We start from the raw sequence: 288358 nt of genomic DNA on the forward strand, positions 1-288358 counted from the left end.
AGTCATTGTACCTCAATTTCATTTCTCCATATGTTTTTCCATCTCGGTTTAAGCCTTACAAAATAAAACAAACTATCAACCTTAATGTTAAAACATTCAATTAATGCAACCATTCACTGCCTTTAGTGATAGGGAGTTCCAGATTTCCCCTGCTTTCTCCTGATTTCAGTCCATGCTAAGCTCCCTCTCTTAGCATCTTCCAAAAATGTAATCTCAACTATGTAGAAAACCAAAGCAAATGGCAGCACTGCAACCTGCAGGTTCTTCTCCCATCCTGACCTGGAACTATATTGCTGTTTCTTCACTGTCTCTGGGTCAATCCTAACCACATTATTGGTTGACTTAAATCACATGGACTGCTGCAATTTCTGAAGGTGTTCACTTTCTCAATGGGATTAGAGACGATTGCATATTCTGGCTTTCCTATGAATGAGTGAAAAAAAAAATTATGTCCCATTGTGTTGGATTCCCCAATCAGATGAATTTCTTTCTATACTGTTTAATCTCTTCAGTAATTTTAAATACTTTCAAAACAAAAGGTCGTCCATCCAATCTTCGAAACTTAAGTAAACTCATTCAACCTGCCCCCAAAATACAACTACTTTAACCCTGAAATACTTTGAGTGAAACTGTGCTGATAGGAAAACACAAAGAGAATTCCTTGACCATTGTCCAATAACCTTGTTCAGAAATGCATGTACATTAATGATAGACAAGCCTAGGATCCACTTGGAATACATTGTTTTCTGCACATTTAAATAGCTTGACAAGGTTAATTGCTCTAGTTCACAAAATGAGAATGTAGCTTGGATGAAGAATTGAAGTACAGCCAGTGTCTATATAACCATAATGTTGAAGGAGACAGGAGATTCAAAAGCTAAAGGGATTAACCTAACCAATGGAAGGAAGCTATGGAACAGAGAAATGTAATTGGAATTCTATGCTGCTTGAAATGCATTTATCTTCAAAATTAATTAAATAAATAACAACACTTGTTGGTAGATCTCCACTGCTGGAAGAGTGTCTCAGTACATTTGGATATTTTACCCAAGACTCTACAGTTCACAGTCAGAATAACTAAGTACCACATCAGACAGTGCATTAAGCCTGTTAATCCATCAGAGAAACATATACCAATAGAGCGGTGCTCCTTGCTATGCAGAAACTGTTCTTCTGTACTGCTTAACCTGGATCAATCCCACTAAGCTCATTGGCAAAATGGTGAGCTCCAACCTCTCATTACAACTTGCACTTGGTGGCAATACAACAGTTACAAAGTTCAGTGTAAAATTCAATGCAGTGTCTCACCTTTCTGTCAGCAAGCTACAAGCCTATGATCCAAGCATTTGGGATTAACAGCTTTAGACTTTAACTGTCACTGCCAAGTTTTTCTATTCATGTTCTATTATGGCCCTTTTTACTCTCAAACTATTTAACTCACATGTTGCCTCACTGTCATCTGATATTGTACAGCACTCTTCACCTTGTTACATTTAGAAAATCATTGTAAGAGTATCAAATCGAATAGTTTTTAGTATATTTTACTGACAATCTTTATGCATCGCTGATCTTCTCCTCTCATGGTTTCTATTCCTACAATGCAGATTTAAACATTTTTCAGGAGGCTGTAGGTCATTGGCAAGGTTGGCATTTATTATATTCTTAGTTGTCTCAAGTAGTGGTAGTGGGCTGTATCATTGAACAGCTGAAGCCCATGTGGTGAAGGTATTACCACAAAACAGTGAGACATGGCTTTAATCCGGTGATGACATTATCCTTTGTGGTGCTTTGTAAAACTGAATTGGATTAGAATCACACATAGGGCAGCTCAGAAAATGAAAGCATGTTCCCTGCCTTCACTGTGGTGCTATGCTCCCACATCTGAGCTGCTATTTAGCTATTTGCCTATGAATTTGATCCTCAGGGTGAGACCAGTGGATTTGCAATCCAAAGGTTTGAATTTGGAATCCAGAAGAATGTATGTTTAAGCCTCAACTTGATGAAAAATTAAATTTAAGAAAACTGGAAATAAAAGCAAAAGCGATTATGAAGCCCATCAGATTGGTGTAAAAAACATTTGATTGTTCAGTAAAGACTGAAAAGAAAACTTGTCATCCTTATTTGATCTGGCTCATGTGAATGATTGACTTTTAACCTTTTCTTGAATGAATTTAGCAAGTCACTCAATTGTGTCATAGCAATGACAGTTGGGGAGTGAATACCAGGCTTGCCAGAAATCTCCACATTAGGAAAACAAATTTGTGAACAGGTAAATGCAGCTTCAATTCTCATGCCAGATTAGAATCCACATTTCTTAAACTACTCAACCAGGTGGCTGTATTCAAACCCAGTAATACTACCACTATGTTGATCTAACTTTCACTTAACGTAATCTTGGCCTGTTGACCTTAGATATAGAGTTTAAGTGTGATCTTATCCCTGTTTCAAAAAGGCGAAAATTAGGAGATGCGGAAAAGGCATTAACTCTGGTGGCAGAATTGAGAGTGATGGATATGATCTTAAAATTAGAACTGAGAATATTTAGGAGGGTTTAAAATTAAGCTCAGATAAGATTTGAAACCTCAAGTAGGTTAGCACTGGGAGGGCAGTTTCATAGAGCCAAATGACCTACTATTGTTCATTCGTCCTTCGCTTTAAGAGTATTATAAATCTGGAACACTCACCTCCAAAATGCTATGGGTGAGTGGGACAATACTGCAGCAATAGCCTTTTGTTAGCGAAGGATATTGAATGAAATGTAGCCAAGATCAGGAAATGGGTTGAGGGATAAATCAATTGAATGGGACAGAGCAGAGTGATCTCTTTTTGTTGCATTTTGCTTTATGCTCACCAGTTCCTTTTCCTTTCTCTTTCTTTTACTCCCTCTTTGCAGCAGTTTCGCGTCCTCCTGCCCCAACCCCACCCCAACTTTCAACTTCTTAAACTACCCGATACCACCTGGAGAATGGAGGTGAGATGAAGAGAAATGGGTCATGGCTGGAGCCTGGAGCCTGGGCGGGAGCAGAGTGAGACAAGGCTGGAGCCTGGGTGGGAGCTGAGAGAAACACAGCCAGAGTCTGGGCGGGAGCAGAGTGAGATAAGGCCATAGCCTAGGTGGGAGCAGAGCGAGACAAGGCCGGAGCCTGGGTGGGAGCAGAGCTAGACAAGGCCGAAGCCTGTGTGGGAGCTGAGCGAGACAAGGCTGGAGCCTGGGTGGGGGCAGAGCAAGGCAAGGCCAGAGCCTGGAGCCTGAGCAGGAACAGAATGAGTCACGGCTGGAGCCTGGACGAGCAGAGCAAGACAAGGCTGGAGCCTGGGCTGGAGAAGAGTGAGACAAGGCTGGAGACTGGGCGGGAGCAGAGCGAGTCACTGCCGGAGTCTGGGTGGGAGCTGAGCGAAACACGGCCAGAGTCTGGGCGGGAGCAGAGCAAGACAAGGCCATAGCCTGGGTGGGAACAGAGCGAGACAAGGCAGGAGCCTGGGTGGGAACCGAGTGAGACAAGGCCGGAGCCTGGCGTGCGCAGAACGGGTCACACCCGGAGCCTGGGCAGGAGCAGGGCCAGACAATTTCAGAGCCTGGGTGGGAGCAGAGAGTTTCACGGCCTGATCCTTGGCAGGAGCAGAGCGAGACAATAGACAATAGACAAGGTCAGAGTCTGGGTGGGAGGAGAGAGTTTTACGGCCTGATCCTGGGTGGGAGCAGAGGGAGACATGGCCGGCGCCTGGACCCTGGACGGGAGCAGAGCGAGACATGTCCAGAGCCTGGGCAGGAGCAGAGTGCGACACGGCCAGAGCCTGCGCAAGAGCAGAGGGAGACAAGGCCAGAGGTTGGGCAGGAGCAGAACGAGTCACACCCAGAGCCCGGGTGGGAGCCAAGTGTGACATGGCCAGTGCCTGGAGCCTGTGCGGGAGCAGAGCGAGTCACACCCGGAGCCTGGGTGGGAGCAGAGCGAGACAAGGCCGGAGCCTGGGTGGGAGCAGAGCGAGACAAGGCCGGAGCCTGGGTGGGGGCAGAGCGAGACAAGGCCGGAGCCTGGGTGGGGGCAGAGCGAGACAAGGCCGGAGCCTGGGTGGGGGCAGAGCGAGACAAGGCCGGAGCCTGGGTGGGGGCAGAGCGAGACAAGGCCGGAGCCTGGGCTGGAGCAAAGTGAGACGAGGCCGGAGCCTGGGCTGGAGCAAAGTGAGACAAGCCCGGAGCCTGGGAGTGGAGCAGAGTTTGACATGGCCAGGGCCTGTGTGGGAGCAGAGCGAGTCACACCCAGAGCCTGGGTGGGAGCAGAGCGAGACAAGGCCGGAGCCTGGGTGGGAGCAGAGCGAGACAAAGCCGGAGCCTGGGTGGGAACAGAGCGAGACATGGGCCAAGTCCTGGATATAGGTTGCAGCCAGAGCCTGCAGCAGCAGCAGAGTGAGCACAGGCTGAGTCGTGGGCCGAATCCTGGAGCGACAACAGAGCGAGTCCTGAATAGAGACCAGCACGTGGAGGCATCGTGGCTTTGTGTTCTGAAGTCCAGTTGGCACAGACTCCTGTCGGGGAAGGACTATAACTTGAGGACTTTAAAGACACTTTTTATTATTGTTCTGGACTTTTTACTTCTGTCTTCCCATTCTAGTCTATTTTCTTTTTAACCATTTCAATTGTGTGAGAACACTTAAAGTACCTGGGTACTTGTACCGAAGATAGCCCTGAGAGGTGGCCTTACAAACATTTAACTGCACTCATTCAAGTGCATGTGACAATAAAGGCTATTCATTTTGTTTCAAATGAGGGTATCCTTCATTAACACTAACCTATTTTCTTTTTTCTACAATGTGCTGTTGGACCTTTTCTATACCTTTTCTGTATTTATTTGGTGACAGTCATATGGTTGGGGTCCCTTTGTTACAGATTAATAGTTTAACACCTGTTGTAACAACCTTTTTGCTGCTATGTAACAGCTTACCTCAGCCATCTGTTTTTCTCCTGACACCATCTCTCTCCAAGAACGACATAGTTTTTTTAAACATTAAACTTGCTCTTCCCTCCCCTAATTTTAGAACTTACTCAGTGTTTAATAGGTCACTAAGCATTTTATGTTATGCCTGCTGCAGGAGCAGTTAGATGTAACAACAGAAAGCCCTCAGAAACAGATGAGAGAGCTAATTCGACAGAAACAAATCATTCTGTGGATCATCAGCTTACAAAATTCCTTTACTGACCTCCTACAACAAATTAAGAATACCACAGTACAATTTGAACTCGTAATCCAAAACATCTCCTCATTTTTTAACTCGAGAAAGAATACCTAAATTCTTGCATTATGAAATTTTATACGATTCATATATAGATTTTACACATATATTTTCATCAAAAATATATATATCTATCTCTTGAGAGATACTTTATTCATGATAGCACGTAATTAGGCAAAGTCAAAGTCACACAACAAACAAATAACTTACATGAATCATATCATTCAAACACAATTGGACTGAATAATTTGATGTCAACTGTCAATAGAACTGCAGGAAGCAGTTTTCAAATTAAAAAAAAATCTGTGGCTGGTAATTTCCACCACCTTAACTCCTTTGAAAGTAGGGTAGAAACTCTGCCTTCATGGACAAATGGACTTTTTGACGAATGCCCAGTGTAGGGTAAGAATGGCTGCAAGAATTTCTTGGTCTTTGATTTCCTACAGAGTAGTAGCTTTGTGTAATTAGACCCCGAGCGTAAAAATAAAACAGTTGAGGCTTTGTTACTAGTTCCTCAGAATGGAGCTCCATGAGCAGCTTATTGGGAGTCTTACATGTGGTCCTAAAGTTAAGCAGAGACCAAGGTGATGAAATTCTCCATGGGATGCAGCAACTTTTGATTTAGAAGGACAAAATTGCACATTTGGCTAATTTGAAAGGTGAAAATATGTGGGCAGGTAATGGATATTGTGAAATTGCCCATAGACAATTAGGAAATTGCCTCGGTAGAGTAATTAGGTGAGTTAACTAGCACCGCTAATGCATGGATCGTGCTCGGATGAAGGCACTACCTTGGGATGCAAATGATTCTTCTACAATTGATAAGTGGACAAGTTCAGAAGTTGTCAAGTTTACCCAACTCCAACACCTTGAGGAAGTCTGCTAAAATCTGTCCTTTTAATTTCTCAATTTTTTTGGTTGACTGTTTAAGCTTGTATGATTTATTGCTTGTTATGACGTGGGGTAAACTCTCCTGCTTAATTTAAAACCAGGAGCATAGAAAAGATTTATCCTGTGCAGTAATCTGTGAAAATTCAAGGGGCTAAGAACTATTTAAAGTAAAAAATTAACTCCTTTATTTCTTGAAGTATAACAGAGAATAATTAATTAACAATTATTTATAATTCCTTCCTCTAACCTATGTTTTACCTTCTCTTTTATAATACTAGTCTGATAAAACTCCCAACTAAGATTTACAAAACAACACTTCTGATCTCCAAACCAGGCAGCTTTAGTTTCTCCTCTGTATTTCGATTTTTCTTCTTTGGGATTCCGCTTCACAGATAACTGATCAATAAAGGTACCTTTAAGAGACCTATTTTTCAGGCAGCCTTTTTAACATACTGCTAGCTGGGCAGTTCTCCTCTCGACTGTTCAATTTTCCCTGGTACTTATACTCTCAAAGCATTGGATTGTGTCAATACCTTTTAAGATTGTCAATATACTTAATTCAAACTGGATTGGAATTCGGTATTTTTCAGGGAATAATTTAAACTGATTAGCCTAATCTGAATTTGTTTTGTTGTTTCCAGGCAACCAGATAATTTAGCTTTCAACTAAGTGTTACATTGTTACCTTATTGAGAACACTTGGTGCTGTCAGGTAGCTCTACTAGCTCTTAACTCTCTAAGATACAGTACACCCACAGCTTCATAATAGTGCTTGTAAATCCAACGTGTTACCTCCTTATTATACACCTTGCATCAGCATTAATCTCTTTCTGGTTAGGTGTACAATGGAATTGGAATCTATCTCCAAATTATAGCTAAATTACAAAATCACAAGAAGAACTAAATCTAGTAAATTGTACTGTTTGTACAGTAGACAGCAATAACCAAGATTACTAGTTTATTTCAAATTCCAAAATATTTTCCATTCCAATCAGTGGAATTTGGTGTGCATTGTAAATATTACTTTACAAATAACTCTTTTAGCTGACAGGAAAGGCTTTTGACTCATCCTTCTGGATTGGAGTCACACGTTACGAGCGTGTTGACCAAATGTGCTACAGACCCCATTTCTGATAAGCTATTCTACAAACTTAGGTCACATCTCTGAAATAGTCATGATTTCTGCATTGAATAAAAACTGCTATGACCCCAAGTATAGTTTTAGTCTTAAAGTAGTATTTTAGCAAGTTGATAAACTCCATAACCTTCTGCTAGTCATTTACTCTCATCACCACCTCACCAAAACACCCCATTTTCAAAAGTAGAAATTTGATTGAAAACCAGTGTGATACAAGGCCATTTGGGCTTCATATAACATATAGGAAGCTGTCTGTTTTAGACAGTTCAGTACTCATTCATACTTTTCTAGCCAGTGTCAAGCAAGGATTATACTTTGTCAGTCATCATAATACATAACCATATGCTTCAAGCTCTGAACAAATTCACCTACCTGAATATCATTAATATTGCATCATGCAGAATTGCTTAGTTCTGTGAGCACCTCTGGACCAAGAGTGGCATCAGCTCGCAGACCAAATTCAAAGTATACGGTGTTGCTGTTCTGATGATTCTGTTTTATGCTTGGGCAACCTATTCATGATACACTAAGGAACTGAATTACTTTCTTATGAGCTACCTGAGATGAATACTGACAATCGGTTGGCAAAACAAACTACTTTGACACCAAAGACCTTCAAAAAGCTGACACGCTGACTGTAGATGTCCTGTTAATGTGATCTGAATGTTTGATGAATGAATTCTGAAGCAGATCTTTTATGGCGCATTGTCAATTGGGATTCCTGATGAAGACGTTATGCTCGGAACATCGACTCTCCTGCTCCTCGGATACTGCCTGATTGGCTGTGCTTTGCCAGCACCACACTTTTTGATGGTGGGGAAAAGAATTCAAGCTGGTCAGAAAAAGAAATATTAAGACCGTTGCAAAACCATTGACTGAGTTCCAAGTCCCGAATGACATTTTCCACTTCAAATGGGCTAAGGTTTTATGACCATGGGTTAGCAGTTCTGGGTGTGGAGAAGACTGGGAAATAATGGGGAGTCACACTGGAAAGGATTGGTGACACATTCCCACCCCAAGTAGATAGAAAAGCTGCCTGGCCCATGGAGATGGGTGGCCAATTTAAACAACCAGGTTTCTGATTAGAGATGACAGGCAGGAACTGCTGGCACATTTCAGGCAGTGGACTATGGTGGCAGACGCAGGAACGTGTAACCTCAGGATATTGATTTTTTTTGACATGGTAAAGCTGTGTTTCTATGTAAACATTTGACTGAAGCTGTGCAAAATAGATATAAATGGGACAATATGCTCAAGAGAAGAAAGCATGACAAACGACCAAGCATCTAGACTCTGACCTATTCCTGATGGTGAATGTTAGTGCAAGATGGTGAAGTATTAGGTTGAAAAATCAAAATTCCCAACCTGTTCTATCAAGGAGCCACTGTTCAAACTGTGAGGATTCTTTCTAAGTAAAAATAGATTCTATCAACCATTATGGAACACACTGCAAAAAGTGAAATGATATTATGGATGTCTTCTTTAACAGCAAAAGACAATCACCACAAAGGAATACTTTTAGAACAAGAGAATAATTTTAAAAGTGGCTTGAGGGACTAAGTAACCTGCTCCTGCTCCCATGTTTCCATATAAACCTGACCTCACAGGTCACAGTGGCTCCAGAGGAAGCATGGAAACATTAAATTCCAGTCCTTAATATACTGCATTTGACTTTTAGCAGTTTAACAGCTGAAGTTATCAAGGTATTCCATTATCTCAGACAGGGAATATTCATGCCTGGATAGATTATGTCATTCCACAAAGCTGTGATAAGGTTGGAATCTATAATTACATATATATCATCCTTCTACATTAACACTTTACTTTCTGTGGTAGATTATGAGTTCAAACACTTGTATTTTGCACTCCACCATCTCTTAAACTGATTACTTCTGAAATAATGAATTAAATTTGTGTGGATAGTTTTTAAATCTAGATATGCTACAGTAGGTAACCTAAGATATTGCATGTGGCACAGTGGTACAATCCCTATCTCTGATACAAGAGGCCTAGATTCCAGTCCCACCAATTCCAGAGGGGTGTCACAGCATTCATGAAGAGGCAGATTAGAAAATATCTACAAGAACTAACCAGTAAGCTACATGGGAAGCAAATCAGGTGGAAAACCATGAAGAGGAATGGAGATAGATGCAGAGGAAAAACACAATAAAATCTATAGTGCTGTGCTTAAATACAAAATATACAGCACAAGGAATGATCATGGAATAGAACCCCTTTAACAACTCAATTGGTATAACTATTATCATTGTTCATGTATAATTAAACTATCCGAATAAGGAAAATCCCAAGTCCAAATTTTGATCTGTTGCTGAGCTAGCTAATTGTTGTTAGTTCTCTGATTAGGGTACCACAATTGGCCTTAAAATCATTTTGATGAATAAAAGCTGCTATGTTTCTGATCACTATTTGAAAAATCATGCTAGAAAGTGCTCATATGTAACTAAACAAGATTGGGTTGAGCTCTGGTGCTACTAATATCTAAATAGCCATTAATATCTAGAACATGTTCTGACAGGAGAAGAATGATCACTTATATTACTTCAGTTGGCTGGACAGCTGGCTTGCAATGCAGAGTGACACAATTCCCACACTGGCTGAGTGACATTTTCCTTTGCTCTCGCTGGAGATGTAGTGATCCTCAGGTTAAACTTTTACCAGTCATCTCTCTAATGAGAGTGCAGCCCTATGGCTTTCTGGGATTGTATCTTTATCTTCAAAACAACAGATGAATTGATAGTGCAAATTGATATAATTGGTACAGGATGACATTGATCTTGATCTTAATATTGAAGGGTATGTGACATCTAGGAAGGACAGGAAGCCATGGGGGTGGTTCCTTTGATTAAATATGATATTAACATAATATAGGGGAATGACCTAAGTTCAAGGGAACAGAATAGAGAAATGGTTTGGATGGAGATGAGAAATGATAAGGGCATAAAGTTACCTGTGAAAATGGTATTGAAGCTATCTAACAGTCACCACATGTTAGGACAGAGCATCAAAAAAGAAATCACAAGAATTTATCCAAAGGGCAAGGTGATCATCATTGACATTTTATTTGTGTTTAAGCTAAAATAAAATCAGATGTGCAAAGGTTGCCTAGGTGAGGAATTCATAGAATATGAATTCTACTTTAAGAAAGTAATGCATTCTTGCACCAGCCAGACAGCAGGCTTGATGATTCCCGGTATTCAGCAATGAGATATGATTTATTAACGAAGCCTTAGTGAAGCTGCCCCGAGGGAGCAGTGATCATAAGATTGAATTTTGCACGCAGCTTGAGGGAGGGAAGATTGGTCATAAACTAATGTTTTACATTTAAATAACTGGAATTATGAGAGTATAAAAGCAGAACTGGTGATAGTGAACTGACAATTTAGATCAAAGGATATGTCAAAAGCTTTACAGTGGCATATATTTAAGGGGATATTTCAGAATGCACAGTTTAGAAATGTTCCATTGAGAAAGAAAAAATCAAGGGGAGGACCCAAAACCCAAGGTTAATTAAAATTATTAAACATAATATTAAAGGTGAAGAAAAAAGTATATAATTATGTAGCGATAGGAGGCAGGTGACAAAGTTGGACAGAACACAGAAACTAGCAAATAAGGAGAGAAAATTTTGAGTATGAGAAAAGGCTAGCTAAACATTTAGAGGCAGAGAATAACAGTTTATGCAACTACTTAAAAATAAAAGAATTAATAAAGTGTATGATGATCCTTTTAAAAATAAGTTTAGGGAATTAATAATAAAAATAAGGAAATGGCACATGAATTGAACAGTATTTTGAGCCACTATGGAGGAAATCAGCAATACTCCAGGAAAAGATGTCAATTGGAAATTGAAAGGGAGGAGCTTCACAAAATTATATTAACTAAAGAAGTAGCACTTAGGAAATAGTTGGAACTGTGTGTCAATAAGTCCTCAGGTCCAGATGGTTTTCACGGTAAGTTCCTAAATGAGTTGGCTAATGAGACACTTTAATTTGGGAACAGTTCCATGAGATTGGAAGTAGGTTGATGTCACTCCTTTATTGAAAAAGGGAGGGAGATTAAAAGCAGGAAACTATATACCAATTACCTCCCATCTGTCACATGAGAAACATTTGACATTATTTTTTAAAGTCATCGTAACTGGGCACTTAGATAAATTCAAGTTAATCAGTTGGAGTCAACATAGTTTTGTGAAAGAGGACTGATATTAGAATCATAAAATCACAAAGGACAGGAAGGGCCTTCAGCCCATTGAGTCTCCTCCAACATCAAAATACAGTAAATCTACACTAGTTCCACTTTCCAGCAATTGGCCCACAGCTTTGAATGTTATGACATTTCAAGTGTTCATCCATATACTTTTTAAAGATTGTGAGGTTTCTGGCCTCAACCACCACCCCTGACAATGCATTCCAGATTCCCACCAACCTCTGGGAGAATAAAGGCTTCCTCAAATCCCCTCTAAACCTCCTAGCTTTCACGTTAATATTATGCTTCCTCAATATTAATCCTGCGACTAAAGAGAATAGTTGCTTTCTACCCATCCTGTCCATGCCCCTATTAATTTTTCACATTTCAATCAGGACCTCTCGCAGCCTGCTCTGCTTGAACGAAAACCAGCCCGAGCTTATCCAGCCTCTCTTCATAGCTAAAATGCTCCAGGCAACATTTTAGTGAATCTGCTCTATACCCCTTCCAGCGTGATCAGATCTGTCTTATAGTGCAGTGACCAGATCTCCACACAGTATTCCAGCTGCAGCCTAATTAAAATTTAATATAGTTCCAACATTACCTGCCTGCTCTTGTAATGTATGCCATCACTGTATTTAGATGTTCAGAGGGAGATTTGATAAGGTGCCACATCAAAGGTTACTGCAGGGAATAAACAATCATGGAGTCAGGAGTAATATATCAGCATGGATAAGAGATTGACTAACAGGAAACAGAGAGTAAAAGGTAAAGGAGCCATTTTCTGGCTGTTATGGACTTCAGATGAGTAAGAGGTGACTTGACTAAAACATACACAATCTGGAGGCTTTTGTTAGGGCGAATATGGAACGGATCTTTCCTCTGGCTGAAGAATCTAGAATTAAGTGCGTTACCTTTATCAGACAGAGGGAAGAAGAGATCGTTTCCTCACAGAAAGTTTGGAATTCTTCATCAAAGGCAGTACAGGGAGCATGTTTAAATACTCCCAAGGCAGAGGTACATAGTTTCTTGATAAGCAAAAGATTGACAGGTTGACAGGAATGTGATTAACATCAGATCAACCGTGATCCAATCGAAGGTCAGGTTCAAAGTGCCTAACTCATATGTTCATAAGATATTGCCAAACAATTCAATTTTTCACAAGATTATTTAGTTTAATATTCTTATTTCATAATTTCTTTGAGATCAAACCATTTGTATGAATCTTTTCTTTTTTCAAGGGTTAGTTTAGAGTCCTTTCACGTTCCATTTAAACATAAACAACATAATCATTTCAAATCAATGTAATTAAATATTTTTCTAAACTTTACAGAAAAACATATAACTTAGAAACATAGTAACCTCCATTGTGACTGTGATAAAGATAAACTGACAGACTTTTCTGCATCCTTTGTCAAGTTTGACCACCTGATCTTCATCCAATATCTTCTCACTGTTGTCCAGCTGGATGGGACTGTTCTCACCTGATCCCATTCTGGTCTAAGCAGAATCACCTGCAATAGTTTGTTTCCTCACTCCTGTATTGTCACCTCTTGTGTTCCAAAACAGGGTTCCTATGTCTCATCCACATGCTGACCTCAGCCGCATTACCTAAGAAGACAGGGTCAGTTTGCATGTGCACCCTGACAACACTGAGCTCTCCTTGTCACTACCTCTCACAATCCCTTCACTCTCTCTAGCTTGTCAGATTGTTTCTGCAACACCCAGTATTGGATAAGCAGAGGTTTCCTCCAATTAAATATTGAGAACACCAAAGTACAAAACTCATTGGGTTGGATTTTACAGTGGGAGGTGGGGAAGGGGGTTGGGAAGTTGAGAATTGCTTGACACCTCTTTCGTTAGAAACGTTAGCTGCCATCTGACTGACTAACAATGATGCCCCACCATGTGGTATCATTGCCTTTGTTGGTGGCCATAACCAGCAGAATGGGTCATTCACCTAAGAGCTCTTCCAGGCAGAACCTAGTATTGGGCACTCTCAGGACTGCAAGCAACTCCACAAAGAAAATATCATGCATTCTAGTCGCAGATAAACCTGGGATGTTTGGGCAGTGAGGAATTGGGCAGATGAGGGTTGAGGGTTGCGGGGGTGAGGGGATGGAGGCAGAGAAACAATAGGATTGTAAATGTCAGGCTGTCAGCCACAAAGGGGCAGGGAATACCATCTTGACAGGGTGCACCCAATGCCTGCAACCAGAGTTGGTGTAAAAGTGACCTGCCCACTCTTATTTGCCTTCCACTATAAAATATGTTATGGTGGCAGAGGTTGACATAGCCTCTTAAATGTACAGTTAAGGCCCTCAATGAGCCTAAGAATGGAGAAGCTAGCAGGTGCCTTACCCACCCATTGGTACTATTAAAAAATTGGTTAAAGGTAAGTTGGAAGGCAGTGGGCTAGCAACCTATCATACTTTATATAGCCCCCTACCATTGGCAGGAAGTCCATAAAATCCAGGTCATTGTCTTTGGTCCCCACTACAAACTCAGTTACCTAGTGATTGACCTCTTCCTTTCTGTAGCCATTATGTGAGACTGAAACAGTCTGTTCACACCCTTAGTATGACAGTTGACTTATAAGTTAGCCTCTGGATCACATATCCATGTCACCATTCTGTTCCTGCCTCAGCTTGTCTGTTGTTGAAACCTTCATTGGTGACTTTGTTGTCACTATCTGTAAACTTGTACTCATTCTAAAGTCAAAACGTCCACCAAGTCCCATAGACATTAGTGCTCTCGATTAAGTAATGGTCCAATTTTAAAACACCCATAACTTTGACCACTCCATCTTTGTAATCTGCTTTGTCTGCACAACTCTTTGAGATATCAGCTCTCCTCTAATTCTGGACTCTTGATCATCTCCAATTTTAATTGGTCGAGCATTGGTGGTCATGGTTTCAGTTGCACAGGCCCAAAGCACTGGATTTTTTTAATTTAAAGAATACTGCCTCTGAAACTTTCTTTACCTATTTTAGATGTTCCCATCAGACCAAAGTTCTGGTTATCTGCTCAGATACCTCCATATGTGATGTCAGATTTTGCTTCTTTGCAGGTGGCACGGTGGCACAGTGGTTAGCACTGCTGCCTCACAGCGCCAGGGATCTGGGTTCAATTCCTGCCTCAGGCGACTGTGTGGAGTTTGCACATTCTTCCTGTGTCTGTGTGGGGGTGCTCAGGTTTCCTCCCACAATCTAAAAAAAAATGTGCAGGTTAGGTGAATTGGCCATGCTAAATTGCCCACAGTGTTAGGTGAAGGGGTATGGGTAGGCGGTGGGTCGGTGTGGACTTTTGGGCCGAAGGGCCTGTTTCCACACTGTAAGTAATCTAATCTACGGCTGTGGGGCACCATAGGCATATTATTATAGCTGCATAAATAAATGTTCTTGTTGTACCTAGAGAACCCTCCCCCCAAAGCAATTATATCTTTCTAATAGATCATGGTTTGTCGATACCTCAACTTAATATATTCGCCTTTGCTCCTTATTCCTTGTTATCCTTACCAAATACAATTCTATGCCGCTAAAAGAGTTTGATGATTTGAATTCATCTAACTCTTTTCTCAGTGTTAAGAACAGCCTTTTAGTTCCCATGAAGTTCAAAAAGGACAAGTTGCCAATTATAAAATATTAACACAAATAGGACTGTGCTTCATGTGTTTTCGGTTCAAATTTCACCTCCAAGGGTCACTTGTGGCTTTTATCTATAACATGCAGACTCTAACTTCTTAAAAATTCAGCAAGACAACATTAAGTTGTATGGACATTTCAGTAAAATTGTTATAATCTGTTACAAATATATTTCATGGCTTATATTTCATCCATAAGGTTATGACTCCAATGCTCTGGGAAAAGATCAAAATCAGGAGCTATCAGAATAAAGTAGATACAAACAAATGGCTCAGCAGTTAACACTGCTGCCTCACCATGCTAGAGACCCGAGTTCAATTCCCGCCTTGGGCAATTGTCTGTGTGGAGTTTGCACATTCTCCCCGTGTCAGTTTCCTCTGGGTGCTCCGGTTTCCTCCACAGTTAAAGATGTGCAGGTTAGGTAAATTGGCCATGATAAATTACCCGTAGTGTTAGGTGAAGGGGTAAATGTAGGAGAGTGGGTCTGGTGTGGACTTGTTGGGCCGAAGGGCCTGTTTCCACACTGTAAGCAATCTAATCTAAACTTGCTACCACTAAGAGAGGTTGATGTGAATGAAAGGTCTGAGAGAGGGAATGGTGGATTATACTGATAGAAATGATTGACAAAGAATGGAAGGAGACTTGAACAAACAGCATCTGCACTAGTTAGATTAAATGGTCTATTTTTGTGCTTTATATTCTGTGTAATAGATTCATGACTGTAGGTAGTGAAGAAGAAATCTTTCTTTCTAAACATTCATTGTGTTTCCACAGCAGTCCATTAACTGCAGAGTTTTTCCAGCATGTGTGGAAAAAAGACGTGACTGTTCAAGGTCCATTGTGCAGAACATTGACCTTTCCCTATTTCTGGAAACAATGGGCAAGACAAACATTTTCAGAAACTGTCCTTTCAAATGCTCCTCTCCCCCACCACACAAATGTCCACCACCTCAAACCCCACCAGATTTGAATTATTGACATTCTGTCTTCCTCAGGCATTTGGTTAGCTGAACAGATTTGGCCTTTCTTTACTTGAGAAACCAAGGTGAAGGCTAATTGTGCCACACATTGAAAAAAACCAGGAACTTACATTTCTACAGCTCTTTGACACATTTTCAGGGTATGCCAAAACATTTCAGGTGCAATAACTTACTACTGAACTGTGGACCCTTTTGCGCAGACAAACCTCTTTGTACATTGCAAGATCCAACAAATGACTGACTTGTTTCTGCTGGGTTAATTGTAGGATTAATATTGGTCAGATAATAATGAGAAAACAATTAAAAGTAAAGAAAAGGAAATCCAAACCTTAGCTTTTTAATTTGCCGGTAGACTGGTGGAGAAAGGGAAGGCTGATTAAAAGCAGTCAATAGAAATCCTATGAAATAAAGTTAGAATTGGAAATAGTGTGACAAATTTAAACTAAAACACAATCTGGATGTAGGGTAAGATTGTTTGCAATTTAAAAAGTTGCACTCAGCTATTTAAATTAGCTCCAATTTCCATAAGGATCACTGAATATATAATGGGTTAAAGTGTGATGAAGCATGTTAATACTTAATCACGATCAAAGTGCACTCAGCGTTAACTCTTCCAACATTCACCTGCGCTTCATGAAAATTAGCTATAAATATAAGAGAATGCTGCCAAAATATCCTGATTGTTTTGATGTGAATATTGTTATGTTTGTTCACAATATATATGAAACAAGACACTTTTAACACTCCAGTGCTGCCTTAGACACTTCACCCCAAAAGGAAATGATGCTAACTGCAAACAAGAAACGATAGCTCACATAGCAAAACATTTAGGCAAGATGTAAATTGTCTTGATAAGAATCTCTTCAGTGGGGAATGGCTGTACGGCTGAGTGATGCTTTTATTTTTCTGTATCTAGTTAGCTGCCACTAGGAGGTAATCCCCTTGATGTGGTCTCTTCACTTATCTTCCACGTTGCTGGTAATCAAAGTTTGATAATCCTGGCTAGGCTTCAATATTAAGTATGCTGATTATGGATCAGTTCAGATGACCATCTCCATTTCAACAAAATGAATGTTCCAGGGCTGAAGATCTCATAATCATGTGTTTTGAGACATACAGAAATATCAACAGGTCAATTCCAAATATTCGATCTGTTGGATCAACTGATTATTAAACAACCATGGTCTATAATATTTCACTATTCAGCAAAATAAAACTCATTAAATAGGTTAGAAATTGTCTGCCTTCGTTTCTATTGTTTGAGTGAGATATGTTCTAGTTAGCACTGCGGAATAAACAGAGTGACTTCTTTCTTGATTCACAGAACCTAATGATCCATTCATTTTCAATTTACACGGATTCTGGACCAGTGATTTAACTTAAAATTGTTTTAGCTCCATAGATATCAGACAGAGTTCTGTTGTGTGTGTCACTGCTGGATACATTTGACAAATTAGATGTCCTTTCTACATATGAGGTTTACTACAGCGATAGACAGCACAGATAGACTTGGTTGTAAGGTGTGGGGCTTGGAACAGACCTTCATTCCATCAAAACTTCTTTCAAGTTAGGTTGATGTTTTGAACCTTGAAAGGTCTTCTTAGCGATATTGGAAGTCCCAACATTTGTTATTTTCTGACTTCTTATTTTACAGATTCCCATATGACAATTCAAAGCAGTTTTCCAGAAGGAAATTTGGTATTTGTACAAGAGATTGGGGATAGAAGATGAAAGCCTTGGAATAAGGCTCTGAAACAACTTTTATTCTTGCCTTGAAGTTGTGACATTCCCCCATGCCAAACTTTGACTGCAGACAAAAGTTAAGTGAGCTGCAAACAGCATCTCAGTTCCCCACATGATCGAGATTAATGCAGACTCACACTTCCTACTTTTCCATTTTGATGCTGGCTGTTTGAAGGAAAATTAAAGCTTGATCCACTCCTAGAGTACAGTTTCATTTTGTTGTGATGGGCCTTTCATCTTCGGCTTCTCCTGTTCACCGTTGCTTGTTTCAAATGTGCACAGCAATCCATAAACAAATTACTTCAATATTGAAGGAAAACATTGTGAAAAATTCAAAGAAACGAATGCTCAGTCTCCTGGAGTCAGACACCAGTTGTCTGTTTTATGCTGTGAAAACTAATTCTTGTGGGTGAGGTTGGTATTGACATAGCCCGGGCAACCCGAACTCGAAGGGTATGATTGTCTTGCCATCGATGCAATCTCTTCCTTGCAGCAGAACGTACCTGAAAACAATAGATAATTTCATTCATGTATTGGGCACCTCTGAACATTCCAGCAGTCAGATGTTTTGAGGAACTGTTACAATTTAATACTCAGGACTAAATATCAGATATTTGGGTGAATAGATCAACATACATGATCCACAGTCTATATGGTTTTTAGCATCTGCAAAATGTAACAGTTGGAAAAGTAAATTGCAAAATGTAATTTGTACAGTACATCCTTTTCTACTTCCAATTCTTTTCTGTGTGGTTTTGCATCCCTGCTACCGCCAACTTGTTTCAGTATGACCTCTTTCATGTTGAGTGAGTGGGTTTGGCACAGTCAATACAAACGTGGAAGTTGATGGTTATGTGACACATTCACCAGGTGGAATATGTCCACTATTTGATTTATAAATTACTTTGGAGGCATTACCAATTTTGACAATCAGACTTCCATTAAAATATTCTCAGAGAGCTGTTCATGCATGTTAACTTTTGACAGACAATTTGTGGCGTGGATGGGGGTGATGGGAAATTGGTGGCTCTTTTGGAGCATTAAACTAGCAATATTTAATTAAAGGGATCAAAGGCAGACGGTTTTGGCGGGGATAGCACTATGTGGAATTGGGAGGCACACAGAAGTCATATAACCACAGTGGCTATAATAGCAGGTCAGAGACTAGGAATACTGATACAAGTAACTCACCTCCTGACTCCCCAAAGCCTGTCCTCCATCTACATGGCACAAGTGAAGATTGTGATGGAATACTCCCTACTTGCCTGGAGGCGGGCAATTCCAACCACATTCAACAAGTTTGAAACCATCCAGGAAAAAGCAGCCCACATATTTGGCACTACATCCACAAACACTCAGTCACTTGATCACTGGAGTTCAGTAGAACAGCGAGATGCATTGCAGAAATTCATCAAAGATCCTTAGACAGCACCTTCCAAACCCATGACTGCAACCATATAGAATGGCAAGGGCAGCAGATACCCCCACCTGAAAGTTCCCCTCCAAGCCACTCACCATTCTGAGTTAGAAAAATATCACTGTTCCTTTAGTGTCAAAATCCTGGAATTCTGGAAAAGAATTGTGGGTCTATCCACAGCACATGGACTGCAGCAGTTCAAGAAGGCAGTTCACCATCACCTTCTGAACAGCAACTAAGGATGTGCCATAAATGTTAGCTCAGCCTGCTACACCCATGTCCCATATCCCATATCCCACAAGTCAGTTTTTTTTAAAAGTCCATGCTGTTCTCCAGTGCTGTTTGGAACTGCCCCTTCCCCCCCCCACCCCCCCCCCCCCCCCGTGAAGAAATGGATATATTTCTGATTCAGGATGATGTTTGTGGCTTGGAGAAAAATATCCAGATCATAGTATTCCAATGCATTTTCTGCTGTTGTCCATCTAGATGGTAGAAGGCTTGGAATGTTCTGTGAAAGGCAGATTAGTGAGATGCTTCAGTGTATTTTGCAGATGGCACACTGCAGTCACATTGTGTACCAGTGATAGAGGGAATGATGAGTTAATGTGGTGGTTGGGACTTTGATCAAGTGGACTGTTTTTGCCTCCTTCAAATACAATCAGCTGTGTTTCTCCAGTTACGCGCCAGGTTGCACCACTACTGGGATTGAGATTATTCATTAAGTCTCCTTGGTTTTTAAACTGTCCACCATTATTGTCCTCTAGATGTGACAGGATGCAGAACTATGATCTGGTTGTTTGGGTGTCAAAAGACTTAGCCTATATTGCACACTGCTTGAATTGAGCAGTGAATATGATCAAATGCTTGTCAATGCTAATCTTGCATTGTAGTTTCACCAGGTTGGCGCCTCATTTTTACATATACCTGGTGCTCTGTTGGACATGTTGTCCTGCAATCTTAATTAAACCAATGTTGGCTTGAAGGTAATCATACCATGGGGAATATACTGGATACTAAAGTCCCGGCGAATTGAATATCTAGGGCTGTAGACATGGCTGTAAACTAATCAGAGGGAGGAGAGTTTGAGAGAGGGGAAAAATAGGCTTAAAAAGTAATGCATTTAGCAACATTACAGGATAGCTATTTGGATGACACCTAAAGAGGGACAAGAAGGGACAATGTGTACAAAAATAGAAAAATAACAGTAAACAGGATCAATGGGTAAAAACTGGTTAAAAGATAGAATTAATGGCACTTTCCTTAGATGCACATTGTATTCAGAGAAAATAAATTAACAGCATAAATTTAGGGCATGATCTTATACTCATTATAGGCATGTGATTACAAGGAGATCAACACTGGGAACTAAATGTTCAGAGGTGTCTGACTTTTCAAAAGGACAGGCAGGAGGGAAAAAGGAGTGGGATGACATTGTTAGTGTGGACAGGATAAGCATGAAGACAAGACATGGTCTAGGACTGGAAGCTGGACAATTCATATGGGTGGAGGTAAGAATAAAAATAACAAAACACTGCTAGCAATAATCTTTAGACTCCCTAACAATAGTGATAATGAGGATGACACAAAGGGTCTGCAGAGGTTAATCAAATAGAAAAAAAAACCCTCAGCAGATGGAATAAAACATTGGGAATGTGAGGTTATGCACTTTTGTAAGACGCTTAGAGGAGCTGGAAATTATTTAAATGGAGAAAAACTGCAGAAAATTACAGAACAGAGAGATTTGGGAATCCTCATCCATGAATCACTAAAGGGTGGCACAGTGGCTCAGTGGTTAGCACTGCTCCCTCACAGTACCAGGGTCCCAGGTTCAATCCCAACCTCAGGTGACTGTCTTGTGTGAAGTTTGCACATTCTCCCTGTGTCTGCGTGGGTTTCTTCCCAGGTACAAAGATGTGCAGGTCAGGAGAACTGGCCATGTTAAATTGCCCATAGTGTTAGGTGCATTAGTCAGAGTGGTGTGGTTTGCTCTTCAGAGGGTTGGTGTGGACTTGTTGGGCTGAAGGGCCTGTTTCCACACTGTAGGGAATCTAATCATATAAAAGCTAAAATTTAAGCTCAGTGGATAAGAGGGAAGGCAAATGAATGCTGGCCTTTATTTCAAACAGAATGCATTATAAAAGTAGGAAGTTTTATGAAGAGAGGTTGACATATATGGCCTGTACTCTTTGGAGTTTGGAAGACTGAGCATAGATTTTAGATGTGGATATTTTAGATGAAGAAAAGTTGTTTCCTTTGTTGGAGAGTTTAGAACCCAGGACATAATTTCAGAGTTAGGAGTCATCCCCTTAAGATAGAGCTTAAGAGGAATTTCTTCTCTCACTGAGTAGTGAATCTGTGGAATTTGTTACAGCAAAGGCTTTAGAGACTAGGTCATTGAGTATATTCAAGGCTGAGGTAGTCAGATGTTTTATCATCAAAGAAATCCAAGTGTTATGAGGAAATTCTGACAAAGTGGAGTTGAGGATGATCAGATCACTATGATATCATTGAATAGCAGAGCAGAGTTGATGGGCTAACTGGTCTACTTCTGCTACAAATTCTGTGGTCTTATTGGTTGTACATTATGGATTAATACAATTCTGTTGAAAAGATATGTGAAATGATGTCATGGATGTTTCCACAATGTAGAGATTAGAACTGGATATAGGTTTGCTCACTGAGCTGGAAGGTTTGTTTTTAGACGTTTCATCACCATACTAAGTAACATCATCAGTGAGGAGAAAGTGAGGACTTCAGGTCTTCCTGAAGAAGGGCTTATGCCCGAAATGTCGATTCTCCTGCTCTTTGGATGCTGCCTGACCTGCTGCGCTTTTCCAGCAACACATTTTTCAACATCATCAGTGAGCCTCCAGTTGAAGCACTGGTGGCATGGCCCATTTTATGTGTTTAGGTTTCCTTGGGTTGGTGATGCCATTTCCTGTGGTGACATCATTTCCTGTGATGATGTCATTTCCTGCTGTTTTTCTTTGGGGGTAGTAAATGGGATCCAAGTCAATGTGTTTGTTGATAGAGTTCTGGTTGGAATGGTATGCCTCTAGGAATTCTCATGCGTGTCCCTGTTTGGCTTGTCCTAGGATGGATGTGTTGTCCCAGTTGAAGTGGTGTCCTTCCTCATCTGTATGTAAGGATACTAGTGAGAGAGGATCATGTGTTTTTGTGGCTAGTTGATGTTCATGTATCCTGGTGGATAGTTTTCTGCCTGTTTGTCCAATGTTGTGTTTGTTATAGTTCTTGCACAGTATTTTGTAAATGACATTAGTTTTGCTTGTTGTCTATATAGAGTCTTTCAAGTTCATTAGCTGCTGTTTTAGTGTGTTGCTGGGTTTGTGGGCTACCATGATGTGGGCATCAGTAAATTACATCACCACAGAAAATGACATCACCAACCCAACGAAATCTGAACACATAAATAGAAAGCGGGCCATGCTACCAGTGCTTCATCCGGAGGTTCACTGATGATGTTACCTAGTATAGTGACGCAACGTCTGAAAACGAATCTTCCAGCTCAGTGAGCAAACCGACATCCAGAATCTCAACCTGAGCTACAAATCTTCTGAAAACCCGCTAAATAATACAAATATACATTGGTCATTCAGTGCATTGTGCCTGTCAAACCTTTGTCACATTGACTGAATTAGCCCACTCATAGTCATAGAGTGATAGAGATATACTGTACGGAAACATACCCTTTGGTCCAACTCATCCATGCCAACTAGGTATCCTAACCTAATCTAGTCCCATTTTACAGCACTTGGCCCATATCCCTCTAAACCCTTCCTATTCATATACCTATCCAAATGCCTTTTAAATGCTGTAATTGTACCAGCCTCAACCATTTCCTCTGGCAGCTCATTCCAGACATGCACCACCCTCTGCATGAAAAAGTTGCCCCTTAGTCCCCTTTTACATTTTTCTCCTCTCACCCTGAAACCATGTCCTCTAATTCTAGACTTCCCCATCCCAGCGAAATGATCTTGTCTATTTATCGTATCCATGTCTCTCATGATTTTATAAACCTTTATAAAGTCATCTCTCATCCTCTGACCCTCCAGGGAAAACTGCCTCAGCCTATTCAGCCTCTTTGTATAGCTCAAACCCTCCAACTCTGGCAACATCCTTGTAAATCTTTTCTGAACCCTTTCAAGTTTTATAATATCCCTCCAATATTGTGGAGTCTAGAATTGCACGCAATATTCCAAAAGTGGCCTAAACAATGTCCCGAACAGCCGCAACATCATTTCTCAACTCCTATACTCAATGCTCTGACCAATAAAGGAAAGCATACCAAACACCTTCTCTACCACCCTACCTACCTGTCACTGTACTTTCAAGGAATTATGAACCTGCACTCCAAGGTATCTTTGATCAGCAACACTCCCTTGGACCTTATCACTAAGTGGATAAGTCCTGCTAAGATTTGCTTTCCCAAAATGCAGCACCTCACATTTATCTAAATTAAACTCCACCTGCCATTCTTCATCCCATTGGCCCATCTGGTCATGATCCTGTTGTAATCTGAGGTAACCTTCTTCATTGTCCACTACACCTCCAATTTTGGTGTCATCTGCAAACTTATTAACTATACCTTGTATGTTCACATCCAAATCATTTATATAAATGACGCAAAGCAGTGGACTCAGCACTGATCCTTGTGGCACAGCATTAGTCACAGGCCTCCAGTCTGAAAAGCAACACTTTGTCTTCTATCTTCTACCTTCAAGCCAGCTCTTAACCAAATGTTTAGTACTCCCTGTATTTCTTGAGTTCAAATCTTACTAACCAGTCTCCCATGAGGAACCTTGTCGAACGCCTTATTGAAATCCATATAGATCATGTCCACCACTCTGCGCTCATCAATCCTCTTTGTAAAGATCAAATTCTGTGTGAAACTTGATATTGAGTTTGCTTTCAACACCATTTCCAGCTTTTATTCCCTCCTCCCTGTCCAAGTCCTAAACATACCTGGTAAAGCAGAAGTTTCCTTGTATTTCTTTGAATCTTGTCCACTGTACTCACTGCTTATAATGTTGGAACCTTTACATTGATGAGACCACACGCTAACGAGATAACCATTTTGCAGAACACCTCTGCTCTATCTGCAAGAATGACAGCAATCTTCTGGTTGCTTATCATTTCAATAAACCATCTTGCTCCTATGCCAATATTTCAGTGCCAAATCTGTTGAGTATCCTAAACATGAGCTGTTGTCAGGATTGGAGGGTTTGTGCTATAGTGGGAGGTTGAATACACTGGGGCTGCCTTCCCTGGAGCATCGGACGCTGAGGGGTGACCTTATAGAGGTTTATAAAATCATGAGGGGCATGAAATGGATAAATAGACCTAAAGTGTCTTCCCTGGGGTGGGGGAGTTCAGAACTAGAGGGATAGGTTTAAGATGATGAGAGGGGAAAGATAGCAAAGGTGCCTGAGGGCAACTTTTTCACGCAGATGGTGGTGCATGTATGGAATGAGCTGCCAGAGGAAGTGGTGGAGGCTAATACAATTGCAATATTTAAAAGGCATCTGGATGGGTATATGAATAGGAAGGATTTTGAGAGATATGGATTGAGTGCTGGCAGGTGGGACTACATTGGTTTGGGATATCTGGTTGGCATGGATAGGTTGGACCGAAAGGTCTGTTTCAGTGCTGTACATCCCTATGACTCTATGACTTTATCAGGAATCAATACCCTACCTGGTTAGAGTTTTTTGATCAAGTTAACTCCTTCAGCCTAGTAAGTCAACCTAGTGAATCCTTTTGATCTGTCTTCACTGCCAGTATATATTTTCTTAAATACAGGAACCAAAATTGTCACAAAATTCCAAGTGCGGCCTCAACAACTTCCTGTACAGTTGTAACATGACTTCCTTATTTTTAAACTTCCATCCCTCAGCACAGATGCTACAAACTTGATAGTTTCTACATCATTTTCTGTTTTTATTTCAGATTTCTACTATCTGCAGTATTTAGCTTTAACACTTCATCTGGATTAGATGGCTTTTCTACTTTGAAGACGAGGTCCTTCCATTTAATCTAATTTTATCCTATATACGTCACTATTCCCACCTGATTTAATGTTATAATGGCAACATATCTATCTCAAGTGTGGACAACTCACAAAAGAGCAGAGGAAATCATCAAAAGGGAAACCAGATGGCTGCTCATTGCCCAGAAGTGAGAATGTACTGTTTACAGAAACAGAATAGAGTAGTCCATTTGGCCCCTTAAGCCTGCCCTATCATGTAATAGGATCATGGTTGATCCGACATTCCTTAAGCCTACTTTCCTACCCTTTCCCATAACCATTGATTACCCTACTGACCAAGAATCATTCTATCTCAGCCTTAAGTATACACAAGGACTCTGGCCCCACAGCTCTCTGTGGTAGAAAGTTCCACAACCCTTTGAGAGAAGAAATTCCTTCTTATCTCAGTCGCAGTATTCTGAGACATATACCCTCTAATCTTGGACTCTTACATGAGGGGAAACATCCTCTCAGCATTTGCTCTGACAAGTCTCTTAAGTATCCTATATGTTTCAATGAGATCACTTCTCATTCTTCTGAACTCCAATGAGTAGAGTCCCAATCACACAACACCAGGTTATATTCCAACAGGTTTATTTAGAAGTACAAGCTTTGGGAGCACTGCTCTACCTGATGAAGGAGCAGTGTTCTGAAAGCTTGTACTTCCAAATAAACCTGTTGGACTATAGCCTGGTGTTGTATGATTTTTAATATTGTCCGCCCCAGTCCAACACTGGCACCTCCACATTATTGCTCATTTAAGACAGAGATAAGGAGAATATTTTTCTCACATGAATCTTTGGCTCTCTCTTCCTTAAAAGGCAATGGAAGAAGAGTATTTGAAGGTTTTTAAAGCTGAGATTGACGAGTCTTGTTCAGCAAAGGGGTGGCAGGTTTCAAAATATGATTGCCAATGCGGTATTGAGACTTGAATGAGATATGGAGGCGTTTGGTGATGGGTGTACTGTGGCCTGAATTTGCATGGGGTTGTGCATGTTTATAGTTAGTATAGTGTATATGTGTGTTTTGACTACTAACCGAATTTTGAAGGGTTAAAATGAAATCATCTTTTGATGTTGATGGTTCATTTTTTTAAAAGGGGGGAGATGTCACAAAGTAGCCCCTTTTTTTCCTAAAAGCCATTCCTTGGCTCAAGGATACTCTGCCCTTGATTTTTCTCAGAGGGGCAATGAACCAGGCTGGGCTCTGATCAGTCTGGTTTGGTACAGAGATGAAAGGGATTTTGAAAGGCCTTTTGTTTATATGTAAACAAAGTGGTCTTGTTTTGGAAGTAACTTGTATAATGAAATGAGAGTGGTCAGCTCTCTAGCTGAGTTGAGCAGTTTTAGTTCAATCTGATCTGGTTGGAAGTTCAAAAGGGAGCTCTGTGGAAACTCTCTCTTTTTTCAGCCCTTCTACTTTAAACTGTAAGCATGTGTTCCATTTTTACTGGTTTTTAAAGGGGGTTTGCTTATTGGGACTGTTGTGTATATTTGGAACAGCATAATTAGATCAAGTTGGATTGGTTGAGTTCTGTTGGGGTTCTTTATTCTGTTCTCTGTGTTTCACTGTGTAATTTTGTGAATAAATTTTTGTCTGTTTTAAAATCCAGTTGTCAACCTTGCTAACTTAATCTGGATGATTTTCACTGTACACGTACTGAAACAAATTGCAAAGTTATGGTCTGAGGCTGCCTGTTTAAGAATATTTTGAGTGGTTCGGTTTAGTCTATAACATTGGTGATCTGTACTGTATATTGTGCAGTGAAAGAGCTCCTCTGTTGTACTAAATTCTGATCAAACATTTTCTGACATTGACCCTTCAACTGCATCACCCTTCAACAGACTGATAAAAGTTTATTTGATCAATACTGTCAGTGTCTCTTACTCCCCTTTATCTATTCCCATCTTTCTTGAATACCTTGTCACCAGGAATATTAAATTCCAATTCCTGCTTTTCCTTAGTCCAGTTTATTCCCATTATATCATATGATGATGTGATAACATGTGTTGCAGTTCACTAACCATTGTTGTTTGAAAACAGAACTCATCATCATAGGATTTTATAGTGAATCATTGCTAAAATATATGACATATGGATGGAAATCAGCCTTCAGAAATGAACATAAGTGATACGCAAGTCAATTCTCATTTTGCATTCTTATTTCCCATATTCCTGAATGATAACCAGCAAATTTAAGCCAACTTGGTCAATACCGATTGAGTAAGTTCAAGTTAGATTCATGTTTTGCACTGCACATAATTTTATGCCCCATTGAAGTCAATAGAGAATAAAATTGGAAAGGGTATAAAATGGGCATCTACTCTTTCCTCCCAGATGGATTAAGTTAAAATTCCCTGAAAATCTCTAAAAGTCTGTGAGCAGTCAATGGTGAAAATGATTCTTTGTATCAATTTCACACATCCAGAAGGAGTAAGCAGTAAATGTGACTAGAAATGAATGTTGACTCAATGTCAAGTCTCAGTGTTTCAATGTTAGAAATAGCCAGCTAAGTCTTTAGAGATTTGTTCTGTCATTATATTTATATTGCTTCTTGTAAATGTTCATTATGCAATTTTGCAAAATCACAACAGATACAGAGTGTTATGTATAATGATTATTTTTTCCTCATGTAAATAGAGTTCTTAAGTTTTCACTGACAATTTATTGACGTCCACAAAGTCTGCACAATTTCTAATTTGTTATTTCTCCTGAGTGCATATAAATTCCTGTAAGAATTGTTCATTCCTGATTGGCACAAAAGTGAAGCCGGAAAGATGACCCAACCACAACCAACAAGGGAAATTAGCAGTTGCATTAGACCCAAGGAAAGGAGATACAAATTTGTCCAAAAAAGCTGCAGCTATGAGGGCTGGGATTTCAACAAAGGAAGACAAAGAGATTGATTAAGAGGGGAAAATAGAGCACAAGAGTGAGCCTGAGATGAACATAAGTATTGTTTATAAAAGTTTCTAAAGGTATATATGAAGACTTTAATTAGTAAAGGTAAATATAGGTCTCTAATAGTAAAGATGAGGGATGAAAAGATAGCAGATCAATTGAATCATTGTTAAAAGTCATACAACACTAGTTTATAGTCCAACAGGTTTAATTGGAAGCACTAGCTTTCAGAGTGCTGCTCCTTCATCAGGACTCCACAACCACCTGATGAAGGAGCAGCGCTCCGAAAGCTAGTGCTTCCAATTAAACCTGTTGGACTATAACCTGGTGTTGTGTGATTTTTAACTTTGTATACCCCAGTCCAACACCGGCATTTCCAAATCAATTAAATCATACACTTGTTTTTTCGGTTTTCACCAAATGAAGACAGACTCAACATTCCAAAAATGTTGTAACACAAGGTCTATTGAGAGAGAGGAACTGAAGGAAATCGATATTAGTAGGGAAATGGTGTTGAGGAATTGATAGGATTAAAGGCAGATAAATCCCCAGGGCCAGAATGTGTAGATCTCAGAATAATTAAGGAAGTGGCTCTAGAAATAGTGGAAGCATTGGTGTAAGGTTCTACAGTCTCTAGAATAGTTCCTATGAATTGGAAGGTAGTGAATGTAATCCCACTACTTAAAAAATGGAGGTAGAGAGAAAACAAGTAATAATAGACCGGTTAGCCTGACATTGGTAGTGGAGAAAATACCACAGTCCATTCTAAAAGATTTAATAACTGAGTACTTGGAAAACTGAGTAATAGGATCTTACAGAGTCAGCATGAATTTACAAATAGGAAATCATGTTTGAGAAATCTACTGGAATCTTTTGAGGATACAAATAGTAGATTTGATTGGGGGAGCCAATGAATATGATTTATTTGGACTTTCAGATGATTTTTGACGAAGTCTCAGAAATGAGATTAGCTTGTAAATTACAGCTCATGGGATAGCAGGTATTTACATTGAGAGAAAACTGGGTGGCAGATGGGAAACAAAGAATAGGACAGGTCTTTTTCTGAGTGCATGCCAGTGACGAGTGGAGTACCGCAGGGATCAGTACTTGGACCCACCCCAGCTATCACATTTAGATGAGGGAACCAAATCTAATACCTGCAAGATTGCAGGCAGCACAAAGCTGGGTGTGTGGGTGAAGTGTGAGGAGAATGCAAAAATGCTTCAGTGGGATTTGGATAAGTTGATTGAGTGGGCAAGTGTATGAGTGGACAGATGAAGAATATTGTGGGATTAAAGTGAAGTTGTCCATTTTGCTGAAAAAAAAAACAAGAAGATCGATTATTGTTGAATAGTGACAGATTTGGAAAGTGGGGAGGTGCAACGAGATCTGGGTATCCTTGTACACCAGATACTGAAATCACTACATTCAGGTTTAGTAAGTGATGAAGGAGGCAAATGGTATGTTGGTCTTCATAGTGACAGGATTCAAGTACAAGAGCAGTAATATCTTCTTACAATTGTACTGAGTCTTGGTGAGACAACACATTAGTGTAGTCTTGAAGTCCTGATCTGAGGAAGACTTTATGTCTATGGACAGAGTACAACGAAGGTTTACCCGACTGATTCCTGGGACGGCAGGACTAACATACGAAGAGAGACTAGATCAGTTAGGACCATATTGTGAACTAGTTAGACATGCTGTGTGTGCGCTCTTGGGCTACTATTGTGAGTGGGCAAATGCAAAATATATCGGAGTGACATTCCTTCTTCCATATTGTTGTAGGCTTTAGCTTATTTATTGCAAATACGTAAAGCTCTCTGTCTTCAACAAGTTTTAAAATGTCAAAATTAAAAGCTGCTTTAAAATTATTTATGGCCTCCAGTGCTATCAGAATATTTTCGAAGAACTTATGTCTAACGTACCTCACCATTCAGGAAGCAGTAAAACACAGAGACAAAGAAACCCTGTTAAAAAACAAAAGGTCTGGGTCAGTTCGACAGAAAATTGTATCAGTAACCCCTTACAAAACATTTCAATCACAAAATACTCGAGGAAAACATTCGCCTATCATATTGCATTTGGCACATCGTTAATAAACCGTCAGTTCATCTTGCCAGATTACTCACCTGAAAGGATTGCAGAAATGAATTAAAGTAGATGAAAACAATTTGTGAGATGTCATCTTCGCCTGGGTTGACGAAGAACAACATGTAAGTGATGCCAAGAAGAGGTAACAGAACCAAAGTTGCCTTCACTGCTTTCCTGTAGTGCAGATGATGAAAGGATAATGAATATATTATTTATTAAGAAGCAAGGTAAGAGTCATCTATTAATAATTAAACGTATTTTTGGCCATGTGCCACCTTGGGATAGTTCACGTTGAGTTAGGCTATATTAGTTACAGACAAGAAAAAATTGCATTGAAGCTGCACTTACAGAGTAAATCACTATCTATGGTCATGGACTGACAAGAGAACTGCTTAAGTGAGTCTCCCTGGAGAAGATAATTTCATGAAAATTTACCAAAGAAAATAAATGATATACCCATGATCACATTGCTGTTTGTGGGAGTTTTCCATCTGTGATATGGTTTCTTTGTTGCTAGCATTACAATAATGACTAAACTGTAGAAATATTTAATTGGCCATAAAGTACTTTGAGATTTTAAATAGTTATGAAAATGAATACATAAATGGAATTGTTTCTTCTCCTTTCACTCCACAGTCAATTCAGACCTTGGTAGTGAATTTCTATCCCACATTGAATGGGTGAGAGTGTTTTGTCTCCATATGGAATCTGCTTTACTTCACTCTGTGATGTGAAAATTGCTAGATATTTAGAATATCAAATGAACCAGGCTGAAGAGTCAATATTCACCAGCCCCTACAAATGTGTCTATCTCAGCCATCATCACAGAAAATCTATTTCATTCTACCATCACAAGGACCAAATTACATAAGGAAATACTCAAACCACAGTGGAAAAACTGAATAGGTTTGGTCCCCATATTGAAGGAATGATATACCAGCATTGGAGACAGTCCAGAGAGGAGTCTAAAGGTTGGTTCTAGGTATGGGTGGGATTTTCTTGTGAGAGGTTGGATAGATTGGGCCTGTATTCATTGGATTCAGAAAAATGAGAGGAGACCATACTGAAACATATTGGATTCTTAGCAGGCTTTAAGTGTTGTTTCGTCGAATGGGAGAGCCCAGGATCTGAGGCATAATCTCAGAGTAAAGGGTTGGACCTCTAAGACAGAGATGAGAAAGGAATTCTTCTCCAAGAGATTGTGAATCTTTGGGGTTTTCTTCCACAGAGGGCTGTCGAGGCTGGGAATGCTAAAGTTACTCAAGGCTTAGCTAGATTTTTAATTAATAAGGGAATCAATGGTTATAGACTTAAGGAGGTAAGGTAGAGCTGAGAATGATCAGATCAGCCATAATCTCATTGCATGATGGAGCAAACTCAATAGGGCTGAAGGGCATACTTATACTCAAGAGTCTAATGGTCTTATGGCAATAAGGGAATCAATGGTTATAGACTTAAGGAGGTCAGGTGGAGTTGAGAATGATCAGATCAGCCATAATCTCACTGAATGATGGAGCAAACTTAATAGGGCTGAAGGGCCTACTTATACTCAAGTGCCTAATGGTCTTATGGCAATAATGCAGTAGTGGAAGAATACAGTCTTAGTGATTAAGGATATTGATGTGAGAACATTGTGGAACAAGGGAGGAAAAATTGGTCATTTAGCCCCTCGTGTATTCTGCTTTTCAATGGGATCATGGTTGATAATGTGATCCTACACCATTTAACATGTTACCCATGGGCACCAGCCATTTGCATCCATCATCCATGGAATTGACACCTTATACTTTTCAACCCCTCAAAACCATTATGGCACCTCTGAAATCCATTTGCAGGCCACTGAGAAACCTCAGGGTGCAGGGTGCTTTGGCAACAGGATGCTAAGGAGTCGCATCCTGGATCTGAGGCTTAGGGGTTGCACATCCAAAACAGAGATCAGTCATTTGAGGATATTTAAATGGAGGAAGCTCTCTTCATGATGGCTTAGCTATATTAGAGAAACATAGGAACATAGGATCAGAAGTCAATCATTCAGTCTGTTGACCCTGCCCAACCATTGAAAATTACCAAGATACTACATTATCAGCGTCTTTTTATCAATTTTATTCAAAATATCTTCAAAAACCACAATTTCCCATCCTCAAATTCAGGCTTTACATGACCAATCATTTCAATATTATTCAAGTGTTGCCTTTGGTAAATACCAGGCAGACAGATCCTGATTGATACCTGTTTCCCATAGATGGTTGCTGGGTGCAGAAGACCATTGTGGACTTCATGCCAACCTCTCTGGCTGTCTATCACCTCCGGTGATGACGTTGATATTCCTCTCTGCAATGCCATTCTATTACTGGCTGCCTTTGAGGTCCATGTGCACAATGAAGAAGGAAGCTAAACCTCTCATCATCCCCTTGTTTAAGAGTGAAACCTCACACTGCAGGAGGAGAAAACCAGGAGGACAGAGGATACACGTCAATAAAGTTGTCAAGTGCTGCCTGAAAAAATGCAATATCCCCATTGACTCACAGGAATCTCTAGCCCAAGAATGCTCAAAAAAAGCATTCATTGGAGGTGCCAATCATATCTGCCAGGCTCAGACGGATGCCAAGCGTGAACACTGGGAGTATGCAAAACCCCTTGAATTCTACACAGCCACTTCAGCAAACACCAGTGCCCTACCAGTGACATGATTTTCTGATCCAGTGTTGGACTATTCAGTCACCTCAGGACCCACCATGCTGGAGTGGGATAAAGTCATCCTTGATCCTGAGGGGCTACCTAAGAAGAAGAAGATCCACTTCTGCTCTTTAATTGTATCAACCCAGTTAGTTCATTGGCCGGTTGACGTGGGATCAAGCTTCCACTGAGACCTGTGACTCTGAATGAAAATTCAATGCCAGTTATTCAGCAGGTCAATCTCCATAGTTGCACCTTGTTTTCAATCTTCAGTCTAATTCTCATGAATTGCAGTGGAATTAAGTTTCCTGCTATCGCCGTTTTGTATTTCATTTATACCCAAAATCAGTAATTCAACCAAACCAGGAGAAAAGATTTCTTCTGTGCAATATAGGTAGAAGAACTTTGAAATGTAATTGCACCACACTGAGCGAAATTTTCCCCATTGCCAAGAGGCAGATCAAATATTTTCCATCCATGGATGGAGTTCCACCATTGTGAGCCACTCTGCCATTCTGCCTATTTGCTTTTCAAGAGTAAGCAACAGAAATTACCTCAAACATCATGGGACACTATCTACAAAAGTAAATCTCTTTACATAATGCGTACACATTCAGAGCAGCCTCCTGCTTAGATGGAACTAAATGTGTGGTACCCAGAGGTTGAATGGATTTGCAGCAATAACGGATTTCATTCTTTATAGTTCATATTAGTCTCTCAAAATAAACCTCATATCTTTGAATAGTTGATGCTTTTAATATTCTGCTGAGACCAGCTTCTTTGGACTTGAAGTGATTTACAAAGTACAGTGACATTTCCACAGTGGCATAAAAAAATAGAGAATCATCCAGAGTGATGACATGCTCAGTATGAATCTCATTCAACCTATGACTTTGCTCATCTGGCTGTACATGAGTATGTGTTAAATCTGCTTCCATTAACCTCATGAATATTTTTCATTAAATTTAATCTGCTGAGTACTGAGTGTGCATTGCAGTTCTGGCATCATAGGCATTTTCCTATAAAGTGGAAACCCGAATCTCTCAGATAGCTATTAGAACTAAAGGAAGAAGGTCAAAGTCAGGCTAATGAAGAAACATCAATTTCCTAAGCAAGGGATGACATTATATCTTCAAAAACAAACCCTAGATGCCAAGGGAACCAATTTCTACAGAAGGGATCTCTTATTTGAGACAGGGATGTTACAATTCCTTCTCTCAGAGAGTTAGCCTTTGGAATTCTCTGCCCCACAGTAAGCTGAGGGTGGGGACTGGGTCACTGAGTGTTTTCAAGGCCAAATTGGACAAAAGTTTCATTGGAAGGGTAGTGAAGAGTTACAGGGACAGACAAGAAAGTAGTGTTAAGTCCATATCAAATCAGCAATGGTCTTATTAACTAATGGAGTAAGCTTGAGGGGCTAAATGGCCTGATCCTGTTCATGTTCCTTATGGTCATGTGTTCTGTTCTTCTCATTGTCACCATGAGCAAAGTGGCTGTTCTTGCCTATCCCCTGGTTGCTCTGAGTACTGTGCTCATCCAATTTCAGGGCAGTCAGGAGTTAACTACATTGCTTTGTGTCTGGGCCTCAGTGAAGACAGAGAGAGAAACAGAAAGCTTTGGAAATCCTGAGCAGGTTTGGCAACTTCAGTAGGGAGAAAAGCAGAGTTATATTGTGCAAACACTGCTCCAGAGCGTTCTGAGCTTGGAGATGGGAAGCGCACTTAATTAGATAAGGTGGTGGCTTAACCAGAGCTTGTACCTGTGCATCCCCACCAGGATTAATTCCTGGGCAAGAAGGAATAAATTCAACCTTCACACCACGCTGACAATGAAGGCCCTTAACTGGCCAATTAAGGATCACATTAGGCCCTCAGTCTGTCGTGAGTGGGATTAACCAGGGGACGGGGGGCACTCAATCCAAGATACTTCAAGGCTGATCAAGAGACTGGATATTGAACAAGGGAGTACCCCCACTGCATTTTCTTCCATCATCCCAAACCTGAGAAAACCCCTTTCCCCACCTCCATACATCACTTACCTTTGTCTTGGGTTCTCCACAATCCTGGGCCTCCAGGGAGTGCTCTATCAAGTGCAGCCATGACCTACTCAATGGTGGAGCTAAGTGCAAGAACAGTGAGTCTCTGATTGGCTGGCAGCTCTCACTGGGCAGAGCTTTCATTCCCAGATCTTGATTCTGGATGAAAGCTCGCCACTGACTTCGCTAATGATAGGTGTGTGATTCTGCAGGGGAGAGAGTGTTGTGCAGTCATGGGGGCTATTATGGGATGGGAGGGAAGTGGGATGCCTGGGTGAGGATGTATGAGTCTCTCCCCAGTTGTCCATCTGACTGATGAGACTGCTGATGCCTCAACTAGATACCGCCTGACATTTTGGAGACATGATGAGTCAGTTCAACAAGCTTTGTGGAGATATTTTGCCACTATCCACTTTTTATGTCCAGATATGTTGAACAAAATACAAATGTTTAAGCTGCCTCATGCAGATCTTCTTGCGTTAACATTTAAAGAATAATGCAGTAACACATGCTCTCTGGTGCCTAGTTTGGATTTCACCAAAGTCTCACTGCTCCTGACCTCATTACAGCCTTGTCCAAACATGGACCAAAGAGCTGAACTCCAGAAGTGAGGTGAAAGTGGTTGTCCTTGACATCAAGTTGACTGACTATATCAAAACTGGAGTAAATGGAAATCAGGATATAAACTCTGTCTCGTTGTGATACTAACCACTGGTTACTTGTGGTTGGAATGGATTGAAGTCGCCTCTTTTCAAGGGTGAGTCTAAGAGCTTATTGAATTAGCAGTGGTGGAGAGCCCACTATTAATTCCTAAGGAGGAGAGAAACTTGTCTTACACAAGAGGTAGTTTATTACACAATAGCAATAGATACACACTACATTAACCAGTGTGGCATAATGTCAAAGACAATTAAGATAGAGAGATGACACATCTGATTCCATTGGTACTTTGTGCTAGACTGCATTTCTCCACCCAAAGATTATGCAACAACTTTGGATTCAACAGAGCCTGATGCAGCCTCTACATTAAACCTTCCATATCCATTACCTCATTCAACAGCCTCCACTGGTTGAAGTTATACAAACACAAAAGAGCATTAAAGATATTTCTGAAGTGTTGTAAATCGTATCTGATCCAAATGGCTTTCTGATCTAAGAAGTGTGTGTTTTGAGGCATGTGGGAAAACCTAATGGGGCTGGCAAAATAACAAGTATCACAAGCAAAGTGATGATTGATTGAAGTTTTATCCTGTATTCTTCTATGAGTGGCTATTCCTCACAGAACTAGTTCTGAGAATACATCTTTAATGCTTTTGATATATTCTCTGATGCTTTGCAGGACACTTCTGTTCCATCACTCCTGACTGTGAGCTGTCAGTTCCAGTTCTCAGTTTCTCAGCATGGAAAAACTCATGCAGCTCTGTCTCAGATTTCTCACACTGATCCAGAGGAACAGGGTATAAGTAACACAATCAGCAGAGGAACAACCTTCCCCTCAGCCACTCACCTCGAGTGTCTGATAATCACAACAACTCTCAAAAAGCTTGACACTACCCAGGATACCACCTGATTGGCATAACATCTACAAACATTCACTCCCTCCACTACTGACATTAGCAGAAGTGCATACTATCTATAAGATGCACTGCAGAAATTCATCAAGGCTCCTTAGATAGCATCTTCCAAGCCCATGACCACTTCTATTCAGAAGGACAACGGCAGCAGATACATGGGAATACAAATTGCAAGTTCCCCTCCAAGCCACTCACCATCCTGACTTGGAAATATGTAGCTGTTCCTTCACTGATAATGGGTCAACCTCCGGAACACCTTCCTGAATGGTATGGTGGGTCTAAATACATTAGATGGACTGCAGCAGCTCAAGAAGGCAGCTTAGCATTACCTTTTCGTTGACGAGGATGGGCAACGAATGCTGGCCTACATTCCAGGAAGTTGACAGAATTTGAGGATGAGTGTTGAGAGTATAGGGAGGAGCAGCAAGATGTGTTGGTATGAAGAATGTGCACAAGAATGCTTGGGAGGTCAGTCTCATGCAAGCTCTTGTGTTAAATCCTGGCTTGAGGGAGTGCCACTTTTTTCTGCTGACAGTGCCTACCATTGCCTGCTATATCTATGGAACCCAGTATTCCCCGTGGGCCTTCAGAGTCCACAAGGAAGATTCAGAGATTCAGAACGATAAGCTTTCCACAAGAGGCTTGCATTCTTGTGCTTGCTGTTGCCTTGGGAACAAATATCAAACATAACCTTAACAGCTCACGATGAAGCTCACTGCGAATAAAGCGAGATCTCCAAACTGTTGCTGGCATGCACCATCATCACAGCCAACAACCCCTCCCCACTCTCCCAGCCATCCCTTACAACCAGCAGGTCAGTAAAGCACAAAATCAATCTTTTAAGTGGATTTTCTATTCATAACTCTATTGCAATGAGGAATCCTTGCTACTTCTATTAAATAATAATGATCTGGGTGATGAAGTAACTAGCTTTGAGGAGAGCTGAACATAAAACATGCATTAACTCAGTATTTTTCACATGGATCAGTGCAAACAAATATATTTTCAAAAGACAAAAGTTGACTTCTGTACCCATGAGTGGTTCCAAAAATTGTCAAAAGTAAGAGAAATGGGCTTAACACTTGCATCATGGCCATCTGGGCTTTATTTACCTGTACTGCATTGTCTCTGATGTGGTCGATGCCCTCAGCTTAGTCATCAGGATCCTCACAATGTTGAAGAGAAAGACAAAGTTAACCTGTTCAGAAAAACAGAACATCATAACTGCATCTTTTAAAAAACAGCGATTTACAGTGTGAATAACAGCATATCCATTTGCCATTCTATGAAATTTTGTTGAAGTTGCATTTCTAACTAGAAGCATCTTACCCTATTCTCATCATTGACAAATGATGCAGTGTGTTTGGTTGGTGGAAAACACCAAAATCAATTTACACGCAGTAAAATCCTATAAGCTATGAAGAAGTTGGATTACCTTAGGCTTGATCTAACTAACCTGGTCAGAGCGGGAGAGCCGATCATGGCTGGTGAGAAAACTGTGGTGCTCGGAGGAGAATTCCTAATTCCTTCTAAAAAAATTTACTTTGTATTTGGTTATTTGGTCATTGTAATTGGTGAAGCCAATTACATTGATTCAGGGCAGCTGTTTGCTGCAGGGATCCTAAATAGAAAGCACAATGTCCCTCAATTACTTTCGTCAATGACCTAATGCCTTAAGATAGCCACATTCAAAGCCTAAGAAATAGACTGGCCAAACATTGGGTCAGACATCTCGCATGAGCACTGTACTTGGAATGCAAGTAGGCTCTTGCTGCGCATGTTTGGTACAGTCAAATTTATTGGTCTGAATGGTTAGCTTAACTGATTCTTTTCAGCCACAATGCATTAAACTTGGAGGCATGAGGTAACCCTAACGAGGAGATTTAGAGTGTAGAAGGTGTTTACAAATTCCAGGTTTTAAGCCAGCAAAGCCAACACAAAAATATGATACATTTTTCAAAAATCCTGTTGACATATTTGCATGTGGCACCTCAAGTGTGAAAGACATTTGCAAGATGTGAGTTTTTGTACACGGAGTGGTAACAGCCTAACTTGTCCGACAAAATAGGAGACAAAGGAACTTTGCAAAGAGAAATTAAGCATTTATATGTCAATACTGCTAGACAAAATTCCTTGTGTCGATTTAATTTAATTTATTTTCATCAATAGTGCCAGGAAGACTAGAGGATAGAAAATGCTCTTCCCTTGTTCAAGAAGGGGAGTAGAGACAACCCCTGGAAATTATAGACCAGTGAGCCTAATGTCAGTTGTGTGTAAAGTGTTGGACAAAGTTAGAAGAGATAAGATTTATAATCATCTAGAGAGGAATAAGTTGATTAGGGATAGTCAACATAGTTTTGTGAAGGGTTGATTGTGCCTCACAAACTCGTGCCTCAAGAGTTCTTTGAGATGGTGACGAAACAGGTAGATGAAGGTAAAGTGGTCGAGGTGGTCTATATTGATTTCAGTAAGGCATTTGATAAGGTTCCTCACAGTAGGCTTTTGCACAAAATACGGAGGCATGTGATTGCGGGTGATTTAGCGTTTTGGATTAGAAATTAGCTAGCTGAAAGAAGATAGAGGGTCATGGTTGATGGGAAATGTTCATCCTGGAGGTCAGTTACTCGTGGTGCACTGCAAGGAATGTTTTGGGGGCATTGCTGTTTGTTATTTTTAAAAAGGACCTAGATGAGGACATCGAAGGATGGGTTAGTAAATTTACAGATGACACAAAGGTTGGTGGAGTTGTGGATGGTGCTGAAGGATGTTGCAGGTCACAGAGGGACATAGATACACTGCAGAGCTGGGCTGAGAGATTGCAAATGGAGTTTAATGTGTAAACTGTGAGGTGATTTGCTTTGGAAAGAGCAACAGGAATGCAGAGTAGATATTTGGTAGTGTAGATGAGCAAAAAGATCTCGGTGTCCAGGTACACAGGTCCCTGAAAACTGCCATCCGAGTTCATTGCGTTGTTAAGAAGGCATTCAGCGTGTTAGCTTTTATTGGTAGAGGGATTTTAGAGTAGAGTTTTGGGCACACAAAGTCATGCTGCAGCTGTACAAAACTCTGGTGTGTACAGTTTTGATCACCACATTATAGGAAGGATATGGAAGCTTTGGAAATGGTTCAGAGGAGATTTGCTGGGCTGTTGCCTGGTATGGGAGTTGGTCTTCTGAGGAAAGGCTGAGGGACTTGAGGCTGTTTTCACAAGAGAGAAGAAGGTTGAGAGATGACTTATTTGAGATATACAAAATAATCAGAGTGTTAGATAAGATGGACAGTGAGAAGCCTTTTCCCTTGGATGGTGATGGCTAGCATGAGGGGACATAACTTTAAATTGAGGGTTGATAGATAAAGGACAGATATCAAAGGTAGTTTCTTTACTGAGAGAGTAGTAGAGGTGTGGATTGTGCTGCCTGCAACACCAGTAGACTTGTCAATGTTAAGGCCATTTAAATGGTCATTAAATAAATATATGGATGAAAATGGAATAGTGTAGGATAGATGGGCTTCAGATTGCTTTCACAGATCGATGCAACACTGAGGGCCGAATGGCCTGTACTGCGATGTAATGTTCTAAGTTCCGTGTTCTATAAATAGATATTTCCTGTTGGCAGCAGTGGACTTTCTCTTGCTCGGGATGTCCTAATCCTGCAAAGTAAATTGCGGCCAGGACTGATTTCAACTTTCCTGGGCGAGGAACAGTGAAATCTAAGCCCAGCAATAAAACTTTTAATTCAACCTTAATGACTTTTTAAAATTTGTTCCATTAAATTAGGCGGTACCTTTAAACAGCAACTCACAGGATTCAGGAAGAAAAGAAATATTGTGATCCATCTCACTGACTCCAAAGTTCTATATCTCTATATTAGATTCCATCCAGTATTCCATATTCTCAAAAATTAATTTTACTAAAATACCACCCAATTTTACATTTTTAATCTGATATTACTGACCTCCCCAAGCAGTCTGTTGCACACATTTGCCATACACTAAGGTATGTAGTAAAGCTTGTTTGTTCAGCTTCACTCTCCTGTGATTATGAGTTTGAACTGAATTACAGCTGCACTTTTAGTCATCTGTCTTTCAGATGGAATTTTAAAACAAAGGCCCCTACTGCCTTTTTTTATGGTGGACCTGCAGAAGATCCCATGGGATTATTTAATAAAAAGCAGGAGAATTCTCCCAGTTTCTTGTTTAACATATATCCCAAAGCAACATCACTAAACAACATTCTCATTTATGCTTGCAGGGTGCACAAATGAATCACTGTGTTTGTCTACATTCTAACAGTGACTATTATTCAAAAGTACCTCAGTGCCTGTAAAGCAATATACAACAGTCTGAAGTCATCAAATGCACCATATAAATATAACTCCTCTCTTGCCATCTCTTCCTCCTCTGTGTCACTTCTTAAAATTGATCTCTTTGACAAAACTTCGAGTTACCTGCCTTAATGTCTGTTGAAATGATTTGCCAAACTTAATCTGATAATGCTATCGTGCAACACCTTGGGTCATTCTAAGACACTGAAGTTGCTGCATAAGAAAGAAAACAGTTGTTTTTTGACTTTGGAAAGTTATTCTTTTGACTTTTGGAAAGTTATTCTTTTGACTTTGTTATGTTTGAAATTTATTCTAATATTAATGAGCACCAGAGAAAAATACAATAAAATTATCAGTGGTGTTAGCTTTTAGGTGAGTTCACGAATTCACAATTTCCGTAAATAATTTTTGCGATTGAATAGTTATAAGGCAAATACATTTTCTGCTAATGTGCACAGCCTTGTTTTCAGGCATTGCTATCATTATAAAAGCTTTTCAGTTCCAAAATGATTTAGTACCAATTAGTGTCTTTAATGTCAGTGCTGAGTAAATGCAGATGGAGGGAAGACTGGCTTAAGTTCATTTTGCAATCGTAACGATTTTATTCACCTTTTCTTGGGGTCGATGTGAATTTTTTGCCTTTAACAGTGATTAAGGGTTTAAAACTCAATGACTGAGCTTCGAGTGTTCCTTAGTTCTTCAAGAGCATTGCCTAAGCAGTGCAACATCGGGAGGGGAAATGTACAAAGTGATCAGTTATTGCACCCCAGCAAGGCCAAGAAATTGAAACCTATCATAATTAACTGGCTCAATGCTGTTCTTTCCCATATCAAGCCAAATCTTTCCAAATGACACAACTTTCGCCACTTTGTTCCATTCCACTAACTCAATGCTTTGTAACACTGACTGATTTACTGCTGTAATAATTCACATGGAAGAACCAGTCAATATCTTTCTCAAAGGCTCTTTCTCTAATATATGTGTAAGTACATTGCAATAAGAATTTGTAAACTAAAAGACAGGGGAGCTGAATGGTACAATGAATTAGAAATAGCCTTTAATATCTGAGACCATAATTTAAATACAATCGCTGTGTTCTGAAGCACTCCCTTGGCATTTGGAACACATAATCACAGGGGCAGGCTAAGTGCAGCAGCATATTTAAAAATGAACTAGAGGAACTTGAAGAAGCAAAATATTAAGAGGGAAGTATAAGAAAAAGTCATTGGAGTACATGGTTCATAAAACTTACACCAGCGCAGCAATGTGGCAAAGGAAAGTCCTAGGGAGTGAACAAAGGGAACAGGAGATAATACTGGGGAACACCTCTAATCGGCATAGAGAGTTATTAAAAGGGATGATCATAAAACAAAGAGCTGTGGATACTGAAGATCTGAAACAAAAACAGAAACTGCTAGAGAAATTCAGCAGATCTGGCAGTATTTGTGGAGAAAAAGCAGAATTAATGTTTAAGATCCAGTGAAGGGTCACTAAACTCAAAACATTAATTTTGCTTTCTCTCCACAGATGCTGCTGGACCTGCTGAGTTTCCTCAGAAATTTCTGTTTTTATTTCAGTAAAAGAGGATTCTACGTCATTACTGAAAATTGCTGGGCTGCATATTTGGTGTCAGACACTTCTGCTTTATTGGACTGCAACCTGGCAATGACTTGGACAATTTGGGGAAGTCACACTAGTTCGCACAAAGGGCGAGAGCAAGGTCTTTTGTCTTTGATGTCAGGATCCCAAAGCGAAGCCCAAAGCCCTGCTTGGGAAGTCTGAAATGAATATACTGTAAGGGAATAGGGACACATACTGCAGTTACAGAAATTCAACTGAAGTGAAATCCCACCTTGTAGACCCTATTGCTCCCTTCAGTTGCATATAGAGCATCTGATCTCCTGCCTTTATCCTGACATGCATTCCAGATTCCAAAGGATAGTGGCTTGATCCATAACATTGAAATTATGCAGGATGTAGTAAACAAGCTAAAAGCTGGAGAGCCCTTGGGCACATGCTGCAGGAACCTCCCCACTGAGTGATCCAAGCAGGGAGATCTCCAACTTGCCCAAAGGGGTTGCAGTTGGTCCATTAGTTCACACTGAAGGTGATCTGACCTTGTAGGTGGGCAGTCATCCAGAGACTGAGCCGAACGTTTTTCTTTTGTTCTTGGGATGTTGGCATCCCAAGATGAGCTAAATTGTCCATCCTTAGATGCATTTGACAGGCTGGTGGTGAGCTGCCTTTTTGAACTACAACTGTAAGCTGTTGGTAGACCCACAAAGCTGTTAGGGAGAAAATCCAGGATTTCGACCCAGAAACACCGAAGATATTTTTCTAAGTGATATTTCCAAGTCAAGCTGGTGAGTTGCTTGGAGGGGAACTTGCATGTGATGGTGTTCCATTGTATCTGCTGCACTTGTCTTTCTAGATGACCACTGAGGGTGCTATCTAAGGAGCCATGGTGAATTTCTGCAATGCCCCTTATAGATGGTATACACAGCTGCTGCTGTGCATCGGTGATGGAGAGAGTGAATGTGGATGTAATGCCAATCAAAGTGGGCTACATTGTCATGGATAGTGTCAAGTATCTTGAGTGTTGTTGGAGCTGCATCCATCCAGGCAAGTGTGGAGTATTCCATCATATTCCTGACTTGCACCTTGTAGGTGGTGGACAGACTTTGCAGAATCAGCAGGTGAATTTGTCACTGCAGGACTCCTTGCTTCTGATCCACTTTTGAAGCGACTGTATTTATATTGCTAGCTCAGTTCAGTTTCTGGTCAAGCATAACCCCCAAGATGTTGATAGTAGAGAATTCAGAGATGGTATTCATTGAATGCAAAGGACCAATAGTCAAATTTCCATCTTATTGGAGATGGTCATTGCTCAGCACTTGAGTGACACGAATGTTACTTGATGCTTGTCAGCCCAAGTCCGTATAATATCCTAAAGTTGTGTCTGGACTGCTTCAGTATCTGAGGAGTCGCAAATGATGCTGAACATTGTGCAATCATTGGTTCCCATTTCTGACCTTATGATGGAGAGAAAGTCATTGATGAAGCTACTGAAGATGTTGGGCTTTCTTGCAGTTGGAACTCCTGCAGTGATGCCCTGGAGCTGAGATGATTGATCTCCAATAAGCACACCCATCATCCTTTGCGCCAGGTAGGAATGACTCCAACCATCAGAGAGTTTTCCCTCTGATTCTCGTTGACTCCAATTTGCTAGGGCTCCTTGATGACGCACTTGGACGAATGCAGTCTTGATGTCAAACTCCATCACTCTCACTTCACCTCTGGAATTCAGCTCTTTTGTCTATGTTTAAAACTAAGGCTGTAATGATGCCAGGAGCTCACTTGTCCTGGCAGAATCCAAGCTGAGCATTATTGCTATGAAAATGTTCGTTGAAAGCACTGTTAGTGACAATTTCTGTCACTTCCCCATAACCGAGAGTAAACTGATGGAGAGTAATTGGTTGGGTTGGATTTTGCCTGCCTTTTGAGTACCACACATACCTGGACTGCTTTACACATTATCAGGTAGATGCTAATATTATAACTGTATCAGAATAACTAGGATAGGAGTTGGGCAAGTTCTGGAGCACAAGTTTTCAGTATTATTGCTGGAATGTTGTTAGGATCCTCAGCCTTTCTGGCACTCAATGGTTCCAATCATTTCTTTATATCTCAAGCAGTGTATCATAATGGTTGAAGACTGACATCTGTCTTCATCTCTGGCATTTCTGGGCAAGACTGAAATAGATCACCTATTGGGCACTTCCGGGTGAAGACTGCTGCAAATGCAATGATTTGCTGTGCTCCACTGTCATTCAGGATGAGGAGATTTGTGGATCCTCCTCCTCCAGCATTTTGGTTAATTAATCAGCATCTTTCACAGTTAGATGTGACAGAACAGCAGACCTTAGACTTGATCTGTTGGCTGTGGAATGGTTTAGCTCTGTCTAACACTTGCTTCTTAGCATGCAAATAGTCTTTTTTTTGTTTTGGCATATCAAGAGGGTGACTCTTTGACTTTAGCTGCTGCTGCTGCTCCTTGGCTGTCCTTCTGCACTCTTCATTAAATGCTCTGTGAATAGAATTATATAGGTCCAAATCCCTGCATTACAACTGGTGGAATCTGAATTAGGTAAATAAATCTGGAATATAAATCCAGTCTCATTATTAGCGACCACAAAACTATCATTGATTGTTGTAAAAACTGATTGTGTTTATTAAAATGTCCTATAGAGAAGGAAATCTACCACGCTTAACTACGTGTGAGTCCAGACCCAAAGCACTGTGGTGGCCTCTTAACTGAAAGACTCCAGCAAACCACTCAGTTCAAGGGAATTAGGGATCAGCAATAAATACTAGTCTTGCCAGTGATGCCCACAATTGGTGAAAGAATTAAGAAACCCATCTGTCACAGTAGGAATGAAAGGGGGCTGTGTAACCCTTGTCACTAAACACCCATCCTGCCACTAAACACCCATCTGTTTTGGAGTCCAGAAGATGGTGACATTTGCTAGTTCCCGTAAGAAAAAACAAAAACAAGGCATTGTCCGGACATTCACCATTCAATTAGATGAATTTCTCATTTTGTCACAGTAAGACTGAAAGCCCTTGTGGTGGATGAATCACTCCATGTTAATAAGGAGAACATACATGTCTGCCTTGAAGCATCAGGATGTCTGCAGTCCTGGAGAATCACTATGCCTTTTTATCTTGGTCTTCAATGCACACTGAAATGAAAATGAAGTGCTCCCTCCTCCTGTACTGTGTCTCTGTCAAGTCCTAGCTTTTCTGAGGGCAGTGGATTGTGATTTTGCTAATATCTCCTGGAAGCATCCAGTTCTGAAGAACAAAAAGGTGAGAGTGATCTTCATAACCAATAGGAAGGCAGTCCTTGCCCAGATTTCAGCTTCTTGTTTCTCAGAAAGGGATTGACAATTCTGTCACAACTTAATTAGTGAAACAAAGGCTTCTGGAGCACTGCTCCACATCAATCCCAAAGTAGGTTTCTGCTTCTGCTTCCTTGGGGTACAAACTTCTAAGGAGAGCCCGATTCCTATTTCTGCCACACAGTTGTTCTCACCTCTGCCTAGTCATCTATATGTCCTGCTTATATTGTAAAGTATGTGGCACTGCAACTACCTATGCTATGCAATGCAAATTTTCTGAATATGGATGGTCAATAGAAACTTATAAAAATTGAGACACTAAGGAATTTCTTGCCCCAGAGAGTACTGAATGTCTGGAATTTTCTAACTCAAAGAGTTGTGGAGAGTTGGGGAGACAGGCCGCCTACTTGCTGAATGTTTCAGAGAACACCTCTGGGACACCCGGACCAACCAACCCAACCACCCCGTGGCTCAACACTTTAACTCCCCCTCCCACTCCACCAAGGACATGCAGGTGCTTGGACTCCTCCATCGCCAGACCATAACAACACGACGGTTGGAGGAAGAGCGCCTCATCTTCCGCCTAGGAACCCTCCAACCACAAGGGATGAACTCAGATTTCTCCAGTTTCCTCATTTCCCCTCCCCCCACCTTGTCTCAGTCAAATCCCTCGAACTCAGCACCACCTTCCTAACCTGCAATCTTCTTCCTGACCTCTCCGCCCCCACCCCACTCTGGCCTATCACCCTCACCTTGAGCTCCTTCCACCTATTGCATCTCCAATGCCCCTCCCCCAAGTCCCTTCTCCCTACCTTTTATCTTAGCCTGCTGAACACACTTTCCTCATTCCTGAAGAAGGGCTTATGCCCGAAACGTCAATTCTCCTGTTCCTTGGATGCTGCCTGACCTGCTGCGCTTTTCCAGCAACACATTTTCAGCTCAGTTGTGGAGACTAGAGCACTAAAGAGGAGGTAGATAGATAGATTTTTTTGAAATATCAGGGAATTGAAGGCTATAAGGAACTGGCACTAAAAATGAGTTGCAGCCTGGAAAACACCAGCCATGATCTTGTTGAAAGATAGAGCAAGCTTGCAGGGTTGAAAGGTCTACTCCTGCTCCTATTTCATATCTTCAAACACTTCCACTACTTTGGAATTCCACACAGTGCTTCCACTAACTTTGCCTCAGCACATTAAAATCGGAAGTATCTCAGCTAGAGCTTGTTGAGTGGCCCTTTAAATAGCTCTGGTGCCAGTGGCTTCTTGAATCCTCATATCTGTTACTTCAGGAGTGAACAGGAAAATTTTGACAGTGAAGTAGGACATGGATGGGTCACGGTAACACTAGGCACATGGACACACAAGATGGCCGCCAGACCACAATATGGAGAGAGACACAGCAAACACAGATATTGCCTGGGGCTACTAGAATGCCAGGACAATGTACTCACAACCTAGTTGATTAGTTTAAGGCGAGTGGGGGAAGAGAATACACATGGGTAGCGTATACTGCCCACCGAAGTGTCTGGGTCCAGACAACACCATTGATTGAAATGCTAACTGTTTGATACAGACCCAATACGTAGTGCTAATAGCCAGGGCTGCAGTAATCATCCTTCTCAGGAAGAGCGATAAGCAACCATTACTACAGTAATGGACTTCTGCGCAGACACTGAAATTGACAATGTCTGTGCTAAAATTGACAATGATGTGGTGAAATTAACAAAGGCTGTGCTGGAACTGACAATGACTGCAATGAAACTATCAACAATTCTGCAATGGTTACAATACACAAACTATGTTACAAAGACATTACCTCATCACTGACCTATTTATCACAAAATGTATAAAAGTATCTTGACATGTGCTCCGCGTTGAGAGAAGAATGGCAGCTGACCACTATGCTGTTGGTGTCTTTCTCTCCCAAACTCCGGTATTTCCTTGTACAATGAACTTTGTCATTGAACCCTGACTCTGACTCAGAGGCTGGTGATTTTCCCCACAACAATTACACGTGAACTGCCCAATTTCGATCTCTTGACATTCTGACGACTTGATCATGCATGCCTTGTGACGTTGGGCACACCGAAACATAGAAATAGGAGGAGAAGCAGGCCATTTAGCCCTTCAAACCCATTCTGCTATTCAATATGATCATGGCTGATCATTCAACGCAACACCCTATTCCCGCTTTCTCCCACTACCCTTTGATCCCTTTAGCCCTAAGAACTCTATTTAACTCTTTCTTGAAAACATTCAATGCTTTGGCCTCAACCACCTTCTGTGACAAAGAATTCCACAGGCTCACCATTCTCTGCTGAAGAAATTTCTCATTGTCTCAGTCCTAACTGGCCTATTTCCTATCGTTAGATTGTGATGCCTGGTTCTGGACTGTCTAAATTGGGAATATCCTTCCTGTGTTTACCGTGACTAGACCTGTTAGAATTGTATAGGTCTCTGTGCGATCACCCCTCCTCAATCTTTTAAACTACAGTGGCTATAATCCTAACTGATCCAATCTCACTTCATACATGCTGGAGATTTGACACCATATTCTACCTGACTCAACTCAAGCTTTTTAAGTTGTGCAGGACGTACACTATGATACCTCTCACACTATAAGTGTGCAGGTTTTGTATTTAAATTGACACACTGTGTTGTGTCGATGAATTTTGTGTCTAATAGTTTTCTTTTAAATAGATTTCCTGTTTAGAATGTAATATGCAGTGCTTAGATCAATCTGTTTTTTCCCCAATAAACCGCTGTCCCTTCTACATAACAATTAAGGTTTTCCATTCAATCACCCTTCTGCTTGTGTGTGAACATCAGCACCAATCAAGAGATGTGAATGCTTCTTGCAAACTTACTGACAGCAGTAGGTTTAAAAACTGGGATGATAGATAGGTCATGCTGCATGAGACATACTCTGTGCCCAGCTGCCAGATTCTGTATCTGCAGAACAGGGTGATGAGGTTTTTCCTTGATAGGCAATTACTGGTTATGGAGACTACAAGCTAGATCGTGACAGCAGTTACAATGACATAGATATATATGAAGGCATGATTAACTGCTGCATGATAATAACGATATGCTCTGCTTCAAATGGTGCTGCATGAAAATGGCTTTGCCATGGTGACCAGCAATCAGAAAGACGTGTCACCGTTCATAACACAATACCATTACACCTGGTCACAGCTATGGGATGTACTTCACATTGTTTGGAGTGATCTTTACCTTCCACTGTTAACATATACCAAGCGTTGACACTAAATGCTTCCTTTTTGATCATTTTCTCTTCTGTTTAAGGCCTTGTCCCATTACGTCCTGTCAAAGGATTTTAGGTATAATAGGATCTTCCACCTTTTCATTCAGAATATCTGTCTCCTTGTAAACCCCTTTCACTGACCGATCCCCTTAACCAAAGTGACAACTTGCATTTACTTAGCACCTAATGCATAGTAAAATGTCCCAAAAGAAATATCAGTAAGACATTTAGAAAAAGAAGCTGTGAATAGGAGGGTAGTCAACAGCGTGGTCAAATAAATGGGTTTTAGAGTATTTTAATGGAGTGGCGAGGTACAAAGGAAGCATTTAAATTTACGACTTTGGGATAGGATACAGATAGCAGAGACTCAGAATCACAGATTGTTATGGCATAGAAGGAGACCAGTTGACCTTGGTGTCGAAATGAGCATAATTCTTCATGCCAATCTCTTGCTTTTCCCCCATTATTGCATGTCATTTTTATCCAAATAATCACCCAAAGCCCTTTTGAAGGCATCAATTGAACCTCCCTCCATCGCACTTCAGGGCAGTACTTTCCATTTCCTAAGAACCTGCTGAGTGAAAAAAGTTTTCCTCCTTTCACTCCTGCTTCTTCTGCAGGTCACTTCAAATCCATGCCCTCTTATTCTTGTTCCTTTTATGAGCAGGAACAGCTTCTCCATGTTTACTCTATCCAGCTACACGTGGATTCGAAAAACCCTATCAGATCTCCTCTTAGCCTCCTTCTCTCCAAAACTCTCCAATTTATCCTTGTAACTGAAGTTCCTCATCCCTGGAAACATTCTTGTAAGTCATTTCTGTACTCTCTCCAATGTATTCCCATCCTATTATGTGATGCCCAGTGGTGGGGTTGAACATGTCTACTTGAGCTAAGATATATAGAGCAGAGAGGGTGGGCATTTGATAAGGTGCGCAGTTGAATCTGGAGGTGACAAAGGCATGGATAAAATTTTTGTCCGCAAATGGTTTGATACAAGGATAGAGGCAGGAAATGGGTGAACGCACTCTTTGCGATATAGAAAAAAAGGTGAAAGCTCCAAACATCAATTAGGATGTTGAGATAGTGATCAGTTTGGTTGAGCTTGGACAGTAATGGGGACAATGATGGATCTGATGGAAAAGTTATGGCATGCCATTTTAGCTAGAAACTGAAATAAAGATCATTTCACTCTTTTCAACATTTGCCAGTTGCTTAGCTACTGCCTCAGGCTCAGAATCATGTGCTGAATTTGACCCTGAGCTGGGTTTATCTCCAGGACAATAACTGCAGGCTCTACCTTTGTTCTACCACCTATTTACAGAGGCTGGTTCATGGAAGAGTTTGTGTGTGTCCTGCATTCTAGGACTCCTGCTGTGTTCAGATCGGATTGCAGGGTCCTTGTGTTCAGTGGGAGGCAGGGGACCTGGGACAGGAGCAACATTGGGGCCCATGGTTTCTTCCCTGCCTCTGCTTATTTCTGCCTTTCCAATGATGCTGAATCATTTCTTAATGCCCGTGTCACTTTAAGTTGACAAATACAATACAAGCGCATACAAATCATCTATTAACTGAGCTCAACTAAAACTCTGCTGCCCATAACATAACCACTTACAACAACATTTTCTTCTCACATTTACTTCTTATCTTATTTGTCTTTTCCTTTTAAAAATATGCAGCTTATATGTACTTCGGGAATAGAGTCGTGGAGTCAGAATCAGAGATGTACAGCATGGAAACAGACCCTTCGGACCAACTCATCCATGCCGATCAGATATCCCAACCCAATCTAGTCCCACCTGCCAGCACCCGACCCATATCCCTCCAAGCCCTCCCAATTCATATACTCATCCAAATGCCTTTTAAATGTTGCAATTGTACCAGCCTCCTCCACTTCCTCTGGCAGCTCATTCCATACACGTACCACCCTCTGCGTGAAAATATTGCCCCTTAGGTCTCTTTTATATCTTTCCCCTCTTATCCTAAACCTAAGCCCTCTAGTTCTGGACTCCACGATCCCAGGGAAAAGACTTTGTCTATTTACCCTATCCATACCCCTCATAATTTTGTAAACTTCTATAAGGTCATCCCTCAGCCTCCAACGCTCCAGGGAAAAGAACCCCAGCTTGTTCAGCCTCACCTTATAGCTCAAATCTACCAACCCTGGCAATATCCTTGTAAATCTTTTCTGAACCCTTTCAAGTTTCACAACATCTTTCCGATAGGAAGGAGACCAGGATTGCCAGCAATATTCCAACAGTGGCCTAACCAATGTCCTGTACAGCCGCAACTTGACCTCCCACCTCCTGTATTCGATACTCTGACCAATAAAGGAAAAACATACCAAACACCTCCTTCACTATCCTATCTACCTGCAACTCCACTTTCAAGGAGCTATGAATCTGCACTCCAAGGTTTTTTTGTTCAGCAACACTCCCTAGGACCAATACGTCCTGCTAGGATTTGCTTTCCCAAAATGCAGCACCTCACATTTATCTGAATTAAACTCCATCTGCCACTTCTCAGCCCATTGGCCCACTGGTTCTCATCTACCACCCCACCAACCTCCATATACAGCGTATCATCCGCCGTCATTTCCGCCACCTCCAAACGGACCCCACCACCAGGGATATATTTCTCTCCCCTCCCCTATCAGCGTTCCAAAGACCACTCCCTCCGTGACTCCCTCGTCAGGTCCACACCCCCCACCAACCCAACCTCCACTCACAGCACCTTCCCCTGCAACCGCAAGAAATGCAAAACTTGCGCCCACACCTCCTCCCTTACTTCTCTCCAAGGCCCCAAGAGATCCTTCCAAACACGCCACAAATTCACCTGCACCTCCACACACATCATCTATTGCATCCGCTGCACCCGATGTGGCCTCCTCTATATTGGGGAGACAGGCCGCCTACTTGCAGAACGTTTCAGAGAACACCTCTGGGACACCCGTACCAATCAACCCAACCACCCTGTGGCTCAACACTTTAACTCCCCCTCCCACTCCACCAAGGACATGCAGGTCCTTGGACTCCTCCACCACCAGGCCATAACAACATGACAGTTGGAGGAAGAGCGCCTCATCTTCCGCCAAGGAACCCTCCAACCACAAGGGATGAACTCAGATTTCTCCAGTTTCCTCATTTCCCCTCCCTCCACCTTGTCTCAGTCAAATCCCTCGAACTCAGCACCGCCCTCCTAACCTGCAATCTTCTTCCTGACCTCTCCGCCCCCACCCCCACTCCGGCCTATCACCCTCACCTTGACCTCCTTCCACCTATTGCATTTCGAACGCCCCTTCCCTAAGTCCCTCCTCCCTACCTTTTATCTTAGCCTGCTGGACACACTTTCCTCATTCCTGAAGAAGGGCTTATGCCCGAAACGTCGAATCTCCTGTTCCTTGGATGCTGCCTGACCTGCTGCGCTTTTCCAGCAACACATTTTCAGCATTGGCCCGTCTGATCAAGATCCCATTGTAATCTGAGGTAACCTTCTTCGTTGTCCACTACACCTCCAATTTTGGTGTCATTAGGAAACTTACTAACTATACCTCTTATACTCACATCCAAATCATTACATAAATGATGAAAAGTAGTGGACCCAGCAACGGTCCTTGTGGCACTCCACTGGTCACAGGCCTCCAGTCTCAAAAACAACCCTCCACCACCACCCTGTCTTCTACCTTTGAGTCAGTTCTGTATCCAAATGGCTATAGATTTGCTTGATGAGTAATTACCAAATTCCATCTAGTTTACCTTCTATCATTTTGTGTGATACAATGATAATGGATTTCTTAACTGACTGTAGTAATCAATCTCCATCAGTTCTCTTACGGACCCAGACACAACAGGAAGAAAACTCCACTGTGGATAGCATTGGGAAACATGGGTCCAAAGTCAACTGGTCCTTTAAAACTTGCTACATTTTCCACACATCACATCTAAAATTTTTTTCCTGTCTGCAACTTGTTTTACGAATTATCTCAAGAGGCTGTACCACAGAATATAAGTAGGGTATATTTTCACTGGCTCACAATCTTTGAGGGATGTAATGCATTGATATGGAAAATGAGGTCCAGGTGTCAAAAGTGAAAGGGCTCTATTTCACGACAATAATTTTTGCATCTTGGTGAGCACAGAGTTGCAGAAAAGAAATCCAGAAAAGCACTATGACATGTTAATAATAAATGTAGTGAACAAGTAATCATAGGGCCAATTTTAGGAAATTGCAGCCCGACTGCGTCACAAATGTAAGTGGAGCAAAGGCACTACTTCCCCCGTGTCCATCAAGTGAGGCTCCTATACAGTAGCATAATTCCAGCATATCTGCACTAATGTATTTACACACTTACCAGCAGTACGAGTATCACTGGCCCCTGATAGACATAGTCCATATATTTCCCTGGTACTTTTCCAAACCAGCATCTGCAAACATCAAGATTCATATCAATTGCCACTGGCTTTGTTCCAATATAATCACTGCATTGGCAGTCTGATTTATTCAGCTGATTTACAAGTAGCAATTTTAAAATAAAATGACACAAAACTACAGACAATGACAAAGAATAAGGAGCGTTAATCATTTCCTGCACTATAACTTACATAACTACCTTAATGTCCTCACGTATTTTAATTTACTGAAGTGGGACTTTCTGGAAGTACTTTGTCAATGCAGTGAAAACACATCCAATATAACCCCTTTGTCTTGCAATCACAATAACTGGTTACAAAATGCAGATTTTAGACTTAATTGCAGTTAAACATATGCGGAGCTCGCTAGTAACATAATTGGTCAATGCATTCCCTGTTTTAGGGCTAAGTTAGCAGGTTCCCAGTCTCTGCGGTTAGATAATGCAAGAGTCTAGATTAGAGGGGTGCTGGAAAAGCACAGCAGGTCAGGCAGCATCTGAGGAGCAGGATGCTGCCTGACCTGCTGTGCTTTTCCAGCACCACTTGAATCTGGAAACTCTGATTTCCAGCATCTGTAGTCCTCACTTTTGCCTGTTAGATAATGCAAGGCAGGGCAGCAGTTAGGTTACAATGGCTGACTCAAGAGCATTTAGATTGAGTCCAGTAAAAGTCAGCAAGGAACCCTGCTCATAATTCCTGTTAGAAAGCCAATGTGATTTTCAGAAGGCTTTTGATAAACTCCCCCACGGGAGGCCGTTTAGAAAAAAAAGGTGTGGTTTGGGAGATAACATATTGGCATAGTTTAATGATTAGCTAACAGATAGAAAACAGAGTAGGAATAAAAGGACAATTCTTGTACTGGCAGAGAGTGACTAGTTGGCTCCTGCAAGGGATTAAGTGGCTGGGCCCCAGCTGTTCACATTAGATATCAATGATATGGAGGTGGGATCCAAAGGAATGTTTTTAAATTTGCAGATGATACAAGTTAAATGAGAACATGTATTGTGAAGAAGTTGTGACACAGCTTCAGGAGGTTTTGGACAGTCTTAGTAAATAGGCAAGAGCATGGTGGTTGGCACATAATGTGGAAAAATGAGGTTATTCACATTGATAGGTGGACAGATGTGTGAAATATTTCTTAAAAGGCAAAAGGTTGGAAAGTGTAGGTTTACAAAGCAAACCTGTTGTAGGTAACTGAGGATTGACATGCAGATGCAGCAAGTCATGGGAAAACTAATGGAAGTTTAGCCTTTATTGAAAGAGGATTGGAATACAGGAAAGGTGAAGTCTTTCTTCAGTTGTACCAGAGCTTGGTTAGAGTACACCTGGAGTAATGTGGACAGTTTTGGTCTCCTTAGCTCAGGGAACATTTTAATACCATAGAAGAGATCTAATGCAGATTTTTCAGACTGGTTCCTGGGATAGTAGTACTGTCTTATGAAGAGAAATTGAACAGACTAGGCCTGTGTTCTCTGGAGTTTTGAAGAATAGGAGATGATCGCAGTGAAGCTTATACAATGCTTAAAGGGGTAGACAAGCTAGATGCAGGCAAAATATTCCCACTGGCTAGAGAGTCTACAACTACGTGGTACACAATTTAAAACTAAGGAGAACGTCATTTAGGTCCAAGATAGGGAGAATTTATTTTTGCTCAGAGGGTTATGAACATTTGGAATTCTCTACCACAGAAGGCTGTGGAAAATGTAAGAAGTGTGTGATTATGTTTAAGGCAGAGATAGATAGATTTCTGAATATAGGGTTATGGGGATGGAGTGAGTATAGGCATTTAAGTGCAGTTATGTGCAATCAGCAATCATATTATTTGATGGGATAGGCTTGAGGGGCTGAATGGCATACTTCTATTCCTACGTTCCTATGTGTGCACAGTGGAGAGAGATAAGGAACAGGAATTGTAATGATGAATACCATTGTCATTTAAACTGAGATTATTGTCTAGATTCACACTCAAAGATTCAGAGGTTGTCTGTGACACTAGAATGACAGGTGCCAATTGCAAGGAAATTGTAAAAGAGAGAGGAAAGCTATTACTTCAAGATTATCCAGTTAGCAAATGAAGAGTTGCATTTAAGGAAATGCCTGTGTTGCAGAGAATGAGCCGATTGTTTATCTTGTAGATATTAAAATGTCAATATTCAAAGGCAGCAATAATTTATACTGCGTGAGAAAACATTGATGATTAGTTGACAAGTTGACTCTGTTTGGTAGAGACATTTGGTTTAATTATAGCATCTGGAACTATTTCCTTCTCCTGCAGAGGACATGTCCCTGCTGCATGTACATAAAAGATAAAAATCAAAGTCAGCATAGTCCTATTCTTTCATTAGAGAGATAACTGATGGTGGCTTAATGTGAGGGTCACCATGCCTCAGGCAAGGGGCAAGTTTGAGAAGGAGGAGCCTTCACGGTAACCTCAATCAGTTGGGAAATTGAACACGCAACTTTGGTATCACTGTCCTCTGTATTGCAAACCAACTGTCCAGCCAATTGAGCTAACTAACCCCGTGCCTGAATATATTCAGCTTTCAGCAAGTGTAAATGAGCCAAATTGCAAACCCAACAGATCATTTTAATTTGGTTCCTCATGTAATTCTTAGCACACGTAGCACTGACCAATGCCAATCACATCTGACATCAGGCATTATGTTGCTATCTTCCTATTACAAACTGTTGAAAAGACATAAGTGGAACAGTTCAATAACTGGAAGATCCTATCAAACACCTTGTCTATTCTGAAATGTGAAGGTGTATATGTGCAAATTTAAGTACAACTATACATGTAATGCAGGCTCGAAAGGCAGAATGGCCTACTCCTGCATTTATTGTCTATTGTAAGTAAATATGAGTGCTCATGTATGCCCCGGGTCAGTTTCCTGTTCAAAGAGAAATCATCTTGTCAAAAGGCAAACAGTGAGAAAATGAAAGAACATGTGGGTACCAGTGAAGCTGGAATTTCAACAGTTTAGCTGTTTTCAAAAGGTCAAAGGCACATTTTGCAAACAACACTGGCATGAACTGCCATGGTAGCAGAGGCAGCACTAAATTATAAGATCATGAAGAATTTAAGGTTGTGTTTGATGATCTCAGTCAACGTGCACAGCCTTATGACACTCAAGACACCAACCAGATCAACATGATGCTGTTCTTTGTGGGTGGAAGATTTTATGCACCAGCACAGATTTTGATTCTTCATTGTCTTCAGAATGCGATGAGACTAAATAATTTCAGTGTGAACAGCCAATACCAGACTGTGTAAGCTTTATTACATCCTAAGAGTAAAGCTTTCTACATAACAGATGGGATTTTCCATCTCAGTGCTCTTTGTATATAGTGGGAGTTCATGTCAGGGAAATGGATAGTGTCAACTCAATGATTTCCTCGTTATTGATTTTAATGGTCAGAATACTTACACACAGTGGGAAGCATCTTGTACATCTGAACACTCACCAATCAATATGCTTTAAATACTGACACTCAGAAACATCCTGTTGATAAGAACACACATCAAGAACATCCCATAAAGACTGACAAATAACAAGGAACATCCTGCAAATTCTGGCACTCCATCAGGAAGATCTTCAAAATTCTGGCAGTCACTGAGGGCCACTCTTTAAGCACCGACACTCACTCAGGAACATCCTGTAAATACTGACATTCACTCAGTAACTTCCTATAAACACTGCCATTCAGTCAGGAATATCCTGTAAATACTAACACTCAAACAAGGAATGATGTGTAAATACTGACATGTATTATACTGACTACAATAAGGGAATCTAAGATCTGTGTCCTCACTAACCCCACAGACTTATCACTACCTTCAGAGCAAAACATGCAGCAGCAATTAAAAAAAATACCTCACTGTCTCACTTTGTTCTGATTGAGAAACATTTCAAATTGTTTCTGACCCTTTGTTTCTTACTTCTGGATTTTTTTTCTACATTAAAGGAATCATATCAATAGATTTATGGTTGCTATTGCTGCCTATTTCTTTGGCTGCATGGTCACTTTCCTTCAGCCGTTGAGTACTCATTTTAAGGCACTGAATGAAATACATGCATTTTTTGAAAGGAAGGAAGTTTCTTTCTTTAATGCTTGTCTCACCTTAAAAGAAACTAAAAATATTAAACTCGCAAAGTCAAATGACATCTTAATGCTTTACTTACTGTTCATTTTCATAATATAATTTGCCTATGGCCCAGGCGACAATGATAGGACAGGGTATACCTGTGGAAGAACAAATACTTCTGTCAGTTTTAATCAATGAATACAATTTTTAAAAAAAGATCCTGGCTATAGATTGATACTATACGTCAATAATATGCAGAGCCCTGCAACAATCAGAAATTAGGCTGCTTTACACAAAGCTTGACATGAAAGTGTTACAGTGCTTAAGTGTGGGAAATACATTAAGTACGAATTCAACTACAAACATTTTCATGTCAGGTGGAGGGGGTGTTGGTGGGTGGTGGGTGGTGGTGGTGAGTATGTGTGAACTAATACTAGATGAACTGCTCCGAACTGTACTTCCTAGATACCAACTTCCTCCCTCTCCCTGGCAACAGACTGCTGCTGTTTCTGCTACCTAATTCTTTGACTGTGCTTTTGATCTCTTTCCTTCAGTCATTTAGCTGTTATTTCAAGATATTCGACCTCAAGGATGTATTCTACGAAACAATGGATTTTTCTTCTTTTATGCCTTTCTCACCTTAATGAATGCCCCAAGTACAGTGGAGAATATAAAACTCACATACTCACTTAATACCTTAATATTATGCATTTTTATAATATAATTCATCCAGGCGACAATGACAGGACAGAACATACTGGTGGAAGAACCACAGGACAGTTTTGTGTTGCTAAGTTGAAAAGTGGGCAAGTTATGTGGAAGGAAACCTTCTTCAGAAAACCCACGAGATCTTCTGGCAATCAGGCAATACCAAGTTCCACCCAGCAGAGTTTGCCATCACCATGGTGGGAGGCTGTGATTGCTGCTTGGATACCATTGCTTCAACCCTACTCCCAATTCACAGGTGGTGGATCAGAGGCAAGAATGGTGTATGTTGTTTGGAAATGGGGAGCGAGGGCAGGAAACCCCACTCCCTAAGGTTGAGCTCCTTGGTTGGGGAGAAATAGCACAGTTTGAGGATCTGTACCTCTTCCTTTTTAATTCATCCATAGGATGTGGGCATCTCAGACTGGGCGAACAATTATTAATTATTCCCAATCACCCAGAGAGTTGGTGAGATTTAACCACATTGTTGCGATTTTGTAGTCACATGTAGGCCAGACCAGGTAAGGATTAGTGAAACATTAGTGAACCAAATGAGTTTTTTCAATAATCAACAATTCGGTGTTCATCATTAGATTCTTAAGTCCAGACTTGTTATTGATATCAAATTCCATCAACTTTCATGGTGGAATTCAAACCCAGGTTCCCAGCACATTATTTAGGCCCTGGATGAATAGTCTAGAGATAACACCATTTGGTCATCACCTTCCCTTATTGCTCCCCACAAACTGACAGGCCACTGCACTGGTATCATTTGGGTAGCCAGCTCTCTCTTGTCCCAATTGGAGCTGAATTAATTGCCGCCCATTTGGAATGAGCCCTTAAGTGGTTGTTCACTGACCTCTAAAGGGCCTTAGTAGGCCAACGGGTGGGGAAGATCAACCAATAGCCTTCCTTCCCAGAACTACATTTCTCATATCGTGGGTACAGGACAGATGTCTCCCCAGTACCAACTGCCCACTTCTCAGGTCGAGAAAACTCTGCAAATAGTCTAATACTCGATCTTGTGATCAGCGTCCAACCATGTATTGGTACCTTCTTCAAAACTACCATTTTCCACCTCGGTAACATTGTCCTGGACATTCAGATAGGCAGATAGTCACTGGATCAGAATGGAATTGATTGTTAGGATCCCGTGGAATCCTGGATGCAGCTGACTCTTGGGGAAATTGAAGATTCTGATTGGAAATTGCCCTGTGACCAGAATGCTCTGAAATAATCCACTCATATCAGAGAATTCAGAGGCTTCAACTTCCATTAAATTAGTAGTTTCCCAGGAAATGTTAGACATTCAAACATCGGTGTAACTGTCACAACCCTCCATAATATTTGTGCTTTTCTAATCAGGCCTTTTCAATTACAAGGACTGCAGCAGTTCAAGAAGGTTGCTCTCTATCACATTCCCCTGGGTGATGAAGGTTGAACAATAAGCACTGGCATAGTCAATGATACCCACATCCCATGAGCTTTTTAATAATTAAAAAAAATAAGTTGCACCAGTCGAAGTGACCAGCTCTTTAACAAGGCTCCTGGCTATGAAATCCCCTTCTTATAACTCTTCACTTCTCTATTTCACTTCTCTCCTTTAAGATATATCTTTAGAAGCTACTTCTTTGATTATCTGACCCAACCTCTTCATACTGCCTTGATTGCATGCTTTGTTTCGTAATGTTCCTGCAAAGTTCTTTGGGACTTCTATTATTACACAATGTTAAAGCTGTTGGTGACTTAGCTGTTTTTCAGTGATGGTTACTTTAACACAAAAACAAAAAGGTCCTCACTTACACCATCCAATGAACAGGAATATCCATTTGCGCAGTTTGTCTGTAGAGTAGGTCATCACTATAGCTGTGTGGAGATAGCACCCTTCGACAAACATCCAGAAGAAATTAGTCACCACAAAATAGTTGAAGATAGTTGTGATAAGACGGCACCATGGCTGAAAAAGAAGATTAACTCTGCAGTTAAATGTGTTACGTTTACATTTAAAAGAGACTATTGATGGCAGGTATATGTTGCAAGGGTTTACTTTCATCAAGGAAGCCCACTTAGCTGAACTGAGAATTGAAGAGTCAGGATGGAGGTTGGCATACTCAGTTTGCTGATCTCCCAGCAATCCTGAAAGTTGAGTATTTAACTTCTCATCCTGTGCTCCAACTTGTACTCTTGTCATAAGAGGTGCATTTAGTACTAGTCACCACTGAGGCATTCTATAAGATATATCCCTTTCACTTTCTCTCCAGCCCTATTCCAAGCCTGAATATATTCTCGAGTCTGCTGCTGAAAGCTTTAGAACAGCTTCTTAACCTTTAGCTAGTCACCAGCTAGCTCGATGGAGTGTCCATTGACTATGGTGGTGGGGTGGTGGGGAGTGGAGGGCGTTCAGCCTAGACATTAGCTGGCCATTCTACCGTAGGTATTATTATGGCTGAACCCACACTACAAAACTAAGGATTGAGCCTAAGATCTCCTGGCCTACACGAATTATGCTTCACTAGGCAGTTCAATTATCTATTAAATTGTAAGAGAAGTTTTGGAATTTATTCCAAGGCAGTCTGCAGGGATATTTTTAGAAAAGGAAGGATGGTCTTTGGGAGTGGTCCAGGGATACTTTTGTAGGCAAGGTGCACTTTGAGAGCAGCAAGATGCCCTTTGGAAGACGCAAGGTGCCATTTGGAAGAGGTCAAGTGGCCTCCTTGTATTATTAAAAGTAGACATTTTTGTAGGTATAAGATAAATAATCTAACTGGAACTGTTGAGTTCATTAGAACTGTCACTGTCAATGGAACTGTAAAGCTATCTAAATCTCCCGCCTTATTACGAAAACAGGCGAATGTGATATGGTCAACTAAATTCCAAGCAGTTTTTGAGAAGCTGAGGACAATTCTAATAAGTAAAGTATTGGTCACCCCTGAGTTCACATTTGCAAATAATGCTAATAACTTGGCAAATACAGCCTTATTGCAAGGTGATGAATCGCAAAAAGAGAAGCCACTTTCCTAAGAAATTAAACTTGCGTAAGAAATCAGAGAAGCAACAGAACGGGAAAGATGGGATTATTATTAGCTGTCCAATAGTTTGATGTCTATATCCATCATGTTTACCAAGAAACACTAACATATACTGATCATAATCTGCTGGCTTTTGCGGCAAAACTAGGACTCAATATGTAAGATATTCTCTGGAACTTATCAATTCAACAATTCTTTACTTTTTTCTTCCATCAAAGCTTTTTCTTCTCTGACTTAAATCTACTTACCTTCTGCGGAGAGATCGAGCCAGTGCAGGGGACAGTGAGAGGGTCAGGGTGGGGGGGAAAGTGAGAGACCGAGCCCAGCATGGTTAAGCATTTAAGAAGGACTGCAATGTCGAACTTTTAACTAAATTTCTTTATTTTTCTACTAAGATTTTGTACCCAAGTACCTTTGTAATTAAGATGGTGCCAGGAATGGCAACATTTCACACTTTTCACTGTACACCTGTACCCATGTACTTGAGTACATGTCACAAGAAATTATAATTCAATGCAAAATTTGTCCATATTACTGGAAAAGGTAATGTAATAGCTGACTAATTATTAAAATTAACTTTGCACTGAAATAGTTTAACAATTGGGTGTTAAATAACAAGAAACTGCTTAAATACTGTATAAGGATTGGATGAGAGTGAACAACTATATATTTGTGTGGTATTTTATGTGTCATGTGAAATTGGTGATGAAACACATCTTAACAGGGTGTTTCATTTTTGTTAAGGGTGGAGGCATGTAAGGGACTATGCATTCTTTTTTAGACTACAAACTGAAGTGAAGTTGAGCTGCTGCGATTGGAAAAATAGGAAAATGTTGCTACTTGAAAATCAAGTGTTGCATATTGTTATGCTGTGGAATATAATGTTACTTTTTGTTAACAAAAAATAATCTTTCCAGTGAAGCAAATTGTGTTTGGCAACGCCATTATGATTTGTTAAGCTGTAATATATATTTTTTTTAAAAAGCTATAATTGTCAGAAGCAGCACAAAGTGAAAACATCTGCAGCCTACAAACCAGATCTCTCTCTCTCTCTTCCTGGAAGAATTAAGACAGAAAATCCAGTGAGCTTTAAAGAAAGAACTCATTCAACAAACAAAAACAAAGTTTACCTGATAAACCATTGAATCAAAACAGTCAGCATTACCATATAGACAACAACACCTCACCTTTGCAAACATTATAAAGGACTGTTAGAGAAAAATGGCTTTCCACATTATGGTCTGAACTTCTGATCCTGGGAATTTGGTTGTTTGTGTCTTGTCCATTATGTCCTCTGGGGAAGGAAATCTGCCATCCTTACATGATCTGTCCTATATATGACTCTAGACCCACAGCAGTGTGTCTGACTCTTAACTACCCTCTAGACAAACGGGGTGGGCAACAAATCCTGGTCTAGCCAACAACTCTCATCCCATTAAGGAATAAAAAAAAGTTATTTTCTCACATAGAGTCATTGAGATGTACAGCGTGGAAACAGACCCTTCGGTCCAACCCGTCCATGCCGACCAGATATCCCAACCCAATTTAGTCCCACCTGCCAGCACCTGGCCCATATCCCTCCAAACGCTTCCTATTCATATACCCATCCAAATGCCTTTTAAATGTTGCAATTGTACCAGCCTCCACCTCTTCTTCTGGCAGCTCATTCCAAACTCGTACCACCCTCTATGTGAAAAAGATGCCCCTTAGGTCTCTTTTATACCTTTTCCCTCTCACCCTAAATCTATGCCCTCTAGTTCTGGACTCCCTGACCCCAGGGAAAAGACTTTGTCTATGATCTCATCCATGCTCCTCATTATTTTATAAACCTCTAAGGTCACCCCTCAGCCTCCAACGCTCCAGGGAAAATTGCCCCAGCCTATTCAGCCTCTCCCTATAGCTCAAATCCTTCAACCTGGCAACATCCTTGTAAATCTTTTCTGAACCCTCTCAAGTTTCACAACATCTTTCCAATAGGAAGGAGATCAGAATTGCATGCAGTATTCCAACAGTGGCCTAACCAATGACCTGTACAGCTGCAACATGACCTCCCAACTCCTGTACTCAATACTCTGACCAATAAAGGAAATCATACCAAACGCCTTCTTCACTATCCTATCTATCTGTGACTCCACTTTCAAGGAGCTATGAACCTGCACTCCAAGGTCTGTTTGTTCAGCAACACTCCTGAGGACCTTACCATTAAGTGTATAAGCCCTGCTAAGATTTGCTTTCCCAAAATGCAGCACCTCACATTTATCTAAATTAAACTCCATCTGCCACTTCTCAGCCCATTGGCCCATCTGGTCAAGATCCTGTTGTAATCTGAGGTAACCTTCTTCGCGTCCACTACACATCCAATTTTGCTGTCATCTGCAAACTTACTTACTGTACCTCTTATGCTCGCATCCAAATCATTTATATAAATGATGAAAAGTAGTGGACCCAGCACCGATCCTTGTGTTACTCCACTGGTCACAGGCCTCCAGTCTGAAAAACAACCCTCCACCACCACCCTCTGTCTTCCACCTTTGAGCCAGTTCTGTATCCAAAAGGCTAGTTCTCCCTGTATTCCATGAGATCTAACCTTGCTCACCAGTCTCCCATGGGGAACCTTGTCGAACACCTTACTGAAGTCCATATAGATCATATCTACCACGCTGTATATGTTTTGCTGTAATGCTGTATATGTTAAATCATCGTGCTTTATTGGTCTCAATTGTGACTGAGAGGGTGTGTTCTTGAAATTTGAAGGAGTTAAGTGTAAGTTGTATAAATTAGAAATCCTTTCTTTCGCTTCTCTTGTTATTTCTATTATTTCTGAAAGAACGTGATGTGGTTTGTTTTCATCCTGAGTAGCAGCCAGTCTGGTAAATTGGTCATTTTGGTCATCTCATCTTTTTTTTGTATATTTTAGGATGACCTATGGAGCAGTGGAACATGATTCTCAGCACACAGCTCCCACTTAAGTCATGACCCTAACTTAATGAAACACTGTGTCATACCTACTGCTGACTCCCTCTGCATTCAGTGAATTCAGAACAGAATAATGATGGAATGTACATGTGTCTTCTGGTTGGCCAAGTTTGCTCGAAACGTCGATTTTGCTGCTCCTTGGATGCTGCCTGAACTACTGTGCTCTTCCAGCACCACTAATCCAGAATCTGGTTTCCAGCATCTGCAGTCATCATTTTTACCTCATTGATTTCAACCCTACTGCGAATCCTCTTGCAAGGATGCCTGCCTTGAAGAAGTGTTCCTCCTCTCTCTACAAGATTCTCAGGGAATCCCTCTCCCACTGCAACTCCCAGGTCATTTCCTCTGCCCTGAAGCTCTTCAACCATGTCGTGACTTCCAGCTCAGCACTGTCCCCATGACTTGTCCGGACTTGTCCTACCTGCCTATCTCCTTTTCCACCTATCCACTCCACCCTCTCCTCCCTGACCTATCACCTTCATCCCCTCCCCCACTCACCCATTGTACTCTATGCTACTTTCTCCCCACCCCCACCCTCCTCTAGCTTATCTCTCCACGCTTCAGGCTCACTGCCTTTATTCCTGATGAAGGGCTTTTGCCCGAAATGTCGATTTCGCTGCTTCATGGATGCTGCCTGAACTGCTGTGCTCTCCTAACACCACTAATTCAGAATCCAGTCTCACATTAGTCAGGCACTCACAAACATGAGCCAATGACTGCCTGAATTTTATTGTGATAGTCTACCTCATTGTTCTCGTGTATCTGGTGGTCGATCATTTGCAACAGGAACCACATGACATTCCTCAGTATGAACGTGGTTATCAAGTTCCAATGAATAATGTTCCGAAGGCATCTGATGCTTCTATCAAAGACAACATAAAGAAAGACACAACAATTAAAATTGTGCTATATTTTATCAAACACAGGGTATAGAGATGAGGCACATTTTATTGAAATACACAGTTTATGACTGCTCATTTTATAAAGAGAGTTAAACATAATGGATACAGTAAGAACCGGCAGCAGTGAACCTGAGCTTTCACAAAGTGGCAGGCTTATTGGGTTCAAATGCTTTTCCCTACTTTTTAATCTGGTCTCAATGAGTATTCCCAAATGAGGATTCTCAAAGATCCATCCCACCTTGGCAATGTTTTTCTTCAACCTCTACCATAGGGGAGAAGGTACAGAAGCCTGAACACATGCACCAGCCAGTTTCGAAACAGTTTACACCTTGCCCGAAACGTCGATTTTGCTGCACTTTGGATGTTGCCTGAACTGCTGTGCTCTTCCAGCACTACTCATCCAAAATCTACCTTACTGTTGTTAGAATGCTGAATGGAATAACAAACTCTTAACATTTTCCTGTACCTGTGGTTTTGTTTTTGCCGCTGTTTACCTATCATTCACATATCTATACTACTTAACTCTGTATTGCTTGCATGACAAAGCTTTTCACTGTGCCTCAGTACACGTGACAATAAATTCAATTCAATTCAATGAGTAAATCAGATGTTTATTTGGCAGAAAAGCGATCATCCCCTTTTAGCAAATGCGAAAGAGTGACAGCTTTAAAATCAGCTGCTGGGAGACAGGGTGTTCTTCAATGAAATAGTTTCACTGCTGAGCTCCAGATCTGAGTTTGGCTCATATTGACAGGTTTCCTCTCTCTGGGTGTGTAAGGGAGGATTCTTGGACAGGGGTTGGTGCATGTGAAATCAGTCAGGGGTTTGACAGCACACAGTACATGAAAGTGTGACTGAAAACAACAAGTTAGCACTCTGCAGCTGCCTCCTTTATGGTATTTTTAACTAAGCTGCTTGGACATGCTATGACACACTCTAGAGCAGGTGGGACTTGAACTCAGGACTTCTTGCCCAGATGTAGGGGCACTACCACTGTATCGCAAGAGCCCAGTGACCTCCTTTATCAATGCAGACAACTGATTAAAGCTGCGAACAGAAGTTGTTCACATTTAACAGCTGCAAAGGCAACAAAGAACTCCAGCAGATTGAATCAGCCTCTACAATGTCTCACAGTGACTTGTGTCTCTGTGTCAATGATAATGATATAAAATGAGACAGGTTGGTGTAACAGAAAGACAAATGACCAATAAATATGAATGAAGAGGAGTATGAAGTGATTCATTTTGTTAGAAGGAATGTGGAAAGACAATACAAGCTAAGAGTAGAATTCTAAGTGGGGTTCAGGAGCAAAGTGATCTGAATGTACATAAAAATAAATCATTATAGAGTATGAAAGCAAGCAAGTTACATGAAACTTGTAAATCAAAACGGTCACTCAGCCTCCATCAAAATGTTGTGTAGAGTTCAGGCTACTGAAGGACAAGAAGACAGAGAGAACATAGGATAGGCTCTTGAGCTGGCTCCAAGTGTGCAGATCCTCACTTACATAGAAATATTTTTGAACCTTGGGACTATTTTCTTGAAAAACAGAAGTTTAAGAGGAGATGATAGAGGAATTCAAAGTTAACGCCTCCCATTGGAAGGAACAAGAACCACAGTACACAGATTTAACAAATTGGGCAAAGGGTAACATGAGGATAGACTTTTCTTAGTGCAGCCATGGTTAAATCCTAGTATGCACTGCCTTTTTCCGTTTTCATTGGCTCCTCACTACTGAGGATAATATTCTTCCTCTTTGGAGTTGTGTGTCCTGAGGTAACTAACCAGTCCAATATTCGGTCTATGCACGATGCCTGTGCTGGGAGAGATGGTGTTTGAGGCGGTGGGCGAGTGGTCAAAAGTAAGGGTGTCTTGGGAATCTTGTTGGTTCTCAGCTGTCGTATGACTTTTTCAGCCTGGGCTGGAGGTGAGCTGAAGTGGTGGCAGGTAGTATACTATTGGATATGGTTGATGGCACCCATATCAAGAACTGAGTCTCAATAGAAGAGATCCTCTAAGTGCTGAGCCTGTAGTGGAGTCAGTCAGTTGAGACTCTCAGAAGGGAATTGAATCATTATCTGAAAAGGACAAAATACTACAGAACTAGGGAGAAGGCAGTGTGTAGAACTGGGTGAATTGCTCCTTTAGATCGCCTGCATTGTCACAGCTGGGTAAATAGTCAGCTTTTGTGTTATAATTTTTCTCTGATCCTATGAATGAAGGTGACACTGGATAAATATGACAGAGAAAGGAATAGAAGGATATGTTTTGGGGTGAGATTAAGTGAGCATGGGAGGAGACTGCTGAGGTATATAGACATTGGCATTGGTTGGATGGGCCAAAGGACCTGTTTCTGAGCTGTACATTCTCTGTAATGCAACACTAACAAGATGCAGCTATTAAAACAAATTTACACAGAAGGTATGAACTGCTTCATACATTATCTGTGGTTTAGGATGTAGGTTTGCTCGCTGAGCTGTAGGTTTGGATATTAAACCTACAGCTCAGCGAGCAAAGCTACACCCTAAACCTCAACCTGAACTACAAACCTTCACAAACCTTGCAATTATCTGTGGCATCTTTGAAATGGCTGCCTATGATGATGTCAAACAGGTACTATCTTGTCTTGGTTGTAGGCAGGTTTCTGGGTGATGTGAAGTGTATGCAAGTGTTGTGGAATATAACTGTGTTTTAAATTAATGGATATGGGTCAATATGAGAGAAGAAGCCACCTTGGTTAGTTTGTGAGGTATAGATATTGAAAATTACATTTCTATGCCCAGACGCATCATAACCATATTGTACCACCTTAGTCTCTCTCTTTTATGAAGTAATAATAGAAAATTCTGGAAATACTTATTGCATGAATATGCCTAGCTTATGACATCGTATAAGCTGTTGTTTATGGTGAGGTTTGCTACACCATTGTCTTTGAGTATAGGAAACTACAAGGCTTGCTTGGTGCAGAGGGGCAGAAGAAAGCCTGTTCTTGGTCTAACTAGAAGCATCTTGTAGTAAATAAAATATTAAGACAATAAGATATAGAAGCAGAAGTAGGCCATTCCACCCACTGAGATAGCTTTGCTATTCACTGAGATCCTGGCTGATCTGATAATCTTCAACTCTGCTCCTGTCTTTTTCCATAGCCCTTGGTTCCATAACTGATTGAAAATCTGTCTTAGTCTTGAATATACTTAAAAACCCAGCCTCAATAACTCTTAGTAGCAAAGAATTTCACAGATTCACTGAAGACATTTCTTTTCATGTCTGTCTTAAATGTGCAACCTGTTACTTTGAGATTTTCCAAGGCTGTTCCTCAAGGGAAACAAGCTTTCTGCATCTATCCCATCAAGTCCTTAAGAATCTCCTAAGTTTCAATAAGATTGCTTCCATTCCTCAAAACTCCAAATGAGTACAGATCCATATTACTCAACTTCTCCTCATAAGACAATCTGTCCAGCGTATAGTTTATTGCATCTTAGCAACTAGTTACAGGTCGCTTTGATATGAAGGGGGCCAGATGTTAGCTCTCACTCTTCTGGGATCATACTTTGTTCACATGTCAGCATCAAATTTAGTCATACTTATTACAATCCTTCCACAGTCAATACTCAGCAGGTCTGACAGATTGTTTTGTGTCGATACTATGGCTTTAAGAGATATATTTTGTGATGGATTTTAGTTTTTGAAGACAGATTTTAAGACAGAATGATGAGCTGTCTATTTGAAACCAATGAAGTAGACAGCTTGAAAAAGTTGGTTTTAATTTTAAGTTGGACCAATAGAAGCAGCCTGAATGGGTAGGGTCAGGCTCCCACAGAACCAGGAGTTGAGTTTTAAGTTTTTAGTAAAAGATGCTGCTGGGACTTGAGGATTGATTTGGAAGCTGTTTTCCCTCTTTCTCTTGCAGCAAGAAGCTGGGGTTCTCTTCCCGCTGTTAGAATTGCATGTGGGACACTCTATTTTACTGAATTTGCCTTTGCCAAGGGTGTGTTTATAGGGTGTTGCGACATTGGAACAGATACTATTTAGTAGTTAAATAAATTGTTCTGTAAAGTTTTCTAACAGAGTTAAGTAATTCCAAGTTCTTCTTTCATGTGCTTTATTTTAATAATGAATAAAGAGTGTTTTGCTTCAAGACTTGTAGTTTGTCTAATCGGATTGCATCTGGAATGCCATGCCTGGCACTTACCTTTAAAAAATCAGAAAAAAGTTAGGCTCTAGGCTATTTTCTTCATTTTTTTGAGGGAATTTGGTCTAGTTCACAATGTTTTGGAGAGCTTGGGAAATGTTAGAAAAATAGGCTGGGAGGGACAAGGTTTCAAGAAGAGAGATTGAACGATTGAGAAGTTGTCTTCCAGGGCTAAAGGGCATGCTAACAGGGCAAGCAAAAAATCAAAAGATGTCCCCAGAGCAGGTGCACTGCTGTCTGAAAGCAAAGGTAACAGAAAAGGCAAAGCATACAAAAAGCAAACCAAATGTTAGCCAAAGATTACGAGCTCAGACTGATGAATTCAATGTTGAGGACAGAAGGCTGTAAAAAGTGCCCAATCAAAAAACAAGATGCTCCCTGAGTCTCTCTGCCTTTAGGCTGTTTTATTTAAGTTGGTGTGTGAATGCAATAGACAATTGAATAAAATGGTAAAAAAGAAATCTGGTCCTATCTGGGAGAAGCTTGGTCCCCTGAAGAGGAGGATATGTGTGAACGGAATGATAAATGCCTGCTTTAATTCATTGAGAATGAGGCCTATAGCAGCTTGAGATGTGGTAGAAGGACTTTTGAAAATACTGCCCAGGATATAGATGTAGAATTAATTAATTATCCCCAACAATAAGTGAGGACTCCCTGCTCATGTAAGAATGCAGAATGCTAGGACAATTAGATATTTTCTGCTCAATTTGATTTAAAAATCCAGCAAACAATTTTCACAACAGTGTTGTAGGAGTATGGAAGTGCACCACCTGAGATGACGACTGTTGATGAGTCAATTGAGTTGCCTCAAGAAAAGTTGAACAGTTGGAAAATATTAAAAGGCACAAGGAAAGCAAAGGATACTGGATGAGTTGTGTGCAGTTAACACAATAGAGGGCAAGCTGGAAGAAATGCATTAGTTGTTGTCGATAGTGAGTTGCTGGAAAAGCACAGCAGGTCAGGCAACATCCGAGGAGCAGGAGAATCGACGTTTCGGGCATAAGCCCTTCATCAGGATCTCCAGCATCTGCAGTCCTCACTTTCTCTTCCTGGATGAAATGAATTAGCCTATTCCTGTCATATTGCTCACTGAGGTAAAGTTCGATGGCCAATTATGACCATATTAACACATCTTAACGTTGGTGATTTAACAAATTAATGTCAGTGAAGGTAACATACCTCAGACAAAGGAAAAGGATAAATGCGACTATGAGGGCTCCAACCGAGATGCAATGACCCAGATAGTTGATAATCAGTGCAATCTTGTAGTGGAGTTGATATTTCCTCTGAAATAAAATGTAAACAAAAATACTGAAGATATTTTAGATAAATCTCTTGATATTGTTGCTTAATAATAATCAGACAGTGACGGTGTGAGGGTCGTGGCATACTGTGCCCCAGGACAATTTAGAATCTAGGAACGTACCTAAATATTCAGGCTCTGACTTTGCCCTGAACCCAGCAGGAATCAACTGTCCAATGCTGGCAGAGGAGCTGTCATTACAGATCCACATGAGCAGACATGTAGAGGTTGTGGGCTGATCATGACTGAGGGAAAGGAAGGATATCTTAGAAGTCTCATGGTTTCATGTGAGAAAGTTTAAAACTAGAGGGCATAATCTCAAAGTAAGATTCATTCAGCTACAACAGAGATGAAGAGGATTTTTCTCTCTGAGGGTAATCAATCTGTGGAATTCTTTACCACAGAGGGCTGTTAAGTGCACTTTGAGCTGAGATGGGCAGATTTTTCATCAGTAAGAGAATCAAGGGTTATGGAGAAATGGCAGAAATATGGAGTGCAGGATTATCAGATCAGCCATGATTAGATTCCCTACAGCGTGGAAAGAGGCCCTTCGGCCCAACAAATCCACACCGACCCTCCGAAGAGTAACCCACCCAGACCCATTTCCTTCTGACTAATGTACCTAACTCTATGGGCAATTTAGCATGGCCAATTCACCTGACCTGCACATCTTTTGGATTATGGGAGGAAACCCACGCAGACACGGGGAGTATGTGCAAACTCCACACAGACAGTCACCCGAGGCTGGAAATGAACTGGAGCCATGGTGCTGTGAGGCAGCAGTGCTAACCACTGAGCCACCATGCCACCTGATCTCAGTGAGTGATGAAACAGACTCGATGGGTGAGTGACCTACTTCTGCTCCTGTGTCTGATGGGTTTATGGTTGTGTTTAACACGGATCCTTATTGGTTTCAGAGGAAAACTCCTCTGCTTTCTTGTCCAGAAGGAAACCGAGACATTTTTTTTCCAAGCTTACATTGCTTGGACCACCTGAATGGGATCCATCCCTATAAATCAGGCCAATTTCCATTTAGAAAATTAGTTACAGCCAAAGCACGCACTTGGTGGAAACTTCACAATATGTAGGGAAAGCTGAACTGTCCAAATCTCCACTCCTTTACTTCTGTGACTAGCTTCTATTATGATATTCAAAAGTTAAATGAAGAAACAACTAAACCAAGTCCATTGGGAGAAGTTACAAAACACTTCAGTAAACATTTCAAGCGTTGCAAGCAAAGCATGTAGAAAAAAATACCTACTTGAAAACAAAAAGCTCAGAATATCCAAAGGTTGACGTGAAATATAACAGCAAAAGTACAAAAGAAGAAATCTACAAATTCTGCCAAAAAGGAGAAGGGGTTCTTTAAGATAAAAACTTTCAAAATACAGAAATATATTGAGAAAGGTACTGTCAATATGATCAGCACTACACGAAGTGAAACAAATATTGTTAGTCAACATTAACCATCTACAAGAGGATGTGATGGCTTCGTGGTTTTGTTGCTGAATTAATGGGCTATAGCTCCAGATAATGAGTTTGGGACCTGTATTCAAATCCCATCATGGCTGATGATGTAATTTTAATTCGATTAAAAATCTGGAATTGAATGTTGAATGATGAACAAAAAACCATAAAAGCAAATTACTGCAGGTGCTGGAATCTGAAACCAAAAGGGAAAATGCTGGAAAATCTCAGCAGGTCTGGCAGCATCTGTAAGGAGAGAAAAGAGCTGATGTTTCGAGTCTAACAGACCCTTTGTCAAAGCTGTCTTGAAGAGAGGGAAATCTGCTATCTTTACATATTCTGGCTTCATGTGACTTCTGACCCACAGCAATGTGGTTGACTCTACACTAATCTCTGAAATTGCCGAGCATGCCTCCCAGTTTTATTAACAGCAAGGAAGTCTCAAAATGGATTAAAATTGACAGATCACCTGATCAAGGCACCGGTCATGACAATGGCAAACGCAACCCTGTTGACCTGAAAATATACTCCTGACTAACATCCATAGGTTAGTGCCAAAACTGTCTCATAGACTAGCTGAGCAGTAGCCTGATTCAGTCACATTCCAGGAAATTACAGGCCAGTCAGTCTAACTTCAGTAACGGGGAAACTGTTGGAAGCAATTCTGAGGGAAAGAATGAATCTGCCCTTGACAGAGGCAGGGATTAATCAAAAAAAGTCAGCATGTTTTCTTTAAGGGGAAGTCCTGTCGGACCAGCTCAGGTTTATAGATGAGGGCAATGCATTTGATATTGTCTATTTGGATTTTTGGCAAGCATTTAATAAAGTCCTGCATGGATGGACCAAGGAAATCTAGTTAATTGATTCAGAATTGGCTCAGTGTCAGGAAGCAAAGGGGGTGATTGAGAGGTGCTTGTGTGACTAGAAGCCTGTATCTGGTGGGGTTACACAGGGATCAGTGCTGGGGCCCTTGCCGTTTGTGGTATGGAGAAATGATTTAAACTTGACAGTTGGAGCATTGACCAGTAGGTTTGCAGATGATATGAAAATTGATGTAACGGTAAATAGTCAGGAGGTTAGCCTTAGATTACAGGAGGATACAAATGGGCTGGTCAGATGGCCTGATCCAGGGCAAGTGAAATCCAATCTGGATAAGTGTGGGGTGATGCACTTGGGCAGGACAAACAAGGTAAGGGAACACCAAACGAACAGTAAGACCCTGGGAAGCGCCAAGGATCAGAGGGACCTCGGTGTGCACGTTGAATGGTCTCTTAAGGTAGCAGGACAGGGAGATAAAGTGACTATATAGGATACCTGCATTTATTAACCAGGACAAAAAGTTTGATTACATTAGATTCCCTATAGTGTGGAAACAGGCCCTTTAGCCCAACAAGTCCACACCCATCCCCTGAAGAGTAACCCACCCAAACTCACTTTCCCCTGACTAATGTACCTAACATCATGGGCAATGTAGCATGGCCAATTCACCAGGCCAGCATATCTTTTGGAATGTGGGAGGAAACCTGAATACCCGGAGGAAACCCACGCAGACACGGGGGAATATGCAAACTCCACACAGGCATTAAAGTGTGGTGAGTTGATGCTGAAACTGTATAAATATTGGTTAGACCACAGCAAGAAATCTATGTGTACTTCTGAAACTGATATTATAGGAGGGATGCGATAGACTGGGTAGGTTGCAGAGGATGTTTATCAGAAGGTAGCCTGGGTTTGAGAGATTTAATTGTGAAAAGACATTGTGTAGACTGGGGTTGTTTCCTTGGAGCGGAAGAGACAGGGGGTGCAGGAAGGATGGCGTGATTGGTATCTGAGGGGCATAGAAAGGATGGAACTTTCCCATTGTTGGAGGGATCAATAGCCTGAGCATAGATTTAAGGTAAGTGGCAAGAGGTTTACTGGGCATATAAGGAAACATTTTTTCACCCAGAGGGCGGTGGGAATCTGGGACACAGTGCCCATAAGGGAATTAGAGGGAGAAACACTCATAACATTAATCATGTACTTAGATGTTCTATTGCAAGGGGTACAAGGCTGTGGGCCAAGTATTGGAAAATAGGATTAGAATAGTTAGATAGTAGTTTTTGACTGGTGCAGATGCAGTGGGTGAAAGGGCCTTTTTCTCAGCTGCAAACCTCTATGGTTCTACAACTTATAGAATTATACCTGACAGACCTAATGTCCCAGACACCATCATCACCATCCTTGCTTTTGCCCTGTCCCACCAGCAGGACAGATGGAGAAGAGGTGGCACCACCGTTGTATTTTCTAATCAACCTGTTCAGGGATACAACTATATACCTCTGGAGCAGGTGGGACTTGAACCCAGGCTTCCTGACTCAAAGGTTCTGAACCACAAAAGGAAGTTACACTGGGAGTCCTCAGCATTGACTTCAGACCCCATGATGTCTCATGGCACCAAGTCAAACATGGACAAGGAAAGCTCTTTCTAATTACCGACTACCATCCTCCCTCGGCTGATGACTCTGCTCTTCCATGTTGAATAGAGTGGTGAGAGAACAAAACATACCTGGGTGACCTGGCAGCACCACTACTGATCAAGTTGATCGAGTTCTAAAGGACGTAGCTGGGAGAACAAGTCTGTAGCAGGTGGTGAGGGAAAATACAAGCGAGAAAAACAGATTTGACCTTATCCTCACTAATCTGCACCCCCCTCCCAACCAGGATGGCACGGTGGCACAGTGGTTAGCATTGCTGCCTCACAGCGCCAGAGACCCAGGTTCAATGCCCACCTCAGGCGACAGACTGTGTGGAGTTTGCACGTTCTCCCCGTGTCTGTGTGGGTTTCCTCCGGGTGCTCCGGTTTCCTCCCACAGTCCAAAGATGTGCGGGTCAGGTGAATTGGCCATGCTAAATTGCCCGTAGTGTTAGGTAAGGGGTAAATGTAGGGGAATGGGTGGGATGTGCTTCGGCGGGTCAGTGTGGACTTGTTGGGCCGAAGGGCCTGTTTCCACACTGTAAGTAATCTAATCTAATCTAATCTGTCATGGATACATCTGTCCATGACAGCATGGGTAGGAGCAACCACCACATAGTCTTTGTAGAGATGAAATCCCATCTTCATATTAATAACACCTTACATGGTGTAGTGTTGTGTGCTAAATAGGATAGACTTCTAATAGATCTCAAGAGATACTGTGGGCCATCAGCAGCAGCAGAATCATACTCCAATGCAATTTTCAAACTAATGACCTGGCATTTCCTCCACTCTACCACAACCATCAAGCCAAGGGCTCAACCCTTGTTCAACAGGGAGTGCAAGAGTGCATGTCAAAAATAGAACTGGGCATTCCTAAAAATAAGGTGTCAACCTGGTGAAACCGCCAAACAGGACTACTTGCATGGCACACAACATAAAAAACAAGTGATAGACAGAGCTAAGCAATTCCACAGCTAATGGATCTGATCCAACATCCAGTGTGAATGGTGGTGAACAATTAAACAAACCATTGGAGGAGGAGACGCACATCCTCAACCCCAATAACGTGGGTGCTCAGCACCCCATTGCAAAAGATAAGGCTGAAGCAGTTGTGATAGTCATCAGCCAGAAATAGCAAATGGATAATCCATCTTGGTCTCCTCCAGAGGTTCCTATCATCATCAATGCCAGTCTTCAGCAAATTCAATTGATTTGACATGATGTCAAGAAATGGTTAGATATTGTAAAGGCTATGGGCCCTGACAACATTCCAGCAATTAGTACTAAAGGCCTGTGCTCCAGAAATTATCGCTACCCTTGAGTACAGTTGCAACACTGGCATTTATCCAACAATGTAGAAAATTGCCCAGGTATGTCCTGTCCACATAAAGCAAGAACAATTCAAACCAGTCAATTACCGCCCCAACTATCTACTCTTAATCATCAGTAAAACGATGGAAGGTGTTATCAGCAGTGCTAGCAAGCAACATTTACTCAAAATTAACCTGCTCAGTAACAGCTGCAAATGTGTTGCTGGTCAAAGCACAGCAGGTTAGGCAGCATCTCAGGAATAGAGAATTCGACGTTTCGAGCATAAGCCCTTCATCAGGAATAAGAGAGAGAGAGCCAAGCCGGCTGAGATAAAAGGTAGGGAGGAGGGACTAGGGGGAGGGGCGATGGAGGTGGGATAGGTGGAAGGAGGTCAAGGTGAGGGTGATAGGCCGGAGTGGGGTGGGGGCGGAGAGGTCAGGAAGAGGATTGCAGGTTAGGAGGGCGGTGCTGAGTTGAGGGAACCGACTGAGACAAGGTGGGGGGAGGGGAAATGAGGAAGCTGGAGAAATCTGAATTCATACCTTGTGGTTGGAGGGTTCCCAGGCGGAAGATGAGGCGCTCCTCCTCCAGCCGTCGTGTAGTTGTGTTCTGCCGGTGGAGGAGTCCAAGGACCTGCATGTCCTCGGTGGAGTGGGAGGGGGAGTTAAAGTGTTGAGCCACGGGGTGATTGGGTTGGTTGGTTCGGGCGGCCCAGAGGTGTTCTCTGAAGCGTTCCGCAAGTAAGCGGCCTGTCTCACCAATATAGAGGAGGCCACATCGGGTGCAGCGGATGCAATAGATGATGTGTGTGGAGGTACAGGTGAACTTGTGGCGGATATGGAAGGATCCCTTGGGGCCTTGGAGGGAAGTGAGTGTGGAGGTCTGAATTCTGACAGGGCCACTCAGCCTCAGACTTTATTACAACCTTGAGGTAAACATGGACAAAAAAGAGCTGATTCCAGTTGTGAGGGGAGATTGATAGCTCTTGACATCAAGGTTGCATTCAATCGACTGTGGTGTCAAGGAGCTCTAGGAAAAGTGGAGTGAACGGGAATCAAAGATAAAACTTTCCAATGGTCAGAGTTATGTCTGGCACATATGAAGATGGCTGCAGTTTTTACAATTCAGGCATCACAATTCCAGAACATCTATGATAGTGTTCTTCAGGATAATTATTTACTAATCAACCTATTCAGAGGTGTTATTAGATACCTCTGAAGTAAGTGAGACTTGAAGCTGGATTTCTTCATTCAGAAGTTGTCACACTAACACTGCACCACAAGCATTCCCTAGGTCCTCAGGTTAGTCTCCTAATTTCAGCCCGTTTACAAGGTCCCAATCCAAGACAGCACGTGGGTAGTGTTTAGATTCCTGAGCCCGTCTGCTCCAGGCCAGCAGCATTCTTTTCGCTCTCTCCTTTTCATCCTTTTTCTTTCTTTTTCTTTTATTTCTTCATCTTCAAGGCTGGAGTATGTTAGCGGAGTGGCAGCTGCAGCATTACAGGCTTGGATTGGGACACCTGGCCATGGTAGGCCCAGAGCCTGGACTCTTGGCAGTGATGGTGTTTGGAGCTGGAACTCCTGGCCGTGGTAGGCCCAAAGTCTGGACTCCTGGCAGTAGTAGTGCCTGGAGCAGGGACTCCTGGCTGCAGTAGGCCTGGAGTCTGGACTCTTGGCGGTAGCGCGGGGCATTGGCTGTGATGACTCTTGACAGTGTCGGTGAGGTGGTGGCAGCACTGGAGCTTGGGGCATTATTGTTATTGTTGCTGCACCCAGAGTCAGGATGACTTGAGGCCTGGAACATCTAGCAGAGACCTTGCAGAAGCTCTAGCACCATGCTTGAGACCCAATGTGAGCAGAAGCTGAACTCTATTTCAGTAATGTCTTTTTATTCTTTTTGTAACTCAAAATAGCATTGGATTGAGACGACAAAACAATTTTTACTGTATCGTTCAAAATATATGTGACAATTAAAAATCATTCATTCATTCACCTTCATCAATGACCTTCCCTCCATCAGAAGGTCAGAAGTGAAGATGCTCACTATTGATTGCACAATGTCCAGAACAACTTATGACTCCTCAGATAATGGAACAGTTTATGTCCAAATACAACTAGACCTGGACAATATCCAGACTTGGGCTGCAAAATGACAAGTAACATTTGTATCACACAAATGAAAGACAAGGACCATTTCCCATAACAGAGAATCTAACCATCACCACTTGAAATTCAATAGTATTATCATCACTGAACCCCTGACTAACAATATCACAGAAGTTCTATTAACCACAGTCTGAACTGGACTAGCTGTATAAATAATTTGCATTCAAGGGCAATTCAGAGGGTAAGAATCCTGTAGTTACTAACTCACTTCCTGAATCTCCAGGGCCTATCTAAAGGTATAATTTAGGAATTTGATGGAAAATTTATTAGGCTACTTGCTAATAAATGGGTACAGCTCCAACATGAAGTATGACACCGTCTAAGACAAGGCAGCTGACTTCATTGCTACAACATAAATATCCATTCCCTCCACCACCGATGCTCAATAGCAGCAAGCGTGTACCAGCTATAAGATGAACTACAGAAATTCACCAACTCTTCTTCAGCCATGCCTTCCAAACACATGACCACTTCTACCTGGAAAGACAAGGGCAGTGGATACATGGACGCACCACCACCTGCAAATTCCCCTCCAAGGCAGTCACTATTCTGACTTGGAAATATATCGCTGTTCCTTTAATGTAGCTGAACTCTGTCAAAATCCTGGATTGCACTCCCTAATGGCATTGTGGGTCAACCGACAGCTTACCATGGACTGCAGCTGTTCAATAAGGCAGCTCACCACCATTTTCTCAAGGGCAACTAGGGCTGGGTAATAAATGGTTGCTGTGTCCCAGAGTAAATTAAAAGAAGGCCTCTCTCTGGAGCGCTACAGACTCAGGTGCCACTTTGATGTGATTTAATACCACGATCAGAGATCCTTATGGAGAAATCCAGTAGATATTATTTGAGTATAGGGAGAATTCTCTTTGCTTTATTGTATCCAGAGGAGGAAGAACAGAACAAGAAAAAAAAATAAGACCTGAGACCAAGGGGTAATTCACAATATTATTTCAGAATATAGTTGGAAAAGATACATAAAGGCTTGAAACTTAAGGTGGTAATTATTTAGAATAATTACTTCCTCTAGATCCAAAGTGGAGACATAAACCTTTGATTCTGTGACTTAACGGCAAACTGTGAGTCTGTGTTCTTTACAGACTGGTCAAGGAAAATTCAAAGTCAAGAGCTATCTTCAAATTTTGACTTCAAAGTGTCACTGTTTCTTATAATCAATACTAAATACTGCTGTACATTATAATCATAGGTATACAAGCTCTGACTAATAGTTACAAGAGGTAAAGAATAATTTATCTTGTGCTCGCAGTGTCTTTCAAGCAGAGTGACCAGATGGGCCAATGGGCTGAGAAGTGGCAGATGGAGTTTAATTCAGATAAATGCGAGGTGCTGCATTTTGGGAAAGCAAATCTTAGCAGGACTTATACACTTAATGGTAAGGTCCTAGGGAGTGTTGCTAAACAAAGAGACCTTGGAGTGCAGGTTCATAGCTCCTTGTAAGTGGAGTCACTGGTAGATAGGATAATGAAGGCAGCGTTTGGTATGCTTTCCTTTATTGGTCAGAGTATTGAGAACAGGAGTTGGGAGGTCATGTTGTGGCTGTACAGGACATTGGTTAGACCATTTTTGGAATACTGCGTGCAATTTTGGTTTCCTTCTTAATGGAAGGATGTTACAAAACTTGAAAGGGTTCAGAAAAGATTTACAAGAATGTTGCCAGGGTTGGAGGATTTGAGCTATCAGGAGAGGCTGAATAGGCTAGGGCTGTTTTCCCTGCAGAGTCAGAGGCTGAGGGGTGACCTCAGAGGTTTACAAAATCATACGGGACATGGATAGGGCAAATAGACAAGGTTTTTTTTTTCCTGGGGTCAGGGAGTCCAGAAGTAGAGGGAATAGGTTTAATATGAGAGGGGAAAGATATAAAAGAGACCTAAGGGGAAACTTTTTTACACAGAGGGTGGTGCATGTATGGAATGAGTTGCCAGAGGAAATGGTGGAGGCCAGTACAATTGGAACATTTAAAAGGCATCCAGATGGGTATATGAATAGGAAGGGTTTGGAGGGATATGGCTGGGTGCTGGCAAGTGGTACTAGATTGGGTTGGGATGTCTGGTCAGCATGAATGGGTTGGACTGAAGGGTCTGTTTCTGTGCTATTCATTTCTATGACTTGATGACTCTATGAGTACAGAGTGTTTACCAGTTTTCCTTCTGGGCTTTCTTAGACTGCCCACCCTGTGATAATTATACTCAGTGATGGGCAGCTCACTGACTTTATCGCACAGTTGCTCCAGGGTCCTCATGTCCCAACTCAAACACAAACACCATGGACTCCCCAAATAAAAAAAAATTTAGAAACAATTGAAGACTTCACTACAAATGATGCTCACACTTGAGACAGATTAATGGGCTCGACCCTGTAATGACTGATAATTATCTCATGACTGATAATAATGATGAAACCTGTGAGGGATGAGGGAGGATATTTATGAAGCACTAGACATAGAACATTGAACAGCACAGCACAAGGAACAGGCCCTTCAGCCCAACATGTCTACACTGACCAAGATGACATCCTAAACTAATCCCATCTACCCACACATGGTCCATATTCCCCTGTTCCATGCCTATTCATGTGTCTGTCTAAATACTTTTTAAATATTGCAATTCTATACCTCCCCTGGCAGCATGTTCCAGACACCTACCACCCTCTGTGTAAAAACTTGCCTTGCACATCTCCTTTAAACTTACCCCTTCACCATAAACCTTTGCCCCCTAGAATTTGACATATCCTTGCTGGATAAAATTCTTGCCAACTTTTATATGCAATGCTGCATTTAATGACAGCAAGCATGCCATACACATTTTTTTACCACCTTATCCACTTTCAGGGAGCAATAGACTTGCACTCCAAGGTTCCTCTCCATATCAATGATCATAAGGATCCTGTCTTTTCTCTGGCATTTAACCTCTTAAAATGAATCATGGAGTCATACAGTCACTGCTCAGTGAAGTAGTTGAGGCCTCCTCATCGAATGTATTTGAAGCTAACATAGATAATTTTTTGAACAGTAAAGGAGTTAAGGGTAATGGTGAGAGGGTGGGTAAATGGAGCTGAGGTCAAGAAAAGATCGGCCATGATTTTAATGAATGGCAGACCAGGCTCGAGGGGCCAGATAGCCTACTCCTGCTCCTAGTTCTTATGTTCTCATGTAAACAGACCCTTCGGTCTAACACATCCATACCAACTAAGTTTCCCAAAGTAAACTAGTCTCATTTGCCTGCATTTTGCCGTTATCCCTCGAAATCTTTCCTATACATGCACCTGTCAAAATGTCTTTTACATGTTGCAACTGTCCCTGCATCTACAACTTCTACTGGCAGTTCATACCGCGTACAAATCACCCTCTGTTTGTAAGGGTTGCCCCTCAGGTCCCTTTTACATCTTTTCCCTCTAACCTTAAAACTATACCCTCTACTTTTGAACTCGTCTAACCTAGAGAAAAGATCTTTGCTATTCATCTTCTCTATGTACCTCATGATTTTATAAACCTCTATAAAGTCACCTCTCAACCTCCTACAATTCAGAGGAAGAAGTCCCAGCAATCCATTCTCTCCTTATAACTGAAATCCTCCAGTCCTAGTAATGTCCTTATAAATGTTTTCTGCACCCTCTCCAGTTTAGCAATATCCTTTGTGTAGCAAGGTGACCAGGACTAAACACAGTACTCCAATAGTGGCCTCATCAATGTCCTGTACAGCCTCAACAAGACGTCCCAACTCCTATACTCAACAGTCTAAGCAATGAAAGCAAGCATGCCAAATGCCTTCTTTACCACTCTTCCTACCTGTGACACAACCTTCAAAGAACTATGCGCCTGAACCCTAGGTCTCAATGTTCGACAACACAAACCTTCAATTGTATACCGTTAACTGTACAGGTCCTGCACCTGTTTGATTTACCAAAATGTAACATATCGAATTTACCCAAATTAAAATCCATCTGCTACTCCTCAGCCCATTAGCCCAATTGATCAAGGATCCTTTGTAACCTTGAATAACCTTCTTCACTGTCCACTTTAGCACCAACTTAGGTGTCATCCACAAACTTACTAACCATGCTTAGAGTTATAGATGTATACAGCATGGAAGCAGACCCTCCGGTCCAACTCATCCATGTCGACCAGATATACCAACCCAATCTAGTCCCACCTGTCAGCACCTGGCCCATATCCCTCCAAACCCTTCCTATTCATATACACATCCAGATGCCTCTTAAATGTTGTAATTGTACCAGCCTCCACCACTTCGTCTGGCAGCTCATTCCATACACGTACCACCCTCTGTGTGAAAAGGTTGCCCCTTAGGTTTCTTTTACATCTTTCCCCTCTCACCCTAAACCTATGCCCTCTAGTCTGGACTCTCCCACCCAGGGAAAAGACCTTGTCTATTTATCTTATCCATGCCTCTCATGATTTTATAAACCTCTATGAGGTCACCCCCTCAGCCTCCGATGCTCTAGGGAAAACAGCCCTAGCCTATTCAAAATCTCCCTATAGCTCAAATTATTCAACCTTGACAACATCCTTGTAAATCTTTTCTGAACCCTTTCAATTTTCACAACATCCTTCCATTAGGAAAGAGACCAGAACTACACACAATATTCCAAAAGTGGCCTAACAAATGTCCTGTACAGCCGCAACATGACCTCCCAACTCCTGTACTCAATACTCTGACTAATAAAGGAAAGCATACCAAACGCTGCCTTCACTATCCTATTGTGACTCCACTTTCAAGGAGCTATAAATCTGCACTGCAAGGTCTCTTTGTTCAGCAACACTCCCTAGGACCTTACCATTAAGTGAATAAGTCCTGCTAAGATTTGCTTTCCCAAAATGCAGCACCTCGCATTTATCAAAATTAAACTTCATCTGCCACTTCTCAACCCATTGATCCATCTGATCAAGATCTCATTGTAATCTGAGATCACCTTCTTCACTGTCCAGTATGCCTCCAATTTTGGTGTCATCTATAAACTTACTAACTATATCTCTTATGCTCACATCCAAATCATTTATATAAATGACAAAAAGTAGTGGACCCAGCTCTGATCCTTGTGGCACTCCACTGGTCACAGGCCTCCAGTCTGAAAAACAACGATCCACCACCTCCCTCTGTCTTCTACCTTTGAGCCAGTTCTGTATCCAAATGACTAGTCCCCCCCCTGTATTCGGAGAGATCTAACCTTGCTAAGCAATGTCCCATGGGGAATCTTGTCAGACGCCTTACTGAAGTCCATATAGATCACGTCCACCGCTCTGCCCTCATCAATCCTCTTTGTTATTTCTTGAAAAAAACTCAATCATTTTTGTGAGACATGTTTGACTGGATTAAACTCCATCTGCCATTTCTCCACTCAACTTTCTAGATGATCTATATCCTGATGAATCACTCAATATCCTTCCTCATCATCCACAACCTCAACAATTTTCGTGTCATCTGCAAACTTATAAATCAGACCAGATACATTTTCATCCAAATCATTTATAATAATTACAAACAACGGAGGTCCCAACACTGGTCCTTACAGAACATCACTGGTCACAGGCTCCTAGTCAGAAAAAACCCTCCACAGCTATCCTTGTGATGAGCAACATAACAAACTTTGTGATGAGCAACATCATAATTACAAAACAATTAAGAGCTTTACCAATATTGGTGGGAGTTACTGTGTGAGCTTTTTAAATTTATTTCTTTGTCATAGTCCGGATAAGTGCAAGACAAAAAGCTTTGACTTCTAGTTTATTTTTTGCAATCTACATGTGTGTAAGCATGTGTAGCATGTGTAGATGTGTGGGTCATATTTGATTGCCTGTATGTGTGTACTTGTAGATGATGTGTGTATTTTTATTAAATTGCTTGTGGGAGCAGTTGATTGAAAGAGCTTGTTCAGAACTGACAAAAGTCTTGATTGTTCTGTAATTATGATGTTGTCATCACAAGACTTGATGTGTTACTCATGACAGAATTATTGAAGCATTGTTTGTTGGAGCCCAGTAGTAGGTTTCTTTAAAATCTGATTGAAGATTTGTAGCTCGGGTATCCGTTGTTGTGGTTCTGCTCGCCGAGCTGTAAGTTTTTGCTGCAAACGTTTCGTTCCCTGGCTAGGGAACATCATCAGTGCGGTGGGAGCCTCGTGTGAAGCGCTGCTTTGATGTTTCTTCCGGTATTTATATTGGTTTGTTCTTGCCGCTTCCGGGTGTCAGTTTCAGCTGCAGTGATTTGTATCTGGGGTCCAGGTCGATGTGTCTGTTGATGGACGTTCTTGCCGTTTCCGGGTGTCAGTTTCAGCTGTAGTGGTTTGTATATGGTGTCCAGGTCAATGTGTCTATTGATGGAGTTTGGGGATGAATGCCATGCTTCTAGGAATTCTCTGGCTGTTCTGTGTCTGGCTTGTCCTATGATAGTGGTGTTTTCCCAGTCAAATTCATGTTGCTGGTTGTCTGAGTGTATGGCTACTAGAGGTAGCTGGTCGTGTCGTTTTGTGGCTAGCTGATGTTCGTGGATGCGGATTGTTAGCTGTCTTCCTGTTTGTCCTATATAGTGTTTTGTGCAGTCCTTGCATGGTATTTTGTAAACTACGTTAGTTTGGCTCATGCTGGGTATTGGGTCCTTTGTTCTAGTGAGTTGTTGTCTGAGCGTGGATGTTGGCTTGTGTGCTGTTATGAGTCCTAAGGGTCGCAGTAGTCTGGCTGTCAGTTCTGAGACACTCCTGACGTATGGTAGAGTGGCTAGTCCTTTTGGTTGTGGCATGTCCTCGTTCCGTGGTCTATCTCTTAGGCATCTGGTGATAAAGTTGCGTGGGTATCCGTTTTTGGCGAATACCTTGTATAGATGTTCCTCTTCCTCTTTTCGCAATTCTGGTGTACTGCAGTGTGTTGTGGCCCTTTTGAATAGTGTCCTGATGCAGCTTCGTTTGTGTGTGTTGGGGTGGTTACTTTCATAGTTTAAGACTTGGTCTGTGTGTGTTGGTTTCCTGTGTATCCTTGTGGTGAATTCTCCGTTGGGTGTTCTCTCTACTAACACGTCTAGGAATGGGAGTTGGCTATCCTTTTCTTCTTCTCGTGTGAATCGGATTCCTGTGAGTGTGGCATTGATGATTCTGTGTGTTTTTTCTATATCTGTGTTTTTGATGATTACAAAGGTGTCATCAACATATCTGATCCAGAGTTTGGGATATAGGACAAACAGGAAGACAGCTAACAATCCGCATCCACGAACATCAGCTAGCCACAAAACGACACGACCAGCTATCTCTAGTAGCCATACACTCAGACAACCAGCAACATGAATTTGACTGGGAAAACACCACTATCATAGGACAAGCCAGACAGAGAACAGCCAGAGAATTCCTAGAAGCATGGCATTCATCCCCAAACTCCATCAATAGACACATTGACCTGGACACCATATACAAACCACTACAGCTGAAACTGACACCCGGAAACGGCAAGAACATCCATCAACAGACACATCGACCTGGACCCCAGATACAAATCACTGCAGCTGAAACTGACACCCGGAAGCGGCAAGAACAAACCAATATAAATACCGGAAGAAACATCAAAGCAGCGCTTCACACAAGGCTCCCACCGCACTGATGATGTTCCCTAGCCAGGGAACGAAACGTTTGCAGCAAAAACTTACAGCTCGGCGAGCAGAACCACAACAACAGTAGGTTTCTTATTGAGTCCTGTCAGTTGACTGTGCTGCCACTGTTACCGAGCTAATAATTGGACATTTATATGTCTGTAGAATAATTAGCCATCATGAGAGTTTCAACTTTAAAGCAATTTTATATCCTGTAAATATATTGGAGTGGATCATCTGATTAATGATACATTAGTGTAATGTTTAACTTAAATGATGTAATGTGTTTCCTTGGCTCCTACCTGGATATAATGGTCCACACATTGAAACTTAGTGTAGGCACAGAGGTACTGGAGTGTCACAGCTGTCCAGGTAAAAATGTTACAAGTGTGCTGCCCCAACTTCAACAGCTTCACAGACATTTAACACGTAGAAGGGTGATTATTGCTTTAAAGGAGGACTTTTGCAGTGTCTAAGCAGGAAATTTTGCCTCAAAAGTGTGATAGGCCTCTGGTTACAGCAACTCCACTGAGAGTGAACAACTCTCAGTCATGAACGCTGAGGAGAAAAAGCCAGGCCAAACTGGGAGTAAGGGGTGGAATTGTCAGGTCAAACTAGAAGACACCACTGAGAGAGGGGTGAAGGAGTTGGTGAACTTGAATAGGCAAATCAAAAACAACAGGGCTGAGGAGAATCAATACCTGCAGATGAGGAACATTGTGATGTCTCAATAAAGAGACACTTCTCCCCATTACCTGTCATGAGCCCATGCAATGAGAACTCAGGGAGCTGACGATGGTTTGAACCTCCCCTCCCTTGGTTCAATTCTGGTAAAAATGTAATAAGATCATTAAGACAGCATTAATCAGCCGCTTCAGAACTTTAACTGACCCATGGGCATAAAAGACGCCCAACTCTTCTCCTGCTTTTGGTAAAATTATAGTTTGGACAGGGGGTAGCCTGGTGCAAGGCACCCATATCATGTTACAGGATCCTCCTTGCCTGCAAGTCCACCATTAGCTGTCTATAAAAGCCAATTTCCACCCTGTTCAAAAGTCCTTTTTGTTTTGTTCCTTCGCTGCTCAAATGTTAATTGACCCTGAAGGTGGTGAGCAATATTTTAGGGTTTCTTGTGTAAAAGGAGCAATTTAGTTCTTTTTTAATTCATTTGTGGGATGTGAACACGGTGTCTATTCCTGATTTGCAGCATCTAGGCCATGTCAGAGGACTGTTGAGTGTGGTCCACACTGCTGTGGATCTCACTGAAACATAAAAGCACAGAAGATAGGAGGATAGGCCACTCAACCCCTCAAGCTTGCTCTGCCATTCATTATGACCATGGTTGATCACTGAGGTCAAAATCCTAGTCCCACTCTCCCCCCATATCCCTTGATGCCTTTAACTACAAGACCCATACCCACCTTCTTCTAGAAGATTCTGCCACTGGGTCATGGGAGATCTGGTACAAAATTGTTTCTATAGCTTTTAATCCAATTACTTGAAGTTGTGGAAGACCCAGTGAAACAGCAGAATAATAGGATTAATACAAATGTAAGATTTCTGTTGCTTTCGCAGAGAGCTGTTCCACACACCAGACTGACTGAAGATGTTCTGAAGAACAATGAAAGGTAGTGACCACAATGGGAGGATTATAGGCTTTGTAGCAGGTAGAGCAGAATCTAAGGCATGTTAAACAAGGAGGAAAGATAACCAAGTTGAGTTTGAGTTTGATGTATTAATGTCACATGGATCGAGATACAGTTAAAGTATTGTTTTATGTGCTCTACAGGCAGATCAGATGCATCAGGGTAGCAGAACAGAGTCCAGATTACAATATTATAGCCACAGAGAAGGTGCAGAGAGAGGAAAGGGAGCATAAGTTCAATCTAGTTAAAGACAGAATGAGCCCCAATGACTGGGAGTTTATCTTCACACAAAGGGTCAGTTCCATGTGGGATGAAAATACAGATAGACCTTTGAGGGCAAAATTTATCAAGTCATGGAAGAAAAATGTATGCTTCAATTCAATGATGATCAGTTGCTTCTGGGTGGAACAACTTGAATGTACTGAAACTATTGATCTGAACACTGGGCCAAAAGTCAGCTGCAGGGTGGGGCAAACAAAGATCAGGGCTATTTCTGGGCTTGAAGCTGCCTCAGGGATTGTCTGGTGAATGGGGGAGGGTTTATTTTCACCAAGAGGCCTCCTTAATTAACATGAAGAGAAGTGTAATGTCCACTGAAGAATGGCAAATGCTTTCTGGCAGCTAAATCTTCCAGCTTCAGAGAAGCAGCTGGCTGCACTAAAGGTAGGTAACTAAGAGGGTTCTTCAATAAGATAATACCATCCCAGGTACATGCTGAAAGATCAAACAAAATTAAAAGCATCCACGATTCCACAATGGGAAGGCCCTTTGATGATATTAACCCACGAATGAACAGTGTGAAGGGCATGATAAATAGACCTTGGTGTGTATACAAGTGGAATCTCTGGGGATGGGAATGCCTCACACAAAGGCATTCAGTCTCTGATCGAGGGATCCAACACTGGGAGGAGGTGAGATCTTAAAACCTACCTCAACTACTGCTGTCTTGAACACCTGCTCCTACTAAGCTCCACCCACTGTTCTTCCTACCATCACTCACTTGTCTGAATCCCTGTTTGATCTTAACCATTGAATGACACTTGCATCCAAGCAAGCAGGTAAACGCAGATAGCCTCTTTGTGTATATCCTTAATACGAGTCTTACTGAGTTTCAATGGTTACCCTTCATTTTAGTGATGGGGTCAAGGGTGAGAGTGTGATCCTGCCTCTCTTACAACAGTCAGTGCTGGACATATATCAGGTACGTGCATGCCACTCAACGCTGGTAATTTTGAATTCTGTTTCTGACCCTGGTAGGACATAAAAATTCTGCCCATTCACCCAGTTTCTCTTTTCAAAGAAACTGCTAGATATTTTGCGTTTCTCCAGCATTTTCAGTTTTAATTTCAGATTTCCAGCTTCCACAGTATTTTGCTTTCAGATAAATGCTTGCTTTTTCTGTTATTACATTACAGAATTGGTGATTTGAATACCAGGCCAACACAATGTCAACCTAGTTGGTAACAGACTAATCACATTCTCCTGCCTCCATGGAAACAGGCCCATTGGGAAGTAAAGTGTTCACAAAGCAAAGTTAAATGGGCCTGTATGAGCTAACAAGGACAGTAATGTGAACTATGCTTATGAGTCATTTCTTCTCAAATTATCTTATCTCTTGATTCACCTTTTGTTGTGTTTATTGAACTGCAGCTGTCAATGCAACAAAACTGCATATTCTTTTTATTTTGAATGTAAGCAATGAACATTCTGAAACCAATCTAGAAAATAAGAGGAGGAAAAGACTTGTTTTTTTGTGTAGTGTCTTTCACAACTTCAGAGTGTTGTAAAGTACCACATGGTCAGGTAAATACAGTGAGTTTTATGATACACATCAGCCAATGACATAATGATTGTATAGTTTAACATCTTATCCAAGAGACTAATATTGTAGCATTCCTTCAATAACAAACTGATGTGTCAGTCTACCCCATGTCCTTCAGACTCTGTAGTGGGACTTGAGCCGACCAATTCAGTGGATACCAATGAGCCACAGTATAGTCCAGCTTTGATGTAAAAAAAAACCCTCTTACTTGAGCCCTTCCACTTCACTTTCTGAAATCAGCCTTTCTTATTGCATTATCGAGATATTTCCATTTCTCATATCAGCCATGCTATGATTATTCTAAAAGAACCATTTATTTTGAGCCACTTTATGCTGAATTGTGTGGCTTTATACTGAGAGTTTCATCCTCTAAGAACTTGAGACATATGTTTGTTAATCTGTACTTCTGGAGCAGTTGGTCACCTTATGTGAGAAGATATTGTATCCCCATTGCCCTTTCCATCCAATCATTACATTCTAATGCACATCCCCAAATGTGAAACGTTATTGTGGGAATGTCAATTTATCACATTCACTTTACATTGAAACCACCTCATTTTTTTGATTTAGTGGAGGATTATTGATCCTGACAGATTGAACTTGATTCAAACAAAAAAACTGAGTGACATCATCTGCCCAAAAGAAAAAAAGTCCTTTTTTAAAATCAATGGTAATTTAGCCGAATCCAGATTCAGTTAAACATCCTCCAGCAATATACAACACTAAAAATAGCCAGACCTTGGTTAAGAAGCATGCTTTTATCTTAGTATTTCAGGAAGCCCCTCAAGTGCAGTTGGGACAAGTTCAATCACATCCTTGGGCTGATCCAAATCAAAAGCAATTTGAAGCATCTTTGTAATGTTTGTCAGAATGAATTATTTTCATGTTCAGACTCGTTCTGTCATATTTTATTTGAGCTGAGCTGTGAAGTGATACATGAACTGTGTCTCGTGTAAATTTATTCATGGAGACGTGGTAAATATTTAAAAGCCCGCTTCCTGTATTTAAGTCCAAAATTGAGAATATTAAATTTGCAAAGATTGTGCAAGGAACTGAATGCTTCAGTTCTTTAGGGCAAAAATAAGCAACAGCCAACACTGCTACAAATTATCTTGAGATTGCTTCGATACCTCTGGTTATTTTAAGACTTTGTTAATGCTATGGCCTGGTTAGATTTGGAAATGAGCACTTGGGAAGGATTATGTGAGGATATTTTCAACTGAAACAAAAGAAAAAGTTGAACTTAATGCTGGCTTTTAAGCCTTATGGTACATTTTCATTGCTGGTTTATTCACCTGACTCAGATGGCATCATTAGAAATAAATTTAAATTCTGGTGTCACTGATGGGGTAGAATCCCTAAACTATTTTTTTTACAGCTTACCGAGCAGAGGATATGCAATAAATACTTTGTTCAGTCAGCCAAGATGAGAAAGCCCTCAAAAGTTTTTATATTCCGCAAAAACAGTCAGGGTTGCTGCTGCCATGCCTGTGGTTAAGAATTTCTTTGAGGACTTTTTTTTAATATAAATCCCAAAACCAGTGACCTGCATTCCAACTCCCATTTTGGCAAGTCAGCAATTCGGGAGAAACTGAATCTAACCATAATAGTTAAGTGGCACAGTAGCAAGTGCATGTGAGAGCAGAACATCACAAAAGCTGATTGATAGGTTAAATAAATGGACAAAACTGTGGCAGGTGGAGGGAGGGATGTGAGATCATTCCAAAGAAAGATGGATCAGAGTAATTCCTGAATGGTCAAATGCAAAGAACATTGGAGAAGCAGATTTTTTTGGGTTCATTTACAGAGATCATTGAAAGCCACTAATAAGTACAAAAAATAACTTGAATTATTTTGGAATCTTTGCCTCTATTTCAAAGAGATTAACATATCAAACTTATGCAACTAATATATAAAAGTCTAGCAGCTAGAGCAGGGCTTTCAAGTTTGAATATCACACATCACAAAGGATAGGCTAGCCTGGAGCAAATGGTGGTGATGTGGGTCAGTGAGGTTCGGAGGATTAAGAGAACATAGTTGCACATATTAAGTTAGAATGCGAGTAAACAAGACTAAGGAATGATCTAATTAAAGTATTTGTTCATACTGTTTTGTAAAATTTGGAGGATGCTTTCTACACAGAATTTGGCTGCATTATATTAAAATGGTGTTCCTTGTGCTTCCATGGTTTAGACCTTGGAGATGAGAGACAAGGTGACCAGCAACAGCAGCTATCATCAGTGAACATCCCCATTTCTGGCCTTTTCATAGGGAGAAGGTCATTGATGAAGCAGTTGAAGATGGTTGCACTAAGGACACTACCCTGAGGAAATCCTACAGATGTCCTGGAGCTGAGATGACAACAAATACATCTCTATTCCTGTGTAACAGGTATGACTCCAACCAGTGGGGGGATTCCCCCAATACTCATTGATTTTAGTTTTGTTAGGGCTCCTTGATGCCACACTCGGTCAAATGCAGCCTTGAGATCAAGAGCAGTCATTCTAACCATGCCTCTGGAATTCAGCTCTTCTGTCTATGTTTCAACTAAGGCCATAATGAGGTCAGAAGCTAACTGAGCATAACTGAACAGGTTATTGCTGAGCAGGTACTGCATGTAGCACTATGATGATACCTTCCATCACTTTATTGATGATCAAGAATAGACTGATGGAGCGGCGGTAATTGGCTGGGCTGTATTTGTCTTGCTTTTTGTGTACAGGATATTTTCCACATTGTCGGGTAGATGCCAGTACTGTAACTGTACTGGAACAGCTTGGCTCGGGAAGCAGCAGGTTCTGGAGTACAGGTCTCCAGTACTATTGTTGGAATGTTTTCAGGACCCATAGCCTTTGCAGTATCCAGTGTTTCCAACTGTCTTTTAATATCATGTGGAATGTATTGAATTGGCGAAGACTGGTATCTGTGACGCTGGCGATGGAATGGAGGAGGCTGAGATGAATCATCCAATCAGCATTGCTGGCTGAAAATTACTGTGAAAGCTTCAGCCTTATCTTTTACACTGATGTGTTGGGCTCTTCCATCATTGAGGATGGGGATATTTGTAGAGCTTCCTCCTCCTCCAGTGAGTTGTTTAAGTTTCCATTACTATTCGCAACTGGATGGGGCAAGACTGCAGAGCTTAGATCTGATCCATTGGCTATGAGATTACACAGCTCTATCTATCACTTGCTGCAAGTAGTCCTGTTTGGTAGCTCATCAGGTTTTTGGGTACGCTTGGTGTGGCTCCTGGCATACTCTCCTGCCATCTCTATTGAACCAAGGTTGATCACCTGACTTAATGGTAATGGTTGAGTGGGGAAATATGCCAGGCCAAGAGGTTATACATTGTGCTGGAGTACAATTCTGCTGACTGTTGATGGCCCACAGCACCTCATGGATGCCCAGTTCCTAGATCTGTTAGAAGTCTGTCCCATTTATCATGGTTACCGTGCACACAACACGATGGAGGTTATGCACAGTATGAAGGCAGTACTGAGCTTACCAGTGGCATGCATTGCTTTTTACTGAAGAGGGCATGTTTAATGAACTGAACACTCAAAGGAGTAGACATATTGCTGTGTGCTGCTACGCTACATCATTGTCACAACTACACCAAATGCCAACAGCTTATGTAGCAAACACAAGGAAACATTTCTGGTAGGCTCATTTTCGTATTGATCTCCTGAAGGGGGAAGGGGATGACCAAATGGTATTATCGCTAGACTATGCATCAGAAACACAGGTAATGTTCTGAGGACCTGGGTACAAATCCCACCACGGCAGAGTTATAATATTGAAAAGAGAGTCTGGAGTTAAGAATCTTCTGATGACCATTGTCAATTGTTTTAAAAGCCCATCTGGGGAAAACTCCTTCAGGGAAGGAAATCTGCCATCCTCACCTGGTCTGACCTACATGTGACTCCAGAGCCACAGCAATGTGTTTGACTCTCAACTCCCCTCTGAAATGGTCTAATAAGCCATTTAGTTGTATTAATCTCAACAAAGAAATGATGAACCATTTGGCACAGTCAAACTCACAGAAACGTATCTTACAGACAATGTCCTGGGTACCACCATCAACATCCCTGGATATATCCTGTCCCACTGGCTGATTCATTTCCACAAGGACTGTGCGGTGGTCACTCTTACTGATACTGTCACGGACAGATGCATCTGTAGCTGACAGATTGATAAGAATGAGGTCAAGTATGTTTTTACCTCTTGTTGGTTCTCTCACCATCTGCTGAAGACTTAGTCTAGCAGCTATCCTTTAGGACCAGGCCCATTCGATCAATAGTATTGCTGCCAAGCCACTTTTGGTGGTGGGCATTAAAATCCTCATTTTGTACAGAGTACATTTTGTGACCTTGCCACTCTCTGTGTTTCCTCCAAGTATTGTTCAGCATGGAAGAATTCCGATTCACCAGTCATGGGAGGATGGTATGTGGTAATAAGCAGGAGATTTCCTTGCCATGTTTAATCTGAAGTTAATGTTGAGGAATCCCAGGGTAATTCCTTCCCGACTATATACCACTGCACTGCCATATCTGCTGAGTCTGTTCTGCCAGTGGGACAGGACATGTCCAGGAATGGTGATGGTGGTGCCTGGGATATTGTCTGTAAGGCATGATTCTGTGAGTTTGACTGTGCCAGGCTGTTGCTTGACTATTCTGTGAGACAAATCTCCACGTCTGACACCAACTCTGAAATGTTTGTAAGGGTGACTTTGCAGGGTCAACAGGGGCTGTTTCTGTCATTGTCTTGTTTGGTGCCTAGGCGGTTCATCATTTCTTTGTTGAGATTAATACAACTGAGTGGCTTGCTGAGGGCAGTTGAGAGTCAACCACATTGTTATGGCTCTGGATCACATGTAGGCCAGACCAGGTTAGGATGCCAGATTCCCTTCCCTGAAGGACATAAGTAATCCAGATAAGCTTTTCAGACAATCGACAATGGTAGTCAGAAGATTTTTAACTTCAATTTTTTTTAAAAATATTACACATCTGCCACGGTGGGATTTGTACCTGGACCTCAGAACATTAGCTGAGTTTCCTGATGCATAGTCTATTGATAATACCATTAGGTCATCATCTTCCCCCTTCAGGAGATCAGCACAAAAATGAGCCTATGAGAAAGCTTTCCTTGCATTTGCCACATAAGCTGTTGGCGTTTGGTGTAGTTGTGACAACGATGTAGCATAACAGCACACAGCAATCTGTCTGTCTACGCCTTTGAGTGTTCAGTTCACTAAACAGTGACAAGCATCTTTGTCACCTTCTTCAGTAAAAGTCAAGCATGCCACAGAGTCTGGCAAGCTCCAAATAACTGCAAATTGAGGGGCCACTAGGAAATAAACCTAAGAGCCATAAGAGGCATCTTGTGCAGGTGCATGTGTTTTCCTGCACCTAAAATGAACTGGCAGAAGCATGAAAGTCATAGACGTTCCTCTGCTCTGAAAAGAAACCCTGAAGTGGTGGGTGAGTTGGACTGACAGCAGGCATGGTGATGTGGAAAGGCTGGTGGCTTGCTGATGCTGACTTGCTTGCTTTAAGGGTGAACGAGGACAGGGATGATGGAGCATGCAGAGGTGTTGTGATAAAGACAGAGGGCTGAAGGCCCAGAGGAGCAAGCAAAAAGAGGTAACTGCTCTGGCTTTCATGTCAGGGCTTAGTGCCATGCAGTTTCTGCTGGAAGGAAAGGAGAATTGAAGCTCCTGAAAAGAGATGGGTTCAGCTCAGAACAGGATGTAAAACCATGGAAACAAGATGGGTACCACTCATTAGTGAAATTTGATTTCACTGTTTAAACATTAAGGGGAAAATTGGAAACATTGTTTTCAATGTTGACGATCTGATTTTTGCTGCATTTTGTCAGGCTGTTCACTATTGACCACATCGCTAAAAAGATTGAAAATTCTGCCCAGAGGATTTGAAACTTACTAGTGACCCATTAACATTATTCTATCAATTTGTACTTACAGCAGATATTTATCTTTTGAATCATAATCACCTAATCTTTTCCTCATACAATCTGAATGCAACAATACATGTTACATTGACGAGATTTAGGCAGTAGAAGTACTACAAATGGGCTATTATGTCCCCATCAGATCACCCTGACACATTTCAAAACCTGAAATTTGACTATTCTTCTACTGAGAGTAAGTGAGGACTGCAGGTGCTGGAGATCAGAGTCAAAACGTGTGGCACTGGAAAAGCACAGCAGGTCAGGCAGCATCCGAGAAGCAGGAGAGTCGAAGTTTCAGGCATAAGCTCTTCATCAGGAATGATACCTGATGAAAGGCTTATGCTCCAAATCTCCTGCTCCTCGGATGCTGCCTGACCTGCTGTGCTTTTCCAGTGCCACACATTTTGACTCAATTCTTCTACTGAGCCTCGTTATAGTTCCATGGTTTAAAATTCATATTTTACAAAACATATAACTTGCCTTTGTACAGTATCCATTGTAAATTCATGCTTTCTCAAAGTATTTTATTGTCAACAAAATCTTTATGACATGTTACCAATGCTATAATTTTGGATATAAAAGCTGCAGTGGTGGAAATACCACCCAAAGCTCAGATGTACTATTCAGATCTAGGTAAGCACACTTGATAAAAATGGAGTGCTCTTTTTTCTTGTTTGCTTCATTATAATGAAAAACTCACTCAAGTAGGTAATCAAATGTACACCAATGGGTGAACACTAATTCTGCTTTTAGGTGTTAATGCAATGTCAGATTGGTGAATAGGTTTGGAATGTAATGAAGTATTAAAGGAATTTATTTGAACAATCTTTGAAGTATTGCCTGATTTGAATCTTAAAGTGGAATAACTTAGGATATAATTCTCAAATTGCTTCACTGTCACTTTCCTTGTGTAACATAAATTTATCCCCCATGTTTCAGCATATTCCTTTTTTCCTTTTCCCATACATTTTCTGATGCTCCTACGGATTTGCCTCTGGCTCATTATTTCTTCTTCCTCATGTTTTGTTATCACCTTCGGAGTGAGGTACCATTAGGAGGTCAACATGAAAATGAGCCCGATAGCCCACCAGAGATCTTCGAGTAAATGTAATCCATGCACTTCATTTGTGTTACATTTAGATACCAGAGGAATATTATTACATGTGTCTGGGATTATTCTTTTCCTTAGAATCCCTACACTGTGGAAACAGGTCATTAGGCCCAACAAATCAACACCAATCCTTCAAAGAGTAACCTACCCAGACCCATACCCCTACCCAATTACTCTACACTTACACCTAACTCATGTAATAATCTATACATCCCTGAACACGATAGACAATTCAGCATCGCCAATTCACCAAACCTGCACGTCTTTGGATTGTGGGAGGAGGCCAGAGCACCCAGAGGAAACCCACGCAGACACGGGGAAAATGTGCACACAGGCAGTTATCCACGGCTGGAATCAAACCCAGGTCCCTAGCCCTGTGAGGCAGCAGTGCTAACCACTGAGCCATCGTGCCACTCAAAGAGAAAACAAGAAAGCAGCTTTGCAAGCTGAGGGAAGCAGCAGCAGCAAACAATATATATCTGCAATTGGCAAGTTCCCACAGAACAGAAAAAACAGGAAAAAAAAATTCCAAATAAACAGTGAGTACTTCCAGTTGGCCAAGTTCATGCAGGCAGCCAAGTGATTTGAACTCGCTTTATCGAAAGGATATTTCAAATTTGGGTGGCCCCACCCTCGACTAAACAAAAGCGTGCAGAAATTCAAACTCTAAAAGAAAACATGGACTGCATTCAGGAAAAATGCATGGCCAACAGAACAAATGCTAAAGCAAGTTTTGAGCCAAAAATAGAAAGGAACACTAAGTACAGTGCTGAACTTCCTCATAGCACCAGAGACCCAGGTTCAATTCCACCTGTCTGTGTAGAGTTTGTACATTCTCCCCATGTCTGTGTGGGTTTCCTCCCACAATCCAAAGTTGTGCAGGTTAGGTGGAGTAGCCATGGGAAATGCAGGGTTTCAGGGATAGGTTAGGGACATTAAGCCTGGCTGGGATGCTCTTCGAGTGTCGGTGTGGACTTGAGGCAGAATGGTCTGCATCCACACTGTAGGGATTCTGTGAAATGGAAAGCCACGGATCTAACATCCACGTTTAAATTTTTGCAAACAAAAGTTCATGGAGTAAGCAGCAGTTAAACAAGCAGAGATGGTACTGATCAAGTTGATAATGGCGGGTTCCACAAAGTCAATACCTCTGGCTTACTGAAGATGACCAGAAAGATCCCACAGAGATCTGGAAGTCACAGAACACCAGCTATTAATCTAACATTAGGTTTAACTTTAGAATTCATTGTTAAGAAATGATCATCTATGGGCAAAAGCCATAAGAATCAATAGATCAATTTAACAACAGATGCTGAAACAAGGACAATGAGTATAATTTTTCAGAGTTTGAATTGTCAGAGTGAATAGTGGAGTTGGTTATTGTTTCAACACCGACTGAAGTGTTCAAAAGAAAAGCCTTTAGGGAATAAAAAGGACACAGCTTTGATTTACTGCTAGCAGATGGTGAAAAATCTGAAACTATTATTACTGGACAACTAAACCTGGAGATGTTAGTTGTAGCAAACAGTATAGACCTTGTAGGGGTCAGAAACAAAGCTGTGTGGAAAGAGAGTGGTGTAGTGCACCCATCATGAAGCAGTCCTGCATCCCAAGATCAGTGCAAGGTGTACAGTATAGAAGGACACGGGGCTCACCAATGCAACAAATCTTCAAAAGGTGCAGCTACAAGTGGCTAAATAAAAGACACAATAGTGGCTATGTGCATGGTATGCCAGAACCAGCAGCCACAACAATGTAAAGAATTCCTACCCTTCACAAGGTTCCATAAATCAGAGTCATACAGCATGGAAACAGACCCTTTACTCCAACAATCCATGCTGAACATAATCCCAAGCTTAACTAGTCCTACCTGCCTGCTCCTGGCCCATAACCCTCCAAACCTGTTCTATTCAGATTCTTATCTAAGTGTCTTTTAAATGTCGTAACTGTGCACACATCCACCTCTTCCCCTAAAAGTTCATTCCACACGCAAACTATTCTCGGTGTAAAACATTTGCCCCTTATTCTTTTTAAATCTCTCTCCTCTCACCTTAAATATATGCTTTCTAGTCTTGAATTCCCCCTTCCTAGGGAAAAGACACCTACTATTACCCTATATATACACCCCTCATGATTTTTAAAAACCTCTATAAGTCCAAAATCACCAGAAGTCTATTTACCATAGATGGAGACAACTGTAGCTTAGTCACAGATTATTTAATTAAATTTCAAGTTGCCCTGGAGGTAGCTTACACATTGAGCTCATCCATGACAGTCACATTGAGTACCATCTGTTTTATGCACCTGAAGAAATCATTTCTTACAACGGGCCCAGTGTCTCAGGGCCATGTGTGTCAAAATGGGGTTATGAACCAAATCTCCCTGAACAAATGGTTCACACTGTTAGATCACTTATCCTGTTAATGATAACAAAACAAGATTTTCATGACACCATGATACACCTCAGGCTTGCCATTTTCATCAGACAGGCAAGTGAGAACGATATTGCTAAGCTACCATCCATGCCAATTCTCTGAGATTCAGAACGCACTGCTCAACAAAGATGAATGAAGATAGAGTGCATGGCTGGAAAGAAAGTGTAGCACTACCTCAACAACACATAGGACAAAAGTTCAGACTTAACTCGCATGTCCACATTGGCAACTTGGTTACCCACAGAGACTTCCAAAGTGTGCAGTGAGACCAGGTCTTATTAGGTCATGATTTGGAGATGCTGGTGTTGGAGTGGGCTGTAAAAAGTTAAAAATCACACAATACCAGGTTATAGTCCAACAGGTTTATTTGGAAGCACTAGCTTTCGGAGCGACGCTCCTTCATCAGGTGGTTGACCACCTGATGAAGGAGCAGTGCTTTGAAAGCTAGTGCTTTCTAATAATACTATTGGACTATAACCTGGTATTGTGTAAGTTTTAATTTTATTAAGTCATACCACTTAACTGAGCAATGCTGAGGAGCAACAGAAGACAGCTAAGGGAAGTGTGAAATATTCTACCTGAGCACAGTAATCTCAAAAGAGCACAGAAGGGTGCTAACAGGACTATGGAGCATCAAGTCAATAATCAATGCACTGACAATACATCCACATACCCAGAATAGATAAGGTTGAAATCTATATTTTCAAAGGGTATACCATAACAGGATCTGGAAGAGCTGTTAAAAGCCTGAAATAATAAATGGACACTTAGACTTCTGGACTTGTAAATCCTTATGTTTATATAACCAATTTTGCTATAACCTAATATTTAAATGTTTTGACTTATAACATGTGTTACCACCTTTGGGGTGATATCCCTTTAGGGGATCAACTTGCAAACGATTGAAGCAAATAGATGACGTCACATGACTACATCTCTGTACTGCAGCAATCAAGGCACAGGCCTTATCTGGAGATTACTATGGGCTGTATATGTCACAGGAGATGTCAATAAAGTCACCAGAGATCTTCACATAAATGGAATTAAAAAAAATTAACAATATTATTGAACCTTACTTTTTTCTCCTTTTCCAATTCTTTTCCTTTCCTTTTCTTTCCCTTCTTTCTTCTTTGATCAATCCTTTCCTTAATGTCCCATATAACCGATGCCTTCCTCTTTTTTATCAGTCCTCTTTGTTTTTGTTTCTAATATCCCTTCCTCTCTTCCCTGTTATAACTATTTCCTTTTGTGCACCACATTCCTTTCCCTCCCCCTTTTCCTTTATAATTTTTCATTTTGTTCCTGCAGCACTTTCCCTCCCTTCCATCCTATTCCTGATCCATTCTCTCCTTTACAGGATCCCTTTTCTCTTCCTCTTTTTTTTGTCAGTATGAATTGGAAATGATCCCTCGGTGGTCAGGAAACAGGAATTCAGACTATTCCCACATTTTGAACCTGTACCTGGGGATACTCCATGGGACATTCACTCCCTGAGAGGTTCCCAATTAACTGACAGAGAGACGGGTTCCCTGTTTAATTCGGACAGGCAGGCAGACTTTCAAAGTTTTAGGGGGAATCAGAGACCTTCTAGCTTGGGAGCAGCAGCAGTTTGCAATGCACTTAGTCAAGTGCCAACAGAACACTTCAATGGAAAGCTGCCTCAGAACCGTTTCACAAATATTTAAATAGTAAACAATTACAAGAACTAGGCTACTACTATCCTTGTGGAGGAACTCCTTTACAGGATTACCTTTAACTGTACCTGCACCAAGATAGGTTTCTGGGTCTGATTGGGTGTTCTGCCTATGCCCAGTCTTCCAGTAAATTTCCGCTTATAGGTAGCTATTTCAGTAAACCAGAGGCTGAATTAAAGATTCCAGTTGACTCCTTAAATTGCTGTTATGATTACCTGCCTCACAGGGGCTGGTGCCATGAAATGCATTGGAAAACTGGCATGCTACCCTTATTTGTGAATCCTATCTATTGTATGTGCTAAGATGCCAACCACTATCAGCTTGTGGTAGGGCTATTTTGCTGGCATCTCCCTCTTTCTTTGGCTCCTGAAATAGTCAGTATTTTGCCCACCCCATGACATCATGAGATTGGTGGAGCTTAGTGCAGTCTCAAACATTTCAGAACCATGACCTTATACAACACTGTTCAGCCCCACTCCTGAACCAAGATCAGAGAACTGATCAAACTCAAATTGCCAGAGAAACTCAACAGATCAATTTGCCATCAGTCCTCAGTTCAGTTTGTCAATGACTGTTTTTTTTTGTGTGGTGCACTTATTGAAATTGTAAAGGAACTATTTTCTGAAGATATTTTTTGAGATCTCTGTCCTGGTTTTACTTTGTCTACCCAACTTCGAGAACCCATTACTGATTAGATAATAACTATTGTACTTCTCTGAAGAAAACAAAGCAAAAGGAAGCAGTTGCAGGCAAAAATCCAATTTTTAACTAGGCTACAAATGCTATAGGAAGGATAGAAAGGGGAGCAAGACAGCGGGGGAGTGATGTTTTTGATAAGGATAGCATTACAGCTATACGGAGGGAGGATATTCCTGGGAATATCCAAGGAAGTTATTCGGATGGAAGTGAGAAATAAGAAAGGGATGATCACCTTATTGGGATTGTATAATAGGCTCCCTAACAGTCAGTGGGAAATTATGAAACAAATATGTTAGGATTTCACTTATCTACAAGAATAATAGGGTGATTTTTTTTTAGATTAGATTACTTACAGTGTGGAAACAGGCCCTTCGGCCCAACAAGTCCACACCGACCCGCCGAAGCGCAACCCACCCATACACCCCATACACCACATTTACCCCTTACCTAACACTACGGGCAATTTAGCATGGCCAATTCACCTGACCCGCACATCTTTGGACTGTGGGAGGAAACCGGAGCACCCGGAGGAAACCCACGCAGACACGGGGAGAACGTGCAAACTCCACACAGTCAGTCGCCTGAGTCGGGAATTGAACCCGGGTCTCAGGCGCTGTGAGGCAGCAGTGCTAACCACTGTGCCACCGTGCCGCCCACTATGGTAGGGGATTTTAACTTTCTAAATATGGACTGGGACTGCCATATTGTAAAAGCTTTAGATGGAGAGGAATTTGTCAAGTGTGTACAAGAACATTTTCTGATTCAGCATGTGGATGTACCCACTAGAGAAGGTGCAAAACTTGACCTACTCTTGGGAAATAAGGCAGGGCAGGTGACTGAGGCATCAGTGGGGGAGGATTTTGGGGCCAGTGACCATAATTTTATTAGTTTTAAAATTGTGATGAAAAATGATAGACCGGATTTAAAAGTTAAAGTTCTAAATTGAAGGCAGGCCAATTTTGACGGTATTAGGCAAGAACTTTCAAAAGCTGATTGGGGGCAGGTGTTGACAGGTGAAGGGATGACTGGAAAGTGAGAAGCCTTCAGAAATGAGATAACGTGAGTACCAAGACAGTATATTCCTGTTAGGGTGAAAGGAAAAGCTGGTAGGTGTAGGAAAAGCTGGATGACTAGAGAAATTTTGGTTAAGAAAAAGAAAGAAGCTTCTGTCAGGTATAGACAGGAGAGATTGAATGAATCCTTAGAAGAGTATAAAGGCAATAGAGGTACACTGAAGAGAAATCAGGAGGGCAAAAAAGGGATATAAATAGGGTTAAAGAGAATCCAAAGGGATTTTATAAGTACTTTAAGGATAAAAAGGTAACTGAGGAGAAAATAACACCACACCCTCCACTCTGATCTCCAGCATCTGCAATCCTCACTTTCTCCTAGAGAAGAGGGCCCCTCAAAGATCAGCAAGGTAGCCTGTGTGTGGAGCTGCAGAAGATGGAGGAGATACTAAACCAGTATTTTGCATCAGTGTTTATTTGGAGAAGGATGTGGAAGATATAGAATGTGGGAGAAAAGATGGTGACATCTTAAAAAAATGTCCATATTAGAGGAGAAGACGCTGAACATCTTGAAATGATAAAAGTGGATAAATCCCCAGGACGTTATCAGGTGTACCCTATAATTCTGTGGGAAGCTCAGGAAGTGATTTCTGGGCCCCTTGCCGAGATATTTGTATTATAGATAATCACAGGTGGGGTGTTGGAAGGCTGGATTTTGGCTAACGTGGTAAGATAAAGCCAGGGAACTATAGACCAGTAAGCCTAACATCAGTGGTGGGCAAGTGTTGGAGGGAATCTTCCCACTACTCCTTACCCACTCCAATTTGCTATTGGACCAACAGATTCACATCAGCTACCAAATCACTTGCCCTTTGCTCCTCCCTAAAGCATCTTGATAACAAGAACAACAATGTAAGAATCCTACTCATTGACTAGAGAGCAGCCTTCAACACTATTATCCCCTCGAGACTAATTACTAAACTTAGTGATTTCGGACGAAGCCCCACTCTCTGCAACTGGATGCTCAGTTTACTGACCCACAGGCCACAATCAGAGAAGACTGGGGACAATATTTCATCCTCACTAACACTCAATGCTGGAGCCCCTCAGGGGTGTGTATTCAGCCCCCTACTGTACCCACTGTATATCCATGACTGGGTCGCCAAATACCAGACTAATGTCATTTACAAGTTCACTGATGACACCACCATAGTCGGTCGAATCTCAAATGGTGACGAAACAGACTACAGACGTGAGTTGGAAGACCTGGAGAAATGGTACACTAAGAACAGCCTAGCTCTCAATGCTGACAAAACCAAGGAACTCATTATTGACTTTCAGCACAATGTTACTCATGCCCCCCTACACATTAACAGCACAGAGGTGGAACAAATGGAAAGTGTCAAGCTCCTTGGGAGTGGTCATTCACAACAAGTTTTCTTGGACTCTTCATGTGGATGCACTGGTTACAAAGGCACAACACTGTCTCTTCTTCCTCAAGCAGCTGAGGAAATTTGGCATGAGGGCAAATATCCCTGCCAACCTTTATAGGCCATCGAGAGTATTCTGTCTGGATGTATCACTACCTGGTATGGCAACTGTACTACTCAAGATCAAAGACAGTTACAGAGAGTGGTGAACTCGGCCTAGACAATCACAAAGGCTAACCTCCCATCTATAGAATCTATCAGGCCCATTGTCAAATAAAGGCCTCCAGCATTCTCAAAGATCCATCCCACTCTGGCAATGTTTTTTCACAATCTCTACACATGCACTTGCCAGTTTTGAAACAGTTTCTAACCTATGTTAGAATACTGAATGGACTCTCAAACTCTCAACATTCGCCCGTGCCTGTGTTTTTGTTTTCGCTGCTGTTTACCTATTATTTATTTATCTATGCTACTTAACTCTGTGATCTGCCTGTATTGCTCGCAAGACAAAGCTTTTCACTGTGCCTCGGTACACGTGACAATAAATTCAAATCAATTTACATGTACTTGGAAAGGCAAGGACTGATTAGGGATAGTCAGCATGGCTTTGTGTGTGGGAAATCATGTCTCCTGAACTTTACTGAGTTTTTGAACAAGTAACAAGGAGGATTGATGAGGGCAGAGTGGTGGGCCTGATCTAAATGGACTTCAGTAAGGCATTCGACAAGATTCCCCATGGTAAACTGGTTAGCAAGGTTAGATCACATGGAATACAGGGAACTAGCCATTTGGATAAAGAACTGTCTCGGAGGTAGAAGACAGAAGGTGGTGGTAGAGGGTTGCTTTTCAGACTAGAGGCCTGTGAACAGTGGTGTGCCACAAGGATTGGTGCTAGGTCCACTGCTTTCTGTCATTTAAATAAATGATTTGGATGTGAACATAGGAGGTACAGTTAGAAGTTTGCAAATGACACCAAAATTGGAGGTGTAGTGGACAGTGAAGAAGGTTACCTCAGAGTACCACAGGATCTTGATTAGATGGGCTGAGAAGTGGCAAATGGAACTGGATTTAGATAAATGTGAGGTGCTGCATTTTGGGAAAGCAAATCAGAACAGGACTTATACACTTAATGGCAAGGTCCTGGGGAATGTTGCTGAACAAAAAGACCTTGGAGTGCAGGCTCATATTTCCTTGAAAGCAGTGTTGCAGGTAGATAGGATAGTGAAGGAGGCATTTGGTATGCTTTCCTTTATTGGTCAGAGCATTGAGTATAAGAGTTGACAGGTCATGTTATGGCTGTACAGGACATTGTTTAGGCCACTTTTGGAATATTACATGCAATTCTGATCTTTGTGTGAAACTTGAAAGGGTTCAGAAAAGATTTACAAGGATGTTACCAGGGTTGGAATGTTTGAGCTATAGGGAGAGGCTGAATAGGCTGGGGCTGTTTTCCCTGGAGCGTTGGAGGTTGAGGGATGATCTTATCGAGGTTTATAAAATCATGAGGGACATGGATAGGGTAAACAGACAAGGTCCTTTCCCTGGGGTAAAGGGGATAGGTTGAGGTTGAGAGGGGAAAGATATAAAAGGGACGTAAGGGACAATTTTTTCACACAAATGGTGAAAAACGGTGGTGAGCGTATTGAATAAGCTGCCAGAGGACGTGGTGGAGGCTGGTACAATTGCAGCATTTAAAAGGGGTCTCGATGAGTAAATGAATAGGAAGGCTTTAGAGGGTTGTGTATCAAGTGCCAGCAAATGGGACTAGATTAGGTGGGGTATCTGGTTGGCATGGATGAGTTGGACCAAAGGGTCTGTTTCCATGCTGTACAACTCTATGACTCTGTGACTGTAAGTACCGAGAGGCTTTATAAACAAATTCCTTCAGCATAATGCTGGGTCAGCCCTGTAGCAACAATATATTATTAGGCACAAAACTTAGAACTGCGCAAATTAAAGAGGCGTATACATCTTTTAATTCAGATCTCCTTCAATTTTCTAAGTTCCTGATGCTGTTGGAACATTCGCTTTTGAAAAAAAAAATTGCCATCTAGCTTTATGTTAAAATTTACTTCCACCTTTCCCCCACTGACCCTACAATATATGACGGGTGACTAGATGGTATCAAATTTAGTCTTGCTGTTTGAACGTAAATCTGGTGATGCAGCTCCAATGTAAAATCTGTCTGAGTTTCATTTCCAATGAACGCAATAAAATTTAGCTCACTGATGCCAGTCTGACAGTCAGGGCACATTGAAAATCCACACCTATATTCTTAATATAGTGTGAATACCACGTTGAGTTATATTTTGGTCGGGTTCCATTTGGCTGAAAGAATGTAATCTTCAGTCCAGCTGATGTCCAGAATTCATCAGACATCACTCCAAACACCTATTCTTCACAATTTGCCTCAATGCACTAAATGTAATCAATCTTACACAAACAATTCAGAGATTAGTTGGCAAACAGTGAAAAGAAATTCAGTAAATGTGTCAGTGTATGAGATTGACACAACAAAGCCACTCATTCACTAATGCTGTGCAGGAAAAAGGACCCACACATGTGCCCAATTTACATGTCATTCTGATCCCACAATGTCTCTTAATGCCTTCTGAAATGGCTAAGAAAACTATCCTTTTATTTAAAAAAATATTTTTTCATTGTCTTATCTCTTACTAATTAATATAAATGATAAGAGGACAGAGGATTAAACACAGTTTTAATGACATGCTGCTTTCGTTCACTTTTCGTAACCAACAGTGTAAGAGAACGGAATCATATGACATTACATCAATTCGTTAATGGCATGCATATTAGCATAAGCATTTATTTAAATGATTATATTTGACACACTAAGAAACATGCAATCACAACAGTTCTTATTGATAAAAGTGATGAATTAGTTTTGAAGTGAAATTGCCATTGTTACACACAAAAAGAAATCAGGAGCTGGAAACAGCAACTGAAATGAATAAACAGCCAGTTATTCCATTCTGGTACTATTGTTTGAGGGCAGAATGGTACTACTCTACTTGTTTTAAAGGTTTTTTTTAAATATCAAGTTCAGCTTGCGTGTAAAATTTGTTGTAACCCAGGATGGTTTGTTTCCTCCCGGGTGCCAGGGTCCGAGACGTCTCGGACCGTGTCTTCAGAATCCTTAAGGGGGAGGGTGTGCAGCCAGAAGTCGTGGTACACATTGGCACCAACGACATAGGTAGGAAGAGGGGTGGGGAGGTCATTCAAGAGCTCAGGGAGTTAGGCTGGAAGCTAAAAGCTAGGACAGACAGTCGTCATCTCTGGGTTGTTGCCGGTGCCACGTGACAGTGAGGCAAGGAATAGGGAGAGAGTGCAGTTGAACACGTGGCTGCAAGGATGGTGTAGGAGGGAGGGCTTCAGGTATTTGGACAATTGGACTGCATTCTGGGGAAGGTGGGACCTGTACAAACAGGACGGGTTGCACCTGAACCAGAAGGGCACCAATATCCTGGGGGGTAGGTTTGCTAGCACTCTTCGGGGGGGTTTAAACTAATTTGGCAGGGGGATGGGATCCGGACTTGTAGTCCAGCAAGTAAGCTAGCTGTTTGTCAGGATGTCCAAGAATGTAGGGAGGCTGTGGAGAAGGTAGCACTGACAGGGAATGCTTGCGGACACAGATGGGCTCAAGTGCGTATACTTCAACGCAAGGAGTATCAGAAATAAGGTGGGTGAACTTAAGGCGTGGATTGGTACCTGGGACTACGATGTTGTGGCCATCACGGAAACGTGGATAGATGAGGGACAGGAATGGTTGTTGGAGGTTCCTGGTTACAGATGTTTCAGTAAGATTAGGGAGGGTGCTAAAAAAGGAGGGGGGGTGGCATTGCTAATTAGGAATGGTATAACAGCTGCAGAAAGGAAGTTTGAGGGGGATCTGCCTTTGGAGGTAGTATGGGCTGAAGTCAGAAATAGGAAAGGTGCAGTCACCTTGTTGGGTGTTTACTATAGGCCCCCCAATAGCAGCAGAGATGTGGAGAAACAGATTGGGAAACAGATTTTGGAAAGGTGCAGAAGCCACAGGGTCGTAGTCATGGGCGACTTCAACTTCCCAAATATTGATTGGAAGCTCTTTAGATCAAGTAGATTGGATGGGGCGGTGTTTGTGCAGTGTGTCCAGGAAGCTTTTCTAACTCAGTATGTAGATTGTCCAACCAGAGGGGAGGCCATATTGGATTTGGTACTCGGTAATGAACCAGGACAAGTGATGGGCTTGTTAGTGGGTGAACATTTTGGTGATGGTGACCACAATTCTGTGACTTTCACCTTGGTTATGGAGAGAGATAGGTGCGCACAACAGGGTAGATTTTACAATTGGGGGAAGGGAAATCACGATGCTGTAAGACAGGATTTGAGGAGCATAAGTTGGGAGCATAGGCTGTCAGGGAAGGATGTGGTGGAAATGTGGAACTTTTCAAGGAACAGATAAGACGTGTCCTTGATATGTATGTACCTATCAGGCAGGAAAGAAATGGTCGTGTGAGGGAGCCTTGGTTGACGAGGGAGGTTGAATGTCTAGTAAATAGGAAGGAGGCTTACATAAGGTTGAGGAAACAGGGTTCAGACAGAGCAGTGGAGGGATACAGGATAGCCAGAAGGGACCTGAAGAAAGGGATTAGGAGAGCTAAGAGAGGGCATGAAAAATCCTTGGTGGATAGGATCAAGGACAACCCCAAGGCTTTTTATGTGTATGTGAAAAACATGAGAATGACGAGAACAAGGGTAGGTCCGATCAAAGACAGTAGTGGGAGATTGTGTATTGAGTCGGAAGAGATAGGAGGTCTTGAATGAGTACTTTTCTTCAGTATTTACGAATGAGAGGGACCGTATTGTTGAAGAGGAGAGTGTGAAACGGACTGGTAAGCTAGAGGAGATACTTGTTAGGAAGGAAGATGTGTTGGACATTTTGAACAACTTGAGGATAGACAAGTCCCCCGGGCCTGACGGGATATATCCTAGGATTATGTGGGAAGCAAGAGAAGAAATTGCAGTACCGTTGGCAATGATCTTTTCGTCTTCACTGTCAATGGGGGTGGTACCAGGGGACTGGAAAGTAGCGAATGTTGTGCCCCTGTTCAAAAAAGGGAATAGGGATAACCCTGGGAATTACAGGCCAGTTAGTCTTACTTCTGTGGTAGGCAAAGTAATGGAAAGGGTACTGTGGGATAGGATTTATGAGTATCTGGAAAGACACTGCTTGATTAGGGACAGCCAGCACGGATTTGTGAAGGGTAGGTCTTGCCTTACAAGTCTTATTGAATTCTTTGAGGAGGTGACCAAGCATGTGGATGAGGGTAGAGCAGTGGATGTAGTGTACATGGATTTTAGTAAGGCATTTGATAAGGTTCCCCATGGTAGGCTTATGCGGAAAGTCAGGAGGCATGGGATAGAGGGAAATTTGGCCAATTGGATAGAAAACTGGCTAACCGGTCGAAGTCAGAGAGTGGTGGTAGATGGTAAATATTCAGCCTGGAGCCCAGTTACAAGTGGAGTTCCACAGGGATCAGTTCTGGTCCTCTGCTGTTTGTAATTTTTATTAATGACTTGGATGAGGGAGTCGAAGGGTGGGTCAGCAAATTTGCAGATGATACGAAGATCGGTGGAGTTGTGGACAGTGAGGAGGGCTGTTGTCGGCTGCAAAGGGACTTAGATATGGTGCAGAGCTGGGCTGAGGAGTGGCAGATGGAGTTCAACCCTGCCAAGTGTGAGGTTGTCCATTTTGGAAGAACAAATAAGAATGCGGAATACAGGGTTAACGGTAGGGTTCTTAGTCAGGTGGAGGAACAGAGGGATCTTGGGGTCTATGTACACAGATCTTTGAAAGTTGCCACTCAGGTGGATAGAGCTTGTAAGGCGGCCTATGGTGTATTAGCGTTCATTAGCAGAGAGATTGAATTCAAGCGTCGTGAAGTGATGTTGCAGCTGTACAGGACTTTGGTTAGGCCTCATTTGGAGTACTGTGTGCAGTTGTGGTCGCCTCACTTTAGGAAAGATGTGGAAGCTTTGGAGAGGGTGCAGAGAAGATTTACCAGGATGTTGCCTGGAATGGAGAATATGTCGTACGAGGATAGGTTGAGAGTTCTCGGCCTTTTCTCATTGGAACGGCGAAGGATGAGGGGTGACTTGATAGAGGTTTATTAGATGATCAGAGGAATAGATAGAGTAGACAGTCAGAAACTTTTTCCCTGGGTACAACAGAGTGTTACAAGGGGACATAAATTTAAGGTGAAGGGTGGAAGGTATAGGGGAGATGTCAGGGCTGGGTTCTTTACCCAGAGAGTGGTGGGGGCATGGAATGCGCTGCCCGTGGGAGTGGTAGAGTCAGAATCATTGGCGACCTTTAAGCGGCAATTGGATAGGTACATGGATGGGTGCTTAATCTAGGATAGATGTTCGGCACAACATCGTAGGCCGAAGGACCTGTTCTGTGTTGTATTGTTCTATGTTCTATGTTCTAAAAAGAGCAACCCTAATAACATGGTTTTATCTAAGTGATGCCGTGGGGTGTCAGACAAGAGTGAAGCTGGAACCAATGGTCCTTGTTGACTTAAAGCTAAGCTTGTCACTAACAAGGCCAAATTGACACTTATGAGAATCAGTGACAATAACAAGTTTGTTGGTAAAACTTGGAGCATTCACACGAAAATATGCAGCAAACTTGCACATAATAGGCTTAGTGGAATCTAATTAAAGATGGCAACAAGCCCAAGAGAAAGCTTTCTTTAGCAACTCAATAATCGAAATGTCAATTATTCTTAATGGTACTCTGTGGTGAAGTATACATGGCATTAATAATGTTATAACTCAACAATGACAGAATTCTAACAAATACAAAAGCTTCCCTAGATTTTCTGGGGGTTTATGTATATAGAAAGTGCTCACTTTTTCAAATTCATTACAACCTCTATGCATTCAATAGGTACAGCACGTCAAGGCCAAATTATAAGATAAAAATGATGCAGTAGAATTTTAACAGGATTTCTTATATAACTTCAGAAGAAAATCCATAGAAACAGTGTTAATAATCATTTACATTGTTGGTCCCAGGTCTGATATTCTGCTGCAGTTATACCACGAGATAGGGAGAACTGCTGAAGAAATTTCAGATCGACATTTTTAAGCCCAAGAGAAAGTCACTTGATTCAACTCTTACCCTCTTTTAACATGCCATTGTCCCATTTTTGAAATGAATCCAAGCATTTCCTGAAGCCATTACTGCTGTCAACTCAAATCCTGTCTCTGACAAACAATCAACTGGGTTGAATTCATGTAATGGCTTTCATGTCCTTAGGATATGTCAAAGTAAATGCTTTTTGATGACATTTACCTACCTAACTAATCTGGGGTGTTGCCAATGGCCTTGGGGGAGATATGGCATTGGGGAGTTGGAGGTGTTGTTGACCTTAGGGAGGAGTCTGTCCCAATAGACGAGATGCCAATTCCAATACATCCCAATAATTGACAATCAATCAATCGGTTGGTGGTGGGGCAGGTTGGGAGGTCACATGGAGGTGAGTGCTAATGGTTTGTTGCTAAGGAGGTTGGGTAGGATCGAGGGCCTCAAGGTGGGGTAGATTGGAGACCTCGAGGTGGGGAGACTCAGTGACATCAAGGTGAGGAGGGTCGGAAGTCTCGAGGCGAGGAGGGTCAGGAGTCTCGAGGTGGGGATGGTAGGAAGTCTTGAACTGAGGAGGGTTGGCAGTCTCAAGGTGGGGATGGTAGAGAGCTTCAAGGTGGGGAGGGTCAGGTGTCTCGAGGTAGGAATGGTAGAGAGTCTCCAGGTGAGGATGGTAGGGAGCCTCGAGGTGGGGACGTCAGCAGTCTCAAGGTGGGAATGGTCGGGAGTCTTGAGGTAGGGAGGGTTGGGAATCTCGAGGTGAGTGAGTGAATGAGTGAGTGATCGTGGTCAGGTAATGCATTGAACCCAAGACTGGTAATGCACAGATGAGGAGAAGGTTGGGGCAGAAGTAGACTGAGGCTTCATGGTGTTGTGGAGAGGGCACAGTTGGAGACCTGTTGATGGGGCGAGAGGAATGTCAGAGACCTGGTACTGTGGTTGACTGGGTGGAGGTTTCTGGTGTCAAAACCCAATGGTTTCTTAAGCACCTTTACCCAGAAGGCAGGAGTGAAGGGACTTATGTCTTCAATCCATCACATTCGCATCTCGATTAAATTGCTGCAATTCCCATTGCTCACGTCATCCAACTGCAATAAATCATCTCAATGATATCTGACCAATGCTGTGCAGAACAGCATCGTTTGACATTTGGCCTAGTGAGCCTGGGACTAACTTTGACTTCATTCTTCCCATGTGAAGCTGTTGAAACAGGAGGTCATTCCATCATTTGCCAATATAATTTAGTTGCGTGTTCCCTGATGAGTTCTGATTTCATTTTTCAATTATCAGTCTAGTTCTGCACCATATGTGGGCAATGGAAAACACACTAAATGTTGCCTTCCACTCCCCACACTGAAAAGCAATATCCCTCACTAAACAAAATGTTCACCTTAAATGTATAACTATGACTGAATTGGAAACTTCCATCAAGTCAATCAAAGTGGGTCCAGAAGCATGACAGAAGGCTACAAGCTTTAGGATACGTTGAATTCTATATCACCCAAAATCATGGTGCTTCCATGTCATTTTGAACAACTACTTAACAAACTTGTTACCATCTTAGTATAGGAGGCAAAATGCGCTGGGAATGGCCAGCCAGAGGAGTGCTAAGAGGCTGATTGTAATGAAAACATAAAGTCCGGGCTGGGCAGATGTTGTAGGGCAGCATTGAATTTTCAGTAACATTCAGTTCAAGGTCAGAATAGCTGAAGATTGGGAGCAAGATATCCAAACTCATCCTCACAATGTTTGTGCATGGCCCGTTGGTGAATTAGAGAATAAAATGATAAGGAACATGAACCCTCTCACAAATAAAACAGACCCTTATGAGTTGAAGGAAAAGGCAGTGCTATAGTTAGCAATTACAGTCCATAGCAAGACCAGACCAACCTTCTCCTCTAAGATGGGCTCACAGTGGGAGTAATTGATTCTAGAGGCCCATGTTCCATTTCCGGTACATTCTCTGTACACACTTCCTGTAAAAGCAAAAAAAAAATCATACGATCAGGTCTGTGACAAGAAACAGTGGAAATAAAAGTGAAAAGTTATTATTTTGTAGTCATTCAGGGGTGTGTCGCTGGCATTTATTGTCCATCCCTAGTTGCCCTGGAGAAAGTAATAGTGAGCTGTCTCCTTGAACCATTGCAGTCCATGTGCATTCATGATTTTGATAAACAAAAGGTTTTTTAATAAATCTTAAACTTTTTGAAGTGTAGTCACTTTTATAGTTAGAAAACAACAGCAAACTTGTATGAAGTTCCCACAAACTGCAAATAAAAGAGATTTAAAATGAGCAGACCATCTGTCTTAGATACTATTTACAGGATAAATTTTTTTTAGAACAGCAGGGTGAAAGCCCCATTGACATCTTCAAAATAGTGCCATGTGGTGGCATGTAGTGCAATTATAGTGACTAGAGAGGCCTTTCAGTATATCATCTGGAAGATAACGTCTTCAATATTGCAACACTCCTTTATATGGGCTTTATTGGCAGAGGAATTGAGTTCCGGAGTCCTGAGGTCATGTTGCAGTTGTATAAGACTCTGGTGCGGCCTCATCTGGAGTATTGTGTGCAGTTTTGGTCGCCATACTATAGGAAGGATGTGGAAGCTTTAGAACGAGTGCAGAGGAGGTTTACCAGGATGTTGCCTGGAATGGTAGGAAAATCTTATGAGGAAAGGCTGAGGCACTTGGGGCTGTTCTCATTGGAGAAGAGAAGGTTTAGGGGAGATCTGATAGAAGTGTATAAGATGATTAGGGGTTTAGATAGGGTAGATACTAAGAACCTTTTACCGCTAATGGAGTCAGGTGTTACTAGGGGACATAGCTTTAAATTAAGGGGTGGTAGGTATAGGACAGATGTTAGGGGTAGATTCTTCACACAGCGGGTTGTGAGTTCATGGAATGCCCTGCCCGTATCAGTGGTGAACTCTCCTTCTTTATGGTCATTTAAGCGGGCATTGGATAGGCATTTGGAAGTTATTAGGCTAGTATAGGCTAGGTAGGATTCGGTCGGCGCAACATCGAGGGCCGAAGGGCCTGTACTGCGCTGTATCCTTCTATGTTCTATGTTCTATATCACATCGTTCCATAAAACAAAAGAAAGTTTGAGAGTGGCAAATAACTCTCTATAATCAACCCATTTCACATTGGCACCCAAATAAAACTTCTATTTTCCTTCCACCCTTTACAACCTTTGACTTTCATCCTTTCCTTAGGTCTCCCAGAGTGAGTGAATTATTTGCTTTGTAAGTATCTAATATGAGACAGTAAAAGAAAATCCTTTTTCTTAATTTTTCTAAAAAGCAACGTAGAAATCTTGAGCTGAGCTTCTTTTTCATGCCAGTACTTCATTTTTTTGAGAATGCATGCTAACCAAGGTCAAACAGCTTCTGTATCTTGCAATAGACTGCCCTGCTAATCATTACACTTGACAGCAGATGTGAAGGTACTTCATGCTCTGAGACTATTTCAAATCCTACTGCTTCTGAGAAGTATTTGAAGGGCTGACTCCATATGAGGATTAAAGAGCCACAGCTCTTTAACCCTCATATGGTAAAATGTTTAGGATCAGCATGTTATTGCCTGGAAGATTTCCACAAGTTCCACTTTATAGCAATATGACAAAAAAAAATTGCTAGTGGGATAATTTACAACTTCACTGGGGTCTAATCTGACAAGGTGGTTACTTGCTTGTTACAGAATCAGTTTAATTTTAGTTCAATTTGGAATGAACAGGAGTTAGGTTCTATCATTGTCCAACTGCCCTCACTTCACAGTTCAGTCAAGTTTTTCACCTTCCATTATCATCCAGCATTTCCCTCTGAAACAAGGAAGATCAGAATAGAATAGTGTACTCAACTATGCGGTTGATTACATGTATACCACTAAGGCTCTATCAGGCAAGTTGTCATTTAGATGGCACGCTACCAGGTTAGGGCTTTGGACTCAGCATCCCAATTGGGCATGGGGAGAGAGAGAAAAAAATAACACTCCCACAGAAAGAAGAATGTGTCACAGCATTCCTTTAAACTCAATCTCTCAGTGAAAGTACAAAATATGGTAATAGATCATTGGAGCATTTCGCAATGCATCAAACATAATGGCTGTAGGCAATATCTGTCAAAGTGCATAACCTGAACTGCTCTAGAAGGTTCCACTTCACTGGCCCATATGCAATTAAGTACAATTTTCTATTGAACAAGACTTTCAGTCATCCATAATGTCAAATAAGCTTTGCTGAATGGGTGTCAAAGTTAAATCTAAATTTTATTTTGTCCTTGTCTGGTGATAGACAGCCAGTCTCTTTCATTGGAGGTAGAACAAGTGTCCACTGGAGAATAACGTCATTTAGAGTGAGTGATTGCAAATAAAGGGATTCAATTGTCAGTATCTTCAGACATTAAAAACTGTGAATATGCTGTGGTATCTGGACCCAGCTGACCTGCTGTCCAAAACTCCAGCAACAGAGACTGACAGCTGGGGGTTACTGATAACAGGGATACAAAAGTGTTCAATGCCAGATACTTATTGCTCAGGCTCACAATGCTTGAAACAGCCATTTTAGACGTAGCAATCGCTGCCTAGTGTCCTGAGAATTGCTCTTATGCATGAATCAGTGCTTCTGATGAGGATGGATAAATGACCTACAAAGAAATGCTTGCTTGCATTTATTTTTTAATCTAATGCACTGAACAGGAAATGGATGGGATTAGACCTGTTGGCCATATTACACTCAACTCAACTTTATGTTTTATCAAAATCCTGCCCTAGTGCACAACAATGCAATGGAAGGAGAGAAGGAAAGCAAGTAGTGGAAGAAATTTAGCAAGATGTTTATGTAGTGTTTTCCATGATTTCAAGGTGCTACACGCAATTAAGTACTCTTGAAGTGTAATCACTGTTTTCGAATAGTGCTCGATTTGCAAACAGCAACGCAATAATGACCAAAAAAAATCTGTTTTCAATGACATTGAATGAGTGATAAACCTCTAGGCAAAGGCAATTTGGATAACTCCCTCAATCATCTTCAAAATAATGCCATGGATTCTTGTTCATCCACTCAGGAGAAAGTGAGGACTGCAGATGGTGGAGATCAAAGTCAAGAGTGTGGTGCTGGAAAAGCACAGCAGGTCAGGCAGCATCCAAGGTGCAGGAGAATCAACATTTCGGGCATCACAATTCCTGAGAAAGGGCTTATGCTTGAGACATCAATTCTCCTGTTCCTCAGATGCTGTCTGACTTGCTGAGCTTTTTCAGCACCACACTCCTCCACTCAGGGCTTTGGGTAACATTTCATCTAGGAAATGGTATTTCCAGTGGGAATCATGTACTCAATTCTTCACTGCCATCAATTTCTTCACTTGGTTGTGACCCCAAGGCCTGGTGTTGGATTTGACCTCACAACATTGGGCCTCAGAGGCCATCACGCAGCCAAGCGAGGACTCTGGCAGATAGAAAAGTGTACAATGCCTTATCATTACCTCACGTTTGAATGTTATTTGGGGAAAATCATATAGTCATTGTCTGCACAGCAAAATCCTAAAAATTCAGACAAAAGATAGGTTATGGGGCAGGATAGGTAATTATTGAGTTGGATTTGGCAAGATACAGTGAGAAAAATTCAGGCCTCACGGCAACAAACTCTCCAAAAGTTCAGTGCAACTCGGTCTTACCAAAAAAATGCAAGATTTATCTCGAAGTCTTTTCAATAGTGTTCATTTGGGAATGAATGCAGCCCAGGAGATTGGGAAAATTCCCTACTTTCCTCCAATGTTATCCTCATTTGTTGTGTATCTACCTCACATATAGATAAGGCCCAGGTTTAATATATCATTGAAATACTACCAGTGGTTTATAATCAGAAACAAAAACAGAAGTTGCTGGAAAAACTCATCAGGTCTGGCAGCATTTGTGAAGAGAAATCAGAGTTCATGTTTCGGGTCTGGTGACGCTTCCTCAGAACGGGTCTCAGTGTTTTACAATGTTGCACTCCTCCAGTAGTACAATCTAATTGTTTTAGAATTGGAGTATTAATCCAAACTATGTACTTAAGTCTTAAACCAAAATATACAGATATAAAGAGAAGTAGACTATAGCCCTAATCATGTTCCTGCTGCAGTTAGTAAGTGTAACCTTTTGCTCTACACGCCCTCCATCTGTACTAATGTTAAATTCTTCCAGAAAAAAACTTGGATCAATTTCAAGAGCAACACCAGCAAATTTCTATTTGGCTACTTAAGGCAATCATTCTTAATGCTTCCAGAGGTTTTGCTTCCACTGTCTAACCTTTATGTTAACTCTTTGCATGCAGAAAATATGGTAACTCTCAATCTTGACTTTCCTTTTAATACGTCCAAACTCATGTTCCCTTTTCTTACCTTAGTAATACAATCTAAAATACTACTCCAGACTTTTATATATTTTTCTCTTAACTATTTTGTTTATCACTATAAGGTCACTTCTGAGATGTAGGGGAAAATGAGGACTGCAGATGCTGGAGAGGAGAGTTGAGATTGTAGTGTTGGAAAAGCACAGCAGGTAAGGCAGCATCCAAGGAGCAGAAGAATCGACGTTTTGGGCATAAACCCTTCATCACTTCTGAGATGTATCTTTTAAAATGTTTTATTCTATCTATTTTTTTACAACTAAGCGCACAAAAAACTAAGGATCAGCCACGTGTGTAAAATTCAATTGTATTTTGGAAATTTGACTCCTTGAGCAGCACGGTGGCACAGTGGTTAGCACTGCTGCCTCACAGCACCAGAGACCCAGGTTCAATTCCCGCCTCAGGCGACTGACTGTGTGGAGTTTGCACATTGTCTGCGTGGTTTCCTCCGGGTGCTCCAGTTCCCTCCCACAATCCAAAAGTGTGCAGGTTAGGTTAAATTGTGCTAAATTGCCCGTAGTGTTAGGTGCAGGGGTAAATGTAGGGGAATGGGTCTGGGTGAGTTGCGCTTCAGCGGGTCAGTGTGGACCTGTTGGGCCGAAGGGCCTGTTTCCACACTGTAGGTAATCTAATCTTTACGGATCTGTTCTTAGAAGTGTAAGATCTGTTAGAATTCTTTAGCTGACAAATGAGCTCATTCTTCAGAAGAAAAGGACAAAGTAGTCCTTTCTCAAATAGTAATATTTACTTTCAGTTTCCCAAAGATGCTTTGACTAAGTGACATTCTTCAATGTTCTGCTCTGATGAAGAATTACCAGATTCAGAATGTTGGTTCTGCATTCTGCCCATTGATGCTGCCAGATCTGCTGAGTTTCACCAGAAATTTTTGTTTTTGTTCAGATCGCCAGCATCTGCAGTTCTTGTTTTATTCTTCAATGTGGGTCAAGGCAGAAAGAAATGAAGTTCACGAAACTTGTCCAGATTCAGGGCTTCACTGGACTTGAGCAATTATCAAGGAATCTTGGATATGTTCTTCAAAATATCCAGTTCATTCATTTTAATAATCAGAAAATTGTGTGATCTCAGTTGTGAGTCCTTGTATGCAAAGCTCCACATCAAAAAAGTGAAGAATCAGAAAACAGACCCTCCAGTGTTGACAGGAGAAAGTGAGGACTGCAGATGCTGGAGATCAGAGCTGAAAATGTGTTGCTGGAAAAGCGCAGCAGGTCAGGCAGCATCCAAGGAACAGGAGAGTCGACGTTTCGGGCATGAGCCTGAAGAAGGGCTCATGCCCGAAACGTCGACTCTCCTGCTCCTTAGATACTGCCTGACCTGCTGCGCTTTTCCAGCAACACATTTTCACCTCCAGTGTTGACAGGCTGACTGACCTGGGATGACAATACACACAACAGCATCACACACAAAAGTACACTTTGCTTCTCTAAACAAAATTGAAATAATAATAATTCATTGCTAAAGACATCCCAGTTTTAAATAGTTAAAAGCATTTGGAGAGCTTCTCTGTCAAATCACTAGCCATGAAGTGACAGAATTCATTGCCAAGGTGTTAGTCTAGATACCACAGCAGATATTGAGTGACTAGCTTAGCTCCATTCCTTTCACCTATTTGAGAATTATACCTGAAACTTACAGATCAAATAGGTCAGGCTTAGCTGGCTTTTTTTCAGTCAGGATTATGTCAGCTTCTGTTAGTTTGTAACACTGTCACCTTACTTCAAACTTACTTACTGGGGAAATCCATTATTTCCGTAGGATAAAAGCCTCAAGGGAAACAGACAAAAATAGTTAGATGCAGATGAGGTCTATCCCAAATAGTATCTCATCAAACAATTGAAAAGGCCGCACTGCAGAATTTGAGGATACAATGCAGACTGGCTGTCCAATGCAGCACTGAAGGAGCAGTGTATTGCCAAAGATGCAGACCTTTAGATGAGGCATAAGTTTCACCCTGTGCAGCTGAATGTCCAAAATTCATTCAGAACAATGGAGAAAATATGGAACATTCTGATCAGCAGTTTTCCCTCATTGGATCTCATTATTTTAGAGTTACATATGCAATCATTCCCACATGTGCTGAGTTTTCTAGTGCAATTTGGTTTCTTTCATAATCCACATTACAGGTCCCAGGTGAGGTCATTACAACATATTAAAATAAGGACCACTGGATGCAGCCTTGGATTACTGCTGATGGTATACAAAAGGAGTTAGAATAGACTCTGAAACACTGGGTATAGTGATGGCCAGGTTAGCTGAGAAATGCAGAAAGCAGCTTTTGAGTTTGAGGTTTGTGGAAAAACTAATTATTATTTACAGCAACTGGGAATAACTTTTGGAGCAAATCTTGTTGGCATTCTGCCCAGGTGTAGTCTTCTCAGCGTAAAATTGAAATGCCAAAAAGAATTACAAGCTGAAGTGCTGCATGAGAACTTGAACTCAGAAATTTCTGATTGGAAGATAGGTCCTGGAGTAACTCATTCACACTTTTCCAGCCTTCTGTTAGATCATGGCTGGTCTGTGCTTCAACTCCATTCACTCTCCTTTTCTCCTTGTGCTCGATTGTGCTTGATCTGTGTCTGAGGTTCCAAGATGAACAGGAAGTATTGACAGTTTGTCATGATTTTGATCTTAGTAAACTTGGACTAATTGTCTCTTACTTTACAGAGAAATTTTGAATAATAATTCAAGAAAATGCACATTGGGAGGTTGGGTGTAGAGGCACACTGTGCTCCTGCAATAACTTGTCTTTACACAGAGACAATAGACAATAGGTGTAGGAGTAGGCCATTCTGCCCTTCGAGCCTGTACCACCATTCAATATGATCATGGCTGATCATCCTTAATCAGTATCCTTATCTCCATAACCCTTGATTCCACTATCCTTGAGAGCTCTATCCAACTCTTTCTTAAATGAATCCAGAAACTGGGCCTCCACCGCCCTCTGGGGCAGAGCATTCCACACAGCCACCACTCTCTGGGTGAAGAAGTTTCTCCTCATCTCTGTCCTAAATGGTCTACTCTGTATTTTTAAGCTGTGTCCTCTGGTTCGGCACTCACCCATTAGCGGAAACATGTTTCCTGCCTCCAGAGTGTCCAATCCTTTAATAATCTTCTATGTCTCAATCAGATCCCCTCTCAGTCTTCTAAACTCAAGGGTATACAAGCCCAGTCGCGTCAGTCTTTCAGCGTAAGGTAGTCCTGCCATTCCAGGAATTGACCTCGTGAACTTACGCTGCACTTCCTCACTAGCCAGAATGTCTTTCCTCAAATTTGGAAACCAGAACTGCACACAATACTCCTGGTGTGGTCTCACCAGGGCCCTGTACAGCTGCAGAAGAACCTCTTTGCTTCTATACTCAATCCCTCTTGTTATGAAGGCCAGCATGCTATTAGCCTTCTTCACTACCTGCTGTACCTGCATGCTTACCTTCATTGACTGGTGTACAAGAACACCCAGATCTCTTTGTACTGCCCCTTCACATAAATTGATTCCATTTGGTAGTAATCTGCCTTCCTGTTCTTGCCACTAAAATGGATAAACATACATTTATCCACATTAAACTGCATCTGCCATGCATCTGACCACTCACCTAACCTGTCCAGGTCACCCTGTAATCTCCTAACACCCTCCTCATATTTCACCCTGCCACCCAGCTTAGTGTCATCAGCAAATTTGCTAATGTTATTACTAATACCATCTTCTATATCATTAATATAGATTGTAAAAAGCTGCGGTCCCAGCACTGATCCCTGCGGTACTCCACTGGTCACTGCCTGCCATTCCGAAATGGAGCCATTTATCACTACTCTTTGTTTCCTGTCAGCCAACCAACTTTCAATCCAAGTTAGTACTTTGCCCTCAATACCACGAACCCTAATTTTGCTCACTAACTTCCTATGTGGGACTTTATCAAAAGCTTTCTGAAAGTCCAGGTACACTACATCTACTGGATCTCCCTCGTCCATCTTCAGAGTTACATCCTCAAAAAATTCCAGAAGATTAGTCAAGCATGATTTCCCCTTCATAAATCCATGCTGACTCTGACCTATCCTGTTACTACTATCTAGATGCGTTGTAATTTCATCCTTTATAATAGACTCCAGCATCTTTCCCATCACTGAGGTTAGATGAACTGGTCTATAATTTCCTGCTTTCTCTCTCCCACCTTTCTTAAAAAGTGGTATAACATTAGCCACCCTCCAATCCGCAGGAACTGATCCTGAATCTATTGAACTTTGGAAAATAATCACTAACGCATCCATGATTTCTCAAGCCACTTCCTTCAGTACCCTGAGATGTAGACCATCAGGCCCCAAGGACTTATCAACCTTCAGACCTAACAGTCTCTCCAACACCAATTCCTGGCAAATATAAATTCCCTTAAGTTCAGGTCCTTCAGCCACTGTTACCTCAGGGAGATTGCTTGTGTCTTCCCCAGTGAACACAGATCTGAAGTACCAATTCAATTCTTCTGCCATTACTTTGTTCCCCATAATATATTCCCCTGTTTCTGTATTCAAGGGCCCAATTTTAGTCTTAACCATTTATTTTGCCTTTCACATACCTAAAAAAAGCTTTTACTATCCTCCTTTATATTTTTGGCCAGTTTACCTTCGTACCTCATTTTTTTCTCTGCATACTTCCTTCTTAGTAATCCTCTGTTGTTCTTTAAAAGCTTCCCAGTCCTCAGTTTTCCCACTTATCTTTGCTATGTTATACTTTTTCTCTTTTAACTTTATATGTTTCTTAACTTCCCTCATCAGCCACGGCCACCCCATGCCTCCTCCTAGGACCTTTCTTCCTTTTTAGAATGAAATGATCCTGCATCTTCTGCATTATACACAGAAATATTTGCCATTATTCCTCTGCTGTCACCCCTGCTAAGGTATTGCACCACTGAACTTTGGCCAGCTCCTCCCTTATAGCTCCATAGTTCCCTTTATTCAACAGAAATATTGTCACTTCTGATTGTACCCTCTCCCTCTCAAATTGCAGACTGAAGCTATTGTATTATGGTCACTACTTCCCAATGGCTCCTTCACTTGAGGTCCCTGATCAATTCTGGTTTGTTGCACAATACCAGATCCAGAATTGCCTTCTCCCAGGTAGGCTCCAAAAGGCAGTCCACAAAGTCTCTTTCTTGAGGTCAAATACCATCCTGATTCTCCCAGCCTACCTGCATGTTGAAATCCCCTATAACAACTGTAGTAACATCTTTGCAACAGGCCAATTTCAACTCCTGATTCAACTAACATCCGACATCCAGACTACTGTTTGGGGGCCTGTAGATAACTCCCAAGAGGGTCTTTATACCCTTAGAATTTCTCAGCTCTATCCATACTGACTCTACATTCCCTGATTCTAGGTCCCCCGCGCAAGGGACTGAATATCATCCCTTACCAACATGGCCAAACCACCCCATCTGCCCGTCAGTCTGTCCTTATGATAGCACGTGTAGCCTTGAATATTCATTTCCCAGGCCCTGTCCACTTGAAGCCACATCTCAGTTATCCCCACAATATCGTATCTGTCAATTTCCAAAAGAGCCTCAAGCTCATCCATCTTATTTCTAATGCTTCGTGCATTCATATATAGACATTAGATGGGAAATCAAAAATATTGCAGAGAGACACTCATTTATTGAAGATGGGGTACATTCTTGGGAGAGAATTATACTTTGAATCTAATCCAGATGCAGTGATGTGATACCGGGCTACTGGAAGAATTCTATTGTCAACCTTCAGCTAAATGAAAATAAATACAAAATAAAGAAAATTTAGTGTAACAGCCAGCAAAGAATGAACATAGGTTGCAATATTCATCACTGTACTGTAGCTTAATCTGAAAGATCTGTGTAGGCCCATGACAACCATTTAGATCCCAATTAATCTTTGAATGCTCAGATGATTCCGTCCTTCAATGTTTTTCTCTTTTCAATTCCTGTCACTATTCACAATCTTTTTTATTCCCAGCACAAAAAAAGTCAATTCTATCCCTGCCTTCTTTCTAAATTTGGAGATTTGATATAACGTGTCAGGTTTGGGTTACAAAGAGACAAACAGCTGCATGGAATGGATCAATCCTCCAGCTGGTGGAACTGTTGACAACAGGATGTCGTGTAAATGCAAGGTGTGGTCTTATGATATTGACAATATATTTTATGGTGAGCCATAGTGTTCACGCACAAGCAACTATTGCTTACCATTACCACCTAGCAAAGTTGTCTTAACAATGTTCAACTGGGGAACATCTACATTCAGGAAGCTTAATAGCGTCTTTAAAGTTGAAATGCCTCCGAGCTGTATGACTTGAGATAGAACCTCAAAACCAAGTGCACTCGATTGCATGCTCAATATTTTAAAAAAACTGAACCAGGAGTTTCCACATTATGCCAGAGCAAAGTTAATGATTGCTGAATAATGACTCAAATTAAACTTGAAGCAATGGGGCTCCTGTTAGTGGAGTGTCATCTTTCATCACTTGACTCTGACGATTTTGTTTTCTTTTGGCTCCGCTAACCCTATAAGCCAAAGTCATACAGGACGGCTGGGAAAACAGAGGGAAGTAGTTCTGAAACATTGCAAATTTGGTGAACCTGATTTAACTCCAGTGACACTGCTATTCATACTGAGAAGTCCCGAAATCATGATTCTGCCAACCTGCACCTCTTCGCTTTGGAATTGGAAGAGTGGGATTTTTTTCCTCATATTGGGGGCACCATATTGGACAAAGAGAAATGATGCTGGATTTTAGGGGCCCTGTTGAGATGACTATAAAGGCTTATTGCTTACCCATCAGAACACGACTTTACCAATGGCAAGGGAGGTGCCCGGTATGCCATCCAGCTTTGGACCAATTGAGACCCTTAATTAGTCACTGGATGGTAACTTAGAAGACTCATCCTTCTGTCACTGGAATTTAATCAGATATGTTCCCCAAATGTCCAGCCTTGCAACATCAGTTGTATAGGTTTGTAGTGGGTGAGGGGGCAGAGGTTGCCTTTTTAATGTGACCACCAGAACCATTAGATGGTCTTCCATTTTACCCTCTACCAGTTCACCACCATGACCCCCATGCACCCTGGACCCCTACTTCTGCCATGACCCCAAACCTGGGCCATATAGCCCCTGACTAACCCTTTCCCCCCTCCTCTCCTTCCCAACTTACTGTTCACTCTAGCTCAAATGCACCTGGTGATTAGAGACTGGTTGCATTCCCACTAGTAGCCCAGTCGTGCTCCTTAGACCTGGGAGTAGCCTGCCATTTGATCAAAGTTTTACTCGAATATCTACTTATGAGTTCCTGTGTCAAGCTTTGTCAGATTATATTTTCACAGAGGACACTGCACACTTTGATCTGTCAAACGTCCTCTAAGTTGCTGTTATTGTCGTAGACAGACCAACATCTATTTCTGACTGAAATGTTATTTGCTACTGAGTTATAAATGAGATTTGTAATTAAAAAAGAATGAAGTAGATTTCATACTGATTGACAGGTACAGATTGGTTTCACATTTCAAATTGAGATGTATTGAATTCGGTTGGATGGTGAAATGAAATCAACTGAATCTTATTGTCCCGTGAGGAAGCATTAACGCTTCTGTCAAAAAAAACTCAATTCAGACTCAATCTCAATCTTTCTGCAGCTTAGACTCATTTACCTTGACCAGTAATTCCGAGTAATATAGGAATGAAACATGATCATGCAGGAAATTGGACGAAACAAATGTAGTTGATCAGACTGACAGAGTCAATGACACAGTATGAAAAATCCAGTATAACACTTACTTCCTTAATCCTCAATCAATGTTACTGCAATCTGTTCTGATTCCTTGTGACTTTGTCAACACTGTCATCTTCCATTGTCTCACTAGTCAATTGATCATACACAGTAACACACTTCACTTCAAGTTACTGAATCTAGGCAGTTTTCATTCCTTATGTCTGAACAGAAATCTTTGTCACTTTTTTAAAAAGGTTTATGATTACACCAAACACATTATTAGGTTTCAGTTACATTACAGTCGTTCATACTACAGTAATGTCTCCCTGAATGTTTGTTTTCCCTGTGTGAACATTCACCACAACCATTACCACAGCCTTTGAACCAGAACCATAGAAATTGAAAGTTAAACATACACTGTGTTCTGGAATAACCTTTACTGAGTTGGTGAACATATGACATGATGACAAAACTTGAATATTTTCTGAGCAAGGTCATATGTGGCTCTACTACCTTCCTTAACATCAGTGAAATTTGTCATTTAGTATTGGCTATGAAGAGATGTGAACTTGTCCTCACCAAGTACAAGAAGGTACTGTTTAAATGTATTACATTTCCAGAATGTAAGAAATGTAACATATACTTCTAAATGAATCGATCACGTTAATTGTAACATGCTGTTTTCTAAAACAAAACAGTATTTGTAGTTTAACGTTTTGAGTTTGATTGACTCTCCTTCATTAGTCAAGCACAATATTTACTGTTTCTCTCTCCACAGATGTGGACAAACCTGCTGAGTTTCTACAGCATTCTCTCATTTTGTTCAGATATTCAGTATCTGCAGTATTTTGATTTTATTACCAGCTGTTTCCTATTGTTCAGAACAGTAAAACTCGAGGATATGGTCTGAACTGTTCCTCCATGAAAGTGGATTGTGGACTCAAAGGACAGAGCTGGGACCTCAGCAGAGGTGCAGAAGGAAGTGCTCATTAGAAGCCTCCTCCAGGAGCCCAGTCCAACTAAGGACAGTGTGTGTGTGGGATCCAAAGCAGGAGTGCCAACCACTGCTCCTAACATCCCTTCAAGTGCCTCTTATAATTTCTATACAAACTTAGTGCCAGTCATGCAACCCATAATTCTCACCACCCTTTTTTTCTTTACAATTACCATGCCAATTCCCCCAGTGTCCTCCATGGGCAGATTGCATGACCCATAAAAGTACCTTTTGTTGAATTCACTTTTCAAAACAAAAAACAAAAATCCATCCTTATTTCCCAGAAGTAAAACTTAGCAGAACTAGCGAATGATATATACTGTTCCAAATGGCCTGCATATTTCCAAATGGAGCACTGGATGATACATATTTTACACATATTTATGAATACTGTTTCAATTTCTTTTCAACTTTTAACAATATTAAGCAATACCTTATATCTCCCAAAAGACTACCTGACCTCTCTCAAAGGTGCTTTGGAACATACCCAAAGAGTACCTATTGTACAAGGTAATACCTTCTGATAGATTTAATGTTAGAGTTTATATTAAACTCCACTTAATCTGACAACACAAAACCTGGACAGGGAAAATACAGAACAGATAAGGATCTTTTAGAGTGAAGACCAATATCCTTGGCTCCTCGTCAGTTTCGTAGCCAAGTGTAACTTCTGAATGTAACCTATGCATGATTAATATTATGCAATAAACTTCAGCTGTTTAAGACAAGGGTCTCTTTGTTAAGACACAATTTTCCTCTCAGTTTCCTCTGCTGTAAATCTAGTATAACTTTGGGCCTATTCAAGGAAAGAGCACGGTGGCAGCAAACAACTCAATGACAAGCTGGTACTGGTGGGCATCACAACAGTCCAGCAATTTCTGTCCTTGTCCCGAGCAGGCCTAAAGAGCATAATCTGCATCGGAACTCTTACTAGTAAAGATCAGATCAGACCAAGACAATTACACTTTAATATGTGCAACTACATCTGGGAACTGCAGATTTGCACATTAGAATTCACCTAAACCTGTTGAAAACAATAGTATCATGTTCGAGAGCAGGAGTCCTGGATTTGGGTATCCACCACCATTTTTGTATCATTGGAGGGATCTCTGCCTTAACTAAAATTCAGTTCTCAATCTCTACATCTAAGGCATTGTTTTCAACTTCAATTAGCCATCCACAGTTGGCTTTTCTGTAAGGTCAGACCTTTTGATTCCTCTTTTGCTTTTCAAACTTTCTCCTCAGCCACCATAATGACAGCTTCATCAAAAACAAAAACAAAACAAAACAAAAACCAATCGTTTGTTATTAGCCAGCTCTCAAGACCAGTTATTTTGCTGACTGACATTTGACTGAATAAACTGTTTGTTCTCCAAGGACTGCAATTAAAAAGCTTAATCTCATTGATTTACAGGACTTCGCTGAAAATAATAAACAGATGCAAATAATGCTTGAATGTCATTTTGCAGAAGATCATTATATTTTCCAATCCTCTCAGCTATCTGTTTATATTTTTATTACTATATTCCATTTCTGTATTCTATTTGTTAACCTTTTTGCTTTCTCCCCAATATCTCTCTGTCTTGCCAGTTTTAAGATATTTCTTAATATCCACCTCCTGAGCAAGCTTTCGGCCACCTTAGCTCAGTGTCTATTTTTTGCAAGATTATCCTCCTCCAAAGCATTTTGAACATTATACTATCTGAAAGATGCTATATAAATCAAATTGGTATAATTATTGTAAAGCAGCACTGCCCAGTACCTATTTGCATTGATGTCAGAACATTTTACTGAGAGTCGAGGGTCACTGGAATCAAATAGTGGAGTTTGAGTTTTAATACTAAAACCTGAACTCTATGACCCTAATCAACAGGAACTTCCCACTGGGAGTACAGAATTGTGGAATCTCTGCTGTGGGTGGCTAACAGTGATTCATTGCACTGGCATTTGCAGTTTAATTCACAAAATTAACAGCAGCTCACACACAATTTTGAAAGCAGGCAATTTGCTTTATTTGGGCAGGTCAAGCACTTACAAGTGATTTGCCTAAAAAAAACAAATTGCTGTATCAGCCTGGAACTGAGTGCTTCATAACATAAGCACTACAAATGTATACCTGTAAGATCAAAAACTCTGCTAGAATAAGGGGAGTGATTCTCCCTTGATGAAATTTCTGCAGGTGTCAGTTCTCAGAGTGGAAACAGGAAGGATAATCTATAACACAATGATTCAGAAAGTTCTATTGGACAGTGACTGCACAGTGTGCATAAGCAAATGTAGTTTCTGTTGGTCTTATGATGGAGTTACTGCAATAGAAAAGGAATAGTATGAAGGAATTCTGATTTGTGAATATTCTTGGGCTGAGCAGAATATCAAACTCCAAATGCAAATGTAATAAGAAGTTTCAGAACAATGTTGCCTACATCATTTTAAAGTCTTTATTTATTCACTTAGCAAGTTGTGGACATCATTGGCTGGGCCAGCATTCATTGTTCATTGCTTGTTATCTTTGAGAATGTGGCAATGAGCTGATTTCTTGATGCTGAAGTTCACTTAATGTAGGTACACCTACAATGCTGTTGGGAGAGAGTTCAAAGATTTTGAACCCAATGACTCTGAAGGAACTATAATATATTTCCACATCAGGATGGTGAGAGAAACTTGCAAATCATGGTGTTCCAATGCATCTGCTATTCTCATCCTACAGGCAATGTGGGTTTGGAAGGTTCTATCTAAGGACTCTGGGTGCATCTTTGTAAATGGTACACACTGCTGCTCCTGAGCATCAGTGGTGAAGCAAATGTATGTTTATGGATGTGGTGCCAATCAAGCTTCTTGTTTTGTTCTGGATGGTGTCAAATTATTTAAATGTTGCTAGAGATACCAGGCAAGTAGGGAGTAATCCATCACACTACTGGCTTGTGCCTTACAGATGGACAGGCTTTGCAGAGCCGTTGCTGAGTTCCTAGCTTCTTACATTGCTGTCACATCCACTGTATCTACATGGTTAGGCCAGTTCAGTTTCTGGTCAATGATAAGCACCAGCATGTTGATTGTGAAGAAATTCAGTAATGGAGATGGAATATCAAGTGTTGATGGATAGTTTTTCTTACGTTTGAAATGGCGATTGCCCTGATATTTGTGTGGTGCTTTTTACTTACTTACATTTGTCAGTCCAAATATGGATATTTTCCAGGTCTTGCTGCACTTGAACATGGACTGCTTCAGTATTTGAAGAGTCACAAATATTGCTGAACATGGTGCAATCATCAATTAATGGGAGAGCAGGATCACAGGAATCAAACATCGCAGTTCAGGTTTTAATACTAAAGCCTGAAACATCCCTACGTCTGTCAATTGGATGTTGGCAAGTTCATTGATGAAGTAGCTGAGAAACTCATGCAGAGATGTCCTGGAGCTGAGATGACTGACTTCACCCAGGGTCACCTTCCTTTGTGCCAGGTACCACTCCAGCCAGACAAGAGATTTGTCTCTGATTGACTTCAGTTTTTCTTGGGTCCTTTGATGACACACACAGTCAAATGTGACTTTAATGTCAATGGTTTTCACTCTCATTTCAGCTCTGGAATTCAGCTCATTTTTCCATGTTTGAACCAAGATTGTAATGAGATCAGGAGCTGAGTTAACCTGGCGGAACCCAATCTGAGTTACTGGGCAGGTTATTGCTGAGCAAGTGCTGCTTGACAACACTGTTGATGATATCTTCCATCACTTTCTCGATGACTGTGTGCTGCATTCCCTCTATCTTCCTTTCTGCTGTGCAGGCCTCAGGGCTCCATGCATGGCAGTGACTTCAGAACCCGACATCAATGCCATCCATGATCAGCATGCTGACACTGATCACTGTGTGGGGAAACTTGCAATGGCTGTGTGTGCATGCAACTTAGAGGGAACATTGATTGAGAGACGACAGATGGGTTGGTAATTGGCCAGGTTGAATTTTGTGTACAGGACATACCTGGGTAATTTTCCATAATGTCAGGTAGATGTCAGTATTGTAACTGTTCTGGAAGTGCTTGGCGATGGGAGCGAGAAGGTCTGAAGCACAAGTCTTCAGTACTATTGCCACAATGTTGTCAGCACCCTTAGCTTTTACAGTATCTAGTGCCTCCAACTACTCTCTTGATGTCACAGGTGTTGAATTGAATTAGCTGAAGACTGGTATCTGTAATGCTGAGGACGACTGAATGAAGTGAAACGGATCATCTACTCAGCATTTCTGGGTGAAGATTGTTTCAATGACTTCAGCTTTGTCTTTTGCATTATTGGGGGATGGGGATACTTGTGGAGCCTTCAGTGAGTAGTTTAATTGTCCACCATGATTCATGACTGGATGTTGCAAGACTACAGAGCTTAGGTCTGATCCACTGGTTTTAGAATCGCTTAACCTTGTCGATCTCTTGCTGTGTATGCTGTTTGCTCCACAAATTACCTGCTGTGTAGTTTTGCCAGGTTGACACCTCACTTTTAGGTATGCCTGGTGCTGCACCTGGCATGCCCTGCTGCACTTTTCGTTGAACCAAGCTGATTCTCTAGCTTGATGGTAATTGTAGAGTAGGGGCTATGCTGAACCATGATGTTACAGATTATGTTGAAGCATGATTCTGCTGCTGCTCATGGCCCACAATACCTCATGGATGCCATGTTTTGAATTGGTATATCAGTTGCAAGTCTATCCCACTTAGCATTTGATGGACACTGATACAGCAGACTGCCCACAAGCAAGTGGGTGTACAATATTGTTCATTCATGTTGAAGGGATAAACACAGAATTCCTTGGACCTTAGCTAAAACCTGTTCTTAAATCATTTTAATTATTGGGTGAAACTATCCTCGGTGTTACCACAAGTAAGCCTTGACAGATTTCCTACATGATTCTGTGTCAAGTCTTGTCACAGCCTGCGTTATTCAGACACCTATAAGATTCCACCATATTTTCTTCTAATGGGGAAATACACCATTATTGTTAAACTATTCAGGAGTGAATGCACAGAAAGGGTACTGGAAAAGGGGAACTTTCTCCCAAATAGACTGCAGATTCAAAACCAAACTTGATAGGTATTTGCTAACTTAAGCTATGAAGGCACGTGAAACCCAAGTAAGTAAATGTAGTCAAAGTGTAGACTGGACATATCGAATTAAATAGCAAAGTAGATTGGAGGGTTTGGAAAGCCTACTCCTGTCTGCTCTAATCATGCCTGTGCTAGCTTTCTGACAGCATAATTCCCTTCTTCCAATAAATTTCTATTTTTTCTGCTCAAATACGTATTCACTTCCCTATTGAATTCACTGATGTGAAATCTAATTTCACCACTGATTCTGTTGGGGTATTCCATTTCTGACATCCCACTGCACAATACTCTTCCTAACCTCTTTTTAGTTTTTGGTTAACCTTAAATTTAATCCTTCTACTTTTGGCTATGTTAAGCATGGAAGAGAGGCTAGCTCAGAAGTGTAATTTGCTTCTTGTAGAACTCTCATAGGAGAAAGGAAATGAACTCTGGCTCCCAGTAAACATCAGCAGAAAGAACATATCTCAAGCCAGATTTTACTGCAACAAATCCTCCAATCGTATCATTTTCTTTTTCCCGTAATCCATTCATAGGAAGTGGGAATTGCTGGCTGGCAACTATTGCCCATTGAGCAGTTGAGAGTCAACCACATTGCTGTGGGTCTGGAGTCACGTGTAAGTCACTCCAGGTAAAGATGGCAATTTCCATCCCTAAAGACACTTCCATTAAATTCAACTACTACCTTCTGCCATGGCAGGATTTGAACCAAGGTCCCCAGTACATTATCCGGATCCCTAGATCAATAGTGTAGCGACAATACCACCAGGTCATCACCAACCCTCTGCTATGCATCTCTACTGCTCAGTAGACTTGCTTCACAGCCTCTAGCTCAAAAGTAGATGTAGGTATGAGCTAGTAACAGTACAGTTAAGGAATACAAAAGCACCTGAGATCTGCCTGGAAGGGCTGAGGGGCAGAGTGATACATAAAGGTAAACTTCAATGTCAAATCAGGTACAGAAGGAGAAACAGAGGGAAAGAAAGAGTGGACTGAGAGAAGAAAAACAGGCAAAAAGATGAAATAAACATACTAATAAGGGGCAGCATGGTGGCTCAGTAGTTAGCACTGCTGCCTCACAGCACCAGAGACCCAGGCTCAATTCCAGCCTCGGGCGACTGTCTGTGTGGAGTTTGCACATTCTCCCCGTGTCTGCGTGGGTTTCCTCTGGGTACTCCGGTTTCCTTCCAAAGATGCGTGGGTCAGATGAATTGGCCATGCTAAATTGCCCACAGTGTTAGGTGCATTAGTCAGAGGGAAATGGGTCTGGGTGGTTTACTGTTCGGAGGGTCAGTGTGGACTGGTTGGGCCAAAAAGAGCCTGTTTCCACACTGTAGGGAATTGAATCTAATCTCATTTAAAAACAGTTATACAAATCAAATGCAGGAGGAGCCCCTTCAGAATTCTTCTATTCAATAATGTCATGGCAGGTCAGATTTTAATATAAAATGCTCATTCCTCCCCATCTCTAATTACCTTTCAACCTCCTTTTAAGCAATAATTGTTTTTTTAAATCTTCCAAGTTAATTCACAACCTGAAGGAAGGCGACTTACAATTAGCAATATTCATTAACAGCTCAGTTGACCAGAAGCCATAAACATTAATAAAAAGATGAAATTACACTTTCAGCTTAACTGAGAAAAATATAAGAAAAAGTGTCAGGGCACTAGGAAAAGAGGGAAAAAAAATCATTGTCAAACTAAGAAAGTACAGAGACCTCAGGAAAAGAGGGAGCAACTGAATGCTGCTGAAGGTAAATTTAGGGATTACTCAGGGAAAAGGGAAAAACTTTATGAAAAAACAGCATGAAGATGAGAAAGGGAAGCAAAGTATGTGGAAAAGAGAGATCTCACTTCTCACAATGGGCATCGTTACCATCAACTTGCCACTTCACGAGACACAACTGCAAGTGACAGTGAAAGGGCTGGAAAATGAATTTAGACCAGGTGTAGAGAATGGGAAAACCTAAGAATTTACTAAGGTTGGAAACCAGCAAAACTTTAATTAATTTAGTGACAAAGTCTAGCAAACAAAGAAAAGTCAGGAAAAATCAAAAATCTATAAAGACTGGGATTCAGTCATTAAAACATGATTTTGGCATGAATATTTATGAAGGCTGCAGCCAGAAAATTTCAAATGCTTTAGTAGAGTCTGAAAAATGGGATAATATCCATTTTACCCAGGAAGAGGTGGGAAGACTTCATCTTGGTGGAAGAAGGTGAGCAACCCTATAAGAAGTTAGTAGTCACCATCTTGGTTGTTAAAACAAGTGGGAAAACCCTAGAAAAAGCTCAAAACTACATGGCCACTACCTAATGCTGTATTAAAAATCAATAGTTTTAAAAACTTGAAAACAGTAAATCACTACAGAATAGCCAATAATTTTATTTTAAGCTTTATGAAGTATTTAATAGTCTACAGTTTTCCAAATTTAAAATTGACTGTAAAATTAAGGGAATGCTGCACAGAGTCTAGCAATCCAATTTAAGTATTCCTGAATTCAAGAGTAAAAACTTAAACACCAGATTATAAGTGATGTTGTGATGATACAGATTGAAAACAGATTTACAGAAGAAAGATTAATCAGAAATTGCAAAGAAATGCAAAAGGTTTAATACTTCCGAGTAGGTTCATGGTCAGATATGGACCATAGAGAAACAAGATTGAATTTCACAGAGGGGACAGTTCTTAACAAGCAGATTTATTTATAAACTACAAATCTAACACTAAATCCACATGTAGCCCATAATTACTGAGTTGCAGAAAAGGAGGAGGAGATTACACCAGAAAATTTCTTTCAAAAAGATAACCAAAGCATGCATCGGGGAAATTAGTTACCTCAAATGATCCAGGATTCACAGAATTTGTTTGTATCAATGAACATCCTATTAAACTTTACCTAGGTAAAGTCACAGTCCATAATAGAAGAAGCAGATGCTGCATCCTATAGAGAACGGACTGTATTGAATCAATGAAATAACTGTCAATAGCATGAGTTTTCTCTAAGTTACATGGCAATGAGAGTAAAACAGTTAAAAATATTTCTGTGGTGCACATTCAAAAATCTTCAGTTTTGTGCTTGCACATGTCACCATCTAAACTTCCTGAGGTGAGTAGGAGTTTGACTACCTCTATTCATGGCAGAACCCAAAAAGAAGAAAGAATCTATTAAGCTTACCTATGATGGCATGAAAGAAATGTTGCATATGGCTGAAAAGATATGATAGCAGCAAGCTAAAAGAGGATCAAGCCAAATTAAATAAAAAACAAAAGACTGATCAAGACTGAACGACTATTTACCGAGATTACAAGGGCAGGTGGTGATGCATTGGTTATGTAACTGAACTTGTAATCCACAAAATTAGGTTATCACAGCAGATGCATTCATCTTCAAAACTCATAGGAGTTTCCAGTTGTCAAACACACTGAGAGCCTTCTGTGTAATAAATCAACTTATGAATCACAACAGAAAGTAAACAAGTACTGCATCTTATTTGTCAAATTTCTCAGAGGTGAACAACTGCAAATTATAACTGAAACAGCAAACATCTCACTCATCCACAGCAACAGAAAATGCTTTGATATTGCAGGTATTCAGACTACTAGTTACTGAGTTCATTACACAGTGGTCCCACTCAGAAGCAAAAGGAAACCATAGTAAAATCTTTGTTACCCTGCATGCTTGGGGATTGAGTCGTGCTGGTCACTCAAAAATGCCAGTTTATGAGCAGTTACATTAGCCCAGACAGAAGACAAGGTACTGCTCTGTCTTTGAGGAGTTCTTAGATTAGATTTGATTACTTACAGCGTTTTACTCTCCGCAACCCACCCAGACCCATTCCCCTACATTTACCCCTTCACCTAACACTACAGGCAATTAAGCATGGCCAATTCACCTAACCTGCACATCTTTGGACTGTGGGAGGAAACCAGAGCACCTGGAGTAAATCCACACAGACACGGGAAGAATGTCTGCCTGGAAAGTTTGCACAGTTGCCTGAGGTGGGAATTGAACCCAGGTGTCTGGGGCTGTGAGGCAGCAGTGCTAACCACTGTGCCATGGAGGGGACAGGGGAAGCAGCTCAGTGGTCATAGCAAAATATCACAGTAAAATCCCACAATGGAAGACCAGGTTAATATTAACATTCAGGTTGGTATTTAAAAGAAATTTGAACTGCCAGTTTCATTAACAGATTCCCTGAGTGTCTATACTTGTTCAGGTGCAGTGACTGACACTGACCCGCTGAGCTAATAATTTCAAGGTGAAGCCAAAGAACAACTTCTACAGATTTACAACCAACTGTTATCATTGATTCATTTTCTAAAAAATAAAAGAATGCATTACCTGAACACAGGTTTCAAAAATAATGAGCTGTCAGAAATTCCAGAGTCAGGAGTCATACATCACAGAGGAGGCCCTTTAGCCCATGGAATTTGTGCCAAGCAAGCTACACAGATTTTAGAGAATTCCAATGGGTAAAGAGGTAGAACATACAATGCTTACAACAGGATGTAAAGTAGGATGAGTTGTCTTTATATAGCAACCCACAGAATCTCAAGATATCCCAAGCTTCTTTATAATCAATGACGTAATTTTAAATAACCTTGACATTTTGTAGAAGCTTTTTGTTTTGTACTCATCAGGATAATTCACAAGAAATGCCAACATAAAGGAAAAATATTTATACTGTAGGAGAAGAAAGTGTTCTTTGGTTGGAAAGTGGACTCTGATTGAGTATTGCCATAGAGAGTGCACCAGTTAGATGTTAATGACACACTTTGCTTGAATGGACAAGTTGTATCTGATTGATCAAAGCATTGCCTGGAGAATTTAAACAGAGAATGGCTGTCACCTAATTAGTTGAATTGAAACTGGCACAATATGTGGTCATCTTGTTTTGTTTAAAACAAGGGTCCTGTGTATTGATATACAGAGCCTCCAATATATGCAGGTGTGCCATACTGAGTCTGAAGGATGAACACAAATTGGTTGCTAATCTATTTCATCACACACTCAAGGTATTATAGCAAATTGTTGTTCTGAATGCAATCGCATCCAACGTTGGAGCTATGGGTGGAATCTGAAAGGGATCTGAAATGACATTGACTACGATGACATTTGTGACAAAACCAGATGAGAAGTCTAGGGAGACTCATCTTGATGCTTGGAGCAACTTGCTTTGCATTGAACATATTAGCTCAATGGGTCAGTTTTCGTCATTGCACCTGAATAAATACATAACATTTGATGAAACTGATGGTTTGAATTTCTTTAAACACTATCTGGAAGCTACGGTGTCAGCTTGATCTTCTGTTGTGGACTCTGAACGAGGAAGCTTGCCTTGCAGGGCAGCAGCCTTCAGTTAAATGGCCGTGTATCTTGTGTACGGCAGTGTGTGACATCAATCTCATTCCCGCACCTTACACAGCAAACACGCTCTTGTGCACTAAATAAGCAGCCATGTCTCAAAATCCTCAAGTTGGATAGCAGCTGGGGAAGGACAAATGGAATAGACCAAAGGGCTACAGAGGGATTTCTGATAGTGAAGGAGTGGGAGGGGCAGATGTGTTTGGTGGTGACATCATGCTGGAGGGGGCCAAAATGGCAAAAGATGATCCTTTGAGTCCACAGACTAGTGGGGTAGAAAGTCGAGACATGGGAAACACTATTGTTGTTCTGGGAAGGAAGGGAATGGAGTGAGAGCAGAATGTGGGAGATGGGTCAGACACTGCTGAAGCCCTGTCAATTACATTGTTGGAGATGGCATCATGAGAAAGGATGTGACAGAGAACAGAGAAGCTGGGAGAATGGAATGGTGTCTTTGCAGGAAGCAGTGTGAGAGAAAAAGCAATTGTGGTAACAGCAGGAGTCAGTAGGGCTTCTAATGGATACTGGTAGACAACCTATCTTCAGAAATTGAAACAGCGCAGTTAAAGAAAGGAAGAGTCTTAGGAGATGGACTTGATGAAAGTGGGACAAGGATGAAAATTGGAAGTAAAAAGGACAATATTCCAGACAAGAACAGGAAGCAACCCAGAGGTCAATCAATGTATTGGAGTAGGAATGGAACAGGAAACGCTCCACAGACTCCACAAAGAGACATTGCTGGGACCCCTGGAGGTCTCTATAGCCACACCTTTAACTTAGTTAATGAGATGAGTTTAAGAAGACTGTTCACAGTGAGAACAAGCTCAGCCAGATAACGGAGGGTGATGGGAACTGTCCAGGCTTCTTTTCGAACATTCAGATCCTTCAGAACATTCTGATGGGGAATCACCATATCCATGGTGAAGAGGTGATGGCTTGGACCAGAAAATTGGAAATTGTGGAACTGGTGTAAAGTGACAGAAGAATCACAAATGTGAGTAAGGAGAGACTGAACAGAGGGAGAAAATATAGAGTTAAGATAGGAAGAAATATTTTCATGTGGGGTAGAAACAGATTGAAACAGAGGAAGCGATGGTTTAGTGGTATTATTACTGGACTATTAATCCACAGTATTAATGAGCTGGGGACCTAGGCGGAAATCCTATCTTAGCAGATAGTGGAATTTGAATGCAATAAAAATAAATCTGGAATTAAGGGTCTTACAATGACTATGAAACCATGTCTATTGTTGTGGAGGAAAACACCACCAGGTTCGCTGTTCGGAGAAAGAAATTGGCGTCATTACGTGTAACTCTGGATCCACAAAATGTGATTGACTCTTAACCATCTTCTGGATAATTAGAGATGGACTATAAATGCCGGTCCAGCCAAATACACCTGCATCCCATGAATGAATTTAAAGGACAGGTTTACTAGAGCAGTCCTGTTGTGGATTTTGGGAAGAAGGTAGAGGCAGGCTGTGTGAGGTTGGGGGACAATGAGGTGGGAAGCTGTGGAGGGGAGGTCTCTGGGAGAGATGAAGTCTATGTCAGCCCTGAAAACTACAACCTGACGTTTAATGTTGGAGTGATGATCCATGGGGAGATAAGAGGAAGTGTCTGAAAGTTGGTGCTCAATCTCTGCCAGGTCTGAAGAATCATCATACTGGATTTGAACCGTTAAATCTGTTTCTCCAGATATGTGACCAGGCCTGCCAAGTTTCTCCAGCATTCTGAGATTGTTTCAGATTTTTAGCATCTACAGTATTTTGCATTTATTCAAATAAATGATGTCCATCTAATTGCTGCACTTCAATGGTGAAACTGATGCCAGAATGAAGCTCATTGAACTGTGCAAGGGAACTCATATGTGCAGCTGAAGATTCAAATCTAGCAAAGTTATTATCTGCAAATTAGAAATATACAAGGTGTAGAATGTCATTCCATCAAAAATACATTTCAAATTGAACCTAACAAAGACATTTGCAAGATCTGAGCCACGAGTGATTCCATTTCACAGCTACATAGTTTGGGTGTGCATGGTGTTTTTCAAACTGAACACAACACATGCAAGTTGCTGAATTTATAAATTCAGTGAATACAGATTCACACAATTCTGGTGAGTCTATAATTGCCATTATATAGTGCTGCAGTGCTAGTGTCTACAGCTTCCTTGAGTGGCACATCGATGAATAGGCTATAATGTCAAAAAGGCTACAATCACTATGTAGTGATATCTAGGGGTTGCTCAGCTCAGTTGTCTGGATGGCTGACTGGTGATGCAGTGCAATGCCAGCAGCAATACATTCAACAGCTGCACAGGCTGAGGTTACGATGAAGAAGTCTCCTTCCTGCCCACTCCCCTTGCCTGATGTCCTCATGTTAAACCACTACCAGTCAACTCCCTGTAATCAGACAGTGGATCTCTGTGACAATGGCAGCTCCACCCTTTGCCATCAGATATGATCTTCATACACTTATGAATAATTCCTTTATATTTATGTAAAAACATTCCTCAAATTTGGTCATAGCAATTCACCCAAAGATTTGGGGAGCTCATGTTGTGCAGAACCTGTAGTAGATAGGAAAGGACATAAACTTTGGTACATTTTGGGCAGCCCCTATGTATAGGGATACAGTGAGCCACGAGGACAAACAATTTATATCACTCAGCAACCCATCGCTCTTCCACAAGTCCAATATGATACTTTTTAGCTTGCTTTTGAGTATAGCTTCCCTCACTTGCTGAGTGATAGGTTCAATGAATATGAATTTGGATTCATCATTAAGAATGGCATGCATTTGTTGATATAGTTCAATAAGGATGACTGCACCAGCCCTTTTGTTAGGTTGAACTTCTGTTTAAAACAGAAATTGCTGAAGAAACTCTGGCAGCATCTGTGGGGAGAAAACAGAGTTGGTTGTTCAAGGCCATTGACCCTTCTTCAGAACTAGGTTGGTCTTGAGGGCTACAATGCTGCCAGTCATTCAAATTTCCACATGACAATTGGACAAGTCTTTTGTAATCCTGCAATATGCATGCACTTGGTCAGTTGGACACACTTTCAAAGATTTATTGTCTTCAGTTAACACGGGCCTGTGGCAGGACTAGAGGAGTTTGAATCAGTGACATGGATGTGGGATAAAGGCACAACAAAATTGAAACCATATACAAGGACAAACTCCCCACTTTCAAAGGGTACATTGAGGGATTTCACACTTAGTGTTTTTTTAAATTGCCAAACCACTTCCACTGAAATGATTTATGATGTGGGCTTGACTCAAACTGTGCTCCAATGAAACACTATCATTCGGTTTTGAAATGAAAACTGGCTCTATCTTGGGTTTAATTCATTGCTGAAGAAATTCAATAGATAGCTCACTTGTTCTTAACTTATCTGCGAGCTGAACTATATTTGATATCCTACATTTGATGTTGGATAAATCTGTCTCAAGTTTACCAATATTCGATTGGGAGCACAGAAATTGAGTTTTGATGGGAAAAAGACACATCTTGTCAAAATGTTTTATAAATGCAATCATCAGGACAATTCATAAAATTGTGAATCTTACTGGGACATTCTCCATGCAATGCCATCCACGAATCAGAATTCAGTTGCCACCTAATCAACACTGTCCTCTCTAAGTATAAATGTTGTTCTCCCTCAACATTGATATTTTTGGCAAATTGTCCTGCTGAGTGCAAGGTGAAAAGCTTCAGGCAAAATGTGCTTTTTTTCAGCCTGTCCTCCCAAAAGATTACAATCTAACACCTCAAAAGTCATGTCAGAGCACAGAGCTAATTTATCTATACCATGTCCACCCACCATCTCCCCCTTTCCCTCACCGCTCCCCCAATAAATAATGATCAGATAATCTGTTTTATTGTATTTGTTAGGGGATAAATATTGACCAGCATACTGGAAGAATTAATCTGTTTTCTGAATAATCGTACTGGATCTTTTAATGTCTCCATGGCATGAGGCATATTTTCTCATTTGTATTGAAGAATCAATATTGTGGACTTGTTATAAATTTTATCTTCTACAGGGTACCTTGTTTCTGTCAGGTGGGAACAGCTGTGTTGACATGTTACAGTTACACAACAATCAGACACCTACATTTCACCAATTACCGGAACAGGGAGTCTCAACAAGCTATCAAGAGCCATTGAAAGTCCTTGAATGTGATGGCTCTAAATGTCAACGCTGTGCTGGTTCAGAATATTTTGTGTATGGAACAATCTGCAGACTGATCAACAATGAACACAGAGCCAGAGCCATTCTCTTTTCAATGTTCACATCCACACTTTGGAATGGAGTTGATTTTTGCTGAGCTATGGCTCATCAACCTTCTAAAAATCTCAAAACAATTGACGGCTGATCATGTACAAGCCCTGGCAGTGTGTTAGTGGGTTATTTCACTCTCAGGAAACATCATAGAAGAGATGTTCACATCATTAATGTGTTGTTGAATGGTGACTACAACCTGGTACACTGGCTGATTTTGTCACTCATTGACCAGAAACTGAAAGTTTATGTATTGATCTCCCTATGGAGGGAGTTGCTCAGCTATACATTATCTAGGCCTAGTGGTTGCACTTTTGTCTTTCAATCAGAAATTTGTGTGTTGAGACCCAACTCCAGGTCCTTGAACACATAGGCTGACATTTCAGCACATTATGGGGACATGGTGCACTGCCAGAGGTGCATATGACACTAGAAATTGAGTTCTTTTCTGCCCACTCAATGAAAATAATTATTGTTTTTTCACTTGTAACTCATACAACTTTTGTTGGAAAAGGACTTACATTGTGTTTATATGGCTAGGTTCCATTGTTACTCATTTGGGAAAATTCAAGAAGAAATAAATATTCACTTTTTTTGCAGCATTTTCAAGCATGTTCTTTTGTATGGGCCCAGATATTTGCCAATGCATTACTGGACTCAGTGGAGCATTTTTCAAGAACATTTCACATCAAGACCTGAGGTGTTGGGAAGGTCTTTGGTGAAGGGTAGGGTCTGGCAAGGATAGTGGTGGAGAGTGGGGAACACATGGGAGGGGGAAGTTAATTAAAATAAATCCTTCAAAACCAGTGATATCTCTAACCTAGATGACCATGGGCATCACATCACCTCTAAGTTCCCCTCGAAGTCACACACCAAACTGACCTGGAACTATATCGCCACTCCTTCAATGTAGGTTGAACTAAGTCTGAGTGAACAGTACTGTGGGAATACTTACACTTTACGCTTTTCAAAAAGAAGGCTCACTTCAAATCAGCTGCCCTCCTCCTTCGAGGTGATGGGGGGCAGCAAATTTGGACGGAACTGTTGTATTGAATTTGAACAAAATCCCACCCTTTAAAATGCTGCAAAGTGTGTAATAGTGATTTCGTTCTCCTCAGAATTCGCAAATGCCTGAATGTCAGATGGCATCCGGCCATGCAAACAGGATGGAAGTTCCTTTGTATTGCTCACTGCAGGAGTTACAAGCGAGTTCAAATCAGAATAATTTCCATCCATATTTTTTAAAGAGGCAGCACCAACCTGCTCTTAATTTGGCAATGCTACTCAGAAAAATGATGATGGGAATTTTGTGAAAAATAAGTGGGAGGAAAGGGATGGATGTGGAAAAGGACTAGGTAGGGAATTTTGAAGTACACATCATAGCAGTACAGACAGAGCTCTACCCAAAGGCTAATTTTCCACATGCTAAACTGGGAATCGTTCTAATGAAAGTTTCTTTCCCAAAGCACTAACTGTCCTTTTCATCTTTCAGGTTAATTGCTGCATCTCCCTATTTTCCACTGTCACTTCAAATCTTCATAATTCACAATTTATTTTGTCTTTAACAATACAGGAAACAGATTTGTTTAAAATTCACAGGAAGCACGGATATTTTGGTGGGTGGGTGTGGGGGGAGGTTTGGGACTGGTGGAGAGGAAAATAGACAAGCAACAGGGTTGAAGCTCCATTGATGATAAAATGTCTTTGGCACTGTGTAACACTGACTGGCGTGCAGGTCACTGTGTTTGCACTACTGTGAGTTCACATTGCATTGTGTTTTACAGCAGCTGAACACAACAATGTCAGAGGACACGCTTTCATATTTTAAAGCAGTAGTTTGCCATTTATCCCCAAGTCGGTACTTTTGCAGGGCCAAGGGAATACATGTAATTGTTTCAGCTATTTAGGCTGCTCATGTCCAAGAGCAAGAAGGCAGGATTTTAAAATAGAAATAGCATCTTCTACAGCACACAAATACACAGACATGGAAACAAGGATGTTTCTGCCTCACATGGCTGATCTGATCGTGAACTCTGCTTCATTTTCTTGCCTCGCTCCAATATCCTTTGGCTCCCTTATCAATCATGAATCTATTCACCTCTATCTTAAAAATATTCAATTACCCTACACACACCGAGATCTTGGGAAGACAGTTCCGCAAACTTAGAACAGCAATCACTTCTTCACCTCTTAGTCCTAAATAGGAGACTCCTTATCATTTAAATGCTACAGCATTTTAAACTATGGGTTGAACTATATCTAATCAGGGTTGAAGGGATGGGGGAGGGGACAGTGAGATAGGTTCAGGAGGAGGTGTTAGATCATCGAAAGGTGGTGCTGGAGTGTGAACTGGACATGATCCCACTCAGGTCCAGACAGGTGGGTTTTCAGGATATTTGGAAATCACTGTGGTGCTTTTGGGCAGGAGGAGTTAACATTTAAACCCAAAATGGTTGAGGATTCACCCAGCATCCTGGAAGAACAACCAGCCCAGGGGCTTTGCAAACAGTGTGCACTCACAAGAATCGTCCAGGTAAGATCGGAGTGAGAAGCATTTGTTCAGTGAAACTGACAGGCCATGAACCTTTAAAGCAAACAAACAGTCGAGCCACAGCTCTGTCTAAGTGAGACGCTGATGCTCACAGCAAGTCTTCAGAGAGTCAGCGCTCACTGTTGACAGGTGAATTGTCTTGGACTTCACTCACTTAGATCTGTGCTTTCTTGCTGTCAGCCTTCAGTGCAGTATGGGGCCACTGGATGCTTCTCTACCTTAGATTGCTGGAAGAGAGCATCATCACATTCAAATGGGCCAAGTGCTGGGATTTGTGCAGATTTAGAGTAGTTTAGTTCGTACAGACTTGACAGGCTGTAGGGCCTCTTCTGTGCTGCATGGTTCTATGATTCTAGGGGTAGTATCACCAACAGCACCAAAATCAGCACTGACTGCTTCCTTTCTCTCCTGTAACACACTGTTCTGCATGACAGAGGGGATCAACACAGAAAAGCTCTAGCTAAAAGGAGGTGAGAGCCAAGACAGGGTACTTGAGACAGATTATCAGTTCCCTCAAGGTGTGTGGGATCCCTGAGCCCCAGGCTTTTACAGCAGGCTGTTAACACCTGCAACTTCCTGACGAACACTTTTTTCACTGTGAATCAAGTGATCCTGCACTGCCAATCTCCAAATAAATGTCGATTTTCCTGCTCCTCAGATGCTGCCTGATCTGCTGGTGCTTTTCCAGCACCACTCTAATCTTGACTCTAATCTCCAGCATCTGCAGTTGATTTTAACCTTACTGTGAATCCTCTTGCAAGGATGCCAACTTTGAAGACGTTCTCCTCATCTCTCTACAAAGATCTCAGTGAGTCACTCCCCATCCCCACCACCCTCCCATTTATCTCTCCACAACCCGAGGCTTCCAGCCTCATTCCTGATGAAGGGCTCCTGCCCGAAACGTCGATTTTCTTGCTCCTCAGATGCTGCCTCACCTGCAGTGCAATTCCAGCACCACTCTAACCTTGACTCCAAATAAATGACGGGTAAAAAATGAGGTCTGCAGATGCTGGAGATCACTGCTGAAAATGTGTTGCTGGTTAAAGCACAGCAGGTTACCGCCCCTCCCCCAAGTCCCTCCTCGCTACCTTTTATCTTAGCCTGCCTGGCACAATCTCCTCATTCCTGATGAAGGGCTTATGCCCAAAACGTCAAATTTCCTGTTCCTTGGATGCTGCCTAACCTGCTGTGCTTTAACCAGCAACACATTTTCAGCTCCAAATAAATGACGACCACTGGAGAGCTTTTCACTGCAAATTAACTCACCTTCCAACGTCATTTTGATTTAGCCCTCTCCCTCTTTTCCACATTGGGTCGTCTGCATTGTCATTGCTGGACATTGAAAGTGAATTGATTAATTGGAAACATGGGGGACTTATTGGAGGTGGGTAGTAGATGGAATGGGAGATTTGCTGGTGGAAAAAATGCTATTCATTTGTGTGTGATAGCATTTTTGGATATAAAAGAAAAACAAGAAAAGGAAATTGACAGCTGCTTCTCTCCAGTGTAGTAATACAGAGTGCTCTGTGTCATTGTTCTTACCACTACGTATTATGGCATCACCAACTAGCTTGAAAAGAGCAACTCCACAGGACATTGGTGAAGATGGGCAGGATTGTGTCCAAATGATGTCACCGGAGACTCCCAGCTATTGCCCTTTAGGCCTCATTAGAAAAGGAGCTGAAGCAGTATGGGAATCCATTGGCAATATAAGGTCAGGCTGGTGAGCAGGTCAGTTTGGAGACCAGGCAGGAAATTAGGGCTGCAGCTGGAGCCCTGTAAATCACAGTCAAAAACTGTGTTGGATAAGGAGTCTGGAGGAGTAGGACCATGGTTGGAAGAAGAAGCTGCTGAATAATCTCAAGAGCTGGGAGTGGAGCACAGGAGAGAGGAATGGAGATTGGGTCAGTTGGCCAGAATGGGGTTTTGGATTTGAGAATATTGACAATTGAGTAAGTGTTGCCTATATAGTTGAAAGGGGCACTGCTGCTCCTTCTCCTTCTCCATTCAGGGAAGTTTTTCCTTTTCTTCTGTTGCAGGCAGTCCCTAGGCAGTGCTTTCCAACCTTGTTTCCAATGTTTCAACACTTGAAACTCATGCTCCACACGAAACCAGCAATAAAGTGGCTTTCAGTACATAATTATTCAAGCTTGCATATCGCAGATCATAAAAACAACCAATAAAATCATAGGTATATGAAAATCTGTGTTTTTATAAAAGCATTATTATATGTACTCAAAGAAGGTCTCAGCCAAGTATTTCCTCATGACAGAAGAGTCCTGTTCCTCTCACCCAGACACACAATCAACATAGAATCCCTACAGTGTGGAAGTACGCCATTCAGCCCATCGAGTCCACATGACCCTCCAAAGTACATTCTACCTCGACCCCACCTCCAACACAACCCCAACTCCATCCCTGTATCCCTGCATTTCCCATGACTAAGTCCCTTAAACTGCACATCTTTGGACTGTGGAAGTAAACCAGAGCACCCGGAGGGAACCCACACAGATACAGAGAGAATGTGCAAACTCCACACAGGCAGTCACCTGAGGTTGGAATCGAACCTGGGTCTCTGAAACTATGAGGCAGCAGTGCTAACCACAATACAATTTAAACATCAACATCCGACTCTTCATTATTTGGAAATTCTACTCTTGTCACTTTAACTAAACATTAACATTGACACAATCAAATAACTCTATGACATGCTTTGAAAACAGCCAGCAAGCCCACAAGAAGGTTGCATACCCATTAGTGTTACATAACAGGGGACATCTACTCAGGTTAGATAGACAGGAGGTACATTAATCTTTCACAAGCCTAATTGTTTTGTGTATAGCCCATTTAATTTATAGGCTATGTATTTTTGGAAAAATCAATGGAGCTTTTAGTAGACTCAGGAAAATTAATTAAGAATGGATTGCAGAAGGATTTCTTGGTTATTGCAACAGTATCACTTCAGAAATAGACCAAACCTTAATGTCAACATCACTGCGGAGTTTATTGACAGAGCCTCTGACCATTTCCTTACCCCGGTCCTTTGGAATTTTTTAGCTCTATCCTCTGACTCTGGCTGAAGCTTCGAGAGGTCAGTGCAACCATTTATTGAAGATTGTCAGGCGGCGAAGATACTCGAGAAGGAAGGACACACACCCTTTTCATAGCAACAGCTGCTGAATTCAGATAACATTTCCAAAAGTCAGAGTCTTTCAGTAAGTGACTGCACTAGTGGCTCGGGCACAGCTGGGTGAGAGAGAGAGGAGAGGTGGGGTTAGAGATGGAGGGGGAGGTGGGTGATGGAAGAGATGAGTGAATGGCAGAGGTGGGAGAATCGAAGAGGTGGGGTGGAGGGAGGTGGGTGAGTGACAGAGTTACAGAGGTGAGTGAACATGAAATTGGATTGAGAGAGATGTTGGTTCAAGGGTGCAGACATTTGGTCAGAGGCATAACCAGATCTGGTCAGGAGAATAAGGTTGCTCTGGGGATAGGGAGTGGGGCCTGGTCAGTGAGGCTGGGAGTCAGGTTTTTCTGGGTTGTGGGGGCACGGTGGGGGGAGGAAGTAGGGCAGTGGGCTGTAGCTCCTGGCCAGCTGGAGACCATGCTGGATCTCTCATTATTTTTAATACAGATTCATCATTTTGAGTCAGTGACAGTAAGGAAATTACAATATAGTTCCAGGAACGATTTGTGACTTGGGGGACAATTTCAGGTGGCCCTGTTCCCATGCATCTGGTGCTCTTTAAAGTTTTCAGGTTGTCAGTGTCATGGGTTTGGAAAGTGCTGTCTTAGGAGCACTGGTGAGTTGCTACTATGCAACTTGTCAATAGTATTCACTATGGCTACAGTATGCCTGTCAGTGGTGGACGGAGTAAATGTTGACAGTGGTGAGTGTGGTGCGAGTCAAGAAGGCTGCTTTCTCCTGGATGTCAACGTTAACTCTGCTTTCTTTCCACAGATGATGCCAGATCTGCTGAGTTTCTGTTTAGGTTCTGCTGGAAGGTGATGAGCTTCTTGAGTATTGTTGCAGCTACATTCACATGGCGTACTCCTGACTTCCATTTTGTACATGGTTGACAAGAATTGGGGAGTTAGCAAGTGAGTTATTCACTGCAGAGTTCCTAGCAGCTCTTGCTCTTACAGCTAGCCTACGAATATAACCAGGCCTTTTCAGTTTCTGGTCAATGGCAACCTTCAGAATGTTGACTCTGAGGATTCAGTAATGATGATGCTGTTGAGTGTCAAGGACAGGTGATCAGATTCGCTCTTGTCGAAGATGGTCATTTCCTGGTACTTGTGTGACACAAATGTTACTTGCCACTTCAAGATTGCATGTCACCTATCTCTTAATGTACATGAGCATAGACTGCTTTAGTATCTGAGAAATCACAAATGGTGCTGTACAATGTGCAGTCATCAAAGGTCCCTACTCCTGACCTTATGTCAAAGAAAAGTCATTGATGAAGCAGACAAAGATGGTTCAGCCCTAGGACACTCCTGTGAGGAGCTTCTTCTATGTCAGGCATAACCCCAACCAGTGGAGAATTTCCCCTCTGATTCAGATTGAACCAAGCAAAACCAGAGTCATTGATACTATACCTGGTCAAATGCTACCTTGATGTCAAGGGTATTTACTCTTACCTCACCTCTCGAATCCAGTCCTTTAGTCCATGTTTGAACTGAGGCTATAATGAGGCCAGAAACCATGTGGTTCTGGTTGAATCTAATGAGTGTCTATGAGCTGATTTTTGTTGAACAATGGACTTCCTTGAAAGTGGAGTCACAGCTGGATAGGATAGGGAAAAAAGGCGTTCAGTATGCTTTCCTTTATTAGACAGAAGATTGAGTATAGGAGTTGGAAGGTCATGTTGCGGCTGTACAGGACATTGGTTAGGCCACATTTGGAATATTGTATGCAATTCTGGTCTCCTTCCTATTGGAAGGATGTTGTGAAACTTAAAAGGATTCAGAAAAGATTTACAAGAATGTTGCCAGAGTTGTAGGATTCGAGCTATAGGAAGAGGCTGAATAGGCTGGGGCTGTTTTCTCTGGAGTGTCGGAGCTGAGGGATGACCTTACAGAGGTTTATAAAATCATGAGGGGCATGTATAGGGTAAATAGACAAGACCATTTCCCTGGGGTGAGGGAGTTAAGAACTAGAGGGCATAGATTTAGGGTGAGAGAGGAAAAAAATTAAAAGGGACCTAAGGGGCAACCTTTTCACACAGAGGATGATGCAGGTATGGAATGAGCTGCCAGAGGGAATGGTGGAGGCTGGTGCAATTACAGCAGTCAAAAGGCGTCTGGATGGGTAAATGAATAAGAAGAGTTTAGAAGGATATGGGCCAAGTGCTGGCAAATGGGACTAGATTAGGTTAGGATAACTGGTCAACATGGACGAGTTAGACCAAAGAATCTGTTTTCGTGCTGTACATCTCTAAGATTCTATGACTCTAAGTGCCGTTTGATAGGTTTGTCAATGACACCCTTCCATCAATTAACTGTTCATCAAGAATAGACTGATGGATAGCTGTAGTTGGCTCAGCTGGATCTGTCGTACCTTTTGTTTACAGGACATACATGGGCAATATTCCACATTGTCAGGTAGATCTCAGTGTTATAGCTCTACTGGAGCAATCTGGCTACAGGCATGGCTGATTATAAAAGAACAAACCATCAGTTCTAATACCAGATTGTTATAGGCCATAGCCTTAGCAGCTTCCAATGTCTTCAGCTGTTTCTTAATATCCAGTGGATTGAATCATAGTGGTTGAAGATCGGCATGTGTTCAGTGGTATAGTTGGGTGGTGGGGAAATAGTCAAGACAGTTCAAGTAGGAGTATTTTCTAGCCTGGTGGGACAAGTTGTAGGGTGGTCATGAGATTAGTCAGGACTGTAATTGGGGCTTGTTTCTGGCCAAGGATGGTGATGTAGTGGGGCATTGGTTGTGTCACACAGTTGGTATTTAGCTGACTAGGGTAAGTATCCAATTAAGTCCCAGATATCCATCCCAAATCTCCAACTTAAGCACAGGGTCAGGTACGTTCTCAGAGAGCCCTGGGGTATCAACCTACTGGAAGTTCAAGCTTGCTGGGCAATTTCTGCTCATGACTAGCTCAGGATTTCTGGAGTGCACATCTCCCAATTTACACCATATCTGATGAGACCAGAAGATCACGTCATTAATCCAAGAATGCTCTACACGAGTAATTTAAGACGTGACATGTGCCAAGTCATGAGGCAAAGGTAACTTTGGAAATGTACTTCCCAAAGCTCTCTGAATTTGAAAGTTTCAGCATGTCTGTGTCTGTTGTAAATATTTTTGAATCAACCTGTTCAGAGATGCTTGACACATCTCTGGAGCAGGTGTGACTTGAATCTAGGTCTTCTGGTTTAAAGGTAGGGACACTACCTCTGCATCTGTTGTAGACTGATAGGGATTGATTGATTCGTACTCAACTTCATTGCCATATATCGTATGGTAAATGCAATGGTAAAGGGAAATTTGATGGATCATGGTGTCTTGTCCAATTTCTCTGTTCTTAACATTTCTGTTTATAACCATATTTGTCTCAGATTCCACATTTATTATTTATCAATGACTCTAAAAGCTATGTGCTAGATTTTCCTATAGTCCATATGAATTACTGATACAGAAAGATAAGAAAGTTCAAAAAATCTATTCTTTATTCAAAGCTGAATTCTATCTGCCCACTGTCTTTGACTGTGTCACTCAACATCCACGACCTGAAAAATCTGTATCTACTTGTTTCTTGAGCCTGTTATCCAAAGGCTCACAAGGATTGATTCTACAGCAGACAACTCCCACTGAACAGTATCAAAAGCAGTGGAGAAAAGTTCAGGTCTGCAAAGTTATATGTTGTGGCTCATGATTTCCCAAACTTTGTGCTTTATGAATGTGAATCATTGCGGATATAAGCTTGCAAAATCAGCACTTTATCATCCACTTCTTCCATACTTGCCAACACTTGTTAATAAAAAAAGGTGATTAGGCCACAGCTAAGGTACTGTGTGCAGTTCTGGAATCCAGATTGTCGCAGGGATGTGATAGCACTGGAGAGGAGGCAGAGCAGATTTACCAGGATGTTGCCTGGGCTGGAGAGTTTCAGTTACAAAGAGAGATTGGATAGGAGAAAGTGAGGACTGCAAATGCTGGAGATCAGAGTCAAAGAGTGTAGTGCTGGAAAAGCACAGCAGGTCAGGCAGCATCTGAGGAGCAGGAGAATCGATATTTCGGGCATAAGCCCTTCATCAGGAATGACTGGATAGACCAGAGATTATTTTCCTTGGAGCAGAGATGACTCAGTGGAGAGAGATGATTGAGATGTATAAACTTATGAGGCTGGGTAGATAGGAAGAAACTTACTGTCCAGAATTGGACCCAAAAGAATAACCCTCTTAGGCAAAAGGCCAACAGGATGATAATTTCCTGATCCCCAGCATTAGCCAATACTACATGGATACAGAGGGAAACAAGGCAAGAATACCTTCTCTTTGTCCAGAAAAGAAAACTGAGTGAATAGTAGAGAGTTTGTCTGGGATTAGTGCAGAAAGTGGGTCAAGTGTACAAGTCTGCTCCAAGTAAGCTGTTGTTTTGGTTAGTATGTTTTCAGAACTGAAAAAAAAAGGGACTGCAATCTCTCTGCAGCACTAGAAACAGTGATTAAAAATCCAAAAAGCTTATCCACTCAGTGTTATCAAATATTTAAAGTTTGAAGTGCTCCTTGCTAACTACTGTTGACGTCCAAATCAGTTCAAAGGGTTTGACAGCATCAACATTTGATTCCCTCCCTTGCTCTGCCTGGTTACCTACTCAGTTCTCCAGATCTAACAAAAAAGAAAAGGCACCTGGAGTTAGACTGATATAAAATTCCCAAATCCAATCAACAGTCTGATATGCACAGGGCCTGGTATTCAATTCCATTGCAGTCAATGAATTTAAAGAGCAGGCGTGGTGTAAGACGGTCGATTCAATACGACCCATTTGGAAGCACCATTTAAGTTGCTTTTCTATGCCCAGTGCCAAATATTTGCCTTAGGTGGATATGCACCTTGGGTAAGCTGGCATGAGGATTTGATGAAGGACAAATTGGCATCTGGCCTCAGCAATGTACAGTTGCCTGTATGTGCCCAGATGTTGACCAAATGCAGATGTGCCTTCCACAAGATCAACACTGGAGGCTCATGCCGGGGTCTTCCCCAGATTGAAGAAGTTATGGGGATCTCAGAATGTCACGATGATGCATATATTAACTGATCCTCTTCCTATTTCCACTCCCTACACCCCCATTGCTCACCCAATCTATAAGGTTTTCAGGACTTAGGTTCCTTTGCTGTTTACCAGGCTATGGTCCAGGTTCGATTCTCGACTCACTGGACAAGAGCCTAGCAGAGGTAGGGACGTGGTGGGTGGCAATCCCAGAGGAAAATGTACTCTTTATTAAATCTATGATAAGTCAGAACTTCAAGTTACAAAATGTAACCAGATATATGTTCTAGTTTGATCCAATAGACTTTGCTGGAAATAAAGCAATGTGGAAATGCGATTCAACAGCTACAAGCTATACTTATCTGCCACATAGATTGTTTAAATCCAGTGGGTCCAGACCTGTGGATGTAGGCTTAGATAGGACCTGGAGGCATGGAGGATGGGAGGGAATTGGATTGGTGGGGCAATGAATTCCGACCTTTGGTCCATTGGGAGTGACAAAAGCTATCTTTTCAGCATTACTCAAAAGCCAATCTGCTCCATTAAACGCCAAAGTGTGCACAGATTGGGGACATGACCAGGACAGGTTTCCCCATTCAGGCTAAAGCCCTGAAATTGTATGAAGGAAGCAAGCCAAGATAATCTTCAATGTCCCTTTTAAATTTACCATTGGCCATCAATCCCATTCTGCCAGCCCACCTCTCCTGAGCTGCACAGATCAAGTAGTAAAAAAAGGTGATGGCTCGTGAAAAGTGTAAAGATCTTCAAGCTGGAAATTCCCCTGCAGTTCTGCTCCTACAGCAGTCAGTCCATGAGGAGACCACCTTCTCCAAGGTTGTGTTTTCAACATCTGTGTAGCTGGGAACAGAAATAATTCTACCCTGCATTTCTTATTTCACACATCTTGCCTGCCACCTCGAATGGCTGTGCATCTCATTCACCTAAATCACATCAATTGCTCTAAATTATATACCACATTAGGCCCTGTTAACATGTTGCCATTAATTATAATGCCATCCTCTCTTCCTTTTCTGAGATAATAGCGAAGAAATATCAATGAAACTTCAGAATGCCTGCATTGTTTCACGGTTGTAAAACTGTAGTCGTAGTTGAGGGAAACAATCGTCATTTCAATCTTCTCAAGGGCCTCTGGAGAATATTGTAAATGGAGTTTATCAGCTATCAGAACATAATCTCTGAACCAAACCTGCCAACACTTGGATGGCAATAAATCACTTCATAAAATAGTGCAGATATAAGCATTACTGAAGCAAACTTAACATCTAAGACAATTAATAAAGGACACGTCTCTACATTTAGCTGAGTTTAATTCCAATTTCAGATGTTATGAAGGTCAACCACAACTCAACTGGCAGTGGGCCATCTAGAGATTGTTAAAAGAAGCCAAGATTGGATCGAAGAAGCTTATTCTTCATTAATCTGTAGGTTACCACTGGCAGTTATTGCCCCATCCCTAATTAGCATTGAGAAGGTGGTGAACTGCCTCCTTGACAATTGAATAACACAATGTGTTATCTTGGAAAGCAGTTAAGAGTAACTGCTGGGTTCTGGAGTCACATAGGCAGACTGGGGGAAGAACAACAGATTAACTTGCTGAAAATGCACAATTGAACTAGCAGATTCAATAACATATCATAACCCGGGAACCAAATTGGGCAGTATTTAAAGAAGATGGTAGGAGTCTCCCTCACTGAACAGAGACACCAGCCTTGTGGTGCCAAGAGACCGACTGATATACTGCCAAGAGACCAGGCTGAGAGCCACTTGACAGCCCAGGCCGGGAGCCGATGAGAGACCAGGTTGAGGGACACCAAGAGACCAGACCGAGAGCCACCAAGAGACCAGGCTGAGAGCTACCAAGAGACCAGGCTGAGAGCTACCAAGAGACTAGACTCAGAGTTGCCGAGAGACCAGGCCAGGAGCTGATGAGAGACCAGGCTGAGAGGCAATGAGAGACCAGGCTGAGAGCTGCTGAGACCAGACTGAGAGCCATCAAGAGACAAGGCCAGGAGCTGCCAAAAGACCAGGCTGAGAGCCGCTGAGAGACGGGTTGAGGGCCACTGAGACACCAGGTTGAGAGCCACCAACAGACCAGGCCTGGAGCAGCAGAGACTTCAGGCCAGGGGCCATTGAGACGACGCTGAGACCTGCAATGCCATTGAGAGACCAGGCCTAGACTGACCTCAAGTCATCATGAGTCTAGACGAGTGCCGCCATGAGCAGCTGAGAGATCAGGCCTGGGATCCACCACAAGCTGTCACGACAGTGGCGGGGTGAATTACAAAGTGATATGAGTGCAGGTTTGTGTGCAACTTCCAGACTCATATTGAAAACTCGTTGGTTGTAAGTGTAGAATTTAAAACAGAATCACCAAATTATTACAGCACAGGAGGATCATTCAGTCCATCAGGCCTGCACCAGCATTTCAAATGAGTACCATTACCTAGTGTTATGTTTGATTTCAGCTATTCTCTATTCCTGAGATGCTGCCTAACCTGCTGTGCTTTGACCAGCAACACATTTGCAGCTGTGATCTCCAGCATCTGCAGACCTCATTTTTTACTTATGTTTGATTTCACCCAATTTTATAAAACATATTTAAAGAAAATCCTGGTTGTTTATCATGTGGAGCCAGCAGAGAATCCTATAGCCCAGACTGATTCAGGTCCTCCTGCACATAAAGCCTCTTTATGTAACCCTGCCCTCCCTCCCAAGGACATTGTACTCGCCTCTCCACCATCCATGCAGCTGCAGAGGCAAAGGCATCTAAAGCATCATCGTCACACATTGGATATGGGCTGCTGATGAGAACTCCTTTGGCCTTCCTCCTTCTCCCTCTTTATTTGACTCAGTTTTCTCTCTCCACAGATGCTGCCAGACCTGCTGAGTTTCTCCAGAAATATCTGGTTTTTTTGTATTTATGCTTTATACATTGATTGACAACATTACATGCTTGCTCTGCAAACATACAACAGACTTCCTGTCAGTATTATCCATCTCAAACTCTATCTTCGATTGCAGGGAAGTTGAACAATGCCTACAAAATGGGTATTATAATAACCAATTTCTCCTCCACTGTGTAATTACATTTTGAATCCACATTAACTTGAAAGAATGTTGCTCTACCTAACAAACAAAATCATTGTTCCCACAATAGTGTTTCAAAGAGTTGATGCAGCTTTTAACAAATACTTTATGGTAGGAATGAACAGAAATAGTGAACAATGAATCTTATTGTTACGCTAAGAAAATAAGCAAACCTTGGCAGGTTTCACTATACATGGGCAGATAAACTTGGCGCAATTACAATTACAACCCCTGAGTGCTAAGTCAATGGGTTTCATAGATTGCTGAAGCATCCACACATGTCTGGGCTCTGAGAGATATAAGTGTTAGATTCTGCAAGCTGTTCATGTGGTAACACTGAAGGGCATTCAGTGAAGAGCCTTGCTATTCAGATTTGTATATCAGGAAATTGGGAGGGTGCTACCCATGCCATTTCCTTCCTAACACTCCAACCGGAAGACTAAATTCCACATCTCTTGGGCACACTCTCTGGACTTGCACATAAGGAGTGGCATTGAGTGAGAAAACGAAGCAGCTCAACGACTCATGGAGCGGGTAACTGCCAACTCCATCTTAAAGGGATAGAAAAGTGATCGCTGCAACATGGAGATAAAACTTGCAAGGTTAGGTGGATCAGCATTGCTTGGGAAGATACAAATTTGTCAGTGCTCAAACCTGACTCTAATTTGCTAACTCACCTTTTTAAGGGAGGCATACTGGGTCAGGGTAGTTGTCACATGTGACCAATTCAGTATCAAGAGGCCATTGGGTCCATAACGTATTTTTTTAAGACAATCGTGTGCTTCATTTTTAGCTGAATTGGAAAATATATCAGATATATGGAAGTAAGGATACCCAGACTAATAAGGTAACTGCACTGTTCCTGAAAGGAACATTAATATACCATTCAGTTTAGAGAGACTTGTCTCCACATGATTGCATGTCCATGATCATCCAAGTCTCAATACCTATTTTTAGTCAATCAGTAAATTAACTTATAAAAATCAATTTATCCATTTCCTCCATATTGTCCAGTCTCTCTCCTGTAAAGATGTTTCTATCCCATGATATCCAATTTAGCCACCATGTTCTTAGATATCTCTCATCCTTCATAAGGCATTAGTGAGGGCACTGGATGACTATTTGGATAGATAAACACTGTCCCCACGACTTGTCCTACCTGCCTATCTTCTGTTCCATCTATTCATTCGACCCTCCTCTCTTACTATCATCTTCATCCCACCCCCCTCCACCCATTGTACTCTTTGCTACCTTCCCCCACCCTCCTCCCTGACCAACCCACCTTCATCCCCACCCCTATTGTACTCTATGCTACTTTCCCCCCACCCCCACCTTCCTCTCATTTATCTCTCCACCCTTCAGGCACTCTGCCTGTACTCCTGATGAAGAGCTTTTGCCCAAAACGTTGATTTTACTGTCCTCAGATGCTGCCTGAACTGCTGTGCTTTTCCAGCACCACCAATCCATGACTATTTGGGTAGAAGTGTGTTTAAGGAAATGGGGAGAAGGCAGAAGATTGGCATTAGAGTGTACAATTAGAGGAGGCATGATGGGCTAAGTGGCCTCCTTCTGCGCGTAAGCTCTTAAAACCATCCATACATTGTATTTTGAATTCTTCCAGTCTAATTGCACCTTCTGCTTCTAGGTTTAATTATGGGCAATTATAAAAGGACCCAGGGTTATCCAAAAGTGCAAAGAAGAGCCCTAAAACTGGCAGCTCCACTGCTAACCATTTTATCTCTAAATTGATGTCATAATACAATGCGTCTTTAGTGTGGTATCCAGGGGACAATTATAAATGGTACCCTGTGGTTACCAAGCCTACAAGCCATTATAGCGTAGGAATTACTGTGGCTGATATTTCATCATAATCTGCACTGTAGAACCAATAATGACAAACACAATTGCATTTATATAAGCACCTTATTACATTCACAGTGCTTAGAATGAAAGAATAATATAAAACAGAAAAAGGCCATTGAATCTGACCTGCCTTTGCCAGAGCTTTGAAAGAATTATCCAATTAATTTTCATATCCTCTCTGGTTCTTTTGTTGGTTATTTAGATCTGTTCCCCTTCTAGCATTGGAGATTGCTTTTTTGGAGACTAAGAAAAGAAAAAAAAAAGCTCTTATGATTTTGTGTGCCTCTACCAACACTCATTTAGTTAACTTTGCTCTGAGAACCCAGTCTTTCCAATCACTCTAAAAAAACTGAGTACCTTGATCTCTGGTAACATTCAAATAGACCCTTCAGTATCCTCTCCAAAGTGTTGACATCCGTCCTCAATCTAGGATTGATCATAATATTCCAGCTAAAGCCGTTTTTAGCATAAGAAGTGAACATCCTCAATGTTTGACAAAGATTTTGTGTCAACAAACGTGACAGCTAAAGCACAGCACAATCTCAATTTTAAGTGATAGAATACTGCCTAAGGATACTCAAAGATCTCAATCCACTTCTATAAGTATACATTTGAAACTTATTTGTACAATTTGTGCCTCAGTTAACAAAGCACATTTGCCTGACAATAATTAACTGCCTCAGCGTTGCTCTGATACATCAGCTGAAACTGTTCTCATAGTTCTCGTGGTGGGACTCAAGCCAAACAACTCAAAGAGAAGGGGAGCAAATTACTACAGATGGTGGAATCTGTACCATAATGAAAAATGGTGCTGGTCACAAAGGTCAGGCAGCATCCCGAGAGAGAGAGCGAGAGAGAGCGAGAGAGAGCGAGCGAGAGAGAGCGAGAGAGAGCGAGAGAGAGCGAGAGAGAGCGCAAGCTAATGTTTCACGTCTAGATCACTAAAGAAGAGTTACCTAGACTCAAAATGTAGCTTGCCTTTCCCTCCATGGATGCTGCCCGACCCACTGTGATCTCCAGCATTTTTTGTTTTCAACTCTAAAAGGAAGCTATTACAACTGAGTTCAGTTGACAGATTGAGACATAAGAAATCCAATATCAAAATCAATGAATTCAAAGTTACATCACCTCAGGCTTGGCTCTCACAGTATGATTGACTGACAAAAATATGAAGCAATTGTGCATCAAACACAGGGAAATAAAACCTTGCCTTTGATTCCCTTTTGACGAAGACTGAACTTGATCTCTAACCCTATTGAAAATTTATTATGACTAATTTATTCCGTTGCTTTACAACGCAGGGAGTTGTGAGATTATTCATTTTGCTAGGGAGAATGAGGAAGGACAATATAAAATAAAAGATACAACTCTGAAAGGATTGCAGGAGTACGTGAGCCTGGGGAAAGTATGGACAAACTGTTGAAGGTGGTCAGGCAGGGTGAGAAAATCATTAATAAACCATACATCATTTTAGGTTTTACAAAAGGACACAGAATTTAACAGAAGGTATAAACGCAATGCTGGTTCAGTCACAATTGTAGTAACATGCTCAGTCCTGATGCTATACTTTACAAAAGATGTAAAGTTCTTGTAGGGGTTTCAGAAAAGGTTCTGAAAATTATTTCCAAATCAAAAAAAAATGATACATTTCTGTTACATAGATATATTGGAGAAGCTGGGACTATTCTGTGTAGGAGGCAAATTTTAAGGAAGGTTGATAAGAGGTATTCAAATCAAATGGGATCTGGATGGAGTGGTGAGGGAGAAACTGTTTCCATTGGCAGAAGGTTAGACAGTCAAAAGACAACAATTTAAGGTGATCTGTAAAGAAGCAATGGGGTTATGCAGATAACTTTTTTCCACATTGTGATTGTATTGACTGAGAGGGTGAAGGCAGATTTAATCCTGATTTTCAAAAGGGAATTAGACAATTATCAGAGGAGAAAAAAAAATTATGACTGTGGAAAAAATGGGCAGGGGACTAGGAGAAGTTGAATTGTTCTTGCTAAGTGCCAGCGCAGATATGATATGTCATATTCCCTCTGTCTTTGGTGTAACCATTCTCTGTTTCCATGGTCTCATGACACTGATCTTTTTTGACAGAGGCAACTGCAAATTTATACACCTGCAATGCATAAATACCAAATGGACTCCAAGTACGTGAACACATAATCACGGTCGACACTCCCAGAGTGCTGCATAGACAGAGGCATTGTCTTTTGTGTGAGATGTTAAAGTGAAACCCCAGCTACCTCTCAGGTATTGGAAAAAATCCGATGAAGTTAGTTGAAAAGGAGTGTCCTGGACAATCTCCCTAACACTACCAAAATTTATTGACGGGCCATTTGTTATATTGTTCCTGGTAGGACTTGTTATACTCAAATTTATAGAAGTGCTTAGGTTTTTTTTAAATCTGTGTAGTTAGAATATGCCATTGCTAGCAAGGCAAAACAATATAACCAAGCACTACAGTTTTTGTCTGTTTTTAAGTTAAGAGTGCCTTCCCACTTACATGTTCAGTTCTCGTGCTTTACAAACTTCCAGTCCTTCATTCTAATTCTCATTTTCTGATTTTATATATATAAAATTTTTAAAAATGTATTTAAGGAAAAGTTAGGCAAGCAGCTGAGAGAAAAAGGAATTGGAGAAGTCTCTGCTTGTAAAGGAACCTTTTCATCTGCTAAGAGGAAGCTGGAGTTTCAGTTTAGCATCTCATTCAAAAGCTATTGCCTCCGACTATGCAGCACTCTCTTCGAACTGCATTGCAAGTGTCAACTGAAATTATATGTTCACGTATTTGGAGTCAGGCTGGCATTTACATTCCCTAAGAATAGTGTTAGATGAGAAAAGACAGGAGGAAATCGGAGCATGCATTGGATGGTCGACAAACCTATTTCTGCGAAATGTAACCATTATAAGCCTATGTTTCCCTCCATCCAAATCTCCTCATTGTTCCCTCCAACCCACCTTACATACATCTCCCAATCATTGTTCTTTCCTTTATTATGTTTCTTTCATCTTCTCTATATCTGCCCACCAATACTCCACCTTCTTATAAAGGATTGGATTAGCCTGGCCATGCAGAACCAAGTTTAAAAGGCAAGACCAGGAAGAAATTTTGAAATTAGGGAGTCACATCACTACCAACTAATCTTGCTGGATATGGGCGATCACCAGAAATGGCCACCAGTGTCTAGATTAGAGTGGTGCTGGAAAAGCACAGCAGGTCAGACAGCATCCGAGGAGCAGGAAAATCAACATTTTGGGCAAGAGCCCTTCATGATGAAGGGTGTTTGCCCAAAATGTCGATTTTCCTGCTCCTCGGATGCTGCTTGACCTGCTGTGCTTTTCCAGCACCATTCTAATCTAGACTCTGATCTCCAGCATCTGCAGTCCTCACTTTTGCCTAGAAATGGCCACCAGTGACAGGTAACCAGTCTGAATCATTAATTGCACAACTATGGATAGATTAGAGAGAAGAACATAGGACTCAAAGCAGGAATAGGCAATATAGCCCCTTGAGAATGCTCCGCCATTTAATACAGTCATGGCCGATCTCCTCTTAGTCTCAACCCTATTTTCTTGCCCACTCCCATTATGCTTTGACTCTTTACCAATTAAAAGTCTATCTTCTCCTTGAACTTATTCAGTTCCTCAGCATTCTTCACACTCTACAGTAATGAATTCTACAGATTCATGGCCCTTTGAGAGAAGCAATTCCTCCTCAACTCTGCTTTACCTCTGAATCTCCTCAGCCAAAACTAGATGGTCCCAGAATGGTAAATATCCACTTTACTTCTACTTTGTCAATCCCCTTTAGCGTCTTATATACTTCAATTAGATCTCGTCTCATAAAATCTCAGAAGAATAGGCCTAAACTTCTCAATCTTACCTCATTTTTCCCATCATGCCACTGGGAGTTTCCCGCAGCTAGAGGGCCTAGCCTTGACAGCAAAGCCAAAATGTTACCCACAAATGTCTGGTTGGGAGCCTAAGAAGGCCTCCATGTGCTTAGCCCTTTGCTGAAGCAGCTGATATCACCAGGCCACAGGCTGACTTATGGAGGGATTCCAAGTAACAGTGGAAAGAAGATTGAGCCCTCTTTAGATGATTCCTCTCACTCGCTGTCAGCGGCATCCCACTGGGTATATGCACTCAGAAACTTGTTTGCTGCCCTTAAATGGACAACACTCCTGTCAGCCAGTTCCTACTTGATGACCTCCAAGAAGATCTCCTTACTGGGTGTACTGCCATCAAGTGAAATGTCAGTAAATGGAAATGATCCGAGCCTGCATCTTTCATAAAGGGGACAAGATTTTAACTCTATACAAAAATCAATTTGTTTGTTGTGACTCAGGTTTGGATGACTGTATTGTGCAAGAGATTTATTTCTACGCTCAAGGCAGGCGAGATTTTACTGTCCTTTCAGACGGATTCATTGCAATGCAGAAATCACCTTGGAGTGACAGACCCCAGTCTTTGTTAAGCTCCTTCCAATGGCTCACTTGATGGAAGCCAGAAGTAACGGAGTAAACAAGGAACATCAGAGGTCCGACTCCTGGTCTGCGATGTTCAGTTCATCTTTAGTCACGTTAAAAAAATGTTATGAATTTGACACTTTTCATTTTACACCAGAAACAACACTTAAAAGGAAACGCTAATTTTAACTGCCTGAGAAGAGGGTGTTGGTTGGTCGAACTATGGTTGGCATGGAAAAGCAGCAGGATTTGTTAACTGTCAATGCTGGCCTGCTGATTAGTATCAAATCAGCAGGTCAAGGTAGCCTCCACTTTGTAAGGATTTTGTTATGGGGAATGCAGCATAGATTCACAGTGTCCAGAACGTTTTCTCAATAAAAAGAGGTGCAATATATACACACACAGACTTTTTATCCACACAGAACAGGATACTGCAGTGAATATTTGTGTCTTCTAGCACAGACAAATGAAATGCATTGTGGGGCTAACTGATAGTCTTAAAATGGTTTCCGGTGTATGTCCGAGCATCAGCTGTATTACTGAGAAATGTTGTCCGATGGCAGAATTACATCTAATGCTGGGCCTCATGATCAGAGTTTTGCAAATATGGGCTGGTTGTGTATGATCAACATATTTCCTGTTGGGGAAAGTTCAAGCAATGTGTTGTTTTGTCCAGTTAGCTTGATGAATTGTGGGGAAACTGCTAAACATGATCTTTAATGAGGTTAGAAGGAGGCATGTAGAACAAGGTGATGGAGAAATGTCAGCATGGTGTTATGATAAAGAAATCATGTTTAACCCATTTATTGGAACACTTTAGAGAAGTAACATGCACCAATTGAGAAAAGGGCAGATGGAAACCGACTTTATTTGGATTTCTAGAAGGCACTTGGTAAGGTGTAATATTAAGGTTTATTGCCACGGGAGGTAACATGTTAGTACAGATAGAAGAGTGACCAGTTTATAAAAAGAGAATAAGCAAAAATAAGTCATTTTCTGATTGGCAGAATGTAAGAAATGGAGTTCTTTAGGGGCCTGTGCTAGAGTCCTCAACTTTTTGAAATTCATTTCATTTACTGGTATGAGGGAAGGAAAAGCATTGCAGCTAAAATTACTGATGACAGAGAGAGATAGATGGGGTGTTGTAAGGAAGGTATAAAGAAGTTTTTATAAAGAAGATGTTTGCAGACTGGCACAAATGTGTTGACTGAGTATGCAATAAACTTGTAGATAAAGTATGATGTTGGAAATTGGGAAGTTATTCAATTTGGCAGGACAGATAAAAAAAGGTAGTGCATTACTTTAAATACAGAACAATAACAAAATCCTAAGGTTCGTGATATTCAGGTATTGTTGTACGTAGTCACAAAACATTATTCATATATAACAAGATATTTTGAAGGTTAATGAAATGCACTCCTTTATTATGAGGGGAATTGAATGTAGAAGGAAGGACATTACACTGTAATTATGCATGAAGCATTGGTGAGACCATACCCTCAATACCTTGAGCCATTTGGTCTGTTTATTTAAGGCATTGGAGATGGTTCAGATTAGATTAGATTACTTACAGTGTGGAAACAAGCCCTTCGGCCCAACAAGTCCACACCGACCCGCCGAAGCGCAACCCACCCATTCCCCTACATTTACCCCTTTACCTAACACTACGGGCAATTTTAGTATGGCCAATTCACCTGACCCGCACATCTTTGGACTGTGGGAGGAAACCGGAGCACCCGGAGGAAACCCATGCAGACACGGGGAGAATGTGCAAACTCCACACAGTCAGTCGCCTAAGTCGGGAATTAAACCCAGGTCTCTGGCACTGTGAGGCAGAACAACCTTCATTGTCACGTGCAGTCGAAAGAGTGCAGTGAAAAGTTTGTAATGTCGCCTCTTGGCACCATCTTAGGTACAGGATACCTAGGCACAGGTACATTAAGTGTTGTCACAAAATTGAAACAATAAAATAAAAATAAACCAAAATGGGAATGCAGAGTTTGAAAAGTCCAGAATGAGAATAAAAAGTATCCTTAAAGTACTCAAGTTATAGTCCTTTCTCAATGAGTCCATGTCCGTCAGGTTTCAGCTCACTGCTTCCACTTGCAGGCCTCCGTCCCAGACTCACCTCCAGGATTCATCCCCATGGCCAGCCTGGGCTTGTTCTGCTCCCACTCTGGGCTCCGGCTGTGACTCATGTCTGGGACTCTGTCTGGGCTCACTGCACTCCCCGCTCCAGGCTCTAGCTGTGACTTATCAGGGACTTGGCCTACACTCGCTCTGCTCCTGCTCCAGGCTCTGGCTGTGACTCACTTCCAGGACTCGGCCTCATGCTTGGTCTGCTCCTTGCTCCAGGCCCCAACCCAGGATTTGGGTCCAGCCTGCTCTCGGATTCCATTTTCTATTCCTTCCAGATAGGGTACTCTAAGAAGTTAAAGGTTGGGTGTGTGAGGGAGGAAAAACTGCATAAAGAGGAAAACAAAGAAAGGAAAAGAAGCTGGTGAGCAGAGAAGTTTTGGCTGGAACGTCTTATTCCACCATTATCGTAATCGGAAAAAGGAAAATTACTAGATCGATACCTGAAATGAGCTGGTTGCCTTATGAGTAAAGGCTGGATATTGGTCTTGTTTTCCGTGGAGTTTAGAAGAGTGAAGGGGGCCTTAGTTGAAGTGTATAAGATCCTGAATGCACTTAATGAGGTGGATGTGGAAATGATACATTCTCTTCTGGTGAATCCATAACTAGGGGAAACCATTCAACAATTTTAGCGTCACCTTGTTAAGACTGAAATGAGGGAAATTTTATTTTCTCTCAGAGGGTTGTGCAGTTTTGGAACTCTGCCTCAGAAAGCACTGGAGGCAGGGTCATTGAATATTTTTAAACAGGAGGTGGATACATTCTTGCAAGGCAAAGGAATCAAAGGTTATTGAGGTTAGATGGGGACATGGAATTCAAAACACAAATAAAATCAGTGTGATGTTATTGATCATGGAACTGGCTCCACAGGCCAAGTGGCCTACTTCAGCACTTAAACTGTATGTTCAGATGTTCTCCAAAATAAAAAATGATCCATTTCAATTTCAATTACCCCCAAATTATTCAAATGCAACTTAAACTGCACATTTTTTTTAACTTCTTTTGTTCAGGATTGGGGCAATGACCTTGATATTGCAGCTAGAATGGCCTTTGCCTAAGAAAAATGAAAATGATAGATTATCCCACATTTTCATTGTAATGGTGAACAGTTTCCATTTTCCCATTTGCTATCCAGCTGAACTATGTCTGTTTCAATTATCACAGCAGCCTGATAGCTCTCCACACATTAGTCAGCAAAGAAAAATTGTAGTGCACAGACCTAAAAGGGCAATCCATACATACTTCGCAATGTAATTTCCTGAATTTTTTTTGTTGTCCTCAATATAAAAGTATGAAGTTGAGTGTGTTGAACTATGTATGATTACAGAAAAATACCAGTAAAACTTGGTTACATCATGCCATTGCAGGATGCAATGAATACCATCTTGACATGGGGAGTGAGGGGGGGAGGCAGTGCAGTCATTAGCGAATATCACTAGACTATCCTGGAAGTGTGCAGATTAGACCGTGCAGCAGAAGGACATCTCACCATTGCCATTTAAAGAATGGTCAACAAGTTGCAGGTTGGTTGCTAGGTACTCTCTTCTGCCTGTTTTATAGTTTATGGAACTGCTTTGTACTTTGCTGAGTTGTTTAAAGTTGGTGAAGTCTGGACAAAGTCATACTGCACTTAAAGCAAGGTCTTGGTTGTATCTGCGAGAGTTTAAGGCAGACTGCTGATTCCCAGTCAGTGTACCATAATTGCCGTGCCCTTTGAGCTTTAACATGAGCAGGAGAAGCAGCACAGGTAGTACATAAGAAAATATACTGTTCATGCTGTGAGAAAGGTTTATGATAATTATTATCATTTGAAATTTAGATTTCAAGATAAAAATAAATGAAGGAAATATGCTTTTCAGAAAGTCATTTCTAACAGTGTACGAAAGACAGTCTTTCCAAGAATGTATTAAGCCGAATCATGAGGTTAACAAGGCTGGGAACTAATTGCCGAATGTTTATAAAGTGGAGTTTCATGATCCACAAAAACAAATGTCTAAGAGCCAGAGCAGGTCAAGATCTTTAGAAGTAAAATTGTACCAGCAGAATGGCAGAGGTTTTTATTTAGTTGGTACAAGTTTCCAGAATATAAGAGGTGGAAAAATGCCTCCAGGCAATCAGATTTAGAAAGAGGTCTAAAGAGCTGAATCTAAGTCTTCAGCTGTTTCAGTATTACATCAGGAGGCTTAAATTACTGTATAACTCTGTATTCATATGTCTCTGGGAGAAATGGAGTGAGCCATATCATTAAATCAGTTGAGTAATAAATCTTAAAGTGAAAACAGGAGACATACTTCACATAGGTTTGAATATCTGTCAAGAACATTGCTGAGGAAAAGACTGAATGATTCCGGATAGTCACATATATAAAGTTTTGTATAACTTGTTGGCTTTCAGTAAAAGCAAATTGGCAGCTCACAGTGTACAGCTTTACTAGGCTTTCACATTCCCACATCTCTGCCTGACCAAGAGAATGTTCTTGGGATGTTAAAAATGGCAGATGGATAGGGTTGTAGTAGAGGGGTTTTGGAGTGGGGTAAATGCAGGAAGTGCATGCTTACGCAATCTGAATCATGTGTGAGATGTGAGTGTGCTAACTGCATAACAGTAAGTTAACCTATGAATCTGAAGTATGATATGAGATTATTGGCACTGGGGAGTGGGAGGGTAGAAACAATGACCTTCAGCAGCCCTTGAGAAAGTGGTGGTGAGCTTATATTTTTAACTACTGTAACTTATTTGCTATAGACTGATCCATTATGTCATTAGAAAGGGAGTTCTGGGATTTTGATCCAAAGATACTTAAGGAAAGGCAATGTATTTGCCAAACCTGGATGAAAAGTTGCTTGGAAGGGAACTTGCTGGTGGTGATGTTCATATGTATCTACTGCCCTTGTCTGTCTGGATATAGTAGCCAGGAGTTTCAAAGGTGCTGTTTAAAGAGTTGAGAATTTCTGCAGTGCATCTAGTAGATGGTACACACTGCTGCTTCTCAGTGTCAGTGGTGAGGGAGTAGATGTTTATGGATGTGGTACCAATCAAGTGGGCTGTTTTGTTCTGGATGGTGTCAAGCTTCTTTAGCATTCTTAGATCTGTAGTCATCCAGGCAAGTGGGGAGTATTCCATCACACTGCTGTTTCATCCTTATAGATGGTGGACAGACTTTGGGGAGTCTGAGTTCCTAGAATGAGGATTCCTAATATCTGACTTGATGTTGCATCCAAGGTACTTAAACAGCGAATCCAGTTTATTTTATGATCAATGGCGACCCTGAAAATGTTGATATTGGGAATTCAATAACAGTCAAGCCATTAAATGTCAAGTGGTGTTGGTTACATGCTCTATTATTGAAGCTAGTCATTGCCTGCATGTGCATGGTGCGAATATTACTTGGCATTTGTCATTCTAAAACTTGAATATTGCATTTGGACATGGACTGGTATTTAACACTGTGCATCATCAGCAAACATCCCCACTCTGATTTTATGATGAAAGGATGGTCATGTATGAAGTAGCTAAAGATAATTGAGTCAAGAATACTATCCTGAAGAGCTCCTGAGGAGATGCCCAGGAGTTGAGATGACTGACCTCCAAAACCACAAGAATATTTCTTTGTACTACACATGACACTAACCAATGGCGTTTTCCTCCTGACTGAAACTGAAATCAATTGTAATGGGGTTCCTTCATGCCACACTCAGTCTAAGTGGCCTTGATGTCAATGGTGGTCACTCTCACCTCACCTCTTGGATTCAGCTATTTTGTCCAAATTTGATCAAGTCTGTAATGAAGTTGGGAGTTGAGTGGCCCTGGCAGTACCCAAACTTGGCATTACTGAGCAGGTTTTTGCTGAGCAAGTGCTATTTGATAGCACTGTTGAGGTCTCCTTCCAATAATTTACTGATGATTGAAAGTAAACTGATGAGGCAGTAATCAGCCAGTTTGTATTTCTCCTGATCTCTATGCACTGGATGTACCCAGGTGATACTCCATATCATCAGGTAAATGCTATTGTCGTAGATGTCCTGGAACAGCTAGGCTAAGGGAGCAGCAAGTTCTGGAGCACAAGTCTTTACTATCATTGCCAGAATATTGTCAAAGACCATGGCTTTTGCAGTATCCAGCTGTTGTTTAGGATCATATGGAGTGAATGGAATTGGCTGAAGACTGGCATCTCTGATACTGGGGACCTCAGGAGGAGACCAAGATGGATCATTGACTCAGCACTTTGGTTGAAAATTATGGCCAATGCTTCAACATTATTCTTAACAATGATGTACAGAGCTTTCCCCAGATTGAGGGTGGGATAGTTTTGGGGCTTCCTCCTCCAATGCGTTGCTTGACTGTCCACCAGTATTCATGATGGATGTGGCACAACTACAATACTTGGAGCTGATCCATTGGTTGTAAAATTGCTTAATACTGCCTATCACTTGTTGCTTATGCTTTCTGGCATTCAAATAGTCATGTTTCCCAGCTTCACCAGATTGAAGGAGGCAAGAAAGGAAGGGGGGGGGGTGCATTTGTGATTGAGGAACACATTACTGTTGTAAGTGGGGAAGATATTTCTGAAAAATTATCCAATGAAAGTATGTGGGTAGAAATTACAAATAAGAAAGGAGAGATCACATTGACAGGATTATACTATATGCCCCTCCCCCCCACTAGTAAGAGGGAAATTGAGAAACAATATGTAGGGAGATCTCAGATATATGTCAGTATAACAAGGTTGTAACAATGGGGGATATTAATTTTCCAAACATTGCCTGGGGCTTACATAATGGGACCTGATCTAATATATCCCAGAATGCTGTGGGAAGTAAGCAAAGAAATTGAGACCTTTTGCAGAAATATTTGCATCATCCATAACTATGGGTGAAGTGCCTGATGACTGGAGAGTAGGTAATATTGCACCTTTGTTTAAGAAAGGTAGTAAAGAGAAACCAGGAAACTATAGACCTGTGAGTCTGACTTGAGTTGTGGGTAAGATGTTGGAAATGATTATAAAAGATAAGATTTGAGGACATCATGGACAAAGAGGCAAAAATTGCTTAGGGACAGTCAGCAGGGTTTTGTGTGATGAAAATAATGTCTCACAAACTTGACTGAGTGTTTTGAGGAGATTACCAACAAGGTTGACAGCAGTTGTTTATCTGGATTTTAGTAAAACGTTTGACAAGGTTCTGCACGTTAGACTAATTAATAAAGTTAGGTCAAATGGGATTCAGGGTGACCTCGTCAATTGGATACATAATTGGCTTATTGGCAGGAGGCAGACAGCAACAGTGGAGGGTTTCTTTTCAGATTGGAGGCCTATGACAATTAGTGTTCCATTTGGGTCAGTTCTGGGTCCTCTTTTGTTTGACATTTATATAAATGATTTGGTTGAGAGTATAGAAGGCATGGTTAGTAAATTTGCGGATGACACATTGCAGACAGTGAAGAAGGTTTTCTAGGTTTACAAATGAATCTTGATCAAATGGGTCAATGGGCTGTAAAATGGCCAATGGAGTTCAATCTGGATCAATGCGAGTATTGCATTTTGGTACAAAAACAAGGGTAGGGCTGATACAATTAATGGTAGGGCCTTGGGTAGTATTGAAGAAAGTTGACCTGGGTTAAGTTTAGATGATTTGAATGTGAACATAGGGAATATAGTTAGTAAGTTTGCAGGTGACATTAACATTGGAGGTGTAAAGGACAGTGAAGAAGGTTACCTCAATGTACAACGGGATCTTGATCAGATGGGCCAATGGGCCAAGGAGTGGCAGATAGAGTTTAATTGAAATAAATGTGAGGTGTCACATTTTGAAAAGACAAATCAAGGCAGGACTTGTACACTTAATGGTAAGGTCTTGGGGAGTGTTGCTGAATAAAAAGACCTTGGAATTCAGGTTCATAATTCCTTGAAAGTCAAGTCACAGGTAGATAGAATAGTGAAAAAGGTATTTGGTATGCTTTCCTTTACTGTTCAGAGCATTGAGCATAGGAGTTGAGAGGTCATGTTGCACCTGTACAGGATATCGATTAGGCCACTTTTGGAATATTGAATGCAGTTCTGGTCTCCCTCCTATCAGAAGGATGTTGTGAAACTTGAAAGAGTTTAGGAAAGATTTACAAGGATGTTGCCAGAGTTGGAGGGTTTGAGCTATACGGCAGGGCTAATAGAGTCATAGAATCATAGATTCATAGAGATGTACAGCACGGTAACAGACTCTTTGGTCGTGGGGTTGTTTTCCCTGGAGTTTTGGAGGCTGAGGGGTGACCTTATAGAGGTTTATAAAATCATGAGGGGAATAGATAGGGTAAATAGACAAGGTCATTTCCCTGGATGAGGGAGTTCAGAACTAGAGGGCATAGATTTAGGGGGAGAGAGGAAAAAAATTAAAAGGGACCTAAGGGGCAACATTTTCATACAGAGGGTGGTACGTGTATGTGTTTAAAAATGTATCAGTATCTCTTGACTACTCTGAACTTCTAACAGCACAGTAGCGATCTTCACAAGGCCACACTATTGAATCTAACTCTATGTCTTTAAGTTCCTATTTCCCTCTAACCACTTGTTTACAGAGTTTCTTGTCTCACTGTGGACACAGGCCATTTCTCATCCTGTCCACTTCTAAAACCAGGGCCTGTAAAGTATCTGAAAATCCAGGACCTTACTCCTTGCTATGTTGAGCCAATGTCATTCGAGGCTGCAGCCAGTATACACTTTGTCTTTAAGGAGGTACAGACTGGATTTGTGTGATGCTAGCCTAGCTTTAACCTGGACCTCTTGCTGAGGTCAGTACTGGGCTGCATTCCACCATTATTTAAAATTAACAAGCAGCAGTAAGTTTGCATGCTGACTAGAACACTTTGAACAGGAGCAAGAGTGATTGTAACAAAATAAGGTAAGTGGACCTCATGGAATATAAGTTCCCCGATTGGGGATGGTAACTTGGTCCAATTAGAGGCTCCTAGCTGATAGATATAAACAGGAGTGTTTTGATTTAATCCCTACCCTCCTCTTCACTATTTGATCACACAGCATTGCCCTTTAATGTGAAGGGCACTGCTTGTCACAGGCATTTGGGTGTCTCTTTTCTTCCTGGTGGTGGAAATTGAATAAAGATTCGTACACGTTGTGTCTTTCACTGTGTCTCATACCTGCACTCACACAACATGGGTGCGGAGGGAAATAAGCACTACTGCTATCAGGTGGTAGTGTGGGGGGTAAAAAAGATAAGTGTCAGACATCAAAAAAAGGAATGGGAATGTCAGGGGTTCTGTTCACTCTGACAGCTGGCTCAGTGTCAACGACTCTCCCCATGTAAATAAAGGGTGACGTCGTGATAGGATATTGGCCTCTGTGAAAGAAAAAATAAACAGGAGTGTTAAATAAAGATGTGCACACTTGTTGTTTTTCACTGTGTCCGACACCTGCACTCACACGACATGGGTGCGGAGGAAAAATATTAACACTACTGTTGACAGGCGGTAGTGTGGGGAAAAAGCAAAAAACAAGAGTGCCAGAGGGAAAAAAAAACAAGAGTGTCAGATGGTCTGTTCATTCCGTGATATGGCTTTAGAGAGATGGATCCGGTCAGGGACTCTCCATGCGTAAATAAATGGTGACTTGGTGATGGGATACTGGCTACTGTGGAGTTTTTTTCAATATCCTTGTGACCTCAAACAATTGACAACTTTAAAATGATGAAGGGATTGGATAAATTTCGAATAGATTATTTAAAATTATTTGAGGGTGCCTCACACAAAAAAAAATGAACTGGAAAGAGTGGGTTCAGATGCCAGGAAGTAATCCTTTTCATTAAGAATTGTCTGTCATTTTCTAGAATATACTGCCAAAATGTGAACTCAGAAAGTCGTTCCTGTAGACACGTGATGTGTGGTGAGACATTTCTAATTATAGAGGGTAGGCTGTGGGTTATTTGTGATTCTGAGGAGATTTGGACATCTGATAAACCCTTGAACCTTGTTTGATTACTCTGGTGAATCATATAAACTTCCCAGAGCTATTCCTGGACTAACCAGAGATTATTGTTTCCTCTTCTGTGTCTAGCCTTCTTAGTGATTATGTGGTACGGACCGGGTGAATGATGTATATAGTTGTCTTGTTGTCTTATTGCAATGATCTTAATAAATTAAATGATCATTATTTGTCTTTCTTTGTGAATTTGTCTCTTTTTCCCATACATCTAGTTCAGAAGCACTCAATTTGGTGAGTGTGCTCTTTTAAATCAATGTTTACTATATTCCTAACAGCTTATTGACATTGGGCTGCCCAGATCAGAAAGCTCTCAGTTTCAGCTTGTACCTTGTCATCTGATCTCAGTTTATGTGAGAAGCTGTCTCATGCAATTGATCTCAGCTTCACTAGTTTGGGGAAATAAAGGGGAAAGTCAGTCTGAAAGCTATCAAGTTGCTCCTGCTCTAAAAAATGGGCGTCTTGAATGATCTTCCAATATTGTTGAAATTGACAGATATTTGTTAGGCAAAGATATCAAGTGATAGAAATCAAAGTGGGACAGATGGGACTGGGGATACGGATAAATTGCAAACTCACTAAATGACAGATGATGCTCAAGGAGCTGAATGACATATGTAGTGCTGTTTCTGTGTGGAAATTGAATAAGAGCTGTATTGAAATGTTAAGCCTATTTGAAGAATCTGGCGAATGTCTGGAGAAAGACATGAGGACACTGAATACATTTAGAACTGTGCTCAAGAGAAAAAAGGATCAAAAATTAAAATTATGCAAAAGAAAAGCAGAAACAAAGCCATAAAAATTGAACTTGAATTTACACATATGTAAGTTGACAGTAATAGTATTAATTTTCAAATCTGTAATTTCACTAAAGGTTCTGCTTCAAACGGCCTTTTCCAATGAATGAGCAACCCTTACATTTTCTCATCAAGGAAGAATTCTTCATCTGTGAATTCAAGGAGTGGAACTACTTCCAGTGTTTTTTTTGTCTCAGCATTCTCTACTTGTTAAATACTTTGGGATATTTCTGACAATAGAAGTTCAGTCTGGAATCAGCATAGGAAATTTGGCACTTTGCGAGCATCCTGACCCATATTGAAGTTAAATATTTAGTATGTCTCATTTGGCCATTTTAGTTTAACTTGCAGGAAGAAAAATAATACATTTAGGATGCTGTGATGAAAGTATCTTTCATTACTCTTGATGCTGTGTCCCTAATTGTACAGTCACAGTTTAATTTGAAGTACAATTCTAGATTCCATCAGAGGAAAGAGTGTGAAATTAATCTACATCAGTAGCATGAATTGGGCTCAAAGTGAATTGGCGACGATTTTAAACTCCATCAGATTTTCTTTACCATTCAAGTCAACAAAATGTATAACAAAGCATGACATGAAATGGATTATTAATTCACTATTGATGAAGACTATTTATATGCCGAGTTTTCTATATCAGTTACTACCACATTTGACTTCTCAGGAATTCTTTTCTTCTTAGGAGATGGAAGAACCCAATCTTCCCCAGATTTTCCTGATCATGACATGTAGAAAGCCTTATAATTTTTATTCATCTTTGGGGAAGCAGTATGTTATTTTATCAGTGAACACTTAACTTCCATGTTTCCACTCAAAAGTCAAACTAAATGATATCTTATTTGTAATACTTGTTTCATGGTTGTTTTTTTTGAATAACAAAATTAAAATACAATGCAGTTCAACAGCTATGTTATACTGTGACAGCATCAATGCTTTACAATGGGCTTTGCAGCTGAGTAAACACTTGCATTGACATTAGAACAGAAAAATACTCCCAATTACTGCAGTTTCTCTCTATAATCTCTCAATCACTGCCCGCCAGTTTCGTTCCCTGTAATCTCTTTCAATTTGGTGGTGTCACCCTTGCATGAATTTCCTCTATCAACTATTTTAATGCAGGTATTAGCACATTAAGCCAAATCAGACATTGAAGTAGCAAGTAAAGCAGCATTATATAATAGTATCAAACAATCATCCATTAATTTCTAGGATCATATCGACTGCAATGTTGACCTTTCACATTTTACAGATAGACTGACCATGCTGTGAACATGCCACCAATCATTATATTATAATATACACACATCCAACACTGAAGAGCAATTAACCATTTACTTTCCAACAGTAGGTGACAATTTGCACCCTCATTTATAAGAATCAATAGAACCTGCGAGTCACAAAAGAAGGTCATTTGACCCATTCTGCCCATGCTAGTCGATGAAGAGCTAGCCAGCCTAATCTCAACTTCCTGTACTTGGTCCATAGCCCTGAACTTTATGGGCTTTTCAAATACATATTCCAAGTCCTTTTTAAATGTGATAAGAGTTATCTCGGCTACCACCCTTTCAAACAGGGAATTTCAGGTCCCATTATCTTCACATAATCATATTGAGAATCAGGTAAAGGGAGGAGGACCATAATGTCCTTCAGTGTGGGCAGCATACAAGAAGCACATACAAATGACATGCTAACATTTTCATGATGCTGCGAAGGGAAAATTGTTGGCACAAACGAAGACTACTTGGCCATAGTGTCTATGCCAGGTCTTTGAAAGAGCTGCACCATTGCTCTTTCACCCCGGAGTTCTTATATATGCCCTACTATTTCATTGTAGAAGTTTTATCCTTTCAAGTAATTTCTCCAAGAACTTGCTGCAAGGATATAAACAGTTCCTTTCTTTATTGCCTGTCATCTCTAACCTGTTTCCTTTGGTTTCTGCCCCCATCCCGCCAACACTTTCGCTGCTTTGCGAAAGCATTCCACCAGTTGGAACAGCCCATTTTAAATCGCTGTTGGACTTTTCTAAGTCCAATACACACCGTCACATTTCCATACTGCAACAAAAAATCACGGGCAGGGGTTTGGCGACCAAACTTTAAGGGTAACCGTGTCCCTTTGAGCGAATCAATGAAAGAGGATCTAGTGACATTTCATTAACCTATAAGGGGCTATATGAGAGAGGAAGGAATGAAAGGATTCTCATGGTATCATAGTCACTGATTTGACTTCCTCAGCTATACTTCCCGTTTATTCGTTTCCAAAGCAAACTCCTCACTTTTAACACATTAAAAAACACACACACACACCAAATACAGCTGCCAAAAATTGAATTTACCCTGGCTCAGAAACGTTAGCGTGAAAGACGCCATTAGCTACAATTAGGTTCGAACAGAGAGGAAACAAAATGTTTCATTAAACAGAGATTTTAAAAGATGTTTTAGAGAGAAAAAAAATCATAATTGTGCCTTAACTGTAAACCAACAAGGTGGAACACGATATCAGCACAATCCAAATCAATTTACGCTTTTTAGAGTATAAAGGAAAGTGACATTTCTTCACAAATTAAAAAAAAGACAACTGTTCTTACTTGTGGTGTTGTATTTAACCCCATTGAAATACTCGGGGCAAGGTCTCGCTACAAGCTGTCCTGCTCGTGTCCTCGGCCAGCAAGTTCCTATCTGATCGGTTGTTGAATTACAGTAAATACCTTGGGGAAAAACAAAGTTATGGAAATACAGAATTAAAATAAGAAACGGTAGCGGGAAGGAAGAAAAACAAACAATTAAACATATACCAAAAATGCACAGGTCTACAATGTTTTATACTGTCCTACCAGTGAGGTCCACAATCGGGATAGGGTCAGGTTCATAGAAATGGTCCTGGAAGAGGTCTATCAGGCTGCAGTTGGGATCAAACTCGTCGATGATAATCTGAAAGATTGTCGAGTCCATGTTGCATGTTGTGCCGGTATGTGTACTGTACACTGTCTCTCGGTGCTGCTATTACAGCGACTCTCTTTCTCTCCCTTCCCTGAGATGTGCTCCTTGGTTTAAAACCTCACCTCTCTTTAGATTCGTTCCACCTCTGTGGCCAATGGGAACGCAGCAGCTGCCCACGCCTGATCAAATGTAACGATGATTTAAATGGTTTGCTCTGTATTCCGGCTACTTCCCCACTTATTCATAATGTTATTCTTTCCATCTCAATCTTTAGTCGCTGTTCCGTCTATAGTCACCAGTCTGTATGCCAATCTGTTTCCTCTTCTTACCGTATCTTACCGATCGCTCTGACTCTATCCCTTTCAATTTCCCCTCCATCAGCAACCCCTCTCTCCATGCCTCAGACTGTTTATTTATCCTCCCGTCCGTCTTGGGGTGGTCTCCACATTCCATCTCTTCATCTTTATTTTGTCTTTCTCCCTCATTTTATTTTGCAATCTACTTCAGGTTATTTCAATGTATTGGTCCTGCTTATGTTTATAACTCCTAGCTGTTCAGTTATTATTTCTGCTGCTGTTGCTTATTTTCTCTGTCTCTTGCTCCTTCTCTGCTTCTCAGTGTCTCTACCTTTTACTTTATGGATATCTCTTTCGTTTCCTCTCTATTTGACTCTTGCCTTCAGCATTTATCTTGCTTTCAGCATCACTCTATCTCTGACTTTTTATATCTTACAATTGGCATTTGTTTCTCTTTGACTCACTGCCAGAATATCTGTACCTTATTCTCAGTCTTTCTCATTTTCTCACATACGCCCATCTATTGCTTTCTTGGTAGCTCAGTGTCTCTTATTCTCAGTGTCTCTGAATCTTACTCTTGATTTACGTCTGTGTCTTTCTCTTAGCGTCTCTCTACTTTGCTCCCATTCTGTATGCTTGAATTGGAGATGCCGGTGTTGGAGTGGGGTGTACAAAGTTAAAAATCACACAAAATCACACAAAAAGTTAAAAATCATTCTGTATGCTCTCACACTTGCTTTCTTTCCACTTCTCTCCCTAGCTCTCACAGTCACTGAAATGATTGGAAACAACACAATAAAACACGTCACCAAGGTAATAATTTACTCAATTTTTTGAAAGGATAAGAATGGTTTTGACCTCAGCCTTTACAATGAAACTCTCAATATCTTGCATGCATTTCCACAATGTATTCATTTAGTGTTGCTGCCTGCAGTTGATTTCCACATATTATACATTACCATGTGATAAACATAATGATTCAATATCTCTCTCCTGGCTCTTTATCTGTCTTTGTCTCTTGCTGTCTATTTGTATATCCTTACCTCATACACAGTCTCTCTCTCTCAAAATCTCATTCTTTTTCTCAGTCTGTTTCTTGTATTCTATCAGTCAATGTTTTGCTTTTTCTTGGTACATCTCTGCCTTGCTCTCTTACTCTGCCTCTTGCTTGCTTTATGTTTTCTTAGTGCCTCCCTAGCTCAATATTTGTATATTCCTGTTTCTTGCTCCATATTAGTATTTCCTTGTCCATTGCTCTCTCTCTCTCTCTCTCAGTTAACTGTCTTTTTCTCTTTGTCTGGCCTTTCGTCTTTCGCTCTCTGTCATGGTGCTTGGTTCCCTTTTTCTCTCTATCTGTCTCTCCTTGACTGTTGTTCTCCCTTTGTATCGCGCTCGCTTTCTCAGTATCTTGTTTTCCTTTGGCATCTCTGCCCTTTTATCATTTGGAATATCTTTTTTCACTCCAGGAAACAAATACAAATCCAATAAACACACAATGGATTGTCAATAAACATTACACGTGGATGAGAGATCAGCCTGGGCTGCTGATTCATATACAGTGCAGTAAATAGTGTTGAAAGCTCTGGATTTCTGTTTGATTTTGCCCTGCCAACCATCTGAAGGTAATTAAATCAGTACTTGAAAATGGAACTCTGAATTAAAATGAAATTTAACACTGTGTCAACCAGGGCTTAATTGGTATCTCTTTTGTTTCAGTTACAAGTTAGCGGGCTGTGAACATAAAATCTAGTCTGATTTTAGTGAACCCTCATTGTCAAAGGATGGGTTGTACTGTTGGAGACATGCTTTATGAAAGCAATTTTTATATAGGAAAATCACTTGATACTATTTCAAACAAAAGAAAATGTCATTAGTATTTATCCCTCATTCAACATCTAACAGCAAATTATCTAGCCATGTTGACATTGCTATTTTCAAGACCTCACTATGTATAAAATGCAGTCAGGTTTCCTTACATTGAAACAGTGACTACCCTTCCAAAATAGATTTAATAGGTTGCAGAATATTTTGGGATATTCTAAGGTCTTTCTTTCCATGAACTGGAATGAATGGATAACTTCTGTAATGATTTAATGAGTAAATGTGTTGTGCTTGAGGTGTCTGCACATACAAATCAGAAGGACTTATGCCCATAAAAATGAACCATTGATGTAAAGAATTTTAAATAAGTTATTTGGCATGTTCTTAGAAATGGATTTGGAGTACTATTTGTCTATTTTTTTTTAAAAAAACTGGTCTAGGGGATAGAAACAACTTGTTACAAGATTGAGATCTGCACTTGAAACCCAAGGATGCTAAACCCAAGAAGAGAGACAATGGTACATCAGGTTCAAATTGCTGGTGATTTCTTTCCAAGGTGGATGCTAAGTTAAAAAATATGATCAGTTAAGACATTACTCATAACAAGTAAAGAACAAAAAAACTGAACCACGAATGCCTACAATTAATTGGAATTTAAAGAATAAATGCATCACAATGAGTAAAGTACTTCTGAGGTAAATAACTTTAATAATGAAACACATTTAGAAACTTAGAAAACAGAAGCAAGAGTGGACCATTCAGTCCATTGAGTCTGCTGTACCATCCAATATAATCACAGCTAATCCTCAATCTCAATTCCTTACTCCAGGTCTCTCCCTGTACTCCTTGACACCTTTAGTGTCTAGAAATTAATCTTTGTTTTTAAAATATATTCAGTATCTTCTATTGCATAGCCTTATGTCATAAAGATTGCTACATGGTTACCAAACTTTGAGTGAAGAAATGCGTCCTCATAACAGTCCTAAATGACCTGAAACCCTTTATTCTAGATTATATCCTCTGCCCAGAAAAGGGGAATGTTATCCTTGCCTCCATTTTGTCAAGTCCTATCAGAATTTTAATCTTTCTATGACATCCCTCTTATTCTTCTGGACATTAGTGAATACAAGCCTGACCTCTCCAAGAGATTCATAATCCTCATATGCCAACAAGGAATCAATCTGATGAACTCTCCCTGCACTTCCCCTATTGCAAGTCTATTCTGTCTTAGATAGACCAAAACTGCACACAATTCTGCAGGATTGCTCTCAGTAAGGCCTGTTCAGTTACAGCAAGACATTCATGCTCTTGGACTCAAATTGTCTGCAAACTAGGCCAACATGTCAGTTGCCTTCCTATGTGCTGGCTGAAACTGCATGCTTGCTTTTAGGGACCGGTATATAAGGACACCTTGGTTCATTTGTATATCAAGATAACCCAATCTATCAGCAGTAAAAATGTATTCTGCCTTTCTGATTTTCCTAAAGAAGTGGGCAACACACTCATTTAGATTATACTGCATTTGACCTGTACTTATCACACGCTTATCTAAATTGCTTTGAAGTCACTTTACATCTTTCTCATCACCATAATCTATTGTCAAACTTGATATTACATTTGATTCCTTCATATGAACCATTGCCATATATTGTAAATAGCAGGTGCCCAATTACTGATCTTTGCAGTATGCCACTAATCACTGACTTCCACTCAAAACAAAATTCCTATTTCCTATTTACCAATGAATTCACAATTCATGACAAATTATTACCCCCAATATGATTTAATTTTGCACATGCATCTCTTGTGTGGGATTTGAAAATCTAAACACTCCATATTCACTGATTCTCCCCCATCTGTTCTACAAATACATTCTCTAAGTGCTCTGGTAGCTTTCATAAATCCATGTATACAACCACCTCACAGATTTTTGATGTTGATTGACCAATCAACATACACAAGAACAATAGGGAGAATAATGTGAATAATTTTCATTCAGTCTGGCTCCTGGTCAATATTTATACCTTAGCCATGTTTCTACAAAAGATTGTTATGTCATGGTCATATTTTTGGTTATGACGATGTGATGTGTGCAAATTGATTTCCTACTCTATGACAAAAAAAATGTACTTCACTGTAGAGTGCTTTGGAACATTCAGAGATTCCTATATAAAGCCAGGCTTCATTATTTTTCTTACCTAAATTTATACATAAGCAATGACCACTTGAAAAAGATATTGGATTATGACTGAGTTGTGCATATTCATTTATTTACATAGCTATTTTAGTGCAGTAAATATTTTTAAAAATGTTGAATGGCTATAGCCAAAAATACATCATTTGCTTTATTTGCCAGCTTTTTGGAAAAAAAGCACGGCCAATTCCAATTGTCTACCTTTTCTCAGCAGCACTGCAAACTCTTTGTCTTCAGATACTTAAGCAACATCCCTTTAAAACCAGGATTGAATATACTTCCAGCGTGCTGTCAGGCAGATTATTTGAGATCCTAACCTGTCATTGACTAACAAGGATTTGTCTATTGTTTCCTTTGAATTTTTTGCCGTTCACCTTAAGTTAGTATTGCACTTCTTGAACCTCCTCCCAATGAGAGATTTTCTCCTTTTATAAACCGTCACACCCCTCATGATTTTAAATATCTGTATTAGGTTACTTCTCAAATCTTCTCTTTCTTAAGGAGAACAGCCCAACTCCTCCATCATTGGAACTGAAGTCCCTCATTATTGTCATTATTCATGTATGCTTTTACCTTCTCCAATTCCTTTCCATCCTTCCTAAAGTGTGGAGTACACAGAATGTTCTGAAGTGCTTCACAGAGAGTCTTTAAGAAGACAAATGATGAGCCAAAATGTAGTTCTATTTTGTTTGATTGTGGGATGTTGATATTACTGGCAAAGTCAGCACTTATTCCCATCATTAATTGTCTTTGAGAAGGTAGAGGTGGGTCACTTTCTTGATCACTGCAGCTTTCTGGGAGAGAGGTTCAGAATTTTGATCCATTGATAGTAAAGAAATGGCAATATATTTCCAGAATAGGATGGCAGGAAATGGTGCTCCCCATGCATTTGTGTTCTTTTTTGTTCTGAAATGCAGAGGTCACAGGTTTGGAAGATACATTGAAGGTTCATCAGAAGGTTTCTGCAATGCATCTTATAGATAGAAATCATCCTCAAAAAGATTGTATAGTGGCCACTCCTACTAATAGTGTCATAGTCAAGTGAATCTGTGATGGATCAATTGGTGAGGCCAAGTCAAGCATGTTTTTCCTTCTTTTAGTTCTCTCACCATTTTTGAGAGCTGAGTTCAAGATGATGTCTTATAGGTCTTGACTGATTCAATCAGTCATAATGAGACTATGCTACACTTGCTGATGGCCATTGAAGTCACTTACTTGAGTACTCTCCGTACGTTTACTGTCTTCACTACATCTCCCTAACCCTATCTTTTTCATAAATTGTGGACATGATGGAGTACTGATCATTAGCTAAAGAAGGGCAGTAGGTTTTTCTTATTCTTTCATGAAAAGTGAGTATTACTGGCCAGCATTTTCTGTCCATTCTTATTTATCTTTGAATGTAATGCCTTGTTCAGAATTTCTGGAGGGCAGTCACATTGCTGTGGGTCTGGAGTCATGTGTAGACCAGATGACATACAAATGGCAGATTTCCTGCCATAAAGGAATTCATGAACTGCTTTTTTCTTAAACAATAATTAATGATAATTTTCTGGGCACTATCACAGAGTTAAATTCCAGATTTTATTCATTGAATTTACTACTGAATCTCTACAGTGTGGAAACAAGCTTTTCGGCCATTATTTCACACCACTCCTCCAAACAGCAGATGTGGACCATCTTGCCCAACCCTGCAACCCTGCATTTCCCAATTTCCACCTTTAGCAGCCTCATCCTCCATTTCCTAATCCACCGCTAGCCTGAATACTGTGGACAATTTAACACGGCCAATCTACCTAGCCTGCATATTTTTGGAGTGTGGGAGGAAACCGGAGCACCCAAAGGAAACCCACGCAGACACAGGAAGAACATGCAAACTCCCCACTGATAATCGCCTGAGGGTGAAATCAAACCCAGGACCCTGGCACTGTGTGACAGCAGTGCTAACGACTGGGTCACTGTGTCATTTAAATTCCATCAGTATTGGGTAGGAATTAATATGAACTTTTGTTGTTCACGTTTAACTCAATGCTGTGAGATATATGGAACCTGGACTCAATGGCTGAATGGAAAGTGTGGAAATGCAAAGACATGCATATTAATTCAGGGTAATTGCTTCTCCCATGAGTACGCATCACTATGTTTCCCCATCTGAGGTTTGTCCTTCTAGAAGGATAGGATACAAACCAGAGATGGAGGTTTGGAATATTGTCTGGTATGATACAGAGTAAAGACCATATCAGGTTCTGGCTTAACTAGTCTGCTGGATAACTTTGCAATCTGAGCCAACGTTACTGAAATGGACTTTACATGGGCAACTGGACAAGAATATCAGTTTGTCCATCTAATTTTATTCACATTTGACTTTTGCGGACCAGTTTGATACAATTGCTTTTTATTGAATTTAATTTACCACATCTGCCATGCGATATTTAAACTTCAGAACATCAGTCTGGGCCATTAAATTACAAATCCAGTAACAAAGTTCTCTCATTTCTTGTAAACTGATAAAGAGATAGTTGAAGAAATACATTTTGGGAATAGCAGTGTACACTATAGTGCATCAGAAGACAGATGATTTGTCTAGATGCATTGCGCTAGTTTACTTTTCTCCTGCTTTATTTAACAAACAATAGCACTTTTACAGGAGGCAGCCAAGTGCAGAGTCTGCCATTCTTTAGTGATAATAAAGAATGCATCATTTTAGTGTAACAAGTAAATGCAGGAGAAAGTGATTCTTTGAGCTAAGTGGAAGGACAGGTTTGCTGCAGTATGCCTTAGACACAGGATGAATAATGTGCCCACTATGCCCTGAAATGGCTGCAACACTAAAAGGATTTCAGTCCGCATCTGTTCATTTTCTTTCTGGCATCAAATCCAAACTGATATCATAATAGGATTCAAACAGCAAACAATCAAATGTAGGATGTGAAATCTATGAGAAGAATATAGTCAGAAATGGGGGGTATTCAAACAGATGAAGTACATAGCTAGGACAGAAATAAACCAGTATATATGTTGAGAGTTGATGTATAGGTAGGCAGCAAGATAGTTAACCATTGATGGAGGTGGTAGATAAATCAAACTAGCTAGAGAGCAATTGAGAAAGCATGAGAAATGCAATTGAAAATAAACATAATTTGAGATTGATATAGCATACGAAGAGATTGAGAGGGATGCAGATTCAAACACAAGCTTGTTTAATACCAGCGGTTAAAGTAGATACATGTAGAGATATGTAAATAGGGAAATACATATAGAGAATGATGGATAAAATTTGTGTATACAGATGGATACAGTGCAAGAGATTGAGTGAGAGATAAATGGCTGTAAATCTTTTGCAGTTAGATGAGGGAGCAAGCCACGCATAAATGCAAATAAAGAGTTAGAGTAGGTAAGTGACTGTTGCCACAGTTTTAACAGCAATGATATTTCATTCATAGTCAGAAAAACACAAGAACATAAGGATTAGAACCTTCCTCTCCCATTCACTAAATCTGTGGCTGATCCTAATTGTTTCCTCTACTCACTTTTCTGTCTGTCCTCATAACCCACAACTTCCTTGTCAATCAAAAGTCTACCTAACTCAACTGTGAATATATTTAATGACACAACCTTTATTTGCTTTACAGTGAAGACAGAGTCATAGAGTCGTTTAGCATGGAAACAGACCTTCCATCCAACTTGTCTGTGCTGACCAGACATCCTAATCTGACCCAATCCCTTTGCTAGCATTTGGCCCATATCCCTCTAAACTCTTTCTATTTATATACACATCCAGATTCCCTTCAAATGTTGTAATTGTACCAACCTCCACCACTTCCTCTGGCAGCTCATTCCTAACAGCTCATTGCGTCACCCCTCTACGTGAAAAAGTTATCCCTCAGGTCCTTTTCAAATCTTTCTCCTCTCACCTCAAGTCTATGCCCTCTCCCACCCTAGGAAAAGACCTTGTCTATTCACTCTATCCATGCCCCTCATGATCTTATAACCCTTTATAAAGTCATCTCTCAAGTTTCGACACTCCAGGGAAAAGAGCCCCAGCCTACTCAGCCTCTCCCTATAATTCAAATTCTCTAATCTCAGCAACATTCTTGTAAATCTTTTTTGAACCCTCTGAAGTTTAATAACATCCTGCCAACAGAAGGGCAACCAGAGTTGTACACAGTATTCTGAAAATGGCCTCACTAATGTACTGTACAGCCATCACATGACAATCCAACTCCTATACTCAATGTTTTGATCAATGAAGGCAAGTGTGCGAAATGCCATCTTCACCACCCTGTCTACCTCCGAGTTCACTTTCAAGGAATTATACACCTGCACCCATAGGTCTCTTTATTTGACAACACTTTTCAGGGTCCCACCATTAACTGTAGAAGTCTTGCCCTGATTTTCCTGACCAAAATGCAACATCTCACATTTATCGAAATTTAATTCCATCTGTCAATCCTTGGCCCATTGGCTCAACTGTTCAAAGTCACTTTGTACTCTGAGATAATCTTCACCATCCACTGCACCACCTTTTTTGGTATCAACTGCAAACTTACCTATGCCTCCTATACTCATATCCAAATTATTTAGATAAATGACAAAAAGTAGTGGAACTAGCACACTGCTGGTCACAGGCCCCTAGTTCATAAAACAACCCTCTACCATCACCCTCTGTCTCTTACTTTCAAGCCAATTTTGTATCCAATTGGCTAGCTCCTCCTGGATCCCATGTGATCTAACCTGTGAAAGCAGTTTACCAGGTGGAACTTTCTATGGGGGAGAGGGGAGATTATTTTTATTCATCTGAAGTGAAGGGATGGTGCTGCAATTCCACATCAAGATGTTTTGTAACTTGGAAGGAAACTTGCAGCTGTCAGTTTCCACTGTGTCTGCTGCTATGTGTGATAGAGTTTATCGATATGGAAAGAACTGCCAAAGGAGCCTTGGCAAGTTGCTCCTGTGCATCTTATAAATGGTACATACTGCTACTATGTGTCAGTGCCAAAGGAAGTTAATCTTGAAGGTTGTGGATGACATTACAATTGAGTGAGTTGTTTTGACCCAGAGGGCACTGAGCTTCTTTAACATTGTGACAGGTGTACTCATCCAGACAATTGCAGACTATTCCAATGTAGATAGTGGAAATGCTTTGTGGAGTTAGGAAATAAGTTACTCATTAAAGATGTCTCAGCTTCTGACTCCACTTATAGCTTACAGTTTATAAGGCTAGTCTAATTTCTGGTTGCTGATAGCCCCTCCCTCTGTGTATTGATAATAGGGGACTTTAATAATTGGTAATCCCATTGAATTTCAAGAAGTAAAGGCAAGATTCTGTCTTTGTGGTAATGGTCATTGCTTGATTTTCCTATGGCACAAATGTTTAATGCAACCTACCAATACAGGTCTGAATATCCATGCATATGGACTGCTTTAATATCTGAGGAGTTGAAAAAGCTACAGAACATTGTGGACATCTCATTTCTGATCTAATGTTGGAAGTAAGGTCATTTGAATTAAACAGCTCAAGATGATAGATCAAGACATTGGCCTGAGGAAATCCTACAGTGATACTCTGGGAGCAAGACAAATGGCCATGAGGAACCACAGTCTTCCATGTGTTATGTGTAAGAGCTACCTATATTTTATTTCAAAACTAAACTGGAAAGACAAGTTTGGTCCATGAGTTATTTTTGCAACTTGAAGGAAAAGTAGAACTGTGTGGTCATTTATTGGTAGCAGAACAGAATGTAACTCTTTTGAAGAACATAGATATGATTCTTTTGTGAATCAAACTGGCACCAAGTGCCTTTTAGTTGAAAAAAAGACACTGCCCATTGAGATTTGTTTTAAGTTGCAGCTTTGTGACAGAATTGAGAGAAGAGGGCAGTTCTGAATCTTGTATTTCTGAAAACCTGCTTGCAAGCCAGATCATTCTCTTTCTCTCTCTGTCTCTTCAGTCAGTGAAAAAAAAAGCAAAATCAGCTACCAACTTGAAAATTAATTCAGGGCCAATTGAGGAACAATGTCATATCACCAAAACTAAAGCAAACTGAAAAATCATCTCATTTTCACTTGTGGTTTGAACTCTAGATCCAAAGACATTTTCCTTTTTTGTCTGTATCTTCCACTCATGACACCCTGAAAAATTGTATTCCTCACCTGTCTTGACTGTCTCATTTGTGAATTAATGCGAGCAGGTTTGTGTTTTAAAAAGGCATAGTATAATTTTATATTAAGAATTAGTCATCCATTTTACCACATGTTAAAGGATAAATTTGTTAAAATAAAGAACTTTTTGGCATCCTGTCTATTAATGAAACCTGACTTAAGTTTCTTTTTTCTTATATAGAGGTCACAGTCAAACATCACCCATCCTAGCAATTCAGTTGACCATATTTCAAATTTGTGATAATTTGTGGAACAGTGGAGCTTGATTTTCAGCACAGCCTTCCCATCAGAATTGAGACATCAAACTGTTCCTACTGACTTAAATTTTGCCAGGGCTCCTTGATGCCAGACTTGGTTAAACAGAAGTTGTTGGATAAACTCAGCAGTTCTGACAGGATCTGTGGGGAGAAAGGAGAGCTAATATTTCCAGTCCAGAACAATCACTGGCCTCAAAACATTAATTCTGATTTCTCCCACAGACACTGCTAGACCTGTTGAGTTTTGCTTGCAATTTTTGTTTCTGTTTCAGATCTTCAGCATGCACAGTTCTTTGTTTTAGTTTTGTCAAAAGCTACCCTGATTTGAAGAACTTCAGTCCACCAAACCTCCAGAATTCAGCTTTCTTTTCATGTTTGAACCAAGACTGTCATAAGTAGGAGCTAAGTAGGGCTCATGAAACCCAAACTGAACACCAGTAAACAGTTACTGCACAGTCAATGACCCCTTCCATCATTTTGCTAAGATAGAGAGCAGACCAATGAATAGTAATTGTCTTGACTGGCTTTATTTTGTAGGAAATACATTGGCAATTTTCTTCCTAAAGTATTGCTTTCACTTTGTGTCTCCTTATTTAAGGAAGGATATGGTTGCATCATAATCACTGAGCAGCATGGTGGCTCAGTGGCCAGCACTGCTGCCTCTCTCAGTACCAGGGATCTGAGTTCAATTCCAGCCCTCGGAAGACTGTCTGTGTGGAGTTTGCATGTTCTCCCTGTGTTGGTGTGGGTTTCCTCTAGGTACCCTGGTTTTCTCCCATAGTCCAAAGATATATAGGTTAAGTGGAATAGCCATAGGAAATGTAGGGTTACAGGGATGGAGGGGGTTGAGTCAGGTTGAGGTGTTCTTTGAAGAATTGGTATGGACTTGTTGTGTCAAATAGCCTGTTTCCACACTGTAGGGATTCCAAGGAGTTCAAAGAAGATTTACGAGGCTGATTCCTGGGATGAAAGATCAATCTTATTAGGAAATATTAAGAGAATTAGGTCTATGTTCATTAGAGTTCAAAAGAATAAGAGATATGCTTACTGTAAAGTATAAGATTCTGAAGAGCTTTAATCTCCCTGATGAGGGAATTGAGAACTAGGGGGTACAGTTACAAAATAAAGGTTTAAGACTAAGATGAGGAGAAACTTCTTCAGTCACTAATCTTTGATGTTTTCTTTTTGAGAAGTAGTGAAGATATTCAAGTTTGAGTTAGGAAGAGTTTGTACCTACGTGAGGATAAGGATAACAGGGATAAGCAAGAGATTGGAGTTAAGGTCACAATTAGATTAATCATGATTTTACTGAGTGGCAGAACTGACACATGGTCCAAATGGCTGCTCTGCTTCTATTTCTTATCATCTTAAGGGCTTGTAGCTAGGTACATCCCAATGTTGTACCCGTCCTGGAATGGCTTGGCTAGACGCTAATGCGTTTCAGTTTCTAATGATGGTGTAATTATTTTTCCAGCCTTTGGATTCAGCAGTTGCCTTAGCCAAGAGGACCAGAAATGAAAAGGTACAAGTTTTTTATGACTAACTATAACACTACATACACTGCAAGCAAAGAACAGCTGAAATCCCCAATTGGATTCCCGATTCATTGCTGCAGTTGGAGCAGAGCTATGCAGACCAAATTGGAGCCAGGCTTGATCACCTGGTCATTTTAAGTTAACATATCTCAGAAAAGCCCTCTGCAAAAAAAAAATTGGCATCAGCCAGAAATGCAGGCATAAGAGAGTGAAAAACCATTTAGAGATGAGTATTGCTATCCTCTGAAATACACATACAGGAACAGGTCTACATTTAAAAAAAAATCATGCATGGGATTAGCGCATTACTGGCCACATCAGCATTCATTATCCATCTCCAATTCCCCAGAGGATAGTAGGGAGTCAACTACATTGCTGTGGATCTGGAGTCATATATAGGTCAGCCCGGGTGAAGATGGCAGATTTTCTTCACTGAAGGAAATTAGTCAACCAGATGAGTCTTTGAAATGACAATTGTTTCATTGGGTCATCAGTATATTCTTAATTTCAGACTTTTTTCAAAACACAAATTCCACCATCTGTCATTGCAGGATTCAAGCCCAGGTCCCCAAAACATTAGCTGAGTTTCTGGAATAATAGTCTAGCCATAATTGTGCAGGAAGCCATCACTACCCTGAGAGCAGCATTACCAGATAGTGACTGAAGACAGGGTCACTGATTAGGAAGTGGGTAACAAATCAGATATAATTTCAAAATCTGAAGTATTGGGAATTGTCTTATCAATGGAATGACTCAAAATCATTCCTTAAGATTAATAACAATTGTATCAATTTTTCCTTTAGTATATCTGATTTATGTGGACAGTTAAAAATCACAATTTTAAAAAAATTGTAAAACTAAAGAATATCAATTTACAGGAAATACTTCTCTCCCCTTAGACCCACAACGCAAATGTTATCAGTGTAATAATATGGATTCCCTATAAACCAGGCAAGGGTATTTTTGTGTTAAGTTATTCATTGTTTAACTGAATATCTGAAATTTAAACAGATCAATTTTAAAAATTGCAATTTGCACAGCAATGTTAAACAGACACACAACAAATTTAATTTAGGACAGCTAATTTATTTACTAGCTAAGTTCTGGATATTATTCATGATAACTTGATAGCATGGCTGCATGGTGGCTCAGTCGTTAGCACTCCTCCCTCAGAATGCCAGGGACCTGGGTTTGATTCCATCCTTGAGCAGCTGTCTGTGTGGAATTTGTGTATTCTCCCTGAGTCTGCATGGGCTTCCTCTGGGTGCTCAGATTTCCTCCCAAAGTCCAAAGGTGTGCAGGTTAGGTAGATTGGCCATGGTAAATTTCCCATAGTGTCCAGGGATATAAAGGCTAGGTGGATTAGCCATGGGAAATGCAGGATTACAGAGAGGGTCAGTGTAGATTTGATGGGCTGAATAGACTGCTTCCATACTGTAGGGATTCTAAGAATAGAATGATTGATTTAGAACAATGGGGTGATATTAACAAAGAGTGCTGCTGAAAATATGACAAGGTGTTTGCTAGACAAAAGATTCATAAGAAACTATAGGTCATTGCCATAAATAATGGACATCAGGCAAATATACAGATTTCTTAAAGTAAATATTTCTGTTTCTTTACTCAAATTGTTAGGTCTTGTGTACATAATTGACCATAGAACAGTGTTTTACAGAGTAGGAGTAGGCCATTTGTCACATCATACTTATGTAAACACTTTACTTTAACAATCTCAAACTATTTGCATTCTCCTGCCTTCTCTCTGTCGCCCTGCATCTTCATCAGATTGCAATGTTTATTTTGGAGACATTTATCTCAATGGGGCTAGAATACAAACTGGAAGAAGTTATGCTGCAGTTGGTATAAAACCTTGATCAAATGCCATCTGCTGCATTCACCCAGTTTTAAGAACTGTACCTTGGAAACAAAGTCACTAGAATGACACTAGTGAGTGGCAGAGGGCTGGAAGGCATGATCTTGATTTGTTAGATTTCCTTGAACATAAAAGCTTCAAGGGTGATCTGGTCAAATTCTTTAATATGTTAAAATGATTTACATTTTTGTAAAAAATCCTTTTTTTCTGGAGAAGATGTCAACAACAGAGAGAATTAAAATTTAAAAGAGAATTAAAAGGGAAGGTTAAAATTAAAGCTCACCTTTCAGGAGCAAAATCAGGAAATAGATTTAGATTTTAGATTTGGATTGTATTGTCACGTACTCAAGTAAAGAAGTAATTGAGTACAGTGAAAAGTGTATACTGTCACCAAACAAGGCACCAGGGTACCTAGATACAAAAAACGTAGGTACAAAGTCGTAAGAGAAATAGAGTTAAAAAGTTAAGCATTACTTCATACTATAAGTAGAAAAATAAAGAAAGAAGACAATAGTAGTTTTTGACTGGAGATTCTGAAATGATTGGACCATTCAATATGGAGCTAGATTTTTATTTGTACCAAGCATTTGTAGCAAAGGCAGGTAGATGGAATTAGGGTGCAGCTCAGTCATAATTGAGTTGAATGGCACAGCAAGCTTTCTATTGCCAGTGGCTGAATGGACTCCTATGCATATGAATCACAAAACAAATAGAATGCACAAATAGACCATCCAACAATTAAATAATAATCCATAACTTATTTCATTGTGTTATCAGATTTAAAGATCTCACCAAGTAAATTACTGAAGTAACTTTGTTGTGCAGACAATGATGGTGGGAGTTCTATGGTGGCAATGGGATAAGTGATTAGTTAATCTGCTTTTTGTGATATTAGTTGAGGGAAAAATATTGGCCAGGAGCATCATGGAACGTCTTATGCAGTTCTTCATATACTGTACACAGCAACTATTGTCTACTAAATCTTTGTGTCAAAGTTCAAATGAATGACTCATGATTAGATTATGATTTAAGTACTTAACAAAGTTTTCAGTGTCAATAAGGTGTGGCGCTGGAAAAAGCACAGCAGGTCAGGAAGAAGGGGAGTCGACGTTTCAGGCAGGACCCTTAATCAGGATTGGGGAGGGGGAAGGGGGTGAGAAAAAAAAGGCGGAGGATGGGTGGGGCCAGGGGAAAGGTAGGTGGGATGGAGATAGGTGAATACAGGTAGGAAGTGATGGTGAAAAGTAGGTGGGAAGGGTGGAACGGATAGGTGGGAAGAAAGGTGGACAGGTTAGGTCAGGTCAAGGGAGCAGTGCCGTGTCGGAGGGTTGGATCTGGGATAGGGTGGGGCATGGGGAGATTTGAAGATTCAAAAGCATGTGGTCTCCTCTACATCAGAGAGATCGAGTGCCAACTTGCGGAACGATTCAGGGAACATCTCTGGTCTGTACGCACCAACCAACCCTACCTTCCGTCAACCACCATTTCGACTCCCCCTGCCACTCCTCCAATATCATGCTCATTCTGGGCCTCCTGCACCAGTTACACAAGGCCACCCACAAACTGGAGGAAGAACACCTCATTTTCCGCCTTGGGCCACACGGCCTCAACATTGAATTCACCAGTTTCCCCACACTCCCCATCCCAGATTCAGCTCCTGACCTTACCTGTCCATCTTCCTTCCCACCAAACAGCTCCATCTTTCCCACTGACCTACCACCATCACCTCCTACCTGCATCCACATATCACCATCCCACCTGCCTTTCCCTGGCCCCATGCTCCTACCCACCCCCTATTTATCTCTCAGCCTCCCTCCCCCACCCAGTTCTGATGAAGTGTCCTGCACAAAACATCGACTCTCCTCATCCTCAGATGCTGTCTGACCTGCTATGCTTTTCCTAGCGCAACGTTTTTCAACTCTGACTCTCAACTGCAATACATACCAACAGATTGATTATAGGTGAGTAGCTTGGAACAAGAACATAAATTGTCAGTTTTATTTGAGGAATCAGCTTCACAAGTTAAACCAAGATCTTCAATAGAGAATCAAAATGAGATTTAAACTGCATATTAAAAGTTTAAAGAGTATGTTGAAAACACATAATCAGAGTCTATCATTTCCACTTAGCTCAGGTATCAGTATAGATCACTATGTTTAAATATTGGAACCGGTGTTCAAAATCAATTTAGACAAATAAGGTGTGAGTCCCCATTGCTTGGTTGAAATTTCAATGTTGCATTTTCAAATCACAACACAAAGCTATATCTAATTTCACAACAGCATTGTCATAAGAGTGAATTGTAAAAAATGTCAGACTGATCCTATGGTGACACAAAAACACAAATTGCTGGAAAAGCTCAGCAGCTCTGGCCACATCTGTGGAGAGAAATCAGAATTATTTTTTCATTCGAGCTGAAACAATAACTGATTTCTCTCCACAGATGCTGCCAGAACTACTGAGCTTTCTCAGCAATTTCTGTTTCTGATTTATAGCATCCACAGTTCTTTTGGCTTTGATCCTATTGTGAGGCTGAAATAAACAGTTTCTTTTTTCACTTTGGGTTTAGCCTTGCTGCACCTGATCTGTCCTGTTCACTTCACAAATGTTTCCTCACCTTTCTGGGCACAAAACTAAAAATGAAACAAGTATCAATACATAAATTGCATTAAATAGTGAACACATTCAAAGTTATGTTGATGGAATTAATTCAGTGTATAGTCAACATTCCAAATGTAACCAATAGTTAGCTGAGCTATGAAGGTGCTGTCAATAACCCGAAAGCAACCTGAGGAAACATGTCTTTCTAAGTGTAAAGCTGACCCGTTTTTTGTTGGAATGTGTGACTCACATCTACTCTATAGCATCATAAAATAAATATAGCTCTCAAATGGGTTCACCCAACATAACATTGATGGTTATAAAATCCAAGATAGTATATTAAGGTAAAATTCTCATGCTTAATATGTAATACGTATAGGATAGCATCTGTCTCAATTTGAGATGGTTATAAATCCATCTCCGTTTACCATTAATACACAAAGACCCATTTACATTGGCAAACAGAATCTACATTTGATTGTTATTAATACTTGTTTTTCATTTTCTTATTAAAACAATAACTTGCATTCCAGGATCTCTGCCATATGCTCTGCAACATCCATAAATAACACCAAATACTTGGAGCAGCTTGCTGTAACTACCAAATAAGGCATAACTTAAAGTTATGAAAGGCAAAGGTAAGTGTACAGGAGTGTTCTTCTTTTACAGTCCTTCCCTCGAGCTCCACATGAAAAATTATATTAGAAACAGGGGACAGGAGGAGTGGAGAAAGAAGGGAACTTCGTGAAACAGCGAGTGAAATTTCGATCTTCCAATGACAAGGTTCAAATTTAGATAAGATAGAACAGATGGACCTTCTAGTTAGGGTATGACAACGTAATAAGAATGTTGCTAGTTTTTCACAATTTGACAATCTCACTTAGTGAGCTGACAGCTGACTTGCTGTGGAAGTGCATTGATAACATGTCACACTGATGCACTTGTGAATACACTTCTGAGTTTGGTACTGAGACATGTAGCAATAAGCAAGGAAGCCTTACTTTCCTTTTAGCTGATTTAGAGCTGACTGAACATGCTTGATATTGTCACTTATTGCTTAACATAGGAAGTGTTTCATTTTCCAATCACTAACACTTTTCATTTTGATGATACAAAAGGATTCTTTATGTTTTCTTCCCACAATTTACTGCTATCTCTCAAATGCCCCGAGGTTTTATAGATAATACATTAATCAAGAGGCAATGTCAGTTCACTATTAGACTTTGGAGTCTATTACAGCCCTTCAACAAGTTAATGATGGAAATGAACAAAGAAGGCCTTCAGCCTATCCAGAGAAAACCGTTAGCCTTGGCTCAGTGGTGGAAATTTTTCATCTGAAGTAAAATGCAGTGTTTCACTCACCAGTATACAGACCTGAGAGTTACAATACACTGAGTATTGTCTAGATTAGAGTGGTGCTGGAAAAGCACAGCAAGTCAGGCAGCATCTGAGGAGCAGGAAAATTGACGTTTCGGGCAAAAAGCCCTTCATCAGGAATTTGCCTGAAACGTCGATTTTCCTGCTCCCCGGATGCTGCCTGACCTGCTGTGCTTTTCCAGCACCACTCTAATCTAGACTCTGATCTCCAGCACCTGCAATCCTCACTTTTGCCTACTGAATATTGTGTCCTGATGAGGTGCTGCACTGTCAGAACTTATAGATGATACATTAAACTATGATCATAATTGCACTCTCAAGCAAATGCAAGAAATCCCATGTCACTGTACTCTCTGTCCTGGCTAACCTTTACCTTTTAACTAACATCACCAAAATGGATTATCGGGTAATTATTTCATTTTTCTTTGCCATTTGGCAATTGGCAGCTGGTTTATGACATTCCAACAATTTTAAAAAGTCAGTGTAGTTCCACTTGCTGATTAGAGATGGATAACTAATGGCTGTTTAACCTGAGGATAACCATGCTCAGGTGAAGGGAGAGGTTGAAAGGAAGAGACTTGCACAGTAACCTCAGCTAGTACAAGAAATAAATCCATGGGGACAGGAGGAGTGGAGAAAGAAGGGAACTTTTTTGAAACAGCCAGTGAGCTACCGAACATTAATGATGAGGTCATGTATTCAAATCTACAATATTGGCAATACCCTGCATTGCAGACCAGCTGTCCAGTCAATTGCGCTAAACAACCAATTAGTACAACCATGACTACAGTTCTAAAGCCCTTAGGTCTCGAAATACTCTTTAGGACACCCTTAGATTATGAAGGCGCAATGTAAGTGCAAATTCTTTCTTCCTTCCACACAATCACAGAAATAAATGCAGCTTACCCATCAAAATATTTGGATTATTAAAACACTTCAGAGCTTTTGCCACATCTCCCCTACCCAAAGACTGTTCCTTCTGTAAATAAAACACCTTGACCGGGGTCTAAGATTTATTTTACACCAGTAACCTTCAATCAAATCAATTATTGCACACTTTGAGTACTATGTGCAGTCTTAGTCACCATGCTATTAAAAGGATATAAGCTCGAGGAGAATGTGCAATGAATTTATACAAAGAAAAATTATGTGAGGAGCAGGAAATCTAATGGCAATTAGCATAAGACTATTACCAGAGAATCAAATAGAGAATTCAGAATAAACTTCTGCAATGTATGTGGAACATGCAATCACAGGGAGTAATGGAGGAAAATAGTTTAGGGCAGTTTAAATGGAAGCTAGATGAAACCATGAGGGAAAAGCTGATAGAATTAGATTAGGATATGGTTGGGCCGAATGGTTTGCAATTGTGCAATATATTCCATGTAATTCTGCATAGCCTGCAAGGGCTTTGCTTGAAGTAATGGTCTGGATTTTTATTTTCCATGCCATTTACTATCTTAAACACTACCTGTCATTCCTCAGTTGACTCCTCTCAAAACTGAAAATCTTGAATTTCTCTAGTTTTTTTTCTCTCAGGTCAACTTGTCTTTTACTGAAGTTTTATAATAACTAATAATTCAATCTAGAGGAAACCTGGGCATCCTATTCTGCAGGCCACCACTGACCTTATTCAATTTACTGAATATGGCTTCACAACTTTGAACCACCTAGAAGTTACTGTGTATCAAATGACTTCAGGTATACGCAATCCCTCAAAAGCATGCAGCCAGGCTAGATGTATTTTGCTCAGTAAATCAAAACGAAGTCCATTGTTGGAAATATGATCTTACTGTTCAAATATTTGCAATGTGACATGCCAAACTTAACCATTTCTTTTGTGTTTATGTATAAATTGGTAAGATAAAAAAGTGGACAAATATTTCATAATTGCTGATATTATATTAATTTCTTAGTTAGTCTCTCCTTCGACATATATGAGAAGTGGAATATTGAGTTGATCAGGTATGACTTGATACATGAGTTTTGGTTTGGCAATATTCCAGGCTGACATTCCCACATGAGGAATGGAAAAGACCAAAAGTGTCTTGCAAGTACAGTGAGAGTGAGCAATAAAACTGCAAGTAGCCATAAACCATGAATGGTACATGTTAAAGTTTCTTTCTGGCATGGAGGTGACTGCAGTTAAAGAGTATTTTCTCTCGGCAGTATTTAATACAGATGACAGTGTTATTTGGTTTTTGATAAAGTTTTGGGTAGTTTGTAAATAGCATGGGGGCTATCACATAGCTTTGCTTGACATATCAAAATACAAATAAGGAACAAGAGCAGTCCACTCAGCCCTTTGAGTCTGCTCCGCCATTCAATTTTATCAGCACCATAGGTTCAATTCCTGCACTGGAAGGGGTTTCCATGAAGGACTCTCTTTCTCAACTCTTTCCTCACCTGATGTGTGGTGAGCCTTAGGTTCAGCCACCATCAGTCATCTCTCTCTCTATCTCTAATGAGAGAACAGCCCTATGGATCTGGTCAAACTATAGTTACTTTATTAAAGAATATATCTACTCCTGCCTTAAAAATATTTCATGATACTACTTCCAATACTTTTTGAGGAAGGGAATTCCAAAGACTCATAACCTTCTGAGAGAAATAAAAAGTTTTTTTTCATCTCTGTTTCAAATGAACGCCCTTGCACTTTTAAACTATGATTCTCCCACAAGAGGAAACATCCTTTCTACATACACCCAGTAAAATGATCTCAGGATCTTATATGTTTCAATTAAGTCATCTTTGATGCTTCTAAACTCCCATGGATACAGGCATGGCTTGTCTAACCTTACTCTATAATCTGCTCATTCCAGGTATTAGTCTAGTAAACTTTCTTCAAACTGCTTCCAATTCATTAATATCCTTTTGCAAGTACAGCGTGAGTACTGTACACAGTATTCAAGATGTGACGTCACCAATGCTTTGTTTACCAGAAAAAAAAACCTCCCTACCCTTGCAGTCAATTCCCCAAGCAATAAACCATAACATTCTATTAGCATTCCTGACTACTTCCTGCATTTGCAAACTAACCTTCTGTGTTACGTGCATTAAGACACCTCGATCCCTCTGCATCCCTCTGCAACTTTCACCATTGAGAAAATATGTTTCTTTTCTATTCTTTCTGCCAAAATGGACAGTTTTCCACATTGTACTCGATTTGCCAGACCTTTGCCCACCCACTTAACCTATCTATATCCCTTTGTAGGATCCTTATGTACTCTTCACAATTCACTTTCTGTCTTCAGCAAATTTAGCTACCGTACCTTCAATCCTGTCATCTAAATCATGCATACAAATTAAAAAGAGTTGAAGCACCAACACTCACCCCTGTCGCACACCACCTGTGATCTCTGCTTGCCTTAAAAGGCCCACTTATTCCTGGTCCCTGCTTCCTGTTAGCCAGTTAATGTTCAGTCCATGGCAATATGTTACCCCTTATACAAAGAGCTTTTATTTTCTGTAATAAGCTTTGATATGGCCCATTATCAAATGCCTTCTAGAAATCTCAAGACTATACATCCATTGGTTTCTCTTCATACACAGCACAAGTTGTTTCTTCAAGGAACTTCAGGGAATCATTTTCATATCATTTGCCCTTGACAAAATCCTATTGGCTCCACCTGGTTATCTTAAATGTATTGAAATACCTTGTTATGTCTTCAATAATATTTCAATAAGAGACCAAGGTTTTCTAGGTAGTATAGTGGCATGAATATAGAATTCGCTAATAGCCAGAAAACAGTGAGTTTTTTGAAGTAAAGGAATTACAATAGCACTTTTCCAATCGGAAGGAACCTTGCCCAAACCTTATGAGTCTGAACTGACCCACATTGGGTTTTCAACGTGTTTGTTCCAAATATCTCAATCAAATTGGTTGTTGTCATATCATTACGAAGCAGAATTGTGACAAAGCCTTCTGTGCAAACAAATATTTTTGAGCACAATCCACAAAGTTACATGATTAACCAATTCAATGCTTGGTCAGTTTAAGAGATTTACTCCTGATGAAGGGCTTATGCCTGAAGCAACAGTCCTCTGGCTCATCGGATCCTGCCTGACCTGCTGTGCTTTTCCAGCACTGCACTCTCAACTCAGTTCAAGAAATGCAGAAGCTATGGAAGCTATGCAGAAGCTATGGCAACAAAAATCTCCAAAAGTCAAAAGAATTCCAATAAGCAAAGCAGTTATCATCACCACATTCTTGTATTGCAGTGAAACTTGGGCTGTGTGATCTTATGTCAGCACATTAGAGCGCCAGTGAAATTCCATGTAAAATGCTGATAAATTAGGGGATCGGAGAGAACGGGAGGGGTAGATATGTTTGGCAGTGGTATCTTCCAGCGTCCTGCTTGCTTTACTACTGTAAGGTGGGCAGAAATGGCACCGTTAGAACCCTCTTTTTCTCTGCTGACCATCACCACCTGTTGCATACACTTCTTTTCTGTCTTGGTCAACAACATTCAAGCCATCATTTTTATGACCCCTTCAGTTCCAAAGAGGAGTCATATTGCACTTAAGATGTTAATTCTGTTTTTCTCTCTCCATGGATGCTGCCAGATTTGCTGAGTTTTTCCAGCACTTTCTGTTTAATTTCAGCTCTCCAATATCGACTGTACTTTGGTTTTTATTGTGAAATTGGCCACGGGACTGAAGGTTGCAGATAGTCATTGCTTTCAGTATCCTGGTGATAGGATTTATTACAAAGTTATTTTCTCCTGATAAATTATTTTATAATGGAGTTGAGAGGGTCCATGAAGTGGAGGTAGTGCACCTCATACTCCATCTACTCTCAACGGGATGATCCTGAACGAATGGATGGTGTGGATCATTATGTTGTATGCCCTTTTCAGTTCTGGCTACATCTGCACATTGGAGGTTTGGAGTTGCTGCAGGTAAAGGTCATCCACCTTGTATGGCTCAGTGCAATCAGTAATGTAACTGTGCCAGGTATTAAGCACTATGTTCAATTTGTTTGCTTGGATGCACCCTGCTCTTCAGGGCAAGAATATTCTGTGCAGCAGAAACGCAGACTACCAGAGCTGAGGCCATGACAATTGTTTGGACCAGAGCCCCATTTTGAGTTTGCCAGATGACAAAGGATGCTATTCTGTGATCCAATTTCAGTTTGTATCTTGATTGTGTGTTCTTTCTTCCACAAAGCACGATCTTGTGTCACATCATGACATGGTCTTTTCCTGTACTATTCTTTATGTCATTCCCAGTTGGTCTCTCTGTTCTTAAAGAGGAACCCACGGATCTGTAGCTTATTCAAATTGAACCTGCCTCCACAACACTCTCAGGCAATAGATTCTGGACCTTAACCACTTGTTGTGTCAAAATGTTTTTTTTTTAATTGCTTTTGCATCATTGTAATCTGTGCATATTCTTTCTTGATCCTTTTATGGGTGGAAACATTTTCTCCCTAGAATCTACCCAGATCCCTTATGATTTCAAAAATCTCCATCAAATTCCCTCAAAACCTTTTCCCAGGGAAATTTGGAAATATATCTTTGAGTCAGATGTTTAGGTTACCTCTCAGATATCAATGTTGTTTAGATGTGAACATTGGAAGTATGGTCAGTAAGTTTATAAATGACACAAAAAAAAATGGGTCTTGTGGGCAGCCAAGGAGGTTACTACAGAGGACAGAGGACATTGATCAGAAGAACTGATAGGCTGAGAAGTGGCAGACGGAGTTTAATTGGTTAAACGTGAGGTGTGGCATTTTGGAAAGGCAAATAGTGAAAAACTTATACACTTAATGGTAAGCTCCCAGGGAGTATTGCTGAACAAAGAGACCTTGGAGTACAGGTTCATATTTCCTTGAAAGTGGAGTTGCAGATAGACAGGGTAGTGAAGAAGGTGTTTGGTACACTTGCCTTTATTGGTCAGCACATTGAGTAGAGGGGTTGAGGGGCCATGTTGCAGCTGTACAGGACAATGGTTCGGCCACTTTTGGAATACTGCATACAGTCTGGTCTCTCTGCTATGGGAAATGTGTTGTGAAACTTGAAAGGGTTCCGAAAAGATTTACAAGGATGTTGCCAGGGTTTGAGTGTTTGAGCTATAAGAAGAGGTTGAATAGTCTGGGGCTATTTCCCCTGGAGTGTCGGAAGCTGAGGGGTGATCTTAGAGAGATTTATAAAATCATGAGGGACACGGATAGGATAAATAGACAAGGTCTTTTTCCTGGGGTGGGGGAGTCCAGGTGGGGCGTAAGTTTAAAGTGAGAAAGGCCAGGTTTAAAAGGACTCTGCGTTTTCACGCAGAGGGTGGTGCAAGTATTGAATAATCTACCAGAAGAAGTGGTGGAGGCTGGTACAATAACAACATTTAAAAGGCATCTTGATGGGTATGTGAATAGAATGTTTTAGAGGGATAGGGACTAACTGCTGGCAAATGGAAATAGGTTAATTTAGGATGTCTGGTCAGCATGGATGAGTTGGATCAAAGGGTCTGTTTCCGTGTTGTACATCTCTATGACTATCTGACTGTATGATGAGGAACACAAAGAACTAGGAATGATCTGGCATTAAAATGGGTGGATTAGTCACAGTGAGGACAGTGGGGAAAGAGATGCTAATATTCTACCCTGAAGGATCCCACTTTATTGTCTGTGCACCTGCTTAAATAAAGCTGAGAATTTTCGAATCAAAAGCATCATAGGGCAATGTAGGTTAGCAAGTGAATTCATTTCGCTGCTGCCAACTTTTCTGCTGTGTGTTTCTGATTGCTAATGTGTTTCTCACCTGCTGTTAATGTTTCAAAAGGATTTGACAATAGGTACTTCTCTATATTTCCCATATGGCTCTTCAGCTTTATTAGACACTTCCAGGTTTTTGTTTATACAATATCCACAAGGTATATTCTTTTGAGCAGCCTTTCCAGAGACATAAGCAGATAAACATTCCACAAGGTGATCACAATGTTGCAGCTGTATCTTTGATGGCTGTATCCAATTAAGCCTCTCAATCTATCTTCTTAAAATCAAAATGATGATTAAACAAAGTGAGCTTTGAAAACATAATGCACTAATTTTAATTTTGGTAGTGTAGTGTTAGAATGGAATATAAAACAATTTTTTTTATATTGATTGATAATAGTGATGCTGCCAAGTAATAGACTGAGTTGAACCCACCATCCCGATGACCTCTGGTGTGTGAGTCAAAACATTTAGGGTCATGTATGAGGAGTAGCTGATCAACCATTGTGTAGGTTTAAACTAACTGATGGTGCTTATTAACTTCATAATGCTCTCTTCATTATTACAATTACGAATTGTAGCATTATTGGTCAGCATTGTTGTTGGTGTGGTCAGCTGTTTAAGTAAATATGGAATTGAATGGCTTGTATTCACGATTCATGAGGATGTTTCCAGGGTTGAGGAACTTCAGTTATGAAGATGGATTGGAGATGTTAGGATTGATTTTTTTTTGGAAGCAAATTTAAGAGAGCATTTGATTGAGGTTTTCAAAATCTGGACAGATTCCATGGAGAAAGTGTTTTCACTCATAAAAGTGTGGGCGGCACGGTGGTTAGCACTGCTGCCTCACAGCACCACAGACCCGGGTTCAATTCCTGCCTCAGGCGACTGACTGTGTGGAGTTTGCACATTCTCCCCGTGTCTGTGTGGGTTTCTTTAGGGTACTCCGGTTTCCTCCCACAGTCCATAAATGTGCAGGTTAGGTGAATTGGCCATGCTAACTTGCCCCTAGTGTTAGGTGAAGAGTTAAATGTAGGGGAATGGGTCTGGGTGGGTTGTGCTTCAGCGGGTTGGTGTGGACTTGTTGGGCCAAAGGGCCTGTTTCCACACTGTAAGTAATCTAATCTATCAAGAAGGAATGGGCATGGATTTAAAGTACCTTGCAATGAAACAAAAGCAATATGAAGAAAAGGAAACACACAGCAAGTGGTTAAGGCCTGGAATCTTCTGCCTGAGAGTGTTGTGGAGGCAGGTTCAATGGAAGCATTCAAGAAGTAATTAGACAGCATCTGAAAAGGAAGAATGTGCAGGATTATGGGGAGAAGGTGAGACAATGGCACAATGGGTATTGATCATTCAAAGATCTGAGGCAGACACAGAAATGAACTCCTTCTGCACTGTAATAATGTTTTGCTATTCATTCAAGGGATATAAGCACCACTGGCTGTGCCAGGATTTATTGCCCATCCCTAGTTACTGTTGAGAAGGTGGTGGTGAGTTGTCTTCATGAATGGCTACAATCCATGTGCTGTAGGTAGACCCATATTGCTAAGAGGGAGGGAGTTCCAGAATTTTTACTCAACAACACTGAAGAAACAGTTATATACTTCCAATCATGATGGGAGTAGTTGGGGGAGACACTTGCAGGTGGTGGTATTCCCATGTATCTGCTGCCCTTGGCCTTCTACATGGAAGAAGTCGTGAGTTTAGAAGGCGCCTTCGAAAGATCTGTGGTGATTTTCTGCAGTGCATCTTGTAGATAGCATACACTATTGCTTCTGTGCATTGGTTATAGAGGTTGTGAAGATTTATGGGTGTGGTGCCAATTAAGTTTTGTCCTGGATGGTGTCAAGCTTCTTGAATGTTTTTGGAGCTGTACTCATTCGGACACGTTAAGAATTTTCCATCACACTCCTGAGTTGTGCTTTGTAGATGGTGTACAGCTTTTAGGGAACCGGGACATGAATGACTCACTGCAAGCTTCCTAGCTTCTGACTTGCTATTGTGGCCATGATGTGGCTAATTCAATTCTGTTTCTGGTAAATGGCAATCCCTAGGATGATGATACTCAAAGGGATACTCAGGGTTGGGAATGTTATAAATGTCAAGGAATGATGGTTAGATTGTCTCCTGTTGGAGATGGTCACTGTCTGGCATTCGTGTGGTACAAATCTTATTTGCCACTTGTCACCCCATGCCTGGATATTTATTGAATTCAAATGCCACCATCTGCCATGGTGGGATTTAAACCAGTGTCCCCAGAACATTATCTGAGTCTCTAGATTAACGTTCCAGTGATAATACCATTAGGCTATCAAGTCCCCTCTAGTAGTAATGGTCGAGTTTATATTTACAAAGTGCCTTGCAATTAGATGTGGACTGCTTCAGAACCTGAGGAATCATTGGTGGACATCCCCACTTCTGACCTAATTCTGTGATTCTGTACGCAGAATTGATTGAATTGCACTGAGTGAATCATTTATTTTCTACAGACTCTGGTGAAAGAGAAAACCTGCACAGCTCTACACTAAATGCTGGTTAAATGCGTATGACAGTTCATTTACTTTGCAGCACAGTTAGTTCATGTTGCTAAAGCCATATTCACCTTATCTATGTCCGTGGCTAATGAATGATATATTTTGAATGAAACCGAATTGAAAGAATAGTTCCTACTGCAACAGTGTTAGTTCTCTGTGAAGCCACCTTGTGGGCTCTGCTACTGAAATTTCTGACTCGTGCCAATTAGAGGTTGTCTCGAGATATCGACTCATTCCACAAATTGGAGACACGTCAACATTTGATTGCTGTACTCACAGCTGGGAGATTGCTCACTGGTAGATTTACATTGGTACAATTTGACTGCTAAGTACAATGCAAATTAAATATAATTCTCATTTAAATGAACTTGCCAAATGCCACTTATGGAAGTAATTCTCACTCACTTATTCATTAAAAAACATACCTTATTCTGACCCTATTTGACTTAAAGATCCACATGTTTAAATGGGATTTTTAAAAAATATTTTCTTAAGTTTCACTTCTCAATCTTAATAGATCCCAGACTCAAAACCATGACACAAGACAGATTTGGCTATACCACATACCATAGATAATAATAATATAAAGAGTACCTGTAATATTGTATAAAGATGATAAGGCCTCACAGTACTGTTCTAGCAGAGCTGAAAGCAATGATGAAACACAGGGCAAGATGATCTGTGAAAAAGGAATGAAAGAAACTGTTGACATCTAAATTTAGATGGAGAACAGAAAAAACATACATGTACAATTGCCGCCACAATTCAAGACTATCTATTTTGACCTGCTAAGTTTTTTTATTCATTTATGGGATGTGGGTATTGCTAGTTAGGCCAGCATTTATTGCGCATTTCAGAGTGCAGTTGAAAGTCAACTCCATTGGGTCTGGAATCACTTATAGTCCAGACCAGGTAAGATGGCAGCTTCCTTCTCCAAAGCACGTTGGTGAGCCTGATGGATTTTTTTTCCCAACAATCAGCAATGGATTCATGAACATCATTAGACTCCTCATTACAGGCTTTTATTCAATTCAAATGCTACCATTTGCCATGTTGGGATTCAAACTGGGACTTGAGGACATTACCTAGATCTCTGGCTGAACAGTCCAGTGATAATATCACTAGGCCATTATGTTCGCTTTTGTGGTGATGGTACAACTTGCATAACCTCATAACATCTCAAAACAATTCACAACCATTGAAGTAATTTTGAAATGGAGGAACATATGTCAGCAATTTGCGCTAAGCAAGGCCCCACAAAAATAAATGTAAAAGTCACAAAATTATCAGGATTTTAGTGATTGTGTTGTGTGTCTGTGTGTGTGCATGCGTGCGTGGTGGGGGGTGGGGGTGGGGGGTCGCGAAGGTGGAGCAACATTGGTTAGGACACATGATCTTGTCCACTTTAGCCGAAAAGCAGAATATTATTTAAATGGCAAGAGGCAACAGCACACTGTAGTACAAAGGAATCCTGGTGTCCTTGCATGAGACACAAAATCATAGAATAGAATCCCTAAGGTGTGGCAAGAGACCATTTGGCCCATCAAACCTGTACCGCCCTCAGAAGAGCATCCCACCCAGTCACATTACAAGGTCTCCCATGAGAACATGAGGGGAACATATGGCCTCTTCAGTGATACTTTGAGGAAAATCCTAGAATGATCCATATATAATATAAAAAACATATATTACCTATATTCCTATATTCCCACATTAACCATGGCTAATCCATCTATCCTGCACATGTTTGGAATGTAGGTGGAACCCACAGGAAACCCACACAGACATAGAGAGAATGTGCAAACACTACACAGACAGTCACCTAAAGCTCGAATCAATCAATGCTAATCACTGTGCCAAAGTGCCAGCCTGTTTGCATGCAATTACAGCAAATGTTTACGAAGGCAAATGGACATTGGAAAGACTATGTCTTGCCACAACTGTCCAGGATATTGGCAAGACCACACCCAGAGCTTATTTCACAGATTTGATCTCCATAGTTAAGGACTAATGTACTTGCATTAGAAAAGTGCAGATAACGTCCAATGGTTGATTCCTGTGATAAAAGAGGAAAACACAGTTTTCAATGGAATTTAACATAATAGGAGGTGGTATTACTGAAGCATTCAAGATTTGCAGCACAGTGGCTCAGTGGTTAGCACTGTTGCCTCACAACGCCAGGAACTTGGGTTTGATTCCAGCCTCAGGCAACTGTCTGTGTGGAGTTATCCCTGTGTCTGCGTGGGTTTCCTCCCACAGTCCAAAGATGTGCAGGTGAACTGGCCATGCTAAATTGCCCAGAGTGTTCAGGGATGTGTGGGTTAGGTGCATTAGTCAGGGGAAATGTAGAGTAATAGGATAGGGGAATAGGTCTGGGTGGGATCCTCTTTGGAGGGTCGGTGTGGACTTGTTGGTCCAAATGGCCTGTTTCCACATTGCAGGGATTCTATGATTTACAAGGAACTCAGCAAAATAGGTGCTGAAATGTTTCACCTCATGGAAAAGTCTAGAATTATGAGGCGCCGTTTGAAAATAAAAAGTGTTCCATTTAAGACCAAGATGAAGAGAAATTGATTGATAGTCATTAATCTTTGAAAATCTTTGTCCCAGAGAGGCTGTATTTTCAAATTTTTGCTGATCAAGTAGTCAGGGATTAAGTCAGAAATGAAAGTGGAGTTAAGTGAGCTAAGTAAAACAAACTCTAGGAACTTGCATGGCATCCTCCGATTCCCAATGACATCAAGATCACATGGACTAGCTATGTAGACCATTCCTGTATCTTGGGAGCCTCCTCCTACCAAAGACAGACATAGACAATGAAATTCATCATAATTTCCAATGTGCCTGCTCTGCCTTCAGCTGATGGAGGAGTAGAATATTTAAGGATCAGAATCTCAAAGCTGGGTCCACTGCCATGGTTTACTGAGAAGCGATGATCCCTGTGTTTCACTTGAAGACTTATATAGCTGACAGCAGACACCGCAAAGCATGGGAGAAGTACCAAGAATGGTGTCTTCATGAGATGCTCTAAATCTGGCAGTGGTGAGGTGGTCTAAATACAGCACTCTCTCCCAAATCCCAACTTGCCCAGCATTGAGGTAATTATCAATTATTGCTCTGCTAAGTGGGACAAGCCTTTCACATGTCTCGCAATGGACTATGAAGCAATTTCCCTACTTGGAACTGAGTCAGTGCAGGAGATCCGCAGGAGGACAGCTTTAGATACTCAAATTGAAGCAAAATACAGCTGATGCTGGAAATCTGAAACAGAAACAGGAAATGTTGAAGAAACTTGCAGGTCTGGCAGCACGGTAGAAGAATGAGAATTATTTAACTCAACAAACTTAATATTGTTTTCCTGTCCACAGAAGCTGTCAAATCTGCTGAATTTCTCCAACACTTTCTGGTTGTGTTTTATATTACATATGATTCATTTTAGGATTTTCCTCAAAGTATCACTGAAGAGGCTACATGTTCCCCTCATGTTCTCATGGAAGACCTTGGCACGTGACTGGCCAGAATAGAGAAAGTTCATTCAGGAAGGCAACAATGAGATACATCATTGGGAATGGGCAGAGGTGAAGCTGAGGCATCAGGATGAAGGCACAAGCATTCAAGCAACCCATTCACCCAAATCTTCGATCACCATCTTCCCACACATGGCAGAGTCTGCTGATCACCATGGCACTTATCAGCTATCTCAGTATTCATCAAACTGGGGTCGAAGCAAGTCACCCTCAATCCTGAGTGACTGCCTAAGAACAAGGATGATCTTATGACACTGAGGGTAATCCAGCACTTTTCTTCAAATAGTGTCACCTGAGAGGGCAGATACCTAATCTGAAAAAGCGAACTTTAAACAACCAGCACAGCAAACTTTATTTTAACTGGCACCTTATCAGCCAGACTGGAATGTCTGAGTATTTATGCTGAAAACAAAGTAAACAGTGATGTGTATACCCCTGTATTATGCTTCTATTACTTACTGTATGTGGTTTACATTGACTTGAGGAGGTGTGTTGATGTTTCTACATTGATTTTATTTTGAGGGATGTTGATGTCTCAAAGCTTTGCTTGGTCAAGGTTTACTGCGTTTTTGCGTGGCTCTTAATTACCCAGAATACCAATACACCCATAGTCCCATGGGTGCCAGTTAATAAAGGATTTGCTGTACTCCCTCAGTGCAGCACCAATGATCTCAAATCAGCTATCTGTTGTTCGATCATTAGCTGAGACCTCTCTATTACCTGTCCATGGTACCACATCCACAATATTTATTGAATGGGGAACAGTTTTGTTGTATTCTTGGGATAGAAATATTCCCTGACATTAAAATGGTCTTGATAAAATTATTGAGAAACATCGCTTAGGGTGCCTTGCCCACAAAATGCAGGGATAATTCAATTCAGTCAATTACCACCTCATCAGTCTACTCAGAATCAAATTCAGAGTGATGGAAGATGTCACCAAGTGCCATCAAACAGCTCTTCCAGATCAATAACATACGCACAAATGTTCTGGGCCACTTAGTTTCTAACATCATTAACAGCTTTAATCCAACCATGTATAAAGAGCATAATAGATGGGATGAGAGTGACTGCCCTTGACATCAAGGCAGCATTTGATTGTGTGCAGTATCAAGGAGTCCCAGCAAAACTGAAATCAGTTGGGCTCAAGAAGCTCAGCATCATCTGGGACAAAGTAATCTGTTTCAGCAACTTGCCATTCACTAACGTAAACAATGCCAATGCACAGTGGCAGCGGTTTGTACCATATATGCTCCTTTGACAGCACCTTACAAAATTATGGACAAGGGCAGCAATGACATGGGAGCACCATAAAAAACAAATATTGTCATTCCTTCACTGTTGTTAGGTTAAAATCCTGGAACTCTGTCTTTAACAGCAATGTCTACCTACTATTGGATCTACCTACACTATTCAGACTTTAACCATTCAGGAAGACAGTACATCACCACCTTCTCAAGAGCCATTAGGAATGGGCAATAAATGCTGGGATGGCCAGAGATGCATACATCCTAACAAAGGATTCTAAAAGTTACCTATCACTTCAAAACCTCCTAGACTAGTTACATCATTCTATCTACCATAACTTGCTTCTATGAATGTAAAGTTACCATAGAGATGCCTTCTAGACGGTAAATTGGCTCTGAAGAGAGCGACAGAATTCCCAGCCTTACTGATCCTGTAGACAGTTGGGAATTTGGATTAAGCCAGTTAGTTTACATTGTCTCTTCTTTTGTTCATATCAAAATGCACCACTTCACACTCGTCTACAATAGTTTCATCTGTCAGGTATAGATAATTTCAGCAGTCTATGCTTTCCTGGAGTTTGTTACTATTCTCCTCACTGTTCACTACATCTCCAATTTTTACATAATCTGCAAACATTGAAATTATGTCCTGTATAACCAAGTCATTAAGAAGAGCAGTGGTAATACTTATCCTTGGGGAACACTAAGGGCTGGACTTTACATTTCCCTCCTGGTGTTTTTAAGGGAGAGGGACACTCACAAAATTCAGTGTGTGGCCATGCTAACACCTACTCTCCCTTCCCATGACCTGTCTAAAGTTTTACAGTCACTTAAATGCCTCCATCCTCCACTGCTATTTCATGTTTGACTGAGGAAGGAACACTGTCTGTGGGAAGCCCAAATTTGCACAGGCTGCTTTCAGATAACGTTGGAGGGTAGATCGGGAGGGAAATGGGACACCTCCATTGTGGGTCCCCTAGCCACATTACCACTCAAGATCACATGACCCCCAGACTCTCATAACCAGAACCTCCTGCATCCCCCCCCCTTTTGATACTGCTGGCCTCACCCCGGTGAAATCCCAAGCTTAATTTAGAATCAATCCCCTGCAACTCTCTCCATTAGGCACAGCCTGCAGTTTCAGCAGAGGCCAGGGTTCTCTTGTAAGGCCAGAGAGTGATCAGACATAAAATTAGTCAGTAAGTCTCTCAGGCAGGACTTACTAACCCTGAGAAGCTGAAATCTCATCCTGAGTCTATTAATGGTCAATTAAAGAATTGGGGACAACCATTGTTTCCATTGATTTCAATGGATTTTTGACGTTTTGAGCTGACAAAGTACGATTGAGTAATGCAATACCGATTACACAGAAATGCAATGCATACATCAGTCAGTAGATGTCAGGTTTCTTGCTATAATTACATAATCTGCCAACATTGAAATTATGTCCTGCATAACCAAGAGCATAACTACCTAGCATTGCAGTAATAATTGCATTTAAAAAGAAATCAGCTTCAGTTTAAAATCCAGAAATTTTAATTACAGGTCACTTCAAACTGCTTGTCTTTATGAGTGTTGATTTTTACTTTAAATTCAAGGTACAATTTGTTCTGTACAAGATTCTAAACTTTTCACAGAAACTTGTGGCTCACAATTCAAAAGTTTAAAATATTGGTGTGTGTCTCTAAATAAAAGTACACACATCTATACCAAAGGCTATTGTGGCAGTTAAATCATGTTTGGCCTGGAGGATATCCATTCTAGAGACCATAGACAGAATAATATCAGGACCTTTCCAAAAATCTGGCTAAACATGGGATTGAGAATGAGACATTGAGGAACCTCAAATTGGAATGGAACACCAGATTTAGTTCATAAATATATTTAATCTTGTCAAAAATTGGCTGATTACACAAGTCAGTTACACCTCTTAAATAAACCAAAATCATTTTATTTATTGTGACTTTTTTTCTTAAATCAATTTCACTCAATTCCAATAAATGTTATCAATTTTACAGCGGCTGTACTCAATTCTGACCACTTTCATTTTTTCTGTTTTCTAGCATTGAGTTGCAAGGTTTAATAAAATGATTGGGGTGCACAAAGTAAAATGGTTTAGAAGTAATTTATTTTATCTGGATCAAGTGCCAAAAGCAAAGAATTCCAGCTTTTTAATTTGTCTTAAATGTTTCAAAATGTCAGTGAGAGGAACTAGTTTTTTGAAGATTTTGGTTCTTGATTGAACTTTTTATTGAAAACATGTTTCCAGGCCCCTACATGTCAAAATGACAGTTTTAACATGTATCCTCCTTAATCTCTGTGCCAGGTCTCTCTTCTCCCGAAGCACTGACTCACAGGGATATGATGCCACAGGTACCAGATGCTTTCCAACAAGTGGCTACTCTTTTTGCTTAAGCCTAAACAGTGAGTGTTGTCAGGATAGACTGTCATGGCTTGTTTTGGGAGTACAACACAGGTGTTCTCTACCCCCTCCCCATCTGACTTCCACTTACAGTAATTGTTGCTAGGACTGGAAACTGCTTGGTGTCTGTAGGACCATAGGACATAGGAGCAGAAGCAGTCCATTTTGCCATTCTGCCCATCAAGTCAGGTCTGTCTTTCAATGAGACTGTGGTTGTTCTGATAATCCTCAACTCCACTTTTGCATCTTTTCTCTGTAACCCTTGGTTCCCTAGCTGATTAAAAATTTGATTATTGTATCCTTTAATATAAAAACAAAATTACAACACAGGACAGGCCCTTCAGCTCTCCAAGCCTGCGCCAATCTAGAATCTCTATATAAACTTGTCATCTATTTTCCAAGGATCTGTTCCTCTCTGTTCCCTGCTCATTCATGTATCTGTCGAGATGCATCTTAAATGATGCTGTTGTGCCCGTCTCTATCCTAGGCACCTACCACCCTCTGTGTAAAGAACTTTCCATGCATATCTCCCTGAAACTTTTCCCCTCTCACAGTGAACTCCTCATAATTGAGTCTCCCACTCTGGGAAAAAGGCTTCTTGCTATCCACCCTGTCTATACTTCCTATGATTTTGTAGACCTCAATCAGGTTCCCCCTCAACCTCTATCTTTCTAATGAAAATAATCTTAACCTACTCAACCTCTCTTCATAGCTAGCGCCCTCCAAACCAGGGAACATCCCAGTGAACCTCCTCTGCACCCTTTCTTTACTTAATGACCCAGACTTGACAGTGCTCTGTGATAAAGAAATCAAGACACACTACTCCTGAATGACGAATTTCCTCCTCATCCCCATCTTAAAAAGGCAATGCCTTAATCTTAGATTATGCCATCTGGTCCTATCCTCTCTCACATGGAGAAACAACTACTCTGCATCTATGTCTCCTAAGAATGTTGTATGTTTCAGTGAGATCGTCTCTCATGGGATGTGGGTGTTGCTGGCTGGACAGCATTTATTGCCAGTCCCTAGTTGCCCTTGAGATGGTCATGGTGAGCTGCCTTTTTGAACGGCTGCAGCCCCCATGCAGTAGGTTGACCTCCAATGCCTACTGTGAGGGAACTCCAGGATTTTGACCCAGGAACAGTAAAGGAACAGCAATGGTTTTCCAAGTCAGGATGGTGAGTGGCATGGAAAGAAACTTGCAGATAGCAGTATTCCCATTTATCTATTGTAGATAAATATAAGATGAATATTTCCTTCTAAACTGAAGCGGTCATGGGTTTGAAAGGTCCTGTCTCAGGATCTTTGATGAACTTTTGCATTGCATCTTGTAGATAGTACACACTGCTGCTACTGAGTATTGGTGTTGGAGTGAGTGGATGCTTGAGGATATGGTGTCAATCAAGTGGGCTTCTTTGTCCTCAATGGTCTCAAGCTTCTTGAGTGTTGTTAGAGCTGCACCCATCCAGGCAGGTGGAGAGAATACCATCGTAACCCTGATTTGTGCCTTATAGAGGTGAACAGGCATTGTGGAGTTAGTTCCTGCAGAATTCTGAGCCTTTGTCCTGCTCTTGTAGCCACTGCTTTTGTGTGGTGACTCCAGTTGAGTTTCTGGTCAGTGGTGACATCCAGGATGTTGATAGTAAGAAGTTTGGTGATGATAACACCATTGAATGTCAAGGACTGGTGATTAAACTGTCTTTTGATGGAGGTGCCTATTGCCTTGCATTTATGTGGTTTGAATATTACTTTAAGATTATCCAGATCATGTTGCATTTGAGCGATGACAGCTTCAGTATCTGAGGAGTCATGAATGGTGTTGAACATTGTGCAAACATTGGCAAACATCCCCACTCCTGAACTTATGATGGAGGGAAAGTCATTGACGAAGCATCTGAAGATGGTTGGGCTATCTGTTTGGGTCTGACAGCTTTGCATTTATCAAAACCTCCTGACTTTACACTGTATTCCTTTTGTAATAAAGTCCAACATTTCTTTGCTGCCTCTGACATCTACTGAACTTGGATGTTTGTTTCTTTTGTGATTCATGGGCAAGAACTCTCCAATCTCTCTGCTCCTCGGATTTCTGCAGTCTTTCTCAATTTAAACAGTTTTCAGCTTCTCAATTCTTCCTGCCAAAGTGCCATAACTTCCAAAAATGCCACATCATATTCCATTGTCAAGATTATGCCAACTCACTTAACCTGTCTCTACAACAACAGACTTTTTCCATAACAACACAGACAATGGGTCAAAAACCAATATTGGAGAAAGGGTCTGTGAGAACATGGGGTGGGGTTCACATGCTCACTTAACCGCCACTACTAAAAGCAAAAGCTATCCTCACTCTCGTACAATGGCACCTCATTGAACAAAACTAGACAAATACACAGCTTAGTAAAGGATTGAATCATGCATCCACACTATTTACTTGTCAAAAGAAGCTGTTTAGCACGTTTACCTCGGGATACTTCAAGAGAGTCAATAAAGTTCTTTTGACGTGATCATCACAGAAAGCACCCCAATCCATTTGTGCATGTCAAGCCATTAGCCCATAAATTAATAATACTTGAAATAAAAATGGGAAATTTAATCCCATGCAATTTCTTCAGGCTCAAGTGGTATAGAAGCCTATGTTGTTGAGGCGACCAGACTTGATTGATCTGTCTTCTGCAATGCAATAGATCGCTAGATAATTAATTTTCATTCATGTTGAATGAGAGACAAATATTGGCCAGGGTACTGGAGAGAATTCTCACTGTATTTCTTGGAGTATAGCTATGGGATGCTTGTGCACAGGATTAAAACTGAATTCAATTTCCGTAATGCATCAGAGTTTCAATTCGTTTATTAATGAACCTCTGTGTATTTCAAAGCTCCCTTTAAAATTTCAATGGGAACTAAATTTGGATAAAATATTTCTTTGGTGATATTTGTCTGAACCAATGGGATGTAACAGCCTAAATGGTGCCTGAATTACCTTGTGATTCTAATGCAGCATAAGGTGCCATAGAGAGGATGGAGAACAGAAGAATGAGGATTTGGAGCTCCAGCTCTAATGTTTTCATTCCAGCAGGTTGCAGATGCCCACTGTGGCTCTAGCTCACAGGGGGCATCAAGGTGGAGGTGGGCAAGCAGGTTGAAGGATGAACTGAACTGTGATTCTCCTGTCTTCAAATTAAAATAATGAAAATCAAAGCTGACTTTTACAGATCACTGGTACAGCTGTAATACTCGTGAGAATGTTGCGGACAGGCATAATTGCATTTCACAATGGAGGATTGAGTTAGAACCCATATTTGGTGTATGCTGAAATGAAATCTATGATACAGCTTTTACAAATAAGGTAGGTGCTGCATTTCTGGTGCAGATTGAGTCTGCCATGTTGAATACATTTACATCTATAAAACAGGAACTGCTTGAGATAACTTCTAGGCCAGTATCTCTCATTACATTTCCGCCAATAATGAGATAGGCTATCTCTCAGTCCTAATCGCTGACAAATATTATTATTGCTGCTCATAAATCTGCATTCCTCAGCCACTTCACAGTGGTAAAGTACTAACAGAAAACAGATACTTTACAGAAGGATGTAAGAAAATGATTGCAGTATTCCTGAACCTTTCCATGCATTGGTGTGTACTTGATTTCAGAGCAACATTGGCAGAAACCTAGGGATAGCTAGTGTTGCAATACAACTGTGAGAAAGTTAAAGGTCCATTAAAAATGCTTTTCTGCAACACTTTCTTACTTTTCTGAGAAACTTGAGGTCACTCTATGTGGTATTAGTTAACTATTTAGAAGCAGAGGCACTTCAGCTTTTTTGGCAAATCATTTTTCACACTGATGTTAAAAGAATAACCAGTTTACCTAACTGGACTATTGTGATCGCTTGAGGAAGGTGAACTCCTTGTCCTTTTATATACATTGCAAATGGAATTATTAACATGCGCAACAATTTACTAGAAGAAAATCTCTTGTTTAGAATCTCATCAAACTAATGACAGCTTTGGAATTGTTCCTGGATTAGACCATGAATCCTGAATCAGGGCTAATAGTTTCCTTTTCAGTTTTTCTCAGAATCCCAATCAGTATGGATGAAAGAAAACAGGCATGTGGTCAATTCAGGATTTGTGTTCCCTTGCTTTCATTCTTTTGGATACTTGCTGATCTATGTTAGATTCTGATTGAATAATGTCTCAAATATTAATTTCTCATTCCTGTGTTCCAATCCATCTGTCACTTTCTCTCTCTCTATGTCTCTCTTTCTCACCTTCTACAATCCTACAACTCTCTGAGCACTTCATTGCCCTTCAACTCTAGCCATTTTGTTTATAAATTTGATTGTGAAGCACCCTGGGATGTTTTGCTATGTTATAGTTTTATGTAAGTGCAATGTGGGCTCTCCTTTGATAGCTCAGCTAGTAAAGCCAAGAACAGAGGGTCCCCAATTTATAAACAATAAGTTATGACGGCTCATTCTTATGAATGAGTTTCCATCTAATGATTAATTTTAAGGATCTGATATGAGGACATTTCCTCACACTAAAAGTGAATATTTTATATTGTACTATAACGCATCCCAGCTTGTACAAATCAACTTACAAATGTGTCGAGTAAAAAATGAGGTCTGCAGATGCTGGAGATCACAGCTGAAAATGTGTTGCTGGTTAAAGCACAGCAGGTTAGGCAGCATCTCAGGAATAGGGAATTCGACGTTTCGAACATAAGCCCTTCATCCTGATGAAGGGCTTATGTTCGAAACGTCGAATTCCCTATTCCTGAGATGCTGCCTAACTTGCTGTGCTTTAACCAGCAACACATTTTCAACTTACAAATGTGCTCAGGAATGTAACGTGTTTATAAACCTGGCTATCTCCTGTACTGTTGTCCATTACAAAACTAACATCTTTAGGACACTGGTTCGAAAGAATCTGAGGTTTCAGGACTCTTGTAGGGTAATGATAGAACCCTTCCCTCTGAACCCTCTGGGTTTGAGTCCTACCTGTTCGAGAGGTATGTTATAAACAGGTTGATTCAAACAAAATTGCTAAGTGGACGTTTTTGGTAAAGTTAATTGGCTTGAATTTTTAAAAAATGTATTTACACGATGTTGGTGTCACTGGCTCGGCCAGCATTTATTATCTGTCCTTAATTGTCCAGAGGCCAATTAAGAGTCAATCACATTCCTGTGGCTCTGGAATTACATGTAGGTCAGACCAGGTAAGGACAACAATTTCCTTCCCTAAAAGACATCAGTGAACCAGATGGGCTTTTCCGACAATCATGGTTATCATTAGATTCTTAATTTCAGACTTGTGGTGGATTAGAATTCGACCATCCGCCATAGCAAGATTTGAACCCAGTTCCCCAGAACATTACCTGGGTCTAGTGATAATATTACTAGGCAATTACCTTCCAAACGATTACTGCCAAAGAAATATAGTACATGCAGTGTCTATTACTTATGGGGGGAAATGTTGGGGTGTGTTTAAGCTGCTAATTGAGACAAGCTGTCAATTAAAGAACTCTTACCTTTCCAGTCAACAGAAATAAACATGGAGTCAGCTTTGATTACACTAGCCTGCCATGAACAGGATGGCCACAACCTTAAGAAGAGGTTGCTATTCTTTCAGCTCATTAATACTAGCAATGTGGATGGCTCTGCTTGAAACATGGGCTATTGTTGTGTGGCGAGCTCAGCTGAACACTTTCCAGTATGGGCCACTGGACAGCAATCAGAGCCATGACTGATGTTCTCTTTCTATGGCTAGGATGATTGATGTCAGCATTGTAGTTTTATTTAGACTCTGACTATTATTTGTCACACTTTTGTTGTGTAAATGCTTCATTTTAGAACAGGAACTCTGTTGATAAATTCCAAACAATTTGTCTTTAACATTTGGATTCTCGAATTATTTGTACCGTGAGTTCTGCTATAACGCGATAGTTCTGTTCTCGCGCAATCCTGTGTTATAAGAAAATCGCATAATAGCAGCACCATTTAAACTAAAGAGGCTGGAATCACATTAGAACTGATACATGCTTTAAACTTTTGCACTTTAAAAACAGTGTCCCAATTCGTCAATCATATTGTAGCGAATTTGTGTTAGTGAAACGCATTATAGCAGAACAACCTGTATGTGTTAGTTCTGCGCTTGGACAAGAAAGTAGACTTTTCAAATTTGTGGTTCTAGTTTCTAGAGCTGCACACACTGGAAACACAGGACAGGGCATTCATGGAACCTTATCAAACTTTTCATTCTTTTAAATCATCTGGGACATAAAAATCTATTTGATCTGTCCTGCACAGGCTATTTTGTTGTGGAATGGATGACAGTCACAACTGAGTCAGATTACCTAACAGTAATCAAGAGCAGTTTCTAATTGACTGACTTTTCTCCAAGTCATTGTCAAGAAATTTGGTTCTAGATTGTTCACTGACTTCACTGAGTTAACTAACAGAGAACAGGGGAATGATTATACATTTATTCTGTTATATAACTGAAGTGTAGAGTGTAAGGTATTCCATTGCATCATGGAAAGGAGTTACAGAATGCATCTTTTTTATAGCGATTTTCCCGGAAGATAACTTGCCAATCTCAATCACATTGTTGCTCCAAAATGTTGCAAGCATACACTCGCAATATTCTAAAAGATAACATCATCCATGGTTGAAGTTCCCAACTGGAAATTACACAAATGCTGGCTTCATGTATATGAGAAGAAAATTGAAATGATGAGGCACTGTACATGACTCTGCAGTTCCACTAAGTGGTCAATTATAGGCCAATTGGCAAGGGATTGTGAGTTTCCCTTTTTGTTTAGATGGGAGCACATACCTTAGATCAAAGGTTTCAAAATGTTGGCCTTTGTGAGTTAAGTTGCTGTTTACCAGGGAGCCCATGGGCCACATATAAAGTTTAAATCTGTTCCCATCACTCTGCATATTTCTCATGTTCCTGATAATAATAGATTTGGATGTTATTATTTGGAACTTATTCACCAGTACGGCAACAGCAGCAAGAACAATTCCTTTTGAGGCCAACAAAATATAAACAGGAACCACCAACAGTTAAGCAACATAACTACAGACAGTACTGAGTTGCCTAGGTTAAAAGAAACAGATTATTCAATCAGTTTCATTCTTTCAGACCACAGGTTGGATATGTTTGTCATTATGGAACATTAGAAGATTCCAATTGCCTGTGATATTGTCCATCCTTTGAAGTTTAAATAACAATACAATTTATGGTCTTCACTACCATCATCCTTCTCTCAAGCCGTTGTCTCTGTCACTTCACCGTTATCTGTACCAGTAATACCTTCTGCACCTCCACCTGCAATTTCCTGTATAAGGACATTGTAGGGCAACCTACAGTATGTGGAGTGCAGCAGTTCAAGAAGGCACTCACCACCATCTTCTAAAGGGCAACTACAGATGGACAATAGCCAGTGATGCCTGCTCCACAATAAAAGAAATCTCCATAACCATGTGCCCCATCCATTTCCATTACCTCTGTCATCATCTCCACAAACACGACAGCCCTGTTCACCACATCCATAAGGATCTCCATAACTAATACCATCACAGCTATCTGCATCACTTTGGTGCCACTTCTATGAACAGCTTTAACCTCACTTCCATGATGATTTCCACATTGACACCATCATCAGAAACTCCAGTGCCTTCAACAACATAAATATCACAACCAACTCCACCTCAAATACTTCCATCATCATTCTCATTTACATTATCTCTAACATCCTCACCACTATCACCATCATTATTTCCAATACCTCCAATGGCACCTCCATCACAATGTACATTATCATCCTAGTATTTCCACCATCTTCAACACTACAATCAGCTTCCTCACTACCATGAGCAGCATCACCAATCCTCCCACCATTATCTGTACCACTGTTTACTGTGAGATGAGTAAAAAGAGGATGTGAGGAAGCTAAGTGCCCTTACAATTAGCAACAGAAAACTCATACTTAATGCTGACATCCATCAGAGGTGATAGTGTAATGGTAAGGTCACTGGACCAGTTTCTCAAGATCCAGCTAATGCTTTGATGACTTGTGTTTAACTTTTACCGTGACAGACGGCAGAATTTTAGTTTTGACCATGACCATGACCCCTATCGTGAGCATAACCACTAGTTTTGATTGTGGTAACAACTAACGCCCTTCAGAGAAGGAAATCCACCATGCTCACCAATACTGCATATGCGTCCAGCTCCACATCATATGGTGGACTACTGTCTGAAGTGGTCTAGGAAACCAGTTAGTGCAAGGATTCTTAGGATGGCTACAAATGTTTGCTTTGCCAGCAATGCCCACACACTGTTTAAAAAAAAGCATACCCAAGTCATATGGTTAACAAAATCAGACTGGGGTCTCCATATGATGTACATCTGGCTTACTTCCAATGTTGGTTTGTTTTTTAAAGATTTTTAAAGATGCATGCTTTTTAAAGATTTTGTTCAGAAAAAGCAAAATGCACTAATGAGGTTACACATTGTAGAACTGCAAACTGTGCTGTTTAGCATTCCAGTTATATTTAGATGATTATTAATTTACATATATCTCATTTGTTTTTAAGCCTTTTGTATTGTGAGAATTTCAAGCCACTAAAATCAATTCTGATAGCAGGAATCTTATGATTTGTGCTGAACAAGCAGTATTGTATTCTGCTGCAACAGACACCTGAGAATTGACAATAGTATGGAAAGGCTCTCACCTATACATTTGTGTGATTGATCGGTGGAACACATTGGTCAGAAGGTTATTAACCAGGGGAGCTTCCTGCATTTTTTCATGTAGTGCAATAGATTGAAGTTTTTCAGCTTAGAATGATATCTTTAACATTTCTATACAAGAGATGTTTTGCATTAAGTTTGAATCCATTAACTCTGACTCAAATGCAAGAACATTTTGTACATGCTCTACAGGTATAACCAGTAAGACCAGTTCTTAATTGCCTGTCTCTCACTGTATTATGGGAAGATAAACCTTCTTTTTGAGAGACTGCAGTACATATGGTGAAGGGACATGTTTTTATTCTTTGGTCACTATGTTATCAATTTTTTGACTGATTTAATCTCGTTGATGCATTTTGGGTCATTTTTCTATATAAAAGGTGTTATGTGAATGCAGATTGTTGTTACTTTTGCTGGAATAATAAGTACGGTAGGATTCAGGCTTACCAATCCCTTTCATATAATTTGACTGGTTGCATTAGACCCCTATATAAATAAATGCAAAATGTTACTATGTTATCCTTTTTGAAGTTTAGTAAGAAAGATCAACAAGAATAGTAGGTAAAAATAATGACTGCAGATGCTGGAAAGCAGATTCTGGATCAGTGGTGCTGGAAGAGCACAGCAGTTCAGGCAGCATCCAACGAGCAGCGAAATCGACGTTTCGGGCAAAAGCCCTTCATCAGGAATAAAGGCAGTGAGCCTGAAGCGTGGAGAGATATGCTAGAGGAGGGTGGGGTGGGGAAAGAGTAGCATCGAGTACAATGGGTGAGTGGGGGAGGAGAGGAAGGTGATAGGTCAGGGAGGAGAGGGTGGAGTGGATAGGTGGAAAAGAAGATAGGCAGGTTGGACCAGTCCGGACAAGTCATGGTGACAGTGCTGAAATGTTTGAAACTAGGATGAGGTGGGGGAAGGCGAAATGAGGAAGCTGTTGAAGTCCACATTGATGCCCTGGGGTTAAAGTGTTCCGAGGCGGAAGATGAGGCGTTCTTCCTCCAGGCGTCTGGTGGTGAGGGAGCGGCAGTGAAGGAGGCCCAGAAGCCTTCCACATCCATCAAAGTTTTACCTGCACATCCACTAATATCATTTATTGTATCCGTTGCTCCCGATGTGGTCTCCTTTACATTGGGGAGACTGGGCGCCTTCTAGCAGAGCGCTTTAAGGAACATCTCCAAGATACCCAGACCAGTCAACCACACCGCCACATAGCCCAACATTTCAACTCCCCCTCCCACTCTGCCGAGGACATGGAGGTCCTGGGCCTCCTTCACCGCTGCTCCCTCACCACCAGACGCCTGGAGGAAGAACGCCTCATCTTCCGCCTTGGAACACTTCAACCCCAGGGCATCAATGTGGACTTCAACAGCTTCCTCATTTCCCCTTCCCCCACCTCATCCTAGTTTCAAACTTCCAGCTCAGCACTGTCACCATGACTTGTCCGGACTGGTCCAACCTGCCTAGCTTCTTTTCCACCTATCCACTCCACTCTCTCCTCCCTGACCTATCACCTTCATCTCCTCCCCCACTCACCCAGTGTACTCTATGTTACTCTCTCCCCACCCACCCCCCTCTAGCTAATCTTTCCATGCTTCCAGCTCACTGCCTTTATTCCTGATGAAGGGCTTTTGCCCGAAACATCGATTTTGCTGCTCATTGGATGCTGCCTGAACTGCTGTGCTCTTCCAGCACCACTGAACAAGAATAGTATCCCATCCTATTACCATAGTTGCTAGGGAATCAACATTAAATATCCTACCTTACACTTGTTGTCATATGAATCTTTTTATCTTAAACAAAGATACGTGTGTCTCGCCTTGAGGCAGCTGGCTGCTTTTGATTCCTGCAGGTACCTGAGGATGTATACCAGCTACTTACATGGAATTTCCATATAGCAACCCAAATACGAAACAGGTGGACATCCACAAGACTGCGTTCCCATTGCTCATCCATTACTGTAATATAGTAACTTGCATTCATGTAATGTATTTAACACAAAGCCTCCTAAGCTACTGAGATCAGGCAAAAGTGGATGCCAAGACAAAGAAGCAGTAGCAATCCTGTCAATCTCCCAATGCCAACTACTTGAATGCATTAGGAGCTCATTCTGCAATGTTTAATTGACTGACTGATCAAAGTCATGTCAAGCCATTGAATGGATGCAAAGCCTACTGTGCTCCAATATAAGTGAGATCATCTTTGAGGAGAAAATTGCAATTTACTGGCATGGAGGTGTGATTAGAGGTAAATGATCTGCCACTGACAAGTATGCCAGTTCTGAAAGGTCTGCTTGCAGGGGAAGCAATGACTCCCTGTCTGAGTCTTGTGTATTTGATACTGATCAGCTTCTTACCCATTCTCCTAAAATTCTGTGAACTTTAATTCCATCTGGGAATCTTACTTGTGTAACTTTGCTGAATGTTTTCTAATAACTCGATTCATTTACTGAGAATGAAATGCTGTAAAAAAGAATAATTGTTTTTTTTAATTAGGATTCTTTTCATGCTGAGCTGATGCAAGGTCACAAATCTGAAACATTAACTTTTATATTTCTCTCTCTATATATAGGTACTGCCGGACCTGCTGAGCAATTCCAGTATTTTCTGCAGCTATCTGTTATGAAATCTATGCAGTCTGTTTCTTGTTGAGGCATTGCTGAAAGGCACAGAAGCCTAATGGTCATGCACTGAACCGCCATTGGACAGTCATGAAGTCAAGTTCTACTATGAAAAGTTATGAAATAAGTCTGGCATTTTGTGAGCTGGCTCCTGATAAAAGGAACTATGAATGATTCCAGTTTGATTTAACAACTGAATTAATTCAGAGGAACTAGAAGTCATTTCTACCTGGACTGACCCCTGCGTGACTCTAATTCCACAATGCGTGGCTGACTCTCACTGTTGTCAGGGCAATTCGAGATGTGAGGAAGTGCCATTTTGCCATTTACTCTCCCTCATTCCTGGTATGGAGGGATTGATTTATGAGCAAAGGTTAAATAGGTTGGGACTCTACTCATTGGAGTTTAGGAGAGTGAGAAATGATCTTGTTGAAACATATGGGATTCTTGTGGGGCTTGAAAGGGAGAATGCTGAGCAGATATTTCCCCTCACGGGAGAGATTAGGAATAGGAGGCATAGTCTCAGAATTAAGGGGTGCCAATTTAAGACTGAGATGAGGAGGAATTTCTTTTTTCTAAGAGTTATGAGTCATTGAAATTCCTTGCCACAGAGAGTTGTGAAGGCAGAGGTCTTGTTTAAGGCTGGGATAGATAGACTTTTGATCCGTTGAGGAATCATGGAAAAAGGGCAGGAAAGTGGACATAAGGGTTGTTAGATCAGCCATAATTCTATTGCATAGCAAAGTTGGTTTGGAGGGTCAAATGGCCTATTCCTGTTCTTATTTTTTAATGGTCTTATTAGGTAAGAATTTAAATTGAAGTATTTAAATTGCCCCTTCAGATGGATGTCAGAGATCACACAGGAGCACAGCTCAGATTAGTTAAAAGCTTAGCCAATATCTATCTCAACCATGTTTCAGGCTAGATGGTTGCCACATTTGCGCACTTCAAAGCTTGAAAAGCTTTGAGATATTTCTACAGGTGACAAAAGTCGTCTCAAGTTAAACAGAAAATGCCAGTAATGCTTGCCACTAATAAATTAACAACGAGGGACGTTAAACTGGAACATTTAAGAGGAGATTGCAAATTCTGTCAAACTGAGAGTGACAGTTTCCCAAACTGACTTCACCGCCTGTGCCAAGTAGCTTGAATTCCGGATATTAAACCACTTTTACTCACATCAAAAATACATCGGTGTTTTTAGAAGTGAAAGAATATTTAACAAAAACCAAATGTAGTCTGCAATAAATGTTAAGAATTAGATTCAATCCATTCATTCGCATTTATGCTGTATTTAGTTTTAACTGAAAATACTCCATTTTTGTTTTCCAATGTTCCTAAAGCATTCTGATGACAGGGACCTTTGCTAATCAGCGGTGGACTCATTCAAGCTTTTTTTGCAATTTTAATCAAGAGTCATTCCAAGAATGAATCTGGATTTTCTGTTTCGTATTCACATCGACAAATATGGTAAAGTTATCAGCAAAATCAAATCTCTTTCCAGGTAGAACCCCAGCCGAGCTGTGTTATTAATCGGTGGATTAAAAAGTCTGTAAGAAATTCCTTTGACTGTTGTGTAAGAAATGAATTAGGCGTTCTAAAGTAAATCTATTAATACTTTAATTAAAATAGCAGATAAAGGAAAAACATGCCCCTTGCTAATATTGCACAGAGCTGCTACTTTCTCTCATCATGGGACTCAGTATAACCAGATAAACTAATAAATAAAAAATTTTGTTAGCATATGAAATTCCTACTATTTCTGCTTCAGGTCTGCAAAATAAGCAGTTTTGCTGCACAGTAGATATGACCAAAAATGACGAAATCATGGAAATGAATGGCCAGTACTCATTATTCCTCTGCCTGATTGAATGATTAATTTTTGTCATCTTCTTTAAGATGACATAGAGTCATAGAGATGTACAGCATGGAAACAGACCCTTCGGTCCAACCTGTCCATGCCGACCAGATATCCCAACCCAATCTAGTCCCACCTGCCAGCACCCGGCCCATATCCCTCCAAACCCTTCCTAACATACTAACCTATCCCTATCCCTCCAACACCCTTGTGCTTGTTGACCTACACTGACTGTCTCTTCAGATTTTCAACATCTCATTCTTGTTTCAAATCTCCCTTCTGGCAATCTGGACCCCTCCGTTTTCTATCTCACTCACCCTCCCAGCCCTGGCACTCAGCAAGAATTCATTCTCCCCTCTCTTCCAATTCCTTTGCTCCCACCATTGACAGTCAAAGCCTACCCTGTTTTGACCTTAGACTTAGCAATCTCCTCTCTAAACCTTCACAGTTCTCTCTCATTTGACAAAACAAGGACTGTCGAGTTTTCTTTGGCTTGGTATTAACTCTTGTCTAGTCATTATCCTATGAAACACTTGGGGACATTATAGTCTGCTATTAGTGCAGGTTATTATTTTTTCTTTCCTTTCAGGTGTTCTCTAGCTTAAAGAGGTTAGTTTGTTTTCTTGTTAGCATTTCCCTCTCATTTCTAGCCGTCTGATTTTCTAGTCACCAGTTTAACAAGTTAATCGACTGAAAAACAGTTTGGATTTAGATACTTGACACAGGGCTGGAATGGCAAAAGAGATAATCTCCCTTGGCAAGGAGTCTGATCTTTTAGTCAGATCAAGGAGGGGAGACACATTATTGTTCAATGAAACATTTCCTGGGATGGCGGGACATAATACAATATAGCCTTCCGGACTTGTATGTTCCTCCTTTATTTGCAACACTTGAACAACCTGCCATTGAGTTCTTGCAATCATTAATCCAATGGGGTGAATATTAATACATACCAATGAATTGCACTTATCGACAGCATTGCACAAATTAAAAGCATTGGGGGAAATAGATATTTTAAAAAACTTGTTGGTGTGCATCATGATGGTTTGTGCCAGATACACAGAACCCAACCAAATAGTCAGTTGTCACTATTAGACTGTGAGGCAATTCCACCTTTAGTGCCCTGGTATCATACGGATCAGGACATTGAATAAAAGAGTAACGATGGCAAATTGAGGTGGCAATTGGATGGGTGTTATTGCTCTGTGGGATGTGGGTGACACCGCCTGGGTCATCACTTATCGCCCATCTGTGCTCTTGGGAAGATGGTGGGGAGACGCTTTCACATTAGACTTCAGAACGTCCCAAAGCATTTAACAGCGAATATATACAATCTGAAAGGTCTCACATTCACAATGAGACTTGAACCACACCGTCACATCATTTGTCAAGTTGAATGAATAAATTAAGCGCTGACTTTTTGATTGACTACGATTTCTAAGCAAAATTCTTTTCCGATTAATACATAGAGTAAATTACGAGCTAGGGCAGGGAGAAAGGGTACGGTTAAGTTAAAGAAATGCCCTGAAATCTCATATTCCAAAGTGACAATCCTACTGGAGTATTTTGCTATAATTTCTGTGTCTGATGGTCCTGTTTCTCAACCACCTGATGGAGAAGCAATGTTTCGAAAGCGAGTGCCTCCAAATAAACCTGTTGATCTATTACGTGGTGTTGTGTGGTTTTGAACTTTGTCCACCCTAGTCCATCACCGGCATCTCCTATCATGAATACTGGAAGAAGGTGCTATATGAGAGTCAGGGCTCCGAGCCTTGTTACCCCATGCGCCCTCTCGGATCATTGCTGGCCGCTGATCTTAGTCCGTGTAGCAATGACCCTGAGCTGCGTGGGGAGTGTTGTCTGGTCAATGTGTTTAGCCCCGGCAGCCAGAGCAATGAGCTCTTCCCAGTTTAGAGATGCCGCAGCACTCAGTTCCCGGAGGTACCCAAGGAACATCTCTGTTTAGAGCGGGGGCAGTAATTCCTGGTGAAAACTCTAATGCAAACCATTCGAATGGACGAGTTTCACGCCTTTGTGAACATATTTTTTATACTGTACATAAATCACACATAACCCCAATCACAAAGTAATTCTATGAGCCAGATTGTATCTTTTAAGTCAATATATAGCACATAATTACGATCGCTAGGCTTAAATATGTTCCGCACTTTGTAAAGACAACTCGCGGGTTTACATAAGCACAGTCCCACTTCAAAGCGAAACTTACATGAAACAGTAAAGTCCAGAAAATCGCCCTCTGCAGACCCATGGTTTACTCAGTGTTACCAGCTCCCTTTACTTGCCCCATGCCCCGTTGGAAGGGTTTTCGTTCTGTCTGTCGCCGGGCTTTGAGTTTTTATGAATTCCTGGTCAGATGAGCGAAGTCCGAGCCAGATCCTGGGACGTGTGTTTGTGTCTGTGTGTGTGTGTGTGTGTGAGAGAGAGAGATTTAAATCAACCCTCAGGCTCCTGCAAGTTTTTTGTTGTTGTGTTAATTGCATGTACAACTGTAACTTTTCCTGGCTGACCTTTTAAAAGCGAGCAGCCTTCTTTAATCTTGCAAGACCATCTCTCCCAAATCCACGGCCGCCCTCCCTCCTTTATTCTCTCTCTCTCTCTCTCTCTCCCTTGTTCGAGGATCGGGAACCGAGTGTTTAAGCGTATCCTCCAGCGAATTCCCGGTCCGGACGAGTGCCTTTCCAAATGGAACCCTTCAGATGGGTTTGGATTAGTTTGACATCACTCTGCCCACGGTGTGTTGCTATGGCTCGGTTTTGTGTGTTGTGAGAAGGGACCGCTTGTGACCCAGATGATCACTGCTTCTTGCGGGCACATATTTATTTTTAACTGTCGCTACCAATTTGAATCCTTAAGCGCAGAATTCCTCCGATCCGGGGGTGGCTGTGATATCCCGCTACACAGAGTAGGGAGAAGGCGTCGATCCAAGGATAATTGCCACATTTATTTATTTTCAATACCAGTTGGTTGCACTGTGTCAGTGGGACAGCCGGGGATCAGATTGCATTCACAATGACTGACCTACTATCTATATCCCATTCTGACCACCCTCCCGCTGCAGTGTCGGGTTTCTCAATCTTTGACTAGGTTTCGAGGTCTCTAAAGGAATACCGTCATCATATCCCCGACTGGGAAGAAAAGTGCCCACAAAAAGTTTTTTTTCCCCCCTAAAGCAAATTGTCAAACTCCCGCGACTGTCGTCTTACACTGCCTTAGCACGAGTCGGTCAGATCCCGTAGCCTCTTTTCACATTATACTTTCTAAACAGGCGCCTGTAACTGTCAGGATGTGAGTCCTACGTTTTCAAGATACCACCAAGTGCAGGTCTGGGGGACAGGGTAGGGACATGGGGAGAATGGGTTGAGTCACTTCAGGGTTTGCGGCTGGCCGTTCAGTACAGTCCTGAGGTGCTGCAGGTTATCAGTAATTATAGGGAAATGCTAAATGGAGGCTCTCTCTTGGGCTAAACATAAAAAGATCCAACTCTTTTATTTTAAAGAAGAGCAGGGGAATTATCCCTGAGGCTGGATTCAATAAATCAATGTGACAAAACAATTTACCTGATAATATATTGCTGCTTGTGGGTGCTTGCTGAGCTCAAAGTTGACTGTCATGTTTCCCTCATCACAACAATGGCTCAAAGATCCTCCACTGACTGCAAGGCATTTTGAGTTGTCTGTTGATTGTCAAGATGATATATAACTTTCAGGTTTCTTCTTGAAAGTTAGGTATGTTGTTATTCACTGGAATCTTGAAAAACTTATCCCTGTGCCTTGCACTGCCAAGATATCAAATTCCACTCCACTGTTTAATAGACGTTTAGTCTGTTAGATTGGATCCCCTACAGTGTGGAAACAGGCCCTTCGGCCCAACCAGTCCACACCGACCCTCCCAAGAGTAACCCACACAGACCCACTTCCCCTCTGATTAATGTACCTAACACTATGGACAATTCACCTGACCTGCACATCTTCGTGACTGTGGGATGAAACCGGGGCAAATCCACGCAGATACTAGGAGAATGGGCAAACTCCACACAGACAATCACCTAAGGCTAGAATCGAACGCCAGTCCTTGGTGTGTGAGGCAGCAGTGCTAACCACTGAACTACCGTGCTGTCCCGATTTAATTTAAACAAGAATACAATTATGGATATGGTCATAGATAATGAATTCAGCAATATTAAGGTGGAGATTTTTTTTATTTGGTACTGCTGGCAATCATAGTGCAAACTGTATTGAACATCTGTTAGTTTTTATTATGTTAGGCTATGCTTCTAATTTCCATGCAAATTTATTTGTGTTATTGCAAATTCAACCGTGGACTAATAGTAATAGCCATTATTTTAGAATACTTTTTAAGATTGTGGCAAAAAATAATTACGTATTAAAATTAGCAGGTTGCACCGTTGTATTAGTACAGATAAAAATGGCTTTTATGGATAATATTCCACAATATATTTGGTCATTTTGGCACTGGTGACCGAGAGAATGTAAGGACTGCAGATGCTGGAGAATCAGAGTTGAAAAGTGTGGCGCTGGAAAAGCACAGCAGATCAGGCAGCGTCTGAAGAGCACGAGAGTCGTGTTTTGGGCATAAGCCCTTCGTTTCGTTAATGTTCATCAGGATAAAATCCTGTTATGCCCTACTAATATCTAAATGAATTTCCACGTTGGATGTACAATTAGTGCAACCTTAGCAATCTCAACAATATTCTAAGAACCATACCATATACTTTATATATATATATATACACACACACACTCACAAGTTAAAAAAGTTGCAAAAGAAATGTCTAATAACATCTGTCACATTCATCATTACTATCTGCCGAGTCAATGCATTAATAATGAAAAGTCCATCTTCTCTATCATAAAACACAGAAAGAAAGTGAAATGGGCTTGTACTTGATAAGTTGAGCAGAATAGAAACTTGCTAAAACCCTCTCAGAAAGTAGTGTCTAGTTCAGAGTTACTGCATTATCTTGCCAACCTGATACTGCTCCTTTCCAACAAAAACAAATGTTTACTGGATTTAAAGAAAAAAACACTCATCTCTCTCTCTGCATTTGCAGCTGTTTCCAGCATTGTGTTCAGATGTCAACCCTAGCTCGGAGTTTTAAACGATGACCAATGTGTGCCCAAATACTTCAAACTTACAATTGTGACTTTATGATTAACAAAAACCTCACCAGCTTTTAAGGTGCCAACGCTGGTTTAATGGCAACATTCTAATTTCTGAATCCAGTATTTCAGAGTGAAAATCACACTCCTGAGATATGAACTCAAAATTTCAGCCAACACTCCAGTTTTGTATAGTCAGAGACAAATTTGGATGGAAAACTAAAGTTTTACCCTCTTTCTCAGATTAATGCAAAAGACTCCAAAGCATTATTTTGAAGAATAATGAACTGCTCTGCACTGTCCTGCAGAATTATTACTAACTAACATCACCAAACTGGCAACCTGATCATTATTACAATCCTGTTTGTGAGAGTTTTCTGTGAGATAATTCATTGCTGTGCTTCCTAGACTGCAGCAGTGCTTACTATTAACAATAGTGGGACTTCGGTTGGACATTCTGATATTAAATAGAACAAACTTGGAAAGCTAAACATGAACTTAATTATCGGAGAATTAATGGAATGTGGAGCATTTTTAAGGTTTAGAAAGAGAAAAAAAATTGTAATTAATTCAGGAGTGCCAACAAAAATTAATGTATATTGAAATATGACAGACAAATAAGTCAATTCACTTGAAGTCAATGATTTTAAACTTATTTGGATGAGCAATGTTTAGAATTAGTGTGTTAGTTTGAACAATCCCAAACCTTGACTTTTGGTTAACATCCATTCCAGATAAACACATACCTGATCCATTATACGTATTCCATGTATTCATATTTAGGAAAATTCTTGATTCAATCCTAATTTATTGGTTTATTCTCCAACTATTTCATTCGGTTCAAAGTTTTAATACTTAAATTGGAATAGTCTTGATATTTTGTAGAATGTTTGAAACCCTTGTGAAGACAATTAATGATTTGTTATGCTGGCCAAAGTTGAGTCTCATGTTTTGGGTGCCACTGCTGTGAGAATCTGTTTAAGGCTCTGCAATAATTGTAGATTAAATGCACAAAATAAAGGTGTGCCAACTTTGTCTCTTCACAGCAAGTGTAGAGTAGGCAGATGGCCCATTTTAAAAAGCATAGACCAATGAGATCGTTCAGTGATCCAGGTGCCCAGGCTGATGTTCTGGAGCATAGTTTACATCCCATCATAGTAACAAGTGAAATTTTCAAATCAATTAATAAATCTGAGATTGAAAGCTAACCATCAGTGATGATAACCATGAATTGTTGTAAAAATGTTGTGGTTCACTAGTGTTCTTCAGGGAAGGGAATCTATCATGCTTAAGCATCATTGAAATTTAACAGAATATTGAAAGGCTTGGGTAAACTGGAGATGGGGAAGATGTTTCCACAAGTAAGAGAGACTAGGACCCGAGGCACAGCATCAGAGTAAATAGATGATCCTTTAGACTAAAAATGAAGGGGAATTTCTTCAGCCAGAGGGTGGTGAAGCTATAAATTTATTATCACAGAGGGCTGTGGAGGCCAAGTCATTGACTGTATTTAAGACAGAGATGGATAGGCTCTTGACTAGTGAGGCGATCAAAGGTTATGGGAGATGGCAGGAGAATGGGGTTGAGAAATATATCAGCTATGATTGAACAGTGGAACAGGCTTGACCTAATGGCCTAATTCTGCTGTTACGTCCTATGGTCATATAGTCTGGTTTACATGCAATTTCAGGTCTCAAGTGATGTGGTTGATATTTAACTCTTTCTTCAGTCATAGTGTCTCCCACTTCAAAATGGTGGTGCAGGCACAGTAGGTAGTGTTTGGGCTCCTGATCCCGTCCACTCCAGGCCAGCTGCTTCCGTCTCTCACTCTCTCTCTATCTGTCTATCTACGTATGTCTCTCTCTCTCTCTCTCTCCTTTTTGACCTTTTCTTCATCTTCTGATGCTGTAGGGAAGCTGGAGCGGTATGGGCCTGGAGTGGGGACTCCTGGGCATGGGAGACCGGTGAGTGTGGACTTGGCAGGATGCTGCAGTCAAGGCCGTACCTGGAATGGAGACTCCTGGCTGTAGTAAGCCTGAAGCGTAGACAGAGGGGCTTAACGGGTCATTGACTGGGACTCTTGGTGGTGACAATGGGTGGTTGTGACAGAGGTGGTGCCTTGACTGGGGGCTCCTGGCTACAGTTTGTCTGAAGCAGGGGCTCTTGATGAGGTTGTCATTGCTCTACCTAGAGTGGGGACTCCTTGAAGCCCGGGACTCTTTGCAGAGACCTTGCAGAAGCCCTGGAGCTGTGCTTGAGGCCCAATTTGAGCAGAGGATGAACTCTATTTAAATAATTTCTTTTTGTAACTCAAAATATTGCTAGATTTTGGCTGCAAAACACTTTTTCATTATCTTTCTACAATTATGTGACAATAAATAACTCATAATAGTAACTGACCTCTAAAGTAAGTTACTGAATTAAAGTGTAATTAGGGGTGGACTTGTCGGAGATGACCAAATCCCATTAAAAGAATGTAAAAAATGACTGAGCTACTGAAGAAATTAAACTATGTTTAGCAAACCCAGGCTGACTAGTTGCTGGAGCTAATTTTGACATTGGGTAGGCACTTGAAAATCAGAATTCAGCAAGGCACCAAGCTTTGGAAATTAGGTGCAACAAGACAAGAAAATTAGTGTTAGAGATTAGAATACCAACCATTATAAGACCATTAAAAGCTGGTACATTGACCTTACAAATAAATTCTGGAATTTCTACACCAGATATTTCCTTCCTCTGACATGTTACTATCCCTAGAAATCAGTCACAGGCCAATGATTGTATTTGAACCCAAAGGATAATTGCAACCAGGCTCTAAATGATTGAGCGTAGCCTTTTCACAAATCATGCACAGTCAATTCAATTACCTGTATCCCTCGCACTGTTTCTAAACCAAATCAACTCCAGAGGAGTAATTCAGGGCAGCATGGTGGCTCAGTGGTTAGCACTGCTGCCTCACAGCACCAGGGACCTAGGTTCAATTCCTGCCTTGGGTCACTGTTTGCGTAGAGTTTGCACATTCTCCCCATGTCTGCATGGGTTTCCTCCCACAGTCACAAAGATGTGCAGGTTAGGTGAATTGGCCAAGCTAAATTTCCCATAGTGTTAGGTACGTTAGTTAGGGGTAAATACAAGGTCGGGGAATGGGTGTGGGTGGGTTATTTTTTGGAGGGTTGGTGTGGACTTGTTGGGCCGAGGGCCTATTTCCACACTGTAGGAAATCTAATCTAATCTACCCCACGTGTATCCACACACATGAGACTATTGCCATTCTTGGACTGACCTTTCTGTGGTGTTCGCACTGACTTCTTGGGATTATTTGTTGATTTCTGAACTGACCAGCGATTCTGTCCTCATCCAAAACTTTGTTCAGCTCTTGTTAAAGGCATTAGTTGATAACGTTCAGTGGAAATGTAGGTGGCATGTGTAATAAAGTGAATTTGCAATGTGGTGGATTAAACTCGATTAATATCATTGTCAGTGTTGGCAGTTCTACATTTCCATGCATGATTCTCTGTCCTTTATCTATCCCCATTAACACTTCCTTCCTTTAAGTGCATTGTTTCCATTAGAACATCCCAGCTGATTTTGATCCAGCATCTGTCATATTCTCACAATATTGAACAAGACATTTTCCCTGGATTAAGACCATAAGACCATAAGACATAGGAGTGGAAGTAAGGCCATTCAGCCCATCGAGTCCACTCCGCCATTCAATCATGGCTGATGGGCATTTCAACTCCACTTACCAGCATTCTCCCCGTAGCCCTTAATTCCTCGAGACATCAAAAATCTATCAGTCTCTGCCTTGAAGACATTTAGCATCCCGGCCTCCACTGCACTCTGCGGCAATGAATTCCACAGGCCCACCACTCTCTGGCTGAAGAAATGTCTCCGCATTTCTGTTCTGAATTGACCCCCTCTAATTTTAAGGCTGTGTCCACGGGTCCTAGTCTCCTCACCTAACGGAAACAATTTCCTAACTTCCACTCTTTCCAAGCCATGTATTATCTTGTAAGTTTCTATTAAGTCTCCCCTTAATCTTCTAAACTCCAATGAATACAATCCCAGGATCCTCAGCCGTTCCTCATATGTTAGACCAACCATTCCAGGGATCATCCGTGTGAATCTCCGCTGGACACGTTCCCTAGTGCCAGTATGTCCATCCTGGGGTGTGGGGACCAAAACTGGACACATTAACTGTTAACAAGGCTCACTAAAACCCTAAGAATGTGGTGGTGAAATTGGTGTGAAATGGGAGAGGATTGGATTCATTTTATTTCCCATGGGAAATTTTCTTTTCCCTGATCTTCTCTCCAGGTAGATGAAGTAGGTAGAAGGCAGATAAGATACTTGCCTTTAATAGCTAAGGAATAGAGTTTCAGGGAAATGATGTTATGCTGGAACTGTATAAAATGTTGGGTAAGCAACAACTTGTTTTCGTTTCCTTTTTCTCCCTCTTCTCTTTCTTTTACCTTTTTTTTTAGTTCTACTGTCATTTTATTTTATTTACTTCTTGGTGTTGATGGCCACAGCATTGATGGTGACAAGTGGGCTCTGGAGCATGGGCTTATGCGAGCAACGTCGGAGGCAAGTTCTGTTTCCTGGTGGCTTCTGCCGCGGCGGTCCTAACGCTCCCTCACCAACACCTTTATCTCACCTCCTTCTGGCGGCTTCAAGGTGAGGTGGAGGTTCCGGGAGGTTGCTGCAGAGGCGAATGTGGTGGGATCCGGCCGATCACTGCGGTTGTGTCAGAAGTGGTGGCTGAAGATGAGGTAGGTCCTGGCCTGGGATTCCATTGGCCGGGGTTTTCCTTCAAGCTTCTGCGGCATCTTCACGTTGGCTTGGCTGACCTGGTCTGGCCTGGGGTCCCTTCAGTGGTTGCTTTCACCCGCATCAGTCTAGGGTGTCCTTGCAGTGGCTTCACTCAGTGTGTGACTCCATCTTCTTCGGCATCCTGGTGAGTCCGTCCTGACCTTCCAACGGGGAAGTCGGATCATTGGGCGTGAACTTTCTGTTACATTTCTCTTTTCTTGGTTCATTCTTTTTTCCCCTTTATTATATTATCATGGAAGGACTGTGACTCTGACTTTTTATCTCTTTATTTTTCAAGTTTATTACTATGATTTTGAAGGTGTGTAAAACTGTTCTTCTTATTTTTTTACTTTCTGTATTTTTCCCCTAGGAGTTTGTACACAAGAATTTGTCTCTACGTACCTTCATACCTAAGGTGGCACTGTACGTAGCAACTTGTAAACTTATCGTTGTGAGTACGTTACCAAAAGCTAATTCATTAATGCATTCAGAATATTGCGTGCAGTTCTAGAATCCACATTATAGAAGGGATGTGATAGAGGGGATGACCAGGAGATGACCAGGATGTGGTCTGGGTTGCAGGGTTTTGATTAGAAAGGGAGACTGCATAGACTGGGATTACAAAGTTAAAAATCACACAACACCAGGTAATAGTCCAACAGGTTTAATTGGAAGCACACTAGCTTTCGGAGCAACGCTCCTACAAGCTAGTGTGCTTCCAATTAAACCTGTTGGACTATAACCTGGTGTTGTGTGATTTTTAACTTTGTACACCCCAGTCCAACACCGGCATCTCCAAATCATAGACTGGGATTGTTTTCCTTGCAGCAAAGGAGACTGAGGGGAGACATGATTGAAATGTGTAAAATTATGAGGTCTAGGCTGGATAAGCAGGAAGATAATTTTACCATTGGTGAAGGGATCAGTGGCATAAATTTAAAGTAAGGGGCAGGAGGCTTAGAGGGGACATGAGGAACATGTTTTCACCTGGAGAGCAGGTCTGAAACTCACTACTTGTAATGGTGGTAGAGGCAGAAACACCTCACCATATTTTAAAAATATTTCAATGTGCACTTGTGATGACAAGGCTATGGATGAAATGTTGGAAATGGGACCTGAATAAATTAGGTAGTTGTTTTTGACCAGTGCAGACTCTTTAAGCCAAAGGACTTTTTTTTATTCTGAAGGTTTCAATGACCCTATGACTCTCTCAAATGGAGGGGATGCTAATGGAATGCTGTCATTTATTATGAGAGGATTTGAATCTTAAATTAAGGGACTGACACTCCACATGTACAAGTGTCTGATGAGACCACTTCTCAGATATTGTAGATGGGTTAGATCTCCTTCTTTAAAGAAGGATATAAACAAAGGAGGTGGTTCAAAGAAGGTTAACTAAATTGTTATTTGGATTGACTAGGTTGGGTTATGAGAAATAAAATTAGATAGGTGGGTTTGCTTTCACTAGACATGGGAAAAATGAAGGACGGCTGAAGTTTACAAAACTAAATGATCTTGAGAAGATGGATGGGGAAAGTTTGGTTCCTCCTGTGGGTGATTGCAGAACTAGAGGATCCTGTTTTAACGTTAAGGGTCGTTCTTTTAGGATAGAGAGTAGGGGATTTCTTTCTTTTATTGAGGATTGTGTGACTTGAGAACTCTCTGTCTCAGAAGGTGGTGGAGGTGGGGATCATTAAATATTTTCAAAGTGGAAGTAGATTGATATTGTTAAGCAAAGGAATCAAAGGTTTTTCAGGGCAGATAGGGGAAAAAATCAGAACAGAAACACATCAGCTATAATCTTATTGAATGACAGAGCAGACTAGAAAGGCTGACTGACCTACTTCTTCTCCTAATCCATGTGCTAATAGATACAGCATAATGATTTATAGTCTCAGTTTCACTGATAATTTGGTTTGAAATATTAAAAATTGACAATATTTTCCAAGTTAATGATACATATGTAGTGACAGTATACAAAAATCTGTTGATTCATTACAAAGCCATTTTCACCATTGGCATAACCAGTTTCACCCCTAATGTTTACACCTATGACCTTTTCTTCAAATCTCCATTCCTACTGAAGCCATCCTAACATAATACCTGTGGGCTCAGGTTTTGTACTTAAGGTCTCAATTGAGTAATCTACTGCTGAATACTGACTCTGACATTGAGAGTCTTTCAGCAGCAAATGGTTGAATGATTGATTTGTCTGAAGCTCAGTACATCTGTGACAGAATGAGCTCTGAGGCTGATATAACATCAATCATTTCACATTTTGAATTGGACAGACCGATGAAAACAGCCTAGTCCGAAATGTCTCCCTGTTTGACTTCTCATCTGAAAATGGCTGGGGATTACAAGTTGATGGTCAATGTTGCAAGATATATATTCAGTTTGTTCATGTACACAAGAAAATCATTTAACTTGGGGATTGGATGTGTTGGATGTTGGCAGATCTCTGTTGCTTTCTAAGGGCTTCAGACACACAGCTGCCAGAATTATGGCAGGAGGTTGATGGAACATTCAAAGAATTTCAGGGCCACAATCAGGAACACTTGGCTCCAAAACCTTTATTTTCTGTTAGGCAATTGTTTTTTTAAAGTGATTCTATTTAAACATTTTAATCCCAGTAATAAATTACCCACAACCACAGTGAGAAATAAGTTTTAAAACAGGAAAGTAATTAATTCCCAAATGACAAGTACAGCAGTTTCCAATAAAATTAAAGAAGTCTCCTTTCCTTTTAAGGTAAATAACAAAAATTAACATTATAAAATGTCAACAATTTCAAATAACGCTTGGGAAACATATTATCTTTTATTTGTGTGGAATGCTAATAGGGCAAGAGTGAGGCTGCTCCAAGGATTCAACAGAGGCCACTGTTCCAATTTCTAGGTTGCCCCTTGTCTGCCAGATAGACAAGCAAGGAGGCTGGGAGAACACAGCAAGCCAGGCAGCAACCTCCTGATGCTGCCTGGCTTGCTGTGTTCTCCCAGCCACCTGCTTGTCTACCTTGGATTCCAGCATCTGCAGTTACCTTTGTCTTTAACCTTGTATACCAGGTTGCAGCAATCTCGAAGATCTGCAATAGCTCAAAGGAGAAGGTTTTACTGGAAAGCCAGACTGTGGCGTTATGAAAAAAAATGCCTGTGGACAAAGAGAATTCCCAAAACTTAATGTTTCAAGTGAAACCTTATGCAACAGAAAGGAGATTTTCGTTGCTGGAAATGGTAGTGGTTATATAGTTTGCATGTTGGGGTTTAAGCAAATTGGTGAAGGGCATGACAAGGCAATGTGGAAAATATAACTGCTCCTGAGAATTACACATCACAGATGTCAAGATTCAGTTAGTTGATCCTATAAGATATGAAGAAATAGCTGGGCATACTGGACATGACAAAAAGCTAAGAATCGTCTTGCCAAGCCGTCTTCAATACTGAAGGCTTTGCTCCAGAGCTAACTCTAGTTCTACCTAACCTCGTCCAGTCACTACAATATTGGCAACCACTCAACAAAGTGGGAACCTGCCATGCTTTTCCAGCACCACTCTAATCTTGACTCTGATCTCCAATATCTGCAGTTCTCACTTTCACCTAAAGTGGAACTCTCCCGGCCACATCCTGTTCACAAAAAGTAGGGCAAATCCAATCCAGCCAACTGTAGCAGTATCAACCAACAATCAACTATTTGTAAAATGTTGCATTGAGTCTTTAACAATGCTATTAAGAGGCACTTACTCAGCAATAATCTGCTTACTGATGAGTTCCATCAACATCATTCATTCCTTCACCTATTTATCTATTTATTTTGTTGGTTCAAATATTCACATAAGAACTGACTTCAATAAGTGTGGTGAAAATGACTACCATTGACATCAAGGCAACATTTGATCCAATGTAGAATCAATGTAGAAAATGTGATAAATTGAAACTAATGGCAACTGGTGGAAATCTCCCTAAAGAAAACTAAGGAAGATAGCTATAGTTGTTGGACACCCCTCGTCTTTTTTCCAGGCCAAGGTAAAAGAAGTTTCATTGTAGCATCCAAGGTCCAAACATCTTTAGTTGTATCAGCAATGACCTTCCCTTTATCCTAAGTTTAGAAGTATGAATGCTTGTTGATGGCATTCAGGCCCATTTCTAACTTTGCAGATGTGCAGTGTTCCTTGCTTTAAATTAAGGCCTGGTCAACGTTCAATGGCATTACCATTGTGAATCAACTATGACTATGAGCAACATCCTGGAGTTCATCTTGGACAAGAAGTATATTTGGACCAGCTGTAGGTTTAATATGGTTGCACAAGCAAGTCAGATCCTTCATATTTGAAATCCAAAAACCTGAGCAGAGACACAATTCTGGAGTATGATAAAGTATGCTCCATTTGCTTGGATGACTGAAGCTCCTTAATCACATAAGAAATTAAGATCTAGGAGCAGGAGTCGACAATTCAGCCCCTTGAGCCTCTTTCGCATTTCAATATGGTCATGGCTAATATTGTCTCATGCTCAACTCTACTTCCTGCCTCCTCTCCATAACACTTCAACCCATTACTAATTAACAATCTACTTTCCTCTTCCTTAAAGTTATTCACTATCCCAGCATCCTCTGCACTTTGGGATAGTGAATTCCAAGGATTCACCACCCTTTGAGAGAACTAATTCCCCCTCATCTCTGTTTTAAATGTGCTATTCTTTCGCCATGTCAGACAGCTGTTGATGAGGCTGAAGATAAAAGCAACTGATAAGAGGCTTTACAGTGGGCTGTTATGTGAGTGAATTAAGCTGAGTCATTCAGGTCTGCTAGGAGCTAAGATTACAGGAAATCAGTGAGTGAGGTCTCTACCAAATAAAGATGAAGCATTCCGAATTGGTCACGTGCATAGATAATTCCAAATAAGGCACAGAGATCTGTGCATAGAGCAGCCTGAGAAAATCCTTTTCTCAGCAGAGCTTTGAAGATTAATACTACAAGAGGTATTGTCTATCAGGAGGTGTGGTGAAGATGCCAAGACGATTTTCAGCCTGGCCAGGTGCCAACCCTCCTGGGTTTGGGGTTAGTTACAGAGCCCAGGGAAGTGAAAAACAGAGATTGATATATGTTTAGTAGGTAAAAGTGTGAATAAAAGTAGTTATTCATTTCAGTACTTAATAAATTAATTGAGTTTTATAGAGCTCTCAGTGTCTTCACTGTATTTTCATCTATCTATATGCTGTTGTCTCAGGGATGGGCAACACAATGCCGAAGCCCAACACCATATAAGACAAGGCACTGTGTTTGATTAGTACCCAATTTACTACTGTATGCATTCCACTCCCTCTACCACAGGTGAAACATGATCACATGATATTATCTACACGTTGCACTGCGACAACTCACAAAGTCTTTTCTGGCCTCCATGATCTCTATCATTGAGAAAGGCAAAGATAGCAGGTACATGGTAATATGTACCATCCTGACGGAGAATTGTTTTCTTCTTTCTCCATTGTTACTGGGTCAAAGTTTAGAATTCCCTCTCTATTAGCTTACAGAAGTAGATTCACTGCATTGACTTTAGCAGTTCAAGAAGGCAGCTTATTACCATTTTTCCTAAGGGCGGCCAATAAATTTTGGCCCTGTCAGTAATGTTTGCATCCTCTGAGTGAAATTAAAAAAAAAGAGCATGAACTCTAGCTGCATTTTCTAAAGAGCCCAATAAATAGAGCCAAAAGTTTTAATTGTTTCACCATAAGTGCCAAGTTAAAGGCAAGATGGTGGAAAGCTGAAAAGTATTAATGTTCTGACAAAGACCATTGACCTGGAACATTGTTTTTCTCTCTCCACAGATGCTACCAGGCTTACTGAAGATTTCTAGTGTATTCGGTGCTAATCTGCTTTGTTTTCAAAGTTCTCAAATCATTTGCTCAACTGCAGGTGACCATCTTTGTCTCAACATTTTATTTCTCTCATTTGCTTCTTAATAACTCTCTATAAATCCACTGGTTTATACAAGTGTATCAACTTTGAAGCAGCTACAAGCAAACAAGTTCAGGTTTGCAATAACTTTGATAACAGGTGATGCTGTGCTAGTTGTAGCAATTAGCTATAGATCTTTTTGGAAACTGCATCACAATTCTGTCAATTCATCCCCAGAGAATTGAAACCTCCTTACACAATGGTCCTTAGAGGAAATATGACCAGCTGTAAAAGTAGGAGGAAAAACAGACACTTTGCTTTCTGTGCATTACAACCCCACCTTTGTATAAGAATGGGCTGCTAAGGAACTGAACATTACCTTCAAATGTATCCCAAAAACCTGGAACTTGGGATTATCCCAATGAACTGCTTTACTTTGGCTGTAATTTAAATGTTCACATTTTGCTATCTTTGACATTGTATCTTCCTCAAGTTTCTAATCTCACCTCGTGCAACCCAGAATCCAAGCTCATGTCCATGAGATCCATCTCCTGTTCTCTTATATTTTTGCTGTGCTATTAACCATATCATTCCAAGTCCAGGCTGTTAGATATTATGGAAGGCTCCCTTTTCTCAGTGACAGTCCTCTTTCCTTTCAAATCTGCAATAATCACCTCCAATTCCCCCTAAAAATACAACTGTTACCTATCCTTGGAATGCCCTAGTGCCCCCTTTTTTCCCTTCCTGAATTTACCTCCTCAATGTGTGCTAATCCTTCAACAACATCAGTTTTGAACTTCTTTAATCAAATTTCTGGAAACAAAATGCAAACTACCCGATGGTGGCGAACTCTTAATCCCTTTGTTCTCAAGCAATACATGACCTTGGATCCAGGACGACCATAAGAATCTCTTTCAATATTTCTCCTGTTTTCCAGCTGAGTGGGACATTTATTGCCTGATTTTAATCCTACCCATTTAGTTATAGCCAGAGTAGCTTACAATAGTTCTTTTCCCAGGCCTAACTACTACCTTGGGAATCCCTTGAACACTGTAACTTTAGTCTCCTCCTATTTCTCATTTACTTGCTGTCTTAAGTTGATGTCATCAATGGATGAAATATCAAATTCCATGAACACCATGGTAGCAGCCAGATCCACCTCACTACTAAACTCATCCATTGTCTCTTTATTGTTGAATACTTGCCTGATTTTTAGTCTTTGATGAGCTGTAATAGCCTCCAATGGGTCCAATGGGAGATTTGCAAAACCAAAGAAGATATCTTTGACCTCAGCTATGCACTCTCTTCCTTCGCCACCAATTCCAACTTTGCCCTTGCTACTGATTGTTCGAGGCTGACCCAGATTCTAGATAGCCTCAGTATCCTGTTGGACACTGAGATTTCATGAATATCACCTATTTTACCTGCTTCTCAAGCCTACCATAAACTATCTGTTGCCGTTGATCTTCTCCATGCTTTCTTTATCTCTGAACTGAACTATTCCACCCCACTCATTGACACCTTTCTCTCCCCATAAACCGACTTTAATATAAAATATATGCTCTAATCCAAAATATCTTCTTCTATGTCCTGTGTTTGTTAGTTCACTTTGGATCTGGTCCACAAAGTCTTGTTTTTGACATTTATACCCTTATCTTAAAAACACATTCTGACCTCATCCTTTCCTATTAGAGCAATTCCTTTCATCCCTATAACTTCCCAAGTTTTCTATCTCTTGACATTTATTTATCTCCTACTTCAAGCATCCAATGATTGGCATCTATATATCTGAACATCTTAGCTTTAAGCTCTGAACTTTCCTCCAAAACATTTTCACTACTCCAAATCACTCTCCACATTAAGATGTTTGTTAAAGCCTACATCTTTAATCAAACTTGTAGTCTCCTATCACATATATTTCACTCTTTGCAGTGGTATCAGTTTCCTTCTGATGTTGCTCTTGGGATAAATAACTCTTTAAAGTTACAATATCGATGCAAATTATTGCCTGAAGATCCTCAGAAAGGCTGGAGAAATTGTATAAAGGCGAGCTTACATATAAAGTCAACAATGTGCTATTTCACATTTGATCAGTAGAAATTGCATTTCCATGGTGTTTCAGGAATTTCATTTTGCTTCTTACAAAATTAATTTCCAGAAATATGATTCTATTATGCAGTGTGCTGCATTCCTATCTGTATTATTGCATAAAGCAGATTGGCTGCAGTTTCTAAAAGCAGACCACAGTCACTACAAGGACTGGAAAGGGACTTTGTTTGAATTTATCATTAAGCAACAAATGCCAGAAGGCTGTATTGCGGTAGGAAGGAGTCACAAAGAATTTTCAGTGTACATACGTACAACATAATTCTGCTGTTCCACAATGTGGAAGAGAGAAGAAAAATCCATTTTATAATGTCTAAGGTAGTTATTGAGGGAGTGAAAATCTCACACTGTGTATAGTGATTACAATTTCTGAGAATGTTTTATCATGCTATGAGAAATAAAAATGATCTGAATGAATAAAGAAAAGTAACATACACTCATACACCCCTAGGATGTTTCAAAACACATGTAGCCAAAGATATTACTCTAAAGTGCAGTCAGTCTCACATAGATAAACACAGAGAGAATGGGACAATGGTGACATTATCTTTATTTCAGTAAATCACACTCCTGTAAGCTAAGGGCTAGCAATTTTGGCTTTTAGCTTCAGGTAATTCTTGCAGGCTAATGCTTTAACCAGTTGATTGGTCTGAGCTTAAAACAAGACAAAAATACAAAATGTCTGGCATTGATAAACTGCACAGATTTAGATATGTTGAACACTAACAACAAATTTATGAGCTAGGTATCTGAGGTGAATTCAGAAAAAGTCAACAAGATTGCCAGAATCTATAAAGCATACAAATTAGAAGATGCAAGTCTTTGAACCTTCAAGCTATTTGACAAGGCCATGGCTAATCTACTTGTGGCCCCAACTCTACTTTCCTATCTATCCCTGTGCTTTTGGACTCCCTTGTCAATCAGTGTGTGAGAAACCATCACCTATTTTATTGATCTCTAAACTAGATTCCTAAGAAATCCTTCGCTACATTTTGATTGTCGGATTTAATATTTTATGTTGAACAAGACTCTTTTTATCGTTTTCTGAAAAATAGCAACTCTCAACTCAAAAGCCTCTCTCTACATCTGCTGCTAGACCTGTTGAGTGTTTCTGTTTATATTTCAAATTTCCAGCAGTATTTTGCTTTACATTCCCCAGTTCATAGATAGGAATGTGGATTGACACATGGAATTGTGATACTGTTAACTTACAGGGAAGTGGTTGAGGGAGGGGCATGATTGGCAACTCAATGTGTTTAAATAGGCCAGAGAGGAGAAGGTGCAATGTTAATTAAGGATTCCATTATGACAGTACGAAAGGATGTTTTCTTGGACGAATCTTTAAATGAAGCTTTGTAGATAGGGCTTAGGTAAAAACAAAATGGGCCAGTCACATTTTGTGAATTATAGTTTCTAGTCATCATGCAATAGGGAAGTAGATATGTAGTCAATTCACTGAGCTGTCTAACTATAATAATCATAGAATAATTATGTTATTGGATTTTAACCTCCCCAACATAAATTGGAATAGTCACAATGTAAAGGGGATGAGTTTCATGAAATATATTCAGGAGAGTGTTTGATGTCAAATACAGAAATTCCAACATGGAATGGTGCAGTTTTGGACCTAATTCTGGGGAACAAAGCCAGGCAAGTCTTTGAGGTGGCAGTGAGGTAGCATTTTAGTAATAGTGATCACAACGTAGTATGATTTAAGTTTGTTATGGAAAAGTCTGCAAAAAAGTGTTTTGGAATGGGAAGGCAGATTTTATTAAAATAATACAGGATCTAGCCAAAGTGGAGTGGAACAGCCACTTCTGGGTAAATCTACATCAGAACATTGGGAGGGTTTAAAAAAGTAAATGGGAGGAACAACCCCAGCACGTTCCCTTGAGGGTGAAGTGTAGGAGAAACAAGTCCGGAGAACTCTGGATGTCTAGGAATATTCAGGACTGGATAAAAAGGAAAAGAGAAGCTTTTAACAAGTGCAAAGGGAGTGAATCAATATTGGAGTATAGAAAAGAGCAGGAGGAACTTATGAAAGCAATTAGGAAAGCAAAGAGAAGTCATGAGAAAATACTGGTAGTTAAGATGAGGGAGAAGCCCAATTTATTCTACAAGGATATTAAGAGGAAATGGATATTCAGGGAAAGAGTGGGGCCTTTTAGGGACCAAGAAGACAGACTGTGCATGGAGCTGGAGGGCATTGGTGTTAAATAAGCACCTCACATCTGTCTTCACTCGGGTGAATGAGGATGTAGGTACAGAATTCTGGAAGGAAGACTGTGAAGAGTTGAGCAATTTGCCTTTAGGAGTGAAGAGATATTGGAGGTTTTAGCAGACTTAAAAGTGGACAAATCCCCTTGTCTGGATGAGTTGTATGACAGGCTATTGTGGGAGGCAAAACAGAAAATTAGGGGTTCTGATCCAAATTTTTAATTCCACTCTGGTCGCAAGGGAGATGCCAGAGTTTTGGAGGGCAGCTAATGTCTTTGCACTTTTTAAGAAAGGTGGTAGAGTTAAACCAGGGAATTACAGATTATGAGCCTCATATCAATGTTAGGGAAATAAACAGAGAAAATTCTGGAGAATTAATCTCCAGTTGGCAAGGCAAACTTTGATCAAGAATAGTCAGCATGGCTTTGTCAGAGGGAGGTCATATCTAGTAAATTTGATATAACTTTTCAGGGAGGTGACCATGTATGAGGGTGGTGCAATTAATGTAGGTTATATGGATTATATCAAAGCTTAAAAGATCCTGAGTGCAGACTGATGAAGAAGGTAAAAACACATGGGATCCAGGGTACCTTGACAAGTTGGATCCAAATTGGTTTACTGGTAGGAGAGAGAAGGTGGTGGTAGAAGGCGGTTTGTGTGACTGAAGGCAAGTATCTAATGCTGCATCACAGGGATCACTGCTGGATTTGTGAGATATATATAAAAAACATAGATGACATGTGGGAGAGGAGAGATGGTGATGATAAGTTTGTCTATGACACAAAGATTAACTCAGTGGTTGAAAGAGAGAGAGAGGTCTTAGGCTACTGGAAAACACTGATGGACTGAAGTTTAACCCTGAAAAGTATGGGGTGATGCACCTTGGGAAAAAGTAACATGGTAAGAGAATACTCAATGAATGGCAAGACATTAGGAAGCTAAAAGGAAGAGATGGATCTTGGGCTGCTTGTCCATAGATCCCTGAAGATCACAGGACAGGTTAATAGAGTATTTCAGAATACAGATGGAACACGTCTTATCAGTTCGTGGCATAGATTATAAGAGGAGGGAGGTTATGTTGGACCTGTACCATACTTTGGTTAGGCCACAGCTAGAGTACTGTGTGTTCCTCACTGTTGGAGGGATGTGATTACATTAGAGGGAATGCAGAGGAGATTCACCAGCATGTTGCTTGGGATGCAGCATTTTAGATATGAAGAAAGGCTGAATAGGCTTGCGTTCTTTTACTTACAGCAGAGGAGGCTGGGGTGGCGGGCGGGGGGGGGGAGGTGGGGGCTGATTGAGATATATAAGATTATGACAGGCATGGTCAGGGTCAATAGGAAGTAGCTTTTCCCTTAGCTGAAGGACTAATAATAAAGGGGAAACATTTTAAGGTGATGAGCAGGGTGTTTAGCAGAGACTTGAGGAAATAAGTTTTCTCTCAGAGGATGGTGAGAGTCTGAAATACACTGCCTGGAAGGGCAGTGGAGGCAGAAAACCTAACAATTTATGAAAACTACATAGATGAACACTTGACATATTATTACATTCAAGGCTATGGAGTAAGTGCTGGAGGTGTGATTAGTGTAGATAGGTTGGTATAGAGTTGATGGGCTGAAGTTCTCTTCAGTGCTGCCCCATTACTGTGTGATATTACTAATTCTTCTTAGAAAGCCTCATAAAGTCTGCAACAGACAAATAGAAACTAGACAAGAAGTCCTTAGTAATTTGTATTGGAGACACATCAAAATGTTGACAGAGTCCTGTAAGAGTCTGAGACCCAGTTGATCAGTGCAATACAATAGACATTGTGACATACAATGAGAGTTTGCTATTGTAATTAACCTAGTTTTCTTTGACACACTAGTGTTTGATACTGATGATTAAAGTAAAGATTAATTTTATCATGTTTCATCACAAATGTTGTCTGGTGAATGGACAGCCGCCAATGTAACTTAAGATATGTCTAAAGCAGTAAAATCACTTCTCTAGCCACCAGTTCAGCTTTACTGGGCTCCAAACTTTTGTTTCATTACTGGAAAGCAGATTGAAATACATTAGGGTTAAAGGTCACAAAGTTCCTTGGTTTAAATGAACTTCTCCAGTTCTTTCCCTCAGCTCTGTTTTCTAAGGAACTGAAACTATGTAGCACCTTATTCCAATTTAGTTCAAAATAATCTTAAAATTGTTATTGAAAACAGTGCACGTTAACAGCTATTAAACTGAAATCGCAATGTTTAAAACAGAAAAAGGAAAGTCCAGTGTGTCTGTTGGAAATTTTTCTCTCTCCACTTTTTAATGTGAATTTTAGATCCTGTAAATGAGTTGACTTCAGGTGTTAAAAGAGTTGAATTTCAAATTAATGCATTTCCTTGGGATGAGAGTATCACTGACTATTTCAGTATTCTTTACCCTTGAGGAGATTGTACTGAGCTGCCTTCTTGAATTGCTGCAGTCCTTGGGCAGTAGTTATCCCACAGTGCTGTGAGGAGGGAGTTTCATTTAGAACAAATGGGGAATGGCAATATGTTTCTAAATCTGGATCATGAATACCTTGGAGGGAAACTTGTGGGTGGTGATGTTTCCATGCATCTGCCACATTTGTCCTTTGAAATGGTAAAGAATGTGGATTTGGAACGTGCTATCAGAGGAAACTTTGATGTGGAGGTGTTGGTGTTGGACTGGGGTGGACAAAGTTAAAAATCACACAACATCGGGTTATAGTCCAATAGGTTTATTCGGAAGTACTGGCTTTCGGAGTGCTGCTCCATCAGGTAGCTAGTGGAGCAGGATCATAAGACACAGAATTTATAGCAAAAGATCACAGTGTCATGCAACTGAAATGATATATTGAACAAATCTAGATTGCTGTTAAGTCTTTCATCCTTTAGAATGGGTTGTAGGTTTTGGTTCATTGATATGTAAATCCCAAAACTTCTTTTAAGTCACATTCCTGAGATAACTCAAGATTTTATATAAAAAAGTGACCTCTCAGCTCAGACAATGTACTAAAGGTGTGAGATTAGAGTCTGTCTGTATCCCAACTTTGAGTCAGACTGGTTCTATTTCCAAAGTAAGAATTTATAAAATGTTGCATGGATTGACTGCCTGCAGATTGTGTGCTTTTTGAACAAAATAGAATGTATCTGCAAATACAACTCTGCAAATGCAAATTCACCACATAGACCTATATATATGTATGTATGTGTATGTGCATATGAGGGAGAGAGAGAGTGTGTGAGTATGTGTGCGAATGTGAGAGAGCGTGTGTTTGTGCATGTGCGTGCTTGACAGAGTGTGAGAGTGAGTGTGATGGACTATAAGCCTGTGAGAGGGTGTTGCATGAGTGGGAATATGGGGTGTGTATATGTGTGTGTCTGAGAGAGCATGTGTTTAAGAGAGGGTCTGCGTGAGTGTGTGAGTATGTAAGAGTGTGTATGTATGTGCACGCGTGCGTGTGTGTGTGTGAGAGAGAGAGAGAGAGAGAGAGAGACAGAGAGAGAGAGAGAGAGAAAGAGAGAGAAAGAGAGAGAGTGTGTGTGTTTAGTGTAGTGGGGTCACTTGTAGTGTGACATGAACCCAAAGTCCCAGTTGAAGACATCCTCTTGGATATCGAACTTGGCGAGTTACTGCATTTCTTTGACTTGTTTAACCTACTCGGTTCCAACACCTACACTTTGATGGGTTGAATTCCATTTGCCACTTTTCTGCTGTCTTGGGTAGTCCATTGATACCTTCCGGCTGTCTACAGCTATTGGCCTGCCGTTAACTATACAGACAGTTCCTGAAATATAGCAAAGAACTGCGGATGCTATTGATGTGAAACACACAAAAAGAGAAACTGCTGGAGAAATTCGGCAGGTCTGGCAGCATTATGGAGAGAAAACAGAGTTAATTTTTCAAGTCCAGTGGCCAAAGTTCTGAAGAAGGGTTACTGGACTCAAAATATTAACTCTGTTCTCTCTCCACTAGCATGAACAATTCCTGAGTCTTTTAACTATGTCTCAATCAAGTCCCTTAAAATTATATCCAAGTAATTAACATAAAACATTAAAAAGAAGGAGACCCAGTATGGAACTTGTAAAACCTAACTGAAAGCAATCTTCCAGTCATTAAAAACACCAGTCAACATTTACCCTTTGCTTCCTGCTACCGAGCCAATGTTATATCCAGCTTGCTGCATTACTCTGCATCCCTGAGCTTTTTTGTCTTAACCAGACTTCCATGTAGGGCAATGTCAAAGGCCTTGCCAAAATCCATGTAGACCACAACAACTGCATCAAATGTGACCGGAATTTTGAGAAAGGTGTGCATTACACCAGCTTTCCTTCCATTTTATGGGAAGACATAATGGAATTTGAAGGTCTGAAATATTTGAAATCTCAGAGCATCAGTGACTTGAACTTGTACAGTGCTGATCCTAAAAAGAATCATTTTCTGGATCCTTGAGGAAAAAGAAATAATGAAACACACACATGGAAAGAAGGAAATTTAGTATTGATGTAGCAGCAAAGATAATGTGTTCGATGGAGTCATGATTTGGAGATGCCGGTGTCAGACTGGGGTGTACAAAGTTAAAAAAAATCACACAACACCAGGGAATAGTCCAACAGGTTTAATTGGAAGCACCAGCTTTCGGAGTGCTGCTCGTTCATCAGGTAGTTGTGGAGTACACAATTGTAAGTACAAGATTGTACTCCACAACCAACTGATGAAGAAGCAGCCCTCTCAAAGCTAGTGTTTCCAATTAAACCTGTTGGACTATAACCTGGTTTTGCATGATTTTTAACTTTGTTCTATTGAGGAAATTGAAGTTAGGTTAGTTGTGGAAGAGGTAGTTCTGATGGTGAAATGGAAGCAGTGTTAAGCGAACAGGGGACTATTTGGGGAATAAACAGCGATCCAGAGTTACAAGAAGACAGGATGTGGGCTGAGATTTATGGCCTGATAATTTCTCACAAGCAGATTTCTTTATTTGTATAATGACAGCCACCACACTTCAAAGTTGTTTATCACTCATGTAATGTTTTGGAATCAATGGGAGTTCTTTCTTTCTATGGTGTGAGGTCATGGAGAAAGTTGAAGATAAGAGCCTTAAAGTTGAAAAGTAGAAGATTAACTAAATTAATTGGCAGTGGCAAAAAGTGTATGACATGATTAAAGTTAAAAATGAAATTAACAAAAATGGACAAAGCTACGCTTCATTCAAAATCTGTGGAGCTGAACCAACGGATCTGCGGTATTGCCAGTACTTGTGATTCAATCAAGAATTATGCCATTTGTAGAAAATTTTAATACTCAAAATTCATGTGGGAAATTTAAAAATTTTTTCAACATGTTTTAATTTCCCATGTGAGCCATGAGCACTAAAAACAAGCTCTGCCAATCCCAAAATTCTTCTTGAGGTTTGGCAATACTGTACACAGCCATAGCAACCACTAAATTACAGAGAATCAATAAATCAAATTATATTTTACTACATCAGATATCGAAATTTGAGATGTACATGAGTTTTGTCTCATTTTTATATCGAGAACAGGTTTGCAGATGTCAATAGGCTGAGTAGAACTGTAACATAATGGATTGTATATGGCCTCTGAAGTAAACATATTTCCAGCTACTCTCAACAAAATGATGTCGTATCGCACACAGAGAACCATCCTCATCTGATGCAGGTATGTGTTGGATAATTTGAGCTGGAGATCAGTGGCTCATGTCATGACAATCCTAATTTTCCAGTCATTTTTAGTCCTCCTGATTTGACAAGGTCAAGTGGGCTGTTTTAGTGTGGATGGTGCCAAGCTTCTTGGTGTTGTTGGAGCTGCTGTCAGCCAGCCAAATGGAGAACGTTCCATCATGCTTCTGAATGATGCCCTGTAGATGGTTCAGAGGCCTTGAGCAAACAATAGATGAGTTACTCACCACAGAATTTTCAGCCTCTGACCTCTTGTAGCTGCAAAATGTATGTGGCAGATCGAGTTGACCTTCTAGTCCATTATTGGATATCGATTTGCGACAATGTGGTATGAGGAATTTGATGATGGAAATGCAAGCAAAGAGGGTAAGAATCTCTCTTTCATGATATGATCATATTGTGGTACTTTGTAACAAAACTTATTCGCCACTGAGCCAAAATCTTAATACTACCCTTGTCCTGCCAGAATGATCTTCTGTCAGATAGAAGAGTGTGCTGATACTCTTTTGTATAGTATTCTCTTTGGTGATGCCATATGCCTTTATGTCAAATAGAATGGCAGTTCATTTGACTACAGAACTAACAGATGGTCAGCCTTGTTCACCTGAAATCCAGGACAAAAATGCACCAAGTCTCCAGAGAACAGTTACTCTATAATTACTCTATCTTCTTTATTATCTTAGGATTAGTAAAATGGTGCTGAACAATATTTGTAATTGCCATCAAGCATTCTCACATCTGACCCTATGATAGAGGGAAAATCATTGATGAAGCAGCAGGAGGTAGTTGGAATACTGTACTAAGGAGCTTTGGTACCGATAGCCTGCATGAAGTTTGACCTCCAACAATAACAATTATCTTCCATCCTGCTCGGTAAGACTCCAACCTGTGAGAGTTTCACTCTTGATTCCTTTGAATCCACTTTTACATAGTTGACACTGCAGCTGATTGCAATGAACTTTGAACCCACTTGGGGGAATCTAAATTGAGCATTTGTAACATGTGTATTGGTGAGTGAATACTATTTTATAGCGCTGTTGAAGATGCCCTCTCAAATATTGGCGATGATTGAAAGTAAAGCATAAAGGCAAAGTCACTAAAATCCTAATGGATCATAGTATTGCTTTCTCATTAGAGACAGTCAACTGGTGGTGGTTTAACCTGGGGATCACCAAGCCTAAGACGAGGGGAGTTTTTGAGAAGGAAACTTCCTTCATGGTAACATTAGCCAATATGGAAGAGAATGCTAAAGAGTGTCAAGTACAATCCTATCTGAGGGGTCAGTTCACTCAGTTGGCTGGATGGCAGGTTTGCAGTGCAGAGTGATGTCAACAGCATTATTGAAGGTAAACTGAAGCTGGCAGTCTTCCGTCTCAGAAGATGATATTTGGCACTGTGCTGCTCAAATCTGTTTTAAAACCTGCCTGCTATGACTCAGAATCCTGACTCTGGCATGACAGTCTCTGCCATATTTGCTGCCAAGAGAAATAGAGGTGGAAACAGTGCACAATTCACAGACCTCTGTGATTTCTGGGCCCACTTCTCTGTCAGCTGACCTTTTAATCTGTGCTCACCTCTTCCAGTGCCTTTCCAAACAGATTTTAGAGCTTTTAGAGCTCACAGGCTGTCATCTAATTGTCAATGTCAAAGTCAGCCATCTTCACATCTCACTTGTAGGGTGATATGGACACCCAGTTGTCAGTTTATTATCGGTCTTTGTGTATACACTCATCATCTGATGAACCATGCCAAACAAACACATTTGAAGTTAATGCAAACATAGAGTTGCCCATGTGGTGTAACTGTTTTCTGGGGACTTGATTCATTATTGTCCTGGATTTCAGGTGAACAAGGCTAAACATCTGTTAGTTCTATAGTCATATGAACTGCCACTCTATTTGGCATGAAGGCATATGGCAGCACCAAAGAGTGTCAGCACACAACTCTACCTGACTTCACTGAGGATCTCCAAAGGTTCTGATATTGCACTTTCATAGCTGACCTTACCATTATGTTGTCATGGAGACAGAAGATCACATTGCACAGCTTTTGGGGCAGGCAATTTTCTATAGCAACATAAATAGACTGGATCTGCTCACATGACCAAATGCTTTTGTAAGGTTGATTCAGGTAATGCATTGTGGTCTCATCTAATTACAGCATTTCTCTTGTCACACTAGAAAGATGATGCCACTTGCAAAATACTGTATACTTCAGAATAGTTGCTTGCTTGCTAATTGACTTCATTCATTTGTTGTCTATATTTTTCACATAAGGAATTTTTAGTATCCTCTAATCGATATGGTTGAAGTTGTGCCTTGCCTGATCAGTAAAATGAAATGGGCTGCATAAATGTTATCAAAATAAATTAAAACAAGAAGGTTAAAGATTGGCTGGGTGAGCTGGCAAAGAAGCATTTTGTCTTTTGTCTTAATGATGGGAGGTTGTAGAACTCTGAGATAAAGAGACATCTGATTTTCCTATTGCATGAGTCACAAAAAGCTAGTAGGCAGGTACAATTAATTTGGAGAGCTAATGAAATGCTATCATTTATTACAAAGGGAATTGAAATCAAAAGTAAGAAGGTTACATTTCAATAATACTGGATACTGGTGAAACAATGTCTGGAATACTGTACACAATATTGATCACCTTATTGAAAGAAGGATATAAATGCGTTGGAAGCAGTCAAGAGAAGTTTTCATGTCTAAATCGTGGAATGGTGGATTGTCTTATGAAGAAAGATTGGACTGAATTGTCTTGGAAATGTTAGAGTTCGGAAGAATTAAAGGTGACTTGATTGAAACATCAAAGATCTTGATGGAGCTTGATAGGTTGGTTGTGGGAACAATATTTCCTGTTATGGGAGAACCAAAAACCAGGGGTGACTGTCAAAAACTAAGATGTTATCCATTTGAGACAGAGGTTATAAGAATTCATTTCACTCAGAGGGTCGTGAGTCTTTGAATACCAATTCACCAAAGGTCTGTGAAAGCTAAATCTTTGCATCTTGTCAAGGCAGATGTTGATAGATTATTGGTAATGAAACACAAGAAAGCAATAAGAATCTGAAAGTTACAATTGGATCATTTATGATCCGCTTGACTGCCAGAGGAAGCTGAAGGAATTAAATTGCTCCCAACTCTTACTTTCTGAAATCTACTGCCATTACCTGATGTGGTCTGCATGTGACTCCAACTCGTAGTAATATGTTTAACTCTTAACTGCTCTCTGAAATGGTCTAGCAGTTGTACAAAATTGCTATGGAAAAACTAAAAAGGAATCAAATGCAATGGGTCTCCTGGCAACGACCTGGGCACTAGAAATGACAATGGCATAAGTAAGCTTGTTGGTCGTGCATAGCCCTCTTCACTAATATCTGGGAGCTTGAACCAAAATTGGGAGAGCTGTCCCAAATACTAGTCGAGCAACAGCCTCATACAAATGTACACCGCAAGATCTACCTTACAGATAACATCCTAAACCACTCTATCAGCATCTCTGTATATGTCTTGTTCCATCAGCAGAACAAACCCACTGGAGGCAGCAACACAGTAATGTACATTGTCATGAACATACTGCCTTAGGAGTCCTCAGTAATGATTATGGAATCTTTAACATTGACTACAGACGCCATGGAGTCCCAAGTCAAATATGGGTGAGAAAATCTAATCATTGAGCTTTCTCCCTTATCTGGAAGAAAGTGAGCACTGCAGATGCTGGAGATCAGCGTCAAAGAGTGTGGTGCTGGAAAAGCACAACCGGTCAGGCAGCATTCGAGGAACAGGAGAATCGACATTGTGTTGCATTAAAAGCACCATTCAAATTGTAATATTACATTATTAAAAATTCTTCATGCAAGTTTGACCTTTTTCCCCAGAAACCTCAAACCCCTGTTCTAGTTAGAATGCACCTTTACTTTAATAGGTGAAGAATTGTTTTAAGTTGTGAAGATTAGTTTTAAATGGTGTTTTCTTCACACAGACATGGGCCCCCCTGCTGAGCCAATGCCATCATGTTTTTAATGCTGGCTGTTTAAATTCAGGTTTTTCTTAAGGATATATGTCATTTTTATCAAGTACACTTAAATGTAATTCAAGTAGGCAGCATTGTTGTTGTCCCCTTTGTACCTTTGTATGCCTTTGTCATAGTCTAGGATCGGTAGTATCAACATCAATATTTACTGTGGAAAAGGATATGGAAGATATAGACTGTAGGGAAATAGATGGTGACATCTTGCAAAATGTCCAGATTACAGAGGAGGAAGTGCTGGATGTCTTGAAATGGTTAAAGGTGGATAAATCCCCAGGACCTGATTAGGTGTACACAAGAACGATGTGGGAAGCTAGAGAAGTGATTGTTGAGCCTCTTGCTGAGATATTTGTATCATCGATAGTCACAGGTGAGGTGCCGGAATACTGGAGGATGGCAAACGTGGTGCCACTGTTTGAAAAGGTGGTAAGGACAAGCCAGGGAACTACAGATCAGTGACCCTGACCTCGGTGATGGGCAAGTTGTTGGAGGGAATCCTGAGGGACAGGATCTACATGTATTTGGAAAGGCAAGGACTGATTTGGGATAGTCAACATAGCTTTGTGTGTGGGAAATCATGTCTCACAAACTTGATTGAGTTTTTTGAAGAAGTAACAAAGAAGATTGATGAGGGCAGAGCAGTAGATGTGATCTTTATGGACTTTAGTAAGGCGTTTGACAAGGTTCCCCATGGGAGACTCTTTAGATCTCATGGAAGACATGGAGAACAAGCCATTTTGATACAGAACTGGCTCAAAGGTAGAAGACAGAGGGTGGTGGTGGAGGGTTGTTTTCAGACTGGAAGCCTGTGACCGGTGGATTGCCACAAGGATCGGTACTGGGTCCACTACTTTTTGTCATTTACATAAATGATTTGGAGGCGAGCATAAGAGGTACAGTTAGTAAGTTTGCAGATAACACCAAAATTGGAGGTGTAGTGGACAGATTACAATAGGATCTTGACCAGATGGGCCAATGGGCTGATAAGTGGCAGATGGAGTTTAGTTCAGATAAATGCAAGGTGCTGCATTTTGGGAAAGCAAATCTTAACAGGACTTATATACTTAATGATAAGGTCCTAGGGAGTGTTGCTGAACAAAGAGACGTTGGAGTGCAGGTTCATAGCTCCTTGAAAGTGGAGTCACAGGTAGCTAGGATAGTGAAGAAGGTGTTTGGTATGCTTTCCTTTATTGGTCAGAGTATTGAGTACAGGAATTGGGAGGTCATGTTGTGGCTGTACAGGACGTTGGTTAGGCCACTGTTGGAATATTGCGTGCAATTATGGTCTCCTTCCTTTCAGAAAGATGTTGTGAAACTTGAAAGGGTTCAGAAAAGATTTACAAGGATGTTGCCATGGTTGGAGGATCTGAGCTACAGGAAGAGGCTGAACAGGCTGGGGCTGTTTTCCCTGGAGCATCGGAGGCTGAGGGGTGACCTTATAGAGATTTACAAAATTATGAGGGGCATGGATAGGAAAATAGACAAGGTCTTTTCCCTGGGGTCGGGGAGTCCAGAACTAGAGGGCATAGGTTTATGGTTAGAGGAGAAAGATATAAAAGAGACCTTAGGGGCAATGTTTTCACAGAGGGTGGTACGTGTATGGAATGTGCTGCCAGAGGAAGTGGTGGAAGCTGGTACAATTGCAACATTTAAGAGGCATTTGGATGGGTATAGGTATAGGAAGGGTTTGGTGGGATATAGGCCGGGTGCTGGAGGTGAGACTAGATTGTGTTGGGATATCTGGTCGGCAAGGACGGGTTGGACCGAAGGGTCTGTTTCCATGCTGTACATCTCTATGAGTAAAAAATGAGGTCTGCAGATGCTGGAGATCACAGCTGCAAATGTGTTGCTGGTCAAAGCACAGCAGGTTAGGCAGCATCTCAGGAATAGTTGCTGCCTAACCTGCTGTGCTTTGACCAGCAACACATTTGCAGTACATCTCTATGACTCTATGACTCTAGTAAAACAATCAGATGAGAATAAAATTGGACTAACTAACCAGTATTGATTAAGATACTGAACATAATAAAGATGTTGCGTACCAAGTTGACCATGTAAAGTCTTCTTCTCTGTGATCTAGGGACATGTGCCAAAATTGGGAGAACCTCCCCACAGACTAATGAAGTAGCACTCAATGTCTCAGACTCCAGTATTATTGTCTCTGAGAATTTCCTCTTCTAGTGATGAAAGCACCATAGTGTACAGTCAGGAGGAGTATTCAACATGTACTTGGATCCCAAGATATTTTTATGATATGAGGTTAAACATGGACTAGGAAGTCTCCTGCTGATTGCATACAGTGCCACTTGTAAGAAGCATAGTGTACCAATGACATAGAATGTACTCTGGGTGGGGATATCAATATCCAGGATCAAGAATGACTCAATAGCACCTCTACGAACTGACCTGGCTGAATCTGCCATCCTGGGAAAACCTATTTTAATCCATTGTCACCTAGCCACCTATTACCGATGCATATACCCATGACAGTTTTATTCAGAGTGAGAATGTCACAGTGCTTCTGAAGAATAAATACTGTCTTCACATTGATGCTTTCACTCCTTTGTACTAAATGGGATAGATTCAGAACAGATCTAGGAATTCAAAACTGGGCATTCACTGTGGACAACAGCTGAATTGTATTCAGCTACAATCTGTAACTTGATGATCTGGCATATTCCTCACTCTACCATTGCTATCAAGCCAGGAAATCAATCCTAGTTCAACAAAGAGTGTGGGACAGCATGCCAGAAGCAGCAAAAGGCATGCACAGAATGTGGGGTCAGCTCAGTGGAAGCCACAGCACTACAGGTGAAACAATGAAAATAGCATACTATAGACAAAGCGAAACCATAACGTATCAGGTCAAAGCATGGCAGTCTGGCCATAATCAGATGTGAAACTAATGAGAGATGCAAGTTCCGTGAACATTCCCAAGATAACGGAGCCCAACATATGAATGCAAGAGACATGGATGAAGAACTTGATACCACCTCTGCTGGAGAGCTATAGAAGTGTACGCCAGAACTAGCTTTGCCTTTAGTCAAACTGTGGCAGTACAGCTAAAATGCTGACTTTACCAAACAAAGTGACGTATTGCAAAGATATATTTTGTACACAAAGCACAGCATCCTATCAGTCTACTCTCATCAGCAAGGTAATGGAAAGTGTTGTTAACAGTGCCATCAAGTAGCATCCATTCATTAATAACAACAATCAGTTTATACTTCACCAGGGCCATTTGGCATCAGCCTTTGTCCAAACAAGGTTAAAAGAGGTGAATTCCAAAGGTCAGATAAGAGTGATAAGACTGCCTTGACATTGAGGTAGTATTTAACCAAGTATAGCATCAGGGAGCCCCAGTGAAATTGAAATCAAGAGTAATTGGAGGGGAAATGCTTCCAAATGGCTGAAATCATAGGTAGAACAGAACAAGATAGTTGTGATTGTTGGAGGCTAATTACCGAAGTCCATCACTACAAGTATTTCTCCTAGACCTAACCATCTTCAGCTACTTCAGCTGATCTTTCTTCCATCACAAGGTCAGAAATAGGGACATTTGCTGACAAGTGAGCAATGTTCTGCACTATTCACAACTCCTCAGGTAATGAAGCAGTTGGTGTCCATATTCAGTAAGACCTGGAGAATATCCAGATTGGGTGACGACTGGGAAGTAACATCTAGTTGCACATGTGCTTTACAATGAAAATATTCAACAAAGTAGAGTCTGACCATTGCCCCTTGATAGTCAATAGTAATATCATCTCTGAATTCCCCCACTCTTAATACCCAGCTGAGAAGAACCTAAACTGGATGAATCCTACAAGTACAGTGGCTACAAGAACCTGTCAGAAGCTGGATTTTCTGTGGTGAGTACCCAAAGCCCTTCCACCTGTTAATGGATTCAATCAGGAGTATGTTGGAATTTTTTTTCACTCTGCTTATCCTAGAACTGCATTTCCAAAAAGAAACCTGATGCCATCCAACATATGGCCAACCACTTGATTGAGGACCGATTCTCCACCTTAATATTCGCTCTTCCTACCACCAGTACATTGTGGCTCTGTGTACCATCTGCAAGATACACTGCAGAAACTCTCAGCTATAGCCTTCAAGTCAGTGATCTTTATTACCTCAAAGGACAAGCCAGCATCTGCATGGGAATGCTACCAACTGCACGATCCCCCCCAAATCATGCAGGGTCCAGAGTGGAATGATGATGCTCCTTCATTGAATCAAAGTCTTGGAATTACCTACATGGTAGGACTGAGGAGGTCTTGCCAAGACCAGGTTGATAGTATTGTTCAGGAAAGCAGTTCCTTCCTCATAGTCAGTTGTGTGTTGGTAACAAATATTGATTTGGCCAGAGATGTTCACATCCCATGAATGAATAAAGGTAAAGAAAGCATGAAGTTTGCATGTCCTATATCAAAACAAGAAGTTTCGTATTAATGGTAATGATCTACGAATTAGCTGCTCACCTGTGATTGATTAATTCCATGGATTGATATATTTAAATCAGTAAAACACATTAGACCATATGAAAGCAGCCTATGAGTCTATGTAACATACAGGGGTAATTTGATGACGTGTCCAAATCTGGTTATGGTGGTCTTTGTATGGAGGTGCCATTGATTTCCAACACTTATCATTGGTATTGTCCTGTCATTCCTGTTTATGTCGAATGCAACAGGACAGGGAGGTATTTGAGAAATTGTAATAGATCTGATTGACCTTTACTTTCATTTCACCATGATACTATGTGTAAGGGACCTGAGAGGATCTTGATTCTGAGCACATTCTTGTCACCTTGGTTCATTATCATGTATCTTTCTGTGAGATCTGAATGTGAACTTGTCCTACAATTGCAATTTTAGCAAATTTGTTTTATCAATTTTACTCTGTCAAGTTTCCAAAAGTGCACTTTGAGTACAAGTCAGTAAATTTACACACACTGACCTGCCAAATGTGAGCCCTGCCAAATGTGAGCCCTGCCAGTGATCGAATGCAGACACAGTGCTCTCAAATGTGCCATTGCAATGGATAGATCTCACTTGGTCTATCTCCAGGTGAGGATTAGATTTTTGTCTGCATTCTCCTGGACCCTTGAGCCTGGAATAATGTGGAGAGGAAGTAATCTGTACGCCATTTAACACCATGTGTTGGAATGGATTCCCAAAATGTTGTGGATCACTGTCTTCACGGAGCTCACTGGGGTTGCTGAACATACTATAAGCAGCGTTTAGCATGTACTCGATGGTTGTACTTTCCGAATTCTGCAATTGACAAATGATTGGGTATTTAGTAAATTAGTCCATGATAACAATGTAATAATTTACATGGGCATGAAAATTGTTCGATGCATTTTGGACAGATCATGGCAGGAACGTCATGCAGTATCAATGGTTCTTTGGCTCACTTGATGAATCCTCTTGACATGCCTTGTAGTTCTTTGTAGAGTTTTCATGTCATTGCTGTTACAAAGATAGCTCTCTTGAGAGCTATCTCATCCGATCTATGCCTGTGTGTGAGTTATTAAAAAATATCAGATTGCAAAGGATCTGATATGATAGTCTGCTTTCCTGTAAATAATACTCATTGGGTGATACTTAGTTCAGTGCAATAATGCAAATATGGTCTTGTGTGTTGTGGACATGCTGAATTGAGCCAGGTTATCCTTCAAAGATGTTTCTTTCGCCCAGTTTCCATAGCATGGAATATTTTGCTTTTACTTCTTGCGGCTGCTGGTATTTTGTGTCGTGCAAATGATGTCAGGTCAGTTTGGAGTCAGTAACATCAATTTGAAGCTCCAGTGTATGTCTTCGGTTTTCACTGGGTCATGTAGCCTCCTCAGTGTATCCAATGTGATCATCAGGTTACCTGGCTTGTATCTAATCTCACAGTCATAACCTTGGAGCTTTATCGGGAGACATTATCTTATAGACTTGGTAGTTCACTTATCAATAGTTTTTGCCAAATCATCTCTACATCATGACTCCAAAAACAAAAGATATTATTTCCTTTTTGAATGAAATTGGGAAGCAAAAGTGATATTTGTGAAGATTGTCCTTGTCCTGAGGATTTGGCATGGTTTTTTTTGTCTCTTAGTTTATTGAGGTCAGGATGAATGCCCACACAGCAATAAATATAACTGAAAAATTGATCTGTGACACATTGATGTGACACTTCTGACTACTGAGTGTTAATCTTTCATTACATGCTGATTCCATCAATAAATGAAGATTGTGATCATATTCTTGCATTGTTCTTCCTGTCACAGCAATGTCATCAGAGATACAGCTGTAGTGGATCTGGTACAGTGCATGCAATGCAGTCCGTGTTAGCTTGAAAGAAATCCTGGTTCACACACAGTCTGAAGGGAAGTCATTGAAAATGTTTCAAATAGAGTACAGAAGTTAGTGAGTTCTTGGGACTCCTTTGCTGACCAGTTTGGCATTAAGCTTCAAAAAGAATTTTCCTCCAGATCTCAGATTTGGCTCTTATAAAATAAGTATTTTGTTAGGGATTCTTTCCAAAACTGTGTTTAGTTATCATGTATCAAGGCATGCTGTCAAAGATCCATCTTTCTTTCTGACAAATGATTTTGAGCTCTTGCTCTTTTGATGATTCTATCTTGCTCCATCGCTACAGTTCAATACTTAATTTGTCTCTTAAATTGACACAGCACTAATGATGTGTCATCAGGTTTGCTTTCTCCTTCAACTACAACATTTTAGATCGCTTGAAATTGTCAATTTTATCAAACGTCCTGGGTATTTTGATGTTAAATCATTGAAGTGATCAGTGAATTTTCTGAACTTGATTTGTTGTTTGATGTTTGATTGATTCCATGGATTGTGACTATTGTGATGTTACAACATGCTGATAAACCTACATTTACAGGACCTGTATAGAATATCTACAGCATTCAAACAGATTAACAGCTTTTGTACTTGCACGACTGATCCTCCACATGGAACTGGTAGATTATTGTATCCTGTAAATCCTTCAGCTTTTCGCTTTGGTTGTCCAAATCTCTGGGTACATGCTCTTTTAGAGTTTGTAGGGCAGCACATTGATCCTGTATTAATCATAGTCAATAATGAATATTCACCAGGTTTCCGAGGACATATAATTTGACTTTTTGCAAACACTTTAGGTGGTGTGATGACATTGATGTTTTCCATGGGACCGACTGTGTCAAACACATATTCACCACTCTTCGCCACGTGTACGCCATCATACTCTGGTTTGTCAGCCACTTAGTGTATTTGCCTCTGATAAGGTACTAGATTGTCTTTATTGTAGCTTGAAGGTACTCTTTGAACATGGTGTGATTGGGTTGAGACACAACTCTTGCAGCTTTACCAGTCTTTCCTGTCGTGCATTTTTCATGCCATTAGCGTTTTCTTAAAGATTCATTTGTGTGATGTCACGCATGCTGCTGGCCAGTATATTTTGCACATCCATAGTTGCCCTTGGGAAGTTGGTGGTGAGCTGCCTTCTCTAACTGCTGCCGTCCACTATAGGGTGTACTCACAATGCCATTAGAGGAGGAATTCCAGGATTTTGACCCGGATGACAATATATTTCCAAGTCAGATGGTGAATGGCTTGGAGAGAAACTTGCAGGTGAGCGGTGTTTCCATTTATGCACAGCCCTTGTCCTTCTGCATGGAAGTGACAGTGGGTTTGGAACATGCTGGCCAAGGATCTTTTGTGAATTTCTGAAGAGCATTGTGTAGATAATACTAACTGAAAACCGAAAGAACTGCAGATGGTGTAAATCAGTTCTGAGGAAGAGGCACTCGAACCAAAACGTTAACTCTGATTTCTCTCCATTGAGCTTTCACAATAATTTCTTTTTTTTGTTGTTCAGCGGTCTCCATTTTTCCCGTAGCAGCAACAGTGGAATGGGTGACAGCGAGGACCAGGGGCCTGCTGGGAAGGTAAATTTAAAATTACATAAACTTACCTCATGAATAGGTGCAGCACATGCCGAGCAGGAGCAGACACAGGGCTGCTGAGTAGTGAAGTAATATATTTGGGTGGTTGCGATACCCAAAACACTACTTAGATTGTGTCTCCTACCCATCCTCCTCCTCTTACCAGAAAAAAAGTTCTGTGCGCCAGATTGGTAAGGTAACTAGTTTTTAAAATTTCTTTATTTTTCTACAGTCTCTTTGGGAATTTAGAATAGTGAGAATGGTGATTAGGGCAGTTGAATGTTCCTGCAGAATGTGGGAGGTAAGGGTCACCACTATTGTCCCTGATGACTTCATATGCAGGAACTGCACCCAACTCCAGCTCCTTAAAAACTGCATTAGGGAACTGGAGCTAGAGCTGGATGAACTTTGGATCATTCGGGAGGTTGAGGGGATTATTGAGAGGATTTACAGGGAGGTAGTCACACCTCAGTTACAAGAAAAAGGCAGATGGGTTACTATCAGGGGGTGGAAAGGGAACTGGCAGGCAGTGCACGGATCCCCTTGTGGCCATTCCCCATTCATAACAAATATACTCTTGGGGGGGATGACTTAACTGGGTAAGCAATGGGGTACAGGTCTCTGGCACAGAGTCTGTCCCTGTTGCTCAGAAGGGAAAGGGGGAGATGAGCAGAACACAAATCATTGGGGACTCCATAGTTAGGGGACAGATAGGAGGCTCTGTGGGAATGAGAGAGAGACTCACAGTTGGTGTGTTGCCTGTCAGGTGCCAGGATTTGTGATGTCCTGGAACTTGTTTTTGGGATCCTTGAGGGGGAGGGGGAGCAGGGCCAAGTCGTGGTCCACATAGGTATTAATGACATAGGTAGGAAGAAAGATGGGGATCCAAGGCAGAAATTCAGGAAGGTAGAGTGGAAGCTTAGTGCTAGAACAAACAGAGTTGTTATCTCTGATTTGTTGCCTGTGCCACATGCTAGCGAGGTGAAGAACAGGGAGAGAGATGAGTTGAACACATGGCCACAGGGATGGTGCAGGAGGGACGGTTTTGGATACCTAGATAATTAGGACTCATTCTAAGGTAGGTGGGACCTCTACAAACAGGATGGTTTACACCTGAACCAGAGGAGTACCAATATCCTTGGAGGGGATATTTGCTAATGCTATGTGGGAGGGTTTAAACTAATTCAGCAGGGGGATGGAAACCTAAATTGTAGTTCCAGTGTCCATATGATTGAGAGTAGTGAGGTCAGAAATATGGTTTCAAGGTCTCAAGAGTTCATTGGCAAGGAGGGAGGTGGTTTGAAGTGTAACTATTTCAACGCCAGAGGCATCCGGAATAAGGTGGGTGAACTTGCAGCATGGGTTGGTATCTGGGACTTTTATGTTGTAGCTATTTCAGAGACATGGCTAGAGGAGGGTCAAGAATGATTGTTGCATGTTCTGGGATTTAGATGTTTTAGTAAGGGGAAGGTATGGCATTGTTAATCAAGGACAGTATTATGGCTGCAGAAAGGATGTTTGAGGGCTTGTCAACTGAGGTGTGATGGGCTGAGATTAGAAATAGGAAAGAAGAGGCCACTTTGATGGGAGTTTTCTCTCAGCTTCCGATTAGTTCCAGAGATGGAGAGGAAAGGATAGTAAAGATAATTCTGGACAGGAACGAGAGAAACAGGGCAGTTGTTATGGGGGACTTTAACTTTCCAAATATTGACTAGAAATACTATAGTTTGAGTACTTTAGATGGGTCTGTTTGTGTCCAATGTGTGCAGGAGTGTTTCCTGACACAGTATGCAGATAGGCCAACAAGGAGTGAGGCCACATTAGATTTGGTACTGGGTAATGAACACGGCCAGGTGTTACATTTGGAGGTAGGTGAGCACTTTGATGATAGTGACCACAATTTTATGTTTACTTGAGCGATGGATTAGGACAGGTATATAACATAGGATATGAGTTATTGTGTGGGGAAAGGCGATTACGATGCAATTAGGTAAGATTTACGATTCGTAGGATGGGGAAGGAATCTGCAGGGGATGGGCACAATGTAAATGTAAAGCTTATTCAAGGAACAACTACTCTGTGTCCTTGATAAGTATATACCTATCAGGCAGAAAGGAAGTGGCCGAATGAGGGAGTCGTGGCTTACTAAAGAAGTTGAATCACTTCTCAAGAGGAAGAAGAAGGTTTATATTAGGATAAGATGCGAAGGCTCAGTTGGAATGCTTGAGAGTTACAAGCTAGCCAGGAAAGACCTAAAGAGAGAGCTAAGGCCATGAAGGAACATGAGAAGTCATTAGCAGGTAGAATCAAGGAAAACCCTAAAGCTTCCCATAGGTATATCAGGAATAAAAGAATGACTAGAGAAAGATTAGGACCAATCAAGGATAGTAATGGGAAGTTGTGTGTGGAGTCTGAGGAGATGGGGAAGCACTAAATGAATATTTTTTATCATTATTCACACTGGAAAAAGGCAATATTGTCAAGGAGAATACTGAGATGCAGGTTACTAGATTAGATGGGATTGAGGTTCACAAGGAGGATGTGTGAAAATAGATAAGTCCCTTGGGCTGGATGGGATTTATCCTAGGATTCTCTAGGAAGCCAGGGAGGAGATTGCAGAGCCTTTGGCTTTGTTCTTTCTGTCGTCATTGTCTATAGGAATAGTTTCAGAAGACTGGAGGATAGCAAATGTTGTCCCTTTGTTCAAGAAGGGGAGTAGAGACAACCCTGGTAATTCTAGATCAGTGAGTCTTACTTCAGTTGTGGGTAAAGTGTTGGAAAAGGTTAGAAGAGACAGGATTTATAATCATCTAGAAAGGAATACATTGATTTGGGATCATGGTTTTGTGAAGGGTAGATCGTGCCTTACAAATCTTACTGAGTTCTTTGAGATGGTGACCAAACAGGTGGATGAGGGTAAAGCGGTTGATGTGTGCATATGGATTTCAGTAAGGCATTTGATAAGGTTCCACACGGCAGGCTATTGATCAAAGTACGGAGGCATGGGATTGAGGGTGATTTAGCGAGTTTGAATCAGAAGTTGGCTAGCTGAAAGAAGACAGAGGGTAGTTATGGATGGGAAATGTTGCCCATCAACATTTCTGTTTTTCAGCAGCAGCAGCACGAAGGTTGGGAGCTTGGACCAGGGGCCTGCTGGGAGCAGTGAGTCACTGATTTCAATCTTTATATCTGACATCGGAGAGCAGAGGTTTCTGGGAAATGAGGGACTTTTTTTATTTCCCTTCAGCTATATAAGTGAGTGTTTTCTAAACTCAAGACCCTACCCTTCTAGGGCCTCTCACCCAACCACCTCCTCTAACTTGAAACACCTCAGGTAAGCTTCTTCTTTTTACTTTCTGATAAGGGGACTAGTAGGGATGGCAGTGCAGGGAGAGGAATATTCCTCCTGCATGATGTTTGAGGTGAGAGACGCCATTAGTGTCCCATCTATGTACATCTGCAGGAAGTGCACCCAACTCTTTCTCCTCCAAGACTGCATTAGGGAACTGGAGAGGGAACTGGATGAACTTTGGATCATTCGGGAGGCAGAGTCTGTGATATATCAAAGTTACAGGGAAGCAGTTACTCCGAGGCATGAAGAAAGTTGGGTAACTGCTCCAAGAGGGAAAAGGCAGTCAATTCAGGGATCCCCTGTGGTCATTCCCCTGAAAAACAAGCATACTGATTTGGATACTGTTGGGGAGGACGACTTACTGGGGCATACAGTGGGGTGCAGTCTGTCCCTGTTGCACAGAAGGGAAGCAGGGAATGGAGGACAGTGTTAGCAATTGGGGATTCAATCGCTAGAGGGTGGGATGGAAGGTTTGTTGGGAACCAACGAGACTAACGGTTGGTGTGTTGACTCCCAGGCGCCAGGGTCTGTGATGTCCCAGATCGTGTCTTTGGGGTCCTGAAGGGAGAGGATGACCAGCCCCAAGTCGTGGTCCACATAGGTATCAACGATATAGGTAGAAAGATGAAGGGCTATGCCCAAACTGTCGTTCTCCTGCTCCTCGGATGCTGCCTGACCGGCTGTGCTTTTCTAGCACCACACTCTTGACTGTGATCTCCAGCATCTGTAATCCTCACTTTCTCCCAGATAAGGATGTAAGGCAGGATTTCAGGGAGCTAGGGTGGAAGCTGAGAGTGAGAACAAACAGAGTTGTTATCTCTACTTTGTTACCCGTGCCATGTGATAACGAGGCAAGGAATAGGGAGAGATATCAGCTCAACACGTGGCTGCAGGGATGGTACAGGAGGGAGGGTTTCAGGTACATAGATAATTGGGGCTCATTCTGGGGAAGGTGGGACCTCTACAAACAGGATGGCCTTCACTTGAACAAAAGGGGTACGAATGTCCTGGTGGGAAATTTGCTGGTGCTGTTCGGGCTTAAACTACCTCAGCAGGGGGATAGGTACCTGAGGTGTAGTTCCAGTGCAGAGAAGGATGAGAGTAGGAACGGCAGGGACGAGATTTCAGGGTCACAGGATTGTGCTAGCAGACAACACGCTGGTTTGAAGTGTGTCTACTTCAACTCCAGAAATATCTTAAATAAGGTAGGTGAGCTTGCAGCATGGATAGGTACCTGGGACTTCAATGTTGTGGCCATTTCAGAGGCATGAATAGAGCAGGGTGAGGAATGGATGATGCAGATTCCAGGGTTTAGACGGTTTTTTTTTAGATTCCTTACAGTGTGGAAACAGGCGCTTCGGCCCAACAAGTCCACACCGACCCTCCAAAGAGCAACCCACCCAGACCCATTCCCCTACATTTACCCCTGACTAATGCACCTAACACTATGGGCAAATTAGCATGGCCAATTCACCTGACCTGCAAATCTTTGGACTGTGGGGGGAAACCCACACAGACATGGGGAGAATGTGCAAACTCCATGCAGACAGTTGCCTGAGGCAGGAATTGAACCCAAGTCCTTGGCATTGTGAGGCAACAGTGCTAACCACTGAGCCATCGTGCCACCCTTTTCATTACGAACAGAGGGGGAGGTGTGGCCTTGTTAGTCAAGGACAGTATAATGGTGACTCAAAGAACTTTTGATGAGGACTTGTCTACTGAGGTGGTATGGGCTGAGGTTAGAAACAGGAGAGGAGAGGTCACACTGCTGGGAGTTTTTTTATAAGCCTCTGCAAAATTTCAGGGATGTGGAGGAGAAGATCGGCAAAGCGATTCTGGGTAGGAGTGAAAGGAACAGGGTGGTCATTATAGGGGACTTTAACTTCCCCAACATTGACTGGAAATGCTATATCTCTAGTACAATGGATGGATCAGTTTTTGTTCAATGTTACAGGAGGGTTTTCTGACACAGTATATCAAAGGGCCGACAAGAGGGGAGGCCACACTGGATCTGGTGCTTAGTAATGAAGCTGGCCAGGTGTTTGATTTAGTGGTAGGTGAGCATTTTGGAGAGAGTGACCATAATTCAGTTACGTTTAGCTTAGCAATGGAAAGGAATAGGTACATGACAAAAGGCAAGAGTTATAGATGGGGGAAGGGCAATTATAATGCAATTAGGTAATTTCTATAGGTGTGTGAGGAATAAAAGGATGACCAGGGTAGGAATAGGGCCAGTCAAAGACAGAAGTGGGAAGTTGTGTGTGGATCCTGTGGAGATAGGCGAGGTGCTAAATGAATATTTCTCCTCTGTTTCACTCAGGAAAAGGAGAATATTGTAGAGGAAAAGAATGAGATACGGGATATTAGACTAGAAAGGATCGAGGTTAGTAAGGAAGAGGTGATATCAATTCTAAAATGAGTGAAAGTAGACAAGTCCCCTGGGCCGTATGGGATTTATTTGAGGATTCTCTGGGAAGCTTGGGAGGAGTTGTTGGAGCCTTTGGCTTTGATTTTTGAGTTGTCATTGTCTACAGGTTTAGTACCAGAGGATTGGAGGATTGCAAATGTTGTGCCCTTGTTCAACAGTAGTGATCACCCAGATAATTATAGACCAGTGAGCCTTACATCTGTTGTAGGAAAAATTTTGAAAAGGATTATAAGAGATAGGATTTATAATCATCGAGAAGGCAACAATTTGATTGGAGATAGTCAACATGGTTTCATCAAGGGCAGGTCACGTCTGACAAACCTCATTGAGTTTTTTGAGAAAGTGACCAAGCATGTAGATGAGGGTTGGGCAGTTGATGTGGTGTACGTGGACTTCAGTAAAGCCTTTGATAAGGTTCCACATGGTAGGCTGTTGGAGAAAATGCAGAGGCATGGAATAGAAGGTGATTTAGCAGTTTGGATTAGAAACTGGCTTTCTGAAAGAAGGCAGCGAGCGGTGGTTGATGGAAAATATTCAGCCTGGAGTCTGGTTACTAATGGTGTGCCACAAGGATCTGTTTTGGGACCCCTGCTGTTTGTCATTTTTATAAATGACTTGGACGCAGGCATGGGTAGATGGATTGGTAAGTTTGCAGATGACACTAAAATCGATGGAGTAGTGGACAGTGTGGATGAATGTTGCAGGGAAACTTGGATAAACTGCAGAATTGGACTGAGAGGTGGCAAGTGGAGTTCAGTGCAAATAAATGTGAGGTGATGCACTTTGGGAAGAATACCAGGAAGGCAGAATACTGGATGAATGGAAAGATTCTTGATAGTGTGGATGTGCAGAGGGATCTTGGAGTCCATGTACATAGATCCCTGAAAGTTACCACCCAGGCTGTTAAGAAGGCATACGGTGGGTTAGGTTTTATTGTTAGAGGGATTGAGCTCTGGAGCCATAACGTCATGTTGCAACTATGCAAAATACTAGTGCGGCTGCACTTGGAATATTGTGTACAGTTCTGGTCGCCCATTTACAGAAAGGATATGGAAGCATTGGAAAAGGTGCAGAGGAGATTTACCAGGATGTTGCCTGATCTGGAGGGAAGGTCTTATGAGGAAAGGCTGAGAGACTTGGTCTGTTCTCATTGGAAAGAAGAAGGGTAAGAGGGGATTTGATAGAGACTTACATGATGATCAGAGGATTAGATAGGGTAGACAGTGAAAGTCTTTTTGCTAGGATGATGACATCAGCTTGCATGAAGGGGCATAACTACAAACTGAGGAGTGATAGATTTAAGACAGTGAATGGTATTGCCCTGTCTGCCAATGTAGTTAACTCAGCCACATTACAGAGATGTAAATAATCCTTGGATAAGCACATGGATGATGAGATAATGACTACACTATTCCACACCCTTACCACTCTCTGAGTAAAGAACCTTCCTCTGACATCTGTCTTAAATCTATCACCCCTCAATGTAAAGCTGTGGGACAGATGTCAGACGTCGTTTATTTACTCAGAGTAGTAGGGGCATTGAAGGCACTGCCTGCAACAGTAGTAGACTCGTCAACTTTAAGGGCATTGAAATTGTAATTGGATAAACATATGGATGAAAATGGAATAGTGTAGGTTAGGTTAGCTTCAGATTGGTTCTACAGGTAAACGCAACATTGAGGACTGAAGGGTCTGTATTGTGCTATAATGTTCTTTGTTCTATTTTATATAGTGCAAACCGTTGCTACTGAGCATTGGTGGTGGAGAGAATGGCTGCTTATGTGTGTGGTGCCATTCAAGTGGAGTGCTTTGTCCTGGATTGTGTCAAGTCTTTTAAGTGTTGTTGGAGCAGCACCCATCCAGGCAAGTGGGGAATATTCCATCTGCTGAAAATGTGTTGCTGGAAAAGCGCAGCAGGTCAGGCAGCATCCAAGGAGCAGGGGAATCGACGTTTCGGGCATGAGCCCTTCTTCGGGAATGAGGAGAGTGTGCCAAGCAGGTTAAAATCAAAGGTAGGGAGGAGGGACATTGGAAATGCGAAAGATAGAAGGAGGTTAAGGTGAGGGTGATAGGCCAGAGTTGGGATGGGGGCAGAGAGGTCAGGAAGAAGATTGCAGGTTAGGAAGGTGGTGCTGAGTTCGAGGGTTGGGATTGAGACAAGGTGGGGGGACGGGAAATGAGGAAACTGGAGAAATCTGAGTTCATCCCTTGTGGTTGGAGGGTTCCTAAGCGGAAGATGAGGTGCTCTTCCTCCAGCTGTCGTGTTGCTATGGTCTGGCGATGGAGGAGTCCAAGGACCTGCATGTCCTTGGTGGAGTGGGAGGGGGAGTTGAAGTGTTGAGCCACGGGGTGGTTGGGTTGGTTGGTTTGGGTGTTCCAGAGGTGTTCTCTGAAACATTCTGCAAGTAGGCAGCCTGTCTCCCCAATATAGAGGAGGCCACATCGGGTGCAGCGGATGCAGTAAATGATGTGTGTGGAGGTGCAGGTGAATTTGTGGCAGATATGGAAGGATCCCTTGGGGCCTTGGAGGGAAATAAGGGGGGAGGTGTGGGGTCCCAACCCTCGAACTCAGCACCACCTTCCTAACCTGCAATCTTCTTCCTGACCTCTCCGCCCCCACCCCCACTCCGGCCTATCACCCTCACCTTAACCTCCTTTGACCTATCGTATTTCCAACACCCCTCCTCAAGTCCCTCCTCCCTACCTTTCATCTTAGCCTGCTTGGCACACTCTCCTCATTCCTGAAGAAGGGCTCATGCCCGAAACGTCGATTTTCCTGCTCCTTGGATGCTGCCTGACCTGCTGCGTTTTTCCAGCAACACATTTTCAGCTCTGATCTCCAGCATTGCAGTTCTCACTTTCTTCAGGAATATTCCATCACACTCCTGAAGTTGTGCCTTGTAAATGGTGGACAGTCTTTGGGAGTCAGGATGTGAATTACTTGTTGTAGTTGTCAGACCCTCTGAATTGCTGTTGTGGCCATTGAGTTTATATGTTGAATCCAGTTGAGTTTCTGATCAATGATAACCACCAGGGTAATGATAGTGAGGGATTCAGTGATGGTAACACCATTGAAGGTCAAGGGGCAGTGGTTAGATTGTCTTTTATTGGCGGTGGTCATTGCCTGGCATTTATGTGGCATGAATGTTATTTGCCACTTTGTCAGCTCAAGCCTGGAAATTATCCAGATTTTGTTGCATTTGAACATGGACTGCTTCAGTATCTGACTGATCATGAATGGTGTTGAACATTGTACAAACATTGGTGAACATCCCTGTTTCTGACCTTATGATGCAGGGAAGGTCATTTCTGCCATATTTCTTGCAAAATTGATTGAAACTGAGCATCTTCTTGAAGCATGAAGAAAGCCACATCTTCTGAATGTCTTGTTCATTTTGGGTGTTTGTCTGAGTATGGAAACCATTGAGTTTGTAACACCTATATTTTTGTTACTTTGTAAGGATCACTTAAGGATAACTCATCTTTTTGTAGCTCTTTGATTTGTCTGACAAATCTTTTTGGAAAGATTTGATGGAGGTGAATGAGATCCTAACTCAACAACTTTATTTGCTAGTCCTCCACTCGAAATCATGAAATGAATATTTTTCTGTGCCTTATCAATAGATTCTGTGGGCATTTGTCTAAACTACATGAATTCAGGTCAATAAATACTTTAAATTGATCTCCTAATGTGCTCCATATCTTTCGGGATCTTGCAGCTCTTTGTTAATTAGATCATAGAGTCATGGAGATGTACAGCATGGAAACAGACCCTTTGGTCCAATCCGTCCATGCCAACCAGATATCCCAACCCAATCTAGTCCCACCTGCCAGCACCCAGCCCATATCCCTCCAAACCCTTCCAATTCATATATCCATCAAAATGCCTCTTAAATGTTGCAATTGTACCAGCCTCCACCACATCCTCTGGCAGCTCATTCCATACACGTACCACCCTCTGCGTGAGAACATTGCCCCTTAGGTCTCTTTTATATCTTTCCCATCTCACCCTAAACCTATGCCCTTTAGTTCTGGACTCCCCGACCCCAGGGAAAAGACTTTGTCTATTTATCCTATCCATGCCCCTTATAATTTTGTACCTCTATAAGGTCACTCCTCAGCCTCCGATGCTCCAGGTAAAACAGCCCCAGGTTGTTCAGCCTTTCCCTGTAGCTCAGATCCTCCAACCCAGGCAACATCCTTGTAAATCTTTTCTGAACCCTTTCAAGTTTCACAACATCTTTCCGATAGGAAGGAGACCAGAATTGCATGCAATATTCCAACAGCGGCCTAACCAATGTCCTGTACAGCCGCAACATGACCTCCCAACTCCTGTACTCAATACTCTGACCAATAAAGGAAAGCATACCAAATGCCTTCTTCACTATCCTATCTACTTGCGACTCCACTTTCAAGGAGCTATGAATTCCACTCCAAGGTCTCTTTGTTCAGCAACACTCCCTAGGACCTTACCATTAAGTGTATAAGTCCTGCTAAGATTTGCTTTCCCAAAATGCAGCACCTCGAATTTATCTGAATTAAACTCCATCAGCCACTTCTCAGCCCATTGGCCCATCTGGTCCAGATACTGTTGTAATCTGAGATAACCCTCTTCGCTGTCCACTACACCTCCAATTTTGGTGTCATCTGCAAACTTACTAACTGTGCCTCTTATGCTCATATCCAAATCATTTATGTAAATGACAAAAAGCAGAGGACCCAGCACCGATCCTTGTGGCACTTCACTGGTCACAGGCCTCCAGTCTGAAAAACAACCCTCCACTGCCACCCTCTGTCTTATACCTTTGAGTCAGTTCTGTATCCAAATGGCTAGTTCTCCCTGTATTCCATGAGATCTAACCCTGCTAATCAATCTCCCATGGGGAACCTTGTCGAATGCCTTACTGAAGTCCAAATAGATCACATCTACTGCCCTCAACAATCTTCTTTGTTACTTCTTCAAAAAACTCAATCAAGTTTGTGAGATATGATTTCCCACGCACAAAGCCATGTTGACTATCCCGAATCAGTCCTTGCCTTTCCAAATGCATGTACATCCTGTCCCTCAGGATTCCCTCCAACACCTTGCCAGGCTCACCGGTCTATAGTTCTCTGGCTTGTCTTTACCGCCCTTCTTAAACAGTGGCACCACGTTTGCCAACCTCCAGTCTTCCGGCACCTCATTGTGACTATCGATGATACAAATATCTCAGCAAGAGGCCCAGCAATCACTTCTCTAGCTTCCCACAGAGTTCTCGGGTACACCTGATCAGGTCCTGGGGATTTATCCACCTGTAACCGTTTCAAGACATCCAGCACTTCCTCCTCTGTAATCTGTATAGCATTATAAAGAACAGAAAATGGCCCCTTCACCTACTATATCTGTGCCATCCAATGAACACCAACTATATTGCTCCCATTTACCTGGACTTGGCTTATAGTCTTCTAAGTCCTGGCACTTTCCATGCCTGTCCAGATGTTTACTTAATATTGTGAGAGTACCTGCCTCCACCACCCTCTCAGGCAGTGTGTTTCATATTTCTATTACCGTCTGGATTGTAGACATTTTCCTCAGATCTCCTCTGAACTAATTACTTCTCACTTTAAACTTAACCTTTTGGTCTCAGACAAAGGTTCCCATGATCTAACCTTGTCCATGCCTCTTCATAATTTTGTATAACTCAATCAAATCCCACATTCCCCTCCACCCCGGTCCCAGTCTCCTGTGTTCCAAAAAATAACAAGTCTCTCCTCATAAGTGAGCATTTTTCATTCCAGGCAACCTTATGGTGAATCTCCTCTGCACCCTCCAGAGCAATTGCTCCCTTCCGATAGTGCGGTGACCATAACTGTACATGATATTCCATTTGTCCCCTAACCAGTGTTTTAGAAATTTGTAACAAGACTTCTTCGCTCCTGTATTCTATGCTCCAGCTATTGAAGGCAAGCATCTTATATGCCGTCTTCACCAGCCCATCAACTTGTGCTGGTACCTTAAGGGATCTTATAGACTTGTATGCCAAGATCCCTGTGTTTCTAAGTTGTCTGTAGGCAACCACATTTCATTAATTATATATACCCTTACTTTATTAGACCTCCTAAAATGCATCACCTCTCACTTATCAGGACTAAATTACATTGGCCATTGCTCTGTCCAACCTACCATTTAATCAATACCAGACTAACCTGAGACCATCCTCCTCACTATCAACAGCACCCCCGAATTTCGTGTCATTTAGAAACCTACTAATTATACCTTCTACATTCACTTCCAAATCATTAATGTACATAATGAACAGCAAGAGGCCCAGCACTGACCTCAGCTGGTCACAGGGTCACAGGCTTCCAATTACAAAAACAACCCTGCACCTTTACCCTTTGCCTTCTATTTGGAAACTGTTTTTTGATCTAATTTGCCAACTTGCTTGCATCACATGGGCTCTTAGGTTCTTTGTTCCTAATTACTAAGCAAATCTCAATAGCTTGTTGCTTGACACCCGACACACCTGAGACTAGAAATGAAAGCTCGAAACAATGTTTTAACATTTTAACATCTGTTATAAGGTCTGCAGTGTTACAATTTAAACTAAAACATTCTGTGGGCACTTTGATAATGTACCTTTATGCTTTTAACCTTCCCTTGCCTGCTAGCAACTGGCAGATGAACTGGTAAATTGCATTTCTCAAGTGAAAGGAAATCTGCCTTCTCAAAGGGATTTGTCTGCTTAACAGAAAGCTGGGCTTTTAACACTCTTGAATGCTCTAATAAATACTGTCATGGATAGTTATCTCATGTACTTTGGAAACAGCATGATATTATCCACCACTGTAACCATGTCATATTAATAATGGTCTAATAATCAATTGCTCATGAGGAATTGATTAAATTCATTGGTGAGGTTATTTATTTAGGTTATAAAACTAAAATAGTAAAACACATTAAGATTAAGGAGCACATATTGTAGCAAAATAGCTGATTATTCTGTGCGATGCAGCAAATTGATAGCAGACTAACTGGCAGAGTTACATAGAACATAGAACATAGATCAGTATAGCACATCAGCAGCCCCTTCAGCCCACCATATCTGTGCTGACTGTGATGTCATTCTAAACTAATTCCTTTTATTCCCTGCCACTTGCATTTAACTTCCCAAAATGCATCACCTTACACTTCTTCAGATTAAAGTCTATCTGCCATTTCTCCACCCAACTTTCCAAACGAGCTGTTTCCTGTTGTATCCTTTAACAATCTTCCTCACTATCCATAAATCCACCAAATTTTATGTCATCTGCAAACTTGCTACTCAGACACCTACATTTTCATCCAAATCATTTATATATATATATTACAAACAACAGAGGCCCCAGTACTGATCCTTATGGAACACCACTGAGCACAGACCAACAGTCAGAAAAATACCCCTCAGCAACTAACTTCTGCCTTCTCTGATAAGTGGATCTTTATCCAATTTACCACAGTGGATCTCAAGTGACTTAATCTGAACCAATTTACTATGAGGTACTTTATCAAAGCTTTAGTAAATTCCATGTAGACTACATCCACTGTCCCATCTTTATTAATCATCATCATCATCACTTTCTCAAAGACTCAATCAAACTTGAGAGTCAGGACCTCCCCAGCACAAAGCCATACTGGCTATCCCTATTACGTCCATTCTTTTCCAAAAGTGAGTAAATCCTGTTCTAAACAACCTTTTCCAGTAATTTCTTGTATGCTTTGGCATTGCAAATGCACACCTAAGTACTTCTTAAATGTTATGAGGGTTTCTGCCTCAATTAACCTTTCAGGGAGTGAGTTTCAGAACTCCCACCACCCTCTGAGTGATTGATTTATTTTCCCCTCATACCCCCTCCATTTGTCCTACCCACTTATCTTGAAGCTACTTCCATGGTCATTGAGTCATAGGACTGTACAGCATTGAAACAGACCCTTTAGTCCAACTTTCCCATGCCAAACAGATACCCTAAATTCTAGCACTTAGCCCATATCTCTCTAAACCCTTCTTATTCATATACCCATCCAGATGCCTTTTAAGTGTTGTAATTGTACCAGCCTCCACCACGTCCTCTGGTAGTTCATTCCATAAATGCACCACTCCTGTGTGAAAAAGTTCTCCCTTAGGTCCCTTTTAAATCTTTCCCTCTCACCTTAAATCTATGCCGCCTGGTTTTGGACTTGTCTACCTTGTATTTGCCCTATCGATGCCCCTCATGATTTTATAAACTTCTATGAAGTCACCTCTTAGCCTCTTCGCTCTAGGTCATTGATCTTTTCAACAAAGAGGAAAAGCTTCTTCCTGTCAACCTATCTATGGCCTGTCATAAGTTTATACATCTCAATCATGTGTTTTTCAGTTCTCTCTACAACAAGGAAACCAAGCTTCAATACAAGCTCTCTTTAAAACTGAAATTCTCCAGTCCATGCAACATCCTGACGCTGATAGAGAGTCATCTAGTCTCAAACCATTAGCTTGCTTTCTCTCTCTCTCTCTCACCATGGATGCTGTCTGACCCATTGTGATCTCCAGCATTTGTTGTTTTCAGTTCTGGGAAATCTTCTCTGCACCTTTAGTGCTATCACAAACCTCTTGCAATGTGAATCCCAAAACTGCACACAATATTCTCACTGTGGTCTAACCAACATTTTATACAGTTCCAGTATAACCTCCCAGCTCATAAACACAATGTGTTAGCTAATAAAGGCAAACATCCCATTTGTCTTCTTAACCACTTTATCTGTTCCACTACCTTAAAGGGATGGTGGACATGCAAACCAAGGTCGCTCTGATCCTTGGTTCCTCTCAGAGGAACCCTTGGCTTGTTCATTCTGCCCAAATGCATCACCTCCCGCTTAGCTGGATTGAATTCCATTTGGCACTGATCAACCCACGTGACCAGCCCTGAATATCTTCTGAAATATATAAGACTATTCTCATGATTTGCCACCTCACCAATTTTTGAATCATCTGTGAACTTACTCATCAACCCATCCACATTCAAGTCAAAATTGTTTACATATGTCGCAGAAATCAAGAGCTGCAACACTGATCCCTGTGAAGCCCCACTGGACACAGGGTTCTTGTCTCAAAAGCATCCCTCAGTCATCACCTGTCATTCAGCCAATGTTGGATCGAATTATCCAAATTTCCTTGGATCCCATGAGCTTTTCGCCATCAGAATGTGAAACCTTATCAAAAGCTTTGCTGAAGTCCAAATAGACCTGTCTTCAAAACGTTCAGTCAGGTTGGTCAGCCAGGACCTCCCTTAACAAAACTTTCCCATCTGTTCTTGATTAATCCTTGCCTCTCCAAGTGCAGATTAATTCTGTCCTCAGAATTGTTTCCAATACTTTCCGCACCAGTGGGGTTACAGTGACTGACCTGTATTTTATCCTGTTCCATTCTTGAATAATGGTGTCACATTGGCTGTTCTCCAGTACTCTGGCACATCTCTGTGTGATCAGAAAGGAATTGAAAATTACTGGCAGTGATCCTGCTATTTCCTCCCCTGCCTCACTCAACAGCTGGAGATATATTTTATCCACCCCTGGAGATTTATCTATTTTTAAGCCTGCCAGTTCACTTGCAATCTTTTCTCTGTCTATGTTAATTGTCTTAAGTGTATCACAGTTCTTCACCCTGATTTCGATACCCACATCATCCCTCTCAGGAGTGAACACCAAGACAAAGTATTCATTTAGAACCCTACCTATGTCCTCCATCTGCTTCCATTTATTAAATCTAGGGCCTTTATTGGGTCTAAATCTTGTCCTTGTTATCCTTTACCCTAAATGGACCTATAAAATAATTTTTCAATTTTTATTTCTTTTAATTGCCATTATTCTTTCATGCACCTTTTTTTGCTCCCCTTCCATAGTCTGTACTCTCAAGCTTCTGCTGTTTTGAGCCTTTAATATCTGCCAGAAGCCTCCACTTTTCACTTTATCTAATACAGTGTATCCCTTGATGTTCAGAGTTTGCTGGCTTTGTTGGTCTTTATTGAAACATTTCCTATTGTCTTCTTAGATGTATCCCACTGTGCTGATGCAGATTTATCCAAACATGTCCATTCTGGCAAAATTATATCTGATCTTATTGAAAATGGCCTTCCTCCAGGTTAGAACTTTCATTTCAGGCCCATCTTTGTCTTTTATTAACAATCTTCAATTTAACAAAGTTATGATCACTGCCTGCAAAATGCTCCTCCACTGATCGTTTAACCATTTGCCCAGCTTCAGTATCTTAAATTAATTCTAGGTCCACCCCTTCCCCCATAGGGCCTTCTATGTACTGGCTTATAAAACTCTTCTGGATCCATGTTATCTTTCTAGAAGTGTTGTGTTGATGGGAATGAACTCTTCTCTTGAGACAAGTAGGGAGATTTTTCATACTGCTCAGGCTCATAAAAATATATCAGCCTGCAAATGGCAGATTGACATGAATGGCTACTACACAGTCCTTGTGAAGAATCGGGTCAAGATCCTGTGGTCCCAATAATGGCCACTGAGAAGATATTCACCATCAAAGGTCACAACAGCTCTGCATATTCCTGGGAGCCCACTTATACTGAAACCTGTAACATGCAGCTTAGCAGAAATTGGCTCATGGGAGTCCAAGCTAATAGTCCTCCTGGGATCTGTCTGCATGTAAATCTACCTGCCTCCCTGTTATTTACCCAGTTATATACATGGATTCATTTCAGGCTGCTCTTTGTAGGTGTAGCAGGAGAGCAGTCTTTTAAAGTTATGAGAGTATCCATACACTTGAGTATTCTTAGTTCTCCCTACCTCCCTCCAGACCCTTCCAATGTGGTCCAAGAACAGTATGGTGGAGTCACACATGGCGTGACATGAACCCAAGATCATGGGTGAGGCCATCATCATCATGTTCATGTCAAATCAGTTTGTAAGTTTTTAATTACTTGTTACTTTAGTTAGACCCTCAGCATGCGACTTTTATAACTATTACGTTATTCCAGTCATTTGGTTTGTTTGCAGCACCACCTTATTTTTAATTTTTTTTGTAATTATCTCTCTGCCTTAATTAATTGAATTATAGGTGATCCCTTAACTGGCTGTTCAGCTGTTGATACTTTACTCACACTGTCTGACACTTTGATCACCTACAGAGACTTATTATTGAGCCTGTTGACATTCCACTCTCGCCATTTGTATGATCGTTTGGTCTCTCTGCCTACAAATTTTGTGCCTGTGTGCTTCTCTTCACTCTACCTGATGAAGGAGCAGTGATCTGAAATCTTGTGCTTTCAAATAAACCTTTTGGAATATAACCTTGTGTGTGTGTGTGAGTGACTTCTGCCCATATCCATGAGTTAATAAAAAAAAGTACGCCAGATCAAGGCTGGAGCTCAAGGCCTCTGCTTTTTCTCAATTACCTCAGAGATCCAATGAGCACATTTGTACCTTGCCAATAGTACCTCATCACTAGTGATTTCTCTATGCTATCATTGGGAGAGGGCACCTCAATATAAATGGCATGGCTAAGACAAATAACTTGTACTTATATAGTTCCTTCAATGTATTAACACATACAAGATGCTTCACAGGAGTCTAATCAAGTAAAATCTGGCACTTTGCATTGTCAGTAATATTAGGGTGAAATGTTGATCAATGAGGAGGGTTTAAAAAAAAGCTTAGGATGAACTAGTTGAGGAGTGACACCCATTGCTTACTACTTCATCATCAGAAAGGATGAGGAACTTGGAAGATTGTGTCAGAAGTAAGACTAGGAAATTCTTAAAACCAGGCAGCAATCTAGTGAAGCCGTTAGATGGCATAATAATAAAGAAAACATCAGAATATATAATGCCAAGTGGATCTCACAGTACAATGTTATCGCGCTCTGCCATGTCTACTTAGGAATATAGGATCAACAATCAAATAACAAGGAAGAAAAGGAATCTCCATCCTCAACTGTGGTGTTACCAATTACATGGAAATAAATCACTAGTGCAATTTAGATCATTATTGCTTTCACTGATGTGCCCAAGTGCATTAATGATGGTATCTCAATAAAGATAGAAAGAGTCATAGACTCACCAAATGTTACAACATGAAAAGACCTCCTTTGGTCATTGTATCTGTACTTGTCATAAAGCACCATCTACTCTAATTGAATTTTACAGCAGTTGGGCATTGCCTTGTACGGTTATAGTTAAAAATCACACCACACCAGGTTATAGTCCAACATATTTATTTGGAAGCACTAGCTTTCAGAGTGCTGCTCCTTCATCAGGCAGCTGTGGAGAAGGATCATACAACATAGAACTTATAGCAAAAGATCACAGTGTCATGCATGCAACTGATACGATATATTGAACAAACCTAGGTTGCTGTTATGTCTTTCATCTTTTAGAATGGGTTGCAGGTTTCAGTTCACTAATATGTAAATTCTGGAACTTCTTTCAAGTTACACTCTTAAGACAACTTAAGAGTTGATAAAAAAAAGTGATGACTTTGTGTGTGTACAATCATGCCTCATGAACTAGATTGAAGAAGCAACAAAGAGGATTGCTGAGGGGTAGAGTGATGGATGTGATCTATATGGACTTCAATAAGGAATTCGACAAGGTTCCCCATGGGGAACTGGTGAGCAAGTTTAGATCTAATGGAATACAGGGAGAACTAGCCATTTGGTTACAGAATTAGCTTGAAGGTAGAAGACAGGGGGTGATGGTGGAGGGTTGTTTTTCAGACTGGAAGCCTGTGCCCAGTGCAGTGCCACAGGAATCGGTGCTGGGTCCACTACTCTTCATCATTTTATATAAATGACTTGGATGTGACCATAAGAGGTATAGTCAGTAAGTTTGCAGATGACATCAAAATTGGAGCTGTAGTGGACAGCAAAGAAGATTACCTCAGATTAAACAGGATCTTGATCAGATGGGCCAGTGGACTGAAGAGTAGCAGATGGAGTTTAATTTAGATAAATGCGAGGTGCTGCATTTTGGGAAAGCAAATCTTAGCAGGACTTATACGCTTCATGGTAAGGTCCTAGGGAGTGTTGCTGAACAAAAAGAGTGCAGGTTCAAAGTTCCTTGAAAGTAGAGTCGCAGCTGGATAGGATAGTGAAGAGGGCGTTTGGTATGCTTTCCTTTATTGGTCAGAGTATTGAGTACAGGAGTTGGGAGGTCATGTTGCAGCTATACAGGAGTTTGGTTAGGCCACTGTTGGAATATTGCATGCAATTCTGGTCTCCTTCCTATTGTAAAGATGTTGTGCAACTTGAAAGTGTTCAGAAAAGATTTACAAGGATGTTGCCTGGGTTGGTGGATTTGAGCAATAGGAACGCCGGAGTCTGAGGGGTTACCTTATAGAGATTTATAAAATCATGAGGGGCATGGATTGGATGAACAGAAAAGATACTTTCCCTGGGGGGGGGGTGGAGTCCAGAACTAGAGGGAATAGGTTTAGGGTGGCAGGGGTAAGATATAAAAGAGACCTAAGGGGCAACTTTTTCACGGACAGGGTGGTACGTCTATGGAATGAGCTGCCAGAGGAAGTGGTGGAGGCTGCTACAATTGCAACATTTAAAAGGCATCTGGACGGGTATATGAATAGGAAGGGTTTGGACGGATATGGGCTCGGTGCTGCCAAGTGGGACTAGAGTAGTTTGGGATATCTAGTCGGCATGGATGAGTTGGACCAAAGGGTCTGTTTCTGCGCTGTACATCTCTATGACTCTATTTCAGCTCAGACAATGCATCAAAGGCGTGAGGTTAGAATTTGTCTGTATCCCAATCTTGAGTCAGACTGATTCTATAAAATGTTACATGGATTGACTGCCTGCATTGATTGCCTGCAGATTGTGCTTTTTGAACAAATTAGATTGTATCTGCAATTACAATTCTGCAAATGCAAATTCACCCCATAGCTGTGTGTGTGTGTGTGTGTGTGTGTGTGTGTGTGTGTGTGTGTCTGTGAAAGTTGTGCTTGTGCACGCTTCTTGTGGCGTGTACGTGTGTGTGTGTGTGTCTGAGAGAGCATGTGTATGAGAGTGTGTGTGAGTATGTAAGAATCTGTGTATGTGTGAGAGTGTATCGTATAGTGGGGTCAACTGTAGTGTGGCATGAAACCAAGTTCCGATTGAGCCCATCCTCATGGGTATCGAACTTGGCTATCAGTCTCTGCTCGATCACTCTTCATTATTGCATATCCCAAAGTCCGTCTTGAAGGATGGTCACCCAAAGATCTGAAGCCAAGTGTCCCTGACTGCTGAAGTATTCCCTAGCTGGGAGGGAACACTCCTGTTTGGTGATTGTTGCGTGGTATACATTCATCCCTTGTTGTAGCGTCTGCTTGGTCTCGTCAATGTATCATGCCTCAGGGCAGTATACAATCCTGTCATGGCAACCACTGCAAGACGTGTCAGAGGGTTGACATGATCTTACTGTTACATGTGGGAACAACCCACCATGTATGCAGCAGGTACTCATGTGACTCGGCCAATGTTTTCTACCTCATGCTGTAGGCAATGATGCCCCTAGGCATGATACTTTGGTGAGACCAAGCAGATGCTACGACAGTGGATGATGGAAACAGCACAATAATTGCCAGGTGTTCCTTCCCAGTCGAAGAACTCTTCAGCGGTCTGGGACGTTCGGCCTTGGATCTTCAGGTGACCATCCTCCAAGACAGACTTCAGGATGCACAACAATGCAGAGTGGCTGAGCAGAGGCTGATAGCCATGTTTGTTAACCATTGCGAACTCCTTAACCAGGACCTTGGGTTCATGTCACAGTACAGGTGATCCCACTACACTCACACATACATGCACACTTTTACATACGCAGATTCTCTCTCATACACACGGTCTCTGTCAGAGACACACACATATACCCACCGAGTGGCGCACACACTCTCACTTGCACTCACAAACTCTCACACACAGACTCACACTTGCACTCACAAACTCTCACACACAGACTCACAGTCTCTCTCTCTCTCTCTCTTCCTCTCTCCTCTCTCTCTCCACCCCGCCCCCCCCCCCCACATGCATGAACACACAGATATAAGTCTATTGTAGTGGTTCTGTTCGCCGAGCTGGAAGATTTTGTTGCAAACGTTTCGTCCCCTGGCTAGGAGACATCATCAGTGCTGTGGAGCCTCCTGCGAAGCGCTTCTTTGATGTTTCTTCCGGCATTTATAGTGGTCTGTCCTTGCCGCTTCTATGCCTCACTACACACTTTACATTCAACAATCAGATATACGAACAAATCAACGGAACACCCATGGGATCACCAATCTTGGGACTCATAGCAGAGGCAGTTATGCAAAGGTTAGAACAAACAGCCCTACCACAAATTCAACCCAAACTCTGGGTCAGATATGTCGATGACACTTTCGTAATCATCAAAAACACGGAAATAGAAAAAACACACCGGATCATCAACGCCACACTCACAGGCATCCGATTCACGAGAGAAGTAGAAAAGGATAGCCAACTCCCATTCCTAGACGTGATAGTACAGAGAACACCGAACGGAGAATTCACCACAAGGGTACACAGGAAAACAACACACACAGACCAAGTCCTAAACTACGAAAGTAACCACCCCAACACACACAAACGAAGCTGCATCAGGACACTATTCAAAAGAGCTACAACACACTGCAGTACACCAGAACTGCGAAAAGAGGAAGAGGAACACCTATACAAGGTATTCGCCAAAAACGGATACCCGCGCAACTTTATCAACAGATGCCTAAGAGATAGACCACGGAACGAGGACATGCCACAACCAAAAGGACTAGCCACACTACCATACATCAGGAGCGTTTCAGAACTGACAGCCAGACTACTGCGACCTCTAGGACTCATAACGGCACACAAACCAACAGCCACGCTCAGACAACAACTTACTAGAACAAAGGAGCCAACACCCAACATGAGCAAAACTAATGTAGTTTATAAAATACCATGCAAGGACTGCACAAAACACTATATAGGACAAACAGGAAGACAGCTAACAATCCGCATACATGAACACCAACTAGCCACGAAACGACACGACCAGCTATCCCTAGTAGCCACACACTCAGACAACAAGCAACATGAATTCGACTGGGAAAACACTACTATCATAGGGCAAGCCAGACAGAGAACAGCCAGGGAATTCCTAGAGGCATGGCATTCATCCACAAATTCCATCAACAGACACATCGACCTGGACCCAATATACCAATCACTACAGCGGACAGCTGAAACTGACACCCGGAAGCGGCAAGGACAGACCACTATAAATGCCGGAAGAAACATCAAAGAAGCGCTTCGCAGGAGGCTGCACAGCACTGATGATGTCTCCTAGCCAGGGGATGAAACGTTTGCAACAAAATCTTCCAGCTCGGCAAACAGAACCACTACAACAAGCACCCGAGCTACAAATCTTCGCACAAACTTTGAATATAAGTCTATGAGCTGAATTTGCATTTGCAGAATTGTATTTGCAGATACAATCTAATTTGTTCAAACAGCACACAATTCGCAGGCAGTCAATGCAGGCAGTCAATCCATGTAACATTTTATAAATGCCTACTTTGGAAATAGATGCAGTCTGAATCAAGATTGGGATACAGACAAATTCTAACCTCATACCTTTAATGCATTGCCTGAGCTAATTTGTCACCTTTTTTTTAATAAAATCTTAAGTTACTTCAAGGGCGTGACTTGAAAGAAGTTCTGGGATTTACATATTAATGGACCGAAACCTGCAACCAGCAATCTAGTTTTGTTCAATATGCCGCATCAGTTGCACGCGTGACACTGCTCTTTTGCGATAAGTTCTGTGTCATATGATCCTGCCATACAGCTACCCAATGAAGAAACAATGCTCCAAGAGCTTGTGCTTCCAAATAAATCTGTTGGACTAAAATCTGGTGTTGTGTGATTTTTAAACTTATCCATCCCAGTCCAACACCGGCCCCTCCACATCATTGTATGGTTATGGCACTTCAACTGTTTATCTAAATACTTCTTAAATGTTGTGAGGGTTTGTCTCTCTACCACCTTTCCAGATAACAACTCCCCACTCCAACTGGATGAGAATATTTTTCCTCAAATCCCCTTTAAACCTCCTGCCTCTTATCTTAAAATTGCACCCCATGTAATTAACTCCTCCATGAAGAGAAAATGTTTCTTCCAATCTATGATATCCGTGTTTCTCTATGATAGATGATTTAATAATTTAATGTAACCTAGTGTGAAACAGAAATTAATGAAATAAGGACTTAAGCCAGTTGGAATTCTATCAGTTAACAGAACTACACGAGTCTCCACTGCCCTTTGATTACTTGTGTCTTTATTGCTTGAAACTTGAAATGGTACCAGACAGTTTTGAATAATTCATCGCCTGAACAGCGAGCAGTTTCTAACTAGAATTACTCTGACAACATACCGCCTGCAGCTCCTTGACTTCTTCATCTTCCCCATCTATTTAATTTTAATGAACTCAATTATTTACCTTAATTAGGATCTTGCCTGTTCTACTTTCCAGCCTGTAGACATGTTTTATTGATAAGGGTTTAATAGTTTCTTTTGTCCATTTGTATATTGTAATATTCTTGTCTTTCAGGTTCTCAAGTTCAATAATAGAATTTTTGTATGCTCCGTTAAACCACTGAGATGCCATAGATAACTGACCCAGTTATTTTGTCTGAAGGGGCTGGGAACAGTTTTGGACCATCATGCACAGTTTTAGCCCAAACGTTGATAATAAAGAAAATTGTATTTACAGGGTGTATATGGGCTTTAAACAAATGGCATCCAATGATTGACATCACATATAATAATATCAGAAATAATATACTCCTATCATTAGAATCCAATACAAATAGCCAGTGAATCTATATTGGCAGTATTCATTGAAAGAAGAATATTGTTCCAAGCACTGCAAGACCTTTGTGTTCTTCATCAGATAATAGCATAGGACCTTGAGCTTCTACCTACAAAGGTTTAACATCTATGGTTTAGCATTTATGTAGCACTCTTACAACATCAAGACATGAGAAAGTTTTACAACTGGTATTTGTAATGCTGGAGACCTCTGGAGGAGGCCGTGATGGATCATTGATATTTCTTTTTGAAGATTGTTGCAAACAATAACGTGGTTTATTGAAGATGGGGATTATGGAGTCTTCTCCTGTAATTGGTTGTTTATTTGCTCATGACCATTCATGGCTGGATTTGGCAGAACTAGAGAACTTACATATGTGGCACAGTGGTTAGCACTGCTGCCTCACAGTGCCAGAGACCCGGGTTCCATTCCCACCTCAGGCGACTGACTGTGTGGAGTTTGCACATTCTCCCCGTGTCTGTGTGGGTTTCTTCCGGGTGCTCCGGTTTCCTCCCACAGTGCAAAGATGTGCAGGTCAGGTGAATTGGCCATGCTAAATTGCCCATAGTGTTAGGTAAGGGGTAAATGTAGGGGTATGGGTGGGTTGCGCTTCGGCGAATCGGTGTGGACTTGTTGGGCCGAAGGGCCTGTTTCCACACTGTAAGTAATCTAATCTAACATCTGATCGATTAGTTGTGAAATTGTTCAGTTCTCTCTATCATTTGCTGCTTAAGATGTTTGGTGTGTAAGTACTCCTGTTTTGTATTCCTGTGACACAATGCTCCACAGAAGTACGTGAAGAATATCTATCTATTGAACAAAGCCCAAGACACTTTTGAAATTCTGGCCATGGCACGTAACCACGTTGAGGAAGTAGTATAATGCCGCAGCGTACAGACCTCAGTCTAACAGGACACGTGGTCAACTTGGCATGTTACTTCGACACCTGAAGCCTTTACTTCAATCCAAGTGGTTTATCGCAAGAGAAATGGACAATGTGTAATTTATTCCAAAATAGATGCTAGTGCAAATACAAATATAATCCCTTTTTATAAAATCCACATGAAATGCATTCAGAAAACTGATACAATGTAAGGCAGTATACAACCAATAACCTATCCACTTGCATCAGCTTTGAAGTTCCATACATTGCCATTATATATCTTAAATGTCAATATGATCCTCAGGATGGACGTTTGATTATATTGTTGGAATGAATGGCACCTTTATCAATCTACCAATATGCATGACATTATGGTCTATGAGGTGACAAAGCTCTCAGTTGTAACAGCAATGTTACAGACTGCAACATTTAATCTATCCATCACCTGTCAAATTTCACCCCAGCCAAGTTTGATGCTGTCAACAACTTCAAAGTTGATGCAGTGTTACGTCTGAAAGATGATATGCAACTCAGCATTGACACTGAAAGTGCATCAGTCACATGCAGGATAAACTCAAACTGGAATTGGATTGCATATATAAAAGTAACATTGTCTGGAAAGTCAAGTACCTTACTCTCTGGTGCATTTCGATTACCTTTTCAAGAAAGACAGACTAATAGAGTCATTGAGTCATACAGCATGGAAACAGACCCTTTGGTCCAACTCGTTCTCACAGACTAGACATCCCAATCTGACCTAGTCAAATTTGCCAGCATTTTGCCTATTTCTCTCTAACTCCTTCCTATTCACCTACATATCCTGATGCCCTTTAAATGTTGTAATTGGATCAGCCTCCACCACTTCCTCTGGAGCTCATTCCATTCGTACACCCCCTCTGCATGAAAATGTTGCCCCTTAGGTCCCTTTTAAATCGTTTCTCTCTCACATTAAAGCTGTGACATCTAGCTTTGGACTCCCCTACCTTGGGGAAAAGACCCTGACTATTCACCCTATCCATTCCACTCATCATTTTATAAACTTGTATAAAGTCATCCCTCAGCCTCCGACTCTACAGGGAATATAGCCTCAGACAGTATGTTCCTATAGTCTGGCCACTTGTATAAAGAGCACTAAATTGGGTCACAATCACTAAGCTTTTGTTTTACCCAATTGTTTTACTTGTATGGTTTTGATTTCTTTACATCTTTTAGTTTCAATTTGCCAACAGTGTCAAGAGGAAAACCTGTTGGATGTTTTTTTTTGGCTAAGTCCAAGTTACTTCAGGTATTATTGGGGAGTTTCATCATGTGATTTAGTGAGTTCTCTTATTATATCTTCCCAAACTCATCACATTAATTGCCCATCATGCCTATTTAGCATCCATCACATCCAATTGTGGCCCTGTCTTACCGTGCACTATTTACAGATCAACCTGTCACCCAATGGATATCTGCTGAAAGTCAAGAGTGTGGTGCTGGAAAAGCACTGCAGGTCAGGCAGCATCCGAGGAGCAGGAAAATTGACGTTTCAAGCAAAAGCTCTTCAAAAGGAATTAGGCTGCGAGCCTCTGGTAGAGAGATAAATGGGAGGGGGGGTGGGGCTGGGGGCAAAGTAGCTGAGAGTGTGATCGGTAGATGGAGGTGGGGGTAAAGGTAATAGGTCAAGGGGGAGGGTGGAGCAGTTAGGTGGGAAGGGAGATTGGCCGGTAGGACAGGTCACGAAGATGGTGCTGAGCTGGAAGGTTGGAACTGGGGTGAGGTGGGGGGAGCGGAAATGGGGAAACTGGTGAAATCCACATTGATGTCATGGAGTTGGAGGGTCCCGAGGCATTCTTCCTCCAGGCAATGGGTGGTTAGGGAGTGGCGATGGAGGAGGCCCAGAACCCTCATGTCCTCGACGGAGTGGGAGGGGGAGTTGAAGTGTTCGGCCACATGGCGGTGGGGTTAGTTGGTGCGGGTGTCCTGGAAATGTTCTCTGATGTACTCTGCGAGTAAGTATCCTGTCTCCCCGGTGTAGAGAAAACCGCACTGGGAGCGACAGATACAGTAAATGACATATGTGGAGGTGCAGGTGAAACTTTGATGGATGTGGAAGGCTCCTTTGGGGCCTTGGTTGGAGGTGAGGGGGCAGGTGTGGGCACAGGCCCACCTGGGAGCAGATGCAGCGGAGGCAGGGGTGGAATGTGTTGATGAAGCGAAAGGCATAGTCTTGGGCACCCGCATGGATCCTAGCTATGCTTGAGTCTTTGTCGGCTACATGGAACAGTCTATCTTCCACAGTTACACCAGCAACACTCCCCACCTGTTACTCCGCTACATTGATGACTGCATCGGCGCCACCTTGTGCTTTCACGAGGAGGTTGAACGGTTCATCAACTTCACCAACACATTCCACCTTGATCTTAAATTCACCTGAACCATCTCTGACACCTCTCTCCCCTTCCTGGACCTCTCTACCTCCATCAACAGTGACCGACTCAACACTGACATTTTCCACAAACCCACCGATTCCACAGCTACCTGTATTACACCACCTCCCACCCTATCTCCCACAAAAATGGTATCCCTTATTCCCAATTCCTCCGCCTACACCGCATCTGCTCCCAGGAGGACCAGTTCCACCATAGAACACACCAGGTGGCCTCCTTCTTTAAAGACCACAATTCCCCTCCCATGTGGTTGCTGATACCCTCCAGCGCATCTCATCCACTTCCCGCACCTCTGCCCTTGAACCTCACCCCTCCAATCGCAGCAAGAACAGAAGCAGGTCACCTTCCACCCCACCAACCTCTGTATACATCGCATCATCCTCCGCCATTTCTGCCACCTACAAACGGACCCCACCACCAGAGATATATTCCCCCCCCATCTCTATCCGCTTTCTGCAAAGACTGTTCCCTCCATGACTATGTCATCAGATCCATGCCCCCCAACAACCGACCCACCCCTCCCCTGCCACTGCAGGATTTGCAAAACCTGTGCCCACACCTCCCTACTCACCTCTGTCCAAGGCCCTAAAGGGGTCTTCCACATCCATCAAAGTTTTACCTGCACTTCCACACATGTAATTTACTGTATCCGTTGCTCCCGAATCGGTCTCCTCTACACTGGGGAGACAGGGCGCCTATTCGCAGATTATTTCAGAGAACATCTCCGGTACACCCATACCAATCAATGCCACCTCCCGTGGCCGAACACTTCAACTCCCCCTCCTACTCCACTGAGGACATGCAGGTCCTCAGCCTCCTCCATTACCACTCACATAAATGCCTGAGGAAGAACACCTCATCTTCTGCCTCGGGACCCTCCAACCCTATGGCATCAATGTGGCTTTCACCAGTTTCCTCATTTCCCCCTCCTCACACCTTACCCCAGTCCCAACCTTCCAGCTCAGCACTGCCCTCATGAAAGTCCCACCTGTCCAGCTTCCTCCCCCACTATATGCACCACCCTTCCCTCTGACCTATCACCTTTTACCCCCCACCTCCATCCACCTTTTGCACTCTCAGCTGCCTTCCCCCCAGCCCCACTCCCCCCATCTATCTGTCCACCCCTGAGGATCCCAGCT

The 288358-nt window shown here is 41.2% G+C and overlaps 1 protein-coding gene across 1 annotated transcript; it reads right to left on the minus strand.

The window, feature by feature from the left end:
- Positions 1-17259: 17259 nt before the first annotated feature.
- LOC132815489 (corticotropin-releasing factor receptor 2-like) lies at positions 17260-225192 on the minus strand. The gene is made up of 13 exons (XM_060824454.1): positions 224635-225192; positions 202566-202650; positions 174258-174377; positions 112526-112611; positions 70537-70643; positions 65008-65125; positions 60062-60215; positions 57651-57711; positions 53409-53481; positions 37683-37768; positions 30324-30459; positions 30120-30161; positions 17260-18333 (listed from the first exon to the last, which is right to left on the minus strand). Exons 1-13 carry the CDS (start codon positions 224674-224676, stop codon positions 18193-18195), a joined length of 1251 nt encoding a protein of 416 aa, XP_060680437.1. The 5' UTR covers positions 224677-225192; the 3' UTR covers positions 17260-18192.
- Positions 225193-288358: the final 63166 nt, after the last annotated feature.

The sequence above is a fragment of the Hemiscyllium ocellatum genome, chromosome 4 (genome assembly GCF_020745735.1).
Source record: "Hemiscyllium ocellatum isolate sHemOce1 chromosome 4, sHemOce1.pat.X.cur, whole genome shotgun sequence".
In the NCBI taxonomy this organism is placed as follows: Eukaryota; Metazoa; Chordata; class Chondrichthyes; order Orectolobiformes; family Hemiscylliidae; genus Hemiscyllium; species Hemiscyllium ocellatum.

What these genes read in the sequence shown, in the direction of transcription:
- LOC132815489 (XM_060824454.1), bottom strand. Translation starts at nt 224,676, where the DNA reads ATGGGTCTGCAGAGGGCGATTTTCTGGACTTTACTGTTTCAT. An exon ending in ATCTTTATACAATATTACAG is followed by an intron (nt 174,378 to 202,565) that starts GTACTCTTTATA and finishes TTTTTCCCCAAG; the next exon opens with GTATTTACTGTAATTCAACA. An exon ending in AGCCCATCTTAGAGGAGAAG is followed by an intron (nt 70,644 to 112,525) that starts GTTGGTCTGGTC and finishes ATTTTATTTCAG; the next exon opens with AGGAAATATCAACTCCACTA.